The sequence below is a fragment of the Capricornis sumatraensis genome, chromosome 15 (assembly GCF_032405125.1).
Source record: "Capricornis sumatraensis isolate serow.1 chromosome 15, serow.2, whole genome shotgun sequence".
Taxonomy (NCBI): domain Eukaryota; kingdom Metazoa; phylum Chordata; class Mammalia; order Artiodactyla; family Bovidae; genus Capricornis; species Capricornis sumatraensis.
Genome location: NC_091083.1, coordinates 45,925,208 through 46,208,429, shown reverse-complemented (window position 1 = coordinate 46,208,429; position 283,222 = coordinate 45,925,208). Strand labels below are relative to the sequence as shown.

At 46.7% G+C, this 283,222-nt stretch overlaps 5 protein-coding genes and 2 pseudogenes across 6 annotated transcripts; 2 read left to right on the top strand and 5 right to left on the bottom strand.

The window, feature by feature from the left end:
- Positions 1–7,417: 7,417 nt before the first annotated feature.
- Positions 7,418–7,867, bottom strand: LOC138091627 (calmodulin-like). Its single transcript, XM_068987540.1, has one exon. The coding sequence runs from the start codon at positions 7,865–7,867 to the stop codon at positions 7,418–7,420; it is 450 nt and encodes a 149-aa protein (XP_068843641.1).
- A 13,243-nt stretch (positions 7,868–21,110) lies between these two features.
- LOC138091113 (calmodulin-like protein 3) lies at positions 21,111–21,643 on the top strand (annotated as a pseudogene).
- Positions 21,644–105,458: 83,815 nt separating this feature from the next.
- On the bottom strand, positions 105,459–122,339 carry ASB13 (ankyrin repeat and SOCS box containing 13). The gene is made up of 6 exons (XM_068987359.1): positions 122,257–122,339; positions 111,982–112,169; positions 110,495–110,645; positions 108,851–108,985; positions 108,482–108,673; positions 105,459–107,320 (listed from the first exon to the last, which is right to left on the bottom strand). Exons 1-6 carry the CDS (start codon positions 122,297–122,299, stop codon positions 107,193–107,195), a joined length of 837 nt encoding a protein of 278 aa, XP_068843460.1. The 5' UTR covers positions 122,300–122,339; the 3' UTR covers positions 105,459–107,192.
- A 9,839-nt stretch (positions 122,340–132,178) lies between these two features.
- TASOR2 (transcription activation suppressor family member 2) lies at positions 132,179–199,965 on the top strand. The gene is made up of 25 exons (XM_068986764.1): positions 132,179–132,343; positions 132,624–132,698; positions 139,701–139,798; positions 149,992–150,125; positions 156,948–157,093; positions 157,385–157,480; positions 158,551–158,623; positions 162,921–163,012; positions 165,794–165,924; positions 166,005–166,024; positions 166,126–166,225; positions 174,333–174,433; positions 175,311–175,414; positions 176,309–176,381; positions 176,477–176,548; positions 178,082–178,792; positions 182,599–182,841; positions 186,191–187,049; positions 188,800–189,229; positions 189,811–193,557; positions 195,748–195,873; positions 196,548–196,701; positions 197,521–197,626; positions 198,068–198,249; positions 198,910–199,965. The coding sequence occupies exons 1-25, from the start codon at positions 132,179–132,181 to the stop codon at positions 199,026–199,028; spliced, it is 8,157 nt and encodes a 2,718-aa protein (XP_068842865.1). The 3' UTR covers positions 199,029–199,965.
- A 1,600-nt stretch (positions 199,966–201,565) lies between these two features.
- On the bottom strand, positions 201,566–230,233 carry GDI2 (GDP dissociation inhibitor 2). The gene is made up of 11 exons (XM_068986919.1): positions 229,947–230,233; positions 219,526–219,633; positions 216,477–216,576; positions 213,804–213,938; positions 208,282–208,480; positions 207,890–208,021; positions 205,871–205,970; positions 204,376–204,547; positions 202,867–203,011; positions 202,624–202,678; positions 201,566–202,534 (listed from the first exon to the last, which is right to left on the bottom strand). The coding sequence occupies exons 1-11, from the start codon at positions 229,989–229,991 to the stop codon at positions 202,388–202,390; spliced, it is 1,338 nt and encodes a 445-aa protein (XP_068843020.1). The 5' UTR covers positions 229,992–230,233; the 3' UTR covers positions 201,566–202,387.
- Positions 230,234–248,607: 18,374 nt separating this feature from the next.
- On the bottom strand, positions 248,608–256,636 carry LOC138091110 (voltage-dependent calcium channel gamma-like subunit; annotated as a pseudogene).
- Positions 256,637–264,113: 7,477 nt separating this feature from the next.
- ANKRD16 (ankyrin repeat domain 16) lies at positions 264,114–277,883 on the bottom strand. Of its 2 annotated transcripts, none has more exons than XM_068987414.1 (7): positions 277,564–277,883; positions 274,335–274,555; positions 272,395–272,437; positions 270,356–270,464; positions 269,707–269,868; positions 267,009–267,087; positions 264,114–264,718 (listed from the first exon to the last, which is right to left on the bottom strand). In XM_068987414.1, exons 1-7 carry the CDS (start codon positions 277,881–277,883, stop codon positions 264,612–264,614), a joined length of 1,041 nt encoding a protein of 346 aa, XP_068843515.1. In that variant the 3' UTR covers positions 264,114–264,611. The 2 variants fall into 2 exon arrangements, with proteins under 2 accessions (XP_068843515.1, XP_068843513.1); XM_068987412.1 differs by having other exon boundaries at positions 264,611–264,988.
- Positions 277,884–283,222: the final 5,339 nt, after the last annotated feature.

Sequence of the window (283,222 nt, the reverse complement as noted above, 5' to 3'; positions counted from 1 at the left end):
GCTGAAAAAGTCTATTTTTTTCTTTTTTCGCCAGCACCAACCCACAGGGCAAGACACCAGCATTGTCTGGGGAGCAATAATGGCTGTGTTTCCAGCATCCCTGCCCACTGGCCCTGACAGATGCCACAGTGGTTCCCGCCAGGAAATTCCCTGCCGCGCGGAAAACCCAGAGAAGGAAGCGGAGCCCCGTGGACCTCTCAGGCTCCACCCAGAGCTGCAGGAGTAAAACAAGCCCATCATCTCGGGCCCGGGAATTCACAGGGACCTGGGAGCCTGTGACAAGACACACACACACCACCCGGCCTCAGGCGGCTGCCTCTGTGCCTATTCTACCATGTCCGAGGTGGTTTGGCTCCTGTGTACCACTTGATAGAGCCCTCAGGGGAAAAATATTGCCACCTCCATTTTGCAAACAAGAAAACCAGGGCCAAGAGCTAACTTGAGGTCAGCACCAAGGTCAGCTTCACTCCTTCCAAGGCTGCTGGTAAAGTGAGCCTGGGCATCTAGGGGGAGATCCTGGTACCCCCAGCCCACCCTCCCGTCCACAGTCTTCCCTGGGCTCTTCTCCTGGTGACCAGCTGCCTCGTCCAGCCTTCTTTCCCCTCAAGGACCGTGACCCCCGTCATCGACTGGGCCACCGCCCCAGAGAGCAGCTGAGCCCTGGCTACAGGGCTGGGTCCTCACGTCAAGGATCACCTGTCGCCCAAACCCCTGCTGGGGCAGACGGGGGCTCAGCAGCAGGGGGTGAGGGATGGGTGAAGATCCCCCAGACTTGGGCAGGGTCTCCACTGTGCTCTTTCCCAGCCTTCTCCGAGACCAGGTGGACTCAGGACAACTGGCCCATCGTCCTTACAAGCAGCAGTCAGAGCGAATGAGGCTCAGGTCAGAACCTGAGTCCCGCCTGACCCCTGGCTTTCACCCCTAGGGCCTGGGACACTCCTTCCTCCCCCGCTGGCCTTGCAGTAGAAGGTTTTGGAGAACCTCACATCAATGCTTCCCAACTCTTCTCCCCCCAGGACCCGTTATTCCCCAAATGGTGTTCTCAGCGAACAAACCACAAGTACTGCGTCATCTGTTTTCCACATGTGGTCAGGGATGGGCGGCGACTCGGACACACGCCCAGGCAGCAGGAGAACCTCCCTGACTCCGCCCTCAGGAGCTTGGGGGCCTCGACATACATTTGTGAGCAACTGCTGGAAACTCACAATGCCCACCACCCACATGGTCTTCGAAGCCCCCAACACTGAGAGACCCACTGAAACGTCCTGTCCAGCCATCTCTGCCCCCGGCAGGATGAATCCCCCATCTCTGGGGGCGGGGAGTGCTCCAGTGGGCAGCCCCCTCTTCCAGCTTTCATCTGTGCCCGGGTTTGTCCCCAGCACAGGGAGCTTTCAAAGTGGGCACTCTCTTGCGTCACCAGGGCTGGACAGCACTCTGCCCGGAAATATGTTGACGGGAGGGAAGGATGGGAAAATGAGGGAAGAAAGGAATCTGAGCTTCAGCAAGAGCCCGGCTCTCCCGGGGAGAACTGTTTGTACACTTGGGGCAGCTCCGTCTCCTCCTGGGGCTCCTGTGACCGCCCCCTCCCGTCCTCAGACCCACGGCAGGTGTATGGCTCAAGGAAACGCTGTGGAAGGAATGAATGAGCAGGTAAGCATCACTGGCACCCACGTGGGTACCCACGGCTCTGGATGCAGGAAAACTCAGTTTGCCGAGAGCACCTGCAAGCCCCTCCCCAGATCTGACTCCCATCTGGGTCCCAGGTCAGCCAGGCAGAAAGACCGGGGCTCCAGGCTTGGCTCTGGGGGGCAAAGCAGGCGCGGGCCATGCTCACCACCTCGATTCTCCCAGCGCACCGCCCCCTGACCAGTGAGGCAGAGAAGGCCCAGGTCGGGGGCATCAGGCAGAACCGTGGCTTTGGGGGCAGATAAGTGCTTCATTCTCTTCTCGCCTTCTCACCTCGCCCACCAAGCACCTGGGAGCATGAAGCAGAGGGCCAAGCCAGGGACCCCAGAACATCAAGGACCCCCGGACAAACTGTGGGTTCAGAACATTGAGGGGGGCCACATGTGACCTTTTCCAAAGCTCTCCAGGTACTTTAATTGGCAGCCAGCACTCAGAATCATGGCTTATAGTACACTGCTATATTTAAGATGGATAACCAGCAAGGACCTGCTGTACAGCACAGAGAACTCTGCTCAGTGTTAGGCAGCAGCCTGGATGGGAGGGCAGTTTGGGGGAGAATAGATACATGCGTATGTATGGCTGAGTCCCTCTCTGTTCACCTGAAACTATCACAACATTGTTAACTGGCTATTCTGCAATACAAAATAAAAAGGTTAAAAAAAATTTTTTTTTTTTTAAGTAAAAGGAATCATGGCTTATAGCAAAGGCGGGTTCAGGCTGGACCGGCAGGGATGATGTGGAAAGTTCCTGCTGTGCCCTGGGGCGGGGCCGTCTAGGCGGGAAAGAGACCCAAGTGCCAGAGATAGCAAACAGATCCAGGTGAGCAAGAAGGAGCTTGCAGAGGCATGGGCCCTTTCCCAGGCTGCGGTAATGTGAAGTGGAGCATGGGAGGAGCGGATGAGGCCATCTATGCTGGGTGATGCCAGGAGGGAGGAGGCAGGCCCTGGCTTCTCAGATGCAGGGCTGTGTCCTCTGGACTGTGACCACCTAGCAAATCTAGGTGAGGGGGCCATGTTCATGACCTCAAAGCTCAGAACCTGGGCGGGGTGACAGAGCAAATGGGGCTGGATAATTAATCTAGAGGGTTCCTGAGGACCTGGAGCATAGCTGAATCTGTTGAGAACCTGCTCTTCCCGACTTTGCGGGGGAAGAGAGGAGCGTCGATCTGAAGTCTTATCGGCTGGAACCAGTGGCCTGATGTCCAGATCATCATCTGACCTGGCCGGAATTGCCTACTTCCCTCCTCCACTGAGTGATGGTCAATTCTGTGTGTCATCTTGGCGGGGCTAAGAGATGCCCCAAGAGCTGGAGAAGCCATGTTTCTGGGTGCAGGTGGGAGGGTGTGTACAGCAGTGATGGGAATTCGACCTGGTTCAGCAGATTTCCCTCCCCAGTGCCAGTGGGCGAGGGGGGGGCATCGCCCACCATTGAGGGTCCAAGCAGAACAAAAAGGCAGGGGAAGGGCAAGTTCACTCCCTGCTTTGAGCCAAGACCTCTGCCTTCCCCTGCCCTTGGACAGGGGTCTCCCGGTTTGAGCCTTCAGGCTGACATCAGGGTGTACCCCATCAGCCCCCTGAAGCCTAGCCTTCAGGTTTGGACTGAACTCTCCTGGGCCGCCACCCACAGAGGGCAGGTCCTGGGGCTTTGCCTCCATAATGCATGAGCCAGTTCCCATAACAAATCTCCCTATGTCTCTACAGACCCTGTTGTGTCTGACTCTTTGTGACCCCATGGACTGCAGCACACCAGGCTCCCCTGTCCTTCACAGACACAACTTAGCAACTGAACAACAACCAAAAGCATAATTCATTAAAATTGTTACTTCAAAGGATTTGGGGGAATTTTTGCTTTAGTTGAAATTAGTTTTGTTTTCGCCAAAGTGGTTTCACCCCAGCCAGTTCCCATAGATGTATCAGTTTACTTCTGCTCAGCCAAATGTCAGTTTTGTGTGTGACTCACATTTCAGACATGAGCAATTATTAAATACTTAAAACGTACGCAAAATATCGCTTTGATGGAGGCAGTTAACAAATCTGTAAATTGAAAGTAGTATTGAAGCAGCAGTCTGTTTTGAAAATCTATTCGAGAGAAACCCACCCCATCCATCTACAGTTCTTAAGCCCAAGGGTTTAGCTACTCCACCTTGAAAGGAATCGGTTCCCTTCCCCAATATACTAAAAAAGAAAGAAAGACTCAGAGACTGTTCATCTCTGTCAGGTTATGGTTCAATGTTGACGTGAACTGACAGCAACAAAACCAATTTCCAAGCCACAAACTAAAAACTAAGATATCCAACTAAACAAAGAAAACCAGAGAAATATTCAGAAACTGCTCAGAGCATCTTATCCGATGTGAATCTCTGTAACCCTTAGTGTCCTTAGAGATAAGTGTTTGGAAAATTGGGGATGAACAGCAAGTTGACGGTTTGCCGAACTAGTCTTAGCAAGTGGACTTTCAAAGAAATGGCTTTTGGAGGCCCAGGTTTCCTGATGTGACCTAGAGCCAGGACTTTCCACCTGGCTCTGCAGTTCCCCTGGGGTCGAGACTGGGTGGGGCTGCTTCTGCTTCTGAGTGGGTAACCTGGGGTCCCCACTCCAAGGTCATTCAGGCCCCCTGGAGCTGATGTGAAGACGTTTCTGTGCCCCCTGCACTGTCAGGTGGAAGGAGAAAGGAACTCAAATGCAGGCCCGTAGCTTCAAGAGGCTGGTCCAGCCTTGGTCCCCACCAGCCCACCCAGCAGACCCCTCCCCAGGGCTACTTCCTCCACGGGCGGGGCTGCCGGGAATCTCCATGGAAATCAACTGTGCCAGGGGAGCCCTGAGGTCCCTCCAGGTCCTTCTCTCATCAGAGCCCTGAAACAAGTCACTTCCTCTCCCAGACTCACGATTCCCTCTCTGTTCCTGGGGCAACAGATTAAGAGAAACTGCTGTGGCTTTCTCCCTGCCTTGTGGCCCCAGCAAGCCCTTTTCAGCAACAGCTTAGCAGGGATGAACCTCAAAGTTCTCACACCAGCCAGAGGCTGCTGGTGGCTTCATCTCTCTCCTTCCCTCTGTGAGCTCTAACCATCCATGAACTGCTTGCATTGTTCTCAGTATAACATCTTTACATACACGGATATGGATGTAAAGATACAGCATCCATGTATTAGCATCCTGGGCTTGCCCAGTGACTCAGCAGTTAAGAATCTGCCTGCCAGCACAGAAGATGCAGGAGACCCAGGTTCAATCCCTGGGTTGGGAAGATCTCCTAGAGGCGGGCATGACAACAGTACTCTTGCCTGGAGAATCCCTTGGACAGAGGAGACTGGGCGGGCTACAGTCCGTGGGGTCACAGAGTCAGACACAACTGAAGTGACTAAACACACACGTACATTAGCATCCTAGCACCAGCCAGCCTAGGGAACCAAGAGCTTCCGGAGTCCCTCCCCCGTCTCCTCCTCTTTCCTCGCCTCCTCCTCCCCTCCTCCCCCGCAGTCCTGGAGTCTGCTGTTCCCAGGTATGAGCCTCATACTTCTTCAAAGTCAGAAGAATCATTCTTTTCTTTTCTTTTTTAAGGGAAGAAGATCAGTTTTATGTGCCACAGGCTGGAGCTGTTCTTCTCAGAGGTTGGGGCCTCACAGGACAGTAAGATGTCAAAATTAACATGGGATTCCCCGTGTTTCAAAGGAAGTACGTGAAAGGTGGAGGGGGGAAACCCATCTGCCATCGGAGTCATTTCGTTAAACAAAGGACATTTGAACTATAGAAAGAGCATATTCTCAGAATTTTAAAAACTGAATACATCAAGTTCATCCAAAACATCTTTATTTTCCTTGTTTCCGTGCAGAGCCCGGAGCCCTTCGCCGTGGACCAGCTTGGCATTTAAGAATCTCATTTAGAAACTCACCTTCTGTGACCTGAGTCCCTAAGAGGATGGGGACTTTCTGGGGGGGGGGGGTCCACCCCCATCCTGGACGCCCCACCCCTGAGATCTCAGGAGGAGGAAGTAGCCTCCGCCCCCTTCCTCATCTCCCTCTTATCTTCACCAGACGCCACACCCAATCCCACCCTAGGAACCCTCAGGGACCAGAGCTCCCCTGCCTCTCTTCTCTGTCTTCCTCTCCCTCTAGCCCAGGCCTGAGCAGGGGACTGCAGGGAGACCCCGAGGACAGGGCTAGGATGGACCGTGCAGCGGGTGTGATGTCACGGGACCCCAGTGACCCACCGAAAATGTCCCCAAATGGAAACACTTCATCGGTGCTACAGCACACCCGGATGGTCTGGCCCCACCCCCTCTGCACAGGTACACTGCTCTGTCATTCGCCCTCGAACAGGAATAGGGGAGGGTAAAGGGCTGGGCAGGTGTTTTGCAATAGCCCCCCAGGTAAGCAGACTCTGTCCGTCCCCAACCTGCGCTAAGAACCTCTCCCTGGGCTCTGGCCAGAATGGTTTTTAGAAACCACACGGCAACACTGCAAAAACCCAGGTTCCGATGGCACCTCAGCTTGACATCAGGGGGTGGAAGGGGGGCTGCTCCTCCCATCTCTGACTTTTGGCCTCTCCCCAGCTCCTCTGTGGGCGGACGCAAACCCAGGGAGCTGCTTCAGAGCCCCAACCCCAAAGGGGCCCCAAAGGGCTGGAGCCGAAGGGCTAAGGGGCATCTTCCTCCCCGAGCCATGTCTTTCTAGGATCTGATGGGAAACAACCCCCACCCCTCAAGTGTGACCCCCTCCCATTACCCCATCACAGCATCTCTGGTCCTTCCCGCTCCTTGACCATCCCGCCCTCCTTCAGGTAAGGCAGGGCTGGTCCTCCAGGGCTCCCAACTTGGCTCTAGAAGTCCCCATATCTCAAATGCAGGACATACACACACACACACAGTTTTCTTTCAGCTGGCTACATGCAAAGAGTGATAAACATCACCAGTGAGGCAGGCGTGTCCCAGCCCTGGTCCGGACTCTGGCCCCAGGTTCTGACTGGAGCTCAGACTCGAGTCCTGTCTGCCCCATCCCGCTCATAGAGCTCCCCCCACCCTCCTCAACCACGGGCATCAAAGGGGGGCCTCCTAGAGTCCTGCTGCTGCTGCTGCTAAGTCACTTCAGTCGTGTCCAACTCTGTGCGACCCCATAGGTGGCAGCCCACCAGCCTCCCCCATCCCTGGGATTCTCCAGGCAAGAACACTGGAGTGGGCTGCCATTTCCTTCTCCAATGCATGAAGGTGAAAAGTGAAAGTGAAGTCGCTCAGTCGTGTCCGACTCTTCGTGACCCCATGGACTGCAGCCTACCAGGCTCCTCCATCCATGGGATTTTCCAGGGAAGAGTACTGGAGTGGGGTGCCATTGCCTTCTCCGCCTGGAGTCTTAGCGTCCCCCATTAGGGCTGAATGGAACAAGGAGAGGCTCAAGAGAACCCCACGTGCCCCTGCTGGGGCCCTTCAACAACCCCACCCAACCTCCACCCTCCCCAGCCTCCCTCTACCCCCATTCAAGCACAGTCTTACACCTTGGAGCTCACAACCCTTTATTCCAACTGGAGCATCGCTTTGGGTCTCCTCACAACAGCTCTGCAGGGTAAAGAGCACCCCCGTCTCTCAAGCACTCTCCGTCTGGCCGGGCAGATCAGACCCCAGGCCACGGGGAAGCCCCTCCTGCCCACCACCAACTGTCCCCACATGGAAGCAGGGCCCAACCGGGCAGTGGGACCAGAGTCGGGCAGAGGCAGGGGACAGCAGAGCGGGTGGAGGGTGGGGGGCCTCAGTTCTGGGTGAGGATGCGCACGAACTCCTCATAGTTCACCCGGCCATCTTGGTCCACGTCTGCCTCTCGGATCATGGCATCCAGCTCGTCCTGAGACAGCTTCTCCCCCAGCTGGGCTGTGGCCTGCCTGAGCTCGTCCACGCTGATGTAGCCATCGTTGTCCTGGTCGAAGGCACGGAAGATTTCTCTCAGGTCCTCCTCCGTGTCTGAGGTCTGAAGCCCTGCGGCCATGGCCTCCAGAAACTCCTGGAAGCTGATGATGCCGTTGTTGTCTGTGTCCAGCCGGGTGATGAGCACCTTCAGCTCAGCCTCTGATGGCTTCAGGCCCAGCTCCTGCATCACGGTGCCCAGCTCCTGCACACTGACGGTGCCATCCTTGTCCTTGTCGAACTTGTCGAAGGCCTCCTTGAACTCCGCCACCTGCTCTTCAGACAGCTTTTCTGCCATGTCGCTCGCACCTGCTACAGAGCTCACCAGCTCACTGCCAACCCGCCTGAGGGGCTCACGTCAGAGCTGGGACCAGCTCGGGACCAAGGCTGTGTGTGTGTCTGAGAACACAGTTCAGGCGGCAGCTTTGCCACTGCTGGGAGCCCCCTCCTTTTCTGTGCATCCCAGCAAAGGGAGGAGGACACTTCCCACCCACCGCATGTCCCGGGGCGAGATCCTCCTCCCAGGGAGGGACAGCAGACTGCAGACAGACGAGAAATGCAGGAACTGGAGAGGCGGGCCCGCCCCAGTAGAGGCTGCAGAGAACCAACGTGGCCCAGCCTCGCCCACCCCGACAGCAGAGCACAGTGCCCACGGCACTCTCAGAGTCTAGCCAAGCTCAAGATGGGGGGCTCAAGAGAACTTCTCCAAATTTAGAGACCAGTGTGGGGAGGGGAGGGGAGCATCCCACAGCCCTGAGGACTGGGAGGGCTGTGGCCAGCGTTCCTGTTCTCTCTGGGGCTGTCCAGCCCCCATCCTGCAGGGTGGGCTGTGGTGGTAGAGCTCAGTGGGATTCTCCCAGGATGCACTGCGGGCTTCATCACTCTCCAGCCCACGGTGGCCGCCAGGTCCTCAGGTGGAGACTCGTCTGCCTGACTTTGGCTTGGAGAAAGGGGGAGCTGGGGTGGGCAGAGCCTGCCACAAGTACTGCTGAGATTCATTCATGAAGTGAATGTTCGAAGTGTGATTTCAGAGGCGAGAGGAAGCCTCCAGTATCCCGCAAGGTCCTCTTCTTTAGCTCCCCTCTAGCTTCTCTGATTCTGTCCCAAGTCCCAGGTTCTCTACAGAGACCCCAGGAAGGTGGGGACCCTTCACTTATAACTCCAGAGAGGTCCTGCCTGAGAGTGCTGGGCTGGATCGGGCAGACCCCAAAGATGCCAGGGGCGGGAAGATGTAGAAGAGGGTGGCTAGAGCTGTGTACTTGGTCTGCCTTATGGGTTTACTAAGTCAGCCCTAAGCAGACAAATTCCCGGGCTGCATAGTCTTATCTGTTTCATCTCGGCCCACTCCTCTGAAGCAGAGTTTAGACCAAGACCTCAGGCCCTGGGGACCATACCCAAGTCCTTATCCCTGAAATGCAAGGCTGTAAAGGGACATTTGCCCTGGGGCCCCCATGGTGACTTTCTCAAGCAAATTCCCTCGTGATCCCTATAAATCCCCTGACTTGCCCCAGCTATGCCTCCAGGGGAGGAACAGGCTGCTTCTGTCCTCCTGATAAATTAATAAGTTCCACTCCTTCTGGTTCAACCATCAGACAGCATTCTGTCCTTCCCTAGAGGGCAGCTGGGCAAACACCTCTCCACCTCTCCAGGGGTGGATTCTGCACATCCACCCCTGGCCACCCTGAGTCCAGGGGACCCAGATGCAGAAAGAGACAGGAAACCTTCTGGTTGCCCAACTCCTCACATGCAGGGTTTCCCTGGTAACTCAGTAGTAAGGAACCCACCTGCCAAGGCAGGAGACGCAAGAGACCAGGATTCAGTCCCTGGGTCAGGAAGATCCACTGGAGGAGAAATGGCAACCCACTTCAATATTCTTGCCTGGAGGATCCCATAGTCAGAGCAGCCTGATGGGATTGCAAAGAGTCGAACACAACTGCGAGCACACAGACATCATGAAGACGATCACTGTCTCATCTCAGAGCAGAAGAGTGCAGAGGCCAACAGATAATGAGCAATCAATTTCTCAATGAAACTGACAATTGTCTTGGGTGGAGGGTGTGGATTCTCCTGGGAGACCAGCTTCATAAGCCAACTGGGGAGGGTGGGGCCTCTGATTACTGGGACCAGCCCAGCTCCCTTGCTTATTTTTAAAGAATATTTGAAGATATAAATCTATGCTTTAAATATCCTTTTCTTCTCATCTCGTTTATTCTCATCGCTGATTCTGCACTGTAAGTGGAGAGCTTTGCAGATATTGTCAGGAGACTTGAACTCTGGGTTCTAATTCCATCCTTGATTTGGGGACTTAATTTGTGTGTCTGTATGACAGACACACAAAGCTATGAGGTAGGATAATAAGTCCCCGTATCTGATCAGACGTCTTAGGATCAAAGCTCAAAGCGTCTTTGATCAACGGAAGGTGCTGCTATTCCATGACCACCTTGTGTTTGGTTGTTGCTGTTCAGTCACTCAGTCACGTCTGACTCTGCAATCCCATGGACTGCAGCACGCCAGGCTTCCTTGTCCTTCACTATCTCCTGGAGCTTGCTCAAACTCACGTCCATTGAGTGTGTGATGCCATCCAACCATCTCATCCTCTGTTGTCCCCTTCTCCTCCTGCCCTCAATCTTTTCCTGCATCAGGGTCTTTTCCAATGAGTCCAGGTGGCCAAAGAATTGGAACATTAGCTTCAGCATCAGTCCTTCCAGTGAATATTCAGGGTTCTTTTAGGATTGACTGGTTTGATCTCCTTGCAATCAAAGGGACTCTCAAGAGTCTTCTCCAACACCAATTGATTCAAAAATATCAATTCTTTGGTGCTTAGCCTTCTTTATGGTCCAACTCTCACAGCCATACATAACTACTGGAAAAACCACAGCTTTGACTATGCAGTCCTCATGTTTGCATTTGGTGGAAACCAACACTCCTAGATACTCTTGCCTGGAAAATCCCATGGATGGAGGAGTGGGCTGCAGTCCATGGGGTCGCTAAGAGTCGGACACCACTGAGCAACTTCACTTTCACGCATTGGAGAAGGAGATGGCAACCCACTCCAGTGTTCTTGCCTGGAGAATCCCAGGGATGGGGGAGCCTGGTGGGCTGCCGTCTATGGGGTCGCACGGAGTCGGACACAACTGAAGCAACTTAGCAGCAGCAACACTCCTAGAAGTATTCACTGGAAGAGGACTTTGCTCTCATGGCCAGTGGGTAAGGGGACAGGATGGCCACCTGGGAGGCTGGGGGCTAAGGATGAGGAAACTGGGGGCCGCCACTCCCTGGGCAACCCTCAGGCACAGGAGGAGGGAGGAGGGGCTGCAGACCCAGCAGGGAGACCGTGGTCCCTGCAGGGGCGCAGGATGTCTGTGCCTGCTGCCCGCTGGGGTGCTTGGTCTGCAGCAGAAGAAGAGCCTGGAGCAGAGGGAAGCGGGAGGCAGAGGAGACTCTGGCAGGTGGGCCAGCGAGCCTGCCCTCCTGGGCCTCGTCTGCCCCTGACTCTACCTCTGTCTCTCAGGGACACTCGACTTCTCCCAACCCCTGTCCTACAGGAGGAAGGGTGATGGAGGAGGCTGGGACAGGAAGGTGACCTTTTCCAGGCTGGCCGGGTGATTCCTGAGGCCCTCAGGGCAGGGAACTCGCACACTAAGTAGCCATAAGTGTGTGTGTGTGTGTGTGTGCGCACACACGCACGCGTGAATGTGTATGGCTGAGTGTGCGGGGGAGGTGTGCAGAGCCAGGTCAAAGGTGGCTCTGCTTCCCAGGGACCTGACACGGCACCCCACTGCTGTCTGGGTTCTGTGGGCGAAACACCAGGAACCTGCAGGACGGGTCTTGAGGCTCCTCTGCCTCCCAGACATGCAGGGACCTGCCTGTCCGTCCTCCCGAGCCAGTTTCCGCGGGAATGGCCCTGCCCCAATCTTACCCAGGAGACCCACTCCAAGAAAAGGGAAAAGACACCATGTGGAGGTCACTGCCACCCACAAGGCAACCCCCTCCCCAGCTCCAGCTGCTGCCCCCACCAGGCCCACACCCTGAACACAACACTCCCACCTGGGCCACACGGCATGCTCTGAGCAGCAGGGGGTCGGGGGCGGGCCTCTCCACCAGCCTGGGGTGGGTGACTTCACCTCCCCAGCTCCAGGGGCCTCCCTTTAAAGGGGACGACACAGCGCCGGCTTTACGGGGTGTCGGGGATATCAGGGTGACACGAGCGGACAAGAGGCAGTCACTTAGAGCCTGGCATACAGAAGGCACTCAATAATAGGAACTGCACTGTCCCTCGCTGCCCCATCGCCCAAGAGCTGCTGTCTGCCTGGCACCTCCACGCTTCCTCCAGGCATTTGCTTCCAGGCCAAAGGACAAGCATCCTTGAAGGGGACCAGGGTGGCTGTTTTAAGGTCTCAGAAAGTCTTAATCTGAACTAAATGCCTGGGCTCCCAGGTGCAGGGGACAGTGTCTGTCCCGCTTCGCTCCCAGTGCTTCTGTTGTTTCCTGTTCCTACTGGCCCTCACAGGGCTGGTGCTCCTGGTGGAGGAGCAGATTAGCTGGATGAGCACGTTCTACAGGACATGATCTGAGGCTGAAGGCCACCTTTCCAGGTCCCTGTTGCAGCAGATGTGTGATTCTGGGGCTGCCACGAGGTAGACATCACGTCACGTGCATGCATCTGGTTGCTCTGCACCCACAACTCTTCGCCAGCCGAGGCTGCTGGGTTTTCAGGGCCCACAACTCGCCTGCACAGGTCAGGCTGGCAGGACTGTCCTCTCCCCTCTTTAGGGGAACTTGGAAGGAGACATGTCACGCTCCACTCACCATCCATGCACATGCCTGACCCGATAACAGTGGACTTTTCTTCCAGCATTTTCTGTAAGAAGTGCTTCCATCGAGTACTTCCAGAGGGCTAAGACTTATCCCAGGACACCAGGCACGTTCACTTTAACCATCCCAGGTGGAAATCTTCCTAAGGTCTCACGTGTTTTATTTCCCATCACCGTAGAACTGGCTGGAATGTCCCTCCGGTGGTCAGAGGAGATAACTGTGGCCATCAGCTATGTTGCAATGCCCTACTACCCACTGGGACTCTGGCAGAGTGCTGGCCACTCGATACACAGTCCTGGCTTGCTGTTTTTCTAGTTGGCCCTCCCCACTTCTCACCCAGTGTCCCTCAGCGTCCTGTTCATCTCTGTTGGTGAGATCACTTGAGGAAAAGCCCAGAGTTGCCTTCAGCACTATAGGCCTGACGAAACAGAAGATGGGGGACTTCCCTGGTGGCTCAGTGGTGAAGAATCTACCTGCCAATGCAGGAGACATGGGTTCGATCCCTGATCCAGGAGGATCCCAAGTGCTGCGGAGCAACTAAGCCCATGTGCCTAAACTGCTGAGTGTGCTCTCGAGCCTGGGAGCCACAACCACTGAGCCCAAGTGGCCTAGCGCCCCTGCTCCACACTACAGAAGACACATCTAGAGAGTAGCCTCCACGCTCAGCAACTAGAGAAAAACCCATACAGCAATGAAGGCTCGGTGCTGTAAAAAAGAAATCCTTTTTTTTTTTTTAAAGAAGAAGATGGGGAACCAGTCCTGAGCAGGGGGCACTCGTCTCCCTGTGCTTGCCTGGGGAACGCTGGCCAAGCCGAGCAGGGGAGCTGGTTTCGACCAGGTCAGGGCTGACGTCTGGGGAGTGGGGGCAGCTCCGCTCCAGCCACACAAGCACACGACACAACCTGGCAGGTCACCTCTTGGCCGTGGCCAGGATGGCTCAGCCCGGCGCCCAGGATCTGGGTCAGTGTCCCTGCCCCCTCCTCCCTCATCACGAGATCCCGGAAGCACTTTCTCTGCCACCAGAGCTGGGGTCTCTCTTTCCCACAATCCAGTCCAGCCAACCAAGATTCTTAGAAACAGAATCTGTCTCTCAGGCTGCTTCCTTCTTCGGGGAAATTGCTCTTTCCTGCTCTGGAGTCTCCTACAGACCCGCTGTCACCGGTCAACAGTGAGGAAGCACATTTCTGCTCCCTTCTCCGCCTGATTCCGTACGGCCCCAGGACTCTGGCCGCCCTCAGTGATGGGTTGATGAGAACCTTTTACATCTGTGGCCAGCAGGGGTGGCGGCCCCAGCTTTCCCCTGTCCCCACCTGTCCCTCCACACCTGCCAGCGCCTACTTGTCTGACCCGGTAAGGCCACACCCACACCTGTCCTCCCCCATTTACCTGGGGGAGAAGGTGATAGTCTTCCTCACACCTGCGCTCCCGTGGGCCAGGTGCCTTGAGAAGCGCTCTGAAGATGGCCTCATCTTGTCCTCGCTGTTCACTCCAGCTCCTAGATGAAGCAACTGAGGCTCAAGAGACGTCACAAAACGAGGTCATGGACAAGCCAGGGTTTTGGATCTGGGCTTGCCAGACCGCGAAGCCCAAGCCCTTCTACCTCTCATGGCATCTGTCCAGAGCGTAGCACAAAGCAGCCAGCTAGCCCAGGTGCCAGGAGGACCGTGTCCCTCCTCCATCTGTACTTACAGTGCTGATCCTGCCGGCATCTCATTAATGAAAACAGACATTCTGGCTCTCAGCCCCATCTCTCCCAAGAACTCAGTCCAGGCGCGAAGCCTTTGGTCTCGGCGAGGAAGTAGAGGGTGGAGGGGATGGAGGGGTGAAATGTCAGACCCTGAGGTGCGCTCACCACTCCTGTCTCCACGTCTGGGGTCGGGGGGCCCACAGAGGACTTTCTGCTGCTGCTTTCAGAGCCAGGACTGCACTGATTCTCCCTAGGGTGCTGGGAGGTTGAAGTCACAAGCCCCTCCCCTACCTCGTCCCCTCCTCACCACACAGGCCACGTCTGGCACCAAGGCCCCCCACTGTCTTCACCCCATTTCACTCCGTCATTTGCTCCAGGAGACTTGAGTTCTGTCCCAGTGGGGCCTCCATCCAGCCACATGGCCTCGAGCAGAGGCTTCGTCGTCCACTCAGCAGATGCCCGTTGCCAGGGCTGGACTTGACCTTGAGAGCCTCCAGTGACCAGATGCTCTCCCTGCCTCCAGAGGGGCTAAGGCTGGTGAGAGGACCCCTCAGAGGCAGGAAACACCCTTGGCTCAATTCTCCAAGGACAGCCGTCCTGGGAGGCACAGAGAGGACTCGCCTCGGAGCCAGGAGACACTCCTATGAGGCACATTTTTGTCCCTCGCTCACCAGTTGTACAGTCCTGGATAACCACTTATGTTTGATGGGTTACCAGGTCTGGAAAATGAGGGCATTGCACTAGATAATGGCTTTCAGAATTTCAATAGCAGGGGCGCCACATTTCAAATGAAGCCTTATTGGTCTGAGAGAAAGCAGTTCATGTTCATTGAGCTCTTATGTTCCAGCTGCTCTCTGACCCTTCCAAGTGTGACTGCACGGTGCTCTGAGCCTCACTGTAGTTAGCTGACAGGTGAGGCCCCGGGGTCAGGAGAGTCTGACTTGTTCGACATGAGTGAAGTGGCTAAGAGCAGGCTTTCCTGGTTGGTGGGGGGAAAGGAAGGAAGCAGAGTAGCTCCCATCGGCCTCTTCCTGCTCCCTCGGCATCTCTGGAAGGACTTGTGCAGAGTCCAGGTGTCTCCAAGAGCAAGTTCAAATCCAGGGGATGAATGACCTTAAAAGAACCTAAACTACCTTGCTCTTCTGATGCCCTGTCCAGGTACCATGCTCACGCGCCAAGCCTCCTGCCTCAACCACACCTCACTTGCTCACCAGTGGGCACGTGTGTCCACCCATAGATGCTTGAACTTGCACACACACATGTTTTCCTGTGTTAAACATGAAGGTTTTCATCACCACCATAAACTTTGGGCTTCCCAAGTGGTTCAGGGATAAAGAATCCACCTGCCAAAGTAGGAGACACGGGAGATGTGGGTTTAATCCCTGGGGTCATGAAGATCCCCTGGAGGAGGAAATGGCAACCCACTCCAGTATTCCTGTCTGGAGAATCCCATGGACAGAGGAGCCTGGGGGGCTGCAGTAGGTCAAAAAGAGTCGGACATGACTGAGTGACTGAGCGCACACCCCATAAACTGCAAAGGCTTGGAACTTGGAACCAACACCGTTCTGGCCTCTTAGTGAGTCCCAGACACTTGGGGGAAAGCAGCTTGTTCTCTTGAACATAATTACCACACCCCGGTGGTGAAGAGCCGACTCATTGGAAAAGACCCTGGTGCTGGGAAAGATTGAGGGCAGGAGGAGAAGAGGGTGACAGAGGATGAGATGATTGGATGGCCACTCATCAAGTGCATCTCAGTATCAAAAGATTCATAGCATGGAGTTCTAGCCCCTCAGCAACATTAGTCCCTGTAATACTTTGTCCATTTATTCTCAAACCATTAAATGCAACTTTGAAAGGCAGGATAGTCACACACATGAGCCCTGCCCACCCCCAGCCTGCTCTCCACTGGCCTCCACCCCAAGGCCAGCCCAGAACCCCTTAGCCTGCCCACAGCACAGCGGAGGCAGTAAGTGACTTCGGGGTGAGCTACTTGGGAAAATTTACCAAGCCCACAGGAATCACAGAAACCATCATTTCCCCAGGAAAGCGGGACGTCCAAGAAGAGACTTTGTCTTGTTTGGCTACTTTTTTTGTGAGCTGTAGCACTGATGTTTGGGTGATGGTTTAATCCTGAGTTAACCAAAGTGACTCTCAGCAACTAAACACAGGCCCCTATACGTTAGGGCCTAGACAGCATATCAAAAAGCAGAGACACCACTTTGCCAACAAAGGGCCATATAGTCAAAGCTATGATTTTTCCAGTAGTCATGTACAGATGTGAGAATTGGACCATAAAGAAGGCTGACCACTGAAGAATTGAAGATTTTGAATTGTGGTGTTGGAGAAGACTCTTGAGATTCCCTTGGACTGCAAGGAGATCAAACCAGTTAATCCTAAAGAAAGGCAACTCTGGAAAAACTGATGGTGAAGCTGAAGCTCCAATACTTTGGCCACCTGATGCGAAGAGCCAACTCAATGGAAAAGACCCTGATGCTGGGAAAGATTGAGGGCAGGAGGAGAAGAGGGCGACAGAAGATGAGATGATTGGATGGCATGGACAGGAGTTTGAGCAAATTCTAGGAAATAGTGAAGGACAGGGAAGCCTGGAGTGCTGCAGTCCATGGGGTCGAAGAGTTGGACACGACCAAGTGACTGAACAATATGTCACCTTGGGTGTGAAAGTAGGGTGAGGCTCCCAGAGACACTGTGGGTGCAGGTAAGCTGATGAGGAGCTGGAAGGATTAGAGGCAGGGGTGGCCCAGGGGGGCACCCTGGAGGTGGACTCATAGACCAGCCACCTGGAGAAAGCAGCAGGACCTGCCTGGAGGACACGGCAGCCCAGGAAGACACAGGGAACCCTCGGAGCAACCTGAGTGCTGGGCTTCCTCCGCACTCGGTGGACTTCATTCCACAGGTTAGGCCTCAGATCATAAACACGAATCACCCAGGTGGCCTATGACCCTGAGCAGGAGGCGGGAAGCAGCGCCCATGTCCTGGAGGGACATGACGCACCTGGCTGCTTATCAGGTTTTAATTAAACATTGCACAGCTCTGATCCAGATCAATGGTCTCCTCCCTGAACTGAAGGCTCAGCCCAGGACAGGCCTGGAGGAGTCCTGATGACTCACACAAAACCAAGACCAAGCAAACGTCCTTCCCAAGCTGGTCAGGCTCCGGGCTGCAACTGTCTTCAGCGGGGGGTGAGAAAGGACATCCCAGACCCCCACAAGTTCCCACAGAAGGCCCCCTACTAGCTGCAAAGACCCTCTCCTGGCAACAAGGGCAGCTAAGAAAGTGTTGCTTTTCCCATGGTCTCAGAAAGTTGAGCAAAGATGCGCTTATGTCACTGACCCCTCCCAGCCTTGGAAAGCAAGAAGCCCCAGAAAGCACTGGTCCAGACCACGTGCTTGGCAGAGGCTACTTGCTGTCCCCAGATGGGCTTGAACTCAACTCTCGGTATCCCACCACCACATCCCGTGTTTGTCTGTGTCCGTGTTGTTACTCTTAGACTGTGAACTGCAAAGATCCCACAACAATAGTGCATGCTGTGTGCTCCCTGCAAACCCAGGCGTGTCTGCTCATTTCTGGGAGACTGAGTGATGGAAAGTCACAGGTAGGAAATTGATCCATGGAGACCGAACACCCCAGAGACAGCCCAAGACGGGGCCAGCCCTGCACTGACCCTTGGATGCATGCACTGGAACCGAGGAGACTCTGAGGGGCTGTTGGCCCTAAAGCCACAAGGGGAGAAGGTGGAGGCCCTACCCTGGGTCCTGGGACCACACTCCTCTTCCCAGGACTCTCCCCCACCTCTGTCCTGAGCCTCCCTGCACCTCCTGCCTGGTCCCGCTGGGTTCACATCCAGACATTTGGCCTGGAGGAGAGAAGTCCACTCTCCCCAGATCTGCTGGCCCCCATCACCCCAACTATGTTCGGGCCTCTCTATGAAGCCGGGCCAGCATTCCACAATAAAGACCCAGTTGGATCAAAGTGCCCGAGGTGACCAGACTGCTTGCAGGGAGCTGGGAGGTGAATCTGTCCTCCTGAGGCCTGAACAGCAGGAATGCTCTGTGGGCGGGAGTGGACTTTTCTAGCATCAGTGCGGGGATGTGAAGCCGCAGAGAAGACAGGGGTGGAAGGCCAGAGAGTGAAACCTCAGCAGCTGCTCCCAGGAGTCAACACAGAGGTCAACCGCCCCCACGGAGCCATATGGCAAACCTGTGAACAGTGAAAAGAGATGACAGACCACACCGTGAGTGATGCAGGCACCTGGGCAGGAGCACCTGGGGGCACCCCATGGGGTCTGACCCAGAGGGAAGGACTGGAAGGGACGACACAGGTCCAGGCCTCCTGCCTGGTGGAAGGAGTCTGCCTGAGTGACGAGCCAGCCCTCCATTCATTCAGCAAATGACGTCTCTCGAGCACAGGGCCCATCCTGTCGTGGAGGGTTTCTGTCTGTGTCAGTCAATTCTGTCGTATCTGACTCTGTGGCCCACCAGGCTCCTCTGTCCCTGGGGTTCTCCAGGCAAGAATACTGGAGTGGGTTGCCATTCCCTTCTCCAGGGGATCTTCCCAACTGGGCTCTCCTACGTTGTAGGCAGATTCTTTACTATCTGAGCCACCAGTGCTGCTTGGGGCGGGGCGGGGGCAGGGCGGTGGATCAGAAACAGCCTTGAGACTTCCCAATACTTAGATCCTCTTCTAACAGAATCGGTGGTGATATTGATGAACGTGGGGTCTTCCCTGGCACGAGTGGTAAAGAATCTGCCTGCCAATACAGGAGATGCAAGAGGCCTTTATAATTTTTTTAAACTATGCATAAAGTGATTCAACATTCAGAAGATCTGCAGAACTCAGTAAACTAGTAGTTTCCAATTGGCTGACACATGGCATTACCGAATCACGAGCGGGTGAAAGATCACTCGGAGCACAGGAGCAACCAGTGGATTTCAACGGAACAGGATGAAAGTTCATTGACATGGTTTCTGAGTCCATACCACAGTGAACTTTTAATAAGCTACCACCTGTCAATTTTTGATATGGTATCCAAGAAGAACCACAGTTCTCTGCAAGAGTCATTGAACATTCTCTCCTTTACCAGGTGAGCATATCATGTGATGCTGAATTATCATATACTTCAAATCAAAACACCTGCCGACAGACCGAGTGCAGAAGCAGACAAACTTTTATAAAGCCAGACATTAAGGAGATTTGAAAAATTATTTTTTTTAGGTACTGTGATTCTTTTTGTTTTGGAAATATAATTATTTTTTTATGTTGTCGTTTACTTGCTAAGTTATGTTTGACTGTTTTCGACTCCATTGACTATAGCCCACCAGGCTCCTCTGTCCATGGGATTTCCCAGGCAAGGATACTGGAGTGGGTTGCCATTTCCTTCTCCAGGGGATCTTTCTGACTCAGGGATCAAGCCCGAATCTCCTGCATTGGCAGGTCGATTCTTTACTGCTGAGCCACCAGGGAAGTCCCTAATTACTTTTTATAAAACTACGCTGTTTTTGTTTTTTCATATCTTTTTTGCCTGTTTGCAGGGCAGGAATAGAGAGGCAGACATAAAACATGGACTTGTGGACGCAGGGTGGGAAGGGGAGGGTGGGATGAGTTGGGAGAGTAGGCTTGACATACGCACACTAATGTGCATAAAACAGATAGCTAGTAGGAAGCTGTTGTAAGACACAGGGAGCTCAGCTCAGTACTCTGGTAACCTAGAGGGGTAGGATGAGGAGTGGTGGGGTGGGAGGGAGGCTCTAGGGGGAGGGGACATATGTATACTTATAGCTAATTCACACGGTTGTTCAGCAGAAACTAAAGCAACATCGTAAAACAATTACACTCCAGTAAAAAAAAAAAATTATACATTCCTTACAAAAAGTTGTGAATACATAAAATACATTTACATATGTTAAAATTTTATTAGGTCTCATTTCAAACACAAGAAATATTGATAGACATTTATAAAGGCTCTTTACAGTCTCCAGTAATTCTTAAATGTATAAATGGGACCGAAGATCACAAATAGATCCTGTAGGGAAGGGAATCACTGCCCTAAGAGGCCACAGGGGGAAAAACACACAGCTCAGGAAATTAAAAACATTCCTTCTGTCATAGTTTTCTAACCAGCAGGTTGCAACAATTCAGTCATCACAGCACTGTGTCCTGTGAGTCAGGAGCAACTCTAAAACCCTTACTGAGCTCCCTTTCAACTTGCTTTATGAAGAGTCCACTCAGGCTCTGACCCAGAAACGTGCAGACTCCTGTTGGCCACTTACGCCTTGCAGGTGAGGCGGGCAGGACGCAGCTTATGGCAGCCCATCCACCGGACAGTGTCAGGCACATGTGACCCAGGCACGCTGGCCCCTGGTCCCCCCGGACACCGTGTCAGCTCCACACCCCCTGCCAGCGCTTCTCCTGCCCCTGCCCTCGTGGTCTTCCTTGGTCATGTGCCCCCAACGTATGATGTTGTGGGGACACACCGTCCAGCTATAGCACTGGGTTTATCAAGTCTTTTCTTCACAGGGCATCCTCCAAACCCAACTCAAACTCAGAGGGAGGAGAGGGCTCAGGGCTGGTGCTTTTGCTAAGTGTGGAAGGTGTGAAGACTGGAAAGGAAGGAGTGGGAACTGGGTGAGTCCAGTAGGCAAATCCAGAACTCATCCCTCTTGAGACTGTCCACCCGCCTTTCTGGAGCTGTCCCTGCTGCTCCGGCCAGTGGGGACAAGGGTCTGGCCATTCCCAGAGCTGCTGGCATCAGTGCAACCAGCTGGCCAGCCTGCTGCCTGGTCCTGGACTCCTGTCCCAACAGGACCTGGGCTCTAGGCAACCGCAGGGCAGGGAGCGTGCAAGGGGAGGGACAACCCGGCTGCTTTTAAGTGCCGGTGAAAGCTGGGGCTTGTGCAGCACAGCCACCTCCATGTGCTCTCGGCCACCTCTCCACGCACCTGGCCACCTGCATGTGCACAAGGCCATCTCCACGCACACACGGCCACCTCCTTGCACGCCCAGCCACCTCCTGGCAATGGTCATGGCCAAGCAACCGGGCAAGGAGCAAATGGCTGAGTTTTAGGAGGCCTTCTCTCTGTTCCACCTGGACAGCAACAGCGCCATCCCCATGCAGGAGCTCGGCACTGTCCTGTGGTCACTGGGCCCAAACCCCACCAAGGCTGAGCTCCAGAAAGTGGTGGGTGAACTGGTCTGCGATGGCAGGGGCCCTGTAGGATTCCCCAAGCTCCTGGGCCTGATGGCCTGGAAGGTGAAGGCTGGGGATGGCGAGGACCACATCTGGGAGGCCTTCTGCGTCTTTGATAAGGACAGCAAATTTCAGTCAGCACGGCCAAGTTGTGGCACACGGTGACCTGGCTGGGCAAGAAGCTGAACAACCAGGAGGTGGAGGAGATGATCTGGGCAGCACACATGGACGCAGATGGGCAGGTGAACTGCGAGGAGTTCATGCACCTGCTGGTCTCGAGTGAGGCCGCTCTCCCAGCCCACGCCTTCCCCGGGTGTCCCATCTCTGTTACCCTCACCACTCCGGGCACTTCTTCTCTGGTTGGCTGACCGACCCAGATTTCTGCCTCACTTCCTTTCCTCGCTCTTGCCCACCTCCCCACCCGCTCCTCACTCAGGATGACCCAGACCACTGCCAAGACCAGCAAAGCTCAAATGCTCAGTGCCTCAGGAGCAGACGCTCAAGGGGGGCCCTGGGCAGGGATCAGAGGAAGACAGTCACAGCTGCATGTCCCCGGGGAGGGCCCTCCACCCAGTACCCCTAACTGGCACCCCCATCAATCCACTCTGATTCAGGAGGAGGGGGTGGCCCAGGCCCTGGGCAAGGTGCACTGACTGGGGCTGACAATCGGGGTCTGGCCTCCCTTCCCCACATGCCCCCTAGTTCTTTTCTGTCTCCACCAAACCATGGTGATTTATCTCTTGAAGCCAGGAGCCAGTTCTAATGGGTTTATATTCACCTTCTTGAAAGGAAATTCGATGTAAGGGAGAAAGAGGCTGCAGGGGAATAAAGAAGACGCTTGTGTTCCTGCTTTGTTTCTTTTTCCCTGGTTCCGACAGAAATGATCCTTGTTAGCTCCAAGAGGCAGCAATCTCTCTTTTTGTGCCTTTTGGAAATGTGATGAAATCTTGTACTGGTGGGCAGAGCAAAGAGAGGGGTCTCAGCAAGGTGAATCTTGAATTTTTATTTCAAATAAAATGGATGAGTTGGCAGCAAAGAGTGGTTAGAAATCCACGTAGAGCGCTAAGATCTGAGCGGATTGTGGGGTGGAAGGAACACTGATCTGTGTCCGTGGTTTCCCTGCATTCACGATGGAGTTGCTGGGAAGTGTAGAGTGAAGACTCGAGCACTGGAGAGGCCCCCGTGATGCCAGAGCAGTAAGAGACGCACCTCCTCCATTAAACTCTGGCTCCCAGAGGTGGCATCAGATGACCCAGAGGCCAAGGAGCTTGTCAGAGATGACATCAGTGTTTCAAGGGGTGGATACTACCCCGGGGCTCATCGGGAAGGGCTGCCAGCCCTGGGACGGTCACAGAGCATCTGGGCCATCTCCATGAGCCCTTTCCCCTTACCCTCCCCACATGCATGGGTCCTCATATGTAGAGGGGAGTGCATGGGCTCTGGGCCTGGTCAGACTGGCATTTTTGGCCTTCTGATGGTTGTTGCTGCCCCCACCGACTGGGCCAAGTCACTGGTCCTCCCGGTGGGGACAGCTGAACTGGGCACCGGATCCCTCTGTGAGCACACTGCCTCCACAGTAACTCACAGCCGCCCTTCAAGCAGCTGCCCTTCATCGCTTCCCTGTCTACAAAGGAGGAAGCCAAGACACTGAGAGCTTAAGAAAGCAGTGGAAGGGGCAGAGCTGGGGGTAGAGGCGTGTCTGTACCCCAACCTCGCTCCTGGCCTCCCCACCCATCACCCCTGGGGCCTCCACGTGACCTGATGAGAACCATGCCTCCTCCAGCGCTTGTGAGGATTAGATATCATCTTCTTAACACGCCTGGCATGCAATAGGTGCTTAGTAAATGGCAGCTACCATTGCTATCATCCTTCCAGCCCCAACACTGCATGTCCGCCACTTGAAACGGTCCAAGGGAAGAGTCGGAGTCTGGAATTGGAAGTGGTCCAGGCAGGGAAACCACAGAGCCCCCTTCATGCAGGAAGGGGAGCCGGGGCTCTGAACATGGGATCTCGTGGGCTCAGCCTCCTCCCACCTCAACAGCCAGGGGTGGCTGAGAGCCTGCAGGCGCAGACTTGGGAACAAGCCCCTAAGAGAGGACAGCACATCCAGATGCCACGGATGCAGTGCCCATCACCTCAGAGGTACATTTGGGCACCAGGGCCCCCCCCTGCCAAAAGAAGCAGTGACATCCCCCCAAGAGGCCTTGTGCCTTCCATGGCATGTACCCTCAGCGCTACAGGAGGGAGAGAAGCAGGGTGAGTGAGGGTGTGAGTCCCAAGTCTCCCTGCCCAGTGTCCACGGGTCTGTAGGCACCAGCATGGAGCTGGCTGGGGAGCTGGCATTCAGTGCCTCCCATCCCATGGGGTGCCCTAAAGTACAGGGGTTGTGGGCGTGCCCACACCTCAGCTGGAAGGGCTGGGGTATCTTTCTGTGCCTACATTTAACAGGTTTTAGAGCCCTTCGTGGAGACCCGTGGGGCCAGGGCAGGGACGTGGCTGGTGTTGGAAAGACTTCCTGGTTCTCCTGTGGGTGTGCCGGTGATGCCCAGAGGCTGGGCGGCAGATGAGGGGTCAGACGGGCTAGAACCACTGCCCCTTCCCCAGAGACAGCAGAGCCCTTCTGTTTTCAGCTCACCTCTCACAACCTTGAGCCTCGGGGAACCAGCACGTGTGGGTTGGTGATGCATGGGCCTCCCTTCTGCCTGCAGGTGCAAATCCGGCATCAAGGTAGAGGGGGATTGCGCCTCCCTGGCTTTCGCTTTCTTAACACGATGTTTAAAAATGTTTTCCATGGTCCTGTCTCATTCCAGGAGGGTCATCAGCCAGCTTGGCCACCTGCTGGCCACTCTCACCACCTGCCGGGGTCGGAACAGGGATGCCGGCCAGAGGGGCACACAGAAGGCAATGCTGTCTGAGGCTGGGGGTCCCCTGCCCTGGCTGTTGCGTCCACGCTGCAGTGGCCACAAGTCCCTCACGACGGCTCACAGATGGGGACACCTCACGGCGCCCACCTGCATGCCGGGCACGAACCACTCCCATTCCAGTTTTCACCTAGGACTCAGGCTCCTGGACTGCACCCGCATCTGTCTTCAGCCTCCCCACCCCCATCTTCTTTTCCCTCCTCCCTCCCCCCAGCCCAGGACCTGTCCTGTCTCCAGATACCCAGCTATTCATTTCACTAGTAAAATGCAGTCACCGAATTTGTCAGTCATGGAACCCTGGCCTCTTGGAGTAGGATGGGGTGGTGGGGGTTCCAGAGCATCAGAAAGGAGGCCCCAAGCCCTCCTGGATGGGAAGAAGGCCCTGGAGACATGAGCAAGGAGCCCAAGCCTGCGGACTAGCCCATGCTTTCAGAAGAGACATGGAGCAGTGCCTCCACACTCTCGTTCCCTTTTCCTTTGGATCACTGAAGAGCTGCACTTAAACTACCTCCCTTCATCCCCAAAAAGGTGCTTTCTGCTACAGCTCAGAACATTCCATCCATCCTTGGGGAAGGAATTTATAAATATTACCTCGGCTACCATGGGCTTTCAGCAGGCCGGTCATAAATCAGCGCTGGGCTCCTGGACCTCCCAGGCTATATAAAGCTTCTCCTCTGCCTCCTGTTTCCAATTTTAAATCAAACGCAGCCCAGCCCCGCTGGCTCCTGTGGATCCTTGCAGATTCCAGGGGCCCTTCAAAGGCGCCCCAAACTGGCTGGCTAAAAATGACTCCATTGTTCCACTAGAGAAATTTAAAATTAAAACTCACGTGTTGGGTGGAGACTGCCCACGATGAATATGAATGGGGAATATGAGGTGTGTTTCTCCACCAGAAAACAAAGCAAAAAAAAAAAAAAAAAACCTATCTCTGAGAAAGGTCTGGGCCCAACTAACCTGCTAACCTCCCCAACTGTCTTCTTTGTTTCTATAGCAACTGGGGTCTCAGACAGGTCCCTGGACCCACCCAGAGAGGGGAAGCAAGTGGTCAGAGGTCTCCCCGGGCCTTCCAACAAGGTGCCAGGAGCTGGCAAGCTGGTTCTAAGTACAGGGGACAGAAATGTCAGGGGCTGGTCCTGGGAGATGCACTTGAATTAATCCGGAAAGGCTGGGAGGGTGTCATGCCCAAAGGAGACAGCGCCCATGGGGACAATCAATCAGTAAAGGAGTTTCACATATGAAGGAGTTTCACATGGTTCCCGCAACACCTTCTCAAGGCTTCCAATCTTTCTAGCAACCTCGGAGTTTCCAGGGAGGGGAAGGAGCCAGGCACTGGGTTCAGAAGGAAGGAGGCATCCAGAAGCTACGTGTTAGACTTGAAGAATCCTAGGTCTGCACACCACCTAGGGAGTCATCTGGGCTAGTTTCCCATCCAGAATGAAAAGCCCAGACCTGACAGCGTCTGGAGAGAGGGCTGGTTTGCATCTCCTTGAACGTGTCCATGAGAGAGTTCCAGGCTAGTTGGCCAACAGTTGGATAATTCTTATCCTTAGAAAGCGTTTCCTTACATGGGTCTGAAATGTGCATTTCTTCCTTCTGCCTACATCCTGGGCAAAGAGGGGACAGCAGCCCACTCCAGTATTCTTGCCTGGAGAAACCCATGGATAGAGCAGTCCAGTGGGTTGCAGTCCATGGGGCCCCAAAGAGTCAGACATGACCGAATCGATTTAGCACATGCGCGCACACACCCTGCATCGACTCCAGAGCCCCGCCTTCTCTCTCTGTCAGTTCTCTGCATAGCTGTGGAGCCCATCACTTCTGCCCTTCACCCTCTCCTCTGCAAAGCACCTCTCACTCCCTGCAGGATCTGTGTGATGCGTGTTCAGGCTGCCACACTCCTTGACACACTTCAGCTTTTCAAAGTCCTTCTTGGTGATGCCTCACTGGACCCCAGGGATGACCAGGGGTGACCAACGCCAATGAAAGTGGGGCCACATCCTCCGGTGCTGAATAGTGGTGGTGGTTTAGTCACTCAGTCGTATCTGACTCTTTGCAACCCCATGGACTGTAGCCCGCCAAGCTCTTCTGTCCATGGCGATTTTCCAGGCAAGACTATTGGAGTGGGTTTCCATGCCCTGTTCCAGGGGATCTTCCCGACCCAGGGGTCAAACCCGGTTCTCCTACCTTGTAGGCATATTCTTTACTAAGCCACCGGGGAAGCGCCCCTGTGCTGAAAACATCATCTCTAAAAATGAGGCTCAGGGGCCAAACCGGACTTGTGTGCAAATAATATGCTGCTCATTGGACTAGCGTTGTTGAGTGTGTGCATGCCTGTGCCTGTGTGTAAGTGTGTGTACGTGTTTGACTTCAGGGGACACAGAGATGATTAAGACTCAGGACCTCACGATGGATGGAGGAAAGATAAGCAAGCAAGTGGTTACAAGACAGTGCCTGGGAGGTGGCGGTGGGGAAGTGGGCGAGTGGAGGAGGAGATGCCTTGCCGTCCACCAAGTGGGGGGCGGGGTGCAGAGGTGAAGGGAGACAGGCAGTGGGATGAGGCGGGTGGGAAGGACTGGCTTGGCCATTCCTAGGTGTTGGGAACAGCATGGGAAAAGGCACAGAGGCACAAAGGAGCGACCACCTCCTCTCCATCTTTCTTACCAGATGCTCAGTCCTCAAGGAAGCCTGTCTTTCCAATCCCTGACTTCCAGGCTGGGTCAGATCTCTTCTGATCTGGGAGATTCTTTCCCCAGAAAGCACCACTGGAGCTCACATTACTGAATGGGGGAGATGACTACCCTAAAGGTATCGGTCCCCAGGGACTGGAGAGGACCCAGACATGAATGACCCCACTTCCTTGCTCCCTCAGTGGGGATCACTGGACAGGCCAGGGCACTGCCCTCAGGCCCCATCCTCAGTCCCCTCTTCCACAGTGGGCTGGAAGCCCCAGAACTTCTCCTTGGGCCGTCTCAGCTAGGGCAATAGACCTGGTTGGAAAAGATTTGCTAACAGCCCAGAAAGTGTGGTCAGTGTGGGGTCTCCCTTCACCATCAGCACCACCAAAAGAGAGAAAGAAAATACCCCAGAAGGATTGGATTAAGGTCTTTCAATTCAGAAAGGGGGGGGCAGTTAGGGGGCTTCCTTGGTGGCTGAGGGGTAAAGACCCTGCCTGCCAGTGCAGGAGACATGGGCTTGATCTCTGACCCTGGAGGATCCCACATGTCGCAGAGCAACCAGGCCCATGGGCCACAACTACTGAGCCTGTGCTCTGGAGCCTGGGAGCTGCAACTGGACAGCAGCCCCTGCTCTCTGCAGCTAGAGAAAAGCCTTCTTAGCAATGAAGACCCAGCGCAGCCAAAAATAAAAAATAAGATTATTTTTTAAAAAAAGAAAGAAAGAGGAGAGGTTAGGTAGAAGCTGGTAAAGAGATGGTCTTCTAGGACCTCCTTGGTATTCCAGTGGTTAAGATTCCTCGTTTCCACTGTGGGGAGCCTGAGTTCAATCCCTGGTTGGGGAGCTAAGACCCCACAAACCTCGCAGTGTGGCCGAAAAAAAAAAATAAAAGATGATCTTCCTTTCCAGGAAGAACTGAGCCACAAGAAATGGTTTTAAACATCCTCAGGGAACATTTTGATCTGGGTGAATCAGAGTTTCACAATAGCACAGATTCTGAGAGGCCTACAGAGGACCCCAAATGAGAAAATCCACCAGTTCAGAAGCACCACCTACATGGGAAGGGGGGCTGTCCCTGTACCCCAAGAAGCTCCTATAGCAGGCTCTGCAACAGGGGGCAGAGAGCAGATGCCTGAACCTATTCATGAGAGCATTTCTAAGACATCCCAAGAGAGACCAGCTGCATTTCCAAGAACCAGGCTTTCCAAATAAAAATCTGGTTCCAAAGTCCCCTACGTAATTTTAAAAGTGGATTTTTGGTCCTTGGATCTGGAGTCTTTGTGGCCTTACCCAAGCCTCAGATTCTGCACAGTCAGAGCTTCAAAAAATAATACCGTGTTCCCAGCGGGAACGCTCCGGGGCTGGAGAAGGACTCTTTGTAATCCAAAACCTGTGAGGAAACTTCAGTTCTGGCGCAAGGCGAGGTCTCCACCGAAAGGGAACAAAAACAGGCAAGGAAGTTTTGCAACAAGCAAGTCCTGTGTTTAAAAAATTGCAGGGAATCAGGAGACTCCAAAGAACCAGCTAAAAGCAAGATTCCTTTAACCTAGAACCTAGGGACTTCAAGGCGAATGAAATCAGGTATTAGAATCTGGTCCCATCAATATTCTCATGTCTATAATCTCTGTCAGCCTGCTGGAAGGGGGAGTGGTAGGAGGGGGACAGGACAGGATCCTCATCCAGAACCACGTTGTCCTGCAGATAAAGCTCCACTCACAGTGTCTGGAGAAGGAACTTTTTGTTCAGTTGCCAAGTCATGTCCAACTCTTTGAGACCCCACAGACTGCAGCACACCAGGCTTCCCTGTCCTTCACCGTCTCCCAGAGCTTGCTCAAACTCATGTCCATTGAGTCGGTGATGCCATTCAACCATCTCATCCTATGTCATCCGCTTCTCCTCCTGCCTTCAATCTTTCCCAGCATCAGGGTCTTTTCGAATGAGTCAACTCTTCACATCAGGTGGCCAAAGTATTGGAGCTTCAGCATCAGTTCCTCCCAGTGAATTTTCAGGGTTGATTTCCTTCAGGATTGACTGGTTTGATCTCCTTGCTGTCCAAGGGACTGTCAAGAGTCTGGAGAAGGAACTATCAGATACTGACTTCTGTGTGTGTTTCATTCATTCATTTATAAATCTTACAACTATTTGTTGACTGCCTGCTCCGTGCCCGGCACTATGTTGTTTACTAGCGATAAGAAACACCTGCCTTCATGTAGCTAGTGTTTAGCGAAAGCACCCACAGGTGGGCTGCAGAACTAAACCATCCCCAGGACCGGAGACCCTGTGTGGTTGTGCACCACAACCACACAAGCTACGTCACCATGTGTGTCCCTGACAGACGAGAACCTCAGTGTTGATTAGGCCTTGAGAGAGGAACCAAATCCTTACTGTGTTACATCTGATGGTTGCAAGAATTTTTGCAGCCCAGCCTCAGGCTTCGTAAATGTGGAGCTTCAGTTCTGTTCACTGCTCCGTCCTCCTGGTGCCCTGGCATCACCGGTGGCCTTCGTGTGGCTGTAGGGCCACAGGCGTCTGGTGGGAGGTGTGTCCCCGAGGCTGTGTCTGTACCAGGTTGTGTGTGGATGGTGTAACTGTACACGGAGTGACCGCAACCTGCCTAAGTCAGGGAGGAGAGTGAGGGTGGCTGTGACTGGGCCCGCTGACAAATTGTCCACACACACACACGGCCACATGAACCCCTCCCAGGGCCCCTCTCGAGCTGTGAAGGGGGTCCCACCCCGAAGGCCCAGAAGCAGAAGCTTGAGTCTCCTTTTCCCCAGGGTCAACGCAGGTCTTGGGGAAGGTGCGTATGTAAGGATAAGTCATCTATGCCGCCGAGGTTCTCAGCCCCTCAGGTCACCTCAGGTCTGTGCTCAAGAGTCACAAACACTTCACTCAGGCTCTTCATAAATGCCAAGAAAAGGCGTGGTGACGCCAACTCTGTGCCTATTTTTAGCTCTGACCTCCTCCCCCCCTCCCCACCACCCCCCGCACCATGTGTGGACTTCTCTCTGCCAGACCTTTCATGTTGTTCTCTGCTTCTGGTCCTCACTGTGTCGAACTCTCTTTGTAAATCTTCCCATCGTCCATCACTTGCCTTCCATTCTTCCCTTTTTTAGACCTGTACTGCGCTGTCTTCTCTCCTGGTCTCTTTCTCCTCCTCTCACCTGTTGTCACAGGCCTCTCTCTACACGGAGACCTCTACCCCCTCCGTCCCTTCTCACTTTTACTCTGTATTTTACCTCGATGCTACCATCTCTGGTCTTCACGTCCCACTCTGGACTCCCCACCCCACCCCCAGCTTTCCCTGGAGCTTCTACTACTTTGCAAATACAACCAAACTCCACCATTCTGGCCTGTCTTCTCCTCTCTGTCCGCTAGTTAAGAGCTTGTTCTCAGGACTCAGCATTCCTGCAGCCTATCCTTCCTTCCTGCAGCCTGAAAGCCCTCAGCAGCCCTTCCCTTCAGCCTGCAGGACGGGTGCCAGGCCAGCAACCGCAGGAGCCGTTGGCAGTGATGCAGGAAACTAGATCACACATGCATTGCAGGCAGGGTGTAAAGCGTGCAGCCACTCTGGAGAACAGGTTGGCAGCTTCTAAAAAAAAACAACTAAAAACCTAAATCTGCAACTACCACACAACCCTGTAATTGCACACCTGGGCATTATCCCAGAGAAATAAAAACATGTATTTAAGATTTCAGTACACATATGTTTATAGTCTGGAGAAGGACATGGCAACCCACTCCAGTATTCTTGTCTGGAAAATCCTCCGGACAGAGGAGCCTGGCAGGCTACAGTCCATGGGGTCGCAAGAGTTAGACGTGACTCAGCAACTAAACAGCATGTTTATAGTACACCCTAAAACTGTAAACAGCCCGATGTCCTTCACTGGGTGAATGCATCGCTCCTCACACATGGACTATTACTCAGTACCGAAAAGGAATGAATGATTGGTACATGTCACAACCTAGATGAATCTCCAGAGAAATATGTTTTGAGAGAAAAAAATTGAATCCCCGAAAGTTGTATACTATACACTTCCATTTATAATTTGAAATGACAGATAAATTGATGCAGAGAACAGATTAGGGCTTGCTAGGAGTTAAGATGGGAGTGGGCACAGAAAGTAGGTTTAGCCCCAAGAGGGTATACCAAGGGATCCTGGTAGTGATGGAGCCATTCCATGCCTCGTGTGTTAATCTCAGGATCCTGGTTGTGATATTGTACTGTCTATAGTTTTGCAAAATATTACCATAGAGAAAACTGGAAAAGGGTACACAGGACCTCTCTGCATTATTTCTTAAAACTCAGTGCAAACCTACAATTAAAACATTTAATTTTTAAATTAAAATAAAACATTTAATTTTTTAAATTAGAAAAAGATGGGAATCATACTTTACATACGTTTTATATTTTATATTTAATAATCTATCATGAGTATTTTCTCTAAAAAAGTCTTACATACTTATTGACTGCTTATATTTCATCTATGGATAGATTGAGGCTTCCGTGGTGGCTCAGACAGTAAAGAATCCGCCTGTAATGAAGGAGACCTGGGTTTGATCTGGAAGATCCCCTGGAGAAGGGCATGGCTACCCACTCCAATATTCTTGCCTAGAGAATACCATGGACAGAAGAGCCTGGTGGACTATAGTCCATGGGGTCACAAAGAGTCGGACATGACTGAGCAACTAACATTTTCACTGTTTCATGGACAGATTATAATTTTTTAATTATTTGTTTTTCCTAGGGATTATTTTTAAATATTTTGCTATTATTATTTTAAAATGCTGAGAACAGCATCTGGGTGTCCATTTTTAAAAAACAGCTCTAATGAGATATAAATAACATACCATACAAGTGACCCATTTAGAGTGTACAATTTAATGTTTTTTAGTGTTTTCCGTGTTGCACAATCATCACCACAATCTCATTTTGGAAAGTGTGTGTTCCCCCTAGAATAAGCCCTATATCAGTAGTAGTGAATCTCTGTTCCTGCTCGATTGCCTGCCCCAGCCTTCAGCAACCACTAATCTACTTTCGTCTCTATCAGTTTCCCTGTAGAGACAAGTTTGGACATTTCATATAAATGGAATCATACAACATGTGGTCTTTCGTGAGAGGCTGCTTTCACTTAAAATGTTTTCAGGGGTCATCCGTGTTGTGGCAAGTGTCAGGGCTTCATTCCTTTTTATTTTCAGTTCTTATTTATTTACTTATATTTGGCTGTGCTGGGTCTGTCTTATCCCACAGGCTTTCTCTCTAGTTGCAGTGTGAGGACTTCTCATTCTGGTGGCTTTTCTTGTTGTGAAACACGGGCTCTAGGCCCTTTGGCTTCTGTATTTGCAGCACCTGGGCTCAGTAGTTGCAGCTCCCAGGCTCCAGAGTACAGGCTCTGTATTTGTGGCACACGGGCTGAATTGTTCTGTGGGGTATGGGATCCTGGCAGACCAGGGATCAAACCTGGGTCTCCTGCATTGACAGGCAGATTCTTTACCACTGAGCCCAGGGAAGCCCTTCATTCCTTTTTGTTGCTGAATAATATTCCATTGTATGAATATGTCATGTTTTATTTTTTCATTCAGCAGTTGATAAACATTGGCTTGTTTTCATTTTTTGGGCTGATATACATAGTGCTGCCATAAACAGTCTCATACAACTTTTTTTTAATGGACGCATGTTTCTGTTTCCTAGGAGGGCCATTGCTGTATCCTATGGTAATCCTGTGTCTAATTTTTTAATCTGGTGCCCATTTCTGATTATTTCTTGAAGGTGCATTCCTAGCCATGAAAATAATTGGTCAAATCATAGCACATCTTTAAAGTTTCTGATGCATATTGCCAAATTAAACTCCTGAAAACTGTGCTAACCTCTGCCCCCACCAGCAGGGCAGGAGGAGGCTTGGACGGTACAAATCTGTGCTCCGGGGGCCCTTGATGGATTGGTGCCACCATTCTCTGATCTGTCTGGAGCTGCAGAGACTTTCAAGGCAGCCCACTCCTCTCTTGGGCATGGCTTAGTAGAAGGAACCAGAGGTCCTGGCTGCCTCTCCCAGGCCAGCTGCTTGCTGGCCATGCAGTGTCCAGCAGGTGTTTATTTCCTCTCTTGCAAAAGGAAGTTAATACTCGCCTGCCTACCCCACTCAGCTTGGTGGATCAGTGTAAGAAATCGGTGTAGGAATGCTTCTGTAATGTGGACACACCCAGACACAAATAAGAGAAGAATTCCTTAACTGGGCTGTCCTCTGAGCCATGAGTTTTGAGGGTAACTTGTTGGTCGGGGGTCAGTAGTTGGTTGGCTCAAGACGTATGTATATACTTTAATAGAAGTTGAGGATAAATAAAGCTTCTTTTAAAAAATCATGAATGTAATAGCACAGCACACTTCTAATGTGTCATTAAGCTAAACGCACACACGTGTGCACACACACACACACACACTCCCAGCAGTGCCTCAGTTACAGAGGGACAGAGAGGACTGAGGTGCCAAGGAGTCAGTACCCCGATTCTGGAGTTTTGTTTTTACTGATGGAAAGTTGTTCCCTCCATTGGGATAAAATGCGCCCTCCAGAAATCCTCACCATTAGTCCTTACTCTGCCCTTAGTCCTGCAGCATGGCCAGGGCAAGGGAGCCTTCCTGAGAGTCTTCCCACAAGCCCAGGGCCTTCTTCCTCGGTCCAGCAATCAGCGGGCCTGCACATGAGCCCACGAGGAGCTCTGCCTGGTTTTGAACAGGTGAGAAAATGGAGCTTCTAATGGGAAGGCGGCCCATAAACTCACAGGGTCCCCTCTGAGTCAAGACAGGAACTACACATATTCTTCCGTGTCCAGCTTCCGAGTTCTCTGTCTCATCAGAGCACCCTGGAAATGCCCTCCTGTCTGCTCCCCAAGGGGGGGTCTTCTGCTCACCCAGCTCAGCTCAAGCTGGCTGAGTGCACAGGGGCCTCCCGCAGCCTCAGCTGGGGTGTCCGGGACTTAGAAGCCCTTACTGGGCCCAGCGGCGGGCCTTAGGAGTCCCAATCTCAGGAACAGAGGCATAATTTCCCTCCAAGGGCACTGTTCCACATGCCAGAGGGATGAGTTAACACTACTAGATCAACCCTGGAAGCAGGCCTGCCCTGTTCCGTCTCCCAGGTTGTGCACTGAACATCTGTAGGGGGTGCCAGACACACAGTGACCTGCCTGGAGGCATTTATGACTTCATGGGAATGAACAAACCTTAATACAGATCTCTCTCTACTATCAACCAAAAAAAGAAAAAGGTGGTTGGGAACAAGCAGACTTGTTCACATCAGAGCCAGGAATGACAGTGGAGGACCACAGGCTAAGTCCAGGCCGAGTCCCAAGTGACCAGCTTCCAGCCCCAGCTCAGCCAGGGACGAACTGGCTAACCTTTGGTGGGAGCTTTAGTTGCATCTCTGCCAACAACACAAAACAAGCATAGGTACTACAGACCTTTATCAATTCATAAATATCATGTATCATTATCTACAAAACGAAAATCCAACACTAAAGACCCCAGAAGTCCCTGCTGACTGGTGGGCCATCCCTAAGGCAGACGAGAGGGTTGACGGGTAGAGGATTCGGGTCGGGATGCGGAGGGAAGCTAAGTGGGGCTGGTCTTACCTAAACACCAGGAACAGAGAAACAAGCACACACCCTCTCCCAGTTCTGTGATTTTTTTCACCCATCTCAGCTGGAACAAAGAGGCTTTTGTGAGTTTAGTGGAGCCTGACTTAGCACACTTTTATGTCTCCTTCTCCTTCTGTGTGAGAAAAAAAAACAAGCCTTCCATCCGGGTTTGCTAGGTTCCTTTGAAGGGCCTGTGGCTTTGCTTTAGGCAAACAGGAACCTGGCCGGGGCCGCCTCGCCCTGGTAAGGGAGCTTTTTGGCAGGATTTTCTGGAGGCCTCCTGGGGCAGAGACTATAGACAGATGGGAGGAGGGGAGCCCGGGCTGGGGTGTGAGCAGAGCCAGGCAGTGGGCACCCTGCCAGGCGAGGTACCTGGTAGTTCTGAGGTTTCTAAGTGCCAGGTACTCAGCAGGCAGGGCACTGAGCCCCTTCTTGTCTGGCTGGAAGCCATACACATTGGCTCACTGAACCTTCCCCTGTGCTCAGGGGCATCTGGGCCCACGGCCCACGGCCTACATCAGGAATGGAAACCCACAGCGTGGCACGCCTTGCCCGGAGGCCACTGGGACCAGGTGAGCCCAACCCTTGGTCTTTGCTCCCTCTTGCACCTCCCGCTCCCCGGACAGCCCAGCTCCCCTCGTCCTTCCCAGACCCAGGACCAGGGCCTCCACGGAGGCAGCAGACTAGCCAAGCCTGAAATGATGGCTCCATAACTGGGGGGGAAGGTCAGTTCCCCAGCCTCCTGGAGGAGAGGAGGCTCACTCTCAGACGCCCGCCCCCGTGAGCTCTTCACACTTGCCTCCAGCCCCAGAAGTGTATCCCCAGGGGTGGGAAGGTGGGGCCAGGTGGGCCTGCACCCTGCACTCTCACACACCCACTCACACCCACACACTCACACATATTCACACACAGCCCCCCTACTCTCACCCACAGTTACACACACACCCCCTCCCAGCACACCGTGGGAAGGTGGCACACAGGCCCCTTCCCTGAGCATGCAAGGTGCCCCTGGGAGGTATGAATTTAGTCGCATGCAATTCCCCCTCATCTGAGTGGAGAATCTGAACTAAGGGAGGGTAGCAGAGGCCCTTCAGGAGCCCACATTTGGAGCAGGGGTCTGGGAGGGGCCCTTGGAGGAATCAGGGCCTTACTGGGAGATTCACTGAACCACCACCCCGGGCCGCCAGCATCACAGCATCCAGCCCTGTAAACTCACGCACAAGCAGCAAGACAGCCTGGACAGCTCCCCAAACTCTGTGGGACTGAACAGACAAAGAGAGTAGAAATTCTGACTGTCATCACTACACCCAGCATTCTCTGAACTCCGAGGAAGTGCTGAACTTTCTGCTGAGCTCTTTCCATGCAAAAAAGAAATTTCCAATTAATTCGCACCATAAACCCAACGAGGTAGGCACCACTGTTCCCATTTTCCAGGTGAGAACACTTGAGGCTTTAGAGCTGGTGAAACTCCTCCAGGCCCCTGCTGCTGATCAGGAGCAGATGAGTCACTTAGGACCAGCTCACTCGACTCTCCCTGGTGGGGTCTCTCAGGCACCATGGAAGCCCCTCCTGGCTGAGCACCTGCACTCAGGAAGACTTGCAGAGCAGAACTAGGCCTTTCTTCTCACTAGCCCCGCACTGGGCAGTCCAGGTGGGGACAAGGTGGGAGTAGAGGCCAAGGGTGTAGAAGGCCAGGAGACATCCTAGCTTTTGCTTCTCCAGCAGCTCCTGGAGATTTGCAAGGAGGAGGGAGTTAGGGAGTCTAAATGATGAGGGATTGGAAATGAACCCCTCATCCCCCTACCCCAAGGTGTCATCTTGATGCCAGGGCCTGGGACCTACTAACAAGGCAAAAGGGATTTTGCAGCTGTGACTAAACTAGAAATCTTGAGATAGAGACCCAGGTTATTATGCAGCTGGATTACATTCAGTGTAACCACAGTGTTGGGCTTCCCTGGTGACTCAGTGGTAAAGAATCTGCCTGCCAATGCAGGAGATGCAGGTTCAATCCTTAGGTTGGGAAGATCCCTGGAGAAGGAAATGGCAACCCACTCCAGAATATTTGCCTGGACAATTCCATGGACAGAGAAGCCTGGTAGGCTACAGTCCATGGGATTGCAAAGAGTTGGACATGACAGTAATAACGACAGGGTCTTCACACTCCAGCCACCATCCTCCCTGCCCTCGGTCAGCAGCTCCCTTGACTCTGGTTTGGACTGAAACTACACTTCTCTCTCCAAGAGGGGGTCAGGAGGGTCAGATCAGCAGTAGGAGCTCTCAGAGGATGAAGGAGATGAGGAAGGGGCCCCAAGCCATGGACTGTGCAGCCTCTAGAAAAAGGCAAGGAAATGATTCTCCCTGGCTGCTGCTGCTGCTGCTGCTAAGTCACTTTAGTCATGTCCAACTCTGCAACCCCATAGATGGCAGCCCACCAGGCTCCTCCGTCCCAGGGATTCTCCAGGCAAGAACACTCGAGTGGGTTGCCATTTCCTTCTTCAATGCATGCATGCATGCTAAGTCGCTTCAGTCGTGTCCAACTCTATGCAACCCTATGGACAGCAGCCCACCAGGCTCCTCTGTCCACAGGATTCTCTAGACAAGAATACTGGAGTGGGTTGCCATTTCCTTCTCCATCTCCCTGGACACTCCCACAAAGAATCAGCTGCGCCGAAGCCTTGGTTCTAGACTCCTGACCCGGGACTGTCAGAGGACACATTTCTGTTGTTCAAATTACTGAAAGAAAGTGAAAATGTTAGTTGCTCAGTCATATCCAACTCTTTGCGACCCCAAGGACTGTACCCCCACCCAGGCTCCTCTGTCCATGGGGATTCTCCAGGCAAGAATACTGGAGTGGGTTGCCTTTCCCTTCTCCAGGGGATCTTCCCGACCCAGGGGTTGAACCCGAGTCTCCTGCATTGCAGCAGTTTCTTTACCGATGGAGCCACCAGGGAAGCCTCAAGCCACTGGGTTTGTAGTAGTTTATCACAGGAATTGCCTAATTCCCAGGAATCTAACACAGAGGGAAGCCAGAACAAGCATTCAGAGAAGAGGCTGGGGCTGGGTTAGTCTGCTCCTGCCGCGACAGAACAGCACACAGGGCTGAGACAGCACACAGCCGCCCTCTACAATGTGGGGGTCGGTCCCCTTGGGGGCCCCTCTTCTTGCTGTGTAGACAGCTGCCCTCTTCACCTGGCCACCTCTCTGGGCACATGTGCTCCTGGCTTCTCTCTGTGTCCTCACCTCCTCTTCTTGGAGGAACACCAGCCAGATTTACGGGGCTTGTTTTAACATGTCACTTCTGTGAAGACCCTGTTCCCAAATACAGTCAGGTTCTGAGGTGCTGGGGGCGGGAGGTGGGGCTTCAGCGTGGGAATTTGGGGGCGCATAACAGGAAGCCTCCATGCCTGCCTCAGGCCCATGAGGCCCTCATTTTAGGGCCCAGCATGAGCCCACACAGCCGTAGAACCAGTTGGAACTGCAGGAGAACCGGTTGATCAGGACAGGCCAGGGGCGTGTGTGTTTGCACAAGGGACCAGGGATCCCTGAGGACTGGTGGTGAGGACAGGACCCGGCGTCCAGGGTCCTAAGTTGGGCATGGAATAACTCAGTTTCTGCCAGGCCAGACCCCGCAGCTCCTCTCTCAGTCCTAATGGGGCCCCTGAAGGCACTGGGGGCCAGGCAGTGACAGTGGGCAGCCGGCAGTGGGGTCAGGAGTTAGACAGTCTCTGTGGATCCGGCTCTCTGCAGGGAGGTGGACAAAGGAAGACCAGGAGGGCCCGAAGCCTGCGGTACCCACACTTAACATCGGCCACCCCCACCTGCAGCCCAGGACGGAGACAGGAGAGGTTTCCTGATTCCTCCCTTCCCAGCAGGACCCAGAATGGACTCAATCACTCCCCAAACTGCCAAGGTGCAGGGCAGGGCTCAGACAGAAGACAGCCCAGGCCAGGTACTTGAATAGAGAAGATTCTATATGGATACTTGCCTAAGGTGTAAAATTGCAAAGCTGGTGACTAAAAAGGTCAAAAGAGAATTTTACAGAAACACCTCCGAGGCTGAGGCAGCAAAGGGAACAGCTGGGAACGTGAAAACGTGGACCCAGGACCCCAACCTCGGAGGTCTGAGGAGCCATGATGTTGTTTTTACATGTGTTGGAAAAGCCACGAATGAATTCAGCTTTCCTCCCCTCTGCCTCTGAGACTCGGAGTATTTCTACCACTTCTTCATAAAAACACAACTCGCATTCACACGGAAAGAACCACATCCTTCCCCACTCCTTCCTCCCTTGTCAGCTCGGCTTGAGGCTCTGCCGGGGGTGGAGTGAGGGAATCTGCTAGGGTGGCCACAGGGGCCCAGCCCTGGCCCTTTTTCTCTCTCTCCACTTGGGCTCGTGGTTGGTTTCAGGTATCCCCGAACGGGCTGTGGGATGCCCCGGTGGCTGGCAAGCTTGATTTCTGCCTGTGGTGTGAGGGTGTTTTCTAGAAGAGACTTGCATTGAGTCAGCGGTGAGGGGAGCAGACACCCAGCCCCGCAAGTGTGGTAGGCCCCTTCCGATCCTCTGCGGATCTCCACGGAACAGAAAGGTGGGGGACGGGAACTCACTCTTGGTATTGAGCAGGGATGTCCGTCCGCTCCTGTCCTCGGGCTGGGGCACTCCTCGTCCTCCTGCCCTCGGACTTGCACTGAATCATACCCCCAGATCTCCTGGACCTCCCACATGGGACTTCTCCGTCTGCATAATCACGTGAGCAAATTCCTAGCATGAATCCCTTCTGTATCCTGTTGGAGAACCCTGGCTAATATGCCAGCAAGGTCTCTCTTTGTCTTGATGACATTTATTTTATTTTTAAATTGAAGCATCAGTTCAGTTCAGTTCAGTCACTCAGTTGTGTCCGACTCTTTGCGACCCCATGAATTGCAGCACGCCAGGCCTCCCTGTCCATCACCAACTCCCAGAATTCACTCAGACTCACGTCCTTCGAGTCCGTTATGCCATCCAGCCATCTCATCTTCTGTCGTCCCCTTCTCCTCCTGCCCCCAATCCCTCCCAGCATCAGGGTCTTTTCTAATGAGTTAACTCTTCACATGAGGTGGCCAAAGTACTGGAGCTTCAGCTTTAGCATCATTCCTTCCAAGGAAATCCCAGTGTTGATTTCCTTCAGAATGGACTGGTTGGATCTCCTTGCAGTCCAAGGGACTCTCAAGAGTCTTCTCCAACACCACACTTCAAAAGCATCAATTCTTCAGCGCTCAGCCTTCTTCACAGTCCAACTCTCACATCCATACATGACCATAGGAAAATCCATAGCCTTGACTAGACGGACCTTAGTCGGCAAAGTAATGTCTCTGCTTTTGAATCTACTATCTAGGTTGGTCATAACTTTTCTTCCAAGGAGTGAACGTCTTTTAATTTCATGGCTGCAGTCACCATCTGCAGTCATTTTGGTGCCCCCCCAAAAAAAAGTCTGACACTGTTTCCACTGTTTCCCCATCTATTTTCCATGAAGTGATGGGACTGGATCCCATGATCTTCGTTTTCTGAATGTTGAGCTTTAAGCCAACATTTTTACTCTCCTCTTTCACTTTCGTCAAGAGGCTTTTTAGCTCTTCTTCACTTTCTGCCATAAGGGTGGTGTCATCTGCATATCTGAGGTTATTGATATTTCTCCTGGCAATCTTGATTCCAGCTTGTGTTTCTTCCAGTCCAGCATTTCTCATGATGTACTCTGCATAGAAGTTAAATAAGCAGGGTGACAATATACAGCCTTGACGTACTCCTTTTCCTATTTGGAACCAGTCTGTTGTTCCATGTCCACTTCTAACTGTTGCTTCCTGACCTGCATACAGATTTCTCAAGAGGCAGATTAGGTGGTCTGGTATTCCCATCTCTTTCAGAATTTTCCACAGTTTATTGTGATTCACACAATCAAAGGCTTTGGCATAGTCAATAAAGCAGAAATAGATGTTTTTCTGGAACTCTCTTGTTTTTTCCATGTATAGTTGATTTATAATATCAGTTTCAGGTATACAACATAGTGACTCAATATGTGTATAGATTATACTCCATTTATAGTTATAAGACAATGGCTGTATTCCCTGTGCTGTTTATTATATCTTCATAGCTTATTATTTATTTTATAAATAATAGTTTGTATCTCTTAATTCCCTATCCTTATTGTGCCTCTCCCACCTTCTCCCCACTGGTGACCCCTAGCATGTTGCCTACAGCACTGAGTCTGTTTTGTTATATACACTCATTTGTTGCATTTTTCTAGATTTCGTATATAAGTGATAACAGAGTATTTGTCTTTCTCTGACTTATTTTCCTAAGGCTAGTACCTGCTAGGTCCATCTGTGTTGTTGCCAATGGCAGCACTTCATCCCTTTTTACAGCTGAGTAACATTCTATCGTGTATATATGTCCCATATCTTCTTGATCCATCCTTTTGTTGATGGAAACTTGTTTGCTTCCACACCTTGACTATTGTAAATAATGATGCTATGGACATTGGGGTGCATGTATCTGTTCAAATTAGTGCTTTGGGGTTTTGTTTTTTGGATATATACCTAGGAATGGAATTGCCAGGTCATATGGTAGTTCTATTTTTAGGTTCTAGAGAAGCCTCCATATTATTTTCCACAATGGCCACATCAATTCATAGTCCCACCAACAGTGTAAGAGCGTTCCCTTTTCTCCACATCCTCTCCGGTGTTTGTTGTTTGTAGACTTTCTGATGGTAGCCACTTTGATAGGTGTGAGGTGATATATTATTGTGGTTTTGATTTGCATTTCTCTGATTACTAATGATGTAGAGCATTTTTTTCTTGTGCCTGTTGGCTATCGGTGTATCTTCTTAGAAAGATAAAAGATCTTCTGCCCATTTTTAATCAGATTATGTTTGTGTGTGTTGAGTGTATGAGCTGTATGTATTTTTGATATTAACCTCTTGTGGATCATATCATTTGCAAATATTTTCTTTCATTCAGTAGGCTGCCTTTTTGGCTTTGCTGATGGCTTCCTTTGCTGTACAAAACTTTTAATTTTAATTAGGTCTCATTTGCTTATTTTTGCTTTTGTTTCTTTCACCTTGGATGATAGATTTTTTTTTTTTTTGCATTTATTGTGCATTTTATTTCTATTATTATTATATCAGCTCCACCCCAGATCATCAGGCATTAGATTCTTTTTTATATATATTTTTACTTTATTTTACTTTACAATACTGTATTGGTTTTGCCATACATTGACATGAATCCACCACGGGTGTACATGCGTTTCCAAACATGAACCCCCCTCCCACCTCCCTCCACATAACATCTCTCTGGGTCATCCCCGTGTACCAGCCCCAAGCATGCTGTATCCTGCATTGGACATAGACTGGCGATTCGATTCTTACATGATAGTATACATGTTTCAATGCCATTCTCCCAAATCATCCCACCCTCTCCCTCTCCTTCTGAGTCCAAAAGTCCACTATACACATCTGTGTCTTTTTTGCTGTCTTGCATACAGGGTCAGGATGATAGATTTTTAAAATGTTGCTATGATTTATGTCAAAGAGTACTCTGCTGTTTTCTTCTAGGAGTTTATAGTTTCAGGTTTTAGCTTTGGTCTTTAATCCATTCGAGTTTAGCTTTGCACATGATGTACGTGGCTCATAAACACAGGTCACTCACTATCCTCTCCAACCAGAGCCCAAGAGCAAGGGGTTCACTGAGGCCAGAGTTGGGGAGGGTGCAGGATGGACACGGAGGGGTGACCAGATGACACCCAGGTGCCCTGGAGAAAAATCTTTCTGTATAAATTCCCCTTGGAAGATGGCAATGCTACTCCCAGGTGACCTTAAGGGCTCTCACTCCAAGAGCCCTGCTGGACACAGGACAGCCCAGAGTCCCGAGAGGGGTTCTAGGGTGACAAGTGTAGTCTTAGGGTCTGAGAATGATGTGGCCCATTCTGTAGGGTCCCCAGAGAGCCAGACCTCAGTGTTGAGATCCGGTAGGTTTTCCTGGCCTTATCCCTCTCTTTCCACACATTCTCTGTGGAACCTTGGGATTTCCATGTTGTGTTAGTTGCTCAGTCGTGTCTGATTCTTTGCTATCCCACAGACTGTAGCCCACCAGACTCCTCTGTCCATGGAGTTCTCTAGCCAAGAATACCTGGAGTGGGTTGCCATTTCCTTCTCCAGGGGATCTTCCTGACCCTGGGATCAAACCTGGATCTCCTGCATTACAGGTAGATTCTTTACCAAATGAGCCACCAGGCTGCTTTGATTTAAAGCCAGCTCTGAGATGACCCGAGGGGCCCACCACTCTCCTTGCTCCGTGTTCCTCAGTGACCCCCACGGACTTCCCTCTGAGCACTTGAGGCTCCTGCCCTCCCTCACACCCACAGCTGCTGAGGGAACATGGGTCCCGTGACTGATGGGGGTCAGCTCCCCACACGTCATCCTCCTGGAGACACCTTCCTCTCAGCTGGCAGTCCACACCCGCAGAGCAGCACCCCTCGCCAGAGAGGGGAGGTCTGTGTAGCCCTGCCCACCCCCTGGGCTATGCTAGCCAGCACCCCCACGCGTCCCTCAGGGCTCCCCAAGTGCACTCAGCACCGCCTGTCCAGGGCAAGCACAGGGCCCCAACAGGGCCGCATCTCAACCCCCAACCCGGTCGGCATTCAGTCTGGAGCCCAACACCCATGACTCGGTTCAGAACCTGAAACAGTCCTGCAGGAAAAGTCATTAGGCTCGGCTCCAGGCCAGCCCGCAGATACTGATCCCTTGGAGGCTCACACAGATCATTTCTGCTAATTAAACAAATGTTTTTCCAGCTCCGTCTTGGTTTCCGCTGCTGCCGGCAGCCCTGGCTGCTGGCACGCCACCAGAGCCGTGCCCTGGGGGGCAGCATGGATCACAGAACAGACGGGGCCGGGGGAGGACAGACAAGATGTCTTTAGAGCAGAGTCAGAGTCCAGACAGAAGGGAGGGAGACGGAGGAAGCACCGGTGCCCAAACCCAAGCCACAGCCAGCTCACAACCGCCAGCTTGTACACACACACACAGACATACAAAGGCACACAGACTCACATACCACACATACCATATACACAGACACACACACACACACCCCACACATGCACAAACACACAAACACCACACACACACAGACACACATGCATGCCACACACACCACACACACCACATCCACATACACCACACACAGAGACACACACCACACACACCATACACACACACACCCCCCACACACGCACAAATACCACACACACACACCACATAAACCACACACACAGAGACACACCACACACACACAGAGACACACCACACACACACAGAGACACACCACACACAGAGAGACACACACCACACATACCACATACACACACACACACCACACACACAGACATACACATACACACCACACACACCATATACACAGGCACACACCACACACACACACACCACACACACCATATACACAGGCACACACCACACACACACACCACACACACCATATATGCAGACACACACACACACACCACACACACACACCACATACACAGACATACCACACACACATACACGCCATATACACAGACACACAGCACACACACAGCACACACACACCACATACATACCACATACACAGACACACCACACACACCACACACACAGACACAAACACACACCCCACACATACATACCAAACACACACATACCGCGCACACCACACACACCACACAACCCCCACACACACACCACATGCACATATCAAACACACATACCACACACATACACACACACCACAGACATACACACACACCACACACACACACACACACCCCAAATGTGCATGCACACACACACATACACACACACCACATACACAGACACACCACACCCATCACACAGAGACACACACATACCACATACACACCCTACATGCACACCACATATACAGACACACCACATACACAGGCATACACACACACACACCACACACATACCAAACACACACATGGAACACACACCACATACACACACACCACACACATACACAGTCGTGCACACACACACACACCACACACATACCAAACACACACACGCTCATAGAATGCCCGGTTTCTCTCCCTCCCTGAACCCCCGCCGCCCCCCTCTAACCTCCCCTGACACACAAATAAACCATCTAGTGTAGAATAAGGATTCCAAGTTCCAAGGTTCGAGGGCACCTTGTTCCCATTCTGAAGGAAGCACGCAGGCAGCTGGAGAAGTTGTGCGGAGAAAGGAACAAGGAAACGTGGTTCAAGGTCTCTGTGTAGCCAACATCAGCAGGGGTTCCACGCCTTTGAGAGCGTAATTATCACAGTCACCCCCAACTTCCTGTCCCCCAGCAGCCCCCGCAACCCAGAGAACTGTCCACACACACCCATACACACCGCGTTTCCGCACAAGGCCAGGAAGTACAGGACTCTGAGGCTGGCCAAGAGAGGACTGCTGATGGCAGGTCTAGAATCCCAGGGCTGGAGCAGTCGATCCCTGACTGGGAAGCGGCCAGTCCTCTTTCTGTATCCGAGAGCCTGACTGGAAGCGTTCAGCTCCCCGGGGTCCCCCACTGCAGTGTCCTCACACACCCCAACTGCCTTTATACTTGGGACCCCTGGCTTCTGTCAGAAAAGCCTGGGCATTGCACTGTCCCAGCCCCACAGAGACCAGCCAAGCCTGGCTGCTCTGAAGGAGAGAAGCCCATGGACATTTTCCTCTCTTGAACTCCAGAGTTTAGAACATGATGCATAAGGCGCCCTTGCAAGCCAGGTCTATACAGCACTGCAAAGCAAAAGCACTCCAGTTGAAGAGGAGATGGGAGAAAACCCCCATTGACAGCCCCCATGCAGGTCTCCAGGAAACAGTCAGAAAATGCTGGACTAGGGGACTTCCCTGGGGGTCGAGTGGTTAAGACTCTGTGCTTCCAATGCAGCGGATGCGGGTTCAATCCCTGGTCAGGGAACTAAGATCCTACATGCCATGCAGCAAGGCCAAAAAATAAATAAAGATAATTTTTTTAAAAAAAGAATAAGAAATAAATTTTTATTTTAATTATTATTATTTTTTTAAAGAAAATGCTGGACTAGCAGATTCCTAATGCCCTGCAGCCCAGGAAAGATATGATCCTGGGTTTCCTCAGAGACCCTGGATCTAAAACACCCCTCCCCACCATCCCACCACCAGTCACCCATAAAACCAACACTCGCTTGACTAGTTATGCAGTCCTTTCCAGATCATTCCATCACACAGATCCGATGAACTAGGCGTGCTTCAGGACTCAGTTCAGTTCAGTCACTCAGTCATGTCCGAGTCTTTGCGACCCCATGGACTGCAGCACGCCAGGCCTCCCTGTCCATCACCAACTCCCAGAGCTTGCTCAAACTCATGTCCATAGAGTCAGCGATGCCATCCAACCATTTCATCCTCTGTTGTCCCCTTCTCAGGATGACCTTTGAGTCCCTTCAGGACTCAAAGGGCTGCTATTAGGTTAATGACCCAGTCCAGCCCTTGAGGGAGCCACACCATAATGAAGATCGCTTTGCTCCAAGTGAGAAATATTAAACTTTATTTTATATGTTGAAATACACTTTTTTCATTTTTTAAAATGTTCTAAGCAACTGCTATCCTGTAGAAATCCATTGCAGGGCATCCCTGGTGGCTCAGTGGTAAAGAATCCATCTGCCAATGCAGGAGACACAGCTTTGATCCCTAATCCAGGAAGATTCCAGCATGCCACGGAGCAGCTAAGCCTGGGCGCTTCAACTGTTGAGCCTGTGCTCCCCAACACAAGAAGCCCCCGCAATGAGAAGCCCAACCACCACAATGCAAAGTAGCCCCCACTCACCACAACTAGAGAAAGCGCAAGCAGCAACGAAGACCCAGCACAAAGATAAATAAAGAAACAAAATTTTAAAAATTTTTCTAAAAAAGCAAGTTTAAAAAAAATCCACTGCAAGAGAGGTGAAAACTTCCCATCCTCCCCCTCCAAAGCCAAGGCCTTGGGATAAAGCAGTCCTTGTGACGAGCGTCCTGCAGCCTTGGCAGGCCTCACAATTTGTGCTGGGAGGGCTGGGTACCCCCACCCCCGGGGGCTCTGGTTGGTGCAGCTGCTGCTGTGGGAGTCTTTTCTGGGGACTCGAAAAACACAGGGGTGTGTGAATTCCAACCGTTGCTCCCTGCACAAGCAGCAGCCTGTCGCTTGCTCCTGTTGCCTTCCTGCGATAAAGGCTCGACCTTTATCTGACCTCACAGGCACAGAACAGAGCAATAAGAGCATCAGTCATCCCCTGGTGAAGAAATGATGGTCCCACTCATGAAAACCAGAGCGTCAGGTTGAATAACCATCAGAGCTGCCAAACCATCAGGCGGCTCTGATGTCTCTATAGACCCGTGCTTCCTGGAGCTTTGAATTTAGCAGGACTTGTAAGAAGCATTGAGTTGTGCAGACTCTGCTTGAACACTTCTGGGGATAGGGAGCGCTCCACCGTGAGTTGGGAGAAGGTCCTGGTAATCAGGATGTCCTCTCCCTGAGGCATCTGCTGGACTCCCCACGTGTGGGAGTCCCCATGCTGTACGTTGACACCTCACCAAATAAAAAATGCCCATCAGAGAAACTTTGGTGTTATGAGTCACCTGGCATCCTTCAGGCTGGATTTTACTCCCCTGATAACCAGACCTTCCCTGAGTTCAGCCAGGCCAAGTGTTTCATCTCAGCTCATGTCCTGTTAGAGCAGCAGAGGAAGCCGTGGGCACCTCTGATCTCGCTCATGGAGCAAACAATACATCAAAGGCGGCTCCTGCAGAAAGTAGCAACTGTCCTGTTACAATCCAGGACAAATTCAACCTGGTGTTCCAGGAGGAAAGCCCCGCTGACCTCTCCCTCCCCGAGATCTTCCGGTGCTCACCTCCCTGCCCGCCCCGTCCAGCCAGCGCTTCATCACGTGCTCTTTGCGGGCGTCTTTCCTCTTGGAGAGAGTCTGAGCACACAGAGCGTTTCTCCTTCCCCAGCGCCACATTGTGTTTCCAAGCAAAGTGAGGGGTCGCAGAGAACCCCTCACCAAGTTGTCTGGCTGAAGGGTCGCACCCTGGATACCTTCACGGGGCCACCACTGCAGTGTGGTTTGGGGGGCACCCAAGCATGGGAGATGACGGAACTCAGCGCCTGCCTGGGGGGCCTCTCCGCAGGACCAGAAGCCGGCTAGCACATTCGGGTGGTACTTCTGCATCATGGACTGGGAGGGTGGCCTGAGGTTTCCCAGGAACTTAGCAGACGAGGCAGAAGGACAGGCCCACCTAGAAGGGAGGCAGCTCCCGTGGGGAGCAGGGGTGTGGGGGTGGGGTGCATGGCAGGAACAGAGCTGGGGGAGGAGAGAGGGGCCTAGCTAGAGAGGATGTCCCCGTGTCAGACAAGGCTGCTGTGCTGGGCACTCACCAGAAAACAAATGTACCCCCAGAGAAGGCCAGCGATGGTACCTAGGCATAAAGGCCCTTCGGGACCACAGCACCGCTGCCCCTTGCATCTCTCATCTTCATCCCAACCTCGAGGAGCCCAGGGCCGAGGCAGGAAGCTCCAGCCAGAAGCTGGGAGGGCAGCGGCCAAGAATGGACAGGGCTAGACCTCGCTCCTACCCTCGGGGCACACAAGCCCCATCCAGAACTGGAGCCCCAGGCGCCCTCCCAGAGTGGGGACAGGCACAGTGCCCCCAGGAGCAGGCTACTGGGCAGAAACAGGGACAAGGCAACAGTCTCCACCTGGACACAAGAAGGAGACACCATCCTGATCATCCATCTCCACCCCCTGGGCTCCTCCCCAGGGGAACTTGAAACTCGGTGTGTGGCGGGTTGACTTCACCTTTAATTCCCTAAGGTCCTGTAAAACAGAATGTCTGGCACAAGGAAAGTGCTTTCCAAGATGCTTTACTGGATCGAGCCCAGCATCTGCGGACAGTCTGGTATTTCCAGCATCACAGAATTGGCCGACTGTCTGGTCCTTTACGAGGGACCAGGGCATCCTGCCTGAAATCACCATCTTGGAAGCGGGAGAGATTTTAGAGGATGGAGATGTGGCTCCAACTCCAGATTGTGGCAAGCTTCGGTGAATGCGGCCCCGATAAATCACAGTTGATACAACCGGAAATCCGCTCCCAAAGGTCCTTGTATGGGAGGTTTGTCCTACAGCCATAACTCAGTTTTATATAGATGCACTTCTTTTTGGTGGAGGGGGGAACAGTAAGTGCATGAACTCTTTTATGGATCTTCCCCTCTACAGAGAACGGCTCAGTGAAGTGCTTAATAAACTGAGAAGAGCATGTCAGCAAACATTTTGGAGTGTCTACCCTCAGTTCAGTCTTGCACTGACCACAGCTATCAGTGAATTCTGATCTTTGATTAAGTGCGCTTTGTTTTTTTTTTTTTTCTGTACTCTTCTCCAAGATCCACAATACCTCTGGGTAACCTGGACCATATAAATATTTAATCAAGTGGCTCCACATGGGATTTTCAAGTATGAATGATGCAATCTGCCTCGTAAGAAAAATATGTGCTTCTCTGATTTGCAGTCATGAAGCCCCACACAAAGCCCCGCAGACCCCCACACATTGCCTTTTTCTTAACACACACACAGTCTGGAGAGAGCCAAGGGCCCTCTGGGGAGGAAACTGTGAAGAAACAGAACGTCTAAATAAAGTCAAGACTTCTCTGAACACCTCACAGTCCTTATTCAAAGGACATTTTACAGATACCCTCTCACTCTGGACAAAACGCGCCTTCCTTGGTGGCTTGGAAAATGCCAGGCAGAGGGGCCTGATCAGTAGACACGCACGATCATAAACATCTCGTCTGTCAAGCCAGCCTCTAATATAACTGCAGCTTCAGGAAGGGAATGCAAAGAATATTTCAGCTTTAAACAATGACGCATCACCAAAGCAAATGGGCAAGGGCCAGTCGAATTCTCATCTAAAATTAAATGCAGTGTTGTTTGCAGAACTTCACCTCAAGTCCCTTGAGTCCTTGCCTGGAATAGATTTGAGTCTCTGCCTCTTGCTCTTGGCTTGGTATCCAGACAGCATGCATGGATGGAGAAGGGGGGTTGGGTTCGTGACCTCAAGGCTGGGGGTAATGGACTAATCTTGGCCAAAGGCTTTTTGGAAATGAGTTGGTAATGATCTTTTAAGTGATTGGATGCCTTAAGAGAAACATATTCTGTTTTATTTAAAACAGTCTTTCAGGTCAAGCAATCCATCCGTGGCTGTTCGTTGAGAATAGCAGGAAAACGACTGGCTGACACTGGCTCTCCCAGAGCCCAGGCTATGGTTTCCAGAGGCGAGGAGCTGAGTTTACTGGCCCGGCCCCGAGAGGGGTCGGAGTCCAACTCTGCCATGTATTGGAGTCTGGACCTCACTGCCAAGTTACTAAGATCTGGTTTCCTCGTCTATAAAATGGGGATAAGGTTTGTTGGGAAGGTTAGGTGAGGAGGTGCCCAGGGCCCTGGCAGGTACCACTTCTCTCTAAAGGTGGGTTATTACCGTCACCCATAAATAACCCCCCAAGGCACCAACTGACGTAGCAAGTAAGTGGCATCGTCATTTGATTCACGGAAGCTCAGAGGTGGAGAGGTCAAGAGGCAAGAGGAGGTCCACAGAGAAAATGTTTAGCCGTGACTACAGCTTCAAAGATCTGGTCACTGAACTTCCGCACCTTGATCCTCAGTGCTCCTTAGGCCTGATTTACTCCTGTCTTGACCAAATGGGATGGCTGTCCTGTAAAGAGTGGGACTCCAGGGCCATCTGCTTCTGTTCTGCTGGCCACTCCTCCCACCCTGGACACCACATCCCATGAGGGATTCAAGATGGGAGGGGGCGGTCCTCAGGGTGCCCCCAGGGCAGGACTGGGGAGTGTCTTTGGTGGTCTTACAGTTAGATGACCACCAGCTTCCTTTCCCACCCACAAGAAGGACTCCGAAGGATGGAGGCAGGGGGTGGGCAGAGTGAAGAGATTCGTCCATGCCTGCAGTTAGAATCCATCAGACCCAGCCATCCCTACAGTGGTGGCTGGCCTGGGGAAGGACGCATGTAGACCCTGCATGTCATGTGACTCCTGGAGGAAGGGCTGGCCAAGGGCCATGGCACCCAGAGGTCTGGGGGAGGGTCAGGGAGAGCGTGCATTGGGTTTATTCTCTCCTTTATTCAAGCACTGGTTGAGCATCTGCTGACAGGTCATCCAGTCCTTAGGGGATGATGGGAAAGGTGAGTCAGAGCACATGGGGGCCCTGGGCTCTGGACTTTACTCGGTGGACAATGTCCCCTCTGGCTGCTTGTCACATCAGCATCCCATCAATGATAATAGTAATAAATATAGTAGCAATACCTCTCATTGCCTGGGTGCAAAGCGAGAAATGCTGCTACTTGAAGCACTACTCAGCCCTCACCACACTCCATGGGGAGAGACTTCCACTTCACAGATGAGGAAATGGGGGTGCAGGAAGGTGAAGGATGCTTCCGAGGGGCAAAAGCTCCAGGCGGCAGAGCAAGGGTCCCAACCCAGGCATCCTACCTCTTGATGGTCCCCTCCCAAGTGCACGGTGCCTCCATGGCCCCCTCCTTGCTCTGGACTGTGACCACCGTCCTGTGCTCCCTGACCCTCCATGGGAGTTCACCTCCATGCCAGGTCCACCTTCACCAAAGCTGCTCTTGGTTGGAAAGCAGTAGGGGGCGGAGCTTCCAACTTGCCTTCCCTTGTCTTCCCTCGTCTTCCCTTGTCTTCGTCGTGTCTCCTGCCGGGACCTTGGCAGCAGCCTCCACCTGGTCCCCAGGCTCCATCCTGACGGCTCCCAGCCCGCAGGCAGCAAAGGGAGCCAGTTAGAGTGTAAGTCGGTGACACGGGCCCCTGCTCCTAGGCCCTCGGGGTGTCCTACAGTCTCAACTCCCAGTGGGGGACCCCTCCCCATCCTCCCAAAAGCCCTCCTCCACCAGGCCCAGCAAACAAGGACCCCAGAGGGCCACAGCGGGGCCACCATCTGGCCAGAGCCAGGGCGCTCCCTCCCTTCCTGCCCCCCAGCACCAGTTCTCCCATCAGTTCTCGTGTCCTGACCCCTGGAGCTAGTTAAGGGCCATCTTTCCTCCAGTGCTTCCGAGGTGGCCCATGCAGCGTTTATCACATGGTGTGGTCATTGCCGGTTTACCTCCCTGCTGCTACAGACTGACGTGTGTCCACCAAAAACCCAAGTGTCAGCTCCTAGCCCGCAAGGGGACCGTGTTGGGAGGTGGGCTCCCTGGGAGGTGATGAGGTCTTGAGGGTGGAAGCCCCAGGACGGGATTAGTGTCCTTATAAAGGGACCCTAGAGAGCCCCCCGACCCTCCTCCAGGTGAAGACACAGCAAGAATATGCTGTCTATGAACCAGGAAGAGAATTCTCACCGGACACTGAACCTGCTGGTCCCCTGATCTAGGACGTCCAGCCTCCAGAGCTGGGAGAATGAACGTCTCTTGTTTATAAGCCACTAGCCTGTGGTGTTGTGTTACAGTAGTTGGAATGAATGGTCCCCCAGACTAAACTCGAAGCCCAGTCTGTGTTTACTTCGCATGTGTTGCCTGGACACAGAGGGGGTAGGGCGGGGAGGGGGCACTCAGCACAGACCCCGAAGAGTCCTGGAGAAGAGCCCATGCCCTTGGGGCGTCCTAGCCCCTAAACAGTTCCTCGGGGATCCTGACTCTTTCCTCCCTGAAACCCTTGTGTGACAGCAGTCACATTCCTGTGCTTTCTCTGTACCTCTGTCCCCAGAGTCGGGCCCCCAAACCTCCTCCCCACCTGGGATGTTCCTGTAAAGGAACAAGGAGGCCCTGAAGGGGCAGCCCCCAACAGCAGGCAGGCTGGGCATCACCATCCTGTGACCCCACAGACCAAGGCTGGCCCTGGGAGGAGAGGACACAGGCATTTCAGGAGAGCACACAGGGATTACCAGAACCTCAGTGCAACGACCACCAGAGCTCACCAAAGAGAGGGGGCTTTGGGGAGATATGAGCTCTTACTGCGTCTTCTTTCGGGTCATTTGTGTTGTGTATAAAATGGGTGTGATTCCTGCTGTATTGGGCCAAGGAACCACCAGCTGCTGGAACAAGCAGCCCCAGGCCTCGGGGACTAAATGCAGTGAAGCTAGCCCTTCTCACTGAAGCAAAGCCGTGTGGTCCTCCACCTGACCTGCGGCCCCAACCGGCCGACTAGGGGAGAGAGGAGGGCAAGAGTTGCCTGAGGCCTGGGGGCCAGCCTGGAAGAGGCATCCATCTCTTCAGCTACATCCCCCATCTAGGACCAGGGGGAGGAGAGGTAGGAAATATAGGCCACAAAATGGTCTGGAAAACACCCATACTGCTTCTGTGTCATCTCCTTGGAAGAGCTGTGTTTATCAGAACCACACCAAAAGGCACGGAACAGCATCCTGGCCCGTGTGTGGTTGATGCCAACATAATAAATTTCCTTCTTCTGTTGCCTTTGGTGGCTGGTTGGGGCTGCAAGTTTTCTGGAATGATCTCTGTATATAAAGAGCCCTAGGTCTTTTTCCAAGCCACCACTAATGAGACTTTCGGGGGCACTAGCCAAGCATCAGAGGCCCAGGGGTGTCCGGGTGGGGAGCAGGGGCTCACCCAGATTTTCCAGAACATTTGGAAAGCTGTGCACTGAGGTCCATGCCAATGTGTGCCCCTCAATGCCTCCACCCATATCCATCAGCCACAGACACACATCTGTCCTGCTCCAGAAGGAAATGGAGATTCGGGTGACTGGATCTTGAATTTCCTCAGAACAGATAAAAGAGGCTTAAGGAGTCTGTCTGTGTGGATAAAGCCAAGGAATGAGGTGTCTCTGGCTGGGAAGGCGTGACTCAGGGTGGAGTCAGCTGAGTCCCCATGTGTGGGGAGGCAGGCGGGATGAGACTGAGACTCTTTTCTGACCTCCCCCTTCATCACTTCCTGCGCTCACCCGTGGCTTGCTGATGGACTCGGGGAGGGGACAGAGGGGGCTGCTGGCCGATAACCCTGTGTCTTTGGGGCAGAGACAAGCTGCTGGTGAGGATGCTGGGCTACGAGGACTCCGACCTGCCTCCAGGAAGCAAACGGAGCTCAGCATCAGCAGACCACCAGCTGCATGAAAAGAGAAGCCACATGACACGGTTGGGGCGGGGCGGGCAGGGGTCGTACCCCCACATGGCCCGCGGTTCATCATCTCCAAGAGTCTTCCCGCCAGGCTGAGGGACCTTTTTTGTGAGATTCCCTGGAGATGCTCCCACATCTTGGTTGGGGTCATCCCATTGCTACTGGTTATGGCAATGTCAGACTCCAGCTGTTAAGTGATGGCTGACCCCCTCAGGCAGCCGACCTCCTTCCTGCAGCCCCCACTCCCTGGGGACACACCACCCGCGCCTCCCTGGGTCCCTAGGCCTCTCAGTGGCTGCACCCATGGAGGCTCCGAACCCCTCGGTCTCCTTCCTCCCACACCTGCTGTTCACTCTCAGTCCCCTCCAGGAGAGGGGTGGGGGAAACAGTGCCCTGAGAATCCGTCCTCCTTTGGTATGATGGCTTTCCCTTTGTCTCATGGGGGTTCAGAGAGTGAGGTGTGTCCACGATCTTACCTAAGAGGCAGAACCTGAGCACCAGGAGTGGGGAAAACTCATTTTCTGCAGGCCGTCTTCCTTTTGCGTCTCCAGAAAAGCCGCAGAATGCAAACACACACACATTCAAAGTTTATCTGGACCAAACCATCCAGGATTCCGGCACAGAAGCTGGGGACGTGCCAGCAGACTTCTCACCTAGCTCAGGGCACCACCTCCCGACTTACTGTGGTGGTCACTGCACCTGGCTCTGGTTCTGGCCCGCGGCCAGTTCTTTCAGAGGCTAGAGTCCATAACCATGTGACGGGCCCTCCTCCAGCCAACAGATACACCCCCTGCCTTTCCTCCCCTCCTCCTCCCACATCCATGCTCTACCTCCTTTTAAGACTCATGTTTCATCCTAAACCAGATTTCTCTTTTCTCTTTCGTTTTGTTGACCAGCCGTCACCATGACAACCCTCCCACCCACCCACCTCCTCTCAGGAATGGGCCCACAGGCAGGGGCTTGTCCTTGTCCTGAGTTAGTCAAAGTGAGTCAAATCTCAGCTCCCGCCCAGGATCAGCCAGGAGTGCTCCTTCCTTTATTTCCTTGATGCCAGGAGGACTCCAGCACTGGGGAGCTTAGCTTAGGGCAGGGAACCTTTCCCTGGGGGTCAGGAAATGGGTTATTTGCCTTTGGAGTCAGCTCCTCCAGGGACCAAGTGGGAGCTATTCTGGGTCCCTGCACACCACAGAATCTACAAGGCAATATCATAAGCCATATTAAATATACATTTTAAGTAAATATTTTTAATTTTTTAATATTTATTTTTATTTATTTGTGCCAGGTTGCAGCATGTGGGATCTTAGTTCCTTATCAGGGATCAAATCCTGGGTCCCTTCACTGGGAGTGCAGTCTTAGCCACTGAACCACCAAGGAAGTCCCCATAAATTCATACAATTTTAAATACACACACACACACACACACACACACACACATACACACACACTCCCTGGTGGCTCAGCGGTAATGAATCTGTCTGCCAAAGCAGGAGACATGGGTTCAATCCCTGGGTCAGGAAGATCCCCTGGAGAATGGAATGGCAAACCCCTACAGTATTCTTGCCTTGGAAATCCCATGGCAGAGGAGCCTGGTGGGTTAGAGTCCATGCGGTTGCCGAGTCAGACACGACTGAACAAAAACACACACAATACATTTGATAATAACTATTTGGAAGTTTTTCTCACACATATGATCAGAAACTGCTTTGCTGGGTGACTTTGCTCAAAAATCAAGCCAGCCATAAATCCGCAAAAGATGGACAAAAATGAAAACCCTCTCACAAACCTTGCTGTAACCTGTGGGAAGCAAGCATTCTGTGCACATTTGATGTCTCAAGATATTATCAGCATGTTTACGAGGCCAAAACATTCAGAAGGTGTAGATGTAAATAAATTTTGTTAAGGTAACCATCCATGAATGTTTGCTTAGTGCTAAGGGGGGAACATTCCCTTGCTCGAGACTTGTATTCCTCCAAGACTGTATTCCTCCAAGCTGATTCTTCAAAGAATCAGCTAATTAAGTAATACTGACATTTTTCATGGCGATTGAAGGGAGTAACCCTCCTTTTCCAATCCCGTGTGCATTTTGTTTGGTTTGGCGATAGGAAGACTATCACATGAATTTTATTAATTTACGGCCATTTATTGAACCTAAACAGAAAAGCCACACCTGGCTGTGGGTGTAGTAGGTGCAGTCTCTCCAACAGATGAGGTCATACCTAATGTCCCTAACCAGGAAAGAGGAGGTAGGTGGCTCAGACCGAAAATGATCAAGGGAGCCGAGATCTAAAGTGATCTTTAAAGCTTGATCCAGTGGTGACTTCACAGGGGTATCCACATGTAAAATGATCTTTAAAGCTTGATCCAGCGGTGACTTCACAGGGGTATCCACATGTAAAGTGATCTTTAAAGCTTGATCCAGTGGTGACTTCACAGGGGTATCCACATGTAAAATGATCTTTAAAGCTTGATCCAGCGGTGACTTCAAAAGGGGTATCCACATGTAAAAGTGATCTTTAAAGCTTGATCCAGCGGTGACTTCACAGGGGTATCCACATGTAAAAGTTCATCAACCTGTGTAACTGTGGACATGTCACACCATATCACATCCCTGTAGAAAAACAGAATAAGTGCTCAGAGGGCAAACTGAGAGCATCTCAGTTCTCTTGGCTTCGACCACAGAGGTGCCAAAATATCACCCCCACCCCTGACCTGTGGAAGAGGCTAGAAGGGATGAGAAAGGGCCCAGACCGCACACCTGCAAAGTGTCAAAAACCTATGAGGAGGCGCACAGGGAAACGCATGTGTAAGTAAGTGAACATAGGCTAGGGAAAAGCAGATATAGGCTGGCTTCTCTCGGACTTTGTCAGCTGATTTGTCTTAGGTGTTTTGGATTCTCTCCATGTATGTCCTTTATTGCTCACTTGGTATCAGACAAAGTGCTGCAAGTATTGATAAGGTTACTAATAGATTTTAGCAAGTAGGAGAATTCACAAATACAGAATCATGTGTCATGAGGACTCACTGTACTGATTAGGTAGAACTAGCGGTAAAGAACCCACCTGCCAATGCAGGGAGACACAAGAGACAAAGGTTCGAGCCCTAGGTTAGGAAGACTTCCTGGAGTAAGAAATAGCAACCCACTCCAGTATTATTGCTTGGAAATGCCGTGGGCAGAGGAGCCTGGCAGACTACCGTCAATGGGGTCACAAAGAGTTGGATACAACTGAGCAACTGAGCACAGCACACAAGAGGAACTAAGGGGGAAAACTATTGTCTATAACAGTGGTTACCCAAGTTAACTCCAGTTAGAATCTCCTGGGGATCTTTAAAACCCTTGATGAACAGACCACACTTCCAGCCAAATAATTAAGAATCTCTGGGGTGGAAGCCAGGAATCAGTCTTTGCAGTGTTATTGTTTCCATTTCCCCAGGTAATGACAATGCTCAGCTACAGTTGAAAGCCTGTGATCTTTGCTTGACCAAAATTTATTGGGCATGGCCCATGGAGGGCTAGGATGGTGCTAATGGCAGCTGCAATTAGAAGAGTAAGTCCCAAATGGCCGTCAGATCACCCTGTGTTTGTGATCTATTGCTCTATAACAGATTGCCCTAAGGCTTAGCAGCCTGAAAGGACATTTACTATCTCACAGTTTCTGTGGGTCAGGAATACGGATGTGGCTGAGCTGGGTCCTCCATGCTCAGGGCCTCTCACAAGGCTGGAAATGGGTGTCAGATAGGGTTACAGTTCCTTGTGAAGACTCAGCTGGTGGGGGATCAGACTCTAAGCTCAGCTCAGCATTGTTAGGCAGGGAGCAGCTCTTCATGAGTGGGTGGACCAGGAGGCCCCATTTCTCATTGACTGGTTGTTTTTTGCTGTGGGGGCCTTGAGCTCTGCCTTGCAGATATCTGTGCACACAGTATATATTCGGTCAGCCCTGGGGTTGATCAGTTGGCTGGTTGGTTAAATGAAGTAACAAATGTCATCTCAGAAATCTACCTTCCCCAAGTGCCTTCTCCAGAAGCCTCAAAGCCTGATGTTTCCACTGTCAAGATCGCCAGTTCAAAGTTTGATGGAAATATAAGTATTTTAACAGGATTACAGATCATTTTGGCAGGGAAGGCAGAGCCTGTTAACAGCTCATGGTTACCCAGAACCCCTTTCTCTAGTCCTTCATCACTTCCATCCAAGGCCAGGCACATGGTGGGTGTGCTCTGATGGGAAAGAGGGAAGAAGTCAGGGAAGGTCTGAAGTAGAGATTCCAAAAGAGCTCCAGAAAACCTGTTGAGAGGCTGACTGCCCCTCCAATGAGCGTGTTTATTCATTTTTGAAATGATAGTTATCTGCTGAAATGGAACGTCTGATCCGTAATGTGTAACCATGATCACATGTCTTCGGTGTGAGCTGGACTCCTAGAATGGAAACAAGTATCCTTAAGCCCCTTTCATCTGGGGTTGGATCTGTTCCGTGTGTCTGTGGACTTACTTGCCTTTGTCACCAGGTGACAACCCCATTCTGCAGTTCCTACTCTCTGTGTGAACAGGGGAGAAGACTTTGACGCTCTGGCCTCTGTCTGACCTGGGGTGGGGGCATGGGGCATCTCAATTCTACCAGCTGTGTCATCTGGACAAGCTACTCAACCTCTCTGGATGGCGGGGCAAAGGCTCAGCAGGTGAAGGGCTTGCACGGAGCTCATCGCTCTGTGATAAAGTTCTATTTACCAATAAGGACATGGCTCACTCATCACCCGTTTACCCAAATACACGATCGCGCCTGCGGTGGTGTGTGGGGACATGCACCCTCCCACGTGGACGCTGCCCAGACCCATGTCTTTGGGGAACCCATGCTCCTGAGTCACAGCTCTGTTCTCGGGACCTCTGGGGACATGGGTTGTGCCGCCGTCACTCCTCAGGTGGCCAGGCTGGAAGGAAGAATTCTCGCAGCAAGAATCGTTCAACAGGTATTTATTGAGCACTTAGTGTGTGCCATGTGTGGGATTGAGGATCTTCTTCAGGTAGATGGGGACAAAGTCAGGAAGCCAAATTTATTGAAGCAAGATTTCCTTTTTATAAATGCGATATCTATTCACACAACGTATTGAAAACTTGCTCTGTCTGGGATTTTGAAAGCAGAGTGAGAGGAAATCCAGCCTTGGGTATGACTAGGGCTGAGTTCCCACCAGCTTCTGCCCACACACCTGTGGGGTGGGCACGAATGCTCACACCTGCTCACACCTGTGGAGGTGGGCACACCTGCCCACACCTGGGGTCCAGGGGTAGGGGGAGGAGACCTTGCAACAGGAGACAGTAGATTCTGAGGGGGCAGGAGAGTGACCACAGAGCCGAAAGGGGTCCCGTCTGCTTGTCCCCTTCCTCCTGCCTCTGGCCGCGGACTTGGTAATGACAGGGCTTCCCTATGGCCTCCCCAGGGGAAAGACTCACTCCCACTGCATTGCTGCCCAGCAGCCTCGGCCTCATCCTGGCAGGAGGCTCGAAGTGTGTGCGGGGCCCCCAGTGCTCCCAGGCCCAAGGGGCCATGTTCACCCTCTCCCCATTCTGTCCCAGCCACCTTTGAACTTTGCAGGCCCTGAGGAGAAGGAACCGAGCCTGCACCCCAGGCTTCCCCAGCCTCCCCCTGGTGACCTTGACCGCACCCACCAGCATTACAGCATGAGGAACCCAAAGTTCACAGAGATTAAACACAAGCGGATGACAGGCTTCTGAGTCACTCAGAGACCTTACAAACATGGTTTCAACAAGGGCAGAGCCCAAGGCCAGGCCCCTGACAAAAATCAGATGGAGGGAGAAAGAAACCCTGTGACTTGCAAGAGGCTGGTTTAAAAGCCAAAGAATAAAGTGAGAGTCCTTAGGACAGCAAGGAGATCAAATCAGCCCATCCTAAAGGGAATCAATCCTGAATATTCATTGGAAGGACTGATGCTGAAGCTGAAGCTCCCATACTTTTGCCACCTAATGCGAAGAACTGACTCATTTGAAAAGACCCTGATGCTGGAAAATATTGAGAGCAGGAGGAGAAGAGGATGACAGAGGACAAGATGGTTGGGTGGCATCATCAACTTGATGGACATGAGTTTGAGCAAGCTCCAGGAGTTGGTGATGGACAGGGAAGCCTGGTATGTGGCAGTCCATGGGGTTGCAAAGAGTCAGACACAACCGAGCGACTGAACAACAACAAACTGGGACTCACAGCACTGCCCCAGGGCCCTGGAACTCACTGCATCTGAGACGTTTCCACATGCGGCAGGGACTTTCCAGAGGCCAGCAGGGGAGGGAGAGGGCTTGGATGCCGGTGGAATACATCCGTGTATATTTAAGTCAGTGCGATTGGGTCTTCTGGTTGGAAAGATGGGGCACTGTTGAGTGATCATTCGACCTGTCAGGACCTGCGCCAAGTGCTCACAGGGGCCCTGGGAGATGGTGTGGTTGGGGACCCGGGGGCTCCTGGAGACTGGCTCTGGGTGGTACAGCGGCCGTTAATGGCCCCCAGAAGCACATCTGGCCTCCACTGGGCCTCAGAGGCCCGGCCACTGCATCTCTTCCAGAACATCCCACGTCTGGACTTACTGCAGCCCCTGATCTGCACCGCTCAGCCCAGGTCATCATCCTCCTGCTCCTCCCAGCTCCAAGGCCCACCCAGAGGAGGCCATGGACAAAACGCAGCTGCTCCCTTGGGAGTAGGCAGCACACGGCATCCCCAGGCCTGACAAATCCACCAGAGCTTCATGCTCTCATGTTATCTAACGAGGACAATTCCTGGCTGCCCATGCCTCTGCAGAGGGGGAGCCAACGGATAGGAGGCTGGCCCAAGGCCACACCGCTGGTTAAGTTCTTGCCCATCACACCCCCTGTGTCTCCCACCAGGAGGACCACCTGCTTAATGACTGACACCATCTTGGGTCCAAAGTATGCGGAGAGCAAGGCCAGCGACCAGCTCACCAGCCCCTGCCATTCCATAGACTGTTGTAAACGTCCTGTGGCCATAAGGACAGTGGTTCGTAGACTCTCAAGCACTCTCCAGTCACACAGCCAACCAGGTGGATTCCTCGTTCCAGGTGTCATCCCACGTGTCCCTGGCTGCAGGTGGGTGATTCACCATCCCCACCACCCACACCTGCCTCCTGCACAGCACCGACCACTGCAGGCCACTCTGGGCTGCCCCTGCTCCTGAAAAGCCTTCTCTGACCCTCCACTTCCATTTCCAAGTGACTCCTCTGATCAGGTTATCATAAGAATGACAAAGTCAACCCAAACAGTATTGCAAAATCAAGGGATTAGAAATGAGTCTACAGGGTGATGGGAACAAAGCAGAGGGCACCTAAAGAACTGAGCCATGGGGATTTCCCTAGCAGTCCAGTGGTTAGGACTCCATGCTTCTGCTGCAGTGGGCACAAGTTCAATCCCTGGTGGGAGAACTAAGATTCTACACTCCATGAGGCACGACCACACACAAAAAGAAGAAGAAGAAGAGAGCCCTAGTTTAAGCCTGTGCTCAGGCAAAGGGCTCTGTGAGTACCTAGACGTACAGGGTTTTCCTCTCCCGAAAGGAAAAAGAGCTGGAGCTGGACAGACATGAAGACTGCCTCCTGAGATACAGCTGCTGGGGATGGGTGGAGGGGCCCGCAGAGCAGAGAAGGGCCATGTCTTTCAAGATCTTCAAAGAGCAAAGCCCCTCTGTTTCCCCAGGGAGGACACTCTTCAGGAGTCCTCGGGGGTGTCCTACCAATCGTTGACCTGGGTCAGATGCTGTTGGGACAGGCCCTCTGGAGGGCAAGGTGCTAAGGTTGCAAAGTAAACCTGAGCAGGTGGTCACCATCAGCCCCTCCCGAGGCCTCATTCTCATCTGCTGTTTAATTTATGTGTTACTGTTCCAGTCTTTTGATGCTAATATTCTCATACTTGGGAAAGGCGGGGCGGCGGGGGGGGGGGGGGGGTGGTAAGTCCCACCAGAAGGACTTCCCTGGTGATCCAGTGGTTAAGAATCTGCCTGCCAGTGCAGAGAACATGGTTCGATCTCTGATCCAGGAAGCTCCCACATGGCACGGAGCAACTAAGCCCGTGTGCCACAACTACTGAGCCTGCAAGCCGCAACTTCTGAAGCAGCAAGTGCTCCAGAGCCTGTGTTCCACAACAAGAGAAGCCACAGCAATGAGAAGCCCAAGCACAACTAGAGAGTAACCCCCGCTCACTACAACTAGAGAAAGCCCTCACGCAGCAACCAAGACCCAGTGCAGCCAAAAATTAATTAATTTTTTTTAAATAAAGAGCCCCAGCAGAGGAGGAAAGCAGGGCCTGATGGGACTGAAGACAGCCAGGCAGGAGGGAGGATGTGGACAAAAGAAAGGGCTCCGCAGGGCCAGGTGGACCCCTGATACGCAGACACTCAGGGACACCTGTCAGTGGGATGCAGCTGGGTGCTGTGCGGGGTGCTGGCCGTCAGGAGCAGGCCGAGGGACCCAACGTTGACGTTTGGGATGGTCGCCTCTAAACAGCAGGCCTGGCCTGACCCTTGGCCCTCCACCTCCACTCCTTGACCTCTGGAGGCTAGGGCCCACTCTTTTCTGCACCGGAGGTTGCCTAGGCAACGACTGCTGCTGACCCCTGGCCTTCCAAAGCCCCAGGGCTGTAATCTGAATCTCAGGCAGGCTTGTTCCACTCTGCTGGCTTTGAAGAGAGAATGCTGCAGCTCTGGTTTCAGAACCTGCCCGGAGGACACCCCCCAAGTGAGGGAACAGGACCTGGGAGGGAAGGTGAAGAGGGAGACAGCTAGGAGAGGAGTCCCCTGGGGCAGGGCATGAGGTGAGGACCTTCCCGTTCCGCCTTTGGATTCATGAACAGAAGGGTGCACAGGGGCCCATCTGTGGTCAAAGACTCTCTTGGGCCCAGCCTGTCTTCCTTCGCTGTCTTTATCAGAGACTGGAATAAAATCATGCTGCTCAGATCCACAGAGGACAGCAAGCAGCAAGGCAGGGCTAACAGGCTTCAGAGAACTGAACTGGTAAAGGAGGCTTTCTTACAGTAGAGTTATGGGCCGAAACCAGTCATCCTAAGTGATAACTTATGGGGGGAGTCTGGCTGTCCAGAAACTGTCTGGAGGGTTCTGATCGCTTGCAAACCCCATGTGAGCAGGTAGGAAAAGGACACCTTGGAAAGCAGAGGTGACCAGAGCATGCCTGTGTGCTTGCCCATCACCCCCTGCCCATGCTGCCTAGAAGCTGGGACTCCCCCTGGTATTATGTGCAGATCTCGGAAGTTAAGGTGACTAATGCAATGTGAATGCAGGCCCCAGTGTTGTGTTTAGAATGGAAATAATTGTGCAACCCAGGAACTGTTGAATGGTGTGGTTAAACTAGCTGGGTTGGGACATTCACTCTACCATTTATAAGCTGTGTGTCCTTGAGGAAGTTATTCACCTCTCTGTGTGGCAGCGGTCTCATCCACATGATGGCGGTAACAATCCTAGGATTTCAGTGCAGTTTGAGCCGGTCACTCCGGAGGAAGCGCCTGGTAGTTGTCTCTAAGTCGTTGCTGCTGGTGTTGGTGACTCAGCTGCCCCATGCTATTAAAGCGTTGACGAGTTGCGTCTGCCTGGAGGGCCCTAGACTCTGAGTGCTTGGCCAGCCTCAAACCCTGGTCGCCCCTGATGCCGTCAGGCTGTGCCTGGTCCCTCCTGATAGCAGTGAGGTGGACACCCAGGTAGCCCCTGGGAATGAGTCAGTGAGAGAAACCAGTGACTCCTCTCCCCAAGACAGCTTGAGGTTGTAAGCCCCCAGCCCACGATGTTGCCCTTGGTGAGACCCACTGACAAGAGGGCTGTCCCTCCTGTGGCTAGCCCACAGGGACAGTGGGTGCCAGGAAATCCCATTTTCCACACACAGCCACAGCCAACCTGTGGTGGAGTGGAGGGAAGCTGGCTTTCTCTCTCTCTAGCCAGCGGGGCTGTCCCCATCCCACAGCATCTCGGGAGGACGGGAGGGGATTAGAGCTGGTGCGGATGGAACATTACATCTGCTTGTCCACTCCCTAGGTCTCTCCCAGTCCCTGGAAGACTTGCCTGTAATCCGCCCACACCCTGCCTCCATCATTCTCCAAGGCCTGAACCCAGTCGCACCTCACATGGGATTCGAACCCAACCGAAACTCAGAGTGGGACCTGAACCCCTGGGCTGGGACTCCAACCCACCATCTTTTCATTGAGCTCACACACTCGTCTCGAGACTTAATGACACTCAAGTTCTTTATGTCTCGGTGTAGAAAGAACTGATCGAGAGGCTGATAGGTAAGAATCAGATTTGCTGAGAGAGACACATACTCCACAGACAGAGCGTGGGCCGTCTCAGAGGGTGAGAGGCCCTGAGATATGGGGTGGACAACTTTTACGGGCTGGGTAATGTCATAAGCTAATGAGGGGGAGGATGACTCCAACTAACTGGGGGAAGAGGTATGGATTTCCAGACATTGGGCCATAGCCCACTTTTTGGCCTTTTGTGGGTGGCCTGGGATAGGTCCTGGTGTCCGCAGGTGTGAGGGCAGTCGTTAATGTGCTAATATGTTACAGTGAGCATGTAAAAAGTTGCCATGTCCAGAAGGTGAACCTTCTGCCCTCTTGGGCCTAACCAGTTCTAACCAGTCTCTGTCATGAACTCAACAGCTCTGTAATTCTTTTTAAGTTTGTGCCTGGCCTTCTTCCCTCCTGTCTCATTGGTGTTGATTTCGGGAGCCATCACTTGTGAAAGAAGTAAGCGGTTTACACAGCGCCTTTCGAGGGTGTAGGCCTCTGTCCCCAAGGCCGGCTTCTAGGCCGGGAGGCCATGTCTCTAAACGCTTATCACAAGGTTCAATCCCCAGGTCTATAAGATCTCCTGGAGGAGGAAATGGCAACCCACTCCAGTATTCTTGCCTGGAGAATCCCATGGACAGAGGAACCTAGTGGGCTGCAGTCCCTGGGACTGCAAGAGTCAGACATGACTGAGCAACTAAGCACACACTCACGTTCCCTGTTTGGGAACCACCTTCCTGCCCATGGGCCTCTCCAGAAACCCAGACCAGATTCGAAGCAACTGAAACTAGGCTCTGTCTTAAAACCAGAACTCCGACTCCCCTCTGTTCGTCGTGGCCTCCTATGCTGTTTATTCAGTAACAGGTTATTTATCTTGCCAACACTGAGTGTGGGATGCAGGCGCCCTTCTAAGGGCTTTGCCAGCGTCACTCCATGAACCCTCACAACAGCTCCGGAATGTAGATGCCCAGTCTTCATCCCCATGTGCTGGGGCGGGTGAGGGGGACCTCAGCCCGGAGCAGTTCCCCATACATCCTAGGTGCACAGACAGTGAGCAGCTGGGTCAGGATTCAGACCAGGGTCATGAACTCCAGGGTCCCTGGCCTCGCACTGTCTCATGGCACAACATGCTACATGGGTCTGCACTGTCCGCAAGTAGCCTGGGATCTTCTAGAAGCAGAGACAGGGTCTTCATTAAAGGATCTTACAGTGAAGGCACCCAGAGATGACCTGTCATGACTCAGAAGTGACTTTTACTGGAGGGTTTCCCATCCACCCACCTACCCATGAGCAACATCAGCCCAGGAAGCCAGGGAAGTAACCCCTCCCACAGGAGCTGCCCAAATGCCCTGGGGGGTGAGGATGGGAGCAGGGAGGAGGCCCCTGGCTGACCCCTCAGAGACCTGTAGCTACTGCACCCCCTCCGGCTCCCTCAAGGGGAAGATGGCATCTTCTATTCCATTGTTCTCTGAGGAAGTCTGGCAGCAGCACAGACAGCCTGCCTTCCAGGCCCCGCCTCTCTGGAGCCTCACCCAGCAAGAGTCCCCAGATGCCCTAGAGTTCCCGCTGGACCCTCAGCTCAGGGGTGGCCCTGACCCAGGGACATGCAACCACAGTCAGACCGAGGGGGACCTGAGGGACCTCGAGAGGGGCCCTAGAGAGGGGGCTGCCTGCACTCCAGGGCACTGAGTGACAGCCCCTTTTGGGCACAGTGGAGACTGGGTAATGGAGGAGTGGGGAGCGGGAGCCAGGAGGCTGGGTGTCCCCAGTGGATTTAGTAAAGCTATTTTGCAGCCGGTTAATGAGGCTGCCAGGACGGCTCCCCCATGACAGTGTGGTGACCTGGGGCACTGGGCCCCAGGAGATGAAGGGGAGGACAGCTCAGGGAAGCTGGGTCAGCCAGCATGGGGGCAGAAGGAAGAAGGAGGGGCACCTGGAGGTGTGACACCAAGGTTCAGGAAACGGCGTTCATGGGATCTCAGGGGCCTTTCACCAGGCTGCCGGCCAGCTGGCTACCTCTGGCTGCTGCAAGTGCTGGGCTGGGGGACGGGGTAGGTTCCTCCATGCAGGCAAGTCTGAGATGTCCCTAGTGAGTGACCACCGCAAGTCTGTCCTGGGGGGCCATCACCCCAGGTGCGGGCAGTTCCCACCCAGTGGCTGAAGCCTCTGACTGACCAGACACCTCTGCATCCACCCCACCCCACCCCAGCGCTCTGGGGGCATGGAGGTCCCTTGGCAGAGTTTTCCATGAGAACAATGCAGGTCTGAAGGTTCTTGTGCTTAGCCTGATCCCTGCTGGCCCAGCGCCCACCCTGAGATGCTTTACGATGACAACTCAGAGTCGACTGACTCCACCGGAAACTGTTACAGGACATCCCAGAGCTTCAGTTGCATCATACACAGTCTCTGAGCAAACAGAATTATCATCTAGCTGGATAGAATACAGGAGCAAAAGTGTGAATGGTGTTACAGCACACCAAAAAAGCCTCTAGACCATAAAGGCAGGGCTTCCACAGGTGGCTCAGATGGTAAAGAATCTGCCTGCAATGCAGGAGGTGCGGGCTCAATCCCTGGGCTGGGAAGATCCCCTGGAGAAGGGAACGGCAACCCACTCCACTATTCTGGCCTGGAGAATCTCATGGACAGAGGAGCCTTGAGGGCTACAGTCTGTGGGGTCACAAAGAGTCAGACACAGCTGAAGTGACTAAGCACCCACGTATGCACGTAGGATAAAAGTGGCTATGAGAGCAGAGGGGACTCCACAGAGCCCAAGTTTGGCCAGGACTGTGTGGGATTTTGCTGATGGCCTCTCCATGACTTCTTGTTGCTGTTTAGTCACTCAGTCGTGTCTGACTCTCTGCGACACTATGGACTGTAGCCTGCCAGCCTCCTTTGTCCCTGGGATTTCTCAGGCGAGGATACGAGAGCGGGCCGCCGTGACTTAGCAGCCTATTAAACGACACCTTTGTAAGCAGGTCCATGAAGAGCAAGGCTGGTACCTGGACAGGAGGAACAGGGTTGGGCGAGACTGCCACAGCTTGACACCCTCCTTCTGTGAATGTGACTGGCGGGGGTGCTGCCTGCAGAGACCAAGGATGATGGCAGAAGGAGCCCGAGGGGTGGAAGAAGAAGGCCCCCCACCCAGCAGGCAGACCCCAGCCCTGCACTCACCCTCCAGTGCCCAGTTTCCCTTCGCCCACCCTGTGTGCATCCAGGACAGGCCCGCAGATCCTCTGCAGAGCCGACCCCAGGCTGCTCACAAGCACAACTTTCACTTAAAGTTTGACCTGGTGCCGTGCGTAACCCCACCAACCGTCTGTGCTTTCTTTTCATACTTCTGTTCATGATCTGAGGGGCAGGGCTCCCTATCTCCAAAACTGGTTCCCAGTCTCCTGCTCATTGTGACTCTGTTTCTCCTCATACTCACTGCTCCCTGCCCCCTTCCCAAAAGATGAAGGAAAAAAAGTAATAAGGTGAAAAAGAGGTGACGTGTGTCTGAGCCATCAAAGCAGGCCGAGAAGGCGGGTGGCATGGCTGGCCATCCTTCTCAAGGGGGAAGGGGGAAGCTGGGGGTGTAAGAGGACTGAGCAGTGACTGAGGTCAAGGTTAAACCCCACTCTCCCCACCCCACCCCAGGCTTAAGGGTCCCTCCAATACATCACACCCCTGCACCTCCCCCACACAGCTTCCCTCATTAGGGTCCTGACCTTCAGTCTCCCTCGTTGGCTTTCAGTCACGTTCAGCAAATTTATCCTGATGCCCTGAAGTCTTTATCTCACAGCTTCTTAGAATTCAGACAGGATGTGAGCAGTGCGGTCCAAACACACTCGCGTTTTGCTGTTATTTCTCAAGGCTTCATATATACATAAAGGACCGACAAACTGCTGGAAAGAAGAGGAAGACACACAACGACCACTCCCAAGTGGCCCCCTTGAAGATTTGGTGGCGGGGAGGTGGACAGACAGAGGGACCTGAAGCCCCAGGTGCCCTGCTGGTGACAGGATCCCAGGTCTGGAGGCAGAATGCACCCCTTGACCTGCGGTCATCGGGGCCCGCACCTGTCCCTGCCTTTCACCCGGCCCCTCAGGAGGCCCCAGGGCAGCTTCCCAGGCCCGGATGTGAGTAACTTTCAAGGCTGGGTCTGGAGGGAGGTCTTTCCGGGTCACGATCATGCAGAGAGCTGGCCTCCCAACGCGAGCCGCTCTAAGCTGGAGGTCTGCGCCGGGCAAGCGGGTGACAGGCGTAGCTAAAGGCTTCCTGGGACAATGAGCCGGCCTGCTTTCACCTGTTGTTCTCGGCCGACAGCTGTGGGAGACGAATGAGCCAGGGCTGGGCCAGCGGAGGGCAAATGGGAGGCCGACCCGGCCTCCGTGTGCCCAGTGCTCGCACAGAGAGCTACCCACACAGAGCGCTGCCAGTGTGGCCCCTGGAATGTGCCCGAGACCCAGGCTGTGGCCTCTCAGCCGGGGCAGGACCCACAGCTGCCGAGCCCAACACCTCCATGGCCCACAGCTGTGCTTGTCGCAGGATGTGGCCCAAGTCCCCACTGGGTGAGAAGGTGGCGGTTCCAGGGCTGTGCTTTCCATCAGTGTCTGCTCTGGGAGCCTCTCCAGGCCATACCTGCCACAGCTGCCCCTCGACCACCCAAGAGCCAACGCAGTGACCCGAGGCTTCACAGCATTTCTCTGCATGCCTTGCCTGCTCATGGTGTCAGGGCCTGATGTTCGGAACTCATCCCCTTCTCTGGCATATTCAGCAAACTTCTTCCAGATGCCTTAAAGTCCTCGACTGACAGATTCTCAGAATTCAGACAGGATGCTAGCAGTGCAGTTCAAACGCAATTGCATTTTGCATTTATTTCTCAAGGCTTCATAGAAAGGAAGCCCCAAGCTAGATCACTAGAAATAACGTGAGTACTAAAATTGGAGCCATCCATAGACAATTAGCCTGACCCCTAAGCAAGCAAAGAAGACACACAAATTCACGAGGCATTCCATGCTTGGTGGAAACTGAACTTACTGTCGTCATGATTTTGCTACACATACATAAAGTCACTACTTGGTACACCTTAAATTTACCCAGTGCTGTGTGTCAATTATAACTCAATAAAGCCAGAAAACAAAAGAGAGAGAGAAGGAGGAGAGGAAGAAAGAGAGGAAAGGAGAAAGGGAGGGAATGCAGGAGGGAGGAAGATGACACAGGTACCACTCTCAAGAGACCTGGTTAGAGATTTGGAGAGCTGAGGGACTTCCCTGGTGATCCAGTGGTTAAGAATTCGCCTTCCCACGCAGGGGGTGTGGGTTCAATCCCTGGTGGAGGAGCTAAGATCCCACATGCCAAAAAAAAACAAAAATATAAAATACAAGTAATACTGTAACAAATCCAACAAAGACTTTAAAAATGGTCCGCGTTAAAAATAAAATCTTAAAAAAAAAAAAGATATGGAGAGATGAGCTCACAAACGGACCTGAAATATTATAAGGATAACACAAGAAAGAATAGAGTTCAGGGTGCACAGACATGATGCAGAATTGAACTGAAATTGCTGTGGAAGGGGGGAAAATGCACCCAGGCCAGGCAGATCCCATAAGACCCACTGTTTCGAAGGATGGAGTCATTAAGATCCTATGTGAGTGCTGATTTAAGAGGAGTGTGTAGAATTGCCCGACCCCAACCAAGAGGGAGGGAGAGAGAGGTACTTCTGTCCCTGGGGGCGGCAGGAAACCCATTGTTTCCTGGGGGGAAGGGAGCCCACTCCATCATTCCTAAATTACTGATTAAATAAGTTGAGATTTTTTCTTGAAATAATTCACCTGTGTTTGTGGTTAAAATATAGAAAATACAAATGAACAGGCAGAAGGAAAGGTAAGTCCTGGGTATTCTCACCACTTCATCCCATGAGTCTTTTTTCTCTGCACAAGCACAAGTTTGCTAAATTGCACTTTGCTAAAGAAAGCACTGATTCAGGACACATCTGTCCTAGTCTGCGAGTTACTAGGTGTGTTCACATGGGGCTCACAGATGGTGATTCCTCTTTTTGTGTGCAGAGGGCTACAAAGAGCTCCTCTTTGGAAGTGATGGCCAATATTTGTCACCCATCAACCTGGACAGCTTTGGATAAAGAAATGCAAGCCCTCTACCTGCCAAGTAGGACAGCCTGTTACCACCCTTTTCTGCTTGGTTTTCCATGGCGTCTGTAACATGGTGAGGGGAGCGAGGCTGATTTCAAACTCTTCTAAATAACGTTCCTGCCTCTCACTTAACCTCTTTGGTTCCAGAGTACTGAACCCGCAGGGGTAAGAAAATGTAGGGAAATAGTCGTGTACCCTCAAATGTCACCCCTGACCTCCAGGAAGGGTCTACCATGGGAGAGGCGGCAGGTGGACTAAAAGACACCCACATAGGAGGATTTCCCTGGCAGTCCAACGGTTAAGAATTCGTGCTTCCACGACAGTGGGTTCAGGTTCAATCCCTAGGCACAGAACTTAGATCCCACATGCCTCACAGTGTGCCAATAAATAAGCAAGTTAAAACACCCACGCGGTACACGACTGAACACACCCAAGGGCTTGCACAATGAATGTAAGGGTTGGAGAGGGACTGAGAAATAGCCTCGTCCTCCCGTGCCCACTTTGACACCACAGAGGAGGAAACTGGAAACCGACTTGCCCAAAAGCCTCTTGCAAAGCCCCCAGAATGTCTGTTTCTGAGCCGTCATGTAGTTTCTTAGCAGTTCTGTGCTTCTGGTTGGGGCACATAGCCATCAGACACAGTTTTGGTGGGCCTGCTGTAAATCACCGTAACTCGCTGTCTTCCTCCAAAGAGACAGACTCGCCCAGAGGGAGTCTGTGGCCTTCCCTGGCCCCCAGACCACTCGCTGCACAGGGGCCAGTGATGTAAGTGCTGATCCCACCGGTGCTGAGACAGGAAGAGAACTCAGGGGCTGTTTCTCTTCTCCGAAAGACCCTCCCGGTGGAGTCGCTGGGGTTTTATAAACCAAGTGTCTTCACAGCTGAAATGAATAACCATGACCTCAGCCATCACACACGCAGCCCCTGCTGCTATGCATTTAGCATCGCAGTCCGGGCGTCCTGTAAATAGCCCGTGTCTGGGGAACATGTGGGGGACGAGCCTGCCGTCAGGAAGGGCTCTCGCTGGAGGCCTGAGACAAGCCTGCAAGCCCGACCGTCATCTGTTAGCGATTTCCCACTCCCATTAAAGCCAGACGCTGGATCCGCTTGTGGCGTCCAGACCATCACCAGGGAATCGTCTTTATTACTTGGACTTGGGTCTTCGAACCACATCAATTATAGACCTTGGTGTTGCCAACGGGGTTACGGGGGAGGGGTGAGAGATGAAATGAGGACAGTCTTGCCGGGAACAGTTCACAGATGTGTGGAGTCGGAATCCTGTGTTCTGTGAACACAGGGAAAACAAAAATCTAGATTTTAGGCAAATCAGCCCCCCAAATATGATGCCTAATCCACAAAGCTTTGCATTGGGGCATTTAGGCTGCATTCAAACCTAACTTTATGAGGGTCAGGCAACAGAGACCTAGGACCCAAATTTAAGGAGTAATTTCCAGAGTTATGGAAACAATATGCCATTATTATTATTATTTAAAGCATATGAAAAATAGAGTTGCTATTAACTAGCCTCTTGGAAACTATAAAACACACAGTGGACCAGCCAGAGAAGACACCTGGTCTTCGTCCCGGTTCCTCCATGAACTTCTCCATGGCCTTGGGCACATGACAGGCATGAAGCCTCAGTTTCCTCTTGTCAGATGAAGGGTTTGAATAATCCAAATTTCCCTCCATCTCTAACTAGAACTCGGATTCTCAGTGCCTTTGGGAGGTATGGAAATAAATCATTGGCAGAAAAATTCACGCCCAATAAGAGAAGTCATCATATAACAGCCATGAGGGCTGCTGAACTGGGGGCCCCAAAGCATATTAGAGAGGAGGGCTGGTACCTTCCACAGTCCAAGACGACAAAATTGCAGCCACAGGAACCTGGGTCTACACTACAAAGCCCTGCACCCTGGGGCCACTAAAGGCAGGCTCTCCAGCCTCTTGGCAACCATGTCCTAGCTTCCTGGAAACCCTGTCCCCCAGAAGAGGCAAAATTATGCTGAGGGACAAGGGACCCTGAAAGTGTAGGGAGGTTAGTCTTCAGGGAACTCCCACCCCTCACAGGATGGGCCTGACTTGGTCAAAAGACACCTTAGCTCTCCAGAAGGCTCAATGGCCATAACAGTTCCACTAAATCCTGGAAGAAAAGGGACGTTTGCAACCAGGAACTTGCAGACTGTCTCCTCTTTTGCTCTCTTCCGTTTCCTGAGAGTGACTGATGGTGCCCTGGCAAGGAGGGGCCACAAGGGAAGTCATTTCCTCTCAAAGGTGTTTCACTCACCTCTGATTCAACTCGAGTGAATCTGCTCAGAACCAGACACACCACACCATGGATTTTTCCTGAGCTCTGATCTGTTGTGGTTCTTGACTTGAGCCCCCGTCCTTCCGCACCATGTAGCTTGTTCAAGAAGCCAGGATCTGTGGCTGGTGGGGCTGAGTGCTAACCCTGCTTCTCTGCCCTGAACCTTTTTTGGAAGGCATCTGTCCCATCTCCAGCTTCTGGGCCAGGAGAACAGGAGGATGAGGCTGTCAGATGCAGGGGATCTAGGTCCAGCCACAGTCAGGACCAGGCTCCCCTTGCCCTGAGAACACAGAAGACCAAGGGCCCTTGGCAGTCACCAGCGTGGCCTTACAAAGGAGTCCAGCAGCAGCTCTCACCAGGCTTAACATCCATGGAGGTCACGCTCTAAGAAAAATGCAGAGACTATTTTCCACTTTGTTGCTGTTCAGTCGCTTAGTCATGTCCAACTCTTTGCAACCCCATGGACTGCAGCACACCAGGCTTCCCTGTCCTTCACCATCTCCTGGAGCTTGCTCAAACTCATGTCCATTGATTCGGTGATGCCATCCAACCATCTCATCCTCTGTCATGCCCTTCTCCCTCCTTCAATCTTTCCCGGCATCAGGGTCTTTTCAAATGAGTCAGTTCTTCACATCAGGTGGCCAAAGTATTAGAAGGTCAGCTTCAGCATCAGTCCTTGCAATGAGTATTCAGGGTATTTCCTTTAGGATGGACTGGTTTGATCTCTTTGCAGTTCAAGGGACTCTCAAGAGTCTTCTCCACCACCACAGTTCAAAAGCATCAATTCTTCGACTAATTGTCCACCAGCCACATTTCTTCCAGACTTACCCCCAAGGCCTGGTGGAGGGACCTTCAGCTGATAGCCTAGAAGAAAAAAATGAGACTTCATACTGCTCCCCTCCTCTGTCTGTTGTGTGCCCAGGGACACATGCATGTGCACACTCATACATGTACAGCTAGTTGGGACCGGCTCTGTCTTAGAGCCGCCCCGTGGTGGGAGAGGAAGGGGCAATTCCACCTGTATCCCATAGAGGACGCTCTCAGCCTGCACGGAGGTGAGCAGCCTCTGCCCATTCACACCTATTCTTCCGTGAATCATCACCAACTCTACAAGATGGACTAACCATATGGCAACAGCTTGGGCCTGGCAGTCAGCTCCATCAGACCGCAGTGGGTGCTTCCCAGAGGCACTGAGCTCATAGCTGATGCCACTGGAATCAGGTGGGGCAGGTGGTCACCTGAAGGAGGACAGGGGCTGGGGAGGAGCAGGTGTCTCTGCAGGTTTGTCTCTGGGGGGCTGAGCACAGGCAGGATGGGGGACCTAGGGGCTGTGCAGAAGCTTCCAGAGACCTCACTGATTCTCACAATCTGTGGATGACCCAGGAGCAGGCTGCTCCATAGATAAAATACCGGGTGTGATATGAGACAGAGGAGCAGCAGCAGAGGAGAAGGGGGCTAAGGGGGTCACTCTTCAGCCCTGCACTTGGGCCACAGAAGCAGCTGGTGACAGGGAGGTGCATGGTGTCATCCTCATGGGACACATGGAAATGTGAACCCTAGAGGGTTTCTCTTCCTGAATTTTCCCCTCTCCAATTCAGCGTCTGTGTCTCGACACCTCCAGAGTAAAAGCAGCGAGAATGGGAATAACAACATGCATTGAGTACTCCGTGAATGTCGGGCACACTTGTTAACTCGCTTAATCCCAAGGTGGTGGCTTCCCTTGTGGCTCAGTGGTATAGAATTTGCCTGCCAATGCAGGAGACATGGGTTCAGTTCCTGGGTTGGGAAGATCCCCTGGAGAAGGAAATGGCAACCCGCTCCAGTATTCTTACCTGGAGAATCCCAAGGACAGAGGAGCCTGGCGGGCTAGGGTCCAGGGGGGGTCACAAAGAGTCAGTCATGACTTAATGACTAAACAGCAGCAACAGTCCCAAGGGAGGCACAAGGTCAGTGGGAAGCAGAAATAGCCTCCACATTTCTCTGGCTTTGAGCAAAGAATGGGAAGGAGACAAAGTCTTAAAGAAACTTATAGGGAGAAGGATCTGGCCTATAAGGAAGGAACCAAGGCGAGAAAAAGGGAATGAGAGAGAGGATCATGGTTCCTGGGCAGAAGCCAGTGTGGCCTTGAGCCCACAGCCTTGGCTCCTCTGGAGGGGAGGGGGCAGTGGGAATAGGGGCAGACTCCCCTCCTGCCTCACGCCTGGAGTGGAGGCCCAGGGCCAATGGGTCATTGGACTGGACAGTGAACATCTCCACGGCTCTGGTGTAGACTGGGTGTCAGGCCACAGGACTGCCCCCTACAGCTTTTGCACTAGGCAAGACCCTGGGAATATGCCCCAGTCTTTGGATGGAGGAGGGCTTCCCTCCTCAGTGGCTCAGATGTAAAGAGTCTGCCTGCAATGTGGGAGACCCAGGTTCGATCCCTGGGTTGGGACGATCCCCTGGACAAGGGCATGAAATCCCACTTCCAGTATTCTTGCCTGGAGAATCCCCATGGACAGACGAGCCTGGCAGGCTATAGTCCATGGAGTTACAAAGAGTCAGACATGACGGAACAACTAAGCATACACAAAATATAACAGTCCCATGGTCTTCAAAGCCAGGCATGAAAACCATTTGCAAAATGTAGAATCACACCACTCTTTTCACTTATTTTTTTTAATATTTTATTTATATTTATTTTTATTTGACTGTGCTGGGTCTTAGTTGTAGCGTGTGGGACCTAGTTCCCTACTAGAGATTGAATCTGGGCCCCTTGCATTGGGGACACAGAGGCTTAACCACTGGACACCACTGGACCACTAGGGAAGTCCCTCACTAATTTTTTCGTTTGCAAAACATAGTTGTTGATTATAAAATATGCTGTCTTAACAAGCAATGAGTTTATTCATGCATTTTAATGAATTAATGAATCATATACTTCTTTATTTTTCAATTGGAGGATAATTGCTTTATAATGTTGTGCTAGTTTCTGCTGCACAACAGCCCCATATATACATACAGGCCCTCCCACCCCATCCCCATCCCACCTCTCTAGGTCATCACAGAGCACCAAACTCAGGTTGAATCATACACTTTTCAACTTTCTCAGCTCTAATTGTTAACATAGGCACCCACTGAGAATTTGTTTACAACATAAATAAACAAAAGCTCTTGGGTATCCTCAGTAACTTTTGAGAGTGAGAGTGATCCCAAGACCAGGGTCTTTGGGAACTGCTATAATAGAGCAGGAGGGATGAGGTCGGCAGGGGAGGGGGGCCAACAGGAGGGAGGATCTGTAGCTGACCATCAGCCTCTCCAAGCTCATCCACCAAACGAAGATGCTGGACCAATGGGCTTCATCTTAACAGTCTCTAATTTTACAGGCAGAGGCAGAGATGGACACTGGAAAAAGTCAATGGGGCCCTCCCTGAAATTCTGACTCCCTGCAATGGGCCATGGGAATGCCACGGGACGGGTTAGAGGCCAAAAATACTTGCTCTAAGACCTGGGGGTCAAAGGGCTCCTCCCAGAGCCAGAAGTGGGGATGATGTCAGCGCCCAGGGGCCGGCAACATTCCTGGTCACTCAGGTCTGTGGGTGATGGCTCAGGAATCCGCCATCCTTCTGTGGCTCCAGAATCTCTGAGCCCAGAGTGTGTGTGTGTGTGTGTGTGTGCGCGTGCACATGTATGCCGTGTGTGTATCTGTGTGTACACATATATGCCATGTTATGTCTGTGTCTGTGTGTATATGTGTGCACATGTGTGCAGTGTGTGTACACATGTATACCATGTGTGTGTCATGTGTGTGCACATGTGTGCCATGTTGTGTGTGTGCACGTGTATGCTGTGTGTATCTGTGTGTACACATGTGTGCCATGTTATGTCTGTGTCTGTGTGTATATGTGTGTCATGTGTATACGCATGTATACCATGTATGTGCACGTGTATGCCATGTGTATACACCTGTATGCCATGTTGTGTGTGTGTGCACATGTATGCCGTGTGTGTGCACGAGTATGCTGTGTGTGTGTGCCCATGCACACCATCAAATGCTAGAAGTAATCCAATTCCGGCTCTGACATCCTTTCAGGGAAGCCTCTGTGGAGGAACAAGCTTATAGCCTCGTTCCTCAGTCGCCCATGCCCCTCCCTGTGTTGGGGCCCCAGCAAGAAGAATTACTGAGGGTTGGTGGGGAGAGACCCCAGCAGCCATGCCACCCCTTCCTTTCTGCCACGTCCCTCACCAGGGCTGGAACTCATGATCCTTTGCAGGGTTATTGGAGAAATGCTCCAAAACACTGTTATAAATACCCACTAACAAATAAACATGGGTTATTTCTGAAGTGTGCCCAGGAATAGCCAACTGCCCTAATAGCCAAGGTTTTTCTTCAGATCCTGGGAAAAATAGAAATATGGGCATGGTTTCTTTTTCCATGGCCCAAAGCAGAAGCATAGTGCATACATGCCTAATTTTAGGTTTCTGTTTCCATTGCTTTTTTATCTTCTCATCTTATAGCTTGGGGCAAGAGAGAGGAGGGGAAAGAGAAGGGAAAACAACAAGGAAGAAAAAAAACCAAATAGGCAAGGAAGATTCTACTCATCTCTTTTCAGCTCTTTCCAAAACATTCAGAAAAACAAAATAGTCTAGGACTTCCCTGGCCATCCAGCGGACAAGAATCTGCCTTCCAATGCAGGCAATCTGGGTTCAATCCCTGATCTGAGAAGATCCCACGTGCCATAGGGCAACTAAGCCTGTGCACTACAGCTATTGCGCCCACATGCCACAACAGCTGAGCCCACACTCTAGAGCCTGTGCTGCTCAACAGAAGCCACCACAGTGAGAAGCCCACGCACCACAATGAAGAGCAGCCCTTGCTCGTCGCAACTAGAGAAAGCCCTCACAGCAGTGAAGATCCAGTGTGGCCAAAAATAATTTTTGAAAAAGCATAGTCTAGGTTTTCATGCTTTGTTGACTCCGGAAGACATGAATGAAAGACACAAGATGACAAGTGAGTCATAGAAGGAAGGTATCAACTTCCAGATCCCAAAAGAAACAGAAAAAAGAAATCTGGGAGAAAAAAGGCCACTATAACAACCAGTGTGACTTGAGGCACCAGAACAGGAGTTTAAATGTAAGTCACCAGTAGTCATATATGGATGTGAGAGATGGACCATAAAGAAGGCTGAGACCCAAAGAATCGATGTATTCAAACTATGGTGCTGGAGAAGACTCTTAATCCTTTGGACTGCAAGGAGATCAAACCAGTCAATCCCAAAAGATATCAACCCTGAATATTCACTGGAAGGACTGATGCTGAAGCTGAAACACCAGTACTTTGGCCACCTGATTTGAAGCGCTGACTCATTGGAAAAGACCCTGATGCTGGGAAAGATTGAGGGCAGAAAAGGAAGGGGGTGACAGACGATGACATGGTTGGATGGCATCAGCAATTCAATGGATATGAGTTTGAGCAAGCTCCAGGAAATAGTGAAGGACAAGGAAGCCTGGCGTGCTACATTCCGTGGAGTCACAAAGACTTGGACACAACTGAGTAATTGAACAACAACAAAATCCCATAAAATAACTAGGATTTATTAAGCACCTGTGATCTGCCTAGCATTTTCTCCATGCGTCATCTCATTTAATCACCAGTAAGCCTTTGCTCCTTGCACAGACCGAGTGGCCTCAGCTCTCAGTTCTCGGTGGTCTGGTGGATGTCAGGATCCCTGGGCCTGAGGCCACAGCCTGTCCACCACAGTGCACCCATCTGCCTTTCTCATCCATCCCCTCTGGATGGCAGAAGAGCCCTCAAGGAGGGACCCCAGCATCAGGCTTGAAGCTGCCCCAGCCCTCTGCCCAGCGCCCACATCACAGACCCAACACGAGGGCAGAATCCAGCCAAGCACCACCCTGCCTCCAGAGAGGGGAGAGAGCCTGGACAGATCCTCCCTCAGGGCCCGCTTCACTCACGACTCCTCTGGGGAAGACCTGAAGGTTAACGGAAAACTGAGGCCCGGAGAGCAGGGTGCCTGGAGCGGGCGTGGGATCCACACACTGTTCCTGAGGTGGTCTCACCCCCAGAACCCGGTCAGAAACAGCCCAGTAAGTCCCAGGAGAGGCATCAGCCGAACTGAGTGCCATTGCCTCTAAGACCTAATAAGTCATGTCTGTCTTGTGAAAGTGTTGCACTCAATATGCCAGCAAATTTGGAAAACTCAGCAGTGGCCACAGGACTGGAAAAGGTCAGTTTTCATTCCAATCCCAAAGAAAGGCAATGCCAAAGAATGCTCAAACTACCGCACAATTGCACTCATCTCACATGCTAGTAAAGTAATGCTCAAAATTCTCCAAGCCAGGCTTCAGCAATACGTGAACTGTGAACTCCCTGATGTTCAAGCTGGTTTTAGAAAAGGCAGAGGAACCAGAGATCAAATTACCAACATCCGCTGGATCATGGAAAAAGCAAGAGAGTTCCAGAAAAACATCTATTTCTGCTTTATTGACTATCCCAAAGCCTTTGACTGTGTGGATCACAATAAACTGTGGAAAATTCTGAGAGAGATGGGAATACCAGATCACCTGACCTGCCTCTTGAAAAATTTGTATGCAGGTCAGGAAGCAACAGTTAGAACTGGACATGAAACAACAGACTGGTTCCAAATAGGAAAAGGAGTACGTCAAGGCTGTATATTGTCACCCTGCTTGTTTAACTTCTATGCAGAGTACATCATGAGAAACGCTGGACTGGAAGAAACACAAGCTGGAATCAAGATTGCCGGGAGAAATATCAATAACCTCAGATATGCAGATGACACCACCCTTATGGCAGAAAGTGAAGAAGAGCTAAAAAGCCTCTCGATGAAAGTGAAAGAGGACAGCGAAAAAGTTGGCTTAAAGCTCAACATTCAGAAAACGAAGATCATGGCATCCGGTCCCATCACTTCATGGGAAATAGATGGCGAAACAGTGGAAACAATGTCACACTTTATTTTGGGGGCTCCCAGATCACTGCAGATGGTGATTGCAGCCATGAAATTAAAAGACGCTTACTGCTTGGAAGAAAAGTTATGACCAACCTGGATAGCATATTCAAAAGCAGAGACATTACTTTGCCGACTAAGGTCCGTCTAGTCAGGGCTACGGTTTTTCCTGTGGTCATGTATGGATGTGAGAGTTGGACTGTGAAGAAGGCTGAGCGCCGAAGAATTGGTGCTTTTGAACTGTGGTGTTGGAGAAGACTCTTGAGAGTCCCTTGGACTGCAAGGAGATCCAACCAGTCCATTCTGAAGGAGATCAACCCTGGGATTTCTTTGGAAGGAATGATGCTAAAGCTGAAACTCCAGTGCTTTGGCCACCTCATGAGAAGAGTTGACTCACTGGAAAAGACTGTGATGCTGGGAGGGATTGGGGGCAGGAGGAGAAGGGGACGACAGAGGATGAGATGGCTGGATGGCATCACGGACTCGGTGGATGTGAGTCTGAGTGAACTCCGGGAGATGGTGATGGGCAGGGAGGCCTGGCATGCTGCGATCCATGAGGTCGCAAAGTGTCAGACACGACTGAGTGACTGAACTATTAAATTGGCTACCGGTTCATTCCTGTTTTTATGTGTCAGTTTTTTGGCCACCAGGCTTGTGGAATCAAATCCACAACTCCTGCTTTGGAAGGTAAAGTCTTAACCACTGGATGGCCAAGGAAGTCCCCACATTCTTAAAGCACCTTAAGGTGGATTCTCCCACAGTGGACAGGCTGTGGGCTCAGGCCCAGGGATCCCAACACCAGCCAGACCACTGGGACACAGTGGAAAGGGACCACAGTGTCCCCTCCTGTGATAATTACTTCCCGTCCAGCAGCCCATGAACTCCAAGCTCTTTACCAGAGAGTGTGACAAATCAGGTCTCACAATCCGGAAATCTGAACACACCCCACACCCCCCCACCTTCTGACTTCAGGCCACATGGACAGGTGAGAGTATATCGCAATGCGATTGGACCACCAGGAATCAGAATTGATAAGACCGCCTGGGGAAGCTTTTGTTTTTCCCATGATGTGGCGTTTCTTGATCTATGAAGCACTCTGGTGAAACCATCTTTAGAAATCTTTGCTATTTGCCTGCATCAATTATTACATCAGTTATAAATGCATCATCCTTATGCCAGGTCACTCCAAGTTCAGTTCAGTTCAGTCGCTCAGTCATGTCCAAGTCTTTGTGACCCCATGAATCGCAGCATGCCAGGCCTCCCTGCCCATCACCATCTCCCGGAGTTCACTCAGACTCACATCCATCGAGTCCGTGATGCCATCCAGCCATCTCATCCTCTGTCGTCCCCTTCTCCTCCTGCCCCCAATCCCTCCCAGCATCACAGTCTTTTCCAGTGAGTCAACTCTTCTCATGAGGTGGCCAAAGCACTGGAGTTTCAGCTTTAGCATCATTCCTTCCAAAGAAATCCCAGGGTTGATCTCCTTCAGAATGGACTGGTTGGATCTCCTTGCAGTCCAAGGGACTCTCAAGAGTCTTCTCCAACACCACAGTTCAAAAGCACCAATTCTTCGGCGCTCAGCCTTCTTCACAGTCCAACTCTCACATCCATACATGACCACAGGAAAAACCGTAGCCCTGACTAGACGGACCTTAGTCGGCAAAGTAATGTCTCTGCTTTTGAATATGCTATCCAGGTTGGTCATAACTTTTCTTCCAAGCAGTAAGCGTCTTTTAATTTCATGGCTGCAATCACCATCTGCAGTGATCTGGGAGCCCCCAAAATAAAGTGTGACATTGTTTCCACTGTTTCGCCATCTATTTCCCATGAAGTGATGGGACCGGATGCCATGATCTTCGTTTTCTGAATGTTGAGCTTTAAGCCAACTTTTTCGCTGTCCTCTTTCACTTTCATCGAGAGGCTTTTTAGCTCTTCTTCACTTTCTGCCATAAGGGTGGTGTCATCTGCATATCTGAGGTTATTGATAATTTCTCCCGGCAATCTTGATTCCAGCTTGTGTTTCTTCCAGTCCAGCGTTTCTCATGATGTACTCTGCATAGAAGTTAAACAAGCAGGGTGACAATATACAGCCTTGACGTACTCCTTTTCCTATTTGGAACCAGTCTGTTGTTCCATGTCCAGTTCTAACTGTTGCTTCCTGACCTGCATACAAATTTTTCAAGAGGCAGGTCAGGTGATCTGGTATTCCCATCTCTCTCAGAATTTTCCACAGTTTATTGTGATCCACACAGTCAAAGGCTTTGGGATAGTCAATAAAGCAGAAATAGATGTTTTTCTGGAACTCTTGCTTTTTCCATGATCCAGCGGATGTTGGTAATTTGATCTCTGGTTCCTCTGCCTTTTCTAAAACCAGCTTGAACATCAGGGAGTTCACAGTTCACGTATTGCTGAAGCCTGGCTTGGAGAATTTTGAGCATTACTTTACTAGCATGTGAGATGAGTGCAATTGTGCGGTAGTTTGAGCATTCTTTGGCATTGCCTTTCTTTGGGATTGGAATGAAAACTGACCTTTTCCAGTCCTGTGGCCACTGCTGAGTTTTCCAAATTTGCTGGCATATTGAGTGCAGCACTTTCACAGCATCATCTTTCAGGAGTTGAAACAGCTCAACTGGAATTCCATCACTTCCACTAGCTTTGTTCATAGTGATGCTTTCTAAGGCCCCGTTGGCTTCACTTTCCAAGATGTCAGGCTCTAGATTAGTGATTACATCATCATGATTATCTAGGTCGTGAAGATCTTTTTTGTACAGTTCTCCATGTATTCTTGCCATCTCTTCTTAATATCTTATGCTTCTGTTAGGTCCATACCATTTCTGTCCTTTATCAAGCCCATCTTTGCATGAAATGTTCCCTTGGTAGCTCTAATTTTCTTGAAGAGATCTCTAGTCTTTCCCACTCTGTTGTTTTCCTCTATTTCTTTGCATTGATCGCTGAAGAAGGCTTTCCTATCTCTTCTCCAAGGCAAGTTCTAATCCCTCCCCTCTAGCCAACTGCCCCACCAAGTAGGGTGCAGGTATTCAGGTGCCACTGGGCAGGAACCTCTCAAATCTCCCATCGTGACATCCCACCTTGTCCCCACAACATGCTGAAGTTGTAGATACTCGAGCAGAATGAGCAATATGATGAACCAAGAGATTCCAGGAGTGTCTGGCGACACGGAGAAGCAGAAAAGTCCGCTGTAAGGCAGCAGCAGTGATGGGGACGTGGAAGGGAGGAGAGTGAGAGACACTACTGAGGAGGAAGGGCCAATGGGGTTAGAGGGGCCAGCAGGGGCCCCGAGGTGCGGAGAGTCTGACAGAGAGCAGGACATGGCGGGGGTGGGGGCTGCTGGGAAGATGTGTTTAGCGATTTGGTTAAACGAACCACAACGCCTGCAGGAGTGGAATCAGGAAGCACCTATTTTGGTCTCAGATCATTTACAGTTTTGTTTTTGTTTGGCTTGGCGGGGTGGGTGGGAGATTTATGGGAACGAGAGCATGAGAAACCACTGTACCTTCTAGAGAGAAGCAGAGAAGGGGATGAAAGGAAACAAAGCTTGGATTTCACTGTTAAAACCCCATTGGCTGTGGGGCAAGCATCGCCGAGGCTGGCAGGCTGGACATCCTGCTTGGTTCCTTAAAAGGTAAATTCAGCTAAGAAGGTCCTTCCTCCTGGGAGATTTTTAGAATAAGTGGAGTAGATTGCCCGCTACACATACAATGAGATGAACTCTTATAAAGCGGCTGACGTTTGTTGGGTAACTAGATACAGAAAATATCCCAGTAAAATAGTGTTTTACCATGAGGAAACAGCCCAGACAGATGAACGGCGGGGCTAGACTGCAATCGGATCTCCTGGTCCCAGCACTAGAGTGTGGGGTCCATTCGTGTTCTGCGTCAGTGCTGTGTTAACCTTTCCACTCTGAAAAGGGCCAGATGTGGACCATGGATTATTTGGTCCACTACCTCCGGGATGGGAGAGCCTGGGTGCAGAGTCAGCGAGTCCTGTCCTTAGTCACCGTGAGAGCCTAGAGGGAGACTGGAACTGAGTGGAGGCATCTCTGGGTTTGAGGACCTGCATTTTCTGCCGGTTGCCCAGGGGGCTCTGTGTTGGGGCTGGAAAGGGAGTCCCCCCTCTTCTTCGGGGAGGCAGTTTGAACTTCTCTCTTTGCGTCTGTGGCCGGTGAGTCACCTGAATGCCGGCTCACCCCCCAGTCTCCTCCCAACAACCTCCTGGTTCACTTCTGAATACCTGGCCCTACCGTCGATGTAGGGACCATGGGCAGCCGAGGGCATCTGCGTCCTCCCCACAGTCCATGCACACTTGTTTACACACTGAGCTCTCACAGCACACGCTCAGTGTCCACAGGCTCCCAAGTCCTCGGAGTTTTGGGGAGCCAGCCTGGGCCGGCGGTGCCTGCCTGTGGTCAGTGCTGTTTGCCAGTCGGGATGCACAGCTGAGGAGGAGGCAGAACGCGTAAGGAGGCTGGTGTGGTTCACGGTCACAGGGACGTAGCCACAGACCAGGGACGGGGTCCCATCGCAGCCTCGTTTTTCTTCCGGGCAGCTGGGCAGTCAGCTCCTTGTCCTCACATCCTTGATGAGCGGAGGGTGTAGCAAGACTGGTGCATCCTTTCCAGACAGGAGAAAGCCAGTGATTCCTCCCCAAACAGTCCATCAGGCCCAGAGCTGAAGGTCAGGCCCAATATCTTGTGTTAGGACCTCTCTCACAGCCTGTTGAGGCCGCCAGGCTTGCCATACTTGGTCCCTCTTCTCACGTCTGAAGACATTCATCTTGGCGTCCAGGCCGTGCGCCGTTGTGGGCAGCCTCCCAGCAGCAGGATGGGGCAGATCTGAGTTCTCCAAGTGCACCCCTGTGCTGTAATCCCAGCAATGTGGAGGGAAGGGTCTAAGAGCAAATGGACCTTCAACAGTCTTATGAGCCCTCTTCTAAAATGCGTGAGAATTGTCAGAGTCACCATGAAAGCTGGGTGTTGGGCACCACCAGGCAGTTCTATTATTATCCCCAGTAAACAGTGGAAAAAATTGAGGCCCAGAGATGTGAACTATTCCGGCTCAGGTCACAGGGTTAGGCAGAGGCAGAGCTGAGATTTGACCCCAGAAGCTTGGAAAGGCAGTGATGCGCCACCGTTCACAGCACAGTCATCACACTGTCTGAGACCCAAAGAGGCATCTCCATGTGACTTCCCGAACCCATCCACCTCTGTCCAGTGGCCCCACTGTGGGTAGCAGGACGGTGCGAAGTTTACTGTCACCGCTTTGTCTTAGTGAGCTCAGCTGCTGTAACACCATACCAGACCCAGCGGCTGATAAACAACAGAGTCTACTTCTTACAGTTCTGGGGGCTGAAGGTCAAGACCAAGGTGTGGCCAGGATTTGCGTCTAGTGAGGACCTGCCTCCTAGTTCATAGAGAGTGTCTTCTCAGTGCCTCCTCACACCTGGAGGGCACTCTCTAGGGTCTCTTTATAAGGATGCTAATCCCATCCTCAGGGCTCCACCCTCATGACCTCATCACCATCCAAAGGCCCCACCTCCTGACACCATCATCTTGGAGGTTAGTGCTTCAGTATATGAATTTGGTGGGGGACAAGCATTCAGTCCGAAGCACCCTTCCTTTCCTTTCTGGGGCCTTTCTTTGTGACCCCACCAGGCTTCTCTGTCCATCGGATTCTCCAGGCAAGAGTACTGGAGAGGGTTGTCATTCCCTTCCCCAGGGGATCTTCCCAACCCAGGGATCAAACCCACATCTCCTGCATTGGCAGGTGGAATCTTTACCGCTGAGCCACCAGGGAATCCCTTTGATTTGGGTACATAAAAACATTATTTGTGGGAAAACTCAAAATGGACAAGCTTTGGGGAAACGCTGGGGGACTGATGTGGGTGTAGAAGGAAGCTGACATCCACTGTACCAGACTGATCATTGCTCAGTAAATGACTGGTGATTTTTAACACATATAACTTCTGTGACTGCCAAGCAGACCCACTGGAGTCTCACGTCCTCACAGTTTTGTTCGCACTCTTGCCATTAATTAACACATTTGTGGGCCTCCACATTCTTCAGTGCTGCTCACCATGCAGGAGCCCCAGGTGACCAGGGTCTTTATCCCAGTCACCTTAGCATCACCAAAGAGAAGCATCTCAGTGAATCTCCTGTCCACCTGGTCCCACCATCCTGGATGCCCCAGACTCTGCTAAACCAGCAAGCTAGAGGAACCATAGGGTCAGGGGGAAAGCCTTGTGGTATCAACTTGGTGTGGCTGGTCCATGCCCTCGAGTGTACAAGTTGCATGTGTGTATTTATGTATACGTGTCTAACACCATTTCCTGGAAGGCCACAGCTATGCCATGAGGAATGGGTGACTCATCGCCCCGCATCAGCCCTCACCAGTTCACAGGCCTGTCTAGAGCCGCCCAGAGCCAGGCTCTCATGGTGAAGGATGTTCGGCTCACTGCAGGGCCATGCCCTGGCCCCTGCCCTCAACCATCTGTTTGGCTTTGGGCCACTGAGAAGAGAAACCTGCTATCTCTCTGGGTAATTCCCTCTCTCTTCAGCTTCTCAAGTAAACATTCCAGAAGGGGGATCAGTCAGGTCTCCAGATAACAACAAAAAGAGAAAACAGTCCCATAAACCTTCTCATCCAGCTCACCAATCCCCCATCTCCTCCGCAGTTCCCCCACCTCTGGCTCTGCAGGTAACCTCCCTGTCCTCCTTCCTCTCTTCCTGGCATTTCCTCTTACTCATCATTCACTCAACACTTCAGGAACCCACTCCATGCTAGATTTTATGTCTGGCCCCGAGGATACAAGGATGGATCAGGCAGCACCCCTGCCCCAAAGGTAAAAACAGAAACCAGCCAGGAGAAAAAGCTTGCTCCATGTGTTGTGTGTGAGTGTTGGGAGGAGGAAGAGGAGAAACTGAGTCCTGGACCACTTCTCCTTCTGGGTGAGCAGTTCAGAGAGGAAAGTCTTCACCACTTTGGGTCATCCTCAGAAGCCAGAAGGCGGGGCTGGTGTGGGTATCTGCATTCCCAAACAGTTCTGCCCTGCGGACGGTGTGTAGTGGCTCCTTTTCCTGACCCCACACCCCTGGTCCCCAGGAAATACTCTCTTCAGCGTAGAATCAAAGACATGGCCCCTGAGGTTTGTGATGCACAACCAGATGGGGTAAAGATGGTTAAACCAGGCCAGGATGGGCCTGGAAAGATATAATGCCTCTGGGCAGAAGCAGGGGGGAAAAAGTGGAGGTCTGGAGGCATCCTGAACCCAGTCTCCCTTCATCCTTATTAAAGTCCATGAGCCCAGCCATCTCATGGGGTGACCTGTAAAGTCAAGAAGCAGAGACAAGGCCTGTGTTCACAATCCCCCTGGACCCACTGGCCAGGATGCAATGTTCCTCCCATACAGGTCAGGTCTGGGCCATCAATAGGATCTGTCTGCTGGTGTGTTTTGCTTGTTCCATGGGAGGGGGAGGGGAGGCAGCCTGGAAACAATCAAGGGGACTGTTGACCTTTCACAGTTAAGGTCCTAAGGGCCCAACACCCAATGTGTGAACAGGCGGTGGAGGAGCCAGTGAGCCAGGAACAGGCAGACCCCAACCCCAGCCCCACTGACCAGGGAACAAATATAGACAAACAAGCAATCCATGACTTCCTTGAAACACATGTTGCAGGCTGAGGTCTCCAGTCCCAGCAGAGAGGGGGTGGAAGGCTGGGAGAGCCTTTCATCATTTCCAGGTCCCCCACCCAGAAGGTGCCTCTTCAATGGCCCCCCAACCCCGAGACAGCACCCGAGATCTGTCAGGTTCTGGACGCCACCTCCCTCACTCCTGCAAGCGGGACGAACGAGGACAAACAAGGTTGGAAGCTGTACTGGGGTTGGTTAGGACCACACGGTCTGCTCCATCCTAGAGCTCCAGGTGGACACCCCACCCTCAACTTTAGGATGCTTTGTAGCTGGAGGGGATGGACCTGCGGCCCCAGCCAATCGGGAGCTGGGGTGGCATCCCTGAGGATGCCCATCCAGTCTGTGCCAGGGCCAGGAGCTGCTGGGCGCACTCAGCCCAAGGAGACACGTGGGGCGGGGAAGGGGACCGGAAACCTCAGTGGTCTTTAGGAGGATCGCAGGTGAATCCATCAACCCCAAAACTGTTGCTTGTGATTACAGAGCAAAGGGCAGTGCATTGTGGCCTCAGGACTGCTTTGTGGAGCTTTTTCAGGAAATCAAGTTCTGCCCAGGAACCTGGGCGTGTTGAGGTCCACACCCTGCCCTTGATAGTTATTGAATCATCATGAAATCTGCCATGCCCAGCCCACCCTAAGCTCCATGTTTTGGTTGGGTTTGCTTTGCCCTGTCTCATCACTAACCCTGTGGCTTTCAAAGCCCTCCTCCCTGCCGGAGATCCCTTGGTCCCCACAGGGGCGTGCTGCCCAGAGCCAGAATAGACAGTGGGAGTTAGAAAAGAGGAGAGTTGAAAGGCAGCGGCTCCCGGGAGTCTCTGTAGGGCCTACACCTCACCTCACCTGCATTTCAGCTGCATGCCATGGCTGCCTGCAGCCCATCCTGCCCTAGCTGCTGGAACTCCACGAGTTTCTTCAGGTTGGCGGTAAGAAATGGAGTATTTCCTGCCATAGTAGTAAACAAGGATGTCACAGGCAGCCCTCCAAAGTGAATGCGTCAGCCCCAAGGACACTCAGGAAAGAGAAGAATACCTGCCATCTGCCAGCCATCAGATTACAGCCACTACCCCCGGTGAGCCCCAAGGAAGCTCAGGATGTAAAAACACAAGATACTGGCCCCAAATCGCCGAGATTCATACAAAAGGAATGATTTCAGTGAGCCCAGACTCCCACATCTTCCCATACACAGAAAAGCACTAAATTCCTTAACTTGGGATATCTGTGCATGCTAAGTCTATTCAGTGGTGTCCGACTCTTTGCGACCCTATGGACTGTAGCCCACCAGGTTCCTCTTGTCCCTGGGATTCTCCAGGCAAGAATACTGTAGTGGGTTGCCATTTCCTTCTCCAGGGGAATCTTCCTGACCCAGGGATCAAACCAGCATCACTTAAGTCTATCTGCATTGGCAGGTGGGTTCTTTACCACTAGCGCCACCTGGGATATCTGCTTTCCTTTAATGAACAATAATATTTTGATGTTCAGACTACCTGCCCCTTGTTGCAAAACTTCAACATAACCTAGCTTCCCCCTTGCCTCCTCAGAGCAGTTCTCTCAGGGTCCCTTGAGATGATACGACCCAGGCTCAAGTCCTAAAGCTTCCCACTGAATAAAAACTAACTCGCAACTTTTAGGTTGTGGATATTTTTAAAGTAGGCAGCAGCAAAGGAAACTGGACACTGCTGCTGCCAGGGAGGACATCGTGTTCTTACATTTGCCTCAGACCAGAGCCCCAGGACCACACACATGGAGAAACTGATTTCTTCTTTCCCCCACCCATCCCTAGTATGGGTACCTCTGCCCTCATGGCCTGGGAAAAAAGAAGGCACAGCCCACACTCTTGGGTGTGGCCTTTGGTTGCCTTGGATACAGGTTCTTCTTTTCCTGCATCCACAGAGGATGAAGGGCTGAGATGTCATAGCTCTCAGACTTCATAGTCATGGCTCAGATGCAATCAGGACCTTCCTATAACAACTCCACTTGAAATATGGGATCTTCATGAAGCCCACAACTAATTCATCACAACTAAGACTCAAATACGAGCCTGATTAGCAGTTGGTTTTCATTCTTCTTGGTTTAGGTATCTTAGCTCTTGTTTTTCTTTTATTCCCTTTCTTTCTTTCTCCCTAACATCTCTGGGAGAGTCAGCAAGTAGAGTCTTCTCTGAACTCAGTATGGGGCAGAGACCCAGGCCCCAGGTCTCCCCAGAGGCCCGGGGGGAGGGGCAATGACATCATGTCTGCAGAGGCCCGCAGCCCCTTGGAAGGTGATCCCACTGTAATTTCTTGGAAAAGCCTGCTCCTTCCCGCGGTTTCTGCTCACACCAGCTCGGGTTACCTCCTCTGGCCGCCACTCACAGGAGCGCTCTGCTCTTGCCAGGTTTCCATTTGCATGCCCTCCCACCCTCTCCGTCTGACCACAGCAGCCTGAGTTTAACCTCCTGTGGTCTCCACCAGCTAGTTAACCCTCCGGATCTCTCTAATGCAAGGTGTTTGGGGGAGGGAACATGTTTCACTTTGTTGTTTCATTTTGATGCATTCTCTCACTCTGCGTACTGAAGTCTGGTGAGGGAAGAATCTGGGAAGTAGGTAGATGCGCGCTTGTTGGAAACACAGCTTGGAGGGTGTGTTTATGCTTGGAGGGTGCTCAACCAGCCCCCAGCTTGTGTGTGATGAATCCCCCCGCCCCTGCCATGAGTTCCTTTTCAGTGCCTGAGGTGAGGCAGGTGGGGAGGCCCCGTCCCTCCATAAACAGCTCCACCTGGGACACCACGGATCTAGGTTCTGGTTCTGCTTCTCCTATTGACTTTCTTGAGGAGGGACAGACAAACCCTCCCTCATCCCGGGTTCTAATCCTCTCATCTCTGGGATGGCCCTTGCTGTCTGGCATCCACAGTTTTCCGTGGGAACATGGGATGGATGCTTAAGTGGAGAGAGAGGGTGAAGGAGCTTACAGGGCAGATGGGCGTGTGAGCTCTGAGTTCTCTAAAAACAGGGCAGGGGAACTTCCCTAGTGGTCCAATGGTTAAGACTCTCTGCCCACAATGCAGGGGGCCCGGGATCAGTCCCTGGACAGCGAGCTAGATCCCACATGCTGCAACTAAAGGCTAACATGCTGCAACTACCCAAAAATATTAAAATATCTTTTAAAAATAAGTATTAAAAATAAAAGCAGAGGAGGCAGGGGTTGACCATCCTTCCATACTGGAAGGCGGGCCAGCGTGGTGATTACAGGTGTGGGTTCACAGGAGGTACACCTCAAACTTCCACTATGCCATAATAAAGCCGGAAAACAAACTGTGTGGGTTCTAGACTCCAATGCCCAGGCTGGAACCTCAGCCCCACCAGCAAGTCAGTGACCTGTGCACGATCCCTGACTTTAGCAAACCAGGGATCATGGTGCTAGCCACCCCATAGACGTAGTCTGGGGACGTCACAGGATAATCCACATGAGCCCTTGGGCTGCACTGCTGTATTAGAAGGCTTCCATAAAATGAACCATTATGAAGACTGTTTCTCCAGCATTTTGCTTTGAAATCATCCTGGAAAGATTAACTAATGAGTCTTTTTAGAATCTTGGAGGTAGGAACCATGATTCTCCCTGATAAGGAAGCCCAAACTCAGAAGGTTATATCCTGTTCAGCATCCCACAGGTGAACAAGGGGCAAAGCACACCTGGAAGGCTGTTCCCATCTCCCGCCGCCTGGCTGGGAGCAGGCGTGATGCTGACCTGAGCTCCACACAGTCTGGTTCAGGGGCACAAAATGTGGGGCTGTCCTATCCTGGAGGGGCTCTCCCGGAAGAGGTTTCAAGGGCACAGGATCAGAGGAGGCGGCCGTGGAGGCCGGACCCTGGCCGGCCCCATCAGACCCCACAGGCCCGCACTGCTTCCCGGAGTGTGGGGGCACCCGCATCTCCTCTTCCCCTCTAGAAAGATGTCTGACCCGAGGCGGTGAGCTCTCCGAGCAGGTAGTGGGTCCCCGCCCAGGCTCCAGCCCCGCTCCTGTGGTTTGGCAGCGAGGCCTCTCCAGCTCCAGGTCTGGCACTGCTGCTCGCCCACCTACAGAAAGCCAGGCAGGTGCGTGCCTAACATGGAGACGCACGGGCGGGTGGGCGCGGGTACCAGCTGTCCACGCGGACATCCCCACCCCGCGCTGCGCGGAGAAGAGGGGTCTGAGCCTCACCAATCCTAGCAGCAGCAGCAGGCTGACCTCCCGGGTCAGTCCTGAGTGAACGCTCGGGGCTTCCCCGGAGCGCCCTGTGCCAACGGCAGAGGCGCTTCGGTGCCCAGACTCAGAGACCCGAGGGCCTCCTGGAGGAGGTGAGCAGGGAGGGGAAGAGCCGGGCCCCCTCCCAGGGAAGAGGGTGCACCAGGCCTGTGGCGGAAACACATGGAAAGAGCTCGCAGGAAACTTGGGAGCCAGACACTCTGCTCATGAGAGGCCCTGGTTGGCAGCGGTCACCCAGGGGGTAAATGAGAGAGCAGGTCTGACCACAGCCCGCTTCCTCCAGACCCCTGTGGAAGGAGGTTGCCCTTCCCGGTGCCCCATCCCACCCTGCCCCCTCCAAGCAGAGCCCTCAGCCTGCACGTGGGAGCCTTGTCACTTGGCTGTTTTATGTGGTTTGGAAGGAAATCCATTTCTGGGTTTTGAGGCCAAGATAACATTTTTTTTTTAATTTCCCTCCTTTTTTTTTTCTCTTTGGTGGGCTTGTTATGACTGATTTCAGAGCCTGGCTTACTGGGCAGGGAGAGGGGGGTGCAGGCTGTGGGGGTGGCAGGGTCCTGTTAAGGGGGGGCCCTGCCCTGCAGAGGTTGGAAGTTGGGCACCCCTGCAGGGGGCAGGCCTACACCCCAAGGCAGGAGAAAGGTCAGCAGGCTCACCCCACCTGGCCGGGGCTGGGTTTGGGAGGTGGAGAGGGTCATGGGGGCAGCCCTCAGGTGCAGAGTGCTCTGTGATTGTGTGATCGCTCTCTAGGACGGACTCTTTCACCCGCTGGGGCAATCGAGGGGCAGAATTTTGGCTGTGGCCTCCAAGGCCCACCAGGAGGAGAAAGGCCTGAGGAGTGCCCTCAGCCAGCCTGGAGAGGCCGCTGGTGGCAGCCCAGCTGGCCCAGGCAGGCACAGGGGGTGGAAAGCGTGGGGGACTTAAGGGCACCCGGCGTGTGAGGCCACCATCACATTCCAGAGTGATCGCAGCCCCAGACTAAACATGAGATGGAAAAGCCTGGCTCTGAAAAATAACTATTTTTACATCCCCTTCCCAAAATTCCAAGGTGCTGAGATACAATTTAAAATAAAAAGAAACCCAAAAAAGAGGATAGAGGGAAAAAATACCCCACTATGAAAATTATTCTTTCTTTCAACATTTCTAATGCTGATTTCGGGGCCCCACCCAGACCTGCAGAACCCACCTCAGGCCTGGAACCCTGCATTTTCAATCTGCACCCAGCTGACTCCTGCATACCACTTTTGCTCGTTGTGGGGACTATGCCAGCCACTGGGCCAGGGGCTGGGGATGCTGGGTGTTCAGATAGAAGGAAATTCACAGCGCTGTGGAGACGCTTCCCACAAAAAGCAACAACTCAGCACCCTCATCACAATGCAGTCTAGGCAGAGCCAGTGAGAGCTCTTCTTGGAGGGTCTGGGGTTGCTTCTGCACCCCCAGAAGCAACACTTCCTCCAGGCCTCAGAGGAAGAAGGCAGAGGTTCTGGTCTCCAGGTGTGGGCTGCCTGGGGGCCTTGATCTGAGCTGACCCAGCATCCAGACCTTTCTCAGCAGAAGTAGAGATCACTGGGACACTCCGGACACGCCGGTGGCCTCTTTCTTACAGCCAGTGAATGAGAACCAGAGAGGGAAAGTGACCTGGCCCAGGTCACCCAGCCAAGGAAACAGCAGAGCAGAAATAGGAAACTAGCTTTGGGGCCCACGGCTGTTTGTGCAGCTAAGCTTTGGCCAGGCTATATTTCCCACAGAAGTAAAACCTGAGGGCAGAAGTGATGTCAGACCTCCTCACAGTCCACCCTGAGTGTTTCAGTAAGGAGCCCAAGGCCATGGGGGAGGTAACATTCCTGCCCCTGGGGCCACACAGCTCAGCAGGGACAAGGGAAGTGGCAGCCCACCTGGAACTGAGTTGCCTTCAGTCGCCCCTAGAATTACAGGGGTCGCTGAGGGTGGCAGGGAGAGAGCAGCTTTCTCAATGAATACCCGTCTCCGGCCCAGGCCTGGCACAGCTCAGCAAACCTGGACTGGGCCTGGGCAACCCGTCAACAGGCTGGGCCATCGGCTCCCCCATGTGGCCAAACGTCAGAACGCCAGGCTGGGGACCCTGCCCCTGGGCTTGGCCCTGATGGTACCTTTCACCCCACGAGTGAGGCTTAGGGGTCTCTGTGTATGGAGGCTCCACCAGTGGCTGGCCAGAATTTGGGGGGTGAATGCTTAGCTCATCCTGAGAGCTACAGATATGTAGAGGACCCCAAGCTTAAGGGAGATTCCTGCTGAGGTTAAAAAGCTGGCTCAGGGGTCTCCCCTAGTTCTGGCCTCAGCACTTCCCCTAGGGCAGTGCCCCGGCAGCCCACCCAGGGGCTAAATCTCCAGCCGACCTTTCCAGGCAGAGACACTGCGGTGCTCAGCCCCTGGTGCTCCTACAGGTCTGTGAAAACGTTTCAGCTCCAAAGTTCTAAAATTCGAAGGGAAAAATGAACATAATAATGACAAATGTATGAAAATGAATCCAACTGGATTATAGTCCTCTATGCCAACACAGCCATGAAATGTAATTTTTTGTGTATTTTTTTTTTAATGGAGGAGGAGACCATGAATGCTAAAGTCCCTCGGGCCCAGGACAGTCAACATTTCACCTGGAGGCCCCGTGCCTCCAGAAAGTTCTTATTAAGGCAAGAAACAAAAAACAAAAATATTTATTTCCAGAGAATAAACACGATGAGGCTATCCTCGCTTGTTTACAGGGAGTGGATTGGCTCGTCTGTGCTCTGAGATGGACAGACAACCTTGAACAAGTGGTTTAACCTCTCAGAAACGTCTCTCATCTGAAAAGCAGAGAAGAAAGGAATACATTCCCAGTACAGCTCCTGTGACACATAGAAATAGGAGCTTAATAATAATGTCATAGACTGGATGTTTGTGGCCCCCTCCCAAAGTCCTGTGTTGATGCCCTAATCCTCACTGTGATGGTCGTGGAGGTGGGGCTTTGGGGAGAGGATTAAGGTGAGATGAGGCCATGAGGGTCATGGGGTTAGTGTCCTTACAAGAAGGAAGAGGGGACTTCCCTGGTGGCTCAGTGGTAAAGAATCCACCTGCCAATGCAGGAGACATGGGTTTGATCCCCACCCCGTAAAAGGAAATGGCAACCCACTCCAGTAGTCTTGCCTGGGAAATCCCACAGGAGAGGAGCCTGGTGGGGTTGCAAAAGAGTCAGACACAGCTGGGCGACTAAGCGATAACAATCCACAGGAAGGAAGAGACCGGAGCTGCCTCTGTCCACCCCATGAGGACCCACGAAGAAGGCTACCGTCTGCAGACCGGGAAGCGGGCTCTCACGAGGGCCAGGGCTGCTGCCCCAGTCTAAGCCTTCCAGCCCCCAGGACAATAAGAAATGACCCCAGCCTGCACTATAGTGTCGTGTTGTGACAGCCCAAGCTGGCGAAGATGAGTTACCTCCTTAGTCTTTGCAGGACTAAGTACCCCGTGGGAGGAGAAGCAGACTCGTTTGCAGGGGAGAGGACCAGCCTTAGAGGGAGTCACAGAGGGTCTGAAGGGTCTACTCTGAGCTCTTCTGGGAGCCAGCCCATCACTGACCACCAGCATGGTGGGACTGGCCGCTGATGTGGAAGCTACTGGCCTTATCACTGGTTTTCACTGACTCTCTGGCTTGAGGACAGGACGCTGCAGCCTCTTTCACCCTTCAGGCACTGTGGGCAGGTCATGAGGCCAGGCTGCTTTGCCAGGACACCCTGATCAGTGTTGGTTTGAAGATCGGAAACCCTGAAGGGTGGCAGAATTTGGGGCAGCTGTGGGAGACAGCTGGCATGGTCTGAGTTTAGAAACTGTATGCAGTACAGGACCACCTTGACCGTGGCCCCTTTGCTTCTCAAATCATTCTTCCCTGGCATCCTTTCTTCAACTTTCAGTGATACTGGGGTTGGCAGACTATGGCCCGTGAGCCAAAGCTGGCCTCACCCGTTTTTGTAAAGTAAGTTTTATTGGAACACAGCCATGCAGTTCATCTGTGGCCAACCTTGCCCTGTAATGATAAAATAAAGTAGTTGTGACAGAGACCATACATTCCAAAAAGCTGAAAATGTTTACAGTCTTTGCAGAAAGTTTACCAACCTCTGCTCTAAACCACAGGCAGTACCTCTCTACCCCCAGACTTACCATGTAAAAATAATGAATCCTCCTGTGTTGAAGACATGGGGTCAGCTTTTTGCTACTCATAGTCTAATTGATGCAATAATACTTATACTTGAGGTACATAGAGTTTTTACAGCTATGGGAACATAGCATAACAACTTTGGGGAGATTAAGGAAAAAAAGCACACCCAAATTCTCTTTAAAAGAAGGAGCACAGTGATCAAATTGGACATAGTCCTACATAATTCCAGGAGGTTCTATTCACACCATAGAGGAGTTGTACAGTACACAGCCTGGGCAGCTGTCCATGGCAACCCTGTAGCCCTGCCTTCACCTGTTCATTCAGTCACTGTGTATGGATTATCTCTGTGCCAGATGCTGAGGAAGGTATGGTTCCTGATCTTTTGAGTCTCACATAATAGAGGAAATAAGCTGAGTATTGATATGTTTAGGACAGAATTATATCTCCCCTCCCAGTTCATGTTGAATGTATAACTCCCACGTTACTGTATTGGGAGATAAGTAGGCTTTAGGGTAAGTGTCCTAGAGAGGCAAATACAGTTCAGCAAGTAGCTTAGCTCCCAGCCTGGGGGACAAAGATGTGCCAGGCCACCTGGCAAGCTCCTTCCCTATGTTCAGGTGGGTGCATCCAGCCCTGAGACTCTCCTTGACTGATATGCTGTTTGAGAAACAGGAACAAACCCGGGAGATGTGAATTCCGTTACTCAGATTTCTTATCTTTGGCCCGCATCAGAAAGCCCTCTTTGATCCAGGGAAGTAAAACGCCAATCGGCCCGGATGGGGCTCTGGGCTCACTTAGTGCATGGGCCTGAACTGTTCCAGGTGAAGCATATTGGTCTTTAAGCTTCTATCTTCCTTTGAGTGTTTGATTTCCAGAGAATATGTTATTTCGGAAAAGAGTATTTTCTTTGCCTTGGCTCAAACGGGGACTCCTTCTGCCTCCTCTCCTATCTCCTTGCCCCTGAAGTGCTGGCGTGAGGCCACATCCGAGCAAGCGTGGCCTCTGCTCTGCCCGGTGGCCGGCCCTCCTACATGCCCAGTGTCTCTGGGTCCAGGACCGAGTGTTGGGTGAGGTTGTTCCAAAGGAGGATGAGAGAGCAAGGACTTAACATGTGGCTCCAAGAGGGACACAGACACGCCTCGGCCCTCGTGGTAGAGAGGTCCTTACCTGCTTCTGAGTCACAGCAGTGGCCCAGGGCACTGCCCAAGCCGTAGGTCACGGGGCATCTTCTCGGCCAGCAGGACTGGGGCAGCGTCTGGAGGGTGGTTGCATTTGGCACACATTATCCCCACACCTGCAGAGGGTCTTGTTCACGTGTCAGCCGGTCTTGTGGGGACATTGCAGGGAGAACAGTCAGCCAGCTCCATCTAATGATCCCTTCAGTGTATGTGTGTGAGAAAGAGAATGACCACTCTTTTCCCAGGAACTCAGGCCTAAATTCACAAGACTACCACCCAGACTTAATCCAGTCAATCTCTTAATATCCAATCAGTCTCTCAGTCCAGCTGATTTTACCTCTGAGCTGTGGGCATGACCTTCACCACTTTCTCCCTTGCGGCCCCCTTCCCTTCCCTCTCCCCTGCTCTGAGAAGCTCTAAAGGGCCCTGGACCTCACACCTGCAGCCTCTGCTGTCTGTCTCCTAGCTCCCATCCCATTATCCCCCAGCTAAAATCCCTCACAGGGTCCCCTCTGCCTCCAGAATAAACCTCCCCCATCTTTACTCCTTTATTCTGCCCTTTGCAGAGCAGAAAATGGCAGCACACCCTCTCCTTTACCTCCTGAAGCTGCTCAAGGGCAGAACCCTACCAGGTGCCTGGATTCACTTAGAAATACTAAAGGAAAAAAAAAAAAAACACCAAAGGAAACCCAATCCACAGTGGCCCGCCCTGGTTCACTGGTAAGACAGAGATTTATCTACGTCTCTGGATCTCTTCTGGTCGTCCATCACCTCCTTCAGCTGTCGGAACATCCCGAGGAAAGTAATGATTCACTCTGGGCTGTGATCAGAGCTGCCTGTCAGCACAAAGTACAGGTGGTTACGGTGTTCACTCCTGCAGTTCAGGCACTGGGCTGCAGCTGGAAGTTGATGCTGACAGCAGCAGAGAGAAACACAGTGCTGTTCTTTGTGGCCAGGAACCTTTGAAGCAAGATTCCCAGGACCCCAGCTCCAGAAGCCGGGCTCCCTGCGATACCCCTGGGAAGCATAATGGGAAATGACCTCGGCTATGCCAAGCATCTCGAGGCTCCATGCGTCTCCCTAAAATACTACACGTTGAGGGTGTTTCATGGAACTGGGTCTCGAAACTAAAGTTTGAGAGCCTGGTGGAGAGGAAACCACAGCTAGCAGAGCAGTGGTCCCCAGGGTGGGTCTTTCCAACACCTGCTCCAGCAGCCGCTGTATCCCATGGAACTCACAGAAATGCAGGTTCACAGGCCCCAGCCCAGAATCACTGAATCAGGTTTTCTTCAGGGAGGAGGCCCGGCAGTCTGTTTTAACAAGCCCCCCAGGTGACTATGTTCCAGGCAAAAGTTTGGGAACCACTGGAAGAGAAGCCGAGGAAAGTCCCATGTACACCTGCATCTCCTCCCAGGGAAATCAGGGTATGGGCCTGAATGCTTCAGGTCCATCTACCCCGACCCTAGAAATCCCAGCCTGCCTGCCTTCCTGCGCTACCCCCTGACGGAAGACAGTGCTTAGTAGGTAGCAGAGTATGCTAGGGGTTTTAATAAGTGCCAGATTTTAAGCCACATTCTTGCTTGGCAAATGGTGGGTCCTAGGTTCATGTTCAGTAGACACCGCCATCCACCATGTTGAATCACGACTGTCACATTTGCAAAATACTCCTTGTGTTAGTGAAAGTTCTCCTGGGAAACAGGCCCAGTGGGATATGCTTTCCCATGCATACAGAGAGGGGAGGATTTATCACATGGGACTCACTCTGTCATGGAGGCGGAAAGTCCCTCTGTCCACCTCCAGCCTTGAGACCTGGGCACCTGGTGATATAGTCCAGTCCAGACCTGCAGGCCTGGGGACGGGAGGAAGCTATAGTGCCAGTCCCAGTCTGAGACAGGAGAACACCCATGTCCAGTTCAGTGGTCAGGCAGAGATCAGACCCCCTCCTCCCCATCTCTGTTCTCTTCAAGCCTTGAGGGACTGGATGGTGCCTCCACATTGATGAGGGCAACCTTCTTTATTCAGTCTGCTGACTCAGATGCTCATCTCGTGCAAGGAGAAGCTTAGAGACATCCCAGAATAATGTTTTACCTGCTACCTGGGCACTCCCTGGCCCAGTCAAGTTGACCCATAAAATTAACCATGACTCACTTCATAGCATCCTTTCCTCCCATTCCGCCCAGAGGCATCCTGTCCCTGAATGTTACTCCAGGTAGTAACCAAGCTCTTGTTGTTTTTCAGTGACTAAGTCATGTCCGACTCTTTTCGACCCCATGGATTGCAACACGACAGGCTTCCCTGTCCGTCACCATCTCCTGAAGCTTGCTCAAACGCATGTCCATTGAGTCAGTGACGCCATCCAACCATCTCATCCTCTGTTGTCCCCTTCTCCTCCTGCCCTCAATCTTTCCCAGCATCAGGGTCTTTTCAAATGAGTTGGCTCTTCGCATCAGGTGGCCAAAGTACTGGAGCTTCAGCTTCAACATCAGTCCTTCCAATGAATATTCAGGACTGATTTCCTTTAGGACTGACTGGTTTGATCCCCATGCAGTCTGAGGGACTTTCAAGAGTCTTCTCCAACACCACAGTTCAAAAGCATCAGTTCTTCAGGGCTCAGCCTTCTTTATGGTCTAACTCTCACATCCATACGTGACTACTGGAAAAACCATAGCTTTGACTAGATGGACCTTTGTTGATAAACTAATGTCTCTGCTTTTTAATATGCTGTCTAGGTTTGTCATAGCTTTTCTTCCAAGGAGCAAGTGTCTTTTAATTTCATGGCTGCAGTCACCATCTACAGTGATTTTGGAGCCCAGGAAAATAAACCAAATTCTGCTGGGCCAAATTTCCAACATCCCTTTCACCCCGAATTGTTTTTCTCATCTAACTTGTACCTGACAACTTAACATTCATTTTCCTCTCTCTCCTTATTCATTTTATCTCTCTCTCTCTTCTCCCATTTTTGGTGTCACACTGGCCCTTCTGTGATGCATGGAAATCCTGGAAGCACACCTGTGACAAGGTAAAGGTTTAAAGTCATGTCAGTGGGACAACCTACCTTACAAACTTCTAAAACCAAAGGTGCCTTGGGCATCTCAGTCAAAGTTTCCTCCTCCTGCTTTCCCTCAAGTTCAATATAAACCAAAAGCCTGTCTTTTCTAAAAAATGATTTTATTTCTGTGTTTACTTTTGGCTGCACCTGGTCTTTGTTGTAGTGTTCCTGCTTTCCTCTAGTTGCAGCGAGCAGGCGCTCCTCTCTAGTTGTGGGGCTTCTCGTCATTGTGGCTTCTCTTGTTTCTTCTTGTCGCTGTGGCTTTCTCTTTCTCTAGGACACATGGGCTCAGTGCTTGCAGCTCCTGGGCTCTAGAGCACAGGTTCAGTAGTTGTGGCACACAGGCTGAGTTGCTGTGCAACATGTGGGATCTTCCCAGACCAGGGATCAAACCCGTGTCTCCTGCATTAGCAGGCGGATTCTTTACTGCTGAGCCAGCAGGGAAGCCCCAGACTGTCTCTGAGATCAGGTTTAGTATTGAGTGGATTCACATCCTTCACAATCCAGCCTTCAGGTCCATCGTGCCTCCATTTAGGGGTGGCGACCCCTCGCCAAGCAGGGTCCCCACATCCCTGAGCCAAGCCTTTGTGTGTGTGGTCAGCTGGCTGCCTGATTTTGGGTTTTAGTCCTTTGTGACCCAGGCAGACCCTCACAGGATGCTGCAACCATCATCACAAAGCAATCGATCAAACCGATTACATGTTTCTAGAACACAAAGGAATGTGTTTTTGTAGGCTGGTTTGGGAACTTGTTACCTTTGTTTCCATGAAGAAGTGTGTTCAAGTAAGAAGCCAAGTCCTCCGTCTCAGGTCACAGTTCCCTTGTGACTAGAAACGTCCTTCAGCTTTATCGAGTCTCCCAGGTTGGGCAGCCCTTGCTTTAGAGGCATATGAGCTGATCCTGAGGCCGCCTCCCAGGTGAGGCCCCTGGTTACAGGTGTGGGGGGTGTGTCCTCCAGTCTTGCAGGTAACATTGCTCTGACCCTTGCTGTACATGTCAGAAACGATGTCCTGCTCTTGGCCTGCTCTGAGAGCTCTGGCCAGTCTCCTCAGGAAGAGGCCGCAGAGGCGGCTGGTAGAACTGGTGACCCCGACAGGCAGGACCCAGTTCCCGTGTTTTCCACCAGCTCCCCTCCCCTCCCCTCCTCCAGCCGCTCCCTGTGCTGCCCTTAGCCCCTGCTCACTTGGCTCTTAAACAGAACTGAATCCTATTTTCTGCTGGATACACTCTGAGCTTTTTGGGGGGCCATGTGGCTTGTGAAATCTTAGTTCTCCAAACCAGGGGTTGAACCCAGGCCTTCCACAGTGAGAAAGCAGAGTCCTAACCACTGGGCCACCAGGGAATTCCCCACTCTGTGTTTTTTCTTTTTAAAAGAAGCAAAGGACCCCTCTGACTCTCCAAAAGAAAGAGTGAAAAAAAAAGACTAACGATTATACTCTTTGAAGGTAGTCTGTGATGATCTTTCCCCTATGGCTCAGTTAATTTCAATTTTTAAAACCACCCACATGTGTTCTGTGTGTTGACTCATAGGCAGAAGGTCTGGCTCCCTTCTCTCAGTTTGGCCCTTTGTAGAAGTCTCCTCCAGAAATTTGGAAGAAGTAAGCACAAATGTTAATAGTGAACGCTTTACACATGTAAAATCCTACGTGATTAAACCTCACTCTCTGGTTTCTATGTTTGGGAGGAGTGTACGAAATGAAACAAAAGAGAAGCTGTATCCGTCAGTCTCTGGCATCTTCACACTTGCTTCGGAAAAGTGCTGCCAATACTACAGGTCCTTAGAAAGCCTGGTAAACTACACAGCACCATGGATAGAAAAATGAATGCAGTTGTAAATATTTATTTACCCAAGATGTGAGAAACAGTCAAGGTGATCTCTCTCCTTCTCCTCTAAGAGCAAAGTTGGGCCTCCTTCCTGTTTGGGGCTCATGACCCCTTCCTGCCCCCATTCCCAGATATGCTTCGTATGTCTGTTCCCTGAGCAACAGATTCAGGTCCTTCGGGGCCAGGGCTTGTGCTTCTGTTTGGGGTGTTGGCTTTTGCTTTTGGTGGGGTTACGGGTATCTTCAGTGCCCAGTGGAGAATCTAAGAGAGAATAATCAGTTTGAAAAAATAAAACAGGGCTTCCTTGGTGGCTCCGTGGTAAAGAATCTGCCTGCCAATGCAGGAGACACGGGTTTGATCCCTGGTCTGGGAAGATCCCACGTGCCATGAAGTAGCTGAGCCCAGGCACCACAACTACGGAAGTGACAACTGCTGATCCCATGCACCCTAGAGCCCTGCTCCATGACAAGAGAAGCCACCACCTCGAGAAACCTACACACAGCTAGAGAGTAGCTCCTGCTCACTGCATCTAGAGGAAGACCCAGCACAGCCAAAAATAAATAAAACGATTTAAAAAGAAGGGTAGATGGATGGAAGGAAGGAATGAAAGGGAAAGTGGACCAAGAGCCAAGAGGACATTCCTCATCTCATTCATCCAGCACCCTGTCTCCACCACAGCCGAGTGAGCCTCCGGATTCGGTGAACACCGAGAAGCAAGGGGAATTTTCTCTGTGGATTGTGCAGAATGCAGAGGGGTATGCTACTTGCACACCCAGCTCGGAGCTCTGTTGCCAGTTCTCTTCTCTGAAGTTTGTGGTTCATGAGAACCGTACAGCTGGAGACCAGCTGCTGGAAAGTCAGAGTCTATATGAAGAAAGAGATGTGTGTATGAGAGAGAGACTTGTCACGAGCCTCTCCTCCTTTATTTGTGGTTTTGAGACATTAGGCTTCTAGGAGGCTCCCTGTTTAGATTGGACCAACTTAAAACATATTTGCATTCAAGCTGCCAGAGATCACGGGACTTTTGATGCCAGCATAACATGGGCTTAGCTGTCAATGCCACATGGTACTCACACTAAGAAAAGAGGAAAAACACAGTCTGCGGGGTCTGGAAGCCTTTTCCAGGCTGTCATGGAAAGGACAGTCAATGCTGCAGGGTGGAGAAGCAGGCAGCCTGCTGGCACTCCTGCGGTCAGCACAGCTGCTCACAACATGGGCCGGTGAGCTCTGTGATGGGAGCCAGGCTTAGGCTCATTTTCCTGAATAAAGGAACTCCAACGCTTAAACTCAAAGGTTATCATGTGGGTTCTGCGATGTCACTGGACACACACATATCCTCGGATGCTGTCTGTCTTGCATTTCACTTTATACAAATGGATTCATACTATACTTCAATAAGGTTGACAGCTGTTTTTCCACTGGCCATTATAATTTTTAGATCTATTAGTGGTAATCCATGTTAACCATATCCGACTCAATGGACATGAGTTTGAGTAAGCTCTGGGAGTTGGGGATAGACAGGGAAGCCTGGCGTGCTGCAGTCCATGGGGTCACAAATATTCGGACACAAAATGACTGAGCAACTGAACTGAACTGATGTAACTCTAATTCACCTTAACAGTCACAGTGCATAAGCATTAAGTGAATGTGCAAATTTATTCTACAGCTTCTCCGTTGCTGAGGTCTTTCACTACGACATGCACTGTGGCACTAATCATTGCCACTCGTCTGCTTATGACACACGTGAGGGTTCTTTCAGGTACATTTGCCAAAATAGAAATGTTAGGGGGAAGGCGTAATCAGATGAAGGTAGTCAAAAAAGGACAACTTCTAGGACTTCCCTGGTGGCACAGTGGATAGAATCCTCCTGCCAATGCAGGAGACACAGGTTCAATCCCTGGTCCCAGAAGATTCCACATGCCACGGTGCAACTAGGCACCACAACTACTGAGCCTGTGCTCTAGAGCCCATGAGCTTCAGCTACTGAGTCTATGCCCTGCAGCTACTGAAGCCTGCACGCCAAGAGCCTCTGCTCCACAGCAAGAGAAGCTGCTGCAGTGAGAATCCCGTGGACCGAAACCAGAGTAGCCCCCACTTGCTGCAACTAGAGAAAGCCTTTGCAAAGCAATGAAGACCCAGTGCAGCCAAAAATGATTTTTTTTTTAAAAAAAAGGACAGACTTACTGTTACAAGATAAATAAGTGCTAGAGATGTAACACACATGATAAATATAACACTGCTGTACACAGTAAAAGTTGTTTAAAAAGTAAATTGAGTTCTCTTCACAAGGAAAACAATTGTTTTCTATTTCTTCCATGTGGTATCTATATGAGATGATCCATGTTCAGTAAATCTGAGGTGGTCATCGTTTCATTGTGTGTGTTGTGCACCTTAAACTCATATAGTGCTCTATGTCAATTACAATGCAACTAGAAGAAGAAAAAAAAGAAAGTAGAGCTACTGTACAGTTGTGGTATAAGCACTTTTAGCAATACCGTCTAACAGCTTTCCAAAACACACGTACCAATTTATACCCCTGTTGGCCGTCTGAGTTGCCATTTGCCCAACATACATTTTCATTTTTGTTAAGACGATGGTACTTAACAGGATCATTTCGCTGAAGTGTGTACTCACTAATGTGCATTTCCATCATCACTACTTGGGACAGGTTGGACAGGAAAGGACCAACCTTTCACGTCATGGGACATTTGAGGTTTCCTCTTCTGTAAATTTCTTGTTCATAGTCTTTGCCTGCTTTATTTTTGTGGGGAGGGGGGTGTTAATCTTCTTCTGAATGATTTATCAAATATCCTTACATAGTTTGATCAGTAGTCATTTGTTATCTATGCAAATATCTTCTCCAAATCTGTCAGCTGCACACTGGGTTGTTTTTTAATTTTTTAAAGTAGAGTTGAATTACAATGTTGTGTTAATTTCTGCTGTACAGCAAAGCGACTCCGTTTATATATACATTCTTTTTCACACTTTTCTCCATTATGGTTTATCACAAGATATTGAATATAGTTCCTTAGGTGCACACTGAGTTTTAAAATGTAAACTGAGAGGTGTTCTGAGTGGATTACTCCTGAAATAGGTGGTCCTACCTCAAAATCAGAAGAGAATTGTTTACATGGTTGTAAGATGTGTGCATGTGCTGTCGCTTCAGTCATATCTGAGTCTTTGAAACTGTATGGACTGTAGCCCGCCAGGCTCCTCTGTCCATGGCATTCTCCAGGCAAGAATACTGGAGTGGGTTACCACGCCCTCCTCCAGGGATCTTCCTGACCCAGGGATCGAACCCACGTCTCTTATGTCTCCTGTATTAGCAGGCAGGTTCTTTACCACTGGCATCACCAGGCGAAGAGGTTTACACATCAACAAAGCCACAGTCATACATACAACAAAGCACAGTCATGCATACGACTTTAATATTTGAGAAGCATGTCATTGTTTTCAAGGCAACTTCTCATCACCGAATTTTGGCTGCATGAAAACATCTGAGCCTAACTGGCCTTATATTCTCATCCATGAGATTTGGTGGTTGATCATTATATCCTTTCAATGATCAAAGTCTGACCTTGATCCCTCTCCTACAGCCAGGAAGACCCAGGCTCAGAGGGCTGAGATGTGTCTTCAGCCAGTCCTACGGAGGGCTCTATCCTCATCAGTTACATCTCAATAAAGTGGGGGGCAGCTACAGGAAGCCCTGGAATGTTAGTCATCTGATCCCTTGGGCAGGGTCTCTCCGCACGCGGGGGTATGGAGACCAGCACCAGGAGAGGAGTGGCTGGGAGAGGGGCAAGGGAGACACATGTCCAGGACTGGCCAAGACCCAGCGGAGATGGCAGCAGCCCCTCTGGCTCTCCCTGGATGAAGCCCACCCTGTGCTTCTGCCCGCCCCCAATAAGAAAAGGGCCATGTGCACAAAAGGATGGACTCACCCCGACCAATTTTATTGAGCAGTAAATGCAGGAACCAGACTCTGCCCCTGGTGTCCCACATGTGGAAACATTAGCAGCTTTCACAGACAGAGGCAAGTTCCTGTTACAAAGATGAAAGGGCAGAACCTGGCGCTTTTTTGTATGTGTGTGATTAGTGCACATGGATACACTGATTGACCCAGAACTCGTATCACACCTGCAGCAAATGGGAGCGGCTCTTATCTCCTTGTGCGAGGAAGCACCATCCTAACAGCCTGAGCAGTGGAGCGGAAAATACCCACAACTGCCAGCACAGAACTTTCCACCATGTATGGGCCCCACCCGTGTAGCCCTGCCAAGAGGTGCCCCTGGTCGTGAGCACAGCTGGCATGACCTTGACCCACCAGGCTCATTCTTCCCCCCACACTCTCCAGGGGAACCTGGTGAGGTCAACATTTCTGGGGACACTGGCTTGAGGCCTGACCCACAAGAGAGTTCACAAGGGGTACTTTCTCCATTGCCCCCTAAACCAAATAGACCTCAACTACTTATACAAACGCCCTCTAGTTTAACCCCTGAGATTTTAAATTATGATACAGAATCTTAAGCAAACAGATGCAGTTTGAACATACTATGTCATGTCACCTCATGGTTTATAATGTAGAATTACTTGTTTCTTTCTATTACTAAAATCAGATTGTGCAACACTTTCTCGCCCTGACTGGATGATGAGTCTGATTCCTGGCCAGCTCACAGCACCAAGGCAGTGCCTGAAGCTCAGATGTTCCTTAAGTGTCCACAAAAAATGCATGAATCCACGCTCGACCTGGCAGAGGGTGATGCGACCTCTTCTGCCAACTGCAGAGCTTCAGGAAATTAGCAAAACTTGGGGTGGGCAAAGAATTCATTTAGCAGCTGTAGAAAGATGAAAAACAGTCTCTAAAGAGTTTCCCAGAGGTGCTTCACATTGGAAATCACTACCCCAGGGAGGATGTGCTAAGACGCCTTCCTGTTACCTGTTGCTTTACAGACTTGTTAACAAAACCTAAGTGCTACAGCACATGTGTCTAAAAGTTTTCATCACCAGCATATACTTTTTAAAGGAGCTGAGACCTCAGACTGGAGAAAAACTTAAGAAACACTGTGGGAATAGGAAGCCTGATGCTTCCCCACTGAGACCCGTATAAAGCCCCCTGAGTGATGGGCACACCTGGGCACAGGTGGTCTCACAAGGTGCCAACCGTAGCTCCAGAAAACAGCACCCAAGGGGGCAGGCTGTCCCCAAAGTGCTGTCCCAGGCCCGGCCGGGACCCACTCCCAGGGGCCCACCCCCTGCAGTGCAGGCTCCTCCCTTTGCACATCCAAGGCCACCCGGCGCTGAAGGAATCAGGGGTGGTTCCTCCCAGGTGTGTGGAAACGGAATCAGAGCCCTGGCTCCCCAGCCCCACCTGGCCCCCCCGTGCTTCTGGAAAGTCTGTCCTGAGAATCCCTCCGAGGAAGGTCATGAAGAGAGACACCGGCACAGCCGGGAGGAAGCTGGAGGGAGCTGGACCAAAGTCCAGGGAGGGCCAGCCCCAGGCCTTTCCCACGGCCTTAGAAACATCTGCCAAGGGTCTGCACAGAAGATGAAACAGGACGGTCCAGAGGGACTCAGGGTGCTGCTCCCCACAGCAGCGGCACAGTTTCCAACGTTGAGGGCAGAGAATCCCCCTCGGCCCCAAGTCACTGGCTGCCTGGACCTCGCGCCTGAAGCTCAGTTGTACAAGAGGAAGTCGATGAGCCGGGGAGGGATGTCCAGCCTGGCGATCTTCTCCAGCCCCCTGACGCCGGCCGCCCGCCTCAGGCTCACCCTGCAGAGCTGAGACAGGCTAAGGGGGGTCTCTGCAGAAAGGGACAGAATGTACGAGAGGTCAGCTTGAGGAAGGAGTGCAGCATCCTTCAGCATAATAAGAGCCAGGACAGAACTGCAGACACCTCCCCTTTCCTGCAAAGATGATGAACCCTGTGTACCCTCTCCGGAAGGCAGCCAGGAAGGACAGCTAGGGACTGGGACCCAGGACAGAAGATCAGGAAATAGAATTCAGCTGATGGCCCCTGGGGTTTCATTTTGTGGGCTTTGGGTTTGGGGGGATTTTTTTTGGCACCATAATGTTATAACTGAGCACATGGATTCATCAGCAAAGCACAAATCTGCAGCCAGTAGGCTTGTTTGTCAAACTTCTAGACAGATGAGGACTGGGCAAGGGTTCAGGCAGCCAATGCTGGCTGCCCACCCCTGCAGTTCCAAGCCCCAGGGGCTCTGCTCCAGAGCACTGCAGCCACAGGGACCCATGAAGAGCTGACCCACTGGACAAAGGGTCAGGACCGCAGGCCTAAAGATGAAGCCTGGAGCTACAGCTCATGAGGGACACACACCAGGGCCAAAGAAGGAACATGCCTGGAGGCCCCTGACCGTTGGGCCATAGGAACATGTACAGAGCAGAGCCTGGCCCCAACGGCTGCTTTTAGGACCATGTGTTTGATCAAAATATCAACACATATTAACCAAAGAGAGTATTCTCTACCTAGGAAATGTTATGAAAGAAAAACCTCTTTGAAAGAAAAATGAATTACTGGTGATATTCCTTTTCCCAGTTACTTCCTCCTAAATTATCTGGATACAGCAAGAGAAAACACCTTCTAGAAAATGTTTTCTGGACAGATGTGGATGGTATTTGCCTCTCAATCCATGATGGATTTTGGCTGGGTCAGGTTGGCAAAATGTTTAATCAATGGGCTTTTTCGTTTCCAATTGGTATTTGAAAGCCTCTTAGGACAGCAATTCCATGTAAACTCTTAAAAATGTTTCCCCAGAGACGAGGCCTTGTCTTAGCTGGTGGTTTGTCCTCTGTTGGCTGAAGATCCTGGCCTGTATCTACATTATCGCAGGGACCCGTCTGAGTAAAGGGACGACTGATCGTGATCATCTCCTTTCCCGCAAGTGGTCCCCGCAACCCCGGCGCGCGCAGACGCGGCGCCAGGAGCCACTGCGCACACACTCACTCTCATAGTGCTCCAGGCACCTAGCGGGGGCACTGCTGGCCCACGTGTAGTCCGACGGCTTCCGCCCCCGGTTGTCTCTCGCGTAGATGTTGCCCCCAAACTGGATGAGCATCTCGATGAGGTCCACGTTCTTCACTTTGGCCGCGTGGTGCAGCGCCGTCTCATGGAGCTTCGCCGCGTTCACGTTGGCCCCTGCAGGGGTCAGGAGTAGAGTCAAAAATCGCCGAGGAACACGGGACACGAAAGTATCAGCCCCTCCCCAGAAACGCAGTCAGCCTCTGCAGCAGCGGGCAGCACAGGTGGAAACGCTGTTGTGCTGAGCCCGGGGCTGGGGTGGAGGGGTGGGGCGGGGGGTCAAAGACTACGCACCCGCATTGAGCAGCACTTTGACACAGTCCAGATGCTCGCGGGCGCAGGCAACATGCAGAGGGGTCCCAAAGTGGCAGTCGTGCGCTTCCAGGTTGGCCCCAACATCGATCAGAAGCCTCACACACTCGGAACTTCCTTAAAAGAAACAGAAGCAAAGGAAAAAGCCTCCTGTATTTGAAGTAACAGGCGTGGCTGGAGTGAGCTTGGCGGTGGCAGGAGATAGGGGAGGTGGGCTGCAACCCACGGGAGCACAGGGTGGGCATCCTTCCCTGGGGAGCTCACCCACCATCCCCCAAAGCCCGCCAGGCAAGCGGACAAGGGAAGAGCTGCACGGACCTGTACCCAGCACTGGGAGAACACAAAGTTTGGGTCACCAGCTGTGGACGCAAAGCTCCCCGGCCCTCGTGGAGAGAAGGGTCTCCCCACCTCTGGTTGCTCCCCAAGCTGTATCTGAAACACCAAGCTGCCTGGATGAACTTCCCTAAACTTTCCTACCACAGGGGTTCCCTGTCCCCTCCCAGCTGACACCTTTCTGGCCTCTTTCCTGGCTTTTCTCCAGCATCTTTAACTTAAGTTTGGGGTTGCGCTTAGGTCGGGCTCCATCCATCCCAGACTCCATCCTGTCTCATTTCTTGATCACGCCTGCTCCACCTCCACCACCAGGCTGTGGCCATTTTCATGTGGACTCGTCCCCCATGACCAGGTCCTCTCCACTCCCCAGCCAGCCTCCTCCTCACCGAGTCGACCTGGACCTTGGGCTGTCTCCCCCACATCAACTCTAACCACCCTCTGCCTGAGCTCTCCTGTGTGTATGTGCAGTGCGCACACTAACTTCTGCTTGGTTTTCTCTTCTTAATCCATCCCTTGTCCCTTGTCCATCTTATTGGCAGGACCCTGCCAGTGAACCTAAGATGAGTGAAGGAATAAAAAAACTTCTCTTCCCCATGCTGTGCATGGATGGACGACTGCTAAACGAATCTTTCAAAAATGTGTTCCTAGCATTCAGCATCTGCTCATAAACCTTCAGAGCTGCCTGAAGTGGTCCCCATCAACAAAGGTGACTTGGCGATGGGATTTGGGGTGCAGGCAGCAGAGACAGGGAGACATAGGAGAGCCGGGTCCCAACAAGTGCAGCGAGCCAGAGCATTGCACCCGCCAAAGCCCAGGACAGGTGTGCAAACTTTGCTCTCAACAGTGGAATCCAAACTGCCTAGTCTAGCCTCTCAAATATTTCTGGCCTGCTGGTCTCACCCTAAATTTCCAGTTCTGCCTGTCATAGCTCCTCTCCTGGGCGTGTCTAACCCAGTGAGACTGGAGCAGCCATGTCCTCCCACCCTCTGAAATCCATCCTTTCTCCAGGGGCAGCTGAAAACCACAAGTGCCCAGCTCTTCTGAGAGCATCTGCCTCGAGGATGCATCTGGGCCTCCTCTTCCTGCCAGATCAGGGACTCTCAGGGCAGCCCACGAGGTAAGTGGCTGCAGGGGGCACCCGACTCCCGGGTGAGCATCTGAAAGATGATGACTGGCTAGAACCCTGCCTTCAGTCCAGGCGAGCACTGCATCTCCAGGAGGAAAAGCACAAGACTCCATGTCTTCACCAGCCATTGGACAGCCTCCCTGGCATCTAGGCCTCTGCCAACTCACCGCTCATGCAGGCTTCATGCAGTGGGGACGCTGTGTACAAGGGCGGGTTGACCTTGGCCCCATAGGAGAGCAGGAGCTTCACGCACTCAACACTGCCTGAGGCACAGGCATCACAGAGCGGGGTGCTGCCGTCAATGTTGCGAGCATCCACCTGGAGGGAGGGTAACAAGCATCAGAGGGTGGAGGAGAGGGTGCCGGCCACTCACGCTCTGATGCATGTTCATCTCTGCAAAGACACTGCGTGGTTCTCCTAAGTCCTTAGGTTTTCTATTACATATCTTCCCTAGTGGTTCAGAAGGTCAAGAGTCTGCCTGCAATGCAGTTCAATCCCTGGATTGGGAAAGTCCCCTGGAGAAGGGAATGGCAACCCACTCTAGTATTCCTGGAGAATCCCATGTACAGAGGAGCCTGGCGGGCTACAGTCCATGGGGTCGCAAAAAGTTGGGCACGACTGAGTGAAGAACACCAATACGTGCTGGGGCACCGTCCCAGGTGAGTGCGTTCACAGACAGACCACAGGGCGTGTCTACGGGAGCCTAAGTACAGCCAGCAAGCGCTTTAGGGCTTTTCTTTCAACTCAGCCTCATTCCCGCCACCACCCCAACACCTCACTAGCACAGGCAGGGTAGGAAGACCGGCTTTAACTTGAGCCCCATCTAGGAGGAGTGCCCAAAACTGTCTAACCATGCCTCTTCTAGCTGGAAAATCACAGAGCAGGAAAAGGCAACTCCCCAAACTGGCAGATTCCGCTTAGAATTTGTCCAGATTCAGCTGTTATTTGGATTCACGCGGAAGCTTGTTCCATTTCCTCTGGAACTGCTGTCATAGCCAAATTCTGGGAAAAGTAAGCAGTGCACAGCCTTCCCTTCTTCCTCACCTCCCCTCATCGCTGTCCCGTGGGAGCCAAGCCAGCTCCTACCAGCCTGCCCAGCCCGCTGGTAAAGACCCAGCTATTCTGCCAGCCCAATACCTGGTACGGCTGTGATTCCTTAACTAGGGAAAGCAGCGAGTCAGTCTTGCTTTTGTTCCTTTCTACCTGGCCTTTCTAAAGCTGGTTTGCCAGCATCCCATGTAATCATCCTGCTCTCTGTACCCAAATGGCTCCTGCAGCCAAGGCCCCACCAGCCCCATAGGCAGCTGGCCTCTGAGAGGTACACAGCCTGGCCCATCTGCAGAGCTGTGCCAGCTCTGCAGAGCAGAGCTCACCACCACTTTGCTAAAACCCCTTCTCTTCCACCACCAGTGACCTCCCAACAGCCAGTCCAAAGGCCTCCTCACAACCTCAGGGTGTGGTTGCCATAGAGATCGGCCCTCTCTACAGCCCATTCTGGTTTCCTCCTTCCTTTCCTTCTCGCCTCCTGCAGTGGTTTCCTTTCTTTCTATGTGCTCACAGCACACAGAACACTATTCCCAAGCCTCTTTTCCTCTAGAGCTTGTCCTGCCATTCCGGGGGTGGGAGTGGGGGTCTGTGCTACAGGGTGGCTTACCTGGGCCCCAGCGGCCAGCAGCAGCTGCACGCACTGCACCTGGCCCTGCAGACTGGCCGCATGCAGGGGCGTGATGGAGTCCACTGTGACCTGATTGACGCAGGCCCCACTCTCAATCAGCTGCTGCAGCTGTCGGGTCTCCCCCCGCTGGGCCGCCTCGTGCACAGGGGTGCGCTCCACCCAGAAACCTGGAAAGGAACACAGGTAATGCTAAGACCATGCCACTTCTGTCCAGGTCAAAAGAACACATGTATGACCCCAGGACCCTTTATGAAACCTAAGCCACTGTATATATGAAAGTGTAATTGGTCCACACACCCCTATTCAAAATCCTTGAGTGATTCCCACTGCCTGGGGGCAGAGTCCAAGTCTTTGGGGAGGCACCTCCTTGACCCCTCTCCTACCACTGACCCCCACAAGCCTGTTCTCCAGCCACACTGCTGGCTCATCGTGGTTCCCTGCCCTGGCACACCTGTGTCTCTGCATACATTCTCTCTGCTTGAGAAGCCCACCTGTGCCCCTACCCCAGCCATACATTCTGCAATCTCCTTAGTTTAGATGTTATGCCGTCCATGTGGACCCATTTGAAATATCTCTTTCTCCAGGAAACACATCTTCCACAACCCTCACACCTATATACTAATAACATGGCATTTATACTTCTGTTATCCTTGCCTGGGAGAGCCTTCAAAGCAAGGACTTCTTCTAATTCAGTTTTATCAGATTCCTCAGGATTTCCTACAGTAAATCATGTCATCTGCATTCAGAGGTAGCTTTGCTTCTCCCTCTCTAATCCAGATGCCTTTTCTTTTTCTTGCCTAATTGCTTTGGCTTGAATGTGCAGCTGCACATTGAACAGAAGTACCAAGAGACACCTGCTGTCTTGTTCCTGGTCCTGGGGCAAAATCTTTGTCCTCCAGTTGTTAAGGCTCCATGCTTCAACTGTAGAGGATGTAAGTTTGATCCCTGTTTGGGAAACTAAGATCCAGCATGCTGTGCGGTGTGACCAAAAATAGCTTTGTCCTTCACCACAAAAGCTGTGGGTTTTCATGGATATCCTTTATCAGGTCAAGGATATTCTCTTCTATTTCTAGTTTTTTGAGTGTTTTTATCATGAGAGGGTATTGGATTTGTCAAGGACTTTATCTGGAGCTATGGCAATGATCATGCTGGCTATTTTTTCTTAATTATATCAAAATGATGTAATACATTAATTGATTTTTAGATGTTCAACCAACTGTGCATTCTTGGGATAAATTCCACTTGGTCACGGTGTATAATCTTTTTGTAAGACAGAGTTGGTTCACACATATTTTGAGGATTTGAGGGTCTATGTTCATAAGAGTCACTTTTCTTGTGATTGATGTATTTGTCAGGTTTTCGGGTCAAAGTAATACTGGCCTCAGAGAATGAATTGGGAAGTATTCCTCCCTTTAAATTTTGGAAGAGTTTATGAAGAACTGGTATTACATCTTTAAATATTAGGTCAAATTCATCTGTGAAGACATCTGGGTCTGGGCTTTCTTTAAGTTTTTTATTTAGAATTTTTTTTTTTTTGAGTCAGTTTTGGTAGTTTGAAGTTTGCCTCTTTTTAGGAACTTGTGTACTTCATCTATGTTATCTAATTTTTGGCATACAGTTTGTTATGGACTGAACTGTGTCCCCAAAATCCATATGTTGAAGCCCTAACTTCTAACACCTCAGAATGCGATGGTATTTGGAGACATAATTATAGAAATCATTAAGTTAAAGCAAGCTTATTAGTGTGGGCCCTAATCCAGTATGACTGGTGCCCTTAGAAGAAAAGAAGGTTAGGACATACAGATACCAGAGATCTGGGTGAATGAAGCAAAGACCACATGAGGACATAGCAAGAAGGCAGGCGTCTGCAAGCACAGGAGAGAGGCCTCAGGAGATGTGAGCACCACAAATGCAGAATCCAAGCTTGGGGAACTTCATACTTACTGACCCCAGAAGGAGACCCCAGTATGTCTCCCAGTCAGAATGAGTGGCCACCCGAGTGCCTGTCTTTGGAGGGGGTAGGTAGTGGAAAGTGGCTGTGGATCACTTTCAGGTCAATCTCGGGGGAGCAGATTGAGCAGCTGCAACCCTCAGAAGAGAAGAGCAGGGGGGCCCTGGGTCTTGCAGGAAGGAGGAAAGTGCAGCTCAGGAAGATGGGTGCAGGGGAGACCCGAGCATCCACTGAGAAGCCTGTGCAGGTAGACACAGCCTCCCCCACCACGGAGCACAAAGATGGAAGGACGTGACAGTGAGCAAGCAGTTCACAGTCATGGGCAGGGGGTGGACAACCAATTTAAAACCACAGGATGACTGCAGTACTGGAGAAACAGGTCAAGTTACAGGAACTTAGAAGCAAGATGACCCATGTGCAGAGTGTCCAGGGCCTGTCAGGAAGGCATCACGGAGGAGGTGGGGCTATGGCCAGCCTGCCGGCCATTACCTGCTGGCTCTATTCCCAGTGCCTGGCACAGTGTGAGGCCCTGCAAAGGCCCGCTCACATGACTTGCTTGTTGAGTGAATAAGGGACGAATGAATGGAAGTAATTACTAATATGAATTCTAAAACCTGGACATAAAATTTTTTAAAGAAAATCTAATTGTATCTCTTTCTGATCAGTCTACAGAGGAAGTGCAGCTTACTGGGAACCGTATTTTCTAATGAATAAACAACGGCTACATTTGTCTTAGCAGCAGCTGAGGGCAGAGATCAGAAGCAGCAGATATGATTACAAAGGAGAGAATTTATGTGTCTCAGGGGCCACAGTCAACAGTGAAAGGCACCGATGGGAAGGGGGACCATATATATCAGAATAAAGAATGCCTACAACTCAACAACATAAATAACCTCTTAAAAAAAGTAACAAGGGACTGAGATATTTCTCTAAAGAAGATATACAGATGGTCAACAGGCACATGAAAAGATGCTCACCACCAATTGTCAGAGACATGCAAATCAAAACCACAGTGAGATACCACCACACACCCATTAGGATGGCTATTATCAAAAGAGCAGAAAATAGATGTTGGCAAAGACGTGGAGAAATTGGAACTTTTGTGTGCTGTTGGTGGGAAAGCAAAGTGGTGCAGGCACTTTGGACAGGAGTACTGCGGTTCCTCAAAAATTAAAATGGAACTACCAGACAATCCAGCAATTTTTCTCCAAAGGAACTGCAAACACTAACTCGATAAGATATAAGTACCCACGTTCACGGCAGCATCATTTACAATAGCATGATACAGAAAGTACCTGAGTGCCCATGGACGGATGAATGGATAAAGAAGATATGATATATACACACCATGGAATATTATTCCGCCTTAAAAAGGAAAGAGATGCTGACACAGGCTGCAACATAAATGAACCTCGAGGACATGACACTCAGTGAAATAAGCAAGTCACAAAAAGAAAAATACTGTATGATTCCACTTACATGAGGTTCCCAGAGTCATAGAGACAGAAAATAGAATGGTGGCTGCCAGGGGGAAAGGGGAAGGGGAACAATGGGGAGGTGAACAGGTGCAGAGTTTCCATGTTATAAGATGAAAAATTCTAGAACTCTGTTATATCAAAATGTGCATGTAGTTCATACCACTGAACTGGACAGTGAAAACTGACCATCTTCACCGTTTCTATGGGTTTTTTTAGCCAGAGTGAAAACTTTAAAAATTCTCTTTTAAGGGAGTAACAAAGATGGAGGAGGGCCCAGCGGTGGGGGAGGTGTTAACCACAGCTGGTACCAACCACAGGGTGTCATCAAGAGGAGACAGCTTTACAGCAGGGGAAGTGGCAGTTTCAGTGTCTCTGAAGACCCCTGGAAGCAAAGGGGAGGGGAGAGCGACCCCAGAGATAAAGAACACAGGGTGCCTTGTGGCTGAAAGGAATTGCAGCTGCAAGAAGGCACACTGGCTGGCAGTGGGAAGCTCGGCAGCCCCCACCCCTCCCCCCCACCGCTGCATGCCCTCCCTCACCACAGTGAGCAGGTTGGGCAGGTGGGAATATACTTACCAACCTTAAAGCCAAGAGCCTGCAGGGAAGAGAGGCAGGAAGATGCCATGCTAGTGGACCCACTGAGCTCAGGCTGTTTCCAGCCCTGTGCCTGGACCCCACGTATGACTGGATGCCCCCACCCCTGGACCACTCCCCTGGGAGAGGGTCAGTCAGTCAGTTCAGTTGCTCAGTCGTGTCTGACTCTTTGCAACCCCATGGACTGCAGCAAGCCAGGCCTCCCTGTCCATCACCAACTCCCAGAGCTTGCTCAAACTCATGTCCGTCACATCAGTGATGCCATCCAACCATCTCATCCTGTCGTCCCCTTCGCCTCCCACCTTCAGTCTTTCCCAGCATCAGGATCTTTTCCAATGAGTCGTTTCTTCACATCAGGTGCCCAAAGTACTGGAGAGGGGCCACCCTGGAAACCTGAGACCCTCCCTCTGGGATGAGACTTCCCCTGAATCCCAGCCCTGCCACATAATCGGTCTCCTGGCTCCCCATTCCCATCATCCCCCTCCCTCCTATCACAACGCCTCTGGTCTTCCCCTCCCCACTTCCCACTTAGTACTTAGCACTCCCCACTTAGCATTAGCAGCTAAGTCATCAGTGGGTCATGGTGGTCCTGCTTCAAACCCTTGCTCTTGTCTCTGGAATAATCCACATAATCCACATGCTTTTGCAGGCCAGGAATACAGACCCTCCAGGATGGACCCAAGCCCCTTTTGCCAGGTTCCCCCCACCCCACCATATCCTCCCATCTCACCACTCCCCCACACACACCCTTGTCGCCAATCGCACGGCGCCTCAGGTAGCTGACAGAGGGTCCAGGTGTGCTGTGCCCCACTCAGCCCCACTCCTCCTCCCCACTGAGGCTGGGTCTCAGCTCCTTGAGGGAGCCTTCCGGCGTGCAGCCCCCCACCCATGCCTCCTTTAGGCTACCCCTGTGCACACACCTGTCCCTGACTCCCCTCCTCCCCTTCCACAAGCATCTTCGTGGCAGGACCTCAGCCGCCCACCTCCCATTCCATCACCACACCTGACACACGGGTATCAAACAAACATATTCTCTCCAGGAGCCTGTTCTACTTGCCAGACTGAACTTGCCCCGCTGCAGCCGGGTCGGTCCCCCACTGCCAGAGTACACCCCTCGACTGGCCCATCACAGGCCTGCCCAGCCCAGACACTGACCTGGGCCACGCCTGTGGCCTCGCCCACTCAAGCCATGCCACGTGCCAGGGCATCAGTCAGATGGGAGTCTGTTGCAAGAGAGCCAAGGCCACAGTGCCTGGAAGACACCGCCTGCCTCCTCTACACACTGCCCAGGGGTGGGTTTCGGGACCCTCCACCCAAATAGCCAGCAGTCTGGCCAGGCAGAAACCTCTGGGAGCTGGAGCCAGCACGGGTGAATATTTACACCAGGGGAAGCAGCAAATCAGAACAGGCTTTTCCTTTTGCTTGTTTTTTTTTTTTTTTTTTTTTTTCCTTTTTCTCCAGACAGCCAATTTACCAGTATCCCGCTTAGTCATCCAGAGCCCGGAATCCAGCTCTTTGAGCCCAAACAGCAGCTCTCAGCCACAGGCCAGCCAGCCCTCCCAGAGAGCCTGTCCCTCCGGCAGGCATGGCCTGCCAGGCCTCTGGCCCACATGCAGAGTAGAGCTCCCATCGGCCCTACCCGACTGCCCAGAGTCCAGAGCCCAGCCCCTGTGCTGACCCTGACTCTGACCCTGACCACTCCTCCCCAGCCAGGCAGCCCCTCCATGCAGCAGCTTCATTCTAACAAAGAGTGTTTTCCAAAGGCCATAGAGAACACCTCCATCACAAGCGGATCCAACAGCTCAGCATCCACCAGGCACCCTTCAGCGTCACTTGGGCCGGTATCTGGCTCCAAGTCTGTCATGAAGGGCAGCCTGGGGCCCTCACTGCAGAGATTGAAATAAGCCTTCTCCCCAAATATCCCAGTAAATATTCTTGAAATGATGCCAGGTAACCTTTCCCTTACCCCATACACAGCCGCAGGGCACCTTTATGGGGATGTAGCCAGGGTGAGCGGTCACTGAAGCTGCAGTGGAGCTGGCGTTCCGAGGCCCGCTCTCAGCAGGCTCTCCGGAAAGTCAGGGACCCCAGTGACTTGTCCCCCAAAGTCCAAGAAGTTCAAGGATTTGTGGGTACAAAGAAAAGATGAATTGAAGAGCTAAAAGGACCTAGAAATCATGGCAAAGTGTACCCACCATCTAATAGTAAAGGCGTGAAAAAACAAAACAGGGCCAAAGACCCACAAGGACAGAGAGACCAGCGCCTGAGAATGGCAAACCTCTCCATGAGATGCCTTAGGGACCAAAGACACGTGCATGCAGATAGCTGGGCACAGGTGGTGCTTATTAAATGCTTGATCATGACCACCCACCTTACAGTGCTGTCCGAATCCAAGTTCAGTGTGCTTGAAGCTACCAGTCACCTTGACTCTAAGGGAAGATAGAAATCTTCATTTTTAAATATATTAATAGAAACCCTTACTTAGCACTTGGGGCTGAGTATTTTGCTGCTTTTGAAGAGATTTTTTGAGCAAGGTCTTTTTTCAGTGTTTTCATGATCAATAGCCCAAATACTGTTTGTATTACTGTTTGTCAGTAAAAGAGGTCAAGCGGCACACCCCATGGTTTTTAAAATGTGTTAAATTGGGTAAAAATTTTAAAGAGAAAAGGTTTACCTTCCTACAGGAACAAGACAGTCAAAGCCTAGTTAAGAGGGAAAAAGAAAGTGAAAGCGAAAAAGTGAAAGCAAAAGAGACAAGTGGGAAGAGGTTTCGCAACGCAAGCAGTGGAAGACAGCCAGGGAAAGGGAGGGAAAGAGCTTCTTAAACACATTTTATGAGAAACGCCCAAATCAGATGCTTGCCCTCCCTCCACAACCTTCCTGATCGCTCATCCAATAATCCGCCACCCCAACTCCTCCCCTACAGTGCTTAGGACCCAGGGGTGTGAGCTGGGGAGGACGGTTATACCAAAAAATCAAAACTCCTTTGCACTGCTGTAGTTGGCAGCCACTCCTGGCCACAGTGAGTGCCCAGAACACCAAATGGTATTAAAATCAACCTAATTTCCTTCAAACATTTTTATTAGTAGGGTAATGCACGGCCCAGAGGATTCTCCACTAACTAGACAGTTCTAGAATGCAGCCTTCTCTAAGGCAGAAACAAGATGCGCAATTTGAGATTTTTAAGGAAGTTGATCTCCCAGCCAGGGCACCAATTATCTAGATCTCTCAAAGTACTTTCACTACAATTCTTATTTTAGAAATTGAAATCAAGGAATTCCCTGGCAGTCCAGTAGCTAGGTCTCAGTGTTCTCACTGCCAGGGCCCCGGGTTCAACCCCTGGTTGGGGAACTAGGATCCCACAGCCACCCAGCAAGGCCAAAAAAAAAGAGAGAAAAAACAAACAAACAAAACCCATCATATTCTGCAGACTCAACAGGAGGATGAACTTGGAGACTTGAATGGGGATGCAGATTGACCTACCATCCTGATCATGGACACCCGGAGGCAAAGACTTTTCTCAGAGCCTGAAAGTGACATCGTGCAGAGGTGATGAATGGTAATGGTGCTCCCCCGCCCCCTGAGAACCTGCAGCGGACAACACGCATCCATCCCAGTCACAAACCCACCCAGCACTACACATCCATTACAGGTGATCTTATCTGACAGAAGAGACATGAGCCTTGTAACATAAAACAGGCAAAACCAAAAAGAACTGCTTGCATTAAAACCTCAGCTTTGGGGACTCCCTTGGTGGTCCAGTGGCTAAGACTCTGCGCTCCTAATGCAGGGGGTCCCGGGTTCATTCCCTGGTCAGGGAACTAGACCACACATGCTGCAACCGAAGAATCTGCTTGCCACCACTAAGACCCAGCTCAGCCAAATAAACAAATATTAAAAAAAAAAACAAAACAAAAAACCACCTCAGCTTTGTGACTTCCTGGCTGTGAGAACTCAGTTTCACCTCTAACTTTTAGATAATGATGAGTGTCCTGCAGCCATTGCAAGGCTCGTAGTCAGCACTGGCACACAGCTGAGCAGCTCAGTGGCTCTCACCATGGTCCCAGGGTGTCTTGGTCCCAGGGCTGCCTCCCCCTTTCTCTCTCCATGCCACCTTCCCAACACCCCAGAGGCTGAGGATAACTGAAGAATCCTTTCATCTTCTGCCAGCCTCTAGCTTCCAAGTCAGAAGCCCGTAAGTACAGATGCTGAAATCAGGAGTCACTTTTTCCAACTTTGCAAACAGACAATGATGTGAATTACATTTGCTAAGGAACAAACACTGGATTCACTTTAGGATGCGACCTGCCCTAAATTCTTGGTTCTTATTGGTAAACCCATATTATAGGACTGCTGCCTTTACTTCTGTGAAGTGTTATAGGGTTATATTAAAGCTACACGGTTTGGTTAGAGTATACCACACACACAGAATTTGAGATCAGAACGCTAACATGAGTTAAAGTTCCTACGATGGTCCTCTGCTTCTGCTGGGATGGCAGCACTGTTTTGGATTCAACACATTGAGTTTAGTCATTTGTGTTGAGAATAAAAATGTCAGCAGGATGAAATGTATTTTGGAAGAAATACATGACATAAAACAATGGCGAAGTCAAAAATAGCCATGAACCCCAGAAACTGTGCATCCTCCATTAGTTTAGAATGTTGTTGTTCAGTCACTCAGTCGTGGCTGACTCTTTGCGACCACATGGACTGCAGCATGCCAGTCTTCCCTGTCCTTCACTATCTCCCAGTGTTTCCTCAAATTCATGTCCACAGAATCAGTGATTCTGTCTACCCATCTCATCCTCGGTTGCCCCATTCTTTTCCTGCCCTCAATCTTTCCCAGCAACAGGGTCTTTTCCAATGAGTTGGGTCTTCCTATCAGGTGGCCAAAATATTGGAGCTTCAGCATCAGTCCTTCCAATGAATATTCAGAGTTGATTATCCTCTAAAAGATACATTCCTTAAACTGTACAAAAACACATACCCAGGAGTGATGCAGTGCTATTGAACCTTGTTGTTTTTGTTGTTTGGTCATTAAGTCATTCCTGACTCTTGTGACCCAATGGACTGTAGCCGACCAGGTTCCTCTGTCCACAAATTTTCCAGGCAATACTGGAACGGATTGCTATTTCCTCCTCCAGGGTATCTTCCCCACCCAGGGATGGAACCTGCATTTCCTACATTTCAGGAGGATTCTTTACCACTGAGCCACTAGGGAAGCCACTGAACCTTGTACATGAACAAAAATACTAAAATGTGTTTAAATAGGTGTCTGTGGTCAGCTGTTCATTGCCTGTTTCATTGAACCAACCACACACAGCTTACACTAGCAGGGTCAAAGTCCTGTGCTTGCCGAGGATGAGATGCCAAGTAAAAACAGAGATGCTTATTAAATGACTTTGATCTTGTTGAAGGTGGATGTTTTGCAACATCATTAAAATATCTTTGCTTTGCTAGGACTGTAATTCCTCTTAAGCTAAATTTACCCTTAAGACTTCTCACTTTTATTCGCACTACATTTTTTATGAGCATAAAAGTACTGTATAGATTGTTTTCTTTCCAGGCTTTCAAAGTGTTTTCACTGCTCATGTCATTTGCCCTAGAATAACTCGGTAGGCAGGGAGGCTTGCTTCCCCTGAGAATGGCCCTTTGCCCTAGCATCCATTTTATTCTAGGGAAGGCTCAATGAAGAATCAAGGTCGCATGTCTCACACAGTGCGACACGCGCACACACTCCTTCCTGATCGGATTCCTGGTGTCTCCGTAGGATGCTAACGACCCCGCGCACGACCCTCCCACTGGGTGCCTGGAAGGCAGTCTGCTCCAACCCTGGTACCAGGGCTGCCTTACCAGTGGTCCCACGCGGGCACTTCCTAGTTTTCTCCTCGGAACCTGGCAGTAACCATGCACAGCCCCCATCCTCCCCAGGTTGCTGGGCTCTCGGGGGGTAGGGGGGAGTTCTGCGGTTCTCAAGTCACAAGGATGACCAGCCCTGCGACGCGCGGGCCGACGGGGGAACCTGGAGCGGGACGCAGAAACCGCATCTGAGCTGCACGGGACCCCCGGACCTGCTCCTTTAACAGCACGGCTCTCTGAACCGTCCCAGTCCCCGCCAGACACCCCTGGCCAACCCTCAGAGCAGGACGCGTCCCCGCTGGGGGTGAATGTCACCAGATGCAGCTCTCGGTCCCCGGAGCCGGCCCCGCGCCCCCCGCGCCTCGCACGTACCCACGTCGCCCAGGAAGCTGCCGTCCAAGGAGCGGGGCTCCATGACACCGGCTCCGGCGCCCGGGTCCGCGGCTCCGCCACTCGCACCGCCGCGGGAACCTGGGCCGGGAAAGCGCCGCCCACTGGGCGGGGCCGTTCGGCGTCGCCGCGCATCCGGCCGATGTGGCTTAGAGCCGGGAGTTGTAGTTCCCTGCCCCGCCGGTGCGGCTCCCGGGAGGGCCCCGGCCCAGCGCCACGCCGCGGCCACCTGCGTCCAACTCCGCGGTCGCCGCCTCGGGCTTTTCTGGACGAACGTATGTTCGTGTGCAAAATATTTGTTCGTGTGCAAACCGTGCCATGTGTCCATGTGCAGAAGGGATCAGTGTGCAAACCTGTACAGGTGTCCTGAAAAACACGTGTCCAGGTGCAATGTATGTCCACATGCAAAATATGCCCGTTTGTCCATGTGCACATCGCGTCCCTGTCGGTGTGCAAAACGTGTCTGTGTGCAAAGCGTTTCCACATGTCCAAGAATCCACGGGCAAAACCTGCCTCCGTGAGCAAAATATGTCTGTGCTTGCAAATTGCGCCCACATGTCCATGTGCAGAACATGTCCTTGTGTCCCTGTGTTAAAAATGTCCAGCTGCCACAACTCACTACCTTCCTTTGCATTCATCTAGCTAGGCAGCGGAGAAGGCAATGGCACCCCACTCCAGTACTCTTGCCTGGAAAATCCCATGGATGGAGGAGCCTGGTAGGCTGCAGTCCATGGGGTCGCTAAGAGTTGGACACGACTGAGCGACTTCACTTTCACTTTTCACTTTCATGCTTTGGAGAAGGAGATGGCAACCCACTCCAGTGTTCTTGCCTGGAGAATCCCAGGGATGGGGGAACCTGGTGGGCTGCTTTCCATGGGGTCGCACAGAGTCGGACACAACTAAAGCCACTTAGCAGCAGCAGCTAGGCAAAGCTCATCCCACCCCACGCCCCCCCCCCACATGCTTTCATTTTGGAGATGCATTTCCTACCAGAGCTGGCATGCTCCTGCTTCTTTCATCTTTCCAGAGAAATCATATATTCCAAATCGTTCACATCACACACACACACACCATGCGTTTTGAAATCTAACAGAAATGAAGGACCTGTTTACAGATTCCAAGTAGGCAATTCAGTAATTGAACTGTTTTTTTTTTTTTTTCAAACAAGCTTACAAAGTTGAGGTTTAACCTTGCCAACGTTTGTTGCAGTCACATCACTGAGATCTGCACTGAGCCTAAATGCAGAAATTAGTTTGAGCTGAAAAGTAAACATATCAGGAGTGATCCTGCCTGGAAATGCATAAGGACTAGCACACAGCGGGGAGACCTGAGAGAGGTCTACCCCGAGACTGAGTCTTTACCTCCAGTCTGGACCACTGGAGCTGTATCCGCAAGGGTTTGATCCCCATCTATCCCAATTCCAAAATCGGGAAAACTCCTTGCCCCGGGTCTGGGAGTGACATTTCAAGCCTCTTTCCATAGGATGTAAAGGAAAAACCCAAATGACCTTTTTGGCCAAAGCAATAGTATAGCCATTTCAGTTTTCTTACGTGTGAATATACTCCTATACTTTTAAATATATTTATATCTTTGAATCTAAAGTGTGTCTCCTGCACATTATAGTTATATCATCTTTTAAAAAAATATTTATTTGGCTGTGCCAGGTTATAGCTGGAACACTTGAGATCATCTATCTTCCTTGAAGCATCTGCAATCCTCAGTTGTGGGATGCAGGATTTTCTTTTTTCAGTTGAGGCATGTGAACTCTTATTTAAGGCATATGGGATCTAGTTCCCTGATCAAGGATGGAACTTTGGCACCCTGCACTGGGAGCTGGGAGTCTTAGCCACTGGACCATAAGGGAAATCCCATTATATTATCTTTTAATCAATTCTATTGATTTCTCTGCTCATCTCCATTTTGATTTAATCCATTCACATTTAACTATATTTATATAGTTGGATTTTGTAAGGCCTCCTCAGACAACCATTTTGCCTTTTTGCACTTCTCTTTCTTGACAATGGTCTTGAAAACTCAGCAGTGGCCACAGGACTGGAAAAGGTCAGTTTTCATTCCAATCCTAAAGAAAGGCAATGCCAAAGAATGCTCAAACTACCGCACAATTGCACTCATCTCCCACACTGGCAAAGTAATGCTCAAAATTCTCCAAGCCAGGCTTCAACAGTACGTGAACAGTGAACTTCCAGATGTTCAAGTTGGATTTAGAAAAGGCAGAGGAACCAGGGATCCAATTGCCAACATCTGTTGGATCATCAAAAAAGCAAGAGAGTTCCAGAAAAACATCTACTCCTGCTTTATTGACTACTCCAAAGCCTTTGAATGTGTGGATCACAGCAAACTGGAAAATTCTGAAAGAGATAGGAATACCAGACCACCTGACCTGCCTCTTGAGAAATCTGTACAAAGGTCAGGAAGCAACAGTTAGAACTGGACATGGAACAACAGACTGGTTCCAAATAGGAAAAGGAGTACGTCAAGGCTGTATATTGTCTCCCTGCTTATTTAACTTATATGCAGAGTACATCATGAGAAACACTGGGCTGGCTGAAGCACAAGCTGGAATCAAGATTGTGGGGAGAAACATCAATAACCTCAGATATGCAGATACCACCACCCTTATGGCAGAAAGCAAATAAGAATTAAAGAGCCTCTTGTTGAAAGTGAAAGGGGAGAGTGAAAAAGTTGGCTTAGAGCTCAACATTCAGAAAACTAAGATCATGGCATCTGGTCCCATCAGTTCAGTTCAGTCACTCAGTCATGTCTGACTCTTTGCAACCCCATGAACCGCAGCACGCCAGGCCTCCTTTCCATCACCAACTCCCGGAGTCCACCCAAACCCATGTCCATTGAGTCAATGATGCCATCCAACCATCTCATCCTCTGTTGTCCTCTTCTCCTCCTGCCTTCAATCTTTCCCAACATCAGGGTCTTTTCAAATGAGTCAGCTCTTCACACCAGGTGGCCAAAATATTGGAGTTTCAGCTTCAACATCAGTCCTTCTAATGAACACCCAGGACTGATCTCCTTTAGGATGGACTGGTTGGATCTCCTTGCAGTCCAAGGGACTCTCAGGAGTCTTCTCCAACACCACAGTTCAAAAGCATCAATTCTTCTGCGCTCAGCTTTCTTCACAGTCCAACTCTCACATCCATACATGACCACTGGAAAAACCATAGCCTTGACTAGACGGACCTTTGTTGACAAAGTAATGTCTCTGATTTTTAATATGCTGTCTAGGTTGTCTGGTCCCATCACTTCATGGCAAATAGATGGGGAAACAGTGGAAACAATGTCAGACTTTACTTTTAGGGGGCTCCAAAATCACTGCAGACGGTGACTGCAGCCATGAAATTAAAAGACTCTTACTCCTTGGAAGAAAAGTTATGACCAACCTAAATAGCATATTGAAAAGCAGAGACATTACTTTGCCAACAAAGGTCCGTCTAATCAAAGCTATGGTTTTTCCAGTAGTCATGTATGGATGTGAGAGTTGGACTATAACGAAAGCTGAGCACCAAAGACTTGATGCTTTTGAACTGTGGTGTTAGAGGAGACTCCTGAGAGTACCCTGGACTGCAAGGAGATCCAACCAGATCCAAATGTAAAGAGATCCATCCAAAGGAAATCAGTCCTGAATATTCATTGGAAGGACTGATGCTGAAGCTGAAACTCTAATTCTTTGGTCCCATGATGCAAAAGACTGACTCACTTGAAAAGACCCTGATGCTAGGAAAGATTGAAGGCAGGAGGAGAAGGCGATGACAGAGGATGAGATGGTTGGATGGCATCACTGCCTCAATGGACATGAGTCTGAGTAAACTCCAGAAGTTGGTATTGGACAGGGACACCTGGCGTGCTGCAGTCCATGGGGTCACAAAGAATGAGACATGACTCAGCGATTGAACTGACCTGATATAGCTGGATTTATGTCTGCCATTTTATTTTTTTTTCTATATTTTCATGTCTGATTTAGTTCTCTGTTCCTCCTTATGGCTTTAATTTGCATTAAATGAATATTTTCTATTGTAGCATTTTCATTTCTTTAGTGTTGCTCTAGGGTTTACCATATATATTTTTATCAAAATAAGCTTCAGATTTATACTAGTTCAATTCAGTGACATATAAAAATGTTATACCTATTAAGCTCTAATCCTTTTCTTTCTTTTTGCAGTGTTATTGTCATACATATTACTTCTACTTATGTTACAAATTCAACAATACATTCTTATAATTATTACTTTACCATCTGTTGTCATTTCCTTAGCCAAATGGACCTTTGCCCCCACTTACCTCCTTTGTGCTTTTATTAGCAAATGTAATATACATATATTTCATGTCTACATGTTAAACCCCCAATAAGCCCAATATCACATTATCTAAATATTATTCCATGTTTTTTTTAAATTAGTTATGACAATAAAGGAGAAAAATAGGCAATAAGCATTTATGGTTTTTTTTATCTTTATGTAATTAATTTTACCAGTGTTCTTTGCTTTTTCTTGTGGATTCAGATTACCATCTGTGGTCACTCAGTTTCAATCTGAAGAATCTCTTGTAAAGCAAATCTGCTAGCAAAATTTCTTTCAGTTTTTGTTTATTTGGAACAGTCTTGTATTCACTTCCATTTTTGAAAGATAGATTTGCTAGATATAGGACCCTTGGTTGACAGTTTTTCTCTCCTCTGAGTACTTTGAATATGTCATCTCACTGTCTTCTAGATTCCATTGTTTCTGCTGAGAAGTCATCTATTAATCTTACCAGGGTTCTCTTGTAAGTGATGTTATTTTGCTGTTTGCTGCTTTCAAGATTTTGTCTTTTGTCTTTGAGCATTTTTTCCCTATGATGTGTCTATTTGTGACTCTGAATTTGTACCACATGGAGTTCATTGGGCTTCCTAGATGTGGATATTATTATTTTTCAACCAATTTGATGAGGGTTTTTTTAACTTGTTTTTTGAAATATTTTTCTTCTCCATTTTTTCTCTCTTCTCCTGCTACTACCAATTTTAATCAGAGTATTTTGGAAATTAAAAGATGAGGGAATACTTAACCAACTCATTCTGTGAGGCTAGAGCTACCCTGATATCAAAACTAAGATATTACAAGAAAAGTAAACTGTGGACTAGTACCTCTCAGGAACATACATACCAAAATTCTTAACAAAATGCAGCAATTCATGCCCAATGATATAGAGAAAAGATAATGCATCCAAAGTAAACTTTGTTCCTCCCAGGAGTTCAAGGTTGGCTTAATGTTTGAAAATAAATTAATGTAATTTATCACATTAGTAGATATTTTCACTGCACAATCCTCTCAATAGATGCAGATAAAATTCAACATTCATTTACCATAAAAGTTCTCAAAAACTAGGAACAAAGGGGAAAATCCTCAACCTAAAAAAGGACAGAAAACACCAAAGTTAATATTATACTTACCTTTGTGAAATACTGAATGCTTCTCCCCCTAGATCAATAATGTTTGCTCTCACCTAGTATCTTTATTGCATTTGAGGACTTAAACAATGCAATAGGGAAAAAATACAGATTGGGAACAAAGAAAAGTATTTTTATTTTATTTATTTTATCATACACACACACACAAATAGCTATTAGCTCTAGTAAGTGAGTTGCAAGATATAAAGTTACTATGGGAAAATCAACTGTATTTCTATATACTAGCACATAGCCACTGTGAATTAAAATTCTTAAATATCATAAAACTATAAAGAGATAAATATAATAAAATGTGCACAAGACCAGTATGCTGAAAAATATAGATGTTGCTTAGAGAAAACTGAAATAAATAGAGATATCATGTTCATGGATTTTAAGATGCAATATTAAGATGTTAATTCTCTCCAAACTTATCTATATACTAAACACAATCCCAGATGAGATCTTAGCAGCTGTGGGGTTTTTTGGAGGACTGTTTGTCTTATTTTGAGGTAGGAAATAAGCTGATTCTAAAATTTATACAGAAATTCAATAACTTAAAATTTATACAGAAATTCAATAACTTAAAATAGTCAAAACTACTTAAATATTGGAAAAAGAACAAAGTTGGAGGCAATTCAAATTCAAACCATATCATACCCTTCAGAGTAGCTAAAGTTAAAAATATTGGCCAAGATGTAGAGAAACTAGAATTCTTATACATTTCTTGTGGAAATGTAACTTTGTAAAACCAATTTGCGAAAAGTGTGACTTGATTAAAGTTGACCATAAGCCTTCTTTATTGCCACAGTAATGCTATATAACAGACTACCCCAATCTCAGTGACTTAGGACAGCAGCATTAATTCTCATACTCACCAATCTTTGGGATGTCTTTTCTGCGTGTGTGCTCAGCTGTGTCCAACTCTTCATGACCCCATGGACTGTAGTCCGCAAGGCTCCTCTGTCCATGGGATTGTCCAGGCAAGAATACTGGAGTGGGTTGCCATTTTCTCCTCCAGGGTATCTTCCTCACCAACCCAGGGATCGAACCCACATCTCCTGCATCTCCTGAACTGACTGGCAGGCAGATTCTTTACTACTCTGCTACCTGGAAAGCTTGGGCTGTCTAGTTCAGTTCAGTCACTCAGTTGTGTCCAACTCTTTGTGACCCCATGGACTGCAGCACCTCCCTGTCTATCACCAACTCCTAGAGCTTGTTCAAACTCACATCCATCCAGTCAGTGATGCCATCCAACCATCTCATCCTCTGTCATCCCCTTCTCCTGCCTTCAATCTTTCCCAGCATTAGAGTCTTTTCTGATGAGTCAGTTCTTCACATCAGGGGGTCAAAGTATTGCAGTTTCAGCTTCAGCATCAGTCTTTCCAGTGAATATTCAGGATTGATTTCTTTTAGGATGGACTGGTTTCATCTCCTTGCAGTCCAAGGGACTCTAAAGAGTCTTCTCCAACACCACAGTTCAAAAGCATGTGGGATGTCTATGGTCATGATAATTAAGATGAGTTTGGCCTACAGGTTGAATTCACATCTGCTCCATAAGTGCTTGTTCTGAGTGCCCAGAATGAAGGGGCAACAGCAGCAAGAGACTTCAGTCTCCTCACGTGCATCACCTATACTCAGGAGCCAAATCAAACTATGCAAGAACACTTAAGACTCCTGCATATGTCATGTCTGCTGATATCCTATCGATCAAATGAATCCATATGACCAAGAACAATATAAATGGGTAGAAAAGTAAACCTTACCAACAGTAGAAGAGGGAAAGGGAAAGCATCTGCTGAAGTAAAAATCCAAATTATCATGTCCAGCATCTCCAGCATGCTATATACCCAGCATAAATGAGGCCCGTGTGTACAAAGAGACATGATTAAGAAAGTTCAAGCTGTACTATTCGTAATAGCCAAGAACTGGAAACAATGAAAACGTCTATCTACATATCAAAGAAAATGTACTACATCCAGACCTACATATATAGCAATGAAAATGAAAAATTGTACACAAAAACATAAGTTCCACCATGTTACTCCAAAGAAACCAAGCACTAAACCATTCAATTTATATAAAATTCAAACCACAAGCAAAACTAAATGATAAAGTTCAGAGGTTGCATATTTATGCAGTGAATCTACTAAGAAAGGAAAGAAGAGATTACCATGGAAATTATATTGCTTGTTAGGTTTGCTGGTAGGTAAGGGAAGTGGGTGGGCTTCCCTGGTGGCTCAGAGGTTAAAGTGTCTGCCTCCAATGCAGGAGACCTAGGTTCTATCCCTGGGTCGGGAAGATCCCCTGGAGAAGGAAATGGTAACCCACTCCAGTATTCTTGCCTGGAGAATCCCATGGATGGAGAAGCCTGGTAGGCTACAGTTCACGGGGTCACAAAGAGTCGGACACGACTGAGCGACTTCACTTTCATTTTCACTAAAGGGAGTGGGTATTGATCAGAGATATCACAAGAGGGAGCTCCTGGGGTTTTGGCAGTGTTCTATTTCTTGACCAGAGTGGTGGTTTCATGAACATTTGCTTTGTGATAAACCAGTGAGTTGTACATACTGATTCTGTGTACTCTGAAAATATCAATTATATTTGATTGCTTCTACAGCCAATTTTCTTCAGTTCTTGAACATAATTTCCCTTTTAGGGTTTTTGTACTTGCTTTGTATTCTGCTTAGAAAGTTGTTCCTCCACATCTTCCAAAAACTGATTTTGTCTGTTTTCATTATTGAAGTTTGACCCCAAATGTCCCATATACAGTGAAATGTTGACGCTCTCCCTCTTCTGCCCCAGCCTCCAGGCTCCAACCCTATCCTCAGGATTTCTGGCTTGTTTTCACAGCAGTATTAGTAAACGAAATTCTGTTCATGGGATGGAAGTGGTTTACTTGTTACTGTTTGTCATTCACCTCTAGAATAAGCACCACAATGTTCAAGGTCCTTGTCTAGCTTACTCACAACTGTAATCTTAGTGCCTAATTTAGTAGCCGGCCACAGTAAACAATTTAAAAGGTGCTACTGAATGAGTGAGTCATTCCATTCCTACCACGAGGTCCAGTGCCTGGTTCATGGTTAAGTGTGTGCAGCACTTAGTATCTCTCATTGGTAGAAGAATGCTATTTGTTGCCCTTCAACCTAGATAGCATATTGAAAAGCAGAGACATTACTTTGCCAACAAAGGTCCATCTAGTCAAGGCTATGGTTTTTCCACTGGTCATGTATGGATGTGAGAGTTGGACTGTGAAAAGAGCTGAGCGCCGAAGAATTGATGCTTTTGAACTGTGGTGTTGGAGAAGACTCCTGAGAGCCCCTTGGACTGCAAGGAGATCCAACCAGTCCATTCTGAAGGAGATCAGCCCTGGGTGTACTTTGGAAGGAATGATGCTAAAGCTGAAGCTCCAGTACTTTGGCCACCTCATGCGAAGAGTTGACTCATTGGAAAAGACTCTGATGCTGGGAGGGATTTGGTGCAGGAGGAAAAGGGGACGACAGTGGATGAGATGGCTGGATGGCATCACTGACTCGATGGACGTGAGTCTGAGTGAACTCTGGGAGTTGGTGATGGACAGAGAGGCCTGGCGTGCTGCGATTCATGGAGTCGACTGAGCCACTGAACTGAACTGAACTGAACTGAACTGAAAGACTCCCAATCGTGAGGCGAACAAACACCCCACAGCGCGTGCGGGGCCATAGACATCCCGCGGCTCCCCTTGGGCGCCTTCCGCTTCCGGTTACGCGTCCACCTTGCAAGACGCCTCGCCACGCCGCTACACCCGCCAGAATCCATCATCCAATCCCGGGCGGTCCTGAGGCCTCGCGCCTGCTCAGAGGAGAGGGGCGAGCGCCGCGTGGACGCCGCCGCAGCCCGCGCCTGCGCGTCGGCTTCTCCTCAGCGATTGGCTCCTGCCCCCCCTAGGGGGCAGCCACAGTTCAGTTTTCACTTTCTCTCCCCCCACATCACGTCTTCCTGTGGGCGTGGGTTTTACTTCCGGGTTCCAGCGTCCGTCACTGGGAAAGTCGACATGTTCCCCTAGGGAGTGGGGCGCCGCGGGGTCCGTGCCTTCTTTTGACCCTCTGGGGGCAGGGACGACGCTTGGCTGACCAGCGCCGAGGAGCCTGCGGGCTCCAGACCTGGACAGCCCGGCCAGCATCCCTCCCGCCGGCGCGTCGCGGCCGCCCCGCGACGCCCGGGCGGCGCTCCTGACAGGGGCGGAGAAGCAGAACGGGTTGCGACGTGGAGAGTCCCGCGCGCAGCTGACGAGCCTTTGCTGACGCGGGCCGCGTGGAAACCGGGAGGAGGGGAGTCCCGGCCAGGGGCGGCGGACGGCTCCCCAGCCGAGAAGGCGGCCCGAGCCCTGCTCGGTCTCAGGGTCCGACGGGATCTGCCACGCGTGGCCGGGAGGGGAGGCAACGCGCGTGGAGGCGCGGACAGCATCTCAGCATGAGGAGGAAACTGAACTCTGAAGTCAGGTCCGCCAGGGCGGCGGCGGCGCAGAGAACAGGTGAGGCCGTCCCTCGTGGACGCCCGCCCGGGGGACGCGGCAGGTGCGAGTCCTTCGGGGCTGAGTTGCCTGGCGTGGCCGCTCGGGTCGTGGAGGTGTATGCAGTAAGAGAGCTCGCCGTTATCACGTTCTGTTTTGTTCTTTTGAAAAATTAAACTGCTGTCCACTTTGCATGCTTCTCGCGGCTGCTGGGTTGACACACGCCTTCTTGCCTTGTTGGCGTTCCTCCGGGTGAGCAGGGCGCCGGGCGGTGGTTTCAGAGTCGCTTTTGTTGGGCTGCCTCTGCGCGGCCTCCCGGCCGACGATACTCGGGTCTCCACCTGTCTCTAGGCTCTCGGCGTCCTCCTGGAGTGTGGCGCTTCGGACTTCCTCCCGCCCCTCTAGGAGGCGTTGTCTCTGGCGGCTTCGGCGCCTCCTCGGAGTTGCCTGTCAGAGGACCGCGGCATCCTCACGGACGCCGTGAGAACCCTGAGTGGAGGCGTTGATTTTCCGACTGGGACTAGCTGGGAAGCACTTTCCTCAGGAACTCTGGTGAAGTCCGCTCCCCCGCTTCCTTTCTGTGGACCCGTGGTGGCTCTGTGTGACCTCTTCTTTTTAAAGTAGACGTAAAAGAAGGAAGAGGTCTTTCTCCAGGGAGGCCTATCTTTAGCTGAAAACTGAAGTATCGCGTCACCGTAGGTGGGTCCATGCAACCCAGCAGTTTGAAGGTGGCACAAGCAGTAGTTGTGGGGGACGTGGCATGCCATGCCAAGTCGCTTCAGTCGTCTCCGACTTTGGGCGACCCCGTGGACTGTAGCCCGCCAGGTTCCCCTGTCCATGGGATTCTCCAGGCAAGAATCCTGGAGTGGGTTGTGGGCAAGATCCTTCGAGAAGCCTCGTTTCACTTAATCACCACTTGTCTATTTGAAATCTAAAAATTTAAATGCACCTCTCTTACCCTTTTTGTCCCTCAAAGGGAAAACGGTTAAGGTTTTTCAGAATATATTCTAGATTTAAGGGTTGCTCTAGCATATGGTGTTAGTTGCAGTAACGTTGGTGATCCAAAGGCCCGTAGTGTTCCCCTTCAGAAGCTTTAGAAAGGGATGGGGGTGTAGATATGATATTTAATATTATGGGCTTTGAGATTGGTAGTAAGCCTACTCAGGAGGTTCATAACAAAGCTGCTATTCCTTAACAGTATAAGAATACTTTTTTGTTGAAAAAGATGCTTTCTATAATAGAACCAGATAGCTCTATAAATATGTTCTGCTAAGTCGCTTCAGTCGTGTCCGACTCTGTGCGACCCCATAGACGGCAGCCCGCCAGGCTCCCGCGTCCCTGGGATTCTCCAGGCTAGAATACTGGAGTGGGTTGCCATTTCCTTCCAATGCATGAGAGTGAAAAGTGAAAGTGAAGTCGCTCAGTCGTGTCCGACTCTTAGCGACCCCATGGACTGCAGCCTACCAGGCTCCTCCATCCATGGGATTTTCCAGGCAAGAGTACTGGAGTGGGGCGCCATTGCCTTCTCCGGTAAATATGTTCAGTACATCAGTAAATAAATAACCCAGTTTGGAGAAAGCTGTGTTTGTTCACAGCTGTTTTGAGGAAGACAAAGACCAGTATTTGAAATTTTGTGTTTTCTTTTAAAAAGAGCTATATCAGGGGCATCTCTTGTAACCCAGAAATAGTTGCTTAAATGATTTAAAATCTACAAAGTGTCTAAAAGTTTGGGTGAGATGTAGGGTTTGTTAAATAAATGCAATGTGGTATATCTATTTAGTATCATTCGATCGATATGGTATCTATTTATCCAATAAGTCTTTCATTCTTCTATTGATGCACATTTATTTTCAAGTTTTCCCTATAACTTAAATGCTGCAGTTATAAGCACTGCTTCATGTGCTCATCAAAGTATTTTTATGAATCATAGAATTGATTCCTTCTGAGGGTGATAGATCATAATGCTATTAAATTACCCTCAAATGATTGTATCCTTTTATATTCACTTTCTCAAAAGGTGTGTTTTATCTCCCCACTAGCCAGATGGTAATATTTTACTAACTTTCTAATACTTGAAAATAACATCTCATTTAAGTGTTTATCTTTTCTGGGTAATAAGAATATTAACCATTTTTGAGCAACAAACATCCTTTGCTGTTTTAAGTTCTGACTTTCTTATTTGACCCATTTATCTGTTACTGCAGTGTTTTAATTACTGTAGCTTTAAGGTATATTTTGGTACTTTCTTTTGAAGAAAAGCTTTGGGCTCTTCTTTTGCATTTTTCTTCCAGATGAAATTTAGAACCATATTTTCAAGTTCTGTAGAAAATTTGGTTGCGATATAGTTTGTGATTGCACTGAATTTGTAGATCAATTTGAGAAGAGACATTCTTTTGGGTTTTTCCTTCTAGGATAATAGGTATGTCTCCTCGTTTCTTCTATTAAATTTTTTTGTAATGAAGTATGCCATTTATATGTACTGTTAAAAAGAAAAGTGTATCTGTATACACTGCTTGATAGAACATCACAAGTACTTGGAAGCTTTTGATGTATGCCTTTCCCCAGAAACAGGATTCTCTGCCCCCATGACCATCGTCATCCTGAATTTGGTGTTAATTATTCCCTTGCTTTTCTTTACAGTTTTAGCAACTGTGTATGTATTTTTTCCCAACATATTGTTTACTTTCACATGTTTTTGAACTTTAAGTAGAATCATATTGCATATTCTGTGAATTACTTTTGTTAAGCATTATGTTTCTGAGATTCATCCCTGTTGAAGTGTATACCTGTAGTTCAGTTCAGAAACTTTAGAACTCCTTTACAAGTATTGAAAGTATTGAATACCTCTCAAAGATCTTTTGCTTATGTGGATTAAATCATATTAGATATTAAAACTAACCAATTTTAAATATAGACATTGGTGCATTTGCTTATGCCTATAAACATATGGTATATTGATAGCTCTAAAAAATAGTAATAATAATAGTAAATCTTAGACAACATTTTTAATGAAAAGTAATTTTTCCAAAATAAGTTAGTGGCAAGAGTGGCATTGTTTTACAGTTTTCCCAAATATCTTTCATGACCAGAATCTCATGTTTGCTTCTACATTCAGTCTCTTGCAATATATTGTTTTGGTTGAAGTAGATGCAGAAAATCTGGCCTCACCGAACTACATATTGAGAAGAAGGAGGAATATGTTGATAATCTTTTAAATAGTTATATTATTCTTTCAGTTCAGTTCAGTTGCTCAGTCATGTCCGACTCTTTGCAACCCCATGAACTACAGCACGCAAGGCCTCCCTGTCCATCACCAACTCCCGGAGTTTACCCAAACTCATGTCTATTGAGTCAGTGATGCCATCCAACCATCTCATATTCTTTAATACTCATCAAATCCTAACAGTTTCTGAAAGGTTAGCCACAGTGTAGAATTTAAAATCAAATAACTTCTCAAACTCTGTGACATTAAAACCTGTTAGTCTAGCTTGCATTTTAAAGGGATATTTTACCCATGCATTGGTCGTGTGAAAGATATTAGTTCACTGAATTATGTAGATTTCTGAAATGATGACACATTTCAATATAGAATATCAAAAAATCACCTACATTATCATCACCACTTTGGGAATCACTCCTGTGATTCATTGACTTTTGTTGAAGTATAATAATCTATTATAATATGTTTATCCATTTTATTTTTTATGAACATACTGGTTAGTTCCACCACTGGGCTACAATAATTAGTGGTGCCATAAACATTCTTGGTCATTTTTTCAAGTCCATTTACACAGTAGTATCATTTAGGCATATTAGTAGTGGAATTGCTAGATCCTTTGGGAGGATATGTACAAGTTCAATTTCATTAGATAGGCTTTTCCCAAATGATGACTCTGATTTATACTCCACCATGAATGAAACCTCCCTTTGCTCTCCAGGCTCTCTAATGTGGCGTTGTCCAACATTTTAAAATTTTGCTGGTCTGGTGGAAGATAAATGATTTATTACTATAGTTTTCAACTGCATTTCTCTGATTACTTCTGACATTGCATATATCTGTTCCCAATTCCCTGCCTCCCTCTCCGTTAATTCATCTTGCCTGTAGCTTTTCAGTTATACTAGCCTTTTCTGGAATCCTTTTATGGCTTTGCGATTATCATATATTTTTTGTTTATTTTCCATTTTTTCATTTATTAAACTATTTTGAGGTAACTGTAGATTTGAAACACATGTATTTCAGATGTGTTTCTTTTAAAGAGCATCTGTTGGAATTTTAATGCAATTTAAAAACATTTTTAGCTGAGATACAGTCTATTTATATTTGCTTAGTTGCCCTTTGTTCTAGTTGTCCTGTTTTATATTTCTTTTTTCTGTTTTTTTAATAATTATTTAATATTTTTTACCATTTCAATTATTTAATATCTTTTACCACTTGATTTTTCCGATATACTAATTTGGAAGTTTTATATTTTTTTATTGTTGTTCTAGAAATATGCATCCTTGACTTTTCAAAATCTAAAAGTGACCAATATTTTTACCTTCCTCTTAGAGAATACAAGAATCTTAGACGTTTAACTTAATTCAACCCCTCATGACTTACATGTTTTTATCATGTATTTTGATTTTTAAAAAAATATTACCAGGGACTTCCCTGGAAGTCCATTGGTTAAGACTTCATGCACCCGATATAGGATGCATGGGTTGAATCCCTGCTTAGGGAACTAAGATCCCATATGCCATGCAGTATAGCCAGAAAATAAATAAATAAAGAATATTCTCACCAGACAGAAGAGGACCCATTTAGAATTATTGTTGTGTTTTTGCAGGCAGTGTATTTTTGCTGCTTTCTCTATTATTCATTGATTATTTTATCTTTTAGACCATCCATCTAGGGCCTTTTCCTTCTGCTTAAACTATGTGCTTTAGAATAACTTACTAAAAGTCTGTTGATGATAACCTTTTTCAGTTTGTGTTTACCTGAAAATATCTTTATTTTACCATCACCTAAGATGTCTTTGCTGAATATAGCAGTTTAGGTTGGCAGTTGTTTTCTTTTAGCACTTTAAAGATCTCATTTCTCTGTCTTTTGGTTTCATTTATTGCTAGTGAAAAGTCAGCTGTCAGTCCCTTAGTTGCTTTTCTCGGACTACTTTGACATTTTTCTCTTTGTTTTTAGCTTTCTGCTGCTTCATTGTATTTTTATCTTGGGACTTATTTGCCTTTCTTAAGTTTGTATTGGAGGTGTTTTGAAATATGTTTATTGGCTTTATAATTTCTAGACTGTGGATTTCCATTTTTATATTCTATTGATATATTTATCTAATGTATAAATAAATGTTTTATGACTTTCATAGTAATTTTCTCCTGGCCTTTTACTTCTTTTTCCCTTTGTTTTCCACAGTTTCCCCAACAGACTGCATTGCCACTCGTGGATTTTTGTTAATCTGAATAGTGAAAAGTGAACTTGACAATAAAACTCGGAAACTGGTCTTTGGAGAGGAGTAGGACTGCAACTACTCTTTCCGTTTTTTCATCATAATTGGTTTATTCAGATGTTTCTTCCATTTAGACCAATGTTAGTAAATTATATTTTCATGATTTTCAAATTTAGTAGTGTAAATAGCATGTGATAATTCATAATTTTAGACATTTCCCCTATGTTTGTGGTTAGCCTCCTTTTGTTGATTTTTTTTTTTTTTCTTTTCATTGATTATGTTTGCTGAAGGTTGTCTGTTCCAAAAAAATCAGCTTTGGGGTTTTATTGATTAACTCAGTTGGTCTTTTGTTTCTGAATTTGGTTTCTCTTTTTTTATTTACAAATTTTATAAGAAGTGTCTGGTGCATACTTTCTGTTTTCTCTTAATGAGATTCTTTAATGAGATTTTTAACACTTAATTGAGTAACTAAATCCCTTGGTAATATTCTTTGTTGAAGACTCTGCCTTCCCTCCCCTCTGACCCTGTTTAGAACCTTTGGGTATACCTGTTCCCTAATTAAGAGAAAGAATATTCACGACCCCAACTCCTGAGACCTGTTTTGACCAGTTAAAGCACCTGCTCAACTCTATGGTTATCCCCTACTTCTCTGTGAGCCATCCTTAGTGAATAGTCCTGTTCTTTGCCCAGGGCATTTTTATGTGATTTATCTAGGGGTGATGGCAATTAAGGAAGGGGGAAAAAAAAAATTGTGATGGCATAAATTAGGTATCACTTTCCCTTTTGTTAGATGTAATAATCAAAATAATCCACAGCGGGTCTTAAAATGTCATTGACCCTGAAAGAAATTTATTCTTAGGATTTTCTTGTCAGGACAAAACTGCTTAACAGTATCCTTGTAGTAAATACAGTAATGAGTTTAATGCAGTCATTTCATTGCAGATTCATAGCTTAATACTAAAGCACAAATTTAGCCTAATTTGATGAACCAGAACAAAGATGAGTTTCCTTTATACAGATGTCTGAAAATGGCACCATATAAATTTTGAAGTGATTCCAAGAAAAAGTCCATAATCTTGACTATGGAAAAGTGTTCTCCAAAGAATCCGTTGACTTTACATAGCATAGCAAGGAAGTGAACAAAATTTGAAAAATATAAGATTATAAGTATCTGTGTGATACACAGAAATTTTTTTTATTGTAGGATTCAATTTTGAAAATGTAAAACTAATCTTTAAAAATTGAATATTAAGTCTAAAAGTAAGTCACAGTTAAATGACAATATCATATTGCCAAGCCATAACTCATTTTTTGCAATGGGAGTAATTTTTTTTTTTTTTACAAAGAAGGCACTTGTACTCTCATTGCATATACTAAATGCCCAAAGTTATTTTGCTATTTTACGTAGTAATTAATCTACATAATTCTTTATGAATTTAAGTAACTTGCTTTGTGAGCTAAGGTTTCCCTGTATGCTTTCTATTTGTATAGTACCATAGCAGCAATGATTCTCTAGGAGCTCCTGGTTAGTTTTCCTCTAGCAAATGCAGATATGGTCCGGGAAATGCATATGGTTGTGTTAGATTACTTGGTTAAAACATGAGCCAAAAGTAAAAGAAGTCCTTAGACCAGGCCAGACACTTGACACACACTAAATTTTACTTTTAGTTGATGTTGTTAGGGCTGCGGTGGCTTAGTGGGAGGGACAAGCACCCCCAATCCTGACCCTGAGTGCTGGAATCAGCATCTGCTGGGCATATATGGAATATCCATAAACCATATCCAGTAGACCGTTTATTTTTATCGACTACGCAACAAAGCCCAGTGAAACCATAATCAGGGTTTACGTAGGCAGTAACTGGAAAGCTTTATAGCAGCGAGGAGTTAAAATAACTTGGGGTCACTGTAGTGAAAAGATGTGGATTTCGGGTTAGGTCTGCGATCTGCAGTCCTGAATAGTTACTGAATAACCTGTGGGCGAGACACCTTCGAGGAAGTTGAAGCTTGGAGCGACCATTGTAAAATGACAGTAAAACTGTCCACCTAGGAGTCCTGGGAGACGTCAGAGGCCCGAGGGAGCCCTGCTTGCTTGTCCGCACTCGGCCCCGACCGCAACTCCCACCCGCTTCGCAGCGGCCTGTGCGGGTGTGGGTTGGCGGTTCCGCCCCGCGCGGTTGACTTTTAAAGGCGCGGAGCGGTGCTCGCCGCCCACCACGCTGGCTTTCGCTGGCGGGAGCAAGCAGGCGGGGCCGGCGGGGCGAAGGGAAGCCCCCTCCCCCACGCATCATGAGGTGAGGAGGAGGGGTCGACGCCCACCTGGCGGGTAAACTGCCGGCCTCCCGTGCCTAGCAGACTGGCACAGGGGTCACTCTAGGTGTCCCACCCTCGGGGGGCTTTAGGGAGTGAAGCTTTGGTGGTGCCGCTGGGATGGTAGGGCTCAGGGGCTCAGTCTGTTCAACTCCTTGCCACCGCCGTGGACTGTAGCCCGCCAGGTTCGTGTGTCCGTGGGATTCTCCAGGCAAGAATACTGGAGTGGATTGCCATCTCCCTTCTCCAGGGGATCTTCCCTACTCAGGGATCGAGTCCGTGTGTCCTGCGTTGGCAGGCACGTGGATTCTTTACCACTGAGCCATCTGGGAAGTCAGGTTTACGGAGCATCTTTGCTGTAACCTGTGGAATTCTGCCAGCATGGTAGAGGGGAGACCCTTGCCAAGCTGCTATAGAAGATGGCAGCACTCCTCACATCTCGTGTGTGTGTGTGTGTGTGTGTGTGTGTGTGTGTGTTGCCAAGCTGCTATAGAAGATAGCAGCACTCCTCACATCTCGTGTGTGTGTAGACATGTAGTACTTTAGGATGCCCTTTGAACTGTCCTTTAAAGCAGTGATTCCAAATAATAGCAAGAATACCTTGGTTTTTATTCTTTATCTGCGTGATTATCTTGACGTTAGGAAACATTTAAACTTTTGTGCATGGCAGACGTTTTTATATATTTTAAGATTGTTATGAAAATCATATGTTTCTCATTTATGGTATCTTCTGTTTTAAATACAGGAGCTTTGTCTTATGGGTCTCTTACTGTTTGGGCTTATGGGAAATGCTATTTCCATTTGTTTGCTTTGTCTTCATTTTTTAAAACTAATTTGCTACTACTTAGGGCAATGGGAGATCTTTTTTTTCCAAAATGAAAATAGCTTTATTTCCCCAGATTATATTTATGCTTGCATAAAATTTCAGGTAATACATAAAGCTGTAAAAAAAAAAATTTAGCTGTATTTGATGCACTCAAAGGTGACTTGGTAGAGTTTTGGGTACCATGGTCCAGGAGCTCTCCTGTGTACTAGGGGGCTTTGTGAGCAAGACAGTATCTACCTGTGTGCACCTTACATTCTGGTGGGGAAGAGGGACACACACCTCAAAAGTAAATTGACAAAATAGTTGAAGTAGTGAGTGCTTCAAAGAAAATGCCTACTTTAGTTGGGGGTAATCAGAGGTTCATCCGAGGAAATAACTTATAGATTTCAGTAAAAGAAGAGAGGGAGCTAAGTCACGGGCATAACAGAAGACCCAGCATTCCAGTCAGAAATATCAGCAATTGCAAAGGCCTGAGAAGAGCAAAGAGCTTGAATGGAAAGACCAGGGTAGCTGGACCTTAGTAGGAAGGTGGATCAGGTAAGGTGGAGGGAGTAAGCAGGGGCTGGATTTCATAGGGCCACCGAGCAGTGTGTGCAGTGGGGTCTCAGGGCTTAAGTAGGGAAATGAAGTGATCTGGAATACTGATTGATTTACTGGTTATGTGAATGTTTATTGAAACCTAACTGTACCAGGCACTGTTCTGGGCACTGGGGTACAGCATGGAAAAAGATACTCTGTATTCATGAAACTATTATAATAATCTAGTGGTGGGAACATAATCAAGTAAACAAGAAAAAGATCAGATATTGTTAAGTGTTATACAGATGATAACCACCATTTAAATCATAGTATATGTTCTTAAGGCCTTATATATGTGTGTGTGTGTGAGACACACCTATATATTAGTACTTCTTTGTAATCAGCTTTTCTTTCCTCTAGACAGTTTATGGTAGGACTTTTTCTCTGTTACATTAAATGAATAGATTTATTTGGGAGTGTCAGGTTTTATTTTTAGGCTAAGTAAGGCCAAATTAATACTACATAAATGAAAAAAATACTGGGCATCAATAAAAACTTGTGTAAGTCATCCATTTGGAAAGAAGTATCACTTCATGAGAAATAGATGGGGAAACAGTGGAAAGTGTCAGACTTTATTTTTGGGGGCTCCAGAATCACTGCAATTGCAGCCATGAAATTAAAAGATGCTTACTCCTTGGAAGGAAAGTTATGACCAACCTAGATAGCATATTGAAAAGCAGAGACATTACTTTGCCAACAAAGGTCCGTCTGTCTAGTCAAGGCTATGGTTTTTCCAGTAGTCATGTATGAATGTGAGAGTTGGACTGTGAAGAAAGCTGAGCGCCGAAGAATTGATGCTTTTGAACTGTGGTGTTGGAGAAAACTTATGAGAGTCCCTTGGACTGCAAGGAGATCCAGCCAGTCTGTTCCAAAGGAGATCGGTCCTGGGTGTTCTTTGGAAGGAATGATGCTAAAGCTGAAACTCCAGTACTTTGGCCACCTCATGAGAAGAGTTGACTCATTGGAAAAGACTGATGTCGGGAGGGATTGGGGCAGGAGGAGAAGGGGACGACAGTGGATGAGATAGCTGGATGGCATGACCGACTCGATAGACATGAGTCTGAGTGAACTCCGGGAGTTGGTGATGGACAGGGATGCGTGGTGTGCTGCGATTCATGGGGTCGCAAGGAGTCGGACACGACTGAGCAACTGAACTGAACTGAACTGATGCAGTAGCTTCCTTTGGACACACTAACTTATGGCTCTCCACCTTCATTCTATGCTCCAGCAGCCCCTCGTGATAATTTTGACTTATTAGTGTGGTTTGTCATACACTTCAAGAATGTACCCTAATTAACCTCTGTTGTCATTCTAGTTCCTCATGGATTCTCTTTGCCAGTACATATATTTTAGGATTTTAGTATTCATAAGAGAAATGCAAGGAAGTAGAGGAAAAGACTAGAATGGGAAAGACAGATCTCTTCAAGAAAATTGGAGATACCAAGGGAACATTGGAGAAGAAAATGGCAACCCACTCCAGTATTCTTGCCTGGAAAATCTCATGGACAGAGGAGCCTGGCAGGCTGTGGTCCATGGGATTCCAAGAGTAGGACACGACTTAGCAACTAAACCACCACCACCAAGGCAACATTTCATGCAAGGATGGGCATGATAAAGTACAGAGATGGTAAGGACCTTACAGAAGAATCGCAAAAAGCAATTAAAGAAGTAGCAAGAATACACAGGAGAACTATACAAAAAATATCTTAATGACCCAAATAAACATGATGGGGTGGTCACTCACCTAGAGTCAGACATTCTGGAGTGTGAAGTCAAGTGGGTCTTAGGAAGCATCACTACGAACAAAGCTAGTGGAGGTGATGGAATTCCAGCTGAGCTGTTTCAAATCCTTAAAGATGATGCTGTTAAAGTGCTGTACTCAGCATGTCAGCAAATTTGAAAAACTCAGCAGTGGCCACAGGACCAGAAAAGGTCAGTTTTCCTTCCACTCCCAAAGAAGGGCAGTGCCAAAGAATGTTCAAACTGCCGGATGATTGCACTCATTTCACATGCTAATAAGGTTATGCTCAAAATCCTGAAGCTGGGCTTCAGCAGTCCATGAACTGAGAACTTCCAGATGTATGAGCTGGGTTTAGAAAAGACAGAGAAATCAGGTCAAATTGCCAGCATTCATTGGATCATAGAAAAGCAAGAGAATTCCAAAAAACATCTGCTTCTACTTCATTGACTATGGAAAAGCCTTTGACTGTGTGGATCATAACAAACTGGAAAATTATTGAAGAGATGAGAATAGCAAACTACCTTACCTGTCTCCTTAGAAACCTGGATGTGGATCAGAAAGAAACAGTTAGACCCTTACATGGAACAACAGACTGGTTCAAAATTGGGAAAAGAGGATGTCAAGGCTGTATATTGTCACCCTGCTTATTTAATTTATATGCAGGGTGAAAGTGTTAGTTGCTCAGTCGTGTCCAACTCTTTTTAACCCCATGGACTATAGCCCACCAGGTTCTTCTGTCCGTGGAATTCTGGAGGCAGGAATACTGGAGTGGGTTGCCATTTCCTACTCCAAGGGATCTTTCCCAACCCAGGGATTGAACATGGTTCTCCTGCATTGCAGGCAAATTCTTTATCGTCTGAGCCATGAGGAAAGACCTAGTGCTCATGATATGCGGGGTGCATCATGCAAAATGCCAGGCTGGATGAATCCCAAGCTGGAATCAAGGTGATACTATACATGGCAGAAAGTGAGGAGGAACTAAAGAGCCTCTGGATGAGGGTGAAAGAGGAGAGTGAAGAACCTGGCTTAAAACTCCACATTGAAAAAACTAAGATCATGGTATCCAGTCCCATCACTTCATGGCGAATGGATAGGGAAAAAGTTTGAAACAGTGACAGATTTTATTTTCGTGGGCTCCAGAATCACTGTGGACAGTGACTGCACCCATGAAATTAAAAGATACCTGCCCCTTGAAAGGAAAGCTGTGACAAACCTAGACAGCAGGTTAAAAAGCAGAAACATACATTACTTTGCTGACAAAGATTTATCTAGTCAAAGCTATGATTTTTCCAGTAGTCATGTACGGATGTGAAAGTTGGACCATAAAGAAGGCTGAGTGCTGAAGAATTGATACTTTTGAACTGTGGTACTGGAGAAGACTCTTGAGAGTCCCTTGGACTGCAAGAAGTCAGTCCTAAAGGAAATTAACCCTAAATCATCATTGGAAGGACTGATGCTGAAGCTGAAGCTCCAATACTTTGGCCACCTGATGCAAAGTGCCACTCATTGAAAAAGACCCTGATGCTCGGAAGGTGATGAAAGTGAAAGTGATGTCACTCAGTCGTGTCCAACTCTTTGCGACCCCATGGATTGTAGCCTACCATGCTCCTCCGTCCATGGGATTTTCCAGGCAACAGTATTGGAGTGGGTTGCCATTTTCTTCTCCAGAGGATCTTCCCGACCCAGGGATTGAACCCGGGTCTTCCTCATTGTAACCATACACTTTAACATCTGAGCTACCAAGGAAGTCCATGATGCTGGGAAAGATTGAAGGCAAAAGGAGAAGAGGGTGGCAGAAGTTGAGATGGTTAGATGGTATCACTGACTTAGTGGACATGAGTTTGAGCAAATCCTGGGAGACAGTGAAGGTCAGGGAAGCCATGGGGTTGCACAGAGTTGGACACAACTTAGTGACTGAACAACAACAATTCATAAGAGAGAGATCTGTAGTTTCCTTTCTTTTGTATTTTTTTTTCAGATTTTAGTGTTTGCTTTATAAAAACAAATTGGGAAGCTGTGCTCCTTTTTCTGAATTTTAGAACAGATTACATAAGTATAATTTTTCCTTTCAGTTATCAAATGCATATTTACTAAACATCTACTGTGTGCCAGGCATTGGGGTGATGCTGGGTAATCAGAAGTAAACAAAACAGACATGATTCCTGTCCTCATAGGGCTTGATTTATTAGGGTAGTAGACATTGGTGAGATAATTATGATTATATAATTATAAACTATGATAAGTACTCTGGGCGAAAAATAGAGTGCTTTAAAAGAATAGCATTGATGATCTACTTTGTTCTTTTCGTATATTTGAGTAAATGGTTATTGAGTTCATATGCACTAAAAATTCTTTTAATATTTGTTGAAGATTTGATATGTAATTAGGTCAGTGGTAAATACTTAAATAAACAAAATGAGGTCTTCATAATTATAAAAGTGAAAATAAAAATAATGGTAATAGGAGCTACTATGATAGATGGTATATTGCATATTTTTTATTGAGACATATTAAGTAGACACTTCAGTTACATGACACATCCAATTGTTCACTCCTCTGGAAATCCCGCTAAGATTATAGTAAAAGAATAAAGATAAAAATCCACAAAGATCGAGAGAATGAGGAAGGAGAAGATAAATGAAATCAATATTTGGGAAACTAGAAGGAAGTTGTTGTTGAGTCTCTCAGTATTGTCCAGCTGTTTTGCGGCCCCATGACCGTAACCCACCATGTACCCCTGTCCATTGGATTTCCCAGACAAGAATATTGGAGTGAGTTGCCATTCCCTCCTCCAGGGGATATTCCTGACCCAGGGATGGAACCTATATCTCCTGCATTGCAGGCAGATTCTTTACCACTGAGCCACTTTCTATGGGGAAGCTCATGGAAAGAAGGTAGTTAAGTACTAAATGATTTAGTGGATTAGACAGTGCTGAAGAGAATAAGCTAACAAGAGAAGCAAGCTGATTTCCTTCACAGAATCTGGGACAGGATCAGGATATAGAGGTACCAAGCTTTTCTCAAGGTAGAAATACTGGTGGAATAGAAATAGAAGTGATTGATCCTCTTCACTCCACATACCCAGATAGCCACCTTCCTTCTACCCTGACAGAAGACTGAAGGTTTATAGTCAGGAGACATGAACTAGGCAGGCTCTAGATAACTGAGGTTGGGGTGAAGATCCTAAATAAAGATAAGGATTAAGTGAAAGTTAACATATGGAATGGTGAAACCAGAGCTGTCTTTTTCTGCGTGGTTCTCAGAACTAGTAGTCAAGCTTTTGTGTGTTATAGTGTGCTAATTGCTCAGTCATGTCAGACTCTTTGTGACACCATAGACTGTTGCCCACCAGGCTCCTCTGTCCATGGGATTCTCTAGGCAAGAATACTGGAGTGTGTAGCCATTGCCTTCTCCCGGGAATCTTTCCTACCCAGGGATCAAGCCCGGGTCTTCTGCATTTCCAGCAGATTCTTTACCATATGAGCCACTTATGCTTCCCCTCAACAGGGTATTAAAGGATTCTTTTCTGGGGAAACTTTTCAACCCACAACAAAATACTTAACAGATAGGACTTTTTGAGTTCACTTGATTAAAGCAGCAGCTGCATCACCATCAGATCTCCTGCAGGAATGACGGCTGCTGGTCAGGAAGTGGTGCTCATGCGTTAGACTTTCAGTCAGCTTTAAGTGCCTCACAGTTAAACGTAAACAGACAGCCAAGGATCACCAGTCATTTGTTGGAAGTCTCTAACACAGAAGAGACCAAGCAGGAATAAACAGGTAGAAAATAAAAGGAGCTTGGTAGAAATTAGATTTACTGCAGGTAACAGGAGAAACTTTAACAAAATGAAACAGTAGTATCTTTAAAGAGAAAAAAGAAGATATAACTTACATGAAAGAAGAGATTCTGTTTTTTAAAAGAGGAATTATTCAGAAAACAGGAAGAGATTAGATAATAAAGCTGAAGAACTCTCCTAAAAACAGCCACACCAATTAGAATCTGGAACACGATACAGTGGGTACATAATGATACAAACAGCCACTGTCATTGAGATGGGATATGTCATGAAATGTTTCAGAGAGGCACTGATACTTGAAATCTGAAGGAAGCCAAAAAAGGGGGCGACTAGTGTATATGTTTTCAAGGCAGTAGAAGTAGGAGCAGATGCAGAGGTAGAAGCATGATACACATGAGGAACTGCAAGCAGTTCATTATTTGGGAAATTCAATATGTTTCACAAAAAAATAATGTATAGTTATACATACCTTTTTTCAAAAAGGATTTGAGGTGGAGTTGTGTTGATTTATTTAAAATTCTTTAGAAAAGTAGCAGTATTGATAGTAGCCATTCATTATGTCGAGAGGAGAATTAAGTTGTGAGTCAGGAGACCAGGATTCTAGTGTAGACCTACCACTGACTTGTTCTAAGACCTTAGTGTGATGATGTCAGTGACTGCCTTCCAATAATTATCTCCCCTTTTCTTACATTCCCCCAGATCACAATTTTGCCTAGATTTGGGGGGAATTTCATGCTTCAGGAGTAGCATGGGAGGATGAGAGTGGTGGGGCTATGTGAATATTACTCTAAGTTCATTACAGTAATTCTACTCTCCTTGGTTCGTGGCTGTTTTAGTAAAAACGTGACTCAGTTCTGACCAGTAAGGTGAGAATGGCCGCCTGCAGAGAGAATTCTGGGAAAGTTTTCTCACAAAGGACAAAGGAAAAGATACTCTCTCTCTGCCTTCATCTTATTCTAGCTCTGAAGATGTGTTTGAGTCCAGTGTAGTGATGCAACAGAGCAGTTTTCAGTCTTAAGGGTTCCCTCCTTTGCTCCTTCATCCAAGGATTGTTTTTAAAAATATGGTGCCTTTATTGCTACTCCTCTTGTAACTTGCAAGTGTAATCTGGCTTGGGAGGGTCTTGACTTCCACCTCTTTGAGGTGGAAGAGGTTTCCAACTCAACTGGTTTCCTCTTTGAGACCACTGTCACCAGAAGACACAACCCTTGCTTCCCAGAGGTCACTCTAGGAATATTTTGTGAGCACATTCTAAGATCCCTGGGCTTCACAGGCACTTTCATTGTAAACACTTTTTCAATGAGACAGTTTCATTTGTCTCATGAAATCCAAGGTATAGCATAGTACTAGATACATAATAGTCAGCACTAACAGTTTCGTTTAATGAAGGTTGAATCATATACTACACAATTGCACTCATCTCACACACTAGTAAAGTAATGCTCAAATTTCTCCAAGCCAGGCTTTAGCAATACGTGAACCGTGAACTTCCAGATGTTCAAGCTGGTTTTAGAAAAGGCAGAGGAACCAGAGATCAAATTGCCAACATCCACTGGATCATGGAAAAAGCAAGAGAGTTCCAGAAAAACATCTATTTCTGCTTTATTGACTATGCCAAAGCCTTTAACTGTGTGGATCACAATAAACTGGAAAATTCTGAAAGAGATGGGAATACCAGACCACCTGTCCTGCCTCTTGAAAAATTTGTATGCAGGTCAGGAAGCAACAATTAGAACTGGACATGGAACAACAGACTGGTTCCAAATAGGAAAAGGTATATGTCAGGGCTGTATATTGTCACCCTGCTTACTTAACTTATATGCAGAGTACATCATGAGAAACGCTGGGCTGGAAGAAGCACAAGCTGGAATCGAGATTGCTGGAAGAAATATCAATAACCTCAGATATGCAGATGACACCACCCTTATGGCAGAAAGTGAAGAGGAACTAAAAAGCCTCTTGCTGAAAGTGAAAGAGGAGAGTGAAAAAGTTGGCTTAAAGCTCAACATTCAGAAAACTAAGATCATGGCATCTGGTCCCATCACTTCATGGGAAATAGATGGGGAAACAGTGGCTGACTTTATTTTTCTTGGCTCCAAAATCACTGCAGATGGTGATTGCAGCCATGAAATTAAAAGACGCTTACTCCTTGGAAGGAAAGTTAGGACCAACCTAGATAGCATATTAAAAAACAGATATTACTTTGCCAACAAAGGTCTGTCTAGTCAAGACTATGGTTTTTTCCAGTGGTCATGTATGGATGTGAGAGTTGGACTGTGAAGAAAGCTGAGCACCGAAGAATTGATCCTTTTGAACTGTGGTGCTGGGAGAGACTCTTGCAAGTCCCTTGGACTGCAAGGAGATCCAACCAGTCCATCCTAAAGGAGATCAGTCCTGGGTGTTCATTGGAAGGACTGATGCTGAGGCTGAAACTCCAGTACTTTGGCCACCTCATGCGAAGAGTTGACTCATTGGAAAAGACCCTGATGCTGGGAGGGATTGAGGGCAGGAGGAGAAGGGGATGAGATGGCAGGATGGCATCACTAACTCAATGCACATGAGTTTGAGTGAACTCCGGGAGTTAGTGATGGACAGGGAGGCCTGACGTGCTGTGATTCTTGGGGTCGCAAAGAGTGGGACACGATTGAGCGACTGAACTGAACTGGATTTAAGGGTAGAGAGAAGTTTTATTTGTGTTCTGTTTGATTTTATTATTTCCAATCAGTAGAACATGGGTGTGGTTCTATGATCTCTTCACTTTGAGAGGCTTTTTTCCCCATCTAGGACTGTACCATCCTGATCTTGTCTGAAAGGTTTTTTTTCAATAAGGCAAAAGTGATTTCTATTTATTTCTGTGAAGAAAATTTCCTTTAGAAATTAAAGGATTGGAGAAACAACATTTCAGTTTATGTGTATTATTACTTCTTATAGAGCAAATCAGTAGAACTTTAGCCTTTAGCTCTGGAGCCTTGACAAAGTAAATATTACAAAATTGTACCTAATGCTCAGTAAACATTTATTTATATAGTAGATATGCCCAAAATAGAACTACTCACTTTATGATTTAATTTTTTCTTTTTTTGTTTTAGCATTTATGACATTAACAGAGAACAGGAGTATGTCAAGAATTCTGGGGGTATACTTGGTGAAAATGAATTAAGACCACCCTCCCAGCTGCATCCCCTCTTAGAGAAGACTGAGACAGGGTTCATATCAGAAAAGAGTGGGTATTAAACAAATGGTCTAAGTTATTGTTAATGAATCCAGAGTTGAACAATGCAATTTTTAAAATTTTAATTTACATCATGTAAATGCAAGGACTTGAAAAAAATTATAATTTCCAGTAGCTGCAAAATTTTTGTAATTATTAGTCCAAAATTGATAGGTTTTTTAAGTTTTTAATTTAAGGTTAATTAAGTTTTCAAATTGCATCAGAAAATATGTGTTCAAGAGAAATTGTCACTCTGTATTTCTTTGAAATTATTATTTATTTTACTTGATTTTAAGTTATGTTAAATAGTAGAAGTAATACATGCTTATATAAGAAAAATATAAATTGTAGTAACATATGTAAGGTAAAAGTACGAAGTCTTCTTTTTTGTCCACTCCCCAGTCACCATTGGCATAAACACTGTTAACTGTTGGATTTCCTATCTCTTTCTAGATCTTTTTCTGTATACTTTGAAACACATAATTTTTTTTACCAAAATAACATTATATAATGCATTTATTCACTCAATAGTATACAGTAGATATCTTTGTACATTAGTATATACAGATTTACTTAGTCTTTATTTAATAGTTGCAAGGTGTTTCCCTGTTGATTGCAGTTTAGGTTATCTCCAAGGCTTCCCCGGTGGCTCAATTGGTAAGGCATCTGCCTGCAATGTGGGATACCTTGGTTTGATCCCTGGGTTGGGAAGATCCCCTGGAGAAGGGAATGGTTACCCACTCCAATATTCTGGCCTGGCGAATTCCATGAACTGTATAGTCCATGGAGTCGCAAAGAGTCCAACAGGACTGAGCGACTTTCACTTTCACTTAGGTTATCTCCATTGTTCTTCGTGTTACAGGTGCTGGTATGTGGAACATCCTTGTACTTATCACCTCTGCACTTAGCTAATATTTCTGAAGAATAGATTTTCAGGAATGAAATGGTTATTTAGTATGCCCATTTTAAGTTTTTGTTACTTCCTGACAAACTGTGTTCTGAAGAAGTTGTATTTATCTTAAACTGGCAGTCCTTTGATATCTTAAAGGTATCAAAGATACCTTTTCAGATTAGGTGATTAAGGACTGGGCTGTTCCTTCAACAACTATCAAATAACCGAGGAGATAAACTATATAGGCATCTAGAGTGAAAATGCTATTGCTTAATCACAGACAGGATATGTCCAGGGGAATTGTAGAATTGGTTAGTTTCTGTTAGAATTATTGTGACACCTAAGTTGTTGCCATTTGTTCATCTCATTATTTGCTTTCAGACCAGGTGCTTATAAAATGGAAAACAGATGCTTGTGACATAGCATGAGAAATTGGTTTATAATTTCCTTGTCTCTCCTACTAGAAGTTAGAGAAAGAAGTGTCCCTCATGTCAGTCACTCAGTATCCCTGATGGAGTTTGAGATGGGGGAGATGACTCAGGGCACTGTGAGCAGAGTCCAACTTCTTGTGTCAAGCATGACCTAACTTTTAAGATAAAATCCAGAAATAGCAGAGCTGCTGCTGCTGCTAAGGCACTTCAGTCGTGTCTGACTCTGTGCAACCCCATAGATGGCAGCCTACCAGGCTCCCCACTCTCTGGGATTCTCCAGGCAAGAACACTGGAGTGGGTGGCCATTTCCTTCTCCAATGCATGAAAGTGAAAAGTGAAAGGGAAGTCGCTCAGTCATCTCTGACTTTTAGTGACCCCATGGACTGCAGCCTACCAGGCTCCTCCGTCCACGGGATTTTCCAGGCAAGAGAAATATACCCAAAGCCAGGTGCTACAGTAAAGAGCATTAACTCAGTTTTTACAGCCATTTTGATTGAACTTAAATTTTTTCCGTATGCACTCTGTCACTTAAGTCTTACGGGATACTCTTTACACTTTACAATCAGATTTTTTTCAAGTTACCCTCTTAGATGTTGTTTAAATTTCTCTGTGGAATACCCCCCACTTCTTTCTCTTAATATTCTGATACTCTTGAATGGTTTATAAAGCATGTGTATTGCTCAGCAAAAAAGATAAAACTATCCTTTTATTTAGTGCTCCTTGATTTGTACACTTGTTAGGGGGTTAAATGAGAGTGCGTTGTGTGGGCAGAGACTTCTCAATAAACATTCTTATCTATCTCCTTACATAAAGAGCAGGAAACTTGTACTTTCTTGAGAGTATAATCAAGGTTATTTATTATGAAATCATAAAAGATGAAGGATTTACCATGGTTTTCCATAAAGTTTTCTTTTGATATGCTTTTCCTTCTGTCAACTGTAAAAATTGTTACTTTTATAACATATGGCTATTGAGTGCTAACCTAAAAGGGGAAGCATTTTCAACCGTAAATAGTCTTAGAAATTACAATATGAAAGTACAAAATAAGTGATTTACTTGTTCTGCCTTGTTTATTTTAAATCATTACCATTAGTCATAGCTTTATTGGGAACTATATTCCCCACACTGTGTTAGACAGGTTTTTGTTTGTTTTTATTTAATTGCATTATTTCTCCCTTCAGTTTATTATTGTGCATTGACACTCAAAATTGGGGAAATATGTAGTATTTACTACTTCTGAAATTTAAAATCTGTGCCTATCTGTTAACATTGTGTACAATTTAAGATAGTTGGTAATCATAGTTTGTTCATTTCCAGAACTACAAGAGCCTTTGTATCTTGTAAGCAAAATCTTTCACAGATATGGAGCCTAAGTGAACAAAGCCATAGCTTTTTAATTACTGTCATTAGTGTTTTGCTATTTGAAGCTCTTCAGAATATCCTTTTCTTTTCTTTCTTTTTTTAATAACACTGGTATATTGATCCAGTATTCTTGCCTGGAGAATTCCATGGACAGAGGAGCCTGGCAGGCTACAGTCCATGGGGTCACAAAGCAAGTCGGACACAACTGAGGGACTTTCACTTTCACTTCATTATATAAATATTGAAAGAGAGAAGATGAAACTGAGGAAAAATAAAAATAAATGTTTCATCTTTTTTTTTCCTTCCTTCCTATTTATAATCTTTTATTTTCAATTCTAGGAAGTTTTGTTATTAAAAGCATTTTCAAATTACCTTGTGAATTAAAGTGTTAGGACAGTTTAGTACAAATTAATTTTACTGAAATGTTTGTTTTAATTTAATAGTTTAAATTAAATAGTTTAGGGTTTTTTTTAAATCTGTTGTTCATAAATTAATTTTATTTAAAAAGCTTATATTCTCCAACTTTTGAACTTTAATGTAATTGGCTGAGTTCTGATAAAAGTAGGAAACCATATTAACGTACTTATTTATACTGTAAGGTCAAAACTTCCAGTGTTATAAACATTACTCTGTTCTCTTTAGAAGTAATCCGTGTGTATCCTTTTCCCCACCTTGTTAAAGAGAATAGAGGGTCCAAATAGAAAGGAATAAACAAAGCAAACAGTTAAATGTTATGAGACTTCATTAGTCTCAGTTCTCGCTGAGTGAGTACTCGTAAAAAGGACAAAGGCCCAACCAGGAGAATTGCTTGATTGGGTCATTAATTCTCAACTATAGGAAACATGGCTTTCATAGGAGAGGTAGCCTAGCATCTCTCAGATGGTACGTGGGTATGGTTTGAAAAAAGCACTTTCCAAAAAAGTAATGAATTTTTATTTTCATAAAATGATGATTTTCTAGTACAATCCATAAGAAGTAAAGTTCAGTAGACATTTCCAGGCTGGTGAGGAAGGCTCAGAGAAAAACAATTTCTGATGTGTTTGCTGAGTGTGCAGTTCAGTTCAGTTGCTCAGTCATGTCCGATTCTTTGTGACCCCATGGACTGCAGCATGCCAGGCCTCCCTGTCCAACACCAACTCTCCCGGAGTTTACTCAAACTCATGTCCATTAAATCGGTGATGGCATCCAGCCATCTTATCCTCTGTCGTCCCCTTCTCCTCCTGCCTTCAATCTTTCCCAGCATCAGGGTCTTTTCAAATGAGTCAGCTCTTTGCATCAGGTGGCCAAAGTATTGGAGTTGCAGCTTCAGCATCAGTCCTTCCAGTGAATATTCAGGACTGATTTCCTTTAGGATAGACTCGTTGGATCTCCTTGCTGTTCAAGGGACTCTCAGGAGTTTTCTCCAGCACTACAGTTCAAAAGCATCAAATGTTCTGTGCTCAGCTTTCTTTATAGTCCAACTCTCATATCCATACATGACTACTGGAAAAACTATAGCCTTGACTAGACGGACCTTTGTTGGCAAAGTAATGTCTCTGCTTTTTAATATGGTGTCTAGTTTGGTCATAACTTTTCTTCCAAGGAGCAAGCGTCCTTTAATTTCATGGCTGCAGTCACCATCTGCAGTGATTTTGGAGCCCCCAAAAATGAAGTCTGTCGCTGTTTCCACTGTTTACCCATCTATTTGCCATGAAGTGATGGGATTGGATTCTGTGATCTTAGTTTTCTGAATGTCGAGTTTTAAGCCAACTTTTTCACTTCTTTTACTTTCATCAAGAGGCTCTTTAGTTCTTCACTTTCTGCCATAAGTGTGGTATCATCTGTGTATCTGAGGTTATTGATAATTCTCCAGCAATCTTGATTCCAGCTTGTGCTTCATCCAGTCCAGCATTTCTCATGATGTACTCTGCATATAAGTTAAATAAGCAGGGTGACAATATATAGCCTTGACATACTCTTTTTGCAATTTGGAACCAGTCTGTTGTTCCTTGTCCAGTTCTAACTGTTGCTTCTTGACCTGCATACAGATTTCTCAGAAGGCAGGTCAGATGGTCTGATATTCTCGTCTCTCGAAGAATTTTCCACAATTTATTGTGGTCCACACAGTCAAAGGCTTTGGAGTAGTCAATAAAGCAGAAGTAGATGTTTTTCTGGAACTCTCGCTTTTTCAGTGGTCCAGCAGATGTTGGCAATTTGATCTCTGGTTCCTCTGCCTTTTCTAAATCCAGCTTGAACATCTGGAAGTTCACAGTTCCCATTCTATTGAAGCCCGACTTGGAGAATTTTGAGCATTACTTTACTAGTGTGTGAGATGAGTGCAGTTGTGCGGTATTTTGAGCATTCTTTGGCGTTGCCTTTCTTTGGCATTGTCTTTCTTTGGGATTGAAATGAAAACTGGAAAACTGGTTTTCCAGTCCTGTGGCCACTGCTGAGTTTTCCAAATTTTGTAGCATATTGAGTGCAGCACTTTCACAGCATCATCTTTTAGGATTTGAAGTAGCTCTGTTGGAATTCCTTCACCTCCACTAGCTTTATTCGTAGTGATGCTTCCTAAAGCCCACTTGACTTCACATTCCAGGATGTCTGGCTCTAGGTGACTGATCATGCCATCGTGATTATCTGGGTCATGAAGATCTTTCTTGTATAGTTCTTCAGTGTATTCTTGGCCACCTCTTAATACCTTCTGCTTCTGTCATGTTCAAACCATTTCTGTACTTTACTGTGGCCATCTTTGCATGAAATGTTCCCTTGGTGTCTCTAATTTTCTTGAAGAGATCTCTAGTCTTTTCCATTCTATTGTTTACCTCTATTTCTTTGCATTGATCACTGAGGAAGGCTTTCTTATATCTCCTTGCTATTCTTTGAAACTCTGCATTCAGATGGGTATATCTTTCTTTTTCGCCTTTACCTTTTGCTTCTCTTCTTTTCATAGCTATTTGTAAGGCCTCCTCAGACAACCATTTTGCCTTTTTGCATTTCTTTTTCTTGGGGATGGTCTTGATCCCTGCCTTCTGTACAGTGTCACGAACCTCCGTCCATAATTCTTCAGGCACTCTATCAGATCTGATCCCTTGAATCTATTTGTCACTTCCACTGTATACTTGTAAGGGATTTGATTTAGGTCAGACCTGAATGGTCTAGTGGTTTTTCCCTACTTTTTTCAATTTAAGTCTGAATTTGGCAATAAGGAGTTCATGATCTGAGCCACAGTCACCTCCCGGTCTTGTTTTTGCTGACTGTATAGACCTTCTCCATCTTTGGCTGCAAAGAATATAATCAGTCTGATTTTGGTGTTGACCATCTGGTGATGTCCATGTGTAGAGTCTTCTCTTATGTTGTCAGAAGAGGGTGTTTGCTATGACCTGTGCATTCTCTTGGCAAAACTCCTATTAGCCTTTGCTCCCTTCATCCTGTACTCCAGGGTCAAATGAGTGTGCAGTAGTAGCCCCTTTCCGTGGAACCTCACAAACTTCCCTGTAGATTTGGTGAGCCACTGGGAAGGTTAAGTTTGTCAAAATGTGGCCTGCTGCTGCTGCTAAGTTGCTTCAGTCATGTCTGACTCTGTGCGACCCCATAGACGGCAGCCCACCAGGCTCCCCTGTCCCTGGAATTCTCCAGGCAAGAACACTGGAGTGGGTGGCCATTTCCTTCTCTGGTGCATGAAAGTGAAAGTGAAGTCGCTCAGTCACGTCCACTCCTAGCGACCCTATGGACTGCGGCCCGCCAGGCTCCTCTGTCCATGGGATTTTCCAGGCAAGAGTACTGGAGTGGGTTGCCATTGCCTTCTCCAAAATGTAGCCTAGATTTACAAAAACTTAGGAACAAGAAGCATTGATCTAAGCAGTCGCTGACCTCCAGCTTGACACTACAGATGCATCTCTTTTACAGCCTTGATTACAGCACCCAGCTTTAAACCTAAAGGGATTTACTCTTGCATTAAAAGTAATTCATCCATTGTTATAATCCATTTAGGTTATTTTCATTAAGTATGAGGTCTTTGAAGATAGTCCAGATATGATAGCCAGAACATAATGGAAATGTCTTTGTTATGCAGGAAGGAAATGAATGACTTGGTCAGTGATATTTAGTGTGCCACTTTCCCCAGCCTTTGGTTATCTTAAACAGTTGCATTATTTTTGTGTTTTACAGTTTTTGAGACAGTATCCTTGAGTTCAGACTCTCTCTTCCAGAGGACAGTTTCAATTCTCCATACTTCTTACTTGGACTCTGCATCTGAGCATGGTTTTCAGTACAGTGAAGTGACTTTGGTGAAAAATGACATTTTCTTAAATGAGGTGAGGTGCTTGGTACACCCTGTGTCTGTGGTTAGTTTTATTTTAGTTTTGAAGAAATAGACCCATCATTTTTTATATTTGAGCCTAGTTCTTCTTAGCTATCACATTTTAGCATGATAAACGATCCTTGGTAATAATCACTTGAAAGGTAATTATAATATATTCTAGGGAATAGAAAAATAATAAATTTCATTAGTCTTTTAGCAGGAGGAATTCAGTTGATGCATTTTTAAAAAATTAATTTGGAAGGCAAAATAACATGTTAATAACATTTGATTATTCTCTATACAGTACAAAGCTTTTTACCAAGAAAAAAAAGCAAGTAACTATACTCACGAAGAACTTCAAGAAACTTACGGGTTTCTTCTGTTTGAAACTGAAAATCAGGTAAGGAAATTTGGTTTTAGAGAATTAATTTTATGATATTAAGGTACAAAATTAATTATGTCATTAAAGTTAAACATTGATTCTATAAAACTTGTAACATTACCAGTTCATCAGTCTTTTTTAGGTAGCAGTGTAAATGACAATGAAATCTTCTCATGAAAGAGATTTGATTTCTACAACTTTTTAAGGTTTTCTTTAGTTTTATCTTAAATACATTTGTAAGCTTGTAGTGAGATTTCGATTAATACAGACTTCTTAAGTATTAATAATGCCTTTTAGTGGAGTGAATGGATATTTTTCCATCTGGATCATTGTTTACATAGATATCGTCTATTTCTCATGGAAGTTTTTTCAAGTTTAAATTACATGGTTTTGGGGATAAGATGAACACTTTCAGCATTCTAGTTACTTGGAATTGTTTCATGCTGTTTTGAAAATTGAACATATATATTGTTGCTTATACCTAAATTGTGGAGAAAGAAACTGCTGTGTGCAGGTATGTCTCCAAAGATGTGTGTGACTTCTAGATACACTTTCATCAGTGCCAGACATCTGTGATCCAGTTTAAAGTAATTCACAGGTAGTATTTTGGTTGGGATCATGATTTTTAAAGAATGGGGGTAGATTTGCTAAAGGATAGTGAACATTAGCATGTACCTTATGGTTACATAGTAATACCAGAGAGTTTATTTACTTAGTTGTTGACTTCCAAATAAGATATGTTAGGGGTTCATACTTTAAGAAAAAATAAAGGTCATCTGGGGGTAAGGCATTTTCAAATTTCGTGATTCCCAAGCTGTAATTGTAAAAGAAATCTTCAGGAGAGGACTAATCTGTGAGCTTGTTTAATTTGGTTTTGCCAATGACATTTTCGTTAGCAGAAATGGTAAAATTTCATGAAAAAGTTTAAATTGTTAATATTAACTGAAACACAATTGCTATACAGAAACTTGCTTTGTGCCCTGAATGCATATAGTGTACAGATTCTGTATTGAAAGTTTGTATGTAAATTATAGTTATTTCATTGACTCCAAAACATGATATAAGCAAAGTCCGATCTTTTGTTGAAGGCGAAGTTGGTATGTCAGCATGGACTCTGTGTGGGCAGCAGTGCTATCACCACTCTGGGAGACCCAGCGAAAGGTATGGTCTATAAGGAAGGAGAATTTCTTTTACAAGGGGAAGTGGAATTTAGTCAGTTACATAAGAGTCTGTATTAAAAGCTAGTTTCATTGATGATAAATAATCTTTGGAATCAGAACTTTAAATATATACATGAGCTTTGAATCTAAGAACTTAAGGTTTTCTAATAGAGTTCTCTCTTTTAAAAGATGATTGGACTAGAAGATATCTTTCAGTGCCAAGAGGTCAGTGCTATCATCTGGGGCTAAGGAGGCTTTCCTCCTAACTATCATATGGCAGTAGGAATAGAGAATAGATGGTACTGACCAAAGACGGCAGCTGTGGGATGTGAGGAGTAGAGAAAGGAAATAATCAAATATAAAGTGTTAAATTTGCACTGCATTGATATTATCAATAGAGGAGAGATTTTAAACAGGCTGATGAGTTACAGGAGAAAGGTAGTCTTATCACTAAGAATGTGCTTTAGCCCTACTTTCTTTAAGCTTCACTTTCTTCATTTGTAAATAGATAAAACTATCTTCTAGATTTGTTGTGAGGATTATGAGACTATGTAAAGTGCTTAGCATGGAGCTTACACCTAGTAAGCTCGCAGTAAATGAACACTTACTTCAGTAAGCTGTTTGAGAAACAGTAGGTCATCATAAGTGTTCTGGAAGCTATCCTGCTGGTGATGAAAACAGTTGGAAGAGGGATGAGGACTAGAGGTTGGGGCTCAAGGTGGCAGAGGGTGCATGTTAGTTGAAGCCAAAGATATTGTTACATGGGGCAGCACAGATGGTGAAGAACAGAACTTTTATTTAGATGGTTATGGGACCAAGGGATGGGGACATGGGGCGAGGACAGGAAGAGGAAGAGCTGAGAGCAGTCCAGTGGATGAAGAATCTGGAGGTGGAGTCTCACAGGAAGCAGAAGGTGTCCGGAGGGGTGTTAGCAGTGTCAGATGCTGTAGAAGTTGGAGATCAGGGCTGAGAAAGACTAGGGGGCTTCATGGCTAGGTTCTTGCTGGCCCTTTCTTTGTAATAACAGCTTTATTGAGATAAAATTCACCATACAATTCACCCATTTGAAGTATACAGTTCAGTGTTCCTTTTAGGGCATTCAGAGTTGTGCAACAGTCAGCACAGTCAGTTTTAGACCATTTTCATCAGTCCCCTCCCCTCCCACCAGCCTGGGCAACCACTGTTTTCGTTTTTGCACCTGTGGATTGACCTATTCCAGACATTCCGTATAAATGGAATCATATCTGACCTTTTGTGAGTAACTGTTTTTTTACTCAGTGTTTTTGAGATTCTCTATGTTGTTGCATGTACTTGATTCGCTTTTTGACTGAATAATATTCCATTGTACCACTTTTTCCTTATCCATTCAGCAGTTAGTAGACACTTCGTTTCTACTTTTTAGCTATTATTTTAAAAAGCTACTGTGTATATTCTGGTACATATGGTCTTTATGTGGACAACTATTTTCATTTTTGCTGGGTTTATACCTAGGAGTGGAATTGCTGGCTTGTATGATAACTCTGTGTGTAGGAAATGTTTTTAAACTTCTATTCAGCTATCCTAAAGGACATGAAAGAGGATAAGTTCACAACTCAAATAACAGTTTACCTGAAACCTTTTTTTCTTTTCCCCTATTCTTCTTAACATCTCCTTCTTTTCATTATGAAAAATGTTAATGTAGAAAAAAGTAGCATGGTATGATATACCCATCACCTACCTTTACCAGATAATGTTTCACATTAATCCTCTTCATTTATCTAAAAACGTTTTTTTTTTTCCTGAAAAATGTGGAAGTGAGTTACAAGCAAAGGCCTCAGCATATACCTCTAAAAATCAAGGCCATTTTTCTATGTGACAGTTGCATGAGTTTATTGTTGATGTTCTGAGAGCCTGGTTTCAGTAGGAGGTGTGGAGTAGAGGCTGCATTGTTCCTACAAATACACATTCTTCTTCACATGCTGGGTGTGATGATAAGATAGCACTACTGGATATGTATGTTTATAGTTTTTGGCTCAAGTAAAATGAATGAAATATATGACCATCACTATGAACAAAGCTAGTGGAGGTGATGGAATTCCAGTTGAGCTATTTCAAATCCTGAAAGATGGTGCTGTGAAAGTGCTGTACTCAATATGCCAGCAAACTTGGAAAACTCAGCAGTGGCCACAGGACTGGAAAAGGTCAGTTTTCATTCCAGTCCCAAAGAATGCTCAAACTACCGCACAGTTGCACTCATCTCACATGCTAGTAAAGTAACGCTCAAAATTCTCCAAGCCAGGCTTCAGCAATATGTGAACTGTGAACTTCCAGATGTTCAAGCTGGTTTTAGAAAAGGCAGAGGAACCAGAGATCAAATTGCCAACATCTGCTGGATCATTGAAAAAGCAAGAGAGTTCCAGAAAAACATCTGTTTCTGCTTTACTGACTATGCCAAAGCCTTTAACTGTGTGGATCACAATAAACTGGAAAATTCTGAAATTCAGAGATGGGAATACCAGACCACCTGTCCTACCTCTTGAGAAACCTATATGCAGGTCAGGAAGCAACAGTTAGAACTGGACATGGAACAACAGACTGGTTCCAAATAGGAAAAGGAGTACATCAAAGCTGTATATTGTCACCCTGCTTATTTAACTTATATGCAGAGTACATCATGAGAAACACTAGGCTGGAAGAAGCACAAGCTGGAATCAAGATTGCCGGGAGAAATATCAGTAACCTCAGATATGCAGATGACACCACCATTATGGCAGAAAGTGAAGAGGAACTAAAAAGCCTCTTGCTGAAAGTGAAAGAGGAGAGCGAAAAAGTTGGCTTAAAGCTGAGCATTCAGAAAACGAAGATCATGGCATCTGGTCCCATCACTTCATGGGAAATAGATGGGGAAACAGTGGAAACAGTGTCAGACTTTATTTTTTGGGCTCCAAAATCACTGCAGATGGTGACTGCAGCCATGAAATTAAAAGACGCTTACTCCTTGGAAGAAAAGTTATGACCAACCTAGATAGCATACTGAAAAGCAGAGATATTACTTGGCCAACAAAGGTCCATCTAGTCAAGGCTATGGTTTTTCCAGTGGTCAGGTATGGATGTGAGAGTTGGACTGTGAAGAAAGCTGAGCGCTGAATAATTGATGCTTTTGAACTATGGTGTTGGAGAAGACTCTTGAGAGTCCCTTAGACTGCAAGGAGATGCAACCAATCCATTCTGAAGGAGATCAGCCCTGGGATTTCTTTGGAAGGAATGATGCTAAAGCTGAAACTCCAGTACTTTGGCCACCTCATGCAAAGAGTTGACTCATTGGAAAAGACTGTGATGCTGGGAGGGATTGGGGGCAGGAGGAGAAGGGGACGACCAAGGATGAGATGGCTGGATGGCATCACTGACTCGATGAACATGAGTCTGAGTGACCTCCATTGGTGATGGACAGGGAGGCCTGGCATGCTGCGATTCATGGGGTCGCAAAGAGTTGGACACAACTGAGCAACTGAACTGAACTGAACTGAAGCCTTTATATTACTATAGTATGTTACAGTTTTAAGGTTTATGGATCTTTTTAAATCTCCCTGAAGACCTGTGATTTCTGTATCTGTGACCCACACCCATCCTCTCACTACTCAGTCATGTGCTTAGTAGTAGTAGTAATAAGTGAAGAACTTGGAACTGGAATCCAGTTTTCTGACATGTCTATAGCTCTGTTCATTCTATCTGTGTTCTCACCGTTGTCTTTTCTATTTCACAAGTGATGCCTCAGTTCAGGAATGTCCCTGAAATCGGTTCTTTCGTCTGTTTTCTCACTGCTGCTTCTGTGTGGGGATCATCCTCTCCTGCCTCAACCTACAGGAGTCTCTCCCCGCTTGAGATTCAAACTTCTCTTTTAAACAACAATGGTCTGTGATGAGGCTGCAGTGGTGAACAAAAAATATCTAACCTCTGCTGACTGGAATTCACAGTCCAGCAGAACATGCTGCTTAAAGGCAGGGATCTTATTCTGTTTCCCTTTGTATCACTGCTGCCTGGCACAGACCTGCTGAGTAGTAAACCTCAGCACACATTCTTAAATAGGAGCATTTACTGAGATTTTCTGGAAAAAATAACTTGAGAATCAGATTACCACAGGCCTTTTCACTGAAAGATTGCATGGAGAATAAAACAGAGACTTTTCCAAAATTGTGATACATTCATCCCTTTTCATGTTACCTTTTATTTGTCCCTTGTGTCATCTTGTTCAGTTTAAGTAACCCATGTGTAAACACTCTTCTTAAAGTGTACATTAATCTATTTTTATACTTTTATAGGTGTGTACATTTCCAAATACTCAGACTATCTTCACGCAAGACCTTGGTATCATGGGAAGTCTGGTTATGTTGTAATTTTTAATCTAATTAAGGTAAAGCCTAAATTTGCTTTTGTGTAATTTTTTTTTAATGAAAGTTTATCAGTCTGTGATCATGTTTTTTGCAGCTCATTTGCTAAACATAGTCCTTGCCAAAGACAGCTGTTCAGAATCAGAAAAAATAACTGCTCCTTTTGCTTTCCTTTAAGGACAAAGCTTTTTTTTACTCTCTTAATAGATGATCTGTGATTTTTTTTTTCTTAAAAAAAAAAAGCTTCAAAATAATACAGCAGGCATTTAGTGAGAAGCTTTCCTCACCCTGCTCCACAATGTCACTTTTTAAACATTAAATAGCTGAATGAGTATTGTTTATAAAATAACATGATTTCACCTATAAGAGATGAATTTAGAAGACAGCATTCTGGTTTAAACTGTCAAAATGAGAGATCTGTATGCATTTTTATTATCCCTAAAACATTGAGATCTTGTTCATAGCTTCATGTGATAGCTATAACTAATAATCTGAGAAATTTTTTAGTTCCCTTAAATAATGCAGTATAAGTGAATCACACAATTAGAATTTTCATTCAAATAGTAGGCAAACTAATTTTAGAGGTCGAGGGATTTTTTGAGGACGTATTCTGTGGTCTTGTTTTGTTTGTGCTTTTGTTTTAGCATGCCTACTAAGTTCTTCAGTTATAAACCTAACACTGCTGATTTTTTAAGAGTGTGAATTCTCCATATTCCAGAATTCGTCCCCAAGAACTGAAGGGAAAGTAGCATTCATTGGCTCCCAGCCACTGCTTCCCCTTTAACATTTCCTTCTCCCGCTCTGTGATAAGTACTGTAGTTCTGCTGCAGCCCACATGCTTGTCAGCTCAGATATCAAGTTTTTTATGTCAGATTGTGCCTCGCCATTGGTTTCATGCCCCTACCCTGTCTGGCGGACCCTGCTGTTTAGTTTTGAGTTTCTGGCCATGTGCTCTCAGTCCTCCTTACTTCACTGCCCAGAAGCCAGCCCTGCCCAGTTTGATGGGGAGAGGATGCAGGTTCTGACTGCTCACTGGAGCACCGCTCATGTGCTTAGTCTTCTGAGGACTGTCCTTGGTGGTCCAAGTGCTGAAGAGGAGGGACCTTAACAGCAAGCATATATATGTATATGTATATATATTTAAATAGTGCATCTTATAAACATAAAAATAAAAGTTGCCTATTATTCCGTACCTCATTTTGGTACCTGTTTTGTGTATTTCCATTTTTTTCATGTTATGTCATTATGTTATTCAAAATAGCTTTTAAAATCATTGTATGACCTTTTATTGCATGATAAACTAACTCAACAGTTCTCTTTTTCCTTTTTCTGGGAGATACGTACCCCTTGATGAAGAGATTCCATAGTGAAAAATACTGTCAGCTGTTGAGTAATCAGGGCTGTTGGCCTGTGAAGTGCTTTACTGAGCTTTTGTTCCTTGCTGGTTTACTGGGTGCTGCTGGAAAGCAGTATCTTGGTCTCTAATTTACAATTTACGGAGAAGGCAATAGCACCCCACTCCAGTACTCTTGCCTGGAAAAGTCCCATGGATGGAGGAGCCTGGTGGGCTGCAGTCCATGGGGTCGCAAAGAGTCGGACATGACTGAGCGACTTCACTTTCACTTTTCATTTGCATGCATTGGAGAAGGAAATGGCAACCCACTCCAGTGTTTTTGCCTGGACAATCCCAGGGACGCCTGGTGGGCTGCCTTCTATGGGGTTGCACAGAGTCAGACATAACTGAAGCAACTTAGCAGCAGCAGCAGCAATTTACAGTTTATAATTTAATACTTCAGTTTGGAACTCATCTTTTGACATTTTAGTTTTTTTCATCTTTTATGATATGGTCATTGAATAGTGAGTCTGTTTGGTGGACTGTGTAATTTCTCTTTTAAAGAAATAAGTTAAAATGTTAGTCAGTTGTGTCCGACTCTTTGCGACCCCATGGGCTATATAGGCCACCAGGCTCCTCCATCCATGGGATTTCCCGGACAAGAATACTGGAGTGGGTTGCCATTTCCTTCTCCAGTTGAAAAGAATGGTTCTCCTAAATTTGGGCTAATTCATGTACTCCTTTAATACTATGAAAAAAGCTGTGGATGTTTGCCTAAGAAAGATTCCAACTTACATCAGAGTTTGTGAAAAAACAAAAAACTTTGAGGGCTAAGTACAAATGTAATGAGGTTCATGGATAATTAAAACTATTATTGGTCTTAAGATAATTTTTTAAGAGCCATAGTTCTTAACACAGTTTGCTGCTGCTGCTGCTGCTAAGTCGCTTCAGTCGTGTCTGACTCTGTGCGACCCCATAGACGACAGCCCACCAGGCTCTGCCGTTCCTGGGATTCTCCAGGCAAGAACACTGGAGTGGGTTGCCATTTCCTTCTCCGATGCATGAAAGTGAAAAGTGAAAGTGATAGTCAAAATACATCCCCATCTTTATTTAGGCTATTTTAGAATAAATCCTAGAGTGAAATTATTCCTATTTGAAGATATTTGATTAGTCTTAATATTTTCATTCTAGGGAAAAGTCAAGTTTGTGTCTGAGAATTATACAGCTAACTATACTAGCCCATCTTCTGGCTATGATTGCCATGTGGCTGCAAATATTAACAAGATTTCTCACAAGACAAGTCATTTTCGCACCTTTGAACTGAGTCAGGTATAGTCACCTGGGAATAAATCATTTGCAAGATACTTTTCTGAATCTAATGAGTTAAATGTAGAGGTTGGGTAGGGTTGAAGTAAACTTGATACATGAGGAATTCTGTAGTGCTATCCTCATAATACTTCTCTTCTTTCAGTATTACCTCTATGAACTTTCAGGCAGCACTGTTACTGAGCGACCCAGACAGATCTGTCCTTACCTGATTGTAGCTTTTCAGTACAGGGAACCTAAAAAGATGGCAGCACCAGCCCATGATCATAAAAGCATGTAAGTAATGACGTGCATACTTTGTTTTACTGGATTTGTTTTCTTTGCTCTTATAAAAATGCTTCTTTTTTCCCCCCTAGACTTGAACTCAAAGAAAATGGTAAGAAATTATTTGTTTGTTTTTTTTTTAGTTTTTTCTTTAAGTAAATGTTTTGTTCAAAAATAAATAATCAGTTTCTTTCTTAACCTCATTTCTTACAGTTCTCATCTCTCCATGGAAAGGGAAATTAATTATACAAGGCTGTCTGCTGTGCGATATAACTCTTTGGTGTTCCTATGGTACAGTGGTTCCAAAACAACTGTAAGTGTTGAATTAATGCCCTTTACTAATGCTTCCCTAAGTTTTCAGTTCTCGTTTTGAGGTCCTGCTTGTTGGCACTGGTGTGAAATATACAGCTGTGCTTGGTTTTAGGTTATTCTTCAGGAGATGTATAAAGTACAGGGCTGTGACACAAGAGACCAAAATTCAAATCTAAATTTGACCTTTGCTTGGGAATAAGTTAGTTTTATTGTTACTCAGTTGCTAAGCTGTGTCTGCTTCTGTGACCCCATGGACTGTAGCAAGCCAGGCTTCCCTGTCCTTCACTATCTCCTGAAGTTTGCTCAAACTCATGTCCATTGAGTCAGTGATGCCATCCAACCGTCTCATCCTCTATCGTCCCCTTCTCCTCCTACCCTCAATCTTTCCCAGCATCAGGGTCTTTTCCAATAAGTTGGCTCTTTATATTAGGTGGCCACAGTATTGGAGCTTCAGCATCAGTCCTTCCAATGAATATTCAGGGCTGATTTCCTTGAGGATAGACTGGTTTGATCTCCTTACTGTCCAAGGAAGTCTCAAGAGTCTTCTCCAACACCATAGTTGAAAAGCATCAGTTCTTTGGTGCTTAGCCTTGATTATGGTCCAGCTCTCACATCTGTACATGACTGCTAAAAAAACCATAGCTTTGGCTATATGGACCTTTGTTGGCAAAGTGAAGTCCCTACTTTTTAGTTTTATAATCTTTGATAAATTGCTTTTAAAATTTTAGCATCTTAATCCATTTGTGGAAAAATAAGCTCTCAGGCTAAATTAATTTATTTAATGCTAAAAGTTTGACTTTCTGTGAGAAACAAATTGTACTTGCCTAGATAACAGATGCAGATTATAGCCACTTAATGATTTCTGTTATAGTTTTTATTAAGATATGCAGGATCTAATTTTCTAATTTTCACATGATTTCCCTAAAGTGGTATTAAATAGAGGAGCTGTTACATGTATTTATATGATAATAAATTACAGCATTTTTTTCTGGGCTTCTTGTGATACTTTTTTGTTTAACCTATTTAGTTTGTCCTCAAACCCCTTGAAAGTTAGATATGCTTTAACTGAAATAAAAAGTGAAAGTTAGTGTTCTATTAGAAATAACTTTCTTTTTATTGGCTCTTTTTAAAAGTTTTATGTTTGTTTATTTATTTAGATTGCATGAGCCTTCATTGCTTTGTGCAACTTTCTCTAGTTATGGCGAGCAGGGGGCTACTCTCTAATTGGAGTACTCGGACTTCTCATGGTGGTGGCTTCTCTCGTTGAGGAACACAGGCTTTAGGTGTGCAGGCTTCAGGAGTTGCAGCACACAGGCTCAGTAGTTGTGTAGAGTACAACTAGTAAGTGTAGAACCTACTCCAGTGTTCTTGCCTGGAGAATCCCAGGGACAGGGGAGCCTCGTAGGCTGCCGTCTATAGGGTTGCACAGAGTCAGACATGACTGAAGCGAGTTAGCAGCAGCAGCAGCAGTAAGTGTAGAAAGAGTGATGAAATTAAGAAATCACATTTTGGCAACATCATAATGATCAATGGAGGCTTGATAAAGTAGGTGAAAGTTTGATGAAATTTACATATCTCACAAAGGAAAAAATGCAGACCTTATAATAAAAGAAGCTGCACATACCATTTTAACTCAGTTCAGTTCAGTTGCTCAGTTGTGTACAACTCTTTGTGAACCCATGGACTGCAGCACGACAGGCCGCCCTGTCCATCACCAACTCGCAGAGTCTACTCAAACTCCTGTCTATCAAGTCGGTGTTACCATCCAGCCGTCTCATCCTCTGTCGTCCCCTTCTCCACCTGCACCCAATCCCTCCCAGCATCAGGGTCCTTTCCAGTGAGTCGACTATTCACATGAAATGGCCAAAGCATTGGGAGTTTCAGCTTTAGCATCATTCCTTCCAAAGAAATCCCAGGGTTGATCTCTTTCAGAATGGACTGGTTGGATCTCCTTGCGGTCCAAGGGACTCTCAAGAGTCTTCTCCAACACCACAGTTCAAAAGAATCAATTCTTCGGTGCTCAGCTTTCTTCACAGTCCAACTCTCACATCCATACCTGACCACTGGAAAAACCATAGCCTTGACTGGACGGATCTTTGTTGGCCAAGCAATGTCTCTGCTTTTCAGTATGCTATCTAGGTTGGTTATAACTTTCCTTCCAAGGTTTAAGCATTTTTTAATTTTGTGGCTGCAGTGATTTTGGAGCCCCAAAACATAAAGGCAGCCACTGTTTCCACTGTTTATCCATCTATTTCCCATGAAGTGATGGGACCAGATCCCCTGATCTTAGTTTTCTGAATGTTGAGCTTTAAGTCAACTTTTTCACTCTCCTTTCATTTTCAGTAAGAGGCTTTTGAGTTCCTCTTCACTTTCTGCCATAAGGGTGGTGTCATCTGCATATCTGAGATTACTGATATTTCTCCTGGCAATCTTGATTCCAGCTTGTGCTTCTTCCACCCCAATGTTTCCCATGATGTACTCTGCATATAGGTTAAATAAGCAGGGTCAGCCTTGACATATTCCTTTTCCTATTTGGAACCAGTCTGTTGTTCCATGTCCAGTTCTAACTGTTGCTTCCTGACCTGCATACAGATTTCTCAAGAGGCAAGTCAGGTGGTCTGGTATTCCCATCTCTTCCAGAATTTGCCACAGTTTATTGTGATTCACACAGTCAAGGGCTTTGGCATAGTCAATAAAGCAGAAATAGATGTTTCTCTGGAACTCTCTTGCTGTTTCGATGATCCAGCGGATGTTGGCAGTTTGATCTCTGGTTCCTCTGCCTTTTCTAAAAGCAGTTTGAACATCTGGAAGTTCACAGTTCACGTATTGCTAAAGCCTGGCTTGGAGAATTTTGAGCATTACTTTACTAGCATGTGAGATGAGTGCAATTGTGCGGTAGTTTGAGCATTCTTTGGCATTGCCTTTCTTTGGGATTGGAATGAAAACTGACCTTTTCCAGTCCTGTGGCCACTGCTGAGTTTTCGAAATCTGCTGGCATATTGAGTGCAGCACTTTCACAGCACCATCTTTCAGGATTTTGAAATAGCACAACTGGCATTCCATCACCTCCACCAGCTTTGTTCGTTGTGATGCTTTCTAAGGCCCACTTGACTTCACATTCCAGGATATCTGGCTCTAAGTGAGTGATCACACCATCGTGATTATCTGGGTCGTGAGGATCTTTTTTGTACAGTTCTTCTGTGTATTCTTGCCACCTCTTCTTAATATCTTCTGCTTCTGTTAGGTCCATACCATTTCTGTCCTTTATCGAGCCCATCTTTGCATGAAATGTTCCCGCGTGATCTTTAATTTTCTTGAAGAGATCTCTAGTCTTTCCCATTCTATTGTTTTCCTCTATTTCTTTGCACTGATCACTAAGGAAGGCTTTCTTATCTCTCCTTGCTATTCTTTGGAACTCTGCATTCAAGTGGGAATATCTTTCCTTTTCTCCTTTGTTTTTCGCTTCTCTTCTTTTCACACCTATTTGTAAGGCTTCCTCAGACACCCATTTTGCTTTTTTGCATTTTTTTTCCATGGGGATGGTCTTGATCCCTGTCACTTGTACAATGTAACAAACCTCCGTCCATAGTTCATCAGGCACTGTCTATCAGATCTAGACCCTTAAATCTATTTCTCACTTCCACTGTATAATCATAGGGATTTGATATAGGTCATACGTGAATGGTCTAGTGGTTTTCCCTACTTTCTTCATTTTAAGTCTGAATTTGGCAATAAGGAGTTCATGATCTGAGCCACAGTTAGCTCCTGGTCTTGTTTTGCTGACTATAAAGAGCTTCTCCATCTTTGGCTGCAAAGAATATAATCAGTCTGATTTCTGTGTTGACCATCTGGTGATGTCCATGTGTAGAGTCTTCTCTTGTGTTGTTGGAAGAGGGTGTTTGCTATGACCAGTGCGTTCTCTTGGCAAAACTCTATTAGCCTTTGCCCCGCTTCATTCCGTATTCCAAGGCCAAATTTGCCTGTTACTCCAGGTGTTTCTTGACTTCCTACTTTTGCATTCCAGTCCCCTGTAATGAAAAGGACATCTTTTTTGGGTGTTAGTTCTAAAAGGTCTTGTAGGTCTTCATAGAACTGCTCAACTTCAGCTTCTTCAGCATTACTGGTTGGAGCATAGGCTTGGATTACCGTGTTATTGAATAGTTTGCCTTGGAAACGAACAGAGATCATTCTGTCGTTTTTGAGATTGCATCCAAGTACTGCATTTTGGACTCTTTTGTTGACCATGATGGCTACTCCATTTCTTCTAAGGGATTCTTGCCCACAGTAGTAGATAAAATGGTCATCTGAGTTAAATTCACCCTTTCCAGTCCATTTTAGTTTGCTGATTCCTAGAATATTGACGTTCACTCTTGCCATTTCCTGTTTGACCACTTCCAATTTGCCTTGATTCATGGACCTGACATTCCAGGTTCCTATGCAATATTGCTCTTCACAGCATCAGACCTTGCTTCTATCACCAGTCACATCCACAGCTGGGTATTGTTTTTGCTTTGGCTCCATCCCTTCATTCTTTCTGGAGTTATTTCTCCACTTATCTCCAGTAGCATATTGGGCACCTAATGACCTGGGGAGTTCCTCTTTCAGTATCCTATCATTTTGCCCTTTTGTACTGTTCATGGGGTTCTCAAGGCAAGAATACTGAAGTGGTTTGCCATTCCCTTCTCCAGTGGACCACCTTCTGTCACATCTTTCCACCAAGACCCGTCCGTCTTGGGTGGCCCCACACAGCATGGCTTAGTTTGATTGAGTTAGACAGGCTGTGGTCCATGTGATCAGATTGGCTAGTTTTCGGTGATTATGGTTTCAGTGTATCTGCCCTCTGATGCCCTCTCGCAACACCTACCATCTTACTTGGGTTTCTCTTACCTTGGACGTGGGGTATCTCCTCATGGCCGCCCCTCCTGACCTTGAACATGGAGTAGCTCCTCTCGGCCCTCCTGCACTTGCTCAGCCACCGCTCCTTGGATGTGGGGCTGCTCATCTCAGCCGCCGCCCCTGACCTCGGGCGCATTTTAACTCAGTGGATAAGTTAACATCACCAGGAAAGAAATAAACATCAGGAGCTTCCTGACATGATACACAGAGAATGACACGATATCATGTCTCTGGTGTTCCTGCCAGTCTAATCAGGAGGAAACATCAGACATGCCCAGATTGAAGGACAGTCTGCAAAGTAAATGGCCTGTATTATTCAGAAATGTCAAGGTCAGTGAAGATGAAGACTTGCAGGTTGAAGGAGATGAGAGAGACATAAGTAAGTGTCGTGTGTCATTCTGGATTGGATTCTGGACCAGAAGAAAGCAGTGCCTTCTCTTGTTACCAGGGACCTTAGTGAGTGCTGTAGATTAAAGAACTGCACTGTATTGTTGATGTCTTGAGTTTGCTAATTGTTTTGTGGTTATATCGGTTCAGTCAGTTCAATCACTCAGTCGTGTCTGACTCTTCACGACTCCATGGACTACAAGGCTTCCCTGTCCATCACCAACTCCCAGAGCTGGTCCATTGAGTCAGTGATGCCACCCAACCATCTCATCCTCTGTTGTCCCCTTCTCCTTCTGTCTTCAGTCTTTCTCAGCATCAGGGTCTTTCCCAATAAATCAGTTCTTCGCATCAGGTGGCCAAAATATTGGAGCTTCAGCTTCAGTCCTTCCAATGAATAGTCAGGACTGATTTCCGTTAGGATGGACTGGTTGGATCTCTTTGCAGTCCAACAGATTCCCAACAGTCTTCTTCAGCACCACAATTCAAAAGCATCAATTTTTGGTGGTGCTCAGTTTTCTTTATAGTCCAACTCTTACATCCATACATGACTACTGGAAACCATACTTGATGGACCTTTGTTGTCTAAGTAATATCTCTGCTTTTTAATATATTGGCTAGGTTGGTCATAGCTTTTCTTCCAAGGAGCAAGTTTGTCTTTTAATTTCATGGCTGCAGTCAACATCTGCAGTGATTTTGGAGCCCCAAAAAATAAAGTCTCTGACTGTTTCCATTGTTTCCCCATCTATTTGCCATGAAGTGATGGGACCAGATTCCATGATCGTAGTTTTCTGAATGTCAAGTTTTAAGACAACTTTTTCACTCTCATCTTTCACTTTCATCAAGAGGCTCTTTAGCTCTTCTTCGCTTTCTGCCATAAGGGTGGTGTCATCTGTGTATCTGAGGTTATTGATATTTCTCCCGGCAATCTTGATTTCAGCTTGGGATTCATTCAGCCTGGCATTTTGCATGATGAACACTGCATATAAGTTAAATAAGCAGGGTGACAATATACAGCCTTGACATATTCCTTTACCAATTCAGAACCAGTCTGTTCTTCCATGTCCAGTTCTAACTGTTGCTTCTTGACCTGTATACAGATTTCTCAGGAGGCAGGTAAGGTGATCTGGTATTCCCATCTCTTTAAGAATTTTCCACACTTTGTTGTGTTCCACACAGTCAAAGGCTTTGGAGTAGTCAATAAAGCAGAAATAGATGTTTTTCTGAAACTCTCTTGCTTTTTTGATGATGCATCGGATGTTGGCAATTTGATCTCTGGTTCCTCTGCCTTTTCTAAATCCAACTTGAACATCTGGAAGTTCTTGGTTCACATACTGTTGAATGATTTACATACCAATCTCGCTTGGAGAATTTTGAGCATCACTTACTAGCATGTGAGATGAGTGTGATTGTTCGGTAGTTTGAGCATTCTCTCTCTGGCATTGCCTTTCTTTGGGATTGGAATAAAATCTGACCTTTCCTGGTCTTATGGCCACTGCTGAAGTTTTCCAAATTTGCTGGCATATTGAGTGCAGCAACTTTAACAGCATCATCTTTTAGGAGTTGAAATAACTCAGCTGGAATTCCATCACCTCCACTAGCTTTGTTCCTAGTGATGCTTCCTAAGGCCTACTTGACTTCGCACTCCAGGATGTCTGGCTGTAGGTGAGTGATCAAACCCTCATGGTTATCTGGGTCATTAAGATCTTTTTTTGTATAGTTCTTCTGTATATTACTGCCACGCCTTCTTAATATCTTCTGCTTCTGTTAGGTCCATACTATTTCTGTCATTTAATGTGCCCATCTTTGCATGAAATGTTCCCTTGGCATCTCTAATTTTCTAGAAAAGATCTCTAGTCTTTCCCATTGTATTGTTTACCTCTATTTCTTTGCATTGATCACTTAGGAAGGCTTTCTTATCTCTCCTTGCTATTCTTTGGATCTCTACATTCAGATGAGTATATCTTTTGTGTGTGTGTGTGTGTGGTTATAGAAGGAAATGTTTTTCTTAAAAGTGCACGCAGAGAAGTCTTTAGGGGAAAAGGAGGAGGTATCTGTAAGTGTACAAGTATTTCTAAATACGTTTTAAAGAAGGAAGTGGTACTAGTCTAGATAGGGTTCTTTCTGTGGCCCTGCATGGTAGGCAGTCCTGTATTGTCGAAAGCTTTCAACTCTTACGTGGTATAATTTCTAGAAGATTCTCATCCCATTCCAGAATACATAATTATTCCATACTTCTGGATATTTTGGTTATAACGAAAATGCATGCATTCAGTTAATGTGAACATATTTGCAAACCATGGTTTATGAGGTATTGGTGATGGACAGGGAGGCCTGGCGTGCTGCAGTTCATGGGGTCGCAAAGAGTCGGACACGACTGAGCGACTGAACTGAACTGCACTGGAGTCCTCAGTCATACATGACTCTTTGTGACCCTATGGATAGTCTTGTCATGCCTGACTCTTCGTGACCCCGTAGACTATAGCCTGCCAGGCTTCTTGGTGCATAGGATTCTCCAGGCAAGAGTACTGGAGTGGGTTGCCATTCCCTTCTTCAGGGTATCTTCCTGACCCACAGATTGAACACAGATCTCCTGCATTGCAAACAGTTTTTTTATTGTCTGAGCCATCAGGGAAGCCAATTTATAAGGTCATATACCCAAAAATCTCTAGTACTTATGAACATACACATTATTTGATTTAGAGTTTATAGATTTAAAAATTTTTGTGATTTTAATAGTTTTGTTTTCATTTATATTAGAAAATCAAAAGTTATGAAGCTCTAGTTTTAGTGTTTATTACATTACATGATATTGTTTTGTTTTTTAGACCACATGAACTAGATTTTAAGTATGTAATGAAAGTGTCATCTTTGAAAGAGAGACTACCAGAAGCTGCTTTTAAAAAACAGAATTACATGGAGCGCAAAGGTGTGTTCAGATGTCATGGTACGCTGCGTGTCCTGAACTTTGTTCCAGTTGTTTTCCACTCTCTCTTTCATACACACACATGCATGCACACATACTTTCTCTCCCTCCTTATTTCTGTTTTTCCCTTAAGTGATTCTTAAAAGGGGTCTTTTGTGAAAGGGATAGAGTAACCATGTGATTCAGTTCCTGGGAGGCCAGCTCAAAGTGATGAACAGTAGTTTCATTTAATATGGGAGAGACTAGCTTTAATATAGAATACTGAGGGAATTAAGCAGAGATATGCTTATAAACAGTTGGAAACTCATAATCATTACTTTCAAGGAGAACAGAGGTTTTGTGGTTGTTTTTATGTGTTTACCACTGACTCTGGAACAACACAGGTTTGAATTGCTTAAGTCCACTTATAAGCAGTTTTTTTTTCAGTAGTACATATTACAGTACCACTCAATCCGTGGATGTGGAATCATGATTACCCAGGTGATCATATATTGAAAATACTGACTGCACAGGGGGTTGAGGGAGAGGCATTCAAGGGTCATTTCATTTACTTTTAAATGAAATAAAGCAGAAAACATGAGAAGGAAAGTTCTTAGTCATTTAGATTAATTCATGGCAACATTGATGTTTTTATTTATATATATTTATTTGTCTTGTTAACTTTATATTAGTGTAGTATAAAAGCATTGTTTTTAAATACTGTATACAGTAACATTTTATTAAGGGGTTTTATAACCAAGACCATTGAATGATCCATGTTTTTTGAATAGTATTCCTATTTCGTCTTTTAAAATATAAAATGAATAAATCGGTTGTAAAAAAAAAGCATCATAGTATTTAAAAATAAGAAATGTTCTGTGTTTCTGATTTTTTTCCACAGTCTGTTGCCAAGACATGTGCTTCAGTATGTATGAGGTGGAACTCTCAAACAAACAGGGGGAGAAAGTAGATAAACTAATAGAATACATTAAAAGGGAACAGTTGGTAAGAGTCATCCATTTAACATATAATTATTATTTTCCTTAAAATTGAGAACTTGATACACAGGGACTGTGGGAGAAACATATGGAGACGCACCATAGTGATGGTTCCTGTGGGTAGCATTCTAATAAAGAATTAGAAGTCTTTTTTTCATACTTGAGTTGTTAGTGAATGATCTATTAATTTATCAGATTTGTAGGCTTATGACCTGTAAATTTTTGAAATACAGTATTTATCTCTTCATGAAGTAGTATATTTTATTCTGTTTTTTTTAACTCAATGATTATTATATGAACATTGGATTTTGTCTTTGTTATATGTATATAGGCTTTTGAAATGGTGAATAATGGGAAAGGAGCTGCATTTTCTGTCTGCATTTCTTATTACCAGGGACCTAATGATATTATTGCCTGTTATTTCCCATCTCCTAGTATGCTGTGGAAAGGATTTCTTTAATGGATGATATTTTCCAGTTTTTCTAGTTCCAGGATTCTGTGATATGTTTTGTGTTAACTTGAGCTTATTGATGTTAATCATAGGTCTGAGTGACCTTGAATTTGTAGTGGCTAATGGGAAACAGCAGATACTTACACAGCAAATGTCAAACATGACAATGAAAAAAGTTTCTGATTGATTTGTTACATAGTTGAACACTATCTGAAAACTAACCCTTGATATTCCAGTTATTTATTATATGTAGCCCTAACAAGGCAAAGATTATTTGAGCAGTAAGGGACTTGAAATTTCTGATACTAGGGACAAAATTGTTCTGCTTCTCATAAATACTAACATTTCAAGAATCTTTTTCCTTAACTTTTCATAAGGTTAAAAATCACTGAAGAATGTGGTAGAAGGAGAAGGGAATTGAATCTTCTTTCTTGCTTTTTTATGTTTAAGGCAATCATCAAATGCTTAGAAGATCGAGAATTTTTCATTTTACTTACGTCATCAGCCTTAATGTCTGAAACAGGTAAGGACAACTCTTTTGAAAAAATGTTTTCCAATATGTTTACTTGTATCAAATCAGCAACCTGATTTTCTTCTGATTCTCATTATTATGTGTAGGTTTTAGAGAGGACCAGACAGGCCTACACGGGTTGCATTTATTCCACTCACCTCCGTCAGCAGCAGGTAAGGGCACAGGCAGTCCACGACAGCTGTGGGCCACTTTTCAGTCCTCATCTTAAACCCCCAGCAGCACATAACTCTAGCAACTGTTTTCTTCTCTGAAATAACTTTCCCCCTTTACTCTCCCTGGTCAGTCCTTCATCTCTGCAGGCTTATCTTTGCTTGTCTACTCTCCACTCAGTATCCACCTGCCTATTGACATCTCTTTCCACTTAGGTGTCTCAGATATTCCTCACATTCAGTGTGTCCAAAACTGGATTCATTTTTTCTTGAAGAGCAATAGCCAGGAAGTAGTTTCATTATAGTCTCCCCGTCAGTAGGACTTAAGGTCTTCACAGAAGCACTTGCCTTTATCTGGACTGCTTGTCTCCTTCCCCAGGATCAGGAATTATCTATTAGGGGAAAAAAGTATTGCTCATGCAGGATATACAGTAGATCAGTGGTATTAGAATTTCAGAGGGCAGTTAGGAAACAAAGTCCAGAAAGGCTCTGATCAGGGGAGATAATGAACAAAGCTGGAGAATAAGCATGGTCGAGCTTCTGATGCAGAGCTGTCAGGTGTAAGCCTGATTATCACTTTAATGAGTCCATCATCACTCTTCCTTCATTGAGGAACATAGACTAGTCAGTCTAACTGCTGCTGCTGCTGCTAAGTCACTTCAGTCGTGTCCGACTCTGTGTGACCCCATAGACGGCAGCCCACCAGGCTCCTCTGTCCCTGGGATTCTCCAGGCAAGAACACTGGAGTGGGTTGCCATTTCCTTCTCCAGTGCGTGAAAGTGAAGTCACTCAGTCGTGTCCAACTCTTTGCGACCCCATGGACTGCAGCCTACCAGGCTCCTCCATCCATGGGATTTTCCCGTCAGTCTAGTTACATAATAGTAACTTGAGGGTTACTTAGGGGTTTACTTTGTTTGAGTTCAGTTGGTTCCCATCACAAAGAAAAAAACTTTATTTCTTCTTTAATTTTGTATCTACATGGTATGATGGGTGTTCACTAGACTTACTGAGGTAACTGTTTAATGATGTATGTAAGTCAAATCATTATGCTGTAAATTCTGAATGTACACAGTGCTGTATTTCAATTATATCTCAATAAAGCTAGAAGCAAAAGGAAAGTCAAAATGTGAACCAAAGGACATTTTCACCTTTGACTACCTTGTTAAGAGAGTTTGAAGTAGGTCATAGAAGGTACAGATAAGAACAGAAAAGCAACTCTGCCAACTCTAAGAGCCGGTGCTATTTTTCAGAGCTGGAGGCAGGCCTGCCTTCTTCATTCTCACCTTGTCATCTCTCCTGAATGACTCTGTTTTGATTCTGTGTGTATTTTCATATATATGGTCATTATATATGTTCATATATATGTTCATAGAAGGCATTCATAAGCCTTCTATTAATTGCTATTTAGATTACCATTTGAAACACTCATCATATTTAACCATCCTATAATTTTGTAATATAAAGCATTTCTTTTCCTGCATGATTTTTGGGAAACAAAAGTTCAGGTTTTTAATACATGCATATATATTTTAGGTCTGACAGACTTGAAAGTTGAAGACGACATCTCATTGAAGGTGGTGCCTGTTTTGCCTGCCCTCAATTGTGCCCTGCTAGAAGCAAAGAAATCATTTTCTGAAAAAGGAATCTCTCTAAACACATTAATAAAGCATAATTTCCAAGACTTGTCCAAGGTGAACAAAAGCCCTCCAGTGACTGCTGCTTCCCAGGACGGATTTAAAGAAACTGGCTTCTCTGGCCAAGTGTCCAGTGGTTTTGACTTGACTCCTCCAGCTGAAAAGTGCCCTTTACAGTCTTTAACTCAGCTGAAGTCTTACTTTTCAGATGCGAGCGGGTACATTTTGGGAGTGTCTACTGTGTTAGGTCTATTGGCAGAGCGTCCTCAGTCTCCTTGTATTTCAGATGGGATATGCGATGCAGGCTTTTCTTTAGTGATGACTCCAGATCCTGAATTTCGTGACTCAGAGGCAGAAGGAAGAAAAGATACAGAAACTGGAAATAACTCTGAAGATGTGTTTCAAGCAAGACAGGGAGCTCTGGTCCCACTGAGCCTAGCGCCAAATCTGAGAGTGCAGCCCAAGAGAAAGGCAAGCACGCTGCCCATGGTACAGAGTAAAAGGGTGAGCTTGTACCGACCCTTCCCCAAAAGGACTCCTGCTGGAGAAAACAAGGGTCCCGCCTCTACCACAACTCTCAAGCTAGTCAAAGGACAGTTTCCTCAGAGGAGAAAAAGAGGTAAGCACATCATGTGGGTTTTCAGATATTGTGTCCCCACCTTGTGTGACAGTCCTGAACCATAGCTTGGTGGCGTCTGGGAGGAGTTCTTTCCCGGTGGCTGGTAGCACACTAGAGCTGGGGGGCACTGATCTAGGTGACAGGTGAAAGTCAACAGGACAAAAGCCTGCCCACCAGGAGCTCTTATTCACTTGTAAAACTGCTCCAGTTGCCACTTAGTTATTTTCTTAACTTTCTAAGAAATAAGGTCTTTGAGTTTCTGAACTGCCCTGGGACAGATTGGACAGGATCTCCTAATATCAGGCACACTAAGAGCAACTGGTAGAAAGTTTTGAGTAACGGCCTGAGCACATCTAAAGAGGGTCCACCTGGGCCTCCACAATCAGAGCATCCTGGGGCAGAGTTCTAACCCTTGGTGTGTTCTAAAGGTGGTCACCTGGACCTGCTGTCTGGTACGGACCAACTGAAACCATGTCCAGTGGCCTGGAGATGTATGTAAAGAAACGGTTCACAAGTGGTTTTGTTGTCCCTGAAAACTGAGTAGGACCCCACATCCAGAGCCATTTAGTGTCAGTCAAGTGCACTTTAGCCAGCAGAGCACAGCAGACAGCACAACTCTGGCTTAGAGCCCCCTCAGATATGTGTAGTGTATTTGTTTAAACTAGGGAGCTTAAAGGAAATTAGTCCTGAAGATTCATTGGAAGGACTGATGGCAAAGCTGAAACTCCAATACTTTGGCCACCTGATGGAAAGAACTGACTCATTAGAAAACACCCTGATGCTGGGAAAGATTGAAGGCGGGAGAAGGGAATGACAGAGGATGAGATGGTTGGATGGCATCACTGACTCAATGGACATGAGTTTGAGTAAGCTCTGGGAGTTGGTGATGGACAGGGAGTCCTATCGTGCTGCAGTCCATGGGGTCACAAAGAGTCGGACACGAGTGAGTGACTGAACTGAACTGAGCTGAGGGAACTTACACTCCATGTTCTCTACGAGAAGGGTGAGCAGACTGTGGCCAGGGCCCCTTAGGCATCTCCCCATCATCTCTGTACTTGATAGCAGGCAAAGCGGGAGGCTGCTTATGAGCATGTGTCTTAGCCAGCCCTGTCTGTCATGTTGTGAATTTAACACTTGATGCCTAAAGAAGAAATACTGGAGATGTGTGGATCCCCTAGGATCCTAGATAATTAAGATTTTACCCTTTGGTTTAACAAATAGTTATTTCTGACCAATTATAGTTTGAGAAATGGTGTGTGTGTTAAGAAGGTTGTGGAAAGAAGGGCAGCATGAAGCAGACACACATGCACTGTCCGTAAACATTCCAGGCCGTATTGGCTTTCTTCTCTATATGATTTTACTTAAAGGTATTAAATATATTATCTGTAATTCAACATATATGTTGTCACTGTTTCTCAAAACATTTTAAATTTCATCCACTGTAAGAAATGTGTTTTATGTTTTAGTCTAGTACACACAAATGCATACATACTGAAACAGAAATTTCAGAAAACATTTACCCTAACTTTGTGCAGTATAATCTGATATATTCTGTTTCATTTAATAAAGAATTCTGGTTGCAGCCCACTAGGTTTATTTGACAGTCCACCCATGGGTTATTGTGCGCATTTTGAGAAACATGCTGTTGAGTGATGCAGATAAGCAGGGTGGTCCCTGCAGGGTCGTGTTTCCCCTTTTCCTCCCAGGACCTGGGTCATGAGAGGTGTTCACTTCCTGCCCATGCAGATCTTACATGTCCCCTCGTCTTGATCATCTTATCTGTTTCCTTTCTCTTCTCAATTTAGTATTAATCATTTTCCACTTTTATGCAGGAGACCTGGGTTAGTTAGATCCCTGGGTTGGGAAGATCCCCTGGAGAAAGGAAAGGCTACCCACTCCAGTATTCTGGCCTGGAGAATTCCATGGACTGTATAGTCCATGGGGTTGCAAAAAGTCAGACATGATTGAGTGACTTTCAGTTTCACTTTCATTTTCCTGCTTGATTTATATTTTGCCTTTTTTATGGCAAAATTTTTAAAATTGTAACTGATGTAGAATCAGAAGTCTTAATCTGGAACAAACAAAACTATGCTGCTCTGTTGCCTTTATTAGTTTAGTAGGGAAGAAAATAATTAAACCCAGGGAAATGTTCAACATTAAGAGAGCCTTAAAGCTTTTTTAAAAACCACTTATTCCTCTAATTTTCAGAAACATAAAATGAAATTGGTCTCTTTTTTACATTTCACTAATAACCATCACATTCTTACACTGTTTAGTATCATTTTTCTGTTCACAATTAGAAATAATATTTTCTATATGATGTGATTTTAAAATGTTTACAGACATTCATAGGTATGATAATTTTATATAGTCAGTATGGAAAACAGTTTTCACAGGGAACATTTATTAACATTTTTTTCAACTCTTAAAGCATTGAAACATTTGCTATGTGTGATATAAGCAGGTCATTAATGGTTTTTTTCTCATCTCCCTCCACCTTTAGCTCTTTCCCTGAGAAGTAAAGCTGAGCATTTTGTAAGTTCAGTTGCTCAGTCGTGTCCGACTCTTTGCAACCCCATGGACTGCAACATGCCAGGCTTCCCTGTCTATCAGCAACTCCCGGAGCTTGCTCAAACTTATATCCATTGAGTCAGTGGTGCCATCCAACTGTCTCATCTTCTGTCGTCCCTTCTCCTCCCGCCTTCAATCTTTCCCAGCATTGGGGTCTTTTCCAGTGAGTCAATTCTTCACATCAGGTGGCCACCAAAGTATTGGAGCTTCAGCTTCAGTCCTTCTAATGAATATTCAGGGATGATTTCCTTTAGGATGGACTGGTTGGATCTCCTTGCAGTCCAAGGGACTCTCAGGTCTTCTCCTACACCACAGTTCAAAAGCATCAATTCTTCAGCTCTCAGCTTTCTTTATAGTCCAACTCTCACATCCATACATGAATACTGGAAAAACCATAGCTTTTCTTCCAAGGAGCAACTGTTTTTTAATTTCATGACTGCAGTCACCATCTGCAGTGATTTGGGAGCCCAAAAAAATAAAAGTCTCTCAGTGTTTCCATTCTTTCCCTATTTATTTGCCATGAAGTGATGGGACCAGATGCCATGATCTTAGTTTTCTGAATATTCAATTTTAAGCCAACTTTTTCACTCTCCTCTTTCGCTTTCATCAAGAGGCTTTTTAGTTTTTCTTCGCTTTCTGCCATAAGGGTAGTAGGTTGATAGGGAATTAAATCAGATGAGGATTTTGTTCAGTGTACCTTCCTCCATCTTCTCTTAAGAGGTGATTTTTTCAGGCGGGTGTTAAGGCTTTGGTATTAATATTTAGGTGTAGTGAAGAAAAACATGTAAGGTCTTTGTGAATCTGCAGTCTCATCTCTGCAATGTGCTTATGGTTTCAACCACGTCACTTCATGGGACCTCTGTCGCTTTTGGGTAAATTGAATTATTTGTCCCAGTGCTGTGAAGTAGAATATTCAGCCTTATCTGTTACATCAGTCAGCAAAGATTATGGAATTTTTTTAATTGTTTTATTTTTATAAAGTTATTACTCTGATATTTTCTTCTAATCTGGATAGATAGACCAAACTTAACAAGTTCATAATTTTATACTTATGTGAGAGCTTGTTAACTCTTGCTTTGTTTAAAAAAAATTGTTAATGAACTGTCCCAAATTTTATATTTTATTCCCCATTTCTAAAGTTAACCCCCACACAACAAAAGAAATCAAAGGAGAAAGCTATGCTGATAAATATGTGAGCCCCCACCCCTTAAAAAATGGTGTCTTTTCTGCATAAGGTGCTGAGGTGCTGACTGCACAGTTTGTACAGATAACCAAACTGGATAGGAAACCCCAAGAAGCTCCTAGTTCTAAAGATGTTCCAGTGGCAACGAATGCTAAAAGGGCAAGGAGACGAGCGCCCTCTCCAGACACACCTGTTCCAACGGCTAAGCCACCCATGAAGAAATCTCCACAAAAACAGAGGGTAAATACAGTAAAAGGCAATCAGAATCCAAGACTCAGAGAACAGCCACAACCTGGTAAGAAACACACTTCCTATATATTTCAGCACCACAATACAGACTAATCAAGGTTGCAAGATAGTATATTGACCAGTATGAGATCAGCTGATGTCCGTCAGGTTCTTGCTGTCTTCTGTAGTTCAGACTCTGACAGGACGAGTAACTTGGTTTCCTATCGTGAATAAATTAGGAAAGTGTGAAGATTCGTGCCTTTACTAAGTAAAACCTACTTTTCAGTTTGCAGAAAGCCTGAACAGGAACGGTTTACCAGAGTTAAAGTATAAATGGTCTTTTTAAGCGACTAAATTCACAAGCAGGTAGCATATGGCAGTACTTTCCTGGACCATAATCAGTTATAAAAAGGAGAAGGTTATAAGTCTCCCCAGAGGGAACTGTAAAGAGGTGGTTCAAAGCAGTCAGGAATCTAGAAGGCTGTATTTGGTCTTAAAAGGCATTAAGTTTATTTACTTCTGCATTTGTGGAAGAGGATAACGGAATCTCCTTATGTGAGCTTCTGTGTTCCACCTGCTGGAAGCTCTTCATCACTGGAAAGTTCTCAAGTCATCATGGCCTTGGCTCTTCACCTCGCTCCACGCCGCTCTCATGCTCACGCTTTCTGAGTGCAGTGCAGCCCCCACCACTTGGCAAGACCTGCGCCATTTACAGGGTCTTCAGTCTTGACTCTGTTGTGCTATGTGGTGCTGTTTCTTGTTTAGAAATACCTTCATTTCCTCATACCTTTGTAATCCTATCAGTTTTCTGTCTAATCTCATGATTCTGCTTTCTCTCTTATCTCTCTTTAGATTTTTAAAAAATCTTAGGTGGAATTCAGGGAAGGAAACTTTAGTTGATGTGATGGTATTACCGATGAGCTTGGTTTTTTCTTTCCTCTTTTTTTTTTTTCTTTTAGTTTTCAAGTGCACCTCACTGCAGCGAAACCTGTGCCCCCCACGTTGGAGGCACGGAGTCTTAACCACTGGACCTATAGGGAAGTCCCTTTCCTCAGTTTGTTCAAAGTTGTTTATGACTGAAGATGTTCTGAAATCTCATCACTGTACAGCCTATAGAGAGTCTGCTTGTCGCCCCAGGCGGTCACAAAGTAGTCTCCCCAGGGCTCCACGTCTCTCCCCTGCCGTTTCCCTGTGCCGGTCTCCCACATTCCGCACCTGGGGTCACTACTGTGCATCACCAGTGCTCAGCTCAGTCACATGGAGGCGTTTCCTGGGGTTCTGATCTGCACTCATCTCTCCTTTTTCAGTTCCTTTTGGGCTTTTGAGAACATTAAAGAATTGCATTCATACTCATCCAGTTATCTAGTGTGTCTTGGTCCTGACTTTCCAATTAGTTTGTAGACAGGATGAGCATAGACACATAGGTAATGCATTGTATTCTTTGCCATGTCATTAGAATTCCTTGTGCTGAACTGGCCTCCAGATACTTGCAGGCTAGTCCATTAGTGGGAGGAGGTATATGATGTTATTGGCAGAAAATGCAAAGTTTTCACAATGTGCATTCAGGAAAAGGCTGATTTGTATTGCAAATGTCTGTATACATTGTGCAGCCATATTCCAAGTTAAAATTGTAAGATTACCACCTTTTAAATAATGTCTTAATTTTTCTTTCATGTCTTAATCTGCTTCATTTCTTTTACTTGAAATATTAGAGTTTAAGAAGGCTCAGTCATTTTGTTACTGAAACTAATAGTTTTCGGTCCTTTTTAAAGTTTTCAATATAGCTTTTATTTATTGAAATCTCTATTTTTATAATTCATTTGGCATCTTAATTTCTTAAAAGAAATAATGAGTATTTTTAATGAATTGAAAACCTCTAACAAGTCAGTACAAGTGATTTACTTGAAATGCTGCTGCTGCTGCTGCTGCTAAGTCACTTCAGTCATGTCCCGACTCTGTGTGACCCCATAGATGGCAGCCCACCAGGCTCCCCCGTCCCTGGGATTCTCCAGGCAAGAACACTGGAGTGGGTTGCCATTTCCGTCTCCAATGCATGAAAGGGAAAAGGGAAAGTGACACGACTCTTAGCGGCGACTCTTAGCAGCCTACTAGACGCCTCCGTCCATAGGATTTTCCAGGCAAGAGTACTGGAGTGGGTTGCCAGTGCCTTCTCCGTTACCTGAAATGACACATATTTATTAAAATGGACTCTTTTGCTTGATTCTATCCAGAATGACACTCGGTGTAAGAGCCATGGTATTAAAGGGTAGAATGAACTGTTAGCAGACACATCGATCCTAAAATGGATTTCGTGTTTCCAGTACACCCAGGGGGTTCATGAGACAACTCTCTGGGTCACTTTCTCCCACCTTACTCCCTTGGAGCTTTATATGTTAAATAAAAACTGGGCAGTGCTTAATTCCACCCTCCTCACCATACACACGTTCTGATCTTTTTGTTTGATGACCTCATAAGCTAGAGTTTCCTCTGTAAACGTGTTGTCACTGGCCTTTGGAGACAGGTTGGTAATTCATGTCAGACCTGCTACTTCTAATTATAAAGAGGGGCACAGTTGGCTTTTCTGTCCATCCAGCCACCTGCTACAGGGACTCACTGCCTAGTACTGTTGTGAGCTTTGTCCTTCGTGATAACCGCTTTTAAGAAGGCTGAGAAGGCAAGTAAACCACCTGAGTGTGTGTTTTCTGGCCAGAGGCACATGGGGAGATTTGACTATCTGCTGAAAGAATTATCATTAGATGAGGAGATTTGCTTTTTTGCAGAGTAGAGAGGAAATGTTTTCAATGTAAAAACTGAAGTTTTAAAACTTGAAGTTAATTGGCAATTCAGAATATTTTTAAAACAGTTCTCATATTTTATTATCATAATATAATTAAACATCAGTATGGTTAAAATCATCTCTATTTTGAACTTAGGTGATTTCTGTAATAAATGATTTTTGTAAAATGATTTCTAAGGAAGTATGTTAACATTCTATAATATATACTTTAAACTTAGAAACTCTTAGATTCTCACTAGACTGTAAGCCCTCTGAAGGCAGAAGTCTTGTTTTCTTGTTTGGGTTTTTTTTTTTTTTTTGTCTTTGTATGTTTCTCTAGCTGAGCAATATGCCTTATGTGTAGATCAGTACATGCAGTTTCAAAGGGTGATTTTTTTTTTAATTAATATGCATACTCCCTAGAACTGGTTCTTCTGGTAAACACATTATAAAGCCTCAGGGAATTGGACAAGACCTCAGTCTGATAATAAAAACTTAATACAAACTTTGCAACATACCAAGAGGTTTTTCTTGAATACGTCCCCTTAGCTGTTAACTTTCATTGAGCCATAGTAGTACAAAAAAGAATTAGTTCTATGGAAATCAAATGTTATATATCTTTTTTTCTTTTACACTGAAGCCAAAGGAGAAACTGCTTTACAGCTTCAATCAGAAATTTCCAGTGGTCAAGACGTTATTAGTATAAATACAGCCCAACCAGAACATGTCACGCTGGCCCCAAAAGCCCCGACTGAAACTTCCGTTGTTGGCTGTGACTCCCAGGCCCTTAACATGCTGGCCGACCTGGCTCTGAGTGCTGCTACCTCCAGCACGCCATCCCCCGAGCCCAGAAACCTCCCCTGCTCCCTGGAGCCACCGCAAAACAGTGTTCCACTTTCTGAAGAACAGCCTTTGTGTGGGACATCAGACCACGAATACCACAGAGGAGTTAAAAGTCAGAGAGGTGGGCCGTTACCCAAGCCATCCTCTGACCAGAGTAGTCTGTCATCAGACCCCACAGTCAGCCCAGAGGAAGAGAGCATGGGTCCTGGCAGTTGGGCCCCTGCAGAAGCCCAGCCAGCAATTCCCAAGGAGACCCACGAGAGTTCCGATGCAAGCCAGAGCTCTTTTGTGGCTGCGGAGCATTCCTACGCCCTGCTCCTCGCGGAACATTCAAAGAGGGGGAGCCCAGGCCTGGCCTTTGCCAAGAGCGGCACCAAAGGCTCTGACATCGGGACCCCTGTGGGGAAGGTGATACCCTTCCTGCGCCAGAACTTGACGTCCCCGCTACAGAAGCTGTCCATGGCCCTGGCCTTCAGGCACAGGGCCAGGTTTCTGCCCACTGGCCCGCATGACTTCCGCTGCTCCTCACACACCGTGTTCTGCTGTGACGACTCCTTTAAGGTCACGTTCACATGCGAAGCAGATTACTCTTTCAGCTTAGACAGCAAGTACACCAACAACCCGCTGGAGAAGACTGTGGTCAGAGCACTGCATGGGTGAGTAGGGGCGACACTGGGTAGATAACTCGATGTAGGGAGAAGGGATGCTGTGTTCAGTCTGAGGAGGGAGAAAGAAGGGTGTAAAATCCAGTAAATACGGAGTAATAGTGAGCAGTGGATCATTGAGATGCTCCTTCATGAGTCTTTCTGGTCCTTGAATTGTAATATGTAAATAAGATCGTGGTGGAAAATAGTGAGGTAAAGGAATAATGCTTTGCAGACTGAATCCCAGAAAAAACATTTAAAGAATTACTTGCAGACTTCCCTGGTGATCCAGTGGCTGAGACTCCTCCTTCCCCAAGCAGGATTAGGATTAGGTTCAATCCCTAGTCAGGGAACTAGATCCCATGTGCTTCAGCTAAGACCCAGTGCAGCCAAATAAGTAAATAAATAATTGAAAAAATAAAACTTGTAGCTTGTCAAGTTGGTCACATTGCTGTGAATGAGCATGTTTTCATGGGGTTTTTCTAGAAATCTTCCTTAGGGACCAAGGCAGAATAGCGGAGAGCTAAAAGCACTGGCTTTGGAGCGTGGACCAGCCTCGGTATGGAGTCAAGGCTCTCCCAGCTCTCAGAACAGCACTTCTGGCCCTTCCTGATATTCAGCCTGGGAGCTCACTGAACTGTGGGTTCTGACTCTGTTTAGGGTAGGGCCTGAGAGTCTGCATTTCTCACCAGTGTCCAGATGACCCCTGGGAAGGATGACAGTCTGTGGGCAATGTTTTTAACATGAGTTTAATAATAGCCATATGATGAGGGTTTGCATGGTGACAGGCTGGTATTGAACAGTGGCTATTGCTGTTAGCAGTGAGCATTGGCCTGTGACCTCAGCTCATGGCAGGGGAATGATGCTTTGTGCAAGGCCCTGAATTCCTTCGGACTCCTCTCGCTCCAGGACCAGCTCACACCTAAGAGCCTGCATTTGCTCATGAGGGTCACTTCCTTTCCCTGAACCCTGCCTCACTGAAGCCCTGCTCTGTAACCCCCTCTGACTCACTACACTTGCTCTTTGGCCTGGCACATGGCCAGAAGTGTGTTCTGTCTCCCTTCTGGTTTCAGGAGTGTCTTCAAAGCTGGGATCTGAAAATAGTGCAGTTCTTCTGAACTGCCTGACTACTTTAATCTTCAGACTTCCCAACTGTTAGACATGTAGAATTAAAAAAGAAATAGGTTAGCCAGACTTTCCAGAAGCCAGGAGATGAGGATTTGGGAAGTCACAGAAGCCATTATTCACATAAGGTGTCTGTTTTGTCCCAGGAGAGTTCACATTGAATTTGGGGAGAGCCCCAGGCTCAGAGCGGGAAGGCCTGTGTTCTAATCATGGTTCTTCCACTCACAGAGTTTGTGTTTTGAAAGAAGTCACTTAAAACTCTGATTTCCAGCTCCTTGCTCTGTCTCTGTAAAAAGAAGAGATGAGATGCATTGTAATTATTTGTTAATTAACTTCATTTTTGTCTTATTTTTATTTCATGCTCATGTAATTTTTGGAGAAGGCAATGGCAACCCACTCCAGTACTCTCGCCTGGAAAATCCCATGGGCTGAGGAGCCTGGTAGGCTGCCGTCTATGGGGTCGTACAGAGTCGGACATGACTGAAGCAACTTAGCAGCAGCAGCAGCAGCATGTAATTTTTAAAAGAAAACTAAACATAAAAACTGTTAATGATGAAGGCACTTGCTTTATGATATGACAGTCATCTAAAAGAGTCATCTTCAATGATTTTCATTTGTTCCTTCTTTGAACCCTCAGGCCCTGGAATACTGATTTACCGGATAACGTGGAAGAGGTGAAGCTTCTGCTGCATATGTGGGTGGCTCTGTTTTATAGCAGACAGAACAAAGTTGTGCGGTCGTCCCGGAAAGTCGTAGAACACAGCAACCCAGCAAAATACGTGTCCATAAATCGCACACTAGAGTCATTTGAGTTCGGTGAAATCGAGGAGCCCTCCGGAGTAGAGAGGTACTCCGTAGACCCTCTGCTGGAGGCCAGTGAGGCTCCCAGAGCCCATGCAGCTGAGGTGTCCTGCCCTGGCGCCGACCCCCTGCGTCCTTTCACAAAGTCTCCTCCTGTGAGAGGCCTGGAGCTCTGGGTGCAGAATGAACAGAAAGAAATGTTTGCAACAGTGGGTCACCAGGAAAGCCCAGAAAGCCAGAATTTCATCTGTTCTTATAATCATGAGGTCAGTAAAGCTGAATACTAAAAATGCTCGTATTATTTTTGAAGAAATTCTTTTATACATAAAATCACTTTCAAAACAAGGCACTGATTTCTTTTAGGAAAGTGGATTCTCTAACTCTGTACAGGATTATAATGCCAGAAACTTAAGTTTTCAAGCCCCATGTTGTCTGTTGTTGGAGCTTATCTACCATCCTGATTGAAGAAGTGAAAATAGGAAAAGAATCGTAAGGGTCAGATGATCTAGGAGCCAGCCATAATTATGTAGCTTTTTAGTAGTGTGATTTGGGGCCAATTACTTACTCTCTCTGAGCTGAATAATACTTATTGTGTCTTACCTAGAATAGTGTTTATTGGAGCTTTTATGTGTGTATTTTAAAAAAATCTCTCTCTCCAGTGTATTTTAAGCCTATGTAAGAAGAGAGGGATTTGCTTGATCTCTGCCCTGTGAAGATTCAAAAGGACAGAGCTAGCTAAAATCATTCTTTGTCTGTTCTTCCCATATGTAAATTCTTTTTTAAAAATTATGTATTTTAGACTCTTGGTTTTTTTTTTAATTTATTTCTTTTGCTTTAATCATTTCAGATAATTAGGGGGAAAGCTGAACAAGAGTCATCAGGTAAACTGGAGACTTCCGATCTTGTGCTTCCTAGCATTGGAAGCACTCAAGCTAATGGACTTTCTATTCCTGGTGAAGATGAAACCTTTGAGCCTCTTGATAACACACAAGTGACCTCTTATAATGATACTGCCCCACAAACCACATTTGCCAAGACTTATGATGAGATCAACAGTCCATCAATGATTTGCCAGAAGCCTGTGTATAGCACCCTTGAGAGCAAAGTTGATATTTTTCATGCACAAAAGGAAACAGAAGCAGATGCTCTACAGGGCCTTACGCAGTGTAGCAGCCCCATAAACAAAGAATGTCAGCCATTGTTGGAGGGGAAGGGTGATACGGGGTACGTGATGATTAATCTGGAACCAGTTACACTCACTTTGGAAAAAAGTGCCTACATGCCAGTACAGACAGAAGCTGTCAACAGAGCTGACAAACCTACAGCCTTAAACATGGAGTTGACTAAACAGGTGTCACCTGCTGCAAGCCTTAGACATCCTGTATCCACATATGAAAAGTCACAGATGCAGGGCCTTCGGGAAGACCCCTCGCTGGCAGTGTCAGGACAAAAGGGCACTCAGTACCTCCATGCCTCCTCAGTGCATAGAGAGACACTTGCTGAAGAAACATATTCCTTACAGAAGGGACAGGCTGCGACAGGCTCACCTTCACCATCTGATAATCCCATGGTAATAGAAGCATTACCATTGGCTAAAAGTTCAAATTACTTGTTACCCAGAGAAGAAATGAAACTCTCTCAAGAATTCCTTCTCCCAACACAGAATCTCTTGAGCATCTCTTCGGAAGAAATAATAGAGCCGTCCCAGGTTGAAGTAGTCCCATCGTCAGCGTCTGCCCCCTTGGGAAAAAAGGATTCCCTTAACTGCATCGCATCAATAAGGAATACTCTGTGTGGCTCTTCAGAACTAAAGAAGGACAAGAGTGGTCTGAACAGTGAAAATATTAGTTTTCAACCATTTAATTCCACATTTACCAAAGAAGCAGGCCTGTCTGTGAATAGAGAGGTCAGCCTCAAGGTATCAGAGGAGGATTCCAACCTTGACCTCACTCTCACCCTATCACCACCCATGAGTCTTAGGGAAGAGGCGCCCACTGGTGAAGTGGAGCAACCGCAGGAGGCCCCGCTTCCCTGCGTAGACCTTCATGAGATGGCAGAGGAAATACTCATGTCCAAAGAGGTTCCTTTCATAGAAAACAGAGACGTGAACTCTGCTGCTAACACGTCTGTGAAACCAGCAGAAAACAAAGAGGGAAAAGGTGATCATTTACAGACAGTGGCTTTCATACTTTCTAAAGAAACGTGTACCCTGCAGGTTGCGGAGGAAGTTCACCTTGCCTCTGACTTCCCATTCAGTTCCTTGATTGAAGAAGTGTCACCCGCTTCCAGCCCTGACCCCCAGGCACCAGTGGAAGAAGCACCACCAGCTCAGGCCACATCTCCACGTGGTCTGAAACACTGTGACACACTTGGTGAGAAAAGCACCAGGCTCTGCGAGGTCAAGTCAGATTTGGCCGAAACAGAAAAGGAAAGTTCTCTTGTTACTGCCACCCATCCAGTGGAACAGGATAACTCAGCTCAGGTACAGCCGATGCAGCTTTGTGCTGAAACACCTCTACAATTACAGAACCACGCAGGAAGAAAAGGTAGATTCTTAATCCTTCCTGGTGACGTCACTGAGGAAACTGGCCCAAGTAAATGTGGGGAGGGCTTCTCTCTCTCAGGAAAGGGGCCAGATTGCGATGCCACGGTAACCCAGCCTGCCTGCAGTGTCACGTACGGAGATTCTCTTGAAAACCTGGTATCATCAGGATACCCACTGCAGCCCACGGGTGTGGAGACCTGCAGCCCCCACTCACATCATCGTGTCCTGGAGACCAGTGAGCCTTTCAGTCCTGCAGAGATCCCTGAAAACAAGTCTTCTGCTGACATGTTTGTTTCTACAGCCACACCAGGTGCTGTGGTGACCAGCACTCAAAGCCTTCCTGAAGATGTTTTGAGCAGTGATGTGAAAACACACGAATGCTGTTACATCCTGGTTAAGTCCTTGCGCTCCGACCCAGTTGCTGGAGCTGAGGGTGTGCAGACCCACGGGCACCCAGAGCTCCCCAAGCCTGCACTCCCCTCAGGCGGGGCTACCACAGCAAACAGCACAGGCCCCAGAGACACGGGGACAGGGTTCCCGACACAGGAAGTCCCGGTTGTCAGAATGACCCACCTGCTTGACAGTGAGGATAGTGCAGCCGAGTTACAGGGAAGAGCTGTGGATCCAGAAGGTGCTGGCCCCCAGCTGCTCACCACCTCTCCACAAGGCAGACAGGAGTCAGCCTGTCTGCTGCAGGAGGGGTCGCCGTGTGCAGTATGGGATCTGCTCCATGGCGGACTTCTCCCCACGTACCTGCAGGCTGATGCTCACCCAGGTACTGCAGCCCACAGCAAGAGTGCCAGTCCAGAGCCCTCTGTGTCCTTTGCTCCCCGATCTGGTGTACCTCCTGTTGGTGGGGTCTCTGAAGAGCAGCTGCAAGGTGTGAGTGCGGGCAAAGCAGGCACAGGCGGAGGCATGGGTGTGGGCGTGATCTCTGACATCTACTATGAACCCCTTTCTGGAGACTCAGATCAGGACTCTCTGGGTGAGTATGGACACCCCAGATACAGCACAGAAGAGTCCCGTGCTTCACAATATGGCCACACCGGGAAAAGAGAAGGTGCATCCAAAGACAGTTACGATGCTTTCCTGAGCCTGAACACCAGTGATGACCATGACTGGGGCTACGTGAGCCAGGTTCCAGGGCTGGAGACCAGCGTTCCTCCCAGAAGTTGGCTGGGTGGACTGAAGAAGGAAGCTACGTGTGTGCCCTGTTACGTCCAAATCCGAGATGTCTGTGGGGTCCCCAGGAGCTATGCCAACTTCACCGTGACCAGAGAGCTCAGAGACACACCAAGAACCCTGCATGGCTTGAGGCGGCGCCCCAGCAGCACGGTCCCGTGTGGCTTGCTCAGCTCCTGGGTGGACACCTGGCAGGGAACAGATGACCTCACCCAGAACACTTTAGACCTGGAGCACCTGCGTTTTGCACACAAACTGAAACAAATTGTGAAGATGGGAGCCGCTCGGCATTCTGCCCTTTTGCGCGGTGCCTTTCCAAAGGAACCTCCACCCCAGGTCACCACCGGGGCTTTTCCTGGGACCCCAATGCCCACATGCCCAGGGCTGCCTCCCACCTCCCGAAGCAGGAGTCCTCTTGTGGTGACAGTCGTGCATCAGATGCCCAACCATGTGGACCGCTCCTCCTCCTGGAAGAAGGGGTGTGGCCATGGTAGAAATCACCTCACAAACTCAGACCAGAATCAGACCGCCTCCTTCCACCTCCACAAGCTGAAATACAACAGTACATTGAAAGACTCGCGCAACGACATTGCTGTCATTCTCAGTGAGTATGCCGAGTTCAACAAGGTGATGCTGAGCAGCCGCCAGTTGGTCCAGGACACGGAGCCGCCTGTGGCTTTGGGAGCAGCCATGCCCAGTGAACTGTGTGTCTGCAGCCCACAGCCCGCCTCCTACGAGGACCTGGTGGCCGACTTGTGCTCCAGCCTGCGCGTCAAGCTGGAGCGAGTGGTGAGGGAGGCGTGTTCCAGCACCTTCCTCTTCCACCTCGTAGAGACTGAAGACAAGTCCTTCTTTGTAAGAACAAAGGTAAGGTGCCAGATTTTTCCTTCAGTTTTTATTACTTTGATTGCAGGTCCAAGTTTTTGTTTTTTTTTTTTTTAGTAATACAGCATTCTCAGCTTCAGAAAGCAGCCACGATGTGGTATTATACCTTCTCAGCTCAGTCTTTCCCTGTCCCCAGTGCCGCTACAGAGCAGGGTAAGGTCCTATGTGCCTGCCTCCTGGGGGTCCTTCCCGTGTCGCCCTGGTCACTGAGCACCTCCAGGCCTGAGGCTCCCCGAAGGGTAGAGAGTAGAGAGGGCCTCCCAAAGCGTAGTGTTCACCATCGGGTCACAGGATCATACAGCAGCACTGAGACGACCACCCTAGGCCCCTGGAAGGCGCTGAGGAGTGCTTCTGAAAGAGCAGCCAGGGCAGCCTCACGAAGCTCCCCAGGTGGCTGAGCCAGAGACAGTCTCCTGGGAGACGCTGATGGCTCCAATTTCGTATCATTTAAATATGATTTCTAAGTATTTATTTTTCCCAAATTTGTGAAATCTGATCTTCTGTGTAACTGGTATTTTTCCCCACCAAGGCTCCTTTTGCTGTCCATGGTTTTTCACAGATGGCTGCCAGATGTGGTCTCCTCCACCCCCATCATTGCTCCCATTTCATGCCATTTTGGGAAACAGTTTTGTTGAAAAAAATGCAGCATGAAATGGCCTTCAGTCTTTTTTGGAAGGTGCTTCGCCTCCAAAAGTAATCTGTAAATAATTTTTTTTAACCTTGAGTTAGAGTTGATTTTCTTTGGCTCAGTGCATAGCCGTACCTTGACACATGCTGACATGAGTCAGGGCCAAGTCCCTGTTCTGCCACAGTGAGCAGAACACTTGCTTTCTTCTTGCTACCCTCTCAAAAGCAGCAGTGCAAGATCTTGGTTCTTATGTCCTCAGCAGAGCACAAGTGACGCTGGTTTCCATACAGGAGCAACCAGAAGGATGTTAGTTTATTTATAGCTGGAGTACTTGTAGATAACACATGTTTCAACAGTGACTATATTGTTTCATGGTAATATTTTGTCACATGACCACTATTTACAACAGAAAATAACAAATTGTGTGTTCCTCAAATGAGCAAGTGGACACCTTGTAAAATACATTGAGAATAAAGTGTAATCAGGAGCAGTGTTTGTAGCTCAGAAAGCTCTCCTGGAAGATTCGTCTGTTTCAGAGTGCCCAATGGGGTGTCAAGCCCCGTTTACTCTTGAAGTGATGAACGATATTAGATACTTAGATATTTTAGTGAGCTCTTTATTAAAAGAAATTTCGTCTGTAGGAGTATTTTTGAAAATACATCGCCATACATTTTTCATTTTACTTTTAGATTTTTATTGGTGTATAGTTGATTTACCTGGGGAGGGCATGGCAACCCATTCCAGTTATCCTTGCCTGGAGAATCCCATGAACAGGAGAGCCTGGCAGGCTACAGTCCATTGGGTCACAAAGAGTCGGACACAACTGAGTGACTTAGCACGTGGTTGATTTACAGTGTTGTATTAGCATCACCATACATTTTGAATGAAGAATTGAAAGTCGAAATTCAGGTTGCCTTGAGAGCCAAGGGAGACTGACCAAAGTAACACCTTATTTTTATAAAAGAAATAACAAATGATGGACAGTGTTACTGGCAATCCTCCAGACCGGAACAGCATCAAAATCAGAGGACAAGCTTGAGGAACTTAACTACACGAGCTTATCCTCTCAACAAAGCTTACTGCAGGGCCATTCTGTGGGATACAGCCATGCCCCTCACCCCTGGTAACCAGGCCCAGTATAACCCCAGCACCTGCCACATCCCAGACCTACACTGTCCAACTGTCTGCCAGCTTCTCCATCATCCGCCCTCGCTAGTGATACTCAGAGCAGTGCACAGGCATCAGGGCTGGTCAAAGTCCTGGAAAAACTGAGGCGGCAGTTTTAAAGTAAATATCTTCACCCTCAGGGTGACTCCCTTCAGGGAGTATGTGTGTTTGATGTTTCTGAAGAATCAGCCTTTGATATGGACATAAAAGATTCATTATAACGTGCTCATCTAGTAGTAAAGACAAACTTCTATGCCTTATTAGGACATAATTTAGTAAATAAGATGTGCTTTCTTATATTATCTTCTGTCAGCAGTTTTATAACAGTTCTGTGCAAGTATCCTTTCTTAAATAATAGCTATCTGTAAATCTTCCAGAATATCCTGAGGAAAGGAGGCCACACAGAAATCGAACCTCAGCATTTCTGTCAAGTATTTCACAGAGAGAAAGGTGCACTCTTAGTCATCATCAGAAATGAAGATATAGCATCCCACCTGCATCAGGTAAGTTTGGAGATCACCTTCTTACAGAGAAACTTATTCCGAACATTTTTTATGTTGTTCTGAAATTAGCCTCATCACTGCCTATTTAGGGGAGAGGTTAAAACCTGATACCGTTGAATCTAAGTGGGAAGATAATGGGTTTGAGATACCGTGCTGCTGATACTCATATTGTCATTAAGGTATTGATCTGCAAATTATGTCTGCGAGTTTTATCTTCACAGTAACTAAGGGAGAACATCAATGAAGAGACCGATTTTCCACCTAAAATACAAATCTGCACCTCTGGATATCTAACAGAAACAAGTCTTGCTTTAAAAGGACTTGTGAAAATTTTAACTCTTTGTTACCATGGTTACCTATTAACTGAATAAAAGTAATTGTGCCAGGTCAAGCCCCTTTTGGAGACAAGCACAGTCCTGCATCAGGACGGAGTAACTGAACCCACAGCAGACTGCACTGAGCTGGAGACGGTGGTGAGCCTGCCACCTGATACACGTCCCAAACCTCAGGTGTCCCAAACTCCATCCCCCGCCTCTGGAGTTGAGACCACTGTGTAATTAACGGGTCAGTCAGGGTTAAAGGTTTTTCCAGCTGTTCTTGAGTCCGGATGCCCTTTAAAAGTGACAGAAGTGACCCCATGAGCCTGTCTTCACTGGGAACCTCTTATGTTACAGATCCCTTCTCTGCTGAAGCTGAAGCACTTTCCCAGGGTCATCTTTGCTGGAGTTGACAGCCCTGAAGACGTCCTCAATGACACCTACCAAGAGCTTTTTCGGACAGGAGGCTTTGTGGTATCAGATGACAAACTACTAGAGACTTTAACATTAGGTTGGTCTCTTATTTTCCTTTCTTGTATAGTCAAATCAGTTTCTCCTTGCCCAGTGACCCAAATATTTCATCAAATAGAAATTATCAACTTAAACATCAGTCACCATATACTGAGGGCTTAATTTCTGCCATATGCTGTGCTAAGCACTGTGCTCTTAAACTCTTTTGCATTAACCAGTCACCTCCCCCACCAGACCACTCAGTAATGCAGCTAAACTATTCATACGCATTAGAGATTGTTATATTCAATTTCTCCCTTTGGCAAATCGTCAGTTACATATTTGTTTAGAATCAGCCCTCTTTCCTCCATTTCCGTTGCCATCAACGCGCCCATCAATACCAGAGAAATCTAAAAACCGCTACTCAGTCTGTTCAGTCACCTGCTTGAACATTCATATCTGCTTTCTCTCAGAGCAGTGACCGACACAGAAGGATGTCAGAGCACAGGGCAGCACTTTATATACAGTCCAAGTCTGTAGCTCCGATGCCACACGAGAAATACGGATACCACTTCTGCACTGAACTTTAACTTGTATCATGAATGTTGCAGATATTTATAGATTCTGTGTTAAGCCTGCTGCAGCAGAACCCACTTCTCCATGTCCATGGTCTGTATGACTGCAGCGCTGCCTCCACTCACTCCTCCCTACGGGAGCATGAGTGGGCAGGGCTGGGTTGAGAAGCCCACCCTGCAAAAGAGGGGGCAGTGATGGTGAACACACAGGCACGGGGCCTTATTTCTCACAGGTAATCACTCAGCTTTGACCACCCAGCAATCCTAAAACGCATCTTCTCTTGTTAAACTTGTTCTATCTCTAGTTCAACTGAAGGAAATTGTCAAAATCCTAGAGAAACTAAATGGAAATGGAAGATGGAAGTGGTTGCTTCACTACAGGGAAAACAAAAAGCTAAAGGAAGATGTGAGGTAAGACCTTCATGGAAGGTGAGGCTTGGTGGGGTGGGTCACCCCCAAGTTCACCTGGAAGTGCTCCCTGAGCTCTAGACCAGCATCAGTCATGTGCTGCCCCAAGGTCATGGACTTACCTAAGATCTTGAGGGGAAGTGGCTGAGCACAGAGGCTGGGGAAAGGTGTGTACTTAGGAGAGGAACCAACGGAGCAGACCTGAGAGCCAGCATTGCCAGGGAGGGGCAGAGCCCTCACAGGGCTTCATTACCAGAGCACTTCAGAGGGGAAGTGAGGAAGGTTCAAGATCAAGAGTTAAGTGGAGACCAGATGAAAGGGGAAGGAGTATGACTGACTATAGTGAAGATAAAAAGTCTAGGAATAAAACTGAAAATTAAGATACAGGAAAATAAAATCTTTCACAAACTTAGACTAATCTAAATTTAACATTGTATTTTTCAGAGTGGATTCAATTGCACATAAAAAGAACTTAATATTGAAATCGTATCAGAGTGCAAACATCATTGAGCTGCTTCACTATCACCAGTGTGACTCTCGACCATCAACCAAAACTGAGCATCTGAAATGTCTGGTGAACCTGCAGGTTCAGCACATCCACGCCAGGTTTGCCGTCTTCCTGACAGGTAATTCACAGCCTTGCTGCTGCTGCTAAGTCGCTTCAGTTGTGTCCAACTCTGTGCAACCCCATAGACTGCAGCCCACCAGGCTCCCCAGTCCCTGGGATTCTCCAGGCAAGAACACTGGAGTGGGTTGCCATTTCCTTCTACAACGCATGAAAGTGAAAAGTGAAGGTGAAGTCACTCAGTTGTGTCTGACTCTTAGTGACCCCATGGACTTCAGCCCACCAGGCTCCTCCATCCGTGGGATTTTCCAGGCAAGAGTACTGAGGTGGGGTGCCATTGCCTCCTCCAAATTCATAGCCTTAGTGCTACCTGATTGTCATCAGCCAGGAAATGGCCTTCCAGGTGGAGTCACTGGCAGCCTGAACATACAAGGCTGGGGAGAGTAGAGCAGATTTTATTTCCTTAGATAAAGGTCTGTTAAATGAAACCATCTACGGTTTTAAGGAATCAAGGCCCATCAATGGTTTCAGCACCCCATCCCCGAGGCAGCTGACCCCAAAGTTTCCAATCTTGTTCTTCATTTGACACAGGCTCCTTCTTTCCCTCATATGTAATGTAGTTTTAAAAGGTAATAATGTAGTAATAAAAGGTGTATACACGTTTTAAAAGCTGTATACAAATTAATGAATTGTTCACCAAAAGTTATTTTTCTTTTTGCAGAAAAGCCTGTGGTCTCCAGAGAAGTCTTTGAAAATAGTGGCATCCTTGTGACAGATGTAAATGACTTTATTGAAAATATACAGAAAGTAGCAGCTCCATTTCGGAGTAGCTACTGGTAAGAACACTTCCCAAACACTCCCATGTGACCTGGAATTGACAGGGGTAGATACCGACATCTGTGTCTATGAGAAACCAGTTGCTCAGAAATTGTTTTGTATGTTACACATCATGCTATAAATTTAAAGTGTTTATTTAGGGGTGGAATTGCTGCTGGTTTGGCATAAAGGGGACTTTCTCAAGTATCATTAATGAATAACTACTTTCTGAATGATAAACGTTTTCACTTGCAGAGAGAAGACAATGTCACCTAGACTCCTGGGTATTTTCCCCAGTAGATATCATCCTACTTACACAACAGTTCTTGGTTATTTTGTTTTAAAGACCGAATTATCAATTTTGTACTTATCCAGGTGGCTCAACTGCAGCTTACCTAGACATCGACGATGCCAACAATAAATTAGTATTTTCCCTTTTCTTTGAAAATCTTTTGAGATCTCAAATCAGTGTTTTGCAACCTGGGGAAATGTTTTCCTTCATGTTTTACACATTGCTAGAATGACTTTGTTCACAGCAGCACTGTACTTATTCATTAGCTTTGGACTGCAGTGTTCAATATTTTCATTTTGAACAGAATGTTTTCAGAGCTATTAATTGAACTTAATATTAAAAATAAGAATTTTACAAGTATACTGAATTGTAGCAAAAAGTACACCTATTTTAACCAGTAGCTCTGTTTTTGCATGTTAGGGTCAAAAATGCATCTGTAATGCATGAGACAGTCTGTTTTAAAGGTTTTACCACATAGAATCTTAAGTGGTTATACTTCCTGTTATTCATGCTACACTACATGAAATTAGTTTTTTCCTAAATGGTACAAATTTATGAACCGTCATTTTTCACTTACTCAGTTTATGTAAATACTGCACTACAAAATCAGTCCTGAGGAAGAAATAATCATTTATTTATGTTAAAAATAATTTCTACAATAATCTTTAAAACTCAAAACCAAGCAAAAAACATTTGTATGATACATAGTATCTATTTGGAACAAAGATTTTTGTAACTAATTTTTTTTTTTTAATAAAGACAACTAAAAATCATTCAACTAAAAATCATTCAACTGCTTCTGCAACGACTTTATGGTAAAAATTAAATGTGTTAGGGAAGATTTATAGCGGTTTAAATTTTTCAGGCCACTTAGAATAAGCGCTTCCAGAGAAATGCTCCCACTTACCTCACTGTAGCCTCACTCCTTTGGCCTCGTCCTCACAGACCTGCCTGGTGCTCCCCTATCCCAGGTGTAGCTGGCCAGAGCAGCAGGGGACAGCTCAGGACCGCCCCCCACCCCCAGGCCTGACCTTCTTGGGGTCACACTAGGCCTGTCCCTCAGGAAGACATTTACCTGCTTCATATCCTGCCCCTACTGAACCCAACGACGTGCTAATAAATTCACTTGTTGTCTTCCTAGGAGGAGGATAACAGTTTACCCTAGCCCTTACTTAGAAAACCAACCAGTTAATTTTTACCCCAGGAACAAGAACCTAGTAAGAGAACCATAGCTGAATTAGGCACCCTGAATTAATCAGAAATCACTACAGAAAAGGAGAGCACGTGGCTGACACACCTGCCACCTGCCCAGCGTGGCACCTGCCCAGCGTGGCACCTGCCCTGCCACCTCCTCTGCTGAAGACAGAGACTGGCCCGCAGGCACCTGCCAGGCCATCTGTCCTGTGACTGAGGGCTGAGCCACGCCGAGAGGGTGGGCACACTAGGCTGAGCTGCAGTACAGACTCTGCCCTTGGCAATCCTGTACCCACTGGCCTGGCACCGACATATTATTGTTCAGTAAATATGCTGAATGCAGAACACGAAGACACGCTGGTGCTCTCTTGTCTTGTCACTAGGCCAGCGGGCACCTCTGCTGCATTAACAGTTCGGTGTGAATTACTGTGTGACAAGGGGGTGGCCTGTGGGAATTTTAGATAACTCTCTTTAGAAAGGGCAGAGGTTTCAACTGGGATGATCGGGGATGTCATCCAGGGAGGTGCATACCATGTGCAGAACAAGCCCCCCAAAAGTGGGCAGTATGAGACTGAGCTAAAGTAACCACCTGGGTAATCTAAATTGTTATTACCCTAAATCCTTTAACAGAGCAGAGCACCTACCTTAGTCTGTGTCCTTCAGACTCATCTGTAGAATCAACACTCAGACCGAGAGAGTAGTCACAATGTCCTCATTCCTCTGATGTAGTAACAGCATAAAGTGAGGCTTGAACTATCCAGGGGAAAGGGGGTACCATTAAAACTATGCAGCTATAATCTGAAATAAATGAAAATATTAAAGCACCTACTCCACTTGGCAGGGTCCTCTACTCTCTCATGACAAGAGTCTGTTTCTAAACCACTACTTGGGATTCCTAGGAGGGTCTAATAAACATTGTGTCAGGACGTAATTCAGGGTCTACTCACAGTGCAGCCTGATGGTGGTGCTCCACCGTCCACGAGGGGTCTTCAGCGCTCACCCTCACATCGGATTCCAGCTCTAGTGAAGGAGATGAGCAGCTTGTCAGGCCAGTGCAGTACTCACTAGCTCTGAGTTGTCAGGACACAAAAGACGAACAAGAGGGAGCTGGTTTCCAGAGTTTGGCTTTATTTGCAGTACAGAAATCATTTGGAGACATCACTGGAGCAGAGGTTCTGTCAAATCAATACTGTGCTGCAGCTTGGTCCGTTGAAGAAGCCACATCTGGGATACAAAAGAAGCTCCTACGTTTACCTGCTTTATGATGGGTTTCTTTCCCCTCTGCGCTCATCAGTTTTAATAGGTTAAAACACCGCACACAGGCTTCCTCCAAAAGACTATCCAAGTCTGGAGTTTGGTTAGAACTGGAGGCCCATGTAAACCAAGCTTGTGGCTGGGCTGGGTGGGCACTGTCCTGACACATGACGTGAACAGAAAGGGGTGGGGAGGAGTAAGGGACACTGTCCCCGGTTACAGACATTCAGTTCTGAACCTCCTCACCGTCAAGAGGACAAGATGGCACGCAAGCTGCACTGACCCAGCTCTTGAACAGCGGAAGCTCATAACTGCAAAGGCTACACTGATTAAAAGATACAAATACTGTATCAAGTTCTCTGTATCAGTATCACAAGGTTTTAAAACTGATCCTTCACTAGGAAACACAAGCCAATATTGGTTAAATTGAACAGAACGTGGGAACCCACCAATTCGGAAGAGCCACTCCATGAAAACAAGTTAATACATGATATTAGAAAGGGGAGGAATATTTACTGGTACAGTGCTCTGCAATCTCTCAGTTTTGATTACAAAAGCAGGCCTTACAATACTGATTTCATACAATATGCATCATTTGCCAAATTTTAAGTTTGTCCTAATTAGATGATAACATGTACTGCTGTTAGTCTTCCCCATAGATGTCATTTTTCTTGCGCTTCATTTCCTCAAAGTCAAACTCGGATCCCATCATCCTCTTATAGATGTCCTTAATGTCATCACAGGTTGTCTCAAAGTGAGTTGTCGCATCATAGGTACGGGATATAAAGATCTGGAAATGAAAATCACAAAGACTTGAAACTTATCTGGTGACATCGCCCAATGAAGCTTGGTAATTACCTTTTTCAGATAGCCACTCACCTGGCTTTCTGTTCCCAGGTCTTTTGGTACAAGGAGGTCACTGATGCTAACGAATCTGGAAGGGAGAGAGAACTCAGTCAGCAAGGGAGCTGACATGCCCCTCACTGCTGGGCCTGATACTCAAAGCCCAGGCAAGGAGGTTGGGAAGAGCCGACGGCTGCACTCACTGTTCTCAAGGGTTCAGTTCACCACGGAGCCAGTCGGTCCCGGGTCTGAGCTGGCATAAACAAACCCAGCACTTACTTCTGCTCAATTGGTTCCAGGAGCTCCAGGGCTGGTCTGATTTCCTTCTCAGGCTCCTTGGTCTCCACCGTTGTGCTGGCGATGGCAATGTACTTGCCTTGTGCGGCCACATTGTGTGCAGAGGAGATCATGCAGACATAGATATCTGGAAGCAAGCAAAGCCACTACTGCCAGGCCCTGTGGATATGGGGCCTAGGTGCGCACTTAGTTTCACCCCAACTTCAGCGAGCTGTGAGTTAACGTTACTTGGAACAGACAATCTTCTGAGACAAGTTCTATATGGAGGCAAACACCGTCAGTCGTACATAGGGGATGGAAATATTCAGCCATTTTGAGCCTACTGGAGATGAAGGAACAGGTCACGTGGCAGTGAGTAGTGGAGGTGGACATGAGTCTGCCCAGCTACCACAGCTAACTGTGGAAACCTGTCTCTCATCCCTGAATCCTGCACTTAGAAAGGTTCTGACTAGCCAAGGTGGGGTTTAACTACTGATTTCTCATTTTTTTTAAGCAATAAAAATTGCAAACAGCATAAGCTACTCTTATGTTGACATAAGCTCATAATAATTCCACACTTGTCTGTGTAACACTAAAGTAACTACATAATTTCCAATACAGAAAACAATTAACTAGGCTCCCCTTACTCTTTGTTTTCTTATTTATTCTTTTGGCTGTGCTCAGCCTTCTCAGAGGCTTCACTTGTTTCTGAGCATGGGCTCAGTTGCTCTGCAGTATGTGGAATATTCCCAGACCAGGGATCAAACCCATGCCCCTGCACTGGCAGGGGGATTCTTAACCAATGAACCACCACCAGGGAAGGCCTCACCTTGACAGACCCTGAGATCTACTGGGAACCCTTGAGAGATTACTTTAGTCAAAGTCCCTTTGTTTCAGTAATAACCTTCTGTGATTTGATTTCTTATATGGAAAATACATAGTTGGCCATTTAAAGGTTAATAGTTCCTTTTAAGTTGAAGTTTATATAAATAAAACCTTCAGGGCTCTAACTGAAAGGAAGATGGGAAGTGCTACTTAGATGAAAACAAATGGTTAAAGCAAACAGATGCAGAATTATGATTTCAGAGCTAAGTTGTGATCTTAATCAGAGAAATCCAAGTTGTTTTCTAGCACACTGCTAAAGGCAAACACAAGTATAGATATTGACAAATCATGACATAATAGTAGTGCTGTCATCAGCCTAAAAGTTACAGTGAAACCAGGTCAACTAATAAGCATAAACTCCCACAAGCATACAATGTTCAGACGAGAGACAGTGCACTCATAGGGTCCAGCTCTCAGTTCTACAGAGGAGGGAAGGGAGGCCCCAAGAGGTGCGTCGAAGTCAAGGCAGGGCTCCTGGCCTAACGTGTCCATTTCAAAGTTATGGTCTAGGAGTTCTAGGAGCTAAAACCCATCACATTTTCCATGTGTAAACTAAAGTTTCTTCACTCTAATAGAATAGATAAAAACTGCAATTTATGCAGACGTTGCCTGACCTCTGTAACGTACCTGACTTCCGGTTGACTTGGTTCTGTGGAATAATGATCTGGCAGGAGTTGGCGTCGTTGGTGTTTTTGATGGGGTGGCTGAGGATACAGATGACTCTGATCACCTGGCCCACTTTTTCTACTCGATCTTTCACATAGCTGGGATCACAGATGAGCTGCTTACAGCGAGCAATCTGCAACAAAACATTGAAAACTTTCTAATACTCAGTGTTCATCACAATGTTTTTAGAAGGTATAATGATGCCACTGTTCCCTGAACATCACCTGTTATCTTCATCAAGTTAACCACAGATAATTAGTGAATTAGAGATAACTATTAAAACTAGCTTTGCCAACAATCCCTGTAAGTTCTCCTGGAGCAAATCTACGAATTTTAAATCTTATAGACATATAAGCTTTAGAACTGGGCAGAAGAGGGCTCACGTACTGCTAGAATTAAATGAAACTGTTCAAGAAATGTCATTATATGTGAATGGACCCAGTGAGAAATAAACGCTTATGGTACAAACAAACCATAATCACTCTAAGTCTGTACTTCCTAAGTAAAATTTAAGTTGCAAGATAATTTATGTATTATTATAGTTTTTCTCTTTATATCAAAGCACTGAAATGTCCTAAGAGGAAGCAGTCGCCTAAAACCAAGAAGAATGAATAAAAAGAACCTTGAGTTATCAGATTAAAATATTCACCCCTATTTCCTAAACATCTACTATGTGTATGCCAAAAGCACAAGATAGTTACAGAAGACCTACAACAATAAAGGGTCAGAGGGTCAACTAGTGAGTGTAGATTAAGGTCTGAATCCACGGAATACAATCAGGAAGGCCAAAAAAATTTTTTTTAACATACGAGTTTTTTTTTTTAATAGTTCTATTTGTAAAAGTTGATGGTTCATGAAATACGGTCTGGTTTGCAGATCAACAGCAATGGCACCCCCTGAGAACTTGGAAGAAAACAAAAACCCACCACAGAACTACTGAAAAAAAAAAAAAGTACTTTAACGAAATTAACAATTTATATTCAAATTTGAGAAACACTGTTCAAAACTCCTGGCCAGTTCCATGGCTAAACCCCAAATAATAAATGTTCATAGTAATTATTATTGACATTATTAATTGTATTAATCATAATAAAACGGTATTGGCCAAGCCCCATTTCAACCAATAAATTGTAAGTGGAACAAATAAATCTAAATTTAAATGAAATTTGGGAGATAGGCACCAACCCACACCATATAAATAAAACTTACCATTTAGAGCGCATTTGTAATTTCTGTTTTAGTATTAAGCAACAATCAACACAACAGAAAAAAAAACTTTTTTAAACAAAAGCACACCTGTAACTAGTTTTCGGTCGTTATGAACACCCAGTTACCATAAAGAAAACATATGTGGTCTGAAATCCGGGCTCAATGTCCACACCAAGTTAAGTACTTACTAGACAATAAAGTTTTCTTTACAAGAATGTCATTTTTTTAAGTTGTAAAAGGTTCTTACCTCTCCTTCAGATTTTACACCAATCACCTTTCCATTCTGCATAATGATTTCTTCAATTGGTTTATTCAGCATGTAGGTACCTCCATAAATAGCACTTAGCCTAGGGAAAAAGAAGTATTTACAATTAGTAATTTATAACTGCTAAACTACTAGTCTCCTTTCTTAGACTTTCATGAATAGTAGGCAACATTCGTTCAATTTCGTTCCAAAAGGCATTAGTTTAAGTCATTAAAGCATCAATTCTAAAACAAGTCAAAACCATGTAAATGATGTCTTACTTTCAGTTATGAATATAGTCAAAAAAAAAAAAAACAAAACACACTGACCAGTAACAAGAGAACAGCTTCATAAGTCTATTCTTCTTGCATATAAATAAAACTGAACAGCAACAAAAACAATCAGGAAGCACTGGATACTGACTAAAAACAGGCAGAAACTAGATAAGAGACTTGAAAGGAAGCAGCTGCATGAGATCTTCATGTGGTCTGTATGGCTCTTCCCCTAAAAGAACCAACCTCCCAGTCCACAGGCTTACTGATTTAAGTTGCCATAGACAGAACGTGGCCTGCATGAGGAGATAAAAATTGTGGGGGAAAAAAATCTTCCAAAACGGGAAGCAGCCAAATTACAAAATCTCTTCAAATCCTTAAGTAACTCCAGAAATGCTTATACACATGAGAGACTCCCAAGGAATCCATAAAAGCAACAACTGAAAAGCAAAAAGACCTGAGCAGAGACCACAGGCCGTAAGAATAAATGAGTTTGATAACGCCATATTAGAGGAACTTGGTACATTTCGTGCACTTTCCAATGACAACACGAAAGGACCACACCTAACTATGCTAGGACTAAGGATTCAGCCAGACAAAAGATCCCCCCCACCAACAAAGTATAAAATCAAGCCTCCAAAAGTTCAAGATGAATGGTCAATAATTTAACTGCAACTCAAAACAAAATCAACAATCGCAGAAAGAATCCAGCATCTCTACAATGTATACCAATCAGTATGTGCAATATGCATGTTATAAAATATAATTTTATATAAAGATTACTAAATGCAGGGAAAAAAGAAAAGCGATCAAAACAGATGCCCAAATTACTGATGTTAAAACATGCGGGGAGTTAAATGCAGCTACTATAAAAATGTACAGAACAAATATGCTTGTTCTAAGATCTATGTTCAAAAATATTACATATTCATGAGTCAAAATAAACAGAAAACCTCACCATAAAAATGAAAACTATATTTTAAACATGGGAATTCTAGATCTATTGAAAAAACTTTAAAAAATTTTAAAACTCACTGAATGTGATTAACAGCTAATCGGAAATAACAAAATGTGCACAACAAATGAACACACCACAAAATTTCACAAAACAAGCTCATGAAAAGGTGATCAACATTAGTCCTCAGAAAATGCAAATTAAAATTATAAAAAGATAGCATTTCACACCTGCTGAGAAAGACTGACAATAGTGAATGCTGGCAGGGGTGTGGAGCAACCACGACTCTCACACCGCTAAGTGTAAGCAAAATGCTACGACCCCTCTGGAAAGTTATTAAGCAATGTCTCATCAGATGACACATATACATGCCATTCTCGACCAGCAGTTCCACACCTGGACATGTATGTACCCAGAAGAAGTGGCAACTGAGCTCCATACACACTGTTACACAAAAGTTCATAGTAGTTTCATTCGTAACACCCCAAAACTTTTTGAAAGCTACTTAGATGTCCATCAACAGGACAGTGTGACATATTCACACAATTCACATAGTGGAATACTACTCAGTATTTTTTAAACAACTACCAGCACATGCATCAATACGGATGAATCTCAAAAATACTGTTAAGCAGAAGTGAGCACATATTCCTTTTATATAAACTAAAAGGAGACAAAAGTGATCCTTGGTGATAAAAATTACAAATGCAGCTGTTACGGTGGGGGTTGGGTGGCTGCGGAGATGCAGCTCAGGATCAGGGGCGTTTCAGGACAAGGTTAAAGACGGGCTCTCACCGTGCAAATCCCTGTGGCAGTTCTCCAAGGCCGTAGAGTGGATAAAGGTATGGGCTTTTGCCGTATCTTGCCAAAGACTCGCTGTAAAGTTTAATCCTATTAATGGTTTCACAACATGGCTGATCTAAATAGCTAGACAAAAGGAAATGAACGTTAGAAAGCACTCTGGCTTGCATTCTTCTGCTCAATTTAAAATCGTTTTCTGAAAGGATTTCAATTCCACACTTCCATATTTTACTTATAAGGCTCTAACACGAAACTGAAGTTAGAACTTCTTTTTCACAGTATAACACAGCTATGTATTTGTTTTGTTAGAATTTCCACTCTGCAGAATTGGGAAACTCAGTGACAATTTCAAGAAAAAATATAAATCTAAAAACCAGAAGACTTACTCATCAGTTCTGTAAAGTGCCAGGGCATGACCAGTAAAATCTATAACATCTTGGCCCAAGTCAAATTTCTTATACACCTCTCGCATTGATGTCTTCTTAGGATCAATGCCCTCAAAAGTTCGAGGATCGTTCTCATCAAAGTTGGCGACATATACCAGGAATTTTCTGAATCGACGTTTTTCAAACAGCCCCATTAGGCCTAAAAAAGAATTTTTCAAAAAGACACACTCACAACAGGACACTGAGGAAAAGTAAGTGTGAGAACAAAGTCTAAATATCCCATGTTTCTATCTTAGGCTCTTACAATGCAATGTGCAATTTAAAATACAGGAGTTTTAAAATAAATGAAATTTCTTTCTTTCTTAACCATTTCTTTAAAATAAACTGACAGTTTCGTAACACTTTGAAATACACTGTCATAATTATTTAGTCCCTAAACTGTGTCCGACTCTTCTGTGACCCCATTGACTGTAGCCCCCTGGGCTCCTCTGTCCATGGGATTCTTCAGGAAACAATACTGGAGTGGGTAGCCATTTCCTCCTCCAAGGAATCTTCCCGACCCAGGGATAGAACTACAGTCTCCTACATTGGTGGGTGGATTCTTTACCACTGAGACAACCGGGCTTCCCATAAATAAAACAGATCAGCTATTAAGTCTTCAATTCTACAATACAATTACAAGTAATTATGACCCATAATTAATTAAATATAACAAGTTTAATTATATTAGGTACAAATACAACTTTGAAAAACTATTACTCATGAAGGCATCTATCTGAATGTTCTTTCCACAACTCTGATCTGTACTCCAACTGCCTAAAATTCGAAATGCTGATTTTTTTCTTTTTCTGTATGCTAAGATACACTCTGGCATTAAATGGAAAAGCAGCTTAGATACCAAGAACAAAGAAACCACGAAGAAATTTAGATGCTGGTCATGCTTCCAGTCCTAGATAGACAGGCAGTTCACTGCTTTTTACACTAAAAAAGAGGTGAGGAGAAAGCTATGAACCACCATATAAGAAGCCCTCAGCTCCTCCTACCAGTCAGGATTCCCACTGTTGTGAACAGCTGGTAGAAAGACAAGGTTAAAACAGAAGAAAGTTTTCTGGGTCCCTCTCCTGCTGCCCCTTTCTTAAACCATACAGCTACTTTAAAAACAACTGGAGCTTTACATAAAAATTCTTAACCATTTCTTTTATACCCACTGACAGTTGAATATTTTGATACTTTAAACATTTTCCCAAGACAGCAGTTGAAATCAACAAAACTGAAAATTAAAATGATCATGAGACGATTCATGACATCTGACTACATTTAACCTTTTTAATCAATACTTATGTAACTTAGCTTTTAAATTTAAAAAAAATGGACAGAATGCATACACAGTAAAAAGCATAAGGCTAAAAAGAAATATTCTATTATGCTACTTAAGACACTAGTATAGCCGTCAGGGGAAGGCGTGAGAGCCAAAGAAAACATAAGTCACCACGCCAACGCACTTACAACTCAGGAGTCACTCTGGTGGACGTGTCTGTTGGAACCTAGAGCTCTTACCAATAGCTAAGACCGCACAGCATCTTTTAAAGTAAAAATGAAAATCTACTGTGTTTCCTTCAGTTCCCCATTCTTTTCTTTTCTCTTCTTTCCTCTTGATTCCTCTCCCCACCTCCTCCAAGCCTTGAGCCTGACAGGAGCCTCTCCCAACACAAAGGAGCCTCTCTAAGCTGCTCCTCCAGTCCTTCTGTCAGAACCAAATCCCTGTGTGATCACCAACATCTGAGAGACCTGAGGCTCTGAAAAGGTCGTAATTTAAAAGGTTCATGTACTATTTTCTACAACATAATTTTTATAATAGCTACTTCTATATGATGACGCCTTCGCTGGTCACCCTATTTAAAACAGCAGCCCCTCCCACACCCTCTCCTTTCATCTCCACCACCATCTGATATGCTTTTATATCTGATTATATCACCAGCTGAAATGCTTTTCCTTTCATGCACAGCCAGCCTGCCACTAATGGAAGCACAAACAGGAAAAGCACTTCTGTTTACTTTTTTCTCCTCTGCTGCACCCGCCCTACCCCAGACCTTCTCAGACGGGTACCTGCCGTATAACAAGTGCCCAGTAAATATCCACTCCAACTAATTAATGTCCAATGGGAGTGAATATAAAAGAAGTTGACGTTCATATACTGGACACACAATATATAAAGGAAATACTCAAATTATATGATAAAGGGACTACAAAAACTCTTTTTCACAATTAGTCCATTGAGTTGCGCCTTCACTTCATTTCAAATGGCTTTACCTTCTTTCATCCACTTGCACATTGAGATTTAATTACCGAAACAGACACCCATGTCAAGACAAAAGCTACAAAAATCTAGAGCAGTTTCAGTAAAAGAAAAGGAAAAAGCATTCCAATTAACAGGTGTAAGATTTGACAAGAGAATTAAAAAATGAAGAAGAATGAATGTCACAGGAAAAGCAGAGACACAGCACGCGATGCGGCGTTCCAATGGTAGACCTCAACAGCCTCACCCCAGGTTGCAGCTGGCCCCGCAGCAGGCGTACCTCCTACCACCAGGAGCTCCCGGTCACTCGGCTCTGTGCTGTCAAAGGTGCCCCCGACAAACACATGCCTCACAGAAGAACACTGAAAACAAGCAAGCTAAAGATTCAACTGAGGACACAAGGTTTTGCTGGGCACATTTCAAAGCTATTCAGGAAAATGTCTCAAACTTTTCTAAGTATCTGTGTTCAACATTACTATAGAGGCCAAATATCTTTCTCGTTTACTTGACTAAAGTAACATTTGACCAATGAACAAATACTTATTGGAACCTTGAGGTTTTAGTTGGCATCATGATCTACCACGAAACCAACATTATATACAGCTCCTTAAAAACCCAACAAAAACTCAGGCTTCTTGTTGTTGTTCAGTCGCTCAGTCCTGACTCTGCAACCCCGGAGACTACAGCATGCGAGACTCCTCGTCCTCCATTATCTCCACTTAGGCTATGTTAACAGAAATATATTGGCCAAAGAAAGTAAAAGTTCCACTGAAACTGAGTCGGCATACAACATTTGAAGCGTCAGGTCTGGTCTGGCTCAATTCTATCATATATATGGTAATCTTGGCAAGTCAGAATTTTCAAAGAAAAGTGGACAAGAGACCTAGACAACATATTATATCAGAAACCACCACAGGCACTGAAAATGGGCAGCACAGAGAAAAAAGAGAATTCGAGGTTGTGTGCCAGTCATTAAAGTATCTGAGAAGCTACATATTTACACACTACATGGACCTCCCTGGTGGCTCAGATGGTAAAGAATCTGCCTGCAATGTGGGAGACCCAGGTTCAATCCCCGGATCAAGATCCCCTGGAGAAGGGCATGGCTACCTACTCCAGTATTCTGGCCTGGAGAACTCCATGGACAGAGGAGTCTGGCATGCTACAGTCCATGGGGTCGTACAGTCCATGGAGTGCAACAGAGGAAAAAAGAATCAGAGGCTGAGTGGCAGCTGTTAAAATATCTGAGAAGCTATATATTTACATACTGCATAGTTTAGTGGTTAAGTGTGGGGTTCTTGAGTCAGACAAATGTGGCTTCAAACTAGTTCTCACTAGTCATGAGCTATGAGATTCATGGGTTCTTTCATACCTGTATACCTCAGTGTTCGCTCATGTATATGCCAAGAATAGCACATCTCAGAGGGCTGTCGTGAATAACTGTGCACAAGTGCCTGTACATAATGTTAGCTACTATTAAAGTATAAAACAATGGGTTTATCTTTCTCTTGAACTTCCCACCCTCTACACATTTCCTATCCTGTTTATTCATTCTGTCTTGAACTATCCTACCTGTCATTCCACCTTCAAAATCCTATCCATCAATACAAACAGTTGACAATAAGGCAGCGATTTAGCAAAAATTCATAATAATGTATGTTAAAACAGGTAAAACCTACTTGTACATTAAACCTCAATAAATCTAACCTTAAAAATATATAGATTAAATACATTTGCTTATTTTTGTAAAAATAAACATGAGGATAAATCAGAAATAAGTAAAAATGACCACCTAACAAAGTGGAAAGAATGGAATGGCAAAGGTAAGAACAAGACCCTAAATATATCTTTTAATATAACTTTGACTTTCAAGTCATGTAACTGTTTTACATATTTGAAAATAGTAAATCAAAAGGGAAAAATAAAACTCAAAAGGTTAAATCCTTCAACTTTTCTTAAATTAAGGAGGTGGTTGAAGCTATTACTATGGGTTAAGAGCTCAAGAGAGTGTAAAACTTTTAAATAAAAAAACTGTACCACAAACAGTGTTTAGAAGAATTTTCAAACTCTTGGGACTCTGATTTCTATGAGGACACTTTATTTACATCAGATGCGCGTCACTGACAAGACTGACCTCTAACCCAGGCTCACAGCAAGGACTCTGGCCACTCTAGCAGGAGCAGCTCCTGCCTCACCACCTGTCATGCCCAACCCAGGCCCTACCCTTAGTGCTAGTTTCTGCTTTCTAGCTATAGTGTCTTTCAACACTTTAGGCCCAATATCTTCTCCCGTAATAGTAAGAAGTAAATAAATGGAGTTAGAGGAACTGCCAAAAAATTTCCTGAAGAATTAACTGGCACTTTTCCTGTTCTCCAAAAGCAAACCTTTCCCTCCTCTGAACTCCTAGAGCACTTAGAAAATTTATCTGCCCTTCAGTGATACACACTGATCCTTCCTCAAACTGCTCATTCCTCATGGCAACAAAATCACCTTTAAAGGAAGGAAGGTCTTTTCTAGGGGTGTTTGCTATTTAATAAGACTCAGAACAGAAGATGTTAACTAGGAGCCTTTCAAGAGCCAGTAGAGGAAGTGATTTGGGGCAAGAAATAAAATCACTCCATCCTCATTGGCAACTCCTAGAAACAGAGATGCTGGAGAATGGGCACAGTACCAGGGACCGGACATGGCCCCAGGATAGCAAGTGGGACAGAGGCACTGGCAGTCAGCGCAGACGGCGATCAGCTCACGGGCTCTGCAGCAGCCCACCAGGGTCCCCGTGCCTTCATGCCTCTCACTTCCTACGTCATTTCAGGCCCGAGGTTTCTCACCTATAAACTGGAAACCCTACCTCACGAAGGCTTCGCAAATCAGTAAGAATGGGAAGCGTCTCCCACAGAGCCTAGCACACGGGAAACACTCCACGAGACAGCAATGCATATGAATTATTCATCTGAAGAGAGACGCTAGACCCAAGGATGCCCAGCTTCACCAGCAACAGGCTCCGAGATAAAAGCTCACCAGGCTTCAGAGGGGGAGGCACTTTTGAACATCTTGTTTACGGACATATTGTCAACTGCCAAGAATAACGTCTGGCACATAACAGACATCCAATGACTATGCTGACTGGGTGAGTGGGGGCATGGCCAATGCAGGGGACTTTGAATTTTATCCCTAAGATCCCTTTCCATTATAAAGTTTTAATATCTATGAATATGAAATTACTTACTAGATGCCAGGGCTTCTGCTTCAGTGGAAGGTACCTTGTAGATCTTTCCTCCCTTATAAACAAAGCTCCCTTCAGTCACTTTGAAATCCAGATAGCGAGTGACCTCCGTAAAAAGCAGCATCTTAACCAGCTGACCTGTAGGAGTCACATAATTCAAACTGTTATTTACATCTTACTACTTTCAAAAGTTAACAGAAAGAAAAGTAGTTTACTGATACTAATGGCTTTCCAATTTTTTCTTCACATCATCCATTAGCTCCTACAAAAGTCCTCAAAGCCATTTCTAATAGGAAAATCAGAATGCAAACCTACTGTTTGGCAAAGTTAGCCTTTTTTTCAAATGTTACAACTTCAAGGTGAATAACTTTATCAACCTGCTTTTGTAACAATTATAGAATAATTATTAGAAGTATGAGGTTTAGAATTACCGTACTATTACAAATAGGTCTGGGTTTCTTTAAGGTTCCTACTGCATATTAAAGAGAGGCAACTCAGGCAAAGTTTTCCAGGAATTTGTGTTTTTCAGTTTCTAAGTCAATTTATATTTATTAAAATGAACACTAGTTTTGGATCAAGAAAAATCTAGGATAAACCAAAGGAAATTTTGGTATACTAGAAGTAGTAAACTTCTTTGAGAAACCAAACAAAACTATTTTAAAACTCATTTGAAAGGATAAACATATAAGGACAATCAAAAAAATTTTTTGAGAATAAAAAAGAGTAATGAGGAGACCTTTATGCAGTCAGATGTTTCAATATACTGTAAATTAATTGGTCCATAAATCAGTGTAAAACAGAGATTCACATATAAGCATTTAATATATGATGAAAGTTTCCTAATCAGAGTAGAAAAGATATATGATGCTGAGGGACAACTGATCAGTCAATTTGAAAACAAATTTCTATCCCTACTTCTCAAACAATGGGGTAATAAAATTTATTCATTCAGTAAAACAGATGAACTTATTTATACAGTGGAAAAAAGAAACCATAATACCATTAGAAATAGCTATCAGAATTTGAAATTTTAAAGACAGCCTTTCAAATCAAAACCAGTAACAGAATGATCAACCAATGACTGCATGAAAACTAAAAGCTTTTGTACAGAAATAAAACACAAGAATTATATGTAAGGCCAATGACAAACTGGAAAAGATACTTTCTGCTGCTTCTGCTAAGTCACGTCAGTCATGTCCGACTCTGTGCAACCCCATAGACGGCAGCTTACCAGGCTCCCCAGTCCCTGGGATTCTCCAGGCAAGAACACTAGAGTGGGTTGCCACTTCCTTCTCCAATGCATGAAAGTGAAAAGTGAAAGTGAAGTCGCTCAAACGTGTCCAACTCTTCCTGACCCCATGGACTGCAGCCTACCAGGCTCCTCCGTCCATGGGATTTTCCAGACAAGAGTACTGGAGTGGATTGCCATTGCCTTTTCTGAAGATACTTTCAACATACTTTAAAAGGGCATTTAACAGCCTTTAGAATGAGCTATTTCACATTAATAAAAAAAAAAAACACAAAAATGTCTATAGAAAAATGTGCAAAGCAGAAAGCAATAAAGGGCACGAAAGCCAATGAACTCTAGAAATCATTTCACCCTCCAGTATGCAGATATATATTAAAAATCTATTATTCCATCTTTTAGTATGACAAAATTCACAAAACCTAAAATGAATCATATCTGGGCATGGTAAAGGTATTGGGGAAGCGGCAGTCAGTTTACCGGCAAAAGTAAAATTTGGCAATATAAAGGAAATGTCTTAAAGAGCCCTGCCTGAATCCCCATGCTATACTTCCTGGAGTGGACAATGAGACTTATCTCTTCCATCCCCCCACCATCCCACCCCACTTCCATCCCTCCCTCCTTCCCTCCCTCTCTCTCTCTCAAACATTCACAGTATAATGATTGAAAAAGATGTTAACTGGGAGAAGGGGAGGGAAACTGGTGGATTATACACCAAAATATTAACTATGTTTCAAGATGATAAGATTTTGGTTATGCAAATTTTATTTCCTTTCTGCTTATCTGTTTTCTAATTTTAATTATTTAAGTAATAAACTTTTTGTATTTACAATTAACCTCAAGAAAATTCAATTATTTAAATCCAAGATTAAATTCAAGTAAGATCTTTCCACTGAAACAAACTATAGAACACAAATTCCAAGGGGGAAAGGGTGGCACAAACATTTTCATGGGACATAGACTACAATTTAGTTTTACAACCTCTTAGAAAAAGATGCTAAAATCACAGCAATTTATAGATACTTAGCTGCTCTAATTAAAAATATCAACAATCAAAATGAAAAAATAACAATGAAAGCCTACAAACTAGAAAAATATTAAAATGGATGTTTCTGAAGGCCCAGTTATCTAAGATTGTCACCAAGTATCAAGAGCAAAGTCTGTTACAAACACAGTTTTGACGTGTATGATGCCAGAGCATAATTTTGTTTCTCCAAAACGAATTACTGGTAAGTCAGTGCCTCCTCCCTCTATTCTTAACATACTGACCCTTGAAGCCTTTAATGGACCCTATTACTCACCATACTGTTCCATTCAACAAAATCCACTTCCACCTACCTGGAATAATACTCTCTTAAGAGTCAACAGCTACTTTCTACTTTCAAATCGGAGTCGATGTCCTGTCACAAAGTTAAGCTGGAATTCCTTACCATTTGCCATAAGGAACTTGGGGATTAAGTCAACATTCCAGTCTCTTCCTCTGCCCATGGATGCTGGTGGAGCTCCAGGTATCTTAAATCTTTTGTATAACTAAAACCAAAACAAAAACACCCATAATGTGACAAAATTTAACTTTCATTATGCAACTATTTTTGATGAAGTGATTCTGATATAGCAAAATACCACCAACATGAGGTAAAGGACAAAAAGGGCATTTCATTTTTAATCAGTTAGGCCACTTAGCAATATTCTAACACATCCATAAATTAAATACATTACTAAACTAATAAATGGTAAAATAAATATTGCAGAGGTGGTGTGTCTGCTCTTTACTAGCAAGAATGCAGAACAAACTGTTACTGAAGTACTAGTTCTGCAAAGTTTGAGACTCTAGATAAAAAGCAGCTTGCAACTTAAAATTTAATATTCACTCAAACTCATGAATCCTATTGCTAAGGTGGAACAAAATAAACAAAGTTTGTATATATTCATTCAATAAAAACCCCAAGTGAGGGTGGCGGGGTGGGGAACCCAAGTTCTCACATATATTACAAAACAGGACAACTCAATCAAAAAATGGACAGAGGATATGAACAGACATTTCTCCAAACACATACAGATGGCCAAAATGCACATGATAAGATGTCAACAACCAGAGAAATGCAAATCAAAACTACGTGAGGTATCATCTCACACTGGTCAGAATGGCCATTATCAGTAAGTCTACAAACAATAAATGCTGGAGAGGGTGTGGAGAAAAAGGATTCCTCCTACACTGCTGGTAGGAATGTAAATTGGTAAGGCCACTATGGAGAACAGTATGGAAGTTCCTTAAAAAACTAAAAATAACTACCATAAAGTTCAGCAATCCCATTTCTGCCTTTTCTAAATCCAGCTTGTACATTTGAAGTTCTAGATTCTCACACTATTGAAGCACAGAAAAACGTGATTAGAAAGGATACATTCACCCCAAAGTTCCTTATACCATGACTTACAATAGCCAGGAATGGAAACAAATGTCCATCGACAGAGGAAAGGATAAAGAAGATGCTTTACATATATGATGGAGTATTATGCAGCCATAAAAAATGTTGTTAATTGTTTAGTTGTTAAGTCATATCTGACTCTTTGCAACCCTATGAACTGTAGTAAGCCAGGCTTCCCTGTTCTTCACTATCTCCCAGAGTTTGCTCAAACTCATGTCCAATGAGTCAGGGATGCTACTGAACCATCTCATATTCTGCCACCAACTTCTGCTCTTGCCCTCAATCTTTTCCAGCATCAGGGTCTTTTCCAACAAGTCAGCTCTTCATCAGGTGGCCAAAGTACTGGAGCTTCAGCTTCAGCATCAGTTCTTCCAGAGTTGATTTCCTGTAAGATTACTGGTTTGATCTCCCTGCTGTCCAAAGGACTCTCTAGGATCACAATTCAAAAAGCATCAATTCTTTGGCACTCAGCCTTCTTTACGGTCCAACTCTCACATCCATACGTGACTACTGGAAAATACATAGCTTTGACTATAGGGTCCTTTATCGGCAAAGTGATGGCTCTGATTTTAATATGCTGTCTAGGTTTGTCATAGCTTTTCTTCCAAGGACCAAGCATCTTAATTTTGTGGCTGCAGTCACTGTCCCTGGTGATTTTGGAGCTCAAGCAAATAAAATCTGTCATTATTTCCACTTTTTCCCCATCTATTCGCCATGAAGTTAGGACCACAAGCCATGACCTCAGTTTCTGCATGTTGAGTATTAAGTCAGCTTTTTCATTCTCCTCTTTCACCTTCATCAAGAGGTTCTTTAGGGCCTCTTTGCTTTCTGCCATCAAAGTGATGCCATCTTCATATCTAAAGTTATTGATATTTCTCCCAGCAATCTTGATTCCAGCTTGTGCTTCATCTAGTCCAGAATTTTGCATGATGTACTCTGCACATAAGTTAAATAAGGCAGGTGATAACATAGAGCCTTGATGTACTCCTTTCCCAATTTGGAATGTTGTTCTGTGTCCAGTTCTAACTGTTGTTTCTTGTCCTGCATACAGGTTTCTTAGGAGGCAGGTAAAGTGGTCTGGTATTCCCATCTCTAAGAATTTTCCACAGTTTGTTGCGATCCACACAGTCAAAGGTTTTAGCATAGTCAAGGAAGCAGAAATAGATATTTTTCTGGAATTCTCTTGCTTTTTCTATGATCCAGTGGATGTTTGCGATTTGATCTCTGGTTTCTCTGCCTTTTCTAAATCCAGCTTGTACATCTGGAAGTTCTTGATTCTCATACTACTGAAGCATAGCTTGAAGGATTTTGAGCATTACCTTGCTAGCATGTGAAATGAGGGCAATTATACAGTAGTTTGAATATTCTTTGGCATTGCCTTTCATTGGGATTGGAATGAAAACTGACCTTTTTCAGTCCTGTGGCCACTGCTAAGTTTTCCAAATTGCTGGCATATCGAGTGCAACATTTTAACAGCATCATCTTTTAGGATTGTAAATAGCTCAGCTGAAATTTAATGAAATTTGCAACAACAGGGGATCAGCCAAAAATTAAAGAAAATATGAAAAAGAATGTGTGCACGTGGATATCTACATATGTGTAACTGAATCACTCTGCTATACAGCATAACTTAACACAACATTGTAAATCAACTATATTTCAATAAAATAAAAGGGCACTAAGCTTTGGAGTCATATAACCTGGGTTCTCTCAGCCCATCTCTGTGATTGAAAGCCCACAGAAACTATTTGCCTTCTGAAAAAACAGGGATAAAATCTTTGAGTGGCTGTGATCAGCACTGGTGTGGCCCCCAGGCACCCCAACCAGTCTACACTCTATTACCTCCAAGAGACAACAGGTACCTGCTCTGAATGGCAACAGAGGTGACTATGGAACATCTCTTCTACAAGACCCAAACGAGGAGCTCCCAAAAATTATGACGCTACAGATAATCTGTTTAAAAAAACAGAACTGAAACCATCCATAAAAAGTAAAGATTCACAAGGAAAAGACTCGACGCACGAAAGGCACTTTCATTCACTCTAGTACTTACATCTTCCAGCGGTGTTATAGATGCGCTCTCTCCTCCATAATACGGGTTTCTATCCATGTGAAGAACTTTCTTCCCATTCACTGACATTATACCTGACAGGATACATTCCTACAGGGAAAGGATAAACATCTTCAAAGGAAGGAAAAGTGCTATAGCATGTTTCAAACATAATTTTTTTAATAAGCCTGTCATTAAACATTCTTTTAGTAATTAATGCTTTTTGTACAGGCAATGTATGATGTAACTTTAAGGACAAACCCCTACAACAACCAGAGTTCAAAGTGTGGTCAGTGGACTCCTCTGGGTCCCAAGGTTAAAACTATTTTCTTAACAATACTAAGACATCATTCATTTTTTCCCACTGTGTTACATTTGCAAGAGCAATGGTGGATAAAATGAAGCCAGTGGCTCCAACTGCACCAGTCATTATATTCTTCACCACAAGGCACTCACAGTTTAAAAAAACAAGGTCTGTTTCACTTAAAACTGTCCTTGATGAAGCATAAAAAGTCACCTCTGTTAAACAACACCCTCAAACACCCATCCTTTAAATATCCTGTGTAGCCAAATGGGAAGTATATATAAAGCAATGCTGGGTCTAAGAAACCCTTTTGGGTGACTGACTTATAAGCTAAACTAGCTATGTTTTTCATGGATCATCATTTTTATTTGGACAAATAACTGCCTGACAAACTATGATTACTCAGACTTAAGTACTGGGCAGACATTTTCACAAAAATGAATGTCAAGGACAATTAACTAATAGTGTTTGCTGCCAATAACAAAAGTCAAAAATCTTTATTGAAAATTTGAATTTTAGGAACTTCTATCCATACCACGGGCACGTCAGATCCTTTCAGACAACATCAGTGACACTGCATGCACCCATGCTAAGTCACTTCAGCCGTGTCTGACTCTTTGCGACCCCACGGACTGTAGCCCACAAGGCTCCTCTGTCCATGGGATTCTCCAGGCAAGAATACTGGAGTGGGTTGCCATGCCCCTCTTCAGGGTCAGTGACATTAACAAATATGAGTTTTTGATACTGCATAATGAAATGTGTCAACAATTCAGAAGATCTGCAACTTAGTAAACTAGTACTTTCCAAGTGACCAATGATGTTACAAAATCATACAGCGGGCTAAAAGTGGAATTCAAATTTTAATCTGATGTTCACTGATGTGGTTTCAAATTTCATATTGCAAATTAATCTTTAAAAAAACTTGCCACTTGTGTTTTGGTATAAATCAAAGCATAGCCACAACAATCTGAAAGGCTACTCCTCCTCCTTCCAACTACACATCTGTCTAAAGCCTGATTTTGTTCATGTGTGTGAATGTTTAAGTCATTTCTGTCGAGTCAGACTCTTTGTGACCCCATGGACTGTAGCCGGCCAGGCTCCTCTGTCCATGGGATTCTCCAGGCAAGAAGACTGAAGTGCCCTCCTCCAGGGGATCTTCCTGACCCAGGGACTGAACCTGTGTCTCCCTGCACTGCAGGCAGATTCTTTACCACTGAGCCACCAGGGAGGCCAAATTTTCTTCATATACTTTAGCTAAGACAAAAACCATGAAAGACTGAACGCCGAAGCAAGTAAGGCATTTTTTTGTTTTAGGAAACAGTTATACTTCAAAATATTGTTTTTCACATTAACATATAATGAGTTTACCTTTGTTATCTTTAAGTGAATTAATAAAAAATTTTTAACTTCTCAACACTGATTTCTAATAGGATAAATATTGAGAGATACTCTTACAAACAAAAGCTCATCAGGGTCCTCAATTTTTAAGAGTAAGTAGATCCTGAGACCAAGAGTTTGAAAACTAGAGCCCTAAATGAAGCATCCAGGAACCATCCAATTGATTAAACGATCACTCTCAGAAAAAAAGGTATATAAAGCATGAGTATACTGAGACATATCAAATTAAGATGGGGGGAAAGAGGTTAAGAAAGAATCCAATTAATGGATTAATGAGAAGAAACAGAGATGGGATACACATTTACTCAAAACCATTATACCAGAGTTTAGGTGATAATAACTTTTTTTTTTAAAGGACAAAGGTAATCCCCTGTAACTTTATAAATCCTAGTGCATCTCAAATTTATCCAAGACTCCAGACAGAGGGAACAATCTCTTCCCCTAGAAGCCTGACTCTAAAATCTTTATCTTAAAAAATTCATACACATTTCAAATTTTCCTCCATAATGTACTATTCATTTTAATAGTTTAAATTAGTTACTATCAGGTTCAAATTTTACTACAGGAGGGTGCATCTTTTTATATTTGGATCAAGAAACAACACATTTTGAGTACCCCAGTAGGCCACCTCTAGCCACAATCACTTCTCAGCCTCAGCCACGTTCATGACTTTTAAGAGCAAAGATTTGTTTTTCCAGAGTTTCTGAACTCTGAATAAATGGAATCTTGTAGTATACATCTTTTAGTCAACATCCATGATTTACTTGCAGTCTAAATTTTCTTACTCTTGCTATACAGCAGGGGTCCCTGAGTACAGGAGCCAAGTCCAGCCTGCAGGCTGTATTTATAAGTGAAGTCTCCCTTACATCCATGGCCATTCCTTTCCATACCGGTTGCTTTCAGTGTACAAAAGCACTGTAGTTGTGTCGAAAACCACAGGGCCTGACAACCCACAACCTGACTTTGTGGACCTACACAGGTTTGCCTAACTCCACAAGCAGGGGATCTCACAGCACGCTCCTGACTTGGTCATCACCCGTGAATCTGTTAGAAATGTAAATCTGAAGCAGATTCTAAAAGTTCTCTTTGCACCCACATCACCCTGACACTTGTTAAAAGACTGCAAGGGCCCCCACCCCCGCAGAGCTTCTGAGCCAGCAGGTCGTCATGGAGCATGGGAGTCTGCACTTCTCACCAGCTCCCAGGTAAGGGTGATACTGCTGCTCCAGGGTCAATTTCAGGAATCCCGAGGAAAGCAGTGCTGCTCAAACTATTATTAAACACCCAGGGATCATGTTAGACTATACATTTTGAATCCATGTGTCTCAGGTGAGGCCTAACCTTCTGCATCTCTAGTAAGTTCTCAGGGGTTGCAGCATGGACCACACTACAGTAACAAAGTCACAGGAATCTACTGAATGACTACTCCTTACAGATATGCCACAACTTACTCATCCATGCTACTACTGATGGACACTGCGATAGTTTCCAGTTTGGGGATGTTACAAATAATGCTCCATCAACATTCTCAGAGTGTCTTTCTTATGCATGCACTTGTTAGATATGTATCAAGGAGAGTAAAAATACTGCCAAAAAGTTTTTCAAAATGGTTCTACCAATTCATACTTGTGCAAACAACATATGAAAGTTCCTGTTTCATATCTTGCCCAACATTTGTGTTAAGTGTCTATTCATATTATTTGCTCATTTTTAAAAGGACTTTTCTCTTTTTTACTGTTATATAAAAATTCCTTATATACTCTAGATATTTTTAAATGCTTTATTGGCTACATGTACTGCAGAAATCTTCATCCACAGATTGACTTTTAACTTTCTTAACTGACGTCTTGATAAACAGAACTGAAGGTATTTTAACCATAAAATTTAACTCCAGTATTATCCAAAGCAAGTCCCTTGCTTAAAAATCAAAAGCAGCACTAACATATGATTCAACATATTATATGAAAGTAGATGTAATATTTACAATCTCAGAAACAGATAATAGCATCAACAGAGGAAAACCAAACAGTCACATTTCCAGTCGACAAAAGCAGACTTCATGGTTCAACTTTTGGAAGCAAAATCAGAGCAGCAACTTTTGAGTGTTGCAGAGCTTCTATATATAACTTTTCACACTCCACTGCAAGTAAGCATGACCCACTCCCTGGACCACGGCTCTAAAACAACCTCCGGAGACTGAGGCCTAATAAAGGACCCAATAATATAAAGATTCTGCAGTCCAAAGAGCTGATACTAATTGCCTTTAAAGAGCCTTGGAGGAAACATGATAAAAGCTAATTAATAAATTTGCAGGTTCACTGATTCTACTAAACCATCAATAAAAGACTGCTTTACACTGGCCAAGAGAATACATAGTAGCACAAATGTAATACTTTAAATTTTACAACATGAAGTCATTAATTCATTGATAAAACATGAATCATATCTGAGTATAGGGTATATATTAATTATCCCAAAATTTTAATATCCTCCCAAATTAACAATTCAAAATTAAAATTCACTACTACTACCTGGTGAATACAGAATAACAAGCAAAGCACAAAGTCAGAGAAACTACTCCAAATGAATTTCCTTTTTTCACACTAGAAAACCAGGACCGTTCAACATCTATGTCAAGAACACTGGTAACTTTTATCAGGAAACATATATGAATGGATGTTAACACAGTTTTAAAACTAAAATGCTCCACATTTAATTTCAAACTCACCCAAAAGTGACCTGAAAAGTGAACATGAAAGTTGCTCAGTCGTGTCCAACTCTTTGCGACCCCATGAACTATCCAGTCCATGAAATTCTCCAGGCCAGAATACTGGAGTGGGTAGCCTTTCCTTTCTCCAGGGGATCTTCCCCACTCAGGGATCAAACCAGGAGAACACATAGAGACTCATCCAAAATAACCAGAACTAAAAACCATCTTCAGAATCCAAGTTTTTGTTTTCTCGGTTTATTTATTTTTTGCTATTATGCCTTATTTATCTTTTACTTATAGGGCTGAGAGCATGTCAGCGACTCAATATGCATAAGTGAATGAATGCATGCATGCACTCATGAGATGCACTCAGGAATCTCAAGCAGGGTCATTCATCCAAACTGGGCTCAGGCCCAGAACCCAAGTTCTTTATGATAATGGCATCGTCATGCTGCCCTACATAAAGAAGTAACCAGATTAAACAAAATGGTTAAAGTTCAGCTGCAGCAAAATTCTAGTCTCTGTAGATGTGTGGGTGTGGTGATGGTCAGGAAGGACCAATTAGTTATACTGCACCCAACCCCGACCCCAGCCGCTTCCTACTTAAGGGCAACCTAGGCTTGAAGAGAATAGAACCAGAACACATAATATTTTGATACAACTTCCAAGTGACCAAACTAGCTCCATGACCACTCTAAATTCTCCTGCATTTTAAATTTCTGGTATAAAGGGGGGAAAAAAAAAAGAAAACCAGAAACTAAAAGCACACAAAAATGTGATCCGGAAAACAAGGTACCTAACAACTCATGTTAAAGAAAAGTGCCTTTTGAAAGCTACTTGTCTAGAAATATAAGAAAAATATACTAACCAGAAAACTTAAAATCAGTTCATCATCTTACAGCAATAACATAATAAAAATGAATGCAAGTGTTCAACAGAATGTTTCTTCAAACGTTTGTCAAAAGTCAATTTATCTTGAAGTTTGGTTCTAATTATATCATTCCTGCTCAAATCCTCTCTTACTGGCTAGAAGATGAAATTCAAACTTTTGAGCCTACTGTCTTCAACATCCTTGGTGACATGCATTCTTCCCAACTCCCTCATCCCCTAAACACAGGTTCTCTTCTAATACTGACTTACACTGTTCTGCCTAGAAAAATCATTCCTTGTGTTCAAAGTTTACCAGTATTTTTTTTCCAGTATTGATCTAATTGATTTATAGCACTGTAAAGATGTAAAGCATAATGCTTTGAATTACAAACATCTTGAATATCACAGTAGGTTTAGTGAACATCCATCACCTCAAGTAGACACAACATCAAATAGGAAAAAATGTTTCTTTGTGATTAGAATATGAAAGGTTGTTGTTGAATCACGATGCCAGGATTCTTGGCCCCCAGAGGAGGAGGAGAAGAATTCAATCCGGGGCCAGAGACGAGGCTTGATCACTCAGAGCTTTTGTGTAATAAAGTTTTATTAAAGTATAAAGGAGATACAGAAAGCTTCTGACATAGGCATCAGAAGGGAGCACAAAGAGTACCCCCCTGCTAGTCTTCAGCTGGATGTTATATAGTCACTAGCAGTCCGTCAATGAAAGAAAGGAATGTCTTAAAACTCAGAATGGCACCAGGCCCCTCACCCATAAGGTGCATTTTGGGATAATCTTGGCACCAAATGGTTCATCATGGGCCATAAAATGATTAACTTGAATCTTGAAGAAGGGCAGATCACCACACAAATAGTTTCATTTACATAGATCAGAGGAACAATATCTGAGTATAACATACTGGTTTGTCAAGTGGGTTCTGAGCCAAAAGGCGGAACTGACTTGAAGACAAAGTTTGGGGTAAATGTATAGTACATTAGCATAGCTTAAGATAAATATTTCCATAAGAAAAAGGCATTGGTTAACTTCGAGTGAAACCAGGTGTCATGGCAACACAGAATTTTAAGAGAAACCTCCTTTTAAATCTGTATAGAGAAGGAAAAAAATATTGCTACTTTGTTTCCTCCTGCCGCTTAAGAGAGATAAAAATGTCTGACACTTGCAGGCTATTTCCTCCCTTTCCCTGGCCTTCTTGCCTGTCACCCTCTCAAATACTTAAAGATTTATTCTAACAGCTTCCACTTATAATGTACAGCAGTGGTCTCTTTATCATGTTACACATTACATCCCTAGTACTTAACTAGCTTATAACTTACTTAAGTCTGTACCTTATGATTACCTTCATCTAAACCCCCTCCCCTACCTTGATTATGTTTTAAAGCCAACTTAAATACCTCCTTCTTTATGAAAGTTTTTGATTCCAGTATCAGAATTCCCCCTGAGAATTGAACTCAGAGAGAACTGAACTCTCTTAACAGCATTTTCTCACATTAACTCGTATTATACTACCCCTCATATGACAAGAAGCTACTCACAGACAGGTGTGCTTGGCTTTATATTGACCATAAACAACACAATGGCCATAGACATGTGAGCCACAGGTTTACCTAGTGGTCTTTCCAACCAACGTCTCACTGCTACCTAGAAATGCTGACGTATGTCTGATTTACTTCTACTCTACTGGACCAGTATACTTGAGGCTGATTTAAAATACAGACTGCCTACACAGTATTTATACCTTTCAAAAGTAAGACAACTGCATATATTGGTCCTGTGATCACTACTGCAGTGGACAAAATGTCCTTTGTCCACAGAACTCTTAACAGCAATGGGAAAGATTTTCAAGGAGCAAATACAAAAGGCAATTCAAGATTTTTTAAAATCAGGTACAAAAACTCTTTGACGTCACAAATTTTAATACAGAGAGAAGAGGAAAAGTAGATGTAAAACAACATTTTAAACAAATAATGCTGAGAATAACCTGGTTAGAGATCACTAAAGTGTCTTTTTTGATTCACAGCTCCTTACGAAAATCACCATGCAGAAAAAAACCCAAAATACCGCTGGGAAGCCCAAGCAGCTGTGGAGCTAGCTGCCCTTGTTTTATTATGTATTACTATTTCTAAGACTAAGCACACAATTTCTAAGATTCATGAATTCATTGCCAAGCCCAAAGTCAACCAGATACAGCAAATTAGTGGTCAGAGGATGCCCATGGTCCCCAGTCTACCCATCAAAGTAAGCAAAGAGGGAAGAAAGGAAAAGTAGACTAGAACTAACTACCAAAGCCCAGCCGTCTAAGAGGACTTAGTAAGAAGGCCAAAGTTCCCACAGAGCTCAGGAAGTCTCAATGGCTCCACTGTGTTACAGCAGTACTCAGTAATTAACCCTCCCTTTGTGAAATCTTATCAGGTGTTCACTACATTCCTTAGTCTGTTAAGGAAGCTGTGATATCATTTGAAAGCTTTTTTCTAAAAATTATGGTTCTTTTGATTAATCTTTAATCCCCAGATCAATTCAACTTTTCAACAGTGCTGTCTTTAAACTGCTTCGGCTGCCTGGGGAAAGTGGTACTTCCCAACTATGTTTTAAGGACTCTGGTTCTGAAAAGGCACTTCTATGATTAAGTACATTTACAAATACATTCCTCACTTACTATACCTCAAAAAAATAAAGTTATGGGTCTTTAAAGGGAAAGCCATCAGTTCCTTAAAATATTCAACTATATAGAACACTGCACTTCTTATAGACAGAATGAATATTTTGCTCTAGTTTATAGCAAACTACTTTAATCCTTCTTTAAAGTTACTATTAATATTGGTGCACTAATATGACTGTATTTTAGACATAATAGTCCATAAAAAAACAATGGCCACATTAGAAAACACAGAGAAATCCCAAAACTTCCTTACATTTTAAAAATAAGTTAATTGCACTTAAAGTAATTAGCACACAAGAATCACGTAATATTTGGTATCCATAAGTGATAACGTATGCCTGTTTTCAGGTTCTTAAATCTCAGGCACTAAATATTTGTAAGTCAAAAATTAAGTAAATGGTATGTTCACACCAAATACTCAAATTATAAATTGAGGGTTTTTAACGTTGGTGGTCTCAAGTAATCGAAGTTCTCCTATCAATAAAAATGAGGGTAAAAGATTTATCATTATTAAAATCATCCCATCATCACTACTACCAACGACTGTAATACAACAGTAATAATATGATTGCTCTGAATTGATATAATTTAAAGAATATCTCGCAACAACACTCTAGGAAGGTTCACAGGAAACAGTTATCACAGCTTTACAAATGACAGCAGAAATTGCTCTGATTTCTAAGTATGCACCTACCATTCATCAAAAAGGTCACAATTAATCCAAATGAAAATGTAAATAAGGTGCAACTTGGTTGTTATACAGTTAAGACTGCCCGCTTTGATATAAAGTGATCCTTCTGAGCTAGGCATGTAGAAACCAGCATGAGGGGAGAAAAAAGGAAAGGGGGGGGCGGGGACAAACCTGTGTAAGGAAGGATTTGCACTCATTTGTCCATGTTTAACTGACCTAATCAAGAGCAAATCTGAAAGACCAGCAATAACGGTAGAAACACAGTGGAACTAACTGGCTCTAACAAAAGGCTGGTAGCAACAGTGCCCATTCCAATGGGCAAACTAAACTACTAAGCTCAGCTCAAAATCCCAATTAAGCACTTCGGAAATGGAAAGAAAAAAAAAAACAAAAAACCTGCAGTGGGTAGGCCTACTCATTTAGGCATCCAACAGCTCACCAAAGAAATTTAACCCAATATCTCACATTCCATCACTCTCATCTATTTTGTACAATTTCCCAGCCAGTCCCATCTTTTTCTGGACTGGTCAAACACAGTAAAGCATTCAGAAATGCGTTACTACCCAACAATCATCATAAATCACCATAAACAGAAAATAACATGCCAGCAAACTATCACTGTAAGTTTCCAACAATTTTTTCCTAAGAATATTAGCCAAATGCAAGTTTCACAGTTTTCTCTTGTCCAGAGAAATCTAAAATAGTTATTCTGGAATGCTACCTGAAAAAAATTTTTAAATCTTGAAAGATTACAATGCATTTCAACACATTTACATCAAATGACTCAGGATTTTGAGATCAGTTCATATGGAACACAAGATCAAAATCAGGGTTCATCTTCTAAAACGAAGCAGCCAGCCCCATGTCAGAATTTCAAATTTCCAAAAATCTTGATAAATGGAGACGGTCCTATCTTCAAATGGAATTCTTTTGCAAGATGAGCTGTCTTCATTTTCTTTTAAAAACCACAGAAAAGTACAACTCCTGCCTGCGTTATCTGCGGAATATCACCTGAAGTCCTCTGAGCAGAGAGCTAGGAAAATACATTTACCCCGGTGACAGGAACACCTGGCCTCTAGCAACCAACCAACTCATCATCAATTCCTTTTCTCAGGGGAAAAGGTTCAGCAGCGTCGAGGTGGGCAAGGACAGATCATACATAAGGCTGGCGAAAGCCAGGTGAGACCCATTTGGAGAAAAACATTTCCAATCCCATGGTCGTTCAACTGAGATTGGGAGGGTGGTTACACAGGAATGGACAATGCTTCTCACCTGGGGTGGGGGAGGAGGCTAAGAAAACCAGTTTTCTCAAAAAAAAAAAAAAAAAAAGTAAGTTCACTGACCTGAATTACCAACCCAACAGCGATTACCTGTGACTGGTCACCGAAACTGACTAGCAGCGGGGCCTGGAAGCTGCGGAGGAAACGCCACTGGGCTAGGCTTCACCCTCCCCCACTCCTTTCCGTCTCCAGGCGCGAGAGGCCCTCGACCAGCAAGGGAGGCGCAGCGACGCCGCAACCCGGGCTTTCTCGGCCTTGCATTCCCGAGACCCTTGCTCGGCCGCACCAACCCGTCCAGGCACCTGTCCGGGCCAGGCTTTTGCACACCGCGGTGTCCCTTCCCCGCAGGCCCCGCTGCAGATACGGCCCGCCCGGAGGGACACCCCCCCCCCCGGGATGAGACCCCCGGCCACGCGGCGCGGGGGGCGGGGAAGACGGGGCTGAGCAGGGCGTGCGGCCGGCCCCCTCCCGGCCCCGGGCCGCCGCCCCTCCTCACCGTCAGGCCAGTGCCCAGCACGATCACGTCGTACTCTTCATTCATGGCGGGGCCGGGCGCGGACAGAGACCCAGAGAAGGCTCAGAACTCTAGGGGTCTGGGGCTGCGGCTGCCCCGAGGAGAAGGCGGACCGGGGGGCGAGCGCTCAGGCTGGACGGGGCCTGAGGGAAAAGGGAAGCGGAGGCAGAGACTACACGGAGCTGGCGAGCGGGGAGCCGGCCGCCACCTCAGACGGGAAGAGAAGAACGGGGCGGGGAGGGTAGGGAAGGAGGCGAGGGAGAGAGAGGCGGGCTGCGACCGCGGCCTCCGCAGCCGGGGCGAGGCCGGGAGGAAGCCGTCGATCACGCCCTTCCCGCTCGCTCATTGGCTACGTCTCCGTCGCCCACGACCCGCTTCCTCTCCCACGTCTCGCGAGAAAAGGGCGGGCCGAGCCCCTGGTGGATTTCGGATCCGTTCCCAAAGCCCGGCCGCCTTGGTTGTGGACGTAGAGGGCAGCGGCGCGCGGGCCTTCGAGGGCGAGGGCGGGGGCGGGGTCGAGCTTGTGGCCGGGGGACCCCTGTCCGGTTCTTCACTCCCGCTCCCCATCGGGCGCCGGGGCGCACTCTGGGCCCCGCGCCCGCAGCTGCCCTTGGACTTTGGGCCCGCGGCGACCACGTGGCTGGGGCTGGCCGCCCCAGCCCCCAGGACCGCGGGCGGCCTCCCGCAGCCCCGCACACCAGGAGCTGACGCCATGCGGCCCGACTCCGGCTGCGGCTCGGCCCTCTGCGCGCCTAGCTGGTCCTCTGCAACTTGTCTTGCTTTTCTTTTTATCCTACCTCCATTTCCTGAAGGAAAAAGGACTTAAATGAATTTTAAGGAGTTCAGAAATCACTTTTTTTTTCTTAACTTCCCTCCCAGTGTTATTCTGGCTTGATGCATTGCCCCATGTGCAGCCTTAGGAAATAAGAATTAAAAAAAAAAAAAAACCTCTACTTTTGAAAAGGAAACTTTAGCATAAAGGGGAAGGGCAGATTTGATCGGAAGCAGGTCTGCGCCTACTGAGAGCTATAATCTAAACCAGCTGTAAAGATAGCTGACCAGCACGTGAATGGGTTTAGGCCACAGAGTGTAGGAAAAAAAAAAAAGATTCCCTGTTTTTTGCCTTTCATATCCGAGCCGGCCCAGCCCTGCAAACACACATTTCTTCAGGTTTCTATTTGGCATCTCCAGCCCTGGTGGCTTATGTTCTCAACCGAAGAGAGCAGATCCAGTGTTTTCAGCCTGAGTATGCAGACAAAGGGCTTCCCTGATGGCTCCCAAGGTAAAGCGTCTGCCTGCAATGCGGGAGACTCGGGTTCGATTCCTGGGTCGGGAAGGTCCCCTGGAGAAGGGAAGAGCCTGACAGGCTGCAGTCCGTGGGGTCGCAGAGAGTCAGACACGGCTGAGCGACTTCACTTTCACTTTCATGCAGACAAAAGAGTTGGTGTTTCCTTGAAGATTTATTCTCTAATAAGAGCTGTTTAAAGTGAATCTTGAGAGACAGACCTACCTTCCTTCACGTTTAAATCACTCTGATTCATGACAGAATGCAACAGTTTTTTACAGTGTTTCTTCATCCCTACATAGAGTTTAAGAGGGTATATTATATAAGACAATGGGCCTTTTGGGGGGAGAGGAGAAGAAAACTCAATGTACATCATTCTTAACTGGATTTGTATACATTCGTGGCTAAATGATTTTCTGTTGTTCAGTGGCTAAGTTGCCTAAGTCTCTTTGTGACCCCAGGGACTGCAGCACTCCAGGCTCCTGTGTCTTCCACTATCTCCTAGAGTTTGCTTAAATTTATCTCCAAAATGAATTTTTACAAGTAGACAAAAATCAAGTGCAAAGTTACTAGTCTATTGAACAGATTGTATAACCATGTTAACTGACTGGCTAAACAGGTGATGCCTTAAGAAAGTCCTGCTGTTGCTAAGTAATCCAGTGCCATATATATCTAACATGTTTACAAACAACAGAAATATATGTCTTACAGTTCTGGAATCTAGAAAACATAAGGTCAAAGTTTGTCTGTTGAGGACAAACTTCCTGGTTCACCCTGTCTTTTCACTGTGCCCTCACATTGGGAAGGAGACAGGGATCTCTCTGGGGCCGCTTTTATCAGTCGGTAAAGAATCTGCCTGCAATGCAGGAGACCTAAGTTGGATTCCTGGGTTGGGAAGATCCTCTGGAGAAGGAAATGGCAACCCACTCCAGTATTCTCACCTGCAGAAGCCCATGTTCAGAGGAAGCTGGCTGGCTACAGTCCATGGGGTCGCAAGAGTCGGACACATCTGAGCGACTAAACCACCACTGCCACCATGTTTTTGAACTGACCAAAAATACTGACTCATTAAAAAACTCATTTTAAAAAAAGAAAGAAAGTGAAGTCACTCAGTCGTGTCCGACTCTGCGACCCCGTGGACTGTACCCTGCCAGGCTCCTCTGTCCATGGGCTTCTCCAGGTGAGAATACTGGAGTGGGTTACCATCTCCTTCTCCAGGGCATCTTCCCAACCAGGGGTCGAACCCTGCTCTCCTGCATTGCAGGCAGATACTTTATCCTCTGAGCCACCAGGGAAGCCCCCTAGAACCTTTTTCACATATTGCCATCAGCCTCTGCATATTGAAGATTTTACATACATCTGCTGACATGTTGCCATGCCTTATGTAAAGGAAAGTTTACGGATATTCACGTGGAGATACTGAAAGACTCAAAGGTACTGAAGAAGGAAAGAGTATTTAAGGCTAATAAGGTTCCTCAGTCTGATCCCTTACACTTTAGTTTTGTTGGCAGATAAGTCCTGTGGCCCTGCAGAAGACAAAAAGAAAAAGAAAAAAATGCTAACCTTCAACAGACTGAGTCCATTCAGATTCCACCCCACCTAATCCAGTTGCCAAGGAATTTGGGAGACAACAAATACTTATGGTGAAGTGGCTTAAAAGCCACTAATTGGTTCAGTGTCTCAGAGACCACAGTTGGCAGTTCCTGACGGCAGGAAACCTTAGGTTGGGGGAATCAGGTTGGTGGAGAGGAGTGGAAAACACCATCAACCTTGAAAGTGTTTTCAAATCTTTACCCAAAGCAAGAGGAGTCCGGAGAGAGTCTTGTTTATACTTGGTGCTTGGGAATCATTGTTTGCTGATTTCTGGTTCTGTTTCTCCAAGAAACAGAAACATTTTCATCATCTGTTTCTCCAAGCCCCTGCCTGCACTTCGCAAAGGAAGAGACAAGAGTCCAAGGAAAATAAAATTATAGAGTGAACCTTAGTCCAGGTTCTGTCCAAAACCACAACAGTTTCTCACTCACTTTTCCCGCTCCTGGATATTCTGACCTTTATCTTCTTAAGACATGAATCAGAGCATGTCCATGCTTCTGCCTGTCTTTTGTACTTAGAATAAAATGCAAATCCTTGAATCGGACTAAAATGAAAGTGAAAGTGAAGTCGCTCAGTCGTGTCCGACTCTTTGCCACCCGTGGACTGTAGCCCACCAAGCTCCTCTGTCCATGGGATTCTCCAGGCAAGAATACTGGAGTGGGTTGCCGGGGAATCTTCCCGACCCAGGGATCAAACCCAGGTCTCCCACATTGCAGGCAGATGCTTTAACCTCTGCACTAAAAGGTATCCTTTAATCTGCCTCTCACCTCTGCCCCACTGCATCTTGTTGTACTTCAGGCTCACTTCACTCCAAACACACTTGTCTTTCAGTTCCTAGAACCTAGGGTAGCTTTTAACCACTCGAGGGCCTTGCACCCTCGGCGATCCTGCGGCTACCAACCCTGGCTTCCCCCTCCTGCACCTCTTCCCACGGCTAATTCTTTCCACGTCCTTAAGTTTCAGCTTAAAAATCTTCCCTTGCCACTTTATTTAAAGCAGGTTCCTCTCACCTTTTATTCTCTATTGTCACCCTTCATTCCTTTTTAAAAATCAAATTGGTGACCATTTTCTTGTTTTTTGTCTGCCTGTAGCTCAGAATGCAAACTCCATGAGGATAGGGACATTATCTGTCTCGTGCACAAGAGAATAGTGCTGAGTCCCTGGCAGGTGATAGGTAAATATTCAGTGAATGAATAAAGAGACCTGGAAGTCGATGCCTACATCTACAAGGACTAAGTGTGATGAAATAGGTACAAGTTCCTTTTGAGACTTTTGAGAAGCACAGCTTTTCATGCAGAAGATACTTAAGTTAATGTTTTGGAGGGTCTTAAAAGTAGGGATCAATAAAATATAAATCTGTTTGAAGTCTGGATGGCTAATGGTGAAGATAAAACACGTCAGGGTCTAGAAAAAAAGAATTTCCTAAAATATATATTTTCTAGTATATGAGAGATCCTTTACTCCCCCACCCCCACCCCCCACCCTCAAACTGTTCATCTGCCCCTGGTCTCCATCTCAGCACTGATGCCTCCACCTTGGCCCCAAACCAGAATTCTAGATTTTATCCTCATTCTGTCTTCTTTCTCTCCTTCCACATCTAGTCCTGTTTTCCTTGGCTATGTAACAAACCACCCTAAATTTAGTGGCTATAAAACAAATAAACCTAGTGGCTTAAAGCAGCAATCTATTGATACTGTTATCTCCTATGGTTCTGTGGCTTGAATGGGTTCAGACATGTGGGAGTTGTTTGGGCCTGGGGCTGGGGTCATCTGAAGGCTCGAGTGTCCTGGACATCCATGATGGCACATGTGTGACTGTTGACGCCAGCTGCTGGCTGGCGGCTTAGCTGGAGCTGTCAACCGGAGGAGCATCGTATGTGTGACTTCTCCATTTGGCTTGCACGTCTCAAAAGTATGGCAGTTGCATTCCAAGAGTAGAAATTCCAAGAAGCTAGAAATTTAAAAGTAGAAGCTGCCAGCCTCATAAGATCTGGACCTGGAAGCTGCCACCGTGTTCCTTCTGCTGAATTGTTTGGTCACAGCCATTACGGAGCACACCCAAATTCAAGAGGAGCAGCTAGAACCCAGCTGTTAGTGTCAATGAATCTGCAGCCACCTTTAGTTGGCACAATGCCCCATTATGTTCTGGCCATTCCACGTTATAAAGAGCCTTCCAGGAACTTCCCTGGTGGCTTGGTGGTTAAGACTCTGTGCTCCCATTGCAGAGGGCCTGGGTTCAATCCCTGATCAGGAGCCAGATCTCATGTGCTGTAACCAAGAACCCGCCCTTGGCAACTGAGACCCAGCACAGCCAAATAATTGTTTAAAGTAATTTATTTATTTTAGCTGTGCTGGGTCTTCCTTGCTGCACGGGCCTTACTCAAGTTGTGGCAAGCAGGGGCTCCTCTCTAGTTGTCGTTCACGACTTCTCATTGCAGCAGCTTCTTTTGTTGCTGAGCACAGGCTCTAGGGCACACAGGCTTCAGTAGTCGCGACATGTAGGCTCTCAAGCACAGGCTCAGTAGTTATGGTGCACGGGCTTAGTTTCTCCATGGCCTGTGAGATCTTCCCAGATCAGGGATCGAACCCGTCTCGTACTTTGGCAAAGGCAGATTCTTTACCACCGAGCCACCAGGGAAGCCCCCCAAATAAAATTTTAGAAAAAACAAAGCCTTCCAGTCCCTTCTCTTCTTCAGGGCCACTACGCTAGTACCAGCCACCATCAGATTCTCTCCTAGATAACTGCAAAAGCTTCCTTCAGTTCAGTGGTTTCTACGTTATAACCCAAGTGATCCTCATAGGAAGTGACCGAGTCAACCATGACTTTAAAATCCTTCACAGGTCTCCATGGTTCTTAGCATAAAGTTCAAATGCCTGGCCATTTCCTAAGAGAAGCCTGAGTAACCTGGCCCTCAGTTACCTGGTCAACCAAGTCATCACCCCAGCCCTCCTCCACCATCTTTTCTGACCCATGGCTGTATAGGTCAGTTTCCAGTCACAAAAACAGAGTTGCTCTAGGTATTTCGAACAGAGGTAGTTAAATATAGGGAACCAGTTTCAAAACTTACACAGACTGAAGGGGCGAAAAAAGGTTACCCAGAGGTGAGGAAGCGCCTGGAGCTCTAGGCTGGAGCAGGAGGGGAACGTGTCACCTGAGCCTGGCTCACGGTGGCCAGGCTGTCTGGCTGACCCGCCACAGTTACTGGTTACGGCCACTGCAGAGCCTCTTTGCCACCTCTGCCCCAGGAGCCCAGGAGTCTCTCCACGCACTGGTGCCGCTGCTGCCCTCCCTGCAACCAGAGATGCTCTAAGGGCAGGGAACATGGCTCCTCCCTCATCTTGCCTCCAGTCCTCCCCCAGCAGCACCTCCCCAGAAGCACCAGAAGTGAGCTGGCACAGGGATCTGGTCGGTGGGATCAGCTGACTCAGCCTTTGGCAACACAGAGAGAAACAGACATACAGCCCGGAGCCAAGAGATAGGCGTCAGAGCTGCTCTAAACACTTGTTTGTTTTGTGAGCTCATCAAGCTTTTTCCCTTCTGGACACACATCCAGACATCCCCTCTATCTGGAATGCTCCTCCCTTCTCCTCCTACTTGACCTGGCTTGTTAGGATCCTCAGTGTGGATGTCACCTGCTCCAGGAATCCTTTCTTAATGCTCCTCTGGGTTAGACTCCTCTGTTCTGAGCTACCATGGTGTTACCACTTTCTCTTGGCATTTGCCACCTGGTCATAGATGGGTGTTTACTGCTCTGTGGTCCACGCTGTGTTCCTCTCAAGAGTACAGCTCTCTCTTTTCATCCTTTCATTCCTTACATCTGAATCGTGTGTGTGTATGCATGTATGTGTTAGTCACTCAGTCGTGTCCGACTCTTTGCAATCTCATGGATGGTATCATAGTGGAAGTTGCTTAGTCGTGTCCGACTCTTTGCGACCCCATGGACTGTATAATCCATGGAATTCTCCAGGCCAGAATACTGGAGTGGGTAGCCTCTCCCTTCTCCAGGGGATCTTCCCAACCCAGGGATTGAACCCAGGTCTCTCACATTGCAGGCAGATTCTTTACCAGCTGAGCCACAAGGGAAGCCCATAGTAGGCACTAAATAAATATATAATGCAGGTCTTGTGATCTGAGGGGGTAAGTATGAAGGCCTCTCAGTGGTCTGTGAACCCTCACATTTGTATGTAAAATATAGTGCCCATGTGCATTTTTCCAGAAAGAGGATCCACCATCAGATTTCCACAGGGATCAGTGACTCCTAAGCAACTGTGTATGTGGATAAATGAATGAATTCACAGCTTTCCTAAAACATAAAGAAAAATACAGCTTCCAGGAAGAAACAGTTTCAAAGACCATTTCAGTGATTTAACCTAAATCACAATTATTATTGAATTCCTATAGATAGAGAAGTAAAAGTCAGTCCCAGGACTGATGATGGGCATGGAGATAACAAAATAATATGCAAAATAGAGCTCATTAGCAAGTGTAATCAGTAGCAGCCCTATGGAGCTGCTTCGGGTACAGTGACTGGGAGTTGGTGGAACTGGGTAGGGCTCAGGGTGGGGCTTAGGTGTGGTGGCAGAGCAGGTAAGCCAGGTGTCCTGGTTCTCAAAAGACTCACAAGCACAGGGAAGGCATGTTCTAGACGCCACTGCCCTTCAGAAAGACTCACTCTAGCATCTAATTGTAGAAACCTCGTGGGATGAAGTAACGACAGTTAGCCATTTCATTTTACATATTTGTTTCATTCTAAGAGACTAAAAAGATCTCTAAGCTGCCCAAGCTTCAATGTTGCTTAGAGCACTTTAAAACCATTCACTTGAATGTTTCTTCTATTAAGTTACTTTGATTTCAAGTATCAAAAACCATGTCAGGCTACCTTACGTATAAAAGGAGAATATATTGGGACTTCTACGGTGATTCAGTGGTTAAGACCGAGTTTCCAATGAAAGGGGTTGCAGGTTCAATCCCTGGTCAGGGAATTATGATCCCACATACCATGCAGCATGGCCAAATATATATATATATATATATTTTTTTTTTTTTTAAAGGAGAATATGTTAGAAGGACAAAGGGGCAAAAATGTTGTTAGGGGTCTGGAAGGAGCAGGAATCAGTAACTGGAAGGCTGTCTCTAAGCTCAGCTGCTCTCTGCCCAGCCTCTCTGCTGTCCTATCCCGGTGGGTCGCCTCTCCCCTGGGATGTGCAAGAAAGATGCTGGCTGGCAGCACCGGTCTCCTCAGTTACCTGCTGCCTGTTTACGGGTCACAGCAGCAAGAGTTCTCCGCCACACAGTGTGGACTGTAGGCAGCTGATTCTTTGTGTTGGGGGTGGTTCTGGGCACTGGAACATGTTTAGCTGCATCCCTGGCCTCTACGCCCTTGATGCTGGCAACACCCACCCTCTCCTCCCACCCCAGCTGTGACATCAGAATGTCTCCAGATATTGTCACTGTTCCCAGGGGGCAAAAAACCGATGTGAGTGAGAACCTCCAAACCAGACCCGTCTAGTTTCTCATAACTCAGTATCAGATTTCCAGAAAGAGAGAATCTAGTTGGCTCAGCTTGGGTCTGGGTCCAATTCAATCCAATTAACTATAGCCAGGGCTTCAGGTCACATGGCAGAATCTGGCTGCCAGAAGGAGGGGGCACATTCCTGCTCCCAGATAAGAGGGATGGACAGATATTCTAGCAGGGTCCTTCCACTTCCTTAACCCCAGCGAGCTATCCTCGTCTGACTCTCTGTACTGTATTTATAGGAGGTTTAGGGGGAAATTTTCTCAGAGATATGTTTATGACATCTCTATACCTTTCATATTAACCCCAAATCTTCTACTAGAAGGCCTTTGAAATAAAAATACCTTAATTGTTTTCAATTTTCTCCTCTGAGGTAGGCTCTTTGTGAGCCCTCAGTGAGCTTAGATTGGTCCTATCTACACAGAGGTATATTTTAATTCCAGGCTGATGTAATAGTTATAATAGTATATATAATATATATAATATATAATAGTATATATAATAATAGTATATAGTCCTACTTTGGATTAGTATTGCTTTTGTTTTCAAAGCCATTTAACCTTTGATATCTAATTATTATTTTAAATGTTAACGTCTTAAAATCACTTCTCTTCTTTGTACGACTAGGGGTTATCTGTATGTCAGACCGGAACAATGAACTGGGTCTTCTCACCAGGCATTCACGAGCAGACGCCTGTGTTTTACTGGAATACTCACAGTTTGTCACAGTTTGACCACTGACTCTCAGATGCCCATGGTCCTGGGAAAAAATTCTGAGGTCAGTCTTGACTGCTACCAAAAGGGGGAAAAAAAAAAAAAACTGTTAGGAAGAACATCTTGTTTTTTCTTAGATAACAGAAAAAGAAATTATTGGGTTATCTAGCAAATAAACATCCACTATGCAGTGATAGCTATGTAGAGTAACTCTTTGTTAAGATTAAAAGTGAGCTGAGCTTACAGCTATTAATCTCTCCCCATCTCCCCAAACAGTGTACTGCTCCCCCAGTCCCTCCCAATCTACATCAGCATCTCCCAGTGATGCTGGCAACTCAAGATGCTTTCCCCAGAGAGAGGTCCTTATAAGTTAGGGAAGCACTGCCTTCATACCCTCTTTCAGGAGGGCTCTGAGAAGTTCTCACTGCCATAGCCATTTAGGAGAGAATACAACAGTATTTAATAAATTCAACATGCGGAAACCTTATGTCCCAGCTCTCTACTCCTGCTGCTACTGCTGCTGTTGCTAAGTCGCTTCAGTCGTGTCCGACTCTATGCAACCCCATAGACTGGACTATGCAGCCCACCAGGCTCCGCCATCCCTGGGATTCTCCAGGCAAGAACACTGGAGTGGGTTGCCATTTCCTTCTCCAATGCATGAAAGTGAAAAGTGAAAGTGAAGTCACTCAGTCCTGTCCAACTCTTAGCGACCCCATGGACTGCAGTGCTTCCTAAGAATATTTCAAAAAGAAATCTTCTGGTGTATGTGTCAAAATGTTCCTTGGATTCTAATATGTGGCAACAAAGAGCTAAAAGTAAGCTCCCAGCAGCAATCAGGATTAAACTACAATGTAGCCAAGCCAGGGAGGCTGAAGACAGAATGAGCATCCCATGACTGTATTGTAAAATTGTAGAACACATGCAGCTTATACATTGTTCCAAATATACTTGGGTTTAAATACTTGAGTTGCAATTGCATTCATTGGAGAGCAGGTACACGTCAGAGATGTCACCCAGTCCAATCTCATGCTTCTCACCACATAAGAAGCCAAGACAAGAGAGACAACGTTTTGGGGCGAGGAATAGCAATTTTATTCGGAAAGCCAGCTGAGAGAGAAAATGGTAGGCTAGCATCCCAAAAATCATCTTGTTGTTGTTTTTCAGTTGCTAAGTTGTGTCTGACTCTTTGCAACCCCATGAACCGCAGCATGCCAGGCCTCCCTGTCCATCACCAACTCCCGGAGTCCACCCAAACCTATGTCCACTGTGTCGGTGATGCCATCCAACCATCTTATCCTCTGTCGTCCCCGTCTCCGCCTGCCCTCAAGATCTTTCCCAGCTTCAGGGTCATTTCAAATGAGTCAGCTCTCCGCATCAGGTGGCCAAAGTATTGGAGTTTCAGCTTCAGCATCAGTCCCTCCAATGAACACCCAGGATTGATCTCCTTTAGGATGGACTGGTTGGATCTCCTTGCAGTCCAAGGGACTCTCAAGAGTCTTCTCCAATACTACAGTTCAAAAGCATCAATTATTCAGCAGTCAGCTCTCTTTATAGTCCAACTCTCACATCCATACACAACTACTGGAAAAACCATAGCCTTGACTACTGCTGCTGCTACTAAGTCGCTTCAGTCATGTCCGACTCTGTGCGACCCCATAGACGGCAGCCCACTAGGCTCCCCCATCCCTGGGATTCTCCAGGCAAGAGTACTGGAGTGGGTTGCCATTTCCTTGACTAGACCAACCTTTGTTGGCAAAGTAATGTCTCTGCTGTTTAATATGCTGTCTAGGTTGGTCATAACTTTCCTTCCAAGGAGCAAGCTTCTTTTAATTTCATGGCTGCAATCACAGGGCTCCTTTTATACTAAAAAGGGCAGGGGAGTTGCTGTGACTGGTTGTTGCTAACATCTTGGTGGCAGAATCCTTTGTTCTTGCAGCTGTCCATGTAAGGTCTTGGTCACAATGTTGCTATAAACCTCCAACAAGACAAATGTTATTGTCTGTTCTGCAACTTCTTATCTATGAAAGGAAAGTGTTACACCTTTAAATGTTAGGATCTTGCGAATGAGCTATCCTATAAATTTCTGGCTACAGGCAACATCCTCTTAGCATCATGGACTCAAGGGACATGAATTTTGAGCAAACTCCTGGGAGACAGTGGAGGACAGAGGAGCCTGGCATGCTGCAGTCCATGGAGTTGCAGAGTCAGACACGACTTAGCAAATGAGCAACAACAACAGGCAATGTTCTTTTACAAAGATGCAGAGCCAACATGACTAAGTTCAGGCAACAAAGCACAGAGCTAGAACTAAAGGAATAGATCCAATATGGAGTCAGGTTTGTTCTCTGTTACAGGGGAGCAGAGTAGGGGACACAATAATAAAATAGAAGGAGGAACCTGAGATGAGGTTTCACAGATTGAACACATGCCTTTAATTTGACTCCTTCCTCAAAGTTTGCTAAAAGGGCATTAAAGGAATAAAAAAGGATATAACCCATAAGTTCAAAGAGAATAGAAAAAGAGATTAGCTGTTGAAAGAAGCTGATAGAATTTTGAAGAATGGAAAGCAGATGGGCAAACCTGACTGACTTAACAGACCAGAGGAAGCTGAAACATCAGAGCCTACACAGAGGTAAGGCATTAAGAAGCAAATTCATCCAGGCTAGAAGACTCCAAAAAAGACAAGAAGTTAGGGGGACCTCAAAGACCAGGTTGTGAGCAGGGGTGAAAACAGAGCTGGCTGGAGGTCTCCCTGCTCCATTACACAAAGGCAGGCAGTTGAGTCAGACAGGCCCTGATTCTGGCACACCAGGCATACAAACATGCCACAATCAAACAAAAGGGATTCTGGGCAGGGTGCCCAGAGTGGGGGAGGTGAGGAGTGTAGGGGAAATCCCTGTATCTTCCACCCAATTTTTAACAATTAATTATTTTATTTCTTTATTTGGCTGTTCTGGGTCTTAGTTGTGGCATGTGGGTTCTAGTCCCCTGACCGGGGATTGAAGCTGAGCCCCCTGCACAGGGAGGGTGGAGGCTTAGCCACTGGACCACCAGGGAAGTCCTCTTCCACCCGGTTTTGCTGTGAACCTGAAACTGTTCTAAAACATAAAGTATACTAAAACCAATAGTAATAATAGTAAATAAAAAGTTTTTTAAGTGCTTTGGGATAGAGTATCACTTTACAAAAATAAAATGTAGCATGTTCACTTTAGAACATAGAAAGAATCTGAATGGCGTTTGTCGGCTGAGAAAACTGCGATTCAGGGAGGACTATCTTTTGGCTGATGCTCTGGAAGGATGGTAGATGCTTCCTGGGCCCCTCCCCCTCTCCACACAGCACTGCTGGTTCGAAGTGACCACCAGTCACATGTCCTGGCAGCGATGGGGCCTACCGTGGTCTCACTGGTTCCTCTGGCTTTTATGGCCACAGGGGTTTACTGGCTATGCATGCATATCAAAAAACAACTGGACCTTTCCTCTTCTGTGGAAATAAAAGCAGCTTCCAGACAAGGACAGGGGTCTGTGTTGATGTGTCTATCTGTGGATCTGAGCTGAAGTCATTTCATTCTTGCCATCTTTCACACTCAGATGAGCTTGTCATCATGTTTATCTCATTTCTCTTCAATCATAAAGCTTTCAGGTCTCTGATGCTGATGGCCCCACCTTCTTCAAACATTATAGAGTCGCCACATTCTAGGACAGATGGGGAAAGACTTGGGAGGGCCCACGAAAGCTCCCTATTTTATGGATGAAGAAACCCACGCCTAAGAAAGTCTAGGTAGCTTGCACCTCTAACCCCCATCTGTCAGTTAATTATATTTCTCTGGCAGTGGAATCCCATTAACATTGTGTGTGTGTTTTAATTTTTTTCCCATGAAACAAAAATTATATTATTTTCTTAGCTTACACATATTGACGTTGTATCTCCAAGTTTATTGTTTTTCAGATTTCAGGAGTAATACGGTGGAAGTTTGTAGAGCTGCAAGTAATAAGTGAAGTGTGTTGGGATATTAAAAATAGGGAATGATGAAGGTTAAGGCAAACTAGAGAGGAAGTGCTTGGCCTACAGGGGATGTGTGTGTTTTAAGCTTTTCTTTTTTTGAAGTATGGTTAACTGTCTCTCTGTGTCTCCCTGTTTATATTTCTATTTCTTTCTCTATCTCTCTGTCTCTCTGTTTCTCTCTCTGTCTGTCCCTGTCCTCCTAGCACTATCAGGTGGTGGGTTTCTCAGGGCTCTTCCTCTTTGGGGTCTTTGTTCACTTCAAGATGCAGAGTACCAGGGCCTGGGATGTGGATAGAGGCCATGGACACAGCGAGGGACCCCCTTCCTGTTGCTCACCCAGCTGCATTCTGGAAAACTGCTCTGAAGATGATGTTGGTCAGATAGCTTTATGTGCATATTGAGGTCACAGGCACCAGTCCCCAGGTAGGAGGCACGTGGGGACCCTGTGTTGCATAACGAGTGTCCCTCTCTTCCTGTGACACGTGGACCTGGCTTTGACCAACTCTGCAGCTCAGCTGGTGGGCAGGAGAACTTGTCGGGTGTGGACCTTAGAGCCCAGCATTTCTATGGTGTCAGAACACTTACACTGCAGTTCACCCTTAAAAAGCCAGTGGTATATATTTTTATTAATTTTTGATTTAAAGATAACACACATAGTTATAAAAAAAAATAGTCAAATAAGACTTGAGTAGACAGTGGAAAGTAGCATCTGTTCTTTCTGCTCCAGACCTCCACGCCCCTCTCTTAACTTTCTTACGTGTCTTTCCAGAAACATTCTCTATATATACAGGCGTAAACTCATGTTATATGTTCATGATAGCTTATTCAAGTCCCAGGAATTAGAGGATTTTCTTTTTTATGTAAGGCATAGGCCCTGCTCTTCAGGTTCTCTCTACGTGGCAGAGGAGGTAAACAGGTAAGAGATTGAAATGTGTTAAGAGCAGCAATAAAGACATATGAATGCCTCCAGGGTGTGTAAAGAATTCTCTCCACTCAACAATAAAAAGACAGAAGACTCAGTTTTTAAAAAATAAGCAAAGGACTTGAATAGACATTCTTCCAAAGAAGATATACATGGGGCTAACAAGCCCATGAAAAGATGCTCAGCATCACTAGTCATGAGGGCAATGCAAATCAAAATCATGAGATACCAGAACACACCCATGAGGATGGTTGCTGCATTGAAAAGTGAAGCAAAGGAGGTGGAGACACAGGAGCCCTCATACGTTGCTGGCAGAAATGTAAGATGGTGCAGCCACTGTGGAAAACAGCTTGGCAGGTCCTCAAAATGTAAACAGAATTACCCAGCAATTCTGCTCCCGGGTTTGATCCCTGGTCAGGGAGCTAGGTCTCACCTGCCACAACTAAAGATCCCATGTGCTGCAACTATGACCTGGCACAGTCAAATAAATAAATATATATAAATAAATAAGATGCTTAATTTCACATAATGTGAATTTCACCTCTATGAAAAACAAAACAAAAATGCCTACGAAATTGTAGGTAAGTTAAACAACACATAGAGGAGTCAGATCAGTGGAGGAGGAGGGGTGATTAAGAGTCAGGTAGAGTCTGGAGAGCCGTCTGGGCACAGATTTCCTCTGGGGAGACAGATGCTTTGTCTGAGCAATGGAGCTGAGAGCAGCTGTGTGCAGGGACCCATGGTTCCGTTTCCTTCCAGTTTACAAGAAGGCTAGTGCTGCTCACCAGGCAGACAGGCCTTCACTGCAGGGCCAGCCGTGCTGCGGGAGTTGTTTAGAGCTTGCTTGTCTGGAGGCAGGGCTGTGCTCCAAGGACCCTACGTCCGCTGCCCCATCAGGGAGGTTGCACAGCATCAGGGGAGGCAGTGCGATTCCTGGGCAGGACAAAGCTGCCCTTGTATGGGTGAAGGAGAGTGTACAAAGTACATTCTCCTCTGGGTGTGAACTGCCGCCCTACGAGGCACGAGGTTTCTATCCATTGCACAGAGCACCTCATTTTGTGTCTGAGGGTCCCTGGGCAGTCCTGTCCATCAGGTCTGGGCTGAGCACTGCGGAGGGTGGGGACGGGGGAGGCGAGGGGCCACTCCCTGGATGTCCCTGACGATGGAATCAAGCAGAACTTGATGGCAGGTGTGGCCTAGGAGTTAACGCAGGGGTGCTCCCTGAAGGTTCAGAACACTTACAACAGGTAAGGCATCGGCGCCCCCCATTTCCCCTTGTGTTAGGCTTTCCTACCCATTAAGGGCCCTTTCTGAGGCCAAGCAGTGCCATGTGCTCAGTCGTGTCTGACTCTTTGTGACCCCATGGACTGCAGCCTGCCAGGCTCCTCTGTCCATGGGATTCTCCAGGCCAAGAATACTGGACTGGGTTGCCATTTTCTGCTCCAGGGGATCTTCCCGACCCAGGAATTGAACCCACATCTCCTGTGTCTCCTGCACAGCATGCAGATTCTTTTCCTGCTGAACCGTTGGAGAAGCCCCCATGCCAAGCAAATCTTTCCTTTAATTAATAGCAGACCTCTGCTTCTCTTCCCCATGAATCCTCTTCCACCTGTCCATTCTTTCAAGGTGTCTGACAAAGATCCAAGCCACTGCTTTGTGCTTCTGCTTTGGCCGGGCACTGGCCAGTACTCACCATAAGCTGATTCACTTAGCCCTCATGATTACTACATAACACAGGAATTACTAGGTCTGCTGTACCAATAAGGCAATAGACTCAGGGAGGTTGGTATTTGGCCAAGGTAAACACCTGGTTAGTGGCAGGATAGGATTCATCAGTTCAGTTCAGTACAGCCACTCAGCTGTGTCTGACTCTTTGCAACCCCATGGACTGCAGCACACCAGGCCTCCCTGTCCATCACCAACTCCAGGAACTTACTCAAACTCATGTCCATCGAGTCGGTGATGCCATCCAAGCACCTCATCCTCTGTCGTCCCCTTCTCCTCCCGCCTTCAATCTTTCCCAGCATCAGGGTCTTTTCCAATGAGTCAGTTCTTCACAACAGGTGGCCAAAGTATTGGAGTATCAGCTCCAGTGAATATTCAGGACTGATTTCCTTTAGATTGGACTGGTTGGATCTCCTTGTTGTCCAGGGGAGTCTAAAGAGTCTTCTCTAACACCACAGTTCAAAAGCATCAATTCTTTGGTGCTCATCTTTCTTTATAGTTCAAGAAAAACTATATATAAACTATACTGGAAAAACCATAGCTTTGACTAGACGGACCTTTGTTGGTAAAGTAACATCTGCTTTTTAATATGCTGTCTAGGTTGGTCATAGCTTTTCTTCCAAGGAGTAAGTATCTTTTAATTTCACGGCTGCAGTCATCATCCGCAGTGATTTTGGAGCCCCCCAAAATAAACTCTCACTGTTTCTATTGTTCCCCCATGTATTTGCCATGAAGTGATGGGACCGGATGCCATGATCTTAGTATTTTGAATGTTGAGTTTCAAGCCAACTTTTTCACTCTACTCTTTCACTTTCATCGGGAGGCTCTTTAGTTCTTTTTTGCTTTCTACCATAAGGGTGGTGTCATCTGGGTATCTGAGGTTACTGATATTTCTCCTGGCAATCTTGATTCCAGGTTGTGCTTCATCCAGCCTGGCATTTCGAATGATGTACTCTGCATATAAGTTAAATAAGCAGGGTGACAATATACAGCCTTGACATACTCCTTTCCTTATTTGGAACCAGTCTGTTGTTCCATCTCCAGTTCTAACTGTTGCTTCTTGACCTGCATACAGATTTCTCAGGAGGGAAGTCAGGTGGTCTGGTATTCCAGAAGAATTTCCCACAGTTTGTTGTGATCTATACAGTCAAAGGCTTCATACTTTAAATTTATTTTTTAGATTTTAATATATGTTTACTCTTGTAAAATCAACACCCTAGTAACACAGTGATGACTAAGCTGGTGCTGCTGGAGGCACCACCTAACATCTGGGCTTCAGACCAGCTACAAAGGCCCCTGGGCCACTGGCCCAACCACCGCAAGGCCAAGAGGCAGCGATCTGAATGTCACATGTTGGCAAAATCTAATCTTTTTTCCTGCACTATGTGGCCCAAAGAAAGGCAATGCCAAAGAATGCTCAAACTACTGCACAATTGCACTCATCTCACACGCTAGTAAAGTAATGCTCAAAATTCTCCAAGCCAGGCTTCAGCAATACGTGAACCGCGAACTCCCTGATGTTCAAGCTGGTTTTAGAAAAGGCAGAGGAACCAGAGATTAAATTGCCAACATACGCTGGATCGTCAAAAAAGCAAGAGAGTTCCAGAAAAACATCTATTTCTGCTTTTTTGACTATGCCAAAGCCTTTGATTGCGTGGATCACAATAAACTGTGGAAAATTCTGAAAGAGATGGGAATACCAGACCACCTGTCCTGCCTCTTGAGAAACCTGTATGCAGGTCAGGAAGCAACAGTTAGAACTGGACATGGAACAACAGACTGCTTCCAAATAGAAAAAGGAGTACGTCAAGGCTGTATATTGTCACCCTGCTTATTTAACTTGCAGAGTTAATTTGCAAGTTAATTTAATATGCAGAGTACATCATGAGGAACGCTGGGCTGGAAGAAGCACAAGCTGGAATCAAGATTGCCGGGAGAAATATCAATAACCTCAGATATGCAGATGACACCACCCTTATGGCAGAAAGTGAAGAGGAACTAAAAAGCCTCTTGATGAAAGTGAAAAAGGAGAGTGAAAAAGTTGGCTTAAAGCTCAACATTCAGAAAACAAAGATCATGGCATCTGGCCCCATCACTTCATGGGAAATAGATGGGGAAACAGTGGAAACAGTGTCAGACTTTATTTTTGGGGGGCTCCAAAATCACTGCAGATGGTGACTGCAGTCATGAAATTAAAAGACGCTTACTCTTTGGAAGGAAAGTTATGACCAACCTAGATAGTATATTCAAAAGCAGAGACATTACTTTGCCAACAAAGGTCCGTCTAGTCAAGGCTATGGTTTTTCCAGTGGTCATGTATGGATGTGAGAGTTGTACTGTGAAGAAAGCTGAGCACTGAAGAATTGATGCTTTTGAACTGTGGTGTTGGAGAAGACTCTTGAGAGTCCCTTTGACTGCAAGGAGATCCAACCAGTCCATTCTGAAGGAGATCAGTCCTGGGTTTTCTTTGGAAGGACTGATGCTGAAGCTGAAACTCCAATCCTTTGCCACCTCATGCGAGACTGGAAAAGACCCTGATGCTGGGAGGGATTGGGGGCACGAGGAGAAGGGGACAACAGAGGATGAGATGGCTGGATGGCATCACCAGCTCGATGGACATGAGTTTGAGTGAACGCCGGGAGTTGGTGATGAACAGGGAGGCCTGGCGTGCTGCAGTTCATGGAGTCGCAAAGAGTTGGACATGACTGAGCAACTGAACTGAACTGGACTGTGGCATGTGGGATCTAAGTTCCCCAACCATAGATTGAATCCATGCCCCCTGCATTGAAAGCACGAGAGTCTTAACCCCTGGACCAGCAGGAAAGTCTGGAAAAGTCTCATATTGACCACACTTTCTGGTAGAACTTGATGTCCTTGGAGGGGACCCTAAACTTTTGTAGGCAGGCCCCAGGGATGCATGATGCTGTCAATGTGGGTGATGCTATTGACATGCAAGGGTTCAGGAAGGGGAGGAAGGAGGCCATGGAGTCACTCAGAACATCAGGGTGAGGGCCATGAGTGTGACCTGGCTCCTGAGAAGGTCAGGAAACTCAGGAGGCCCGTGAAGGAGAGGGCGAACAAGACAAGCAAGAGGGAGGGGAGGCCCCTGCACACCTGGGACACTATGAGGAGCCCCAGGAAAAAGACGATGAACACCACCGCCAAGGTGGCCACGCTGCAGGCCACCAGCATATCTGAGGCCAGCCTGGGCACATGGGCCTGACTTGGGTCTCAGAGGAAATGCAGCCCAGTCTGGTTGGAGCCAGTGCAGAAGTACCACAGTCTGAACAGGAGGTCGTCGGCCAGGAGCCATTGCCGCCGCAGATGGAGACGAAGCAGAGGACCATGGCCCGGGAGGTGCACAGGATGGGATGAGGGCTCGGTGGAGGACTCTAAGAAGGACCGGTGGGGCCTCCTTTGGCCAGCAACCTGTGTCTGGACACAGGGGGCTTGACCAGAGGGCTCTTCATTCCCTCCTGCCTTGCTGCCTCCACGCCCCCTCGCTCAGATCTGCTGGGTCTAAATTTAATGTTAATAAACTGCCCACTATAACTATAAAGCAGTTATTAATAAATGACATATAATGTCATTAAGTGACATATAATGTCATATAATGAGAAATGACCCTCCTAAATGACATAACGTCTCAAAAGAGTAAAAATGAGATTTTTGCAGTAGCAACAGTGTGTTTGCAGAGAGATGGGAGGTATTTGGGTGTGTATTTTCTATGGGGAGGAGGTTTCAGAAAAAGAAAAAAAACAGACCAGCAGGTACTCAGCGAGTCAGGACGGCCGTGGCACCAGAGAAGGGAGTCGTAGCATCAAAGAAGGGCCAGCATTAGTTCCAGGAAGATGGGCATTTAATCTTTATTTTTATCATGGGTTGTCTTTACTTCTGATCAGTGTGTTCTTTTCTTTAATAACTAAAGCAGATGTACAATGTATGTTTGATAGGCCATAAGCAGGCTATTTTAGTTAGCATAAAATTTGAGTTAACTCAGGGATAAGCCAGAATGACTTCCCCATACCCCAGCAGATGAACATTTCTTTTATCAATCTGTTCTTGAGTTTTCTAAATATATAAACTATTTAATTCCTTAACATAGGACACATACTTTCCTGCAAAAGAACAAAACTTATTACCTGCTAGGAGTTTCACATCTCTGCTCTCATAATAATCCAAGTCCCTGATTCTATCTTTATTTTTATTTATTTATTTTTTAAATTAATTTTTACTGGGGTATAGTTGCTTTGGGGGCTTCCCCGATGGCTCAGCAGGCAAGAATCTGCCTGCCAATGCAGGAGACACAGGTTTGATCGCTGGGTTGGGCAGATTCCCTGGAGAAGGGAATGGCAACCCACTCCAGTATTCTTGTTCTGGGAAATCACATGACAGAGGAGTCTGGCAGGCTACAGTCCATGGGGTCGCAGAGAGTCCGGCACAACTTAGCGAGCAAACAACAACAACATAGCTGCTTTATAATATTGTGTTTGTTTCTACTGCACAGCAAAGTGAATCAGCTATGTGTACATATATTAGCTCTTTTGGGGATTTCTTTTCCATCTAGGTCACCACAGATCACTGAGTAGAGTTTCCTGTGCTGTTCAGTAGGTTCTCACTAGTTATCTATTTTATACATAGTATCAGTAGCATATGTGTGTCGATCCCAGTCTCCCAATTCCTCACCCCATCTTAATTTTTAAATAGTGATGTGTTTGTAGCATCTACACTCGACAAGTCTTGTAGGGTAGCAGTATCCCAGATGATTTGCAGGAAAAAACAGTCCACTTCCTGTCGGGCCCCAGAGGAATTGAGAGCACAGTGAGGTAATGTTTAGTTGCTCAATTGTGTCCAGTGCTTTGCAGCTCCATGGACTGTACCCTACCAAGCCCCTCTGTCCGTGGAGTCCATTCTCCAGGCAAGAATACTGGAGTGGGTTGCCATGTCCTTCTCTAGGGGATCTTCCCAATCCAGGGATTGAATTTATGTCTCCTGCATTGGCAGGCAAAATCTTTACCAGTGAGCCACCAGGAAACCCTGAAGTAAAGTTACCAGTTGGCTAAATGTTGTCACAAACCAACGGACACCGCACCCAGCAGAGCCCTCCGCACCCTGCCCCTGGGATTCCCAGATGGTGTGACAAAACAGACCCAGGACAGGGAAAGGGAATTCTGCCCTTTATAAAGTATCTGACAGAAATGAAAGCCTTTTGCTTTTGCAGGAAGGTATTTAAAATGTGTATAAAAGGCCTACTTACATTTAACTGTAAATGACACAGTGACCAGAGGGTTTTGCAATGCCATGTTGTCTTGACACATTTGCTTGTTTAGTCATGCCCATTTCCTAGGACCTGGCAGCCCCCAGCAGCCCTCGGTGGCAGGGATCCCATGGGAAGTTCTGGGTTAAATGAACAAGTTATGAGAAGTGTGTGCAGATGGACAAAGGCAGGAAGGATACATGGATAAAGGGCAAACACTGTTTGTGCAACAAGAGTACGATGACACTGAAGCCCCTGAAATTGCCTTTTGGTATGACTATAATGCTATTAGATAAATTTAAAGGTTAAAGTATTCACCTGCAATTATACCTACTCAGTGAAACCTTGTGTAGCAATTCTGTAGTACACAGTTTGTCTATAAAGAACTAGCATGGAAGGATGTCCAAGATATAGTTATGAGAAAAAAGAAAGTGAACTCCCGAAAGAAAGTATTAAATCATGATCAGATTTTTGTAAAACTCCCCCCACTCCACAAATGTATACCCTCCCTGGTAGCTTAGTTGGTAAAGAATCTGCCTGCAATGCAGGAGACATGGGTTCAATTCCTGAGTTAGGAAGATCCCCTGGAGAAGGAAATGGCAACCCACTCCAGTATTCTTGTCCTGGGAAAGAAATCTCATGGGCAGAGGAACCTCGTGGGCTGCAGGCCATGGTGTCACAAGAGTTGGACATGAGTTCGCAACTAAACCACATAAACACACATATTTGGTTACACATACACACAGAAAAATCTGGAAAACTAAACCATTTGCTCTGGTTGGTTCCAGGAAGGCTATCAGGGAACTTTCATTTTCTGCGTTTGTAGTTCTGTATCATTTGCTTTATTTCCATGCATACACTTTATTTTCGTAAACATTTAAAATCTTAAGCCTTTTCTTCTCTTTTATGTTTCCCTGCACTTGATCATATCTTAATTTTGTAGTTAGGAATAAAAAATGCAAATCACCCATTTTATCTTTAGTATCTTTTTGAAATATAGTTTTTATTCTATATTAGAGCATAGCTGATTTACAACATTGCACTAGTTTTAGGGTTTACAGTAAGGGATTCAGGTACACATATATATCCACTCTTTTTAGATTCTTTTCCCATATAGGTTATTCCTACAGAATATTGAGTCGGGTTCCCTGTGATACATAGCAGGTCCTTGTTGAATAAATCACCCATTTTAGCTACACCTTTTTTGTTTTTTGGTAACTGCATTAAAAAATAGTCTAATGCTTGGCACTTGGGCTCACACTGAGGCTAGCACCGGCTCGATTCTGAACCAGCACTGTATTTAGCTTTTCACAAGTCACTGGGCTCTCGGGTGGGAAGAGCAGCTGTTCTTCCTCCTGCACTGAAAATGTGGAATCACCAGCTATTTTCATCTGTGTAAGTACTAATTTCCTCCCATAGCTGCCTTCTCTCTCTCTCTCCTTTCTCCTTCCTGTTTATCTGGGCGGAAGCTGGCTGCGCTTGTCTAGCATGGACTCAGGAAGAATGGAGACCACCTCAGAGGGGATAAACTAGAGAAACTGGACCTCATCATTGGTCTTATCAATATTTATCTGTGAGCTCTCTCTCCCTCTTTCTCTAAAAAATTGTTTTTAATTGAAGGATAATATCTTTATTATCCAATAATATTGGGTTGTTTTCTGCCATACAGCAACATGAATCAGCCACAGGTATACGTATGTCCCCTCCCTCCCACTTCCCACCCCGTCCCATCCCTCTAGGTTGTCACAGAGCTCCGGTTTGAGTTCCCTGAGTCATACAGCAAATTCCCACTGGCTATTTCACATGTGGTAGTGTGTATGTTTCCATGCTACTCTCTCCACTTGCCCCCCTCTCTCTTTCCCCTCTCCTCCACCCCGGATCCATAAGTCTGTTCTCTACGTCTGCATCTCCATTCCTGCCCTGCAAATCAGTTCATCAGTACCATCTTTAGAGATTCCATATATACGCGACTTTCCTCTTCACTGTGAGTCTTTGCTGGTCCAGGAATCCTGCAATTCTGAGCCTGGGGGTTTGTTTCTCATCTCACACGTAGGTCAACCCAAAGGAGCCCCTGCCTCCAGGAACCTCCTTTTCCCTCCTGGAGGCAGTGATGGCTTCTTTCTCGGGGAGCACCCTCTCAAATCTTGGCACTAAACACACTCTAAATCACAGCCTCAGTATAACCTCCTCTTACTTCACTCAGAGGTACTTTTCGAGTCTTCCTGTAGAACTGAGTATTTCACTTACAGCGTAGCCTTGGACCTATTTACTCTCCAGTTGGCCAGGGGACCATCTGTCTTGAGATTTGCTCTGGTGAAAATACCTAGAGAACTGAGTCTTGTTACTGATTTGAAAACCACTTGTAAAGAAGAACTGATTCCAGGTGTTTTGTGGGTTGATCTTTTTTTCTCTTTTCTTTTTCTGTCCCTTCCTGTCCCTGCCCCTCACACTTCCTCATGGGCTAATCCTTCTAAAGGATGTTACTTGCCTACAGATCCAGGAGACGGTGAAGGACAGGGAAGCCTGGCGTGCTGCAGTCCATGGGATCACAAAGAGTCAGACAGGACTGAGCGACTGAACAACAGCTTGCCTACAGAGAGCACCACCCCATCTTTGGATTAAGAGAAGAGGGAAGATTTTTGTTTATCCCTGAGCTCTGGGGACCCCTGTCCCATCTTTGGACTCCGGCGAGTGGGTGAACCAGCCCAGGCTGTTGCAGTGGGTTGTGAAGCTGGGACGTCTGAGAAGTGCGGTCACAAGCCGCTGCTTCTCTGCCCCTGCCCCTACGCTACCTTGACTTTTGGAAAAAATATGGCCAAGATCAATTAACCCCAGTGATTCGAGTGGTGGAAGAGTGCCAGGTACACGCCCTCAGGCTCTGCAGCTTCCCCTCCTCTGAGCTCCTTTGATTTGGAGAAATGACACTGAGGTAAAAACCAAAAGGCAAAGCAGGGGAAGTGTGGTCGGGCTGCTTAACTGTCTTGTTGTTAGCAACTCACTTTCGGTCTAGAATGATGCTTGGATAGTAAAAGTGTTTGCTTGTTATGTTCTATGTGCTGAAAAAGAAAAAGAGTAAGACGTGTGTGTGTGTGTGTGTGTGTGTGTGTGTGTGTGTGTGTGTAGGAAACTCACCCACCAGGAAGTCAAGCTCCTTGCTGAGGCCAGTGAGAAGAGGTCAGAAAATTTCTCAGGTTTTTCTTTCCCTGGATTACATTCAGGAAGCTAGAGGGGAAACTGAAGTTCCTGCCTTGGCACAATTCTCACTGATATTTATTTATTAAACTTTTAATTTATTTATCTTGGCTGCACCAGGTCTTAGTTGCGGAATACAGGATCTAGTTCCCTGACCAGGGATCGAATCTGGGCCCCTTGCCTTGGGATGCGGTGTCTCAGCCACTGGACCAGCAGGGAAGTCCTTGTCACTGATATTTAAAAGAGAGAAAATCTCTCGATTATTGGAAAGAAGCAGTGATACACTCTGATGCCTTCAAGAGCTCGCGTCTGGCTGACTGGACATGCAGGGAGCCTCATGCCCGAGACTTCAGAGGGCAGGGGGCCAGGTGGGTTTTCAGATGCTTGGCTGAAGAGCAGACAAGTTGTTGAACTTTGCTCAGCCTTGACTGGACTGGATGGACTCTTACACTTAAAATCTAAGACATTTTGATAATACTGTTCTCTGTTGCAATGGGGGAAACCGACACTACATGACAAGCAGTGGCGATGCTTTTAATGACAGGTTACAAAGCAAATAAGGATGTCAGAGAGCCAGCCCTTAGTGCCTTCAGTGTGCCAGGTGTTATACTCGGACCCTTCTGGCAGGTGGGCATTGTGGCCTTTCTACAGATGAGAACATTGAGTCACTTGGTCTGAATTCTCCTGGACGGGGAGTTGCAGGGTTGTGTTTTAAACAGAGTTCTGTGCCGCCAAAGTCCGCTTCCTTCCTTTTATCTTACGCACTTGCCCTGACTCAGCAGTGGTGAGCTTGGGGGCACCTGAAGACAGCATCGCCAAGGCAGCAATGCCCAGAGGAGTCACGTGACTCTTCATGTGACCAGTCTCTGTCCCTGGCTTGTGAGATGGGAAACAAAGGCACCGCTGTTCAGCAGAAACCCACCGGGAAAGGCAAGTATTCTCTGTGAACTGAGGTCTCATTTAGGGTCATCAGACCTAGCAAAATCTGGGACACCCAGTTAAATCTAAATTTCAGATAAGTCACAAATGCTTTTCAGTGGAATTATATACTGTGAAATATTTGGGATGTATTTATAATAAAAAAGCATTCGTGGTTTATCTGAAATTCAACTGTAACTGCATCTTCTCTGGCAACCCTGACCTCATTGTATCACATCCTTGCTGTTGACTCTGTTCAGGAAACCCTTGCCTACTGTCTCCAAAAATCAACATGATTTCTGCCCTTCCAGACCCAGCCCAGATGCCATGTCTCCCGAGAAGCCATGTCCTCGCATGGCCCCACCAGACAGAGCCCTGATGTAGTCACAGAACAAGCCCTGCTCCTGTTACAGACATCAGCTTCCTGAGGGCACAGGCTGGTTCGCTGCCCCTCACTGACCCTTCACTCATTCCACAGAGATTTACTGGGGCCCACCTATGCCACCTGGAGGAGGAAATGGCAACCCACTCCAGCATTCTGGCCTGGAGAATCCCATGGACAGAGGAGCCTGGCGGGCTACAGTCCATGGGGTTGCAAAGATTCGGACACGACTGAAGTGACCTAGCACACATGCACGCACCTAGGCCAAGTGCAAAGCAGGCGTGGACCCTGATCCTGCGGGTTTTCATTTTGCAGAAAGGCCTCGTGTTCTCAAGCAGTTACGAGCAGTGGTGTCAAGGGATGGGACAGAATGTGGCAGAGGGCTGCTCTGAGGCTGTCAGGGGGCAGGATGAACAGGAGGAACCCACAGGACAAGTCAAGAGAAATTTCCAGAAGACACTGAAGTGTAAGAAAGTCTGGTCAGTTTGGGGAACTGAAGGCAGGGAAGTGGGACCCAGAGAGAGGTTTTCTACGTGGTGGGTGGGAGGCAGGGGCCCACAGGCAGTGTGGGACCACGTATGCTCCACCCCAAGTGGAGACGATGAGTCTGCAAGTGGGAGAAACCATCAGATGTGTTATCAGCTTTGGGGGCTGCTCGTGAGAGCTATGTGAAGGGAAGCATAAAAGTGGAGGAAACAGGCGCAATCAGAGGCCATTATGGGCATTCAGGCCAGATAGACGTGCGGGAGGCAGTGTGGACAGGGGCTCTCACAGCAGTTCCAGGCCCACCTGCTGTCCCACCTGGTCTGGAAGTTGTCCACCCTTCCCAAACCCCTTCCCCTGAGGTAGAGGCTGTCTGCCTTGCCCCTGAAGCTGGGCAAGACTTCCCCAGCCGACCCTGACCGATGGCAGGTGGGGAAAGGCAGTGTGGACTCTCCCCTCTCTGGATGCTCACCTCTGGGACCCCAGCCCCCACCCCATGAAGACACTCACACAGGCCCACAGGGAGAGGCCTCTGGGGGAGGCCCTTGCAAAAACCTGAGTCGCCAACCAGCAGCAGGGATGCCAGACGATCCCTGACCCACAGCGTCCGTTAGACTCCGGCTAAGCTGTGGCCCGTAGGACTCGAATGGGATTGATACACCTACCTTCCTCAAAGAGGACATGACTCCCTTCACGGGCTGAGGAGCTTAGGGCCCGGAACACGGACACCGGGGGTCTGCCTGTCCCCAGCTGTCCTAACTCACCCTGGGTTGGCTTTACCCAGGCTCTTACTTAGGGCAGAAATACATTTGTGTGTATGCCACTGTTATTTTGAGTCTTAACTATGGGAGCAGAATTGATATCCTAACTAATGGAGGCAACAAGGGAGGTGTAAATAGAGTGGACGGAAGCTCTGAGAAGGAACAGTGATGTGTGTGAACATTTTATTGATCTGCCTTCCCCACGGGCACGTGTATAAGGTCAGGAAGGGGGAGGGCTTTGAGAGTATATGAGATCCACACTCGCGGAGCACATGGTTCTTTCTTTGCTTTTGGAGGACATGTTTTTCTTGACCTGCAGACTTTTTTTTTTTAATTTATATTTTAATCAGAGGATAATTGCTTTACAGTGCTGTGTTGGTTTCTGCCACACTTTAACATGAATCAGCTGTAGGAATACATATGTCCCCTCTCTCCTGAACCTCCCTCCTACCTCCCTCCCTATCCCACCCCCTAGGTTATCAGAGTACTGGATTTGAGACCCCTGCGCTATATGGCAAATTCTCACTGGCTATCTATTTCACACATGCTAATGTGTATGTCTTAATGCTGCTCTCTCCGTTTGCCCTACCCTCTTCTTCACCTGCTGTGTCCACAAGTCTGCTATGTCAGCTTGCAGACTTTTCTCACTGGTGATTTTTGTTTCAGTCTAATGTTAAATGATTAAACTGAGCTAGCTAAGTTCTTCTCGGCTGGGAGAACAGGGAGCATGTGAGAGAGACCCAGAGCTGTGGATTAAGGGACAAGGTAACCAGCAAGCTGGACTTTGCTTTACATGTTTCATGTTCATCTGAATCTTGGTTGATGATGGATTTTTCAATGAAATGGGGAAAAATAAAGCCCATGCATTCTACAAGCTGGGACAGGAGAACCCTCTAGAGTTCTGAGAGCTGCTCTTAAGTTATCAGAGACTAATCCAAACAGACATATTCCGCTGCATTCAGGCTGTATCTGTTCACTCAAGGCTTTTAGTTAGTCTCTTAACTGCTGCTGCTGCTGCTGCTGCTAAGTCGTTTCAGTCGTATCTGACTCTATGTGACCTCATAGACGGCAGCCCACCAGGTTCCCCATCGCTGGGATTCTCCAGGCAGGAACACTGCAGTGGGTTGCCATTTCCTTCTCCAATGCATGAAAGTGAAAAGTGAAAGTGAATTCGCTCATTCGTGTCCGACTCTTAGTGACCCCATGGACTGCAGCCTACCAAGCTCCTCTGTCCATGGATTTTCCAGGCAAGAGTACTGGAGTGGGATGCCATTGCCTTCTCCAAGTCTCTTAACTCAGTTCAGTCAGTTCAGTTCAGTCACTCAGTTGTGTCCCTTGTGAACCCACGAATCACAGCATGCCAGGCCTCCCTGTCCATCACCAACTCCTGGAGTTCACTCAAACTCATGTCCATCGAGTCAGTGATGCCATCCAGCCATCTCATCCTCTGTCGTCCCCTTCTCCTCCTGCCCCCAATCCCTCCCAGCATCAGAGTCTTTTCCAATGAGTCAACCCTTCGCATGAGGTGGCCAAAGTATTGGAGTTTCAGCTTCAGCATCAGTCCTTCCAAAGAACACCCAGGACTGATCTCCTTCAGAATGAACTGGTTGGATCTCCTTGCAGTCCAAGGGAGTAATGCTTTTACAGCATCACAGTTCAAAAGCATCAATTCTTCGGTGATCAATTTCTTCACAGTACAACTCTCACATCCATACATGACCACTGGAAAAGTCATAGCCTTGACTAGACGGACCTTTGTGGGCAAAGTAATATCTCTGCTTTTTTTCTAGGCTGGTCATAATTTTCCTTCCAAGGAGTAAGCATCTTTTAATTTCATGGCTGCAATCACCATCTGCAGTGATTTTGGAGCCCCCCAAAAATAAAGTCTGACACTGTTTCCCCATCTATTTCCCATGAAGTGATGGGACCAGATGCCATGATCTTCTTTTTCTGAATGTTGAGCTTTAAGCCAACTTTTGCACTCTCCTCTTTCACTTTCAGCAAGAAGCTTTTTAGTTCCTCTTCACTTTCTGCCATAAGGGTGGTGTCATCTGCATATCTGAGGTTATTGATATTTCTCCCAGCAATCTTGATTCCAGCTTGTGCTTCTTCCAGCCCAGCGTTTCTCATGATGTACTCTGCATATAAGTTAAATAAGCAGGATGACAATATACAGCCTTGATGTACTCCTTTTCCTGTTTGGAACCCGTCTGCTGTTCCATGTCCACTTCTAATTGTTGCTTCCTGACCTGCATATAGGTTTCTCAAGAGGCAGGTCAGGTGGTCTGGTATTCCCATCTCTTTCAGAATTTTCCACAGTTTATTGTCATCCACACAGTCCAGGGCTTTGGCATAGTCAAAAAAGCAGAAATAGATGTTTTTCTGGAACTCTCTTGTTTTTTCCATGATTCAGCGTATGTTGGCAATTTAATCTCTGGTTCCTCTGCCTTTTCTAGAACCAGCTTGAACATCAGGGAGTTCACGGTTCACGTATTGCTGAAGCCTGGCTTGGAGAATTTTGAGCATTATTTTACTAGCATGTGAGATGAGTGCAATTGTGCGGTAGTTTGAGCATTCTTTGGCATTACTTTTCTTTGGGATTGGAATGAAAACTGACCTTTTCCAGTCCTGGGGCCACTGCTGAGTTTTCCAAATTTGCTGGCATATTGAGTGTAGCACTTTCACAGCATCATCTTTCAGGATTTGAAACAGCTCAACTGGAATTCTATCACCTCCACTAGCTTTCTTCGTAGTGATGCTTTCTAAGGCCCACTTGACCTCACATTCCAGGATGTCTGGCTCTAGGTGAGTGATCACACCATCCTGATTACCTGGGTCGTGAAGCTCTTTTTCGTACAGTTCTTCTGTGTATTCTTGCCACCTCTTCCTAATATCTTCTGCTTCTGTTAGGTCCAACCGTTTCTGTCCTTTATCGAGCCCATCTTTACATGAAATGTTCCCTTGGTATCTCTAATTATCGCGAAGAGATCTCTAGTCTTTCCCATTCTGTTGTTTTCCTCTATTTCTTTGCATTGATCACTGAGGAAGGCTTTCTTATCTCTCCTTGCTATTCTTTGGAACTCTGCATTCAGATGCTTATATCTTTCCTTTTCTCCTTTGCTTTTCACCTCTGTTCCTTTCACAGCTATTTGTAAGGCCTCCCCAGACAGCCATTTTGCTTTTTTGCATTTCTTTTCCATGGAGATGGTCCTGATCCTTGTCTCCTATACAATGTAACAAACCTCTGTCCATAGTTAATCAGGCACTCTATCAGATCTAGTCCCTTAAATCTATTTGTCACTTCCACTGTATAGTCATAAGGGATTTGATTTAGGTAATAGATGAATGGTCTAGTGGTTTTCCCTACTTTCTTCAATTTAAGTCTGAATTTGGCAATAAGGACTTCATGATCTGAGCCACAGTCAGCTCCTGGTCTTGTTTTTGCTGACTGTATAGAGCTTCTCCATCTTTGGCTGCAAAGAATGTAATCAATCTGATTTCGGTGACCATCTGGTGATGTCCATGGGTAGAGTCTTCTCTTGTGTTGTTGGAAGAGAGTATTTGTTATGACCAGTGTGTTCCCTTGGCGAAACTCTTAGTCTTTGTCCTGCTTCATTCCATACCCCAAGGCCAAATTTGCCTGTTACTCCAGGTGTTTCTTGACTTCCTACTTTTGCATTCCAGTCCCCTATAATGAAAAGGACATCTTTTTTGCATGTTAGTTCTAAAAGGTCTTGTAAGTCTTCATAGAACCATTGAACTTCAGCTTCTTCACTGTTACTGGTTGGGGCATAGACTTGGATTACCGTGATATTGAATGGTTTGCCTTGGGTTTGCCTTGGAAATGAACAGATATCATTCTGTCGTTTTTCAGATTGCATCTAAATACTGCATTTCACACTCTTTTGTTGACCATGATGGCTACTCCATTTCTTCTAAGGGATTCCTGCCCACAGTAGTAGATACAATGGTCATCTGAGTTAAATTCACCCATTCCAGTCCATTTTACTTCACTGATTCCTAGAATGTCGACATTCACTCTTGCCATCTCCTGTTTGACCACTTCCAATTTGCCTTGATTCATGGACCTGACATTCCAGGTTCCTATGCAATATTGCTCTTTACAGCATCAGACCTTGCTTCTATCACCAGTCACATCCACAACTGGGTATTGTTTTTGCTTTGGCTCCGTCCCTTCATTCTTTCTGGAGTTATTTCTCCACTGATCTCCAGTAGCATATTGGGCACCTACCGATCTGGGGAGTTCCCCTTTCAGTATCCTATCATTTTGCCTTTTCATACTGTTCATGGGGTTCTCAAGGCAAGAATACTGAAGTGGTTTGCCATTCCTTTCTCCAGTGGACCACATTCTGTCAGGCTTCTCCACCATGACCCTCCCATCTTGGGTTGCCCCACAAGGCATGGCTTAGTTTCATTGAGTTAGACAAGCCTGTGGTCCTTGTGATCAGATTGGCTAGTTTTCCGTGATTATGCCTTAAAAAAATCCTGGGAGAATAAAGGCAATATTGCCCTGGCCCGCCACCTGCTGGTGGCTCCAGGAATGGCAAACTGGATAAACTGCCACAGGCACAGTGCTCTCATTTTCTGGGTGTTGAGTTTTGCACTTTCTTTCCCCTGTTGCAATCCCTTTAAATTTTTTTTTGTAAATACTATCTTGTATATATACATATATATATATTTTACACATATATATGTAAAATGTATGGAGACCCAGCTATTTTCAAATGACAAAATTGTATTTCTCCCGTCTCCGCCCTGAAATTTCACATGGGTCAGCTGTGCTCTCAGAAAGACTGCCTGCAGCCTCTGGGTGCTGGTCATGTGCGGGGCGCTGAAAACCCCAGGGCAGGTGGCGGCCACTTTCTGGAAGGGGACACAGGCAGACAGCATCAGTGGTCAGTGCGCTGGGTCATGGCAGAGCTCCATGGGTGGGACTGAGGGACTGTGGCAGCGTCAGTTAGGAAGCAAAGCTGAAGCCGGGACCAGGGAGTCACTGTGGGGTGGAGCCGACCGGATCGCTGCGCCTCCTGTCCAAGGAAGGTCCCAGGGAGACCGGGGGAGGGGTGGTGTGCAGGCTCTGGAATGAATGTAGGGAGCTTGGGGGAGCACAGGTCTTTTTGTTTACTTTTTATGTTATACTGGGGTATGGTTGATTTAAAGGTTTTCAAAATTTCTGATTTTAGGGGTAGGCTAGGTTTTAAGTGAGCTGGATGTGGGGCCAACTTAGGACGTCCATGCAAAAATGTACAGCCAGCAGCAGCAGGTCAGGGCTGGAGGGACTCATTGGTCAGGGACAGTGGGATGAGAGTGGGTGAGACGCGGCTGTGCAGGATGGAGCAGGGACAGAAGCTCGTACAGGTCAGGGCCTGATGGGGACAGGAAAGGAAAGAGAGAGAGCATGGCCCAGAAGCAGGTTGTTGGAGGTGACAGGAAACCGGCTTCTGGAAGGCGGGAGTGGTTGCTCATTGAACTGAAAGCATCAGGAATAGGAGGGCCGAAGGACATCACCTGAATTGGCAGTTAGGTCCCTGTGAACTAGAGCAGCAGCTGGAAGCTGGTGGCAGAGACCGGCAGGGCCAATGAGCCGGGGACCAAGGGCAGGTCTGGATGAGAAAGGATGCTTGAGACTGAGGATGGTCAGAAGGGCTGCACTGCGGAAGAGCCAGGGAAGGACAAGATTGGCTAGGAAGAGTGCTGAGTACAGCATCCTGGACGCAGTCAGTGCTCAAGGCCACGGGAGTCATCCCCCACTCACTGACGATATCAAGATCACATGAGCCAGGGCTGTTCTGAGCCCTGTAGATACAGTGCGTGAGCAAGAGACACAGAAACCCCAGCCGAGGAGCTTACCTTCTAGCTGGGGAGACAGAGAGTGGACAAAAGAAACAACTCAAGTTGTGTGGTGTATTCCTTAGTGGTCAGTGCTAAGGAGAAAGCATAAACTAAGGGAAGAAGATATAACGTTGAAGGAAGGAAAGGATGTTTAGATCATGTGGCCAGGGAAGGGCCCCATTCAGTGAAGACCCAAAGGAAGTGAGAAAATTGGGAAGTGAAGGAATAATGCTAATGATCACCACACCTGTACTCGCATTCTCAGTACGTCACTGTTGCAGGAACAGGTGTAATTGGATCATCACCACTGTCTTTGCCAGTGAATGGTATCGTCATCACTGTCCTCTCTGGCTCCCCAGTGGTTTTGGCAGCAAGTCTGACAGCCCGGGTCCAGCTACAAGAGCCTCTCAGGTGGAGAGCCGCACCCTGGGGAACCAAGTGCAACCCCACAGACGAGCGTCCCAGTGAGTGTGTACATCAGGTCCACAGCTCGGACGGGAAGGCACCTGCGGGCAGTCACTGCAGAGGAAAAGCTGCATCACGTGTGCACCGAGGAGAGATGGGCAGCACCCGGTGGGTCTTCCTGTCCCACCTGCAAGTAGGGGTCCTCCTCATAGGCCACCCTCAGACCCAGAGCAAGTGACACAGAGACACCTCCGGGGCAACAGGAAAGGTGCCAGCAGCCCGAGGAGGTACAGGTAGAGAGTGTGTGACTCAGAAGCCACAGTCGTGTTTCTGTTGTTATTGTGTTAGTCGCTCAGTCATGTCGGACTCTGTGACCCCACGGTGTATCCCGCCAGGTTCCTCTGTCCGTGGATTTCCCAGGCAGGAATGCTGGAGTGGGTTGCCATTTCCTTCTCCATGGGATCTTCCGCATCCAGGGATCAAAGCCATGTCTCCTGCATTGGAAGGCAGGTTCTTTACCACTGAGCCACCTGGGAAGCCCATCGTGTTTCTACCAGAGCATTTATCTGGCTGCTAGAGATAAACACCTGCCAGCACTGTCTGGGAATAGTGAAGAATTCGACATTCTTGCCACATCTGTTAAGTTCCCACCGGATTACTCTGAACAAGGGGACTGAGTTGCTTGTGATTAACACATACATTTTTCTTTAACAGATTGGCTGGGATTGATAATTATTCTTTGCATTAAAAAAAAAGAAAAGAATCCAAATGCTGGAGGACTCATCCTCTCTTTAAGTTGCTACAGAATTTCTTAAAGTTATGATGTCAAGTGTCTCGTTTATTGGAGAGTCACAAATCACTTTCCGTGGGCAGGTGGGATAGGACACTCGACCGGTGGCTTCAAGAACAGATACCATCCTTCAAATGAGGTTATGAAAAAGGTTTGAAAATATCTTCAATGTGTTTTTAGATGTATTTATTATCCAAAGTGAGCCAATACAGAATTGTTATTTAAAAAATAATAACCTCAGGATTAAAACATTATAGTTTAATGTTTTAATTAAACTTTAAATGTTTAATTAAATGCTTTAATGCACATTAAATGTTTTAATGTTTAACATTAAGAAGCAGAGTTTAAAAAAAAAAAAAGAAGCAGAGTTTAGAATACAGAAGCGTTTCCATTAACTGCTTGTAAACATCTATGTAAATAGATCCTTGCATTTCCTTCCTGGCTTTGAAACCAAAAGCTAAACCACTGTAATGACCAATGAAAAGCCTGTGAAAGAAAAAAGTAAACAGGCCAGTCATGTTTTGTGGCTCAAGGCAATGGCAAGTTGCTACATTCTAAATGTTATCATGGCCTTTCCACATGTGATTTATTATAAAACATCTCACACATAACAGCCTGCATACTATTTTCTTTTTTAAAATACTATTTTATTTTTTGGCTGTACCTCGAGGCACGTGGGGATCTTAGTTCCCCGACCAGGGACTGAACCTTGGCCCCTGCAGTGGAAGTGCAGTCTTAACCACTGAACCACCAGGGAAGTCCCCACCCTGTATTTTCAAGCTTCCCTAAGGATTCCAGACGCTGACTTCATCCTCATCATCGACTCCACTCGAAGGCAGAAAAAGTGAATCAGAGACTGGAAAGCGTCCGACTGTGCAATGGGCTGTCATCAAGCCAGGAAGCCAGCCGCCTCATCCTGGGGTGGGGGCGGTCCTCCACCGGAGGGGGTCCTCCACCTGAGGGGGCATGCAGAAAACACCGGCTCCTGGCCTGTTTCACTGCACCTGCTGGCAACTGAAGCAGCACACACGCATTCCCATGGATTCACTGTCTACCTCTGGAAACGCCCTCAGCCATCGTGCTGTGGTTGAAGCACTGAAGGACGTCGGGGCTCCGTGTAAGGTGCTGAGCCAGGGCGCCAGTGACGTCTGGAGAGTCCTGGAGCCCGGAGCACAGGAGGAACTGGACACAGGCCGCATGCTGCCCCGCGCAGGCCAGGTGCAGGGCTGGGTGGGGACAGAGGACCCAGCTCAGGGCATCACCCACCGCAGTACAGACAGGGGAGCCAGGTGCCCCTGATAGAGATTCTGGTTCCTTCAGCTGCACAGATTTCATAGTTCCATATTCATGCCTATGACGTTGTCTATTCTGGATCTAAACATTTTTCCTTTTAACTTGATTTGGTCAGAAATGGTTTTAAAAGTCATAGAACCAATTGGGGAGGATTTGAGACTTGTCTAAAACACAGAAGTTAGTTAATGAGTCATGTCTGACTCTTTATCAATCCCACAAACTGTAGCCCGTCAGGCTCTTCTGTCCATGGGATTCTCCAGGCAAGAATATTGGAATGGGGTGCCATATCCTTCTCCAGGGGGATCTTCCCAACCCAGGGATCAAACCTGGTCCTCCCACATTGCAGGCAGATTTTTTTACCATGTGAGCCACCAGGGAAGCCCAGGTGGCTTAGTGGTAAATAATCCGCCTGACAATGCAAGAGCCGTGAGAGACCCAGGTTTGATCCCTGGGTCAGGAAGATCCCCTCGAGGAGGACATGGCACCCCACTCCAGTATTCTTGCCTGGAGAATCCCATGGCCAGAGGAGCCTGGCTTGTGCTACAGTCTGCTGCTGCTGCTAAGTCACTTCAGTCGTGTCCGACTCTGTGCGACCCCATGGACTGCGGCCTACCAGGCTCCTCCGTCCATGGGAGTTTCCAGGCAAGAGTACTGGAGAAGGGTGCCATTGCCCTCTCCGTGGGCTACAGTCTAGGGGGTCACAAAGAGTCGGATATGACCGACACGCACACAGCAAATTAATGAGAACCAGGAGATTTTAAATGGTACAGAAGGCGTTTTCAAAGTTTTGTGAATTCACTGTGTAAGTTAAAAATATCACTATGAGTAAGAAAGATGTAACGGAAAGAAAAACTGCTGACACACCTTCCCACTCTGGTTAGAAACTGGCACTGAGGCTTTGCGGTCTGCTTCCTGGGGGCTGGAAGAGCCCGGGTCCCGCTCCCCTGCTGTCAGGAGAAAGCTTGTGTCCCTGGACTCAGTGGCCTCCATCTGCAACCCTGGACTGAGGGGCAGGTTACCTGTGAGCCTTGAAGCATCACAGGTCCCACTAAACCCTGGCAAGATGGTCACTGGTGCACAGAATGCTACTGAGAAAGTTTATTCCAAAGCCCAAGACTAAGGGGTTAGCTCTAAAAATATCTGAGCCTCAAATCTAAAAAAATTACAGTGACTAAGGTTTTAAAATACACTCCAAGAGAGACGGCCTATGAAGAATCCCCGTGACATCCCGGGGGCTGGTGTGATCACGGATTAACACAGAAAGTGCTCTGACACAGGGAACTCTGCTCAGTGTTGTGTGCCAGCCTGGATGGGAGCGGGGGTTTGGGGGAGAATGGATACATGTGTATGTATGGCTGAGTCCCTTCGCTGTTCACTGAAACCATCACAACACTGTTAATCGGCTACACCCCGAGACAAAACAGAAAGTTAAAAAAACTTGCTTGGATGTCACATATGTTAAGTGGTGTAAACTACTATGAACACAGTAATACTAGAGGCAGTAAAGTATTATTGCTGCCATGGTAACAGCAATAGTTCTAAAGCTTTGCAAGTGGATATGTTATTTGAATTAAAAGGTACTGAGCTATTAGAGAAATAATATTAAGACTAATTTTTCAAACATAAAAGTTCATTGTTAATTTTGTTAGGTGGTGGTGGTTTTGCTCAGTTGTGACCAACTCTTGTGATCCCATGGACTGTAGCCTGCCAGGCTCCTCTATCCATGGGATTCTCCACGCAAGAAGACTGGAGTGGGTTACCATTTCCTTCTCCAGAGGATCTTCCTGACCCAGGAATTGAACCTGGGTCTCCTGCATTGAGGCAGATTCTTTACCAACTGAGCTGAAGAATAATATCTTAAGACTAGTTTTTCTAACATAAAAGTTCACTGTTAATTTTGTTTATATTCATCTTACTAACAATTTTCAAAGTCCATGTAAAATGAGATCATACCTGATCGATTCCTTTCGTCCTTGGAGTTGATGTCAGCACCCAAGGATAAGAGCGTCTGGACTGTGCTCACGTGACCTTCCTGAGTGTTGAAACAAACATGTTACCACTGCAGTGATGACAAAAGCAAGCCTTAGACACAAACTCTACTGCATATCAGGTGCTTTTTCTAAAGTTGTTGTTCAGTTGCTCAGTTCAGTTCAGTTGCTCAGTCGTGTCCGACTCTTTGCAACCCCATGAATCGCAGCACGCCACGCCTCCCTGTCCATCACCATCTCCCGGAATTCACTCAAACTCATGTCCATCGAGTTGGTGATGCCATCCAGCCATCTCACCCTCTGTCGTCTCCTTTTTCTCCTGCCCCCAATCCCTCCCAGCATCAGAGTCTTTTCCAATGAGCTCAGTCGTGTCCAGCACTTTGCGACCCATGGACTGCATCATGCCAGGATTCCCTGTCCTTCACTATCTCCATGAGTTTGTTCAAACTCATGTCCACTGAGTCAGTGATGCCATCCAACCATCTCATCTTCTGTTGCCCCCTTCTCCTCCTGCCTTCAATCTTTCCCAGCATCAGGCTGTTTTCCAATGAGTCAGTTCTTCACATCAGGTGGCCAAAGTACTGGAGCTTCAGCTTCAGCATCAGTCCTTCCAACGAATATTCAGGGTTGATTTCCTTCAGGATTGACTGGTTGGATCTCCTTGCTGTTCGATGGACTCTCAAGAGTCTTCTCCAGCACCACAATATGAGAGCATCAAAAGCACTTAACTAAAGTACTTAACTGCTAAACTGAATTTTGGTGTCTAAAGGAAGGCTCATCACATTACTATCAAAATCCAGTATAAACCATTAAATAAAGATGCAGGTGATGTTTAGTTATTAGAAGAGAGACGATCAACTTTGTAGCCAAATTATTGACCACTATCGTTGGGTTTCTGGGGAAGGAAATGGCAACCCACTCCAGGCTTCCTGCCTGGAGAATCCCATGAACAGAGGATCCTGGTGGGCTACCGTCCAGGGGGTCACACAAGAATCTGGCATGACAGCACACACGCAATGGTGCACGGCTGGGTTTCATCTCAATGTAAGGAGTTCAAATCTTGTGATTTTCTTAGAAGACACAACTCTAAATCATCCAAGCAAACACGCTCTTTGCTAACCCCTTAGGGAGAAAATAGACTGGAACACAATGAAACCTTTCAGGACAGGATTCTTATCACAGCTGGCATCGTCTTTTGTGAAGCAACTGACACGCCTTACATCCAGCCAGTCAGCCCATCAGTACCTGCTGAGGTGGAAAGCGAGGCTGCAGGTTCAATCTTCCCACTTGCTTTGGTCCCCTTGTGGCCCCAGACCACACACTCAGCCCACCCTCAACTATATACCCGTGTTGTGAAAGGGGAACATAGGTAGGAGAGTGCAGGTCCCCAGAAGAACATCTATTCCTGTTGCTAGAAAACAACGAAAGGCAGGCAGCCAATAATGCTAAAGGTTATACAAAACACGCGCATCTTGTGAAACAGGAGGGTGTAAGCCAACTACTTTCCTAGCAAAAAGTTCTGGACTCCTTTAATTCTTCATGCATCAGCTGTTGTGGTTGTTTAGTCGTTGTCTGACTCTATGTGACCCTATGGACTGTAGCCCGCAGGCTCCTCTGTCCATGAGGATTCTCCAGGCAAAAATACTGGAGTAGGTAGTGTCAACTACAAACTGGCACTTACCAAGAGCACTGACAATGAGTGAACAAAAAGGCATTTGCCATGGCTTCTATGGAGATTGAACCCCATGCTGCTATAGCTGTTGACCTTCAAAAACCCCTGAGGGAGTTCAGGCCAGTGGGAGGCGCTCTGTGCTCCAGGGAATCTGGGGGGACAGGTCTTTCTACATGGATGTTTTTAGGAACAGATTTTATGATCTCAATACTTGCATCTCCTCATATCTATAGAGAAGCACTAAGTCCCTTCATGGTGACATCAGATCCTCATGACTAACAAAAAAACCTTTTGAAAAATGAGTATTTTATGGTATGGAACGCCTCCTTCACCCAAACCTTACATATATATTGGCCTTCCCCCACTGCAGCTCTTGAGCAGTCTCTCAGAGCTATCTGAGATGCTGCCTCACGGGCTGCAGTCCTCATTTTGGCCCCAGTAAAACTTAACTTGCAACTCTCAAGTTGTACATCTTTTTCAGTCGACAGTAGCCATTTTCTTTCCCAGGGAATCTTCCCGACCCAGGGACTGAACTTGCATCTCCTCTGTTGGCAGGTGGGTTCTTTACCACTGAGTTGCCAGGGAAGCCCTTCATGTATCAGTCAGAGAGCCCAGTAAATGCAATTCCTTTGTCTTAGCTAAAGAAATCTTCTGAAATCCAGTAAAAGGATAAAGAGCTAGGAATTTCATACGATGGATTTTTATGGCTTCAAATAACGTTATTCCTGAAAACAAAATGGGTAAGAGGGAACACCCAGCGCAGGCATTACACGGAGTAAAGGGCTTTTCTTTTTCACCCAGAAACAAATAGAGGCAGGTTTCTATGTAAAGGGACCCAGGGCTTCAGAATCAGGACCATTTGAAGAGTATGTTATGGGCAATTTTTTTCTTCCAAAGAGATGAAGCAGAAGAACCAGGACTACAGGTTACTCATCAACAGGGTTAGGCAAGCCCTTATGGAGCTGGAACACCGTTCTGGAAAGAAACAAACCTTAGCTGCGAAGTGAAGTGCCGTGAGATGGGTAGATCCTGCTCTTGCATCAATGTCGACGCCAAGCTCCGAGACCAGGAATCGGATGGCTTCATCCTGCCCAGTGACTGCTGCCTGGTGGATGGCCTGGGCCCCCAGTGAGTCCTCAGCGGACACGCAAGCCTAGGAGGTGAGGACGGACATGAGCAAAAGGAGCACAGACACTTGGCTCCACAGACCTTTTGATGTTTTGGCAAAACTCTGCCGTCTACATATGTTTTTCTGGGTAGATCATACAGAGCTTTTATCGGATTCTCAAAGGATGCTCTAACCAAAGAAGTGCTTAAGATTCAAAGCTAAGGTGCCAAGAAAAGTATAGTCACTAGGGAGAGTCTGTTGTTATTATTACTGTGAAACAGTTGCTGTTTATTGAAGACATTTTGCTAACTGCTTTCTGTACATCTATTTAATCCTTACCGTAACCCTGTGAAAAAGTGAAACTTGTCTGTTTTACATATGATGCTTAAAGAGGTAAAGGGGGCCTACGGTGGGGAAGGTGGTGGAGTTCTGAGTTCTGAACCCACCATCCGAATCACCATGCTTCCTGTTTATCCCCTGGGCTAAAACTTGTAGAAATAACCGTAGGGACGGAACCAAACCGTTTCTCTACCTTGTGCTTTTTGAGGAGCAGCCTGGCCACATCCGTGTGGCCACACTGAACGGCATCCATGAAGGGCGTGAGGCCACACCTGTCTCTGCAGTCCGGTTCGTACTGGCACCTGGAGCCCAGACCCAAAGCAACAGCTGAGTACAGTCACCACTTCAAACCCTACAGCGCTGACTCTGGCCCACCTGCCTTACAGAGCATCCGTGAGGACCTGATGTGCTGGCCCTATGTCCCCGCCTTAGCGTCTGGGGAGCACGTTGGTGTCGAGCAAACCTGCTCCTCTCCCAACTTCCCATCCCATTTTAGGGACTGTCATCTCCCCAGCTTCTCCTGCAGAGCTTTATAGTCACCCCTTATCGCTCACAAAACTTCTCAATTCTCCATCCAGCATGTGAAACAAATTAGTATCCCTCTTTCCAGCTTCATCTTCACCCCTTAAGACAGCCTCCTACCTGTTTTTCTCTCTTTAGTTCCGCCCAGCCGTTTTGTTCTTACCACCAACAAAGTAATCTTTTCACCACATATTTAGGTTATGGCCACTCCTGGTTCAAGCCTTTAACTGCTTCCCAACCACAAAGGACAAAGTCTACAAAGCTCAGTATGACCTCATAGGTCAGGACTACGTGGAACCTACTTACTTCTCCAGGTTCCTTGGGCCTCTCCTCCCTGTGCTTAAGGAGACCCCCTTCAGCCCGGTCCCACAGCCTATCTGTCCTCCCTCCATTCCTCCCTCTTCTTCTGTCTCTACTTTCTTCATGGTCCTACTTCTCTCTCCTTCTTGGCCCCACTGCCTTCTTCCATTCCTACTTCTCTGCTCCCACCTTTTCTGCGATCCTTCTTCTTGGCCCCACCTCCTACCTGTCCCACCTTCTTCCATTCCTACCTTCTCCTGTGTTCCTATCTTCGTGGCCCTTCCTGTTTCCCTTTTTTCTCAGCCCCACCTCCTAGCTGTCCCATCTTCTTCTGTTCTCACCTTCTTCGTGGTCCTACCTGTTTCCCCTTCTTTGGGCCCCACCTCCTACCCGTCCCACCTTCTTCCATTCCTACCTTCTCCTTTGTTCCTATCTTCTTTGTGGTCCTACCCATCTCCCCTTTTTCTCAGCTCCACCTCCTACCTGTCCCATCTTCTTCTGTTCCTACCTTCAACAATCCTGCCTGTCCCACCTCCTTCTGCTCCTCTAGCTACTGGCTCTTTGCTGCCTTTGCACTTGCTGGACACTCTGCCTGGAACATCCCAGCGCCATTCTTCACCTTGCCACCTCCAAGGCATCCTTCGCATTGCAGCTTCAAGGAGACCTCACAGAGCCGTTTTCCCCACAGATCTATAGGGACGACCCGTGCTCCTGCACAGAACTGAGGGCTTTCCCTTCACAATATTATCACAACTTGTAATTTTATGATATTTCTGTGATGGTGTTTCTATACTCAGCTTCTACACTAGCCTGCAGGTGGTCAGGGAAAGGACTGTGTTTACTGCTTATTGCCTGGTGCCTAACACATAGGAGGCACTCAGAAAGTGATGGTTGAATGAAGGCGCATTAATGACTGCAGACGACACGTATGTCCCAACGTGCAGCAGGTGAGCCCTACACAGCGACGCTGTCAGGGCGCTGCATTCTGCTTCCTCTTCTTCACTCACCATCTCCTGGGTAACTCTTTCATCCTCTGGGTTGAATTGTCACTTCTAAGCCAGTGAGGCCCACTCCTGTATCTCGGCCACACCTATCCTCTGGGCCTAGATCTGTGTCTAACTGCTCAGTAGACAACTCTTCCTGGGTGTCTCACAGGTACATGTAACTCAATGTGTCCAAAACCGACGTGAAAGCGAGTGAATGAATATTTCTTGGGTGAACAGATAAAGGGATAAATTCTTCCCAGGTTTGTTAGCTGTTTTTGTTTCATCTGCTTATGTCCTGTCTTCATTTCTCTTTTGGTACCTTAGATTCTTTCTGAACAATCTGTCTGAGCTCTTTAGGTGGCAACTCTTTATGATACTGTCAGAATTAACAGATATTGTCCTCAATTTGCTGTTTTGTTCTTACCTCTGAAGAAGCACCTCTACTGCCTCTAAACAGCCATGCATTGCTGGGAGGAGAGAGTTGAGAATGAGAGCTTTTTAGTGCAAAATTAGAATGCCTCTTCCCTCTTGGCACCTCTCTCTGCCCTGTCCCTGTAGCTGTGGGAGTATTGGGTTAGGCTTGCTGCCACCGCCCCAGAAAAGGACAGATTCAGCTGGAGGAGTGGGGAAGGGTCCTATTTTCACCTAATGGGTACAAGGCCCCTACTTTATCATCCTGTCTTTATGAGACTTTCATGGCAAAATTTTAACCCTAAACCTCCATCCTCATCCTCATGCTACAAATCCCTAGGGCCAGGCAGTTTTTGCCTGGGAAATGTAAAACATTGTAAGAGTAATCCATGACAAAATAACCAGGGATTTAATTCTGCTGCTAAAAATAACTATCCTCCGTAACAAAGATTTTTGACTCTCTGTTCTCCACTGTTTTGTGTGAATTACCGGGTGCTAACTGCTCCTTCACAAGAGCAGGAGAGCTCATCAAACAGTTTATGAGCAGGGAATTCCACTCATATGCAAAGTTTTTTTCTTTTTTTGGGGGGATGGGGGGCTGTGCTGCAAGGCATGTGGAATTTTAGCTGCCCAACCAGGTATTGAACCCATGCCCCTTGCAGTGGAAGCATGGAGTCTAAACCACTGGACCATCAGGGAAGCCCCTATGTCCAAAGTTTTAAAAGGATACCTTGGTTCCTAACTGCCCCTAGTGACCAGAACAACTGTGTGCCTACCTCCTCAATGATATGTCATGAGTCTTGATTTCCGAGAAGTCTAAAGGCCCTGTATTCAAGTTCAAGGTACTGCCCAGTAGGCTACCAATTATGGTCTAAACGTCTTTATTTGAATTACTGGGCTGCTTAATGCCCCTTTCGTTTTACACTGCTACACTTTCGCTTTTAACTAATTTAAGATAATCTACAAATACTTAGTCCAGAGTTAAGGATAGTTACTCCAAACAATCAAAAGAGTGGCCCAGAATTATATTCGACATTATCACTGGATGAGTCACAATCCACTGGGCTTTGGGATTTAATTATAAGCACCCTTGTGCTTCCGAGGTGGCGCTAGTGGTAAAGAGTCTGCCGGTCAATGCTGGAGGTGCAACAGACTCGGGTTCGATCCCTGGGTTGGGAAGATCCTCTGGAGGAGGAAATGGCAACCCACTCCAGTACTCTTGCTTGGAGAATCCCATAGACAGGGGAGCCTGGCTACAGTTGATGGGGTCCCAGAGAGTCAGACATGACTGAGCAGACTCTCACTCATGTTTATTTAAATGGATAGCACCGTGGCAGGTGTTGCTGAAGATATAGAGGGAACAGTCTCCTTTCCTTCTGCTTTTAATAATAATAATAATAATCATAATGACGTGAAAACAGCAGCTGTCCTGAGTTCACTGTGTGTGGAGCGCTGTGCTGAGGGACATGCATGCACCTTAATCCCCGTGACCCTGTGATACGGGCTTTGTTGCTGCCATTCTTCTGTGGCTAAGGAAACCTGCTTGAGAGATTAATTTCCTTGCCCAAGGTCAGAGACATAGTAAGGAACAGAAGCAGCCCACCATCTAACTTGTGGATGGCAATGGCAAGCCACTCCAGTGTTCTTGCCTGGAGAATTCCATGGACAGAGGAGGACTACTACTGGTAGGCTACAGTCCCTGGGGATTGTAAGAGTTGGCCACAACTTAGTGACTAAACCGCCACCACCACCAACATCTAACTAACTGGGGAGGAGAAGACAGACAGAAGTGAAAAGTCACCTAAAACAAGAAAGAAGCACAAGCTGAGGGCCAAGTGACATTGGCTTTGTAAACTGTTTGCTAAAACACTCCAAAGCAGCTTGTGTTCCCTACCCCCTACTTCCCCTGTAGCACCCCCACCGTGGGGGGCATCCCGCAGGTCTGGACCACACCTGCCGTGTGCAGCGGGGTCCTCCCAATCTTGCTGTCTGTCTTCCAGACAGAGGGGCAAACTGCAAGCAGGTACTGGAGGATCAGAGGGTCGCCCTCGCGGCTGGCGATGTGAAAACTGTTCCAGCCGTCTTTGTTCTTCAGGAGTGGATTGGCGCCGTGCTCCACGAGATCCCGGATCACCTCGAGGTTTCTCCTCGTGCAGGCCATCATCAGAGGAGTCCTAAGGCCGATGGGACAAGCTGTCAGGTGGAACAGCAGCTGAGACTCTGGAAGCCCAGGACCAGGGCTTCAGAAAAACCCACACCCATGGCAGAGACGGAAGACCTGGAGGACTCAGGGGGGTCTGGGAAGCAGGCAAACAGCTTTGGCTGGCAACTTTCCTGCCTGCCGTGAGGAAGCTGGGAGAAATAACCAGGGAAAAACAACTCTGATATGGGTGCCCCTATAAGTGGGAAACACAGAAGAGGCAAAGGTGCTTCTGAACTAGTTTTTCGTATAGCATTGAACTGGAACAGAACCCACCAAAGTTACGGTTTGTGCTGACTATCTGCAAAAGAGGCACTGTGCTAGACCATCCCATTCACTTCAATCAGTAACCCTTTATTAAACTGTGGGGAAACAACTTTAAAAAGAGCATTTGATGGAGAAGGAAATGGCAGGATTTTTGCTTAGAGAATCTCATGGACAGAGGAGCCTGGGGGGCTACAGTCCATGGTGTTGCAGAGTCAGACAAGACTGAGAGACTGAGTATGCACACACAAGCAGGGCCAAATAAATATCTTAAAAATAAATAAATAAAAGAAAAAAGGAGCAGCTGACACAGCGCCTTGCTAAAAGGAGCCCACACTGGTAGAGCAGGTACAACAGTGGTCCATTACGGTGAGTTCCTGACCTGATGTGCGTCCACAACTGAGGAGACTGAACCACATCACCGTCAACTACTCCTCCCACCAAAGTGATTCAGTGCTTCTGCTTCTCAGCTGCTCCTGCGTGTGCGCATGCTCAGTCAGTCATGTCCAACTCGTAGCCCACCAGGCTCCTCTGACTGTGGGATCTCCCGGGCAAGAATACTGGAGCGGGTTGCCATGTCTTCCTCCGGGGGATCTTCCCGACCAGGGATCGAACCCGTGTCTCCTGCATTGTCTGGATTGGCAGGGTATTCCCTGAGTGACCTGGGAACCCTCTCAAGCCCACGACCCCTGGAAAGCAGGGTAGACCCTGGTTACCTCCTATCCCCAGGGTCTGGCCCAGCCTGAGGTCAACACAACTAGATGGGTCTCAGTCAGGATTTGTCCTGAAACTGCCTTAGTATTACTTCATCATCGACAATCTTGTTTTCATTTTTTTAATTTTTTATTTTGTATTGGGGTACAGCTGATTAACAATGTTGTGATAGTTTTAGGTGAACAGGGAAGAGACTCAGCCATACATATACATGGACCCAATCTTCCCCAAACCCCCGCTCCCATCCAGGCTGCCACATAACATAGAGCAAAGTTCCCTGTGCTATACAGTATGTCCTTATTGGGACAGCTAGGGCATTTGAGATGGTCATGTACACACTGCTATATTTAAAATGTTTCAGTTTTTCATTTCTGGTAATGTAGTAATGAGAGTGAATGAAAAATCAAGAGGGAGAAACTTGGATGAATGAAGGCTGGAATCTTAAAGAAGGGGCTTTGTAGAGGGAAGGACTCCAGGGAAGAAGGGACTTGCGAAAGCCAGGAAGGTGAGAACAGTCAAAAATGTCTCTCTGTAACTGCACTTCCTGAGCCCACAGTCAAATGAAACTTGCCCTTGTGATAGTTGTCTGGGGAGGCTGTTTCTTTATCCACAGTTCAGTTCAGTTCAGAGATCTCTAGTCTTTCCCATTCTATCATTTTCTTCTATTTCTTTACATTGATCACTGAGGAAGGCTTTCTTATCTCTCCTTGCTATTCTTTATCCACAGAACTGTTTTAAAAGAGGTAATATGCCTCCATTATCTTTAGACCAACTTACTAGCAGCAGAAGAAAATGTCTTGTGCTTAGTCACAGCCAAAGCGCAAACCTCGAAACATAAGGAGGCCTATTCCCCCATGCCAGTGGGCAAGATTTATTTTATTAAGCTATATGGCTGTCTGATGCAATTCTTTTTTATATAAGATCAGGGTTTCCTTGTGGATTCATTCAGGAACTTCATTATGTTATGAACCTTCAGGTGTTCAAACCTCTAAGCAAGTGGACAGACATAGTGAGGACTGAAAACCATGTGGATCTATTAACAGAATGCAATTGCTTTGTGTGATGGTTACAGGTGTGGTGTTGCAGAACTCTTGACAGTCCCTTGGACTGCAAGAAGATCAAACCAGTCAATCCTAAAGGAAATCAGTCCTGAATATTCATTGGAAGGACTGATGCTGAAGCTGAAACTCCAATACTTTGGCCACCTGATGTGAAGAACTGACTCATTGGAAAAGACCCTGATGCTGGAAAAGACTGAAGGCAGGAGGAGAAGGGGACGACAGAGGATGAGATGGTTGGATGGCATCACCAACTCAATGGGTGTGAGTTTGAGCAAGCTCTGGGAGTTGGTGACGGACAGGGAAGCCTGGTGTGTGGCAGTCCGTGGGGTCCCAAAGAGTCAGACATGACTGAGGGACTGAACCGAACTGATGGACTAAAGGTGAGCACTGTGCCTGTGGAGGTGATCATGTGATAAACCACACAGAGCAACCCACATACTTACCTGTGCTCACCCGTATAACTGTGAAATCTGAGTAAGTGTCCTGACTGTAGCAATGTCAGTTTCTTCTTTTTATTACTGTAAGATGTTAACTTTGGGGCAAGCCTGGGGGAAGGTGCATGGGACTTCCCACTTGTCTTTGGAAATTTCTGAGAAGCTATAACTAGGAATTTCAAAACGGAAAGTTAAAAAGTGTCATGGGTGCAGTAATCATTTAGCTAGATGTTTCCAGAGCATCCCGTCTGGGGCCCATGCAACACGTAGTACCTACAGGCAAGTCGTAGTTTGAGTCTATTCTATCTGAGCCTGCTCCTTACTGCTCTCTGCTCTATCACGGGAGGCAGTCTGGAACAGGAGGCTGCAACAGTTAACCTCACAAGGGCAGCAACGATGCTCTGCTCTGTAGGGGAAGGCTGACCGGCTACGGTGTGGAGGCCGACCAAGAGTGGGAATCTGCCATCAGCGGGGAGGGGTGGGGGCCCTCTACAAGGCCCACCACTTACCAGTCGGCCTTCTTCAGGCAGTCGACCGCGGCCCCCCGGCCCAGCAGGTACCGCACGCAGTCCCGATGCCCCATGGAGGCAGCCTCGTGCAGAGGCCGCTTGTAGTCCCGGTTGGCGGCTTCGATGTCCAGGTCCCAGGTCTCGACCAGATAGGCCAAGACGTCCCGGCGGCCGTGGCGGGCGGCGCAGTGCAGGAGGGTGTCCCCGGCCGGCCCCGCGCAGCCCGCGCCCCCCGCCGCCCGCAGCTCCCTGCGCAGGGTGCACAGCCGGCCGTCCTGCACCAGCCGGCACAGCCGCCGCGGGTCAGCGGGCCCGGCCATGGCCGCGGGCTCGGGCCCGCCGAGGACAGCCCGGGATCCTCTTCCGGGCCCGCCCCGCCTCCGCCGGGGCCAGCCTTCAAGATCCTCCCCCGGGACCCTCTGGCCCCTGGGGACCCTCTTCCGGATGCACCCAGCCCCCCAGACCCTCAGGTCTCTGGCTGACCACGCGCCCCGCAAGCCGCCGCGGACGCCGCCGCCCGCGCTGGTTTCATTTTGGGGCGAACCCTCTGGACTGCCGCCGAAGGCCGGGGTCACACACGGCTCCGGCCCCGCCTGGACGGGGTGGGACCCGCGCGTCCCCGCCCACGACCCCGCCCCCTACAGGCAACTCCGCCCACAACCTCGACCCCGCCCACCCCCGCCGGCCGCGGCCCCTCCGCCGGTCCCAGAGCCTCGAGGAACTCTGGGAAAGTTTCTGCTCGCCCCTTCCGCGCTAGCGGAAGCTCTGACTAGACGAGGCCCGCTAGCGGGGTGGGGGGAGAGTGAGGGTGCGCATTCCGATTGGCCGCTGGAGTCGTTCGTCAGCGCGTCCCCTCCGAATGCGCGCTATGATTTTCCGGGGATGCGTTCTATCAGTGTCGCCGGCGGGCTCTTCTCCGGCAGGCTGCGGCTGTGGCGGCGGAGACGGAGCTGGTGAAGACTGCGGACTATTCGGGGGCTTGCTCTTCTCGGGGACGCCTGTTGTGCCCACGGCCCGGGGAGGCGCGGCCCGAAGCGGAGGACGGTTTGCTGCGGCCCTGCGCGCAGCCTGGAGCTCCGGACCAGAAAGTGCAGGACATTGGTCCGGACTTCGTTCCTAGCTCTCCCTGCGGGCTCCTTGGGGCCCTGCCCCGAGCCGCACCCGCAGCCCGCTCACATTTTTGCCTTCCTGCGGGTGGAAGCCCTGTCCCGGAACCTGAGCGTGTGTGCCTCTCTGGAGGAGGGTCGTCAGTGATCCGCTGGTCCGGAGCGCGCTCCTTGTTCTCTGAAGTTCTCTCTAAAAGTGCCCGGCGCCGCCTCGCTTAACGCGTGCTCCTGACGGTGGCCTTTCCTCAGAAATTTCCCTCAGAAAATATTTCCTCAGAAATGTTCGTGTCCCGTTGTCCTCCAGAATCAGATCCCAAAACCTGGAAGCATCTGAGACCTTTCTGTGCGCGTCTCAGCGTGTTGTTTATTTTTCCCATCCATCCCTGTATTCTGTCCGCAGCAAACGATGTGCTGCCTCCAGGCTGTGGACCGTGTGATACCTTCCTTAGCTTGGTCTGATATGCACCCCACGTCCAACCAGCCCAAAGGGCCCCCTCTTGTCTCTGTGGACGTCTCACCTCTTCCAGGCTCCACTCTCCGAGTAACTCCTCTGCTCCGTCCCACGGACGTCACCCTGTCTCTCTTCCTTGTACCGCTATAGCGATTTATACCTCTGTGGGCTTCCCTCATAGCTCAGTTGGTAAAGAATCTGCCTGTAATCCAGGAGACCCCGGCTTGATCCCTGGGTTGGAAAGATCCCCTGGAGAAGGGATAGGCTACCCACTCCAGTATTCTTGGGCTTCCCTTGTGGCTCAGCTGGTAAAGAATCAGCCTGCAATACGGGAGACCTGGGTTCAATCCCTGGGTTGGGAAGATCCCCTGGAGAAGGGAAAGGCTACCGGCTCCAGTATTCTGGCCTGGAGAATTCCACGGACTGTGTAGTCCATGGGGTCTCAAAGAGTCGGACACTACTGAATGACTTTCACTTTCAAGCCTGTCACGTTCTAGGTGTGGTCTTAGAGAGGCTTCCTCCTTCATTTGAGCTATTAGAGCATAGCTGGAGGGCTAGCTGGAGGGCTGGTTGTCCTGTTTGTGCATTCTCTATTGGATCTCACGATGTTTTGTTGTTAAGTTGCTTCAGTCCTGTCCGACTCTTTGCGACCCTAAAGCCTATAGCTCATCAGGCTCCTCTGTCCATGGGAATCTCCAGGCAAGAACACGAGTGGGTTACCATGCCCTCCACCAGGGGATCTTCCCCACCCAGGGATCGAACCCGCATCTCTTCTGTCTCCTGCATTGGCAGGCAGACCACCTGGGAGGCCCAATATTTTACATATATTAATAAGAGGTGATTACTGAATGAGTGTTGTGTGTAGTCTCAGGAGTACCTTCTGAGGATGACACAGAGGGCAGCCCCGTGCCCTCAGAAGGGATTTCCCAGTACTATTAGCCCACAGCCTGTTTTTCCCTTTGTCGTTATACTTACCAGGTTCACATTATACTTACCAGGTTCTCATGCCTAAAGGTTGTGAGAATGTTCTGCTTAACTTGTATGTCCCTTAGACCGGCCATTGGCAATAAGCCAGAGGTGGAGAATTTAACCTATTCTTCAAATGTATTGAAGTTTAAAACCTTAGAGATTGAGGGCAAGATGGGTATGTCAAGGCTCAGTACATTTCTCTTCCAAACCCAACACATTTTGGAGGAAATTTCACGTCGCGCTTGCTCCATTCTTTGCTTGGGGTCTTGTCTCCTACATTCACAGAAATATTGTTCTGTTTTTAGTTGTGAACTTTGTTTTGGGTCAGTAAATCTACCCACTTAATTGAGATCTCTAATGGGAATGGGGATTCGTGAGGGTTCCCTCCACTCTGCTTGAGAAGATTTTGGGAACGTATCTCAGCTTATTTTTACCTCCTGAAATGTTAGAACAGTACTCTTTTTAAAGTATAAAGGAGATTGAGAAAGCTTCTGACGTAGACATCAGAAGGGGGCAGAAAGAGTACCCGCTTGTTAGTGTTAGCAATGAAGTTAGATACTCTCCAATGAGTCCAAAGAATGTCTGAAGGTTGTAAAGACCTCACCAGACCTACTCCCATAATTTACATTTTAAGATAACAGAAATAGCCAGAAGATTTAATCCAGAGACTGTCCTCAGGCTGCATACATTGTTATATAATCCTAAGGAATGTAGAGAAGGAAAAAAAGTTTGTCCTTTCTTCCTCCTTGAGAATTCCAGACCCCTCTCTCCTTGGGGACCCCTAGACTTCTTATCAACCTGCCTAGGAAATGACTCTCACTTTCAGTGACCTTGTTACAGCTCTCATTTTATTTCTTGTGGTGTTTTTGTCTGGCTTCAGTATAAGGTTATGCTGGCTTCAGAATAAGTCTGAAAGTGTGCCCTCGTCTTCAGTTTTTTTTTTGAAGAGTTATAGGGGGATTGATACTAGTTCTTTAAATGTTCAGTAAACTTTTTTAGTGAAGCAATATGTTTCTGGACTGTTCCTTTTGGGGAGGCTTTTGATGACTGATTCAGTCTCCTTACTCATTATTGGTCTGTTCAGATTTTCTGTATCTCCATGATTCAGTCTTGGTAGGTTGTGTGTTCCTAAGGATTTATGCATTTCTTCTAGGTTATCCGTTTGATTGGCCTTCGGTTGTTTGAAGTATTCTTACAACCATTCTTATTTCTGTGACATCAGTTGTAATGTTTCCTTTTCATTTCTGATTTTAGTTATTCAGAGCTTCCCTTTTTCCACTATATATCTAAGAGTTGTCAATTTTGTTTTTTAAAAATAAAACTTTTGGTTTTATTAATTTTCCCCCATTTTAAAAATTTTCTATTTCATTTATTTCTGCTTGATAGTCTTAATTTCCTCCTTCCTGCTAGCTTTGGGTTTAGTTTGTTCTTTTTCTAGTTCTTTTAGGTGTAAAGTTAGCTTGCTGATGTGTGATATTTCTTATTTTTAAAAAATAAATTTATTTATTTATGATTTGGCTGCACAGGGTCTTAGTTGCAGCACATGGGATCTAGCTCCCTGACCAGGGATTGAACCTTGGCCCCCTTCACTGAAAGCTTGGAGTCTTAGCCACTGGGCCACCAGGGAAGTCCCTGTGATCGTTCTTATTTTTTAAAGTAAGTGTTTATAACTATTAACTGTTAGCATTGCTTGCATTTCATCCCATATATTTTGGTATCTGTATTTTTATTTGTCTCAAGGTATTTTCTAATTCCTTTGTGATTTCCTTTTGACTCATTGGTTTCTTTAAAAAATGTTTTTGTTTTTAATTTTCACATATTTGTGAGTTTTCCAGCTTTCTTTCCACTACTGATTTCTTGTTTCATTCTTACTGATTGAAAAACACACTTTCTATAATTTCAGTCTTTTAAAATGTGTTAAGACTTCTTTTGTGGCCTTGCATGTGATCTATCCTGGAGAATGTCCTGTGTGTACTCGCAAAGATTATATATTGTTGGGTGGAGTGTTCATTATATGTCTGTTAGGTCCAGTTGATCTAGTGTTGTTTGTTCTATCCATTCTTGAAAGTGGAATATTGAAGTCTCCTGTTATTATCCTGTTATCTGTTTCTCTCTTCAGTTCTGTCAGTGTTTGCTTCCTAGTTTTAGGAGCTCTGCTATTTGGTATGTGCATATTTATAATTGTTATATCTTCTTGGTGAATTGATCCTTTTATTATTTTATAATCTTCTTCTTTGTCTCTTCTAAAATTTTTGACTTAAAGTGTGTTTTGTTTAATGCTATTATAGCCATAGCTCTCATATTGTTTAATCCTCTTTGAAACTCTGAGTTATTAGTGTCCCAACAGGAACTGGACACTGTTTCAGATAGGAAAATTGAAGCACTAGCTCTTCATAGATTCTGTAACAAGTTGGTGTTGAAACCAAAAATGAACCCTCCACTTTCCTAGTTTCCAACTAAAATTTGTATCATATTTCTGCCCTTTTCTCCAGCTTTTGAGTTGTGGGCTCTAGTAGTTTTTTAAACAACTATCTGTATGTTTGTAGCCTGATCTGCGCTCTAATAGCCATTGCCTCCATGCTCTTTTGGATTTCTTAAACTATCTAGTTCATTCCTTGGAAAAAGTTGTATCGCCAATACCTGATGAATGAAGAGCAAGCCATCAGCAGGGTGCACAGCATCCTGCTGAGGTATGGCATAGAGGAGGAGTCGGACCTGTATGTGCTGAACCTCATCTGTTAAGTCACCGTCTCCTAGGAGGAAGTTGGTTTCTGAAGTCCTTTCCGAGATATCAGCATTTAATGGATCATCTTTCCCACGGACGCTGCTGTGAATGTCTTACAGCTACACAGCCACCACTAAGTGCTCCCTGAGTGTGGACCCTGGGTGGGCGTTGTGGAGTCTGAGGTAGCACCCCCTCCTTGCCGAGGCAGAGGCCTGTGTGTGCCAACACCTCCCTGACCTCTACGCTGCCCCTGCTGTACGTGAGGAGTCTGGGGGAGGGCTGGGCAGGTGTCACCTTTTCTCTTCGGAAGAATGTGTCTTGGTGGTCAAGTTTGGCTAAAAGTTATTTTAGATTTATTTTCAAAGTTTTCCTTCAATCTCTGCTATGAAGCCTTAATTTTTGTCATTG

What these genes read in the sequence shown, in the direction of transcription:
- GDI2 (XM_068986919.1), bottom strand. Translation starts at nt 229,991, where the DNA reads ATGAATGAAGAGTACGACGTGATCGTGCTGGGCACTGGCCTGACG. An exon ending in CTATAACACCGCTGGAAGAT is followed by an intron (nt 216,577 to 219,525) that starts GTAAGTACTAGA and finishes TTTTGGTTTTAG; the next exon opens with TTATACAAAAGATTTAAGAT. An exon ending in CAAGTTCCTTATGGCAAATG is followed by an intron (nt 213,939 to 216,476) that starts GTAAGGAATTCC and finishes TGACTCCTACAG; the next exon opens with GTCAGCTGGTTAAGATGCTG.
- TASOR2 (XM_068986764.1), top strand. Translation starts at nt 132,179, where the DNA reads ATGAGGAGGAAACTGAACTCTGAAGTCAGGTCCGCCAGGGCGGCGGCG. An exon ending in TGTTTGAAACTGAAAATCAG is followed by an intron (nt 157,481 to 158,550) that starts GTAAGGAAATTT and finishes CTTTTGTTGAAG; the next exon opens with GCGAAGTTGGTATGTCAGCA. An exon ending in TCCTCAGAGGAGAAAAAGAG is followed by an intron (nt 178,793 to 182,598) that starts GTAAGCACATCA and finishes TTTCTGCATAAG; the next exon opens with GTGCTGAGGTGCTGACTGCA.
- LOC138091627 (XM_068987540.1), bottom strand. Translation starts at nt 7,867, where the DNA reads ATGGCAGAAAAGCTGTCTGAAGAGCAGGTGGCGGAGTTCAAGGAGGCC.
- ANKRD16 (XM_068987412.1), bottom strand. Translation starts at nt 277,883, where the DNA reads ATGGCCGGGCCCGCTGACCCGCGGCGGCTGTGCCGGCTGGTGCAGGAC. An exon ending in GACCCCGCTGCACACGGCAG is followed by an intron (nt 272,438 to 274,334) that starts GTGTGGTCCAGA and finishes CTCTCCTCCCAG; the next exon opens with CAATGCATGGCTGTTTAGAG. An exon ending in CACTTCACTTCGCAGCTAAG is followed by an intron (nt 267,088 to 269,706) that starts GTTTGTTTCTTT and finishes TTCAACACTCAG; the next exon opens with GAAGGTCACGTGAGCACAGT.
- ASB13 (XM_068987359.1), bottom strand. Translation starts at nt 122,299, where the DNA reads ATGGAGCCCCGCTCCTTGGACGGCAGCTTCCTGGGCGACGTGG. An exon ending in TGCTGGCCGCTGGGGCCCAG is followed by an intron (nt 110,646 to 111,981) that starts GTAAGCCACCCT and finishes CCCTCCCTCCAG; the next exon opens with GTGGATGCTCGCAACATTGA. An exon ending in CAAAGTGCTGCTCAATGCGG is followed by an intron (nt 108,674 to 108,850) that starts GTGCGTAGTCTT and finishes TGACCCCTGCAG; the next exon opens with GGGCCAACGTGAACGCGGCG.